This window comes from Xyrauchen texanus, chromosome 22 (assembly GCF_025860055.1).
Source record: "Xyrauchen texanus isolate HMW12.3.18 chromosome 22, RBS_HiC_50CHRs, whole genome shotgun sequence".
NCBI classification, from domain to species: Eukaryota; Metazoa; Chordata; class Actinopteri; order Cypriniformes; family Catostomidae; genus Xyrauchen; species Xyrauchen texanus.
Window position 1 is genome coordinate 7,691,429 of NC_068297.1, and position 288,358 is coordinate 7,979,786.

The 288,358-nt window shown below is 37.6% G+C and overlaps 8 protein-coding genes across 16 annotated transcripts in view; 1 reads left to right on the top strand and 7 right to left on the bottom strand.

The window, feature by feature from the left end:
• Positions 1–28,274: 28,274 nt before the first annotated feature.
• Positions 28,275–35,701, bottom strand: LOC127662502 (JNK1/MAPK8-associated membrane protein-like). Its single transcript, XM_052153703.1, has 7 exons — positions 35,573–35,701; positions 35,288–35,367; positions 33,758–33,912; positions 31,539–31,745; positions 31,255–31,436; positions 30,817–30,893; positions 28,275–29,539 (listed from the first exon to the last, which is right to left on the bottom strand). The coding sequence occupies exons 1-7, from the start codon at positions 35,574–35,576 to the stop codon at positions 29,321–29,323; spliced, it is 924 nt and encodes a 307-aa protein (XP_052009663.1). The 5' UTR covers positions 35,577–35,701; the 3' UTR covers positions 28,275–29,320.
• Positions 35,702–37,688: 1,987 nt separating this feature from the next.
• LOC127662908 (G-protein coupled receptor 135-like) lies at positions 37,689–39,474 on the top strand. The gene has a single exon (XM_052154302.1). It carries the CDS (start codon positions 37,859–37,861, stop codon positions 39,215–39,217), a length of 1,359 nt encoding a protein of 452 aa, XP_052010262.1. The 5' UTR covers positions 37,689–37,858; the 3' UTR covers positions 39,218–39,474.
• A 4,008-nt stretch (positions 39,475–43,482) lies between these two features.
• Positions 43,483–115,184, bottom strand: LOC127662419 (disheveled-associated activator of morphogenesis 1-like). Of its 3 annotated transcripts, none has more exons than XM_052153579.1 (25): positions 115,084–115,184; positions 80,857–81,090; positions 72,059–72,148; positions 69,003–69,074; positions 68,419–68,513; positions 63,019–63,352; positions 62,706–62,816; positions 62,514–62,617; positions 62,161–62,227; positions 61,951–62,068; positions 61,026–61,164; positions 59,966–60,024; positions 59,572–59,759; positions 56,976–57,257; positions 56,702–56,809; positions 55,186–55,283; positions 53,839–53,923; positions 51,522–51,628; positions 50,409–50,497; positions 50,162–50,330; positions 49,869–49,976; positions 49,483–49,543; positions 48,366–48,497; positions 47,459–47,629; positions 43,483–45,034 (listed from the first exon to the last, which is right to left on the bottom strand). In XM_052153579.1, the coding sequence occupies exons 2-25, from the start codon at positions 81,040–81,042 to the stop codon at positions 44,825–44,827; spliced, it is 3,183 nt and encodes a 1,060-aa protein (XP_052009539.1). In that variant the 5' UTR covers positions 81,043–81,090; positions 115,084–115,184; the 3' UTR covers positions 43,483–44,824. The 3 variants fall into 3 exon arrangements, with proteins under 3 accessions (XP_052009539.1, XP_052009541.1, XP_052009540.1); XM_052153581.1 differs by lacking the exon at positions 115,084–115,184 and adding an exon at positions 98,742–99,059; XM_052153580.1 differs by lacking the exon at positions 115,084–115,184 and adding an exon at positions 98,621–99,059.
• A 4,838-nt stretch (positions 115,185–120,022) lies between these two features.
• Positions 120,023–124,684, bottom strand: LOC127662421 (serine dehydratase-like). 2 transcript variants are annotated; one of them, XM_052153583.1, is made up of 8 exons: positions 124,636–124,684; positions 122,985–123,159; positions 122,652–122,694; positions 122,434–122,573; positions 122,223–122,311; positions 121,841–122,068; positions 121,598–121,722; positions 120,023–121,055 (listed from the first exon to the last, which is right to left on the bottom strand). In XM_052153583.1, the coding sequence occupies exons 2-8, from the start codon at positions 123,135–123,137 to the stop codon at positions 120,865–120,867; spliced, it is 969 nt and encodes a 322-aa protein (XP_052009543.1). In that variant the 5' UTR covers positions 123,138–123,159; positions 124,636–124,684; the 3' UTR covers positions 120,023–120,864. The 2 variants fall into 2 exon arrangements, with proteins under 2 accessions (XP_052009543.1, XP_052009542.1); XM_052153582.1 differs by lacking the exon at positions 124,636–124,684 and having other exon boundaries at positions 122,985–123,297.
• A 520-nt stretch (positions 124,685–125,204) lies between these two features.
• On the bottom strand, positions 125,205–160,172 carry LOC127662604 (apoptosis-stimulating of p53 protein 1-like). 4 transcript variants are annotated; one of them, XM_052153871.1, is made up of 19 exons: positions 159,921–160,172; positions 156,676–156,823; positions 155,072–155,191; positions 153,851–153,918; positions 139,168–139,269; positions 137,640–137,660; positions 136,309–136,483; positions 133,771–133,967; positions 133,124–133,264; positions 132,587–132,779; positions 131,809–131,940; positions 130,254–130,363; positions 129,731–130,145; positions 128,892–129,640; positions 128,278–128,415; positions 128,027–128,160; positions 126,712–126,878; positions 126,399–126,598; positions 125,205–126,185 (listed from the first exon to the last, which is right to left on the bottom strand). In XM_052153871.1, the coding sequence occupies exons 1-19, from the start codon at positions 160,050–160,052 to the stop codon at positions 126,144–126,146; spliced, it is 3,384 nt and encodes a 1,127-aa protein (XP_052009831.1). In that variant the 5' UTR covers positions 160,053–160,172; the 3' UTR covers positions 125,205–126,143. The 4 variants fall into 4 exon arrangements, with proteins under 4 accessions (XP_052009831.1, XP_052009832.1, XP_052009833.1 ...); XM_052153872.1 differs by lacking the exon at positions 137,640–137,660; XM_052153873.1 differs by lacking the exon at positions 131,809–131,940.
• Positions 160,173–169,660: 9,488 nt separating this feature from the next.
• Positions 169,661–179,170, bottom strand: LOC127662527 (protein tyrosine phosphatase type IVA 2-like). Its single transcript, XM_052153747.1, has 8 exons — positions 178,915–179,170; positions 178,631–178,796; positions 174,052–174,128; positions 173,153–173,724; positions 172,949–173,041; positions 171,531–171,661; positions 171,234–171,308; positions 169,661–170,839 (listed from the first exon to the last, which is right to left on the bottom strand). Exons 4-8 carry the CDS (start codon positions 173,246–173,248, stop codon positions 170,728–170,730), a joined length of 507 nt encoding a protein of 168 aa, XP_052009707.1. The 5' UTR covers positions 173,249–173,724; positions 174,052–174,128; positions 178,631–178,796; positions 178,915–179,170; the 3' UTR covers positions 169,661–170,727.
• A 19,985-nt stretch (positions 179,171–199,155) lies between these two features.
• On the bottom strand, positions 199,156–245,697 carry LOC127662561 (zinc finger MYM-type protein 4-like). Of its 3 annotated transcripts, XM_052153805.1 has the most exons (30): positions 245,565–245,697; positions 234,659–234,707; positions 233,540–233,776; positions 232,814–232,915; positions 232,378–232,433; positions 232,132–232,284; positions 231,948–232,023; positions 229,949–230,363; positions 226,476–226,638; positions 225,315–225,521; positions 224,210–224,357; positions 221,804–221,919; positions 221,323–221,655; positions 220,803–220,953; positions 220,474–220,646; positions 217,976–218,120; positions 217,574–217,690; positions 217,431–217,474; positions 217,067–217,214; positions 216,827–216,957; positions 216,570–216,702; positions 213,427–213,550; positions 212,830–212,927; positions 210,477–210,571; positions 205,809–205,959; positions 205,493–205,644; positions 203,522–203,636; positions 203,128–203,376; positions 202,912–203,032; positions 199,156–200,706 (listed from the first exon to the last, which is right to left on the bottom strand). In XM_052153805.1, the coding sequence occupies exons 2-30, from the start codon at positions 234,672–234,674 to the stop codon at positions 200,502–200,504; spliced, it is 4,374 nt and encodes a 1,457-aa protein (XP_052009765.1). In that variant the 5' UTR covers positions 234,675–234,707; positions 245,565–245,697; the 3' UTR covers positions 199,156–200,501. The 3 variants fall into 3 exon arrangements, 1 of the variants encoding a protein (XP_052009765.1); XR_007972901.1 differs by lacking the exons at positions 199,156–200,706; positions 202,912–203,032; positions 203,128–203,376; positions 203,522–203,636; positions 205,493–205,644 and having other exon boundaries at positions 205,907–205,959; positions 212,830–213,550; positions 232,132–232,281; XR_007972900.1 differs by lacking the exons at positions 199,156–200,706; positions 202,912–203,032; positions 203,128–203,376; positions 203,522–203,636; positions 205,493–205,644 and having other exon boundaries at positions 205,907–205,959; positions 212,830–213,550; positions 234,659–234,703; positions 245,565–245,692.
• A 7,485-nt stretch (positions 245,698–253,182) lies between these two features.
• The window catches only part of LOC127662569 (nidogen-2-like), a 50,126-nt gene continuing 14,950 nt past the window's right edge, over positions 253,183–288,358 (bottom strand). The window contains exons 7-22 of the mRNA XM_052153813.1: positions 285,751–285,996; positions 284,874–285,074; positions 283,900–284,127; positions 276,262–276,408; positions 268,626–268,754; positions 266,047–266,169; positions 265,509–265,739; positions 262,526–262,753; positions 260,144–260,368; positions 259,684–259,853; positions 259,438–259,567; positions 259,061–259,232; positions 256,909–257,066; positions 256,688–256,811; positions 256,263–256,372; positions 253,183–253,646 (exon numbers count right to left, since the gene is read on the bottom strand). Coding sequence (XP_052009773.1) covers positions 256,264–256,372; positions 256,688–256,811; positions 256,909–257,066; positions 259,061–259,232; positions 259,438–259,567; positions 259,684–259,853; positions 260,144–260,368; positions 262,526–262,753; positions 265,509–265,739; positions 266,047–266,169; positions 268,626–268,754; positions 276,262–276,408; positions 283,900–284,127; positions 284,874–285,074; positions 285,751–285,996 — 2,621 coding nt within the window. The 3' untranslated portion in view covers positions 253,183–253,646; position 256,263. The remainder of the gene's footprint in view (positions 253,647–256,262; positions 256,373–256,687; positions 256,812–256,908; positions 257,067–259,060; positions 259,233–259,437; positions 259,568–259,683; positions 259,854–260,143; positions 260,369–262,525; positions 262,754–265,508; positions 265,740–266,046; positions 266,170–268,625; positions 268,755–276,261; positions 276,409–283,899; positions 284,128–284,873; positions 285,075–285,750; positions 285,997–288,358) is intronic.

Consider the following 288,358-nt stretch of genomic DNA (forward strand, 5'->3'; position numbering starts at 1 on the left):
AAACAAAAGCAGATGACAGAAACAAAAGCAGATTAACTAAATTTGAGTAAAGACTCCCTTGATTGGTGAAGCTCTCCAGCAGTGGAATCTAGCACCTGCTTTTATAGCAGCCTTGGTTCCAGAAGTACTTTTACCATTTATTCTTCTATAAAACGTCCAAAATAGATACCATTTTGTTTTCAGAAAAAAAAGTATAATGAAATCCAACAAATAGACAAAAGGAACAAGAGTGAACTATGTATCCCATAAAGCACAGCAAATGATGTAACCAAATCAAAAATGACAGTCCATCCATCCACCTTCAACCACTTATCCGAAGTCGGGTCGCGGGGGCAGCTGCTCCAGCAGGGGGTCCCAAACTTCCCTATCCCGAGCCACATTAACCAGCTCTGACTAGGGGACCCCGAGGCGTTCCCAGGCCAGTGTGGAGATGGGTCTTCCCCGAGGCCTCCTCCCAGCTGGACGCGCCTGAAACACCTCCCTAGGGAGGCAGCCAGGGGGCATCCTTACCAGATGCCAAAACCACTTCAACTGACTCCTTTCGTCGCAAAGGAGCAGAGGCTCTACTCCGAGCTCCTCACGGATGACTGAGCTCCTCACCCTATCTCTAAGGGAGAAGCCCGCCACCCTTCTGAGGAAGCCCATTTCGGCCGCTTGTACTCGTGACCTAGTTCTTTCGGTCATGACCCAGCCTTCATGACCATAGGTCAAAAATTGACCGGTAGATCGAGAGCTTTGCCTTTCGGCTCAGCTCTCTTTTCGTGACAACGGTGCGATAGAGCGAGTGCAATACCGCCCCCCGCTGCCCCGATTTCGCCGGCCAACCTCCCGCTCCATTGTCCCCTCACTCGTGAACAAGACCCCGAGGTACTTGAACTCCTTCACTTGGGGCAATACCTCCTTCCCAACCTGGAGTAAGCACTCCATCGGTTTCCTGCTGAGAAAATGACAGTACAACATATAAATACTGACTTAAAACTGCTGTGTTGAAATCTGCAAAGATCTCATCACAGGTTACTAAGGGCAGTAAATGCAATTAAATTGCATTTCTTATATAAATATTTATTTCTGAAAAGTAAATGGAATCATTAATGAATCCCAATTATTAAGGAGAAATAGACTATGAAACCCCAGTCTTTAAAGGAATAGTTCAACCAAAAATGAAAATTAGCTCATTTACTCATTTACTCAATTTAGCTCAATAGGTCCTTAAAATGTAACTGAATTGTGATTTCTCTTTTAAAGTTACAAAAGTCTTGTAAAACGACATGATCGCTTTTGGTGTGAAAAAGATAAATAAGTACTTTTTAAACTCTAAATCATGTTTGCAGACGGCTGCAGTACGTGCATGTGACGTAATTGCATTGGCATTTGAAACACGTGAGAACTGGTGCACGTGCATCACAGCCGGAAGAGCAGTGCTGTTTACAAGTGAGGAGGAGGATCGCTGTACAGTAGCTTGGTTGATTTTGGTCTAGATCTGTTATTATCTGTTTCTTTATTCACAATGGTGCATTTGTGTGATTATCCTGGATGTCTCAACCGAGTGGAGAATGTGAGAATACATCGGTATCCATGGTAACGCGAATACGTCACACAAGAGACTGCTTGGACTCCACCCATTCCTGAAGCATTGGATAATTGTTTAAATGTACTTAAATATTGATATTTCTTTGCACCAAAAGCGATCGTATCGCTTTAGAAGGCATTCCTTTAACAGCTGCCGTCGTATCGATAATGTATATGGTGACTGTCTGTGATTTTTGAACCTCAAAAGAGAAATCGCCATTCACTTGCATTTTAAGGATCTACTGAGCGAAGACATTTTTTTTCTTCAAATGTGTTCTGGTGAAGAAAGAAAGTCATACACACTTGGGATATCATGAGGGTGAGTAAATAATGAGAGAACTTACATTTTTGGATGAAGTATCCCTTTAAGTTCCTACAATTCCCATCCCGATTGGTGGATATTTCTTCAAGATTGTAGTGTACATCATCACCAATTTTGCCATTAAATATTGAAATCACACTGACTTACAACTTCTACAGAATCATACATTATATTGGAACTCATGGTAGGTCATTCTTGAAAGGTTTATACTGCATGTTATTGTTAAAAATATAATATACTCCATGGAGAAATTGTAGGATTTTTTTTTTCCAGTACCTCACTGTTGCACTCTTTTCTAAGGACAACAGAAGAATCGGTTGGGGAAAAACTGGCACCAGAGACCATCTGTAAAGTGATGAATGTGCCTCTAGGGCCACCATAAATGCCACATCAGCAAATCAACCTGGCACAATATGTGGTCAAGGTAAGGTGAGCGGCAGAAGGGGACAAGGGGACCAGAACTTGTGTTTGAAAGAGAAGGCAGCTTTGTTCGTACCTTCCCAGAGTGGGTCATTTATTGTGCCTCTGGGTGACGCACATCCTGCCAGAAAGAGTCCTAAAACATGTCTGATTTAGCCCCTGTACTAACACTGGTAGACAAAACCTTGGTGTCAGCATCTACTCCCTCACACAGGCAGTTTCATAAATCTCAGCCTTGCTTTCGGAAAAAAAGTGCCTTCAAACAAACTCGTTAAGAAGGAAATTGAGCTGTGATTTTGTGGTAAACGTCAAAGTCCTGCAAGCATGTCTGGAAGGGTGAAGAAGGACTTAAGTAAGTGTTAAAGGCATTGCAGGTTGGCCAAAGGGAGGGATCTAGCTCTGGTCAAACAGGACATTGGACGAAAGGCTCTGCTAGCCAAGCGAGAGACATGATGATGTATTACCTCTGTTGCTAGGGTTCCATTGGCAGCAGGCACACAGAGACTTCCAACATGCCCTCAAGCACCAATTACAATTTAGGAGTGGCTCTCTACAGCAGGGGGTTTTTCCAATCAAGCTTCTCACATTTTGAAGGCACACAAAGCTTTGTGTCAATCCCTCACTCCCCAATCTGTCCACTCTCCCTCTCTCTCATTCACTTGCTGTCTTACTCCACTGTTTGCATTCACTCTTCCCCCAATCATCTCCCCTCTTTTTCTCTTTCACCAAGCAGATAAAATGAGTCCCTCGTTCCCTATGGTCTGAAGTGTCTCTCCAGCGAGGAAACTGTAGTTTATCTGAAGTGCGGTATTTATTACTACATCATGCATTATGCAGGTCCCATTTCAAGCTCAATAATGTATCAAGTGTGCACTGTATCTGGGAGCCCCTTGTAGCCGTTCCAGGTGACTGTAGTTTAGAAAGTGGAATTCGTGAGAATTGTAGTGTCTGATGTCGTAAAGACAAAAAGGATGTCTAACTTTCTCAGAAACACATTCACATGCAACATGCATCAGATAAACAATCCCAAACTGGTTAATTTTCTCACATGATACCAAAATGCTCAAATTCAAATTCTAGCCTCAAGCAAACTGTGCAATGTGAATAATGGTTTCGCATGAAGTACTTCAATCATATAAAAACAAATGAGCAATTTGATATGTTAATTCATACATGCCACACAAAAGAGCCATACCCAACCGATAGTGTCAGAAAAAAGCAAATGTGAGATGAAAATGTTCTGGTACTTCTACGACACTTTCAGCTCACGTTGACTCGTGTGCTCTTCAGGACTCATACCCCAATCATTTGCATCACAAGTTCAATGCTTTATCAGTTGAGCTACCGTGCAATTTGTTTGCACCTGCACAAGATTATAAATGTAGTTGTTTAAATAATGTAAACGTTAAAGTTTTAGTTAAGTTATTTTGTGAAAATGTAGGCTTAGTAATGTGAGTTTATGAGACCAGGTAACTTGGTTTAATTAGACATTCTTCCCAAGGCAATTATTACTTTTGTTCATTCTTAGTTTAAGGAATTTCAACAAACCCCTAAATTTAAATAAATGACAGGCACACATATTTGCATCTCCTAAAATGTATCAACAGTACCATGCAAGTGTTCTTGATAAAGGAAGCATCTATAATCCATAACTGATATGATTAATGATATTAACTAATATGATTAAAGACAGAGTGACTTTGATTTTAATACACAGCTATGCATACTTAAAGTAATATAGAATTGCTCATTGCACGTTGACAAAAATATCTGGTCACCCAAAAAACCTACCCCTTAGACATTTATGCTAATTGTTTGATCCCATCTGTGTTGTGCATCTGAGAGCAATAGAGCTGATTGAAATTTAGTAAACGATTTACTATTGACGTGAAGCCATAAAACAATTCTGCATTCCCACAGTGCATCTTTATGTACCATGCAGGTTATAAGCTCGTAGTAATTAGTCCCATCATAATGGTTTCATAATTAGTATAAATACTCTCCACATATCCTTTTACTCAGAGTCTGATCTTTACATCCACCCCCACCAACCCTTCTCCACAATCTCATTAACTTTAAGCCAGTCATTTCAACAGCTTAATAGAAAGTGATCTTCCAGAGTGGTATGGGTTTTCTAATATGTCTGCAAGCATTCTGGCATTTCTTTCTCTTGTGCAGCAGATGGGAGACGGTGGTGATGACAGCTCAAGATCCCTGCACACTCATGGCTCACTGTACTGTCTGCATCACAGACGTGGTTGGGTTTTAAAGTTTTATTCACATCAGTCCCAAATAATAAAATGTCAGCGGCAATGCAATACACCCTTGGCATAACTATACTAACAAGGGCAACAGTAGGAGATACAGCTATTTGGATTCTGAAAAATCGAAATGCTTTGTACAAATACACACCATGTAATGTTCAATATAAGGAGTATGCACTATAATCTGGGTGAATCACACAACTTGTCAAGTACATGTCTGGGAAACATGTTTTAAGAACAAAATACAAAAAGAAAAACAAATATAACTTAATAGCATATTATTTAATGCACTAACCAAAGAGTCACAAATGTTGCTTATACTTTATAAATAATGGACTTTGGACAATTTTACATTTTATTGTTTTTGTGTGAAGGTAATATCTAGTTACAACAGGATTTGTACTTTGTTGGACAAGAAAAACTTAATGCCATGTGACCCACGGTTGGTTTTCGAACACTGAAAATTTAAATAATTTATAATAATTTACACATGGTGCCATGTTGAGAGCCCCATAATTCTGGTACTTAAGCAAATAGGGCCTCTGAGCCAGAATCTCAAAAGATATTAAGATATCTTAAATACTTCTGGAGTTATAGGCACCATTTTATAAAATATTTTGTGCACACTTTATACAACAATGGTTGCTGACATCATATGATTTTAGTAATAGACCCTGTAAAAATAAAAATGATGCAACCACCTTAAAGGATATTTGTTTACCTGTATTTTCGCTCCAAAATTCTCATTTTGACATACCTCTACAAATGGATTTCTTAGTAAATATTGATTTAATATTTTGCTTTCATCATCATTTGTTTATCTTTCTTCAGAAGAAGAAATGTGAAATGTGTTTATTTGACATGCTCAACGATCAGCCACAACACTAAAACCACCTGGCTAATATTGTGTAGGTCCTCCTCGTGCCACCAAAACGGCACCAACCCGCATCTCAGAATTGCATTCTGTCTCTAGAATGAACAAAAAACATTCAGTGAGGGGCAGTTCTGTGGATGGAAATGCCTTGTTGATGAGAGAGGTCAATGGAGAATGGCCAGATTGGTTTGAACTGACCAAGTCTTCAGTATCTCAGATAACTGCTCTGTACAATTGTGGGGAGAAGAATAGCATCTCAGAATGTTACTCTGAGATGTTGGTTGGCGCTGTTTTGGCGGCATGAGTGGGACCTACACAATATTATCCAGGTGGTTTTAATGTTGTGGCTGATCGGTGTAGAATAACCCACTAAAAATGATACACTTTACCCCCAATCTCATTACAGTAAAAATTGTATATTGTTTAAATTGTAAAATATGTACATGCAACATACTGTACACTTTATACTTAAATTAGATTTTCAGATAAACTGGGACAAACTATTTTTCGTGAGATTTACCCAAGCAAATAGGGATAGTTCATCCAAAAACAGTGAAAGTATATGGGGAACAGGGACAATTGTAGTCACCATTCGCTTGCGTTGCATGAAAAAGAGCATTGAACATTCTGTTAGATAACTCCTTGTGTTCCACGAAAGTGGACATATGGTGGTACAAAATAAAGTCATATGGATTTGGAACAACATGAGGGTGACATAATGATTAAATCTTTTTGTTTTACATAATGTTAGGGTGAACTTCCCCTTTAAGTGAGCCTACTGTACCACCTAGGCTATCAGATATAGAATTAAGCCCCATTACGTGCAACCATCATACGGTGAACTATTTTTCCCATTTCCTCTTCTGACCAGTAACTGTTGGTTTTCCGCAAAACAATATAAAAATAAAACAAAAAGCCAGCAATTTTTGAAAATGATCCATCCTTGCTTCCGCTGTGGAAACATTAAACTCACATTCCACTGGGCTATTGGTATGTAAGCTTTCATACTGTCACCGTATAGCATTTGACCTTGAAACATAGATACATTATGCACATGATGTGTAATGTAACCCTGCTCTGAAACAAAGCCAAGTACTTTAATAGCACTACCTGTTCCATTATGCACAATCAAGCCTCATAATGGGCCTGTCTGCAAACTACATGGGAGGCGGCCATGTGCGACATCAAACACTCTTTGGCCTGGATGTGGGCACCCCAGCGATGTAAACAAGGACAGAGGGGAAGGACACGCACATACAAAGCTCTCTCTTGACCAGGGATACAAATATTTTAAAATTGCCAGCCCAGCCCAACATGACTAAACAAACCATTTGAAGCTGCCATCTACCATCTAAAATAATAAAATCTATATTTTATTATATATTTTTTTCTATTTTTGAGTACAATTTTGAGTAAAAATAACGCTAAATAAAAGTTTATTGAATTTTTAGCAATTTTATGTACGTCATTTACTATCATATTCAATTGTATTATATTTATCTCCATTACATCAGCCACCATGCTATCTAGATATTGGTATTGGCCATTAAAAAAAAAAACATATTGTTCTGTCATTATAATGCACCACAAATTGTTCCATCTATGATGACACAAATTTCAAACTGTAGTAGATATTTAGAAAACTCAGATGGCCTGCATCAGAGAAAAATCTGTCACTGGATCAGAACAAGTTTGCAAAGTTCATGCATAAAATCTTCCAAATATTTTCAAGCATTAAGTTTAAAGCATTTAGATCAACTAAATCTTCTAATTTGTCCCATGTTGTATTTGTAACATTTCATTGTGAAGCAGCACCATTATTTGCTGTCAACCCTTTGCTAATCCGTGTATCTTCCGTTTATTCCATATCCATTTTGAAATGGTCATTTAATTTAGCAATTATTTGCTTTGGTAAATTATTCTCTAAAACAGTTTTTTTTCCCTTTTATAAAAATGCATTATGCATTCGGGGAATTAAGTTTGAGAAAAATTACCTTAATACTGATTTTTGTAAATTAGATTTTCCAATTTTCTGTAACTCATCTGTTGGCTGTTATTTCCTGAAATGTCCACGGAAGGTTGCATAAAGTCTAACGAGGATTGACACTTTTAGCCTACAGATGAAGTCAGAAGTTTACATACACTTTGTTAGTATTTGGTAGCATTGCTGTCAAAGAGCCCATATTATGCTAATTTACAGGTTCATAATTTTATTTTGGGGGTCTACTAGAATAGGTTTACATGCTTTAATGTTAAAAAAACACATAATATTTTTTGTAATGTACTTTTCTTTTCCCCTCTTTCCCCTCTGTCCCCTCTGTCCGAAACGCTCTGATTTACCTCCTGTCTTTTTAAAGCCCCACTTTCCGAAAAGCCTAGTCTGCTCTGATTGGTCATCTGGTCTAGTCTGTTGTGATTGGTCAACCGCGTAGGGCGTGTGTTGGAAATCTATCTCCCCTTACCAAAACCGAGTTTCAGCTCCCGCAACACTAATATAACTATGGTAACAGTGGCGTTAGTTTTTGCCGTACCAGCTCTAGCCCGAGTCTGATAATGAATAAAATAATGAAAGTTTGGAAGAACAAGCTGATCGACCCAAACCACCTTCGCAAGCACAATTTGAAGAGGACGTATCACAGTGGTAAGTTTTAATTTTGTAGCTTTCTTACAAGTCGACTTTTGATTATTGTTAACCTAACAAACTTCAAGTAAAAGACACGTAGTGCATCTAAGTTAGTCATCTTTTGCTGGAATGGGTGTAGCTGAAATTTTTTCACCCGAGATATGAACTGAGAACAAAGGCTTACTCCCAGTTGGACATTACCAGCGATATTACAGAGTTAGTGAGCAAGTTAGCCATGGAAAATTGATAGCGGCCATAAGATTAGAGCTTGTAATTATATAATTAATAAGACTCTTGAGATCAACCATTTTGTTACACAGTTTTAGGTCAAATCCGGTGCACACAAATCCGGATGGTATTCTTCGACTCGCAAGCCTCACCATTTTCCTCCAAAAATAACGATGGTCATTATGGCCAAACAGTTCAATTTTTGTTTCATTAGACCAAAGGGCATTTCTCCAAAAAGTAAGATCTTTGTTCCCATGTGCACTTGCAGACTGTAGTCTGGCTTTGTATGGCGGTTTTGGAGCAGTGGCTTCTTCCTTGCTGAGCAGCCTTTAAGGTTATGTCAATATAGGACTCGTTTTACTGTGGATATAGATACTTGTCTACCTGTTTCCTCTAACATCTTCACCAGGTCCTTTGCTGTTGTTCTGGGATTGATTTGCACTTTTCACACCAAGCTACGTTCATCTCTAGGAGACATAATGTGTATCCTGCCTGAGCTGTATTATGGCTGAGTGGTCCCTTGGTGTTTATGTTTGCATACTATTATTTATACGGATGAACATGGTACCTTCAGATGTTTGGAAATTGCTCCCAAGGATGAACCAGACTTGTGGAGGTACACAATTGTGTTTATGAGGTCTTGGCTGATTTATTTTGATTTTCCCATTATGTCAAGCAAAGATGTACTGAATTTGAAGGTAAGCCTTAAATTACATCCACAGGTACACCTCCAATTCAATACACCTCCTATCAGAAGCTAATTGGAAGCTAAATGCAGAAGACACAATCTCTATGATTTCTGCAAGCATAGCTAAAGTTCCATCATGCAAATCAACTGTAAATTTACAGACATCTGCAGTAATAACATACAGACATATGTACGATAACATTATCCCATCCAAATAGGGCTTTCCTTTCCCCTTAAAAGTCCCTTTAATGTTGACTCTCTTCATTAATGGTTTGTGTTATGTGTCATGCTGATGGAGCAACCAATACAAATTTAAAGTCCCTTTACTGTATATCCCTTAAAATCACCATGATAAAAACAGTTATCCACAAAATGCCATATTTACTATACCATTATTTATCATCTGAATGGTCACTCCCTTTCACCACATGTAAAATATATAATTGGTCTCTTATCTTCAATCCCCCTGCTGGTGACTTTTTTTAAAGTGTTGATGTGAAGAGTAATGTAAATTAAAAATAGGATTTTCTTTAGATTTTCTATTTAAGGGAGGATGAGAAACAAAAAATATAAAAAGGCTTTTATTTTTTTTTTTAAATGAATCAATTTGTAGATGAAAACACTTTTTTTTTTTTTACCTAAAAACGGAAATTGAATGAATGAATGGAAGATTTTTGCTGTATGCTGGTTTATTAATGTGATGATTTTGATTTCAGATTTACCTGTCCTTAAACTTTGCTTACAAAAAAAAGTTATTTGTGCTCTGCTATTTTACATGTCAATCAGACCACCCTTTCTGATTGGCCCATTTTATTTGACTCAATGCAAATATAGTCAGTTTTGGGAGATTAAATTAAATCAAGCATTAATTAAAATATAAAAAACGCAAGTAATTTTCTGTGTTTGAGACGAATTGCACATTCAAAATTTAGCAAACAGTTTCTATGAATTTAATTTTATTTAATGGAAAATACTTTTCATTTATTCATCTTTTCATATGATATATATATATATATATATATATATATATATATATATATATATATATATATATATATATATATATATATATATATATATTCATCATTATTCATCATTGCAATAGTAAACAATTAAAAATAATAACCCTTGCTATGGACTCACATGCTCCTTGCAGCACAGCAAAAACCTACCTGTACAACTCTATGTGAGTGAGGTGTGGGGGAATGGCTGTAATTTGAGAGCAGTGTTGATGTGCTTGAACCAACAAAAAGTGAGCTGTAGGCAGAATTGTAGCACTTTGCCCCTGTTGCAGCTGTAGGAAATTATAGGCTGGGGCCCTTGAGAGGCTTTTTGTGGCCCCTGGAGTCAAAATCAAAAAGGAAACGTTGATGTGTTCCACCAGATAGGCTTTATTATGAGTCCATGTTTTGAAGAGCTTTACTCAAAACCTCTGCGATCCCCTGTTAAAGTTCTCCTAAGAGGCTGCAAACTGTGAAGAGGTAGCCCACAGTTAGCTGCTCCAAACACATCCTAAACCCTAGAAGCCATGGCCATTCCCTTCACTCTGCTGCCCACATCAGCTAGTGGACCGGTGTCCAATTAAAATCACTCTGCTTGGACTTCTTCCCAGATCAGCTGCATTGCCAGAGCACAACAATTCAGACAGGGGAAGATGAAAACGGATGCAATCTCATTTAGGCAGACCAGCATTGCTGCTGCTTTTTTATTTCATTTGGAAGGTGGAGATTGTCCTCAAATTTGATATTGAATGCAAACGCAATCTTGTGAAAATCAAAAATATTGCCAGGTATATGATTTAAAGAGGCTTGCTGAGACTATTCTGACCTAGATATAGAAAATCATACCCTCAAATTGCAATTGGTTTGACACATTAGAAGACTAGCCACAGCTGTGCTGTACACCAAGACAGAAACTCCATATATTTTGAGAAAGAAAAAAACACAAGCAACACATTTTCTAGGTGCTTTGGTAAGGAAATCAATAGAAACACTGAAGTTCCAATCCAGCCTAATTGCATCTCAAATCAGCGACGCAAAGCCACAGTCTATAGTTTTACAAGGATCAACAGTGCCCTCTCTTGGGCATCTGATGCAGGACACCTTCTCCAAGAGTTCTTATCTCCACATCAAACCGCCTCATCTCCTTTCCTTGTCCCTGAAGATTACAAGAAGGTATGAGGTTCAAACAGGCCCTCAAATGAAACATTATTACAGCAGCTACTCTGATCCATCAAAGCATTTCAACACATAAGCATTAATATCAATGGTGGAAACTGATATCTAATATAAAAGCAATTATTTTCCTGACCAGCTCTCTCTGAGGAAACTTCAAATACTGTCAATGCTTCTTTGCAAAAATGTACAATGAATATCATAGTTTCTTATAAAACAGGTAGCTTAAAAAATCCCATAGACTTGTAATGAACAAAGAACCCAAGCCATAAAAGGGATGGCATTTTTACATATTTACCAGTAAACATACCCTAGCAATGCCCTAAGAACTACACAAAGTACCCTAGCAACACTATAGTAATGCCATATAAATGCCTGGTGTTCTGAGATTTTCTGTTGCACTGGGCGGAGCATACAGGAATATTCATGAGTTTCCGGTTTCGTGTAAAAGCGATACTGAAAATATTAGTGCCTCCATCCCGTATCACATTTCATCTAAACTATGTTTTCGTTTCAGCGTCAAACGAAGATAAACTTAAACTATATCTGTTCATCATCAATTCACCTCAATTTATAGATTGGGTTTTATTCACAATGATTACAGTCATTGATTGTAACATAGTCATATTTTCCCTTAAGCTTTGAAACTGTGTTGTTGGATAATTTGTCATAAATGTAGCCTATCTATGGTGGCATAATAAAGTTTATTTTGTGATTATTCTCTGCCATCCTTAATCTCTTGCTCATTTGGTAAATAACCAGGCTTTGATGCATTTCTTCTTGTTATTAGCTTTTTCTATTTAGTCATTGCTTTGGTACTACTTTTAGAAGTGGTACATTTTCAAAACTTTAAAGGTGCAATCGTCACCTTCCTAAAATAATTGCCTAAGTCATTTTTTCACTTTTCTCAGAAAACACAAAACACTGAACCAATAATTGAATATATGATATTTATTGATAATGTCACTCAAAAAGGTTATGGCATAAGATGACTACTGACATACTAATAACAATGCATGTCAATTATGTAACGTAACGGGAATAAATGACTTAGGCAGATTTTTGAACATGCCTTTGTTACTTAGGCAATTTTAAATTGACAACTCTGTCAACAATAAAACACTAACAAACAAACTAAACATCATTCTGAGGAGGCATGAGTAGCTTTTCCATCTTCTTGATGCACCTGCCATCTTAAAAAACTTGTAAAATTGTCTCATTGCCTTTTGACTTAGGCAAAATAAAGCGGCCTAAGTCACACACTTGACATAGGCCATTATACTATAGGGGTAGAATTGCATGATCTGTTCAACTGAGGATGTGGGCGATTTTACCAAAGGTGGCCAGCATCATGAGGAGATGACTTATGCAAAAAAATCATTTTTGTCAAAAAATGACTTAGGCAATTATTTTAGGAAGGTGACGTAATATATTTACTGTACTAAAGCATACAATTAGCATAATATGTTGTCAGAGATTTAGGAAACATGCTAAATTGAAATACTGGTTTTTCCGAAAACAGGTCTACAGCCAGTATATTCTACTTTGAAATGTCCGTATTACCAGAACAAGATCAACGGCACCACAGACACTAGCAGCTTGTTTAGAACATTCAACACACTTCTCTGCCCTCCCCCTCCACCACCTGACACATCACTGACAGCAGATGTCGTCACCAAATTTTTTACTAATAAGTTTACAACCACTTTAATAAGTGTTCTCTTCTCTGACTGACACTGAGGTCTCTAAACTCCTCCTCTCGAACCACCCCACCACCTGTTCCATTGACCGCATTCCTTCACCTTCTCCAGGCCATCTCTCCGTCCATCCTACCTGCACTCACACACATAATTAACACATCTCTATTTACAAGCACTTTTTTTATTTCCACTACGTTTAAGCAGGCTCAAGTAACCCCACTGCTGAAGAAACCTGCACTTAACCCCACACAAATAGAACACTACAGACCAGTCTCTCTCATCCCATTCATGTTAAAAACACTTGAAAGGGCAGTTTTCAATGAAATCTCTGCCTATCTCTTGCAGCTGCTGGGTGACAATCAGTCAGGCTTCAAAAGTGGACACTCCACTGAGACTGCCCTGCTGTCTGTCACTGAGTCGCTGAGGCAGGCGAAAGCTGAATCCAGATCATCTGTCCTGATTCTGCTGGACCTTTCTGCAGCCTTTGACACAGTCAACCATCAGATCTTACTCTCTACCCTCTCCACTGGGCATCACAGGAACTGTGCTAGACTGGTTTAATTCCTATCTCTCAGATAGGTCCTTCAAGGTAACCTGGAGAGGTGAGGTGTCCAAGCCACATACTTACTGGGGTACCTCAGGGTTCAGTGCTTGGGCCACTTCTCTTCTCTATATACACAACATCACTGGGACCCATCATTCAGGCACATGGTTTTTCTTACCACTGCTATGCCGATGGCACACAGCTCTACTTGTCTTTCCAGCCCAATGACACCACAGTGACTGCTCGAATCTCTGCCTTCCTGGTAGACATCTCAGCCTGGATGAAGGAACACCACCTGCAACTTAACCCAGCCAAGAACGAACACCTTGTCTTTCCAGCCAACCCTGCTGTTGAAAACAATATCACTGTGCAGCTGGATGCAACTACAGTAATGCCTTCCAAAACTGTCAGAAATCAAGGGGTTACCATGGTAAACAATCTAAATTTCACAGACCACATCTCAAAGACCGCAAGATCGTGTAGATTTACACTCTACAATATCAGGAAGATAAGACACTTCCTCTCTGAACATGCCACACAAATTCTTGTTCAGTCACTTGTCATAACGCTCTCATTGCAGGCCTCCCTGCATGTGCATTTAGACCTCTGCAAATGATGCAGAATGCAGCAGCACGTCTGTCTTTAATCAACCAAAGAGAGCGCATGTTACACCACTCCTTGTCTCTCTTCACTGGCTGCCGGTTGATGCACGTATCAAGTTCAAGGCTCTGATGCTGGCATACAGAACAGTCACTGGGTCTGCTCCAGCATACCTAAAATCATTTCTGCAGAGCTATGTGCCCATAGAAGCCTGCGGTAAGCCAAATAACGTCACCTTGATGTACCAACACAAAGAGGCACCAAAACAGTTTCATTTGGCATTTAAGGCTAATTTATTTCATAACTTTACAAATCTTACACCCACCAAATATATCCCAAATTGCAAATGAAATGATGAAAATTGCAGATCATACATCTCACGGTCGTCATGCAAACATGCTCACAACAGAGATGAGCTGTGCATGCAGTTAAACTGCTGCAAGTTTTGAACTTGACAAACATCTGACCTTTTGCTTGTTAGATTTCCACTTTCATTAATATGGCAGCTTGTTTGGTGCCAGATTTCCCTGCTGTTAGAATCACCTTAAAGCATTTAAGCTAATTAGGTAAGAACATTTTTGGGGGGGCCTAGGTAGCTCAGCAAGTAAAGACGCTGGCTACCACACCTTGAGTCACAAGTTTGAATCCAGGGTGTGCTGAGTGACTTCAGTCAGGCTTTCTAAGCAACCAGTTGGCTCAGTTGCTAGGGTGGGTAGATTCACATTGGGTTAACCTCCTCGTGGTCACTATAATGTGGCTCTCGCTCTCGGTGGGGCTTGTGTTGAGTTGTGTGTGGATGCTGCAGAGAATAGCGTGAAGACTCCACGCACACTAGGTCTCCGCTGTAATGCACTCAACAAGCCACGTAATAAAATGCATGGATTGACGGTCTCAGACACGGAGGCAACTGAGATTCATCCTCCGCCACCCGGATGGAGGCCAAACACTGCGACAGATAGCTGAAGCCATTAAATAGCTGATATTTATCATTTATATATGATTTATGTATATTTATGTATATATTTTAACTTGAGTGATCACTCACCACCTAAAACCAATGCATGTTTATGCAGTGCTGTACTATGACCAATGTAAGTTGCAAAACAAAATTGTGGATCAATGGGAAAATTCCATATATAAAGTGATTTGCAAGCCTGTAAATCCTTACTGTTTTACTAAATAGGCTGAAAAACATCTGTATGCACTTTTCAGTTTGTATCCATTATTATTCATAATTAATATTTTTCAGGAATCTGACAATAAAAACTGCACATGAGAAACATGAGGTTGAAACTATTGAGACAAGCAAGCTTTGAGAATGAATAATGAACCTACAGGATGATATCAGGACTGAAATAGCATGTGAGTTTATCCACAAAGACCTCTGAAATCTGCTCCATCCTTTAAATGCAGTGGTTGTCTAAAATTCACTATCATCTCTGGAAGCAACTCAACTGCAGAATAGTGTAGGGAAATGGGAAACTTCTCAAGTAACTTTATTTTTTTGTTTTTGTTCTGTAAGCTTCAGCTAGAGAATGCAATGCAGCAAAGATGAATTGACTGCAGTCTGAGCTGAAAACTAAAGTACATGAGATAGAGTCCATGGAGGAGAGCAAATCCTCGAACAATAAAACACTGTTTATTTGTGTGTCTTAAAACATGTAGAACTTATGGAAATGTAGTGTTCTGACTGTTTGTATACAGTATGTTTTAGCTTTACAAAGCCCAATAAAACTCCCAAACAATGGTACAATGCATGCTAAAGGAATAGTTCAAAATGAAAAAAAAAAAAACATTCTCTCATCATTTACTCCCCCTCATGCCATCCCAGATGTTTATGACATTCTTTCTTCTGTTAAACACAAACAATGATTTTTAGAAGAATATCTCAGCTCTGTAGATCTATACAATTCAAGTGAATGGTGGCCAGAACTTTGAAAGTCCAAAAAGTACATAAAGGCAGCATAAATGTAATCCATGCAATTATAGTGGTTAAATCCACGTCTTTAGAAGAAATATGATAGCTGTGGGTGAGAAACAGATCAACATTTAAGTTATTTCTTTACAAAAAATTATTCCACTTTTACCAGCCCTCCTAAGTCCTCTTCTCTCCTACGAGTTCTTCTTTTGTTTTTGGTGATTTGCATTCTTCCTGCATATTGTCACCTAATGGGCGAGGAGGATAATTTATGGTAAAACTGACTTAAATATTGATCTGTTTCTTACCCACACCTGTCATATCACTTTTGAAGACATGGATTTAACCACCGGACTCGTATGGATTACTTCTATGCTGCTTTTATCTGTGTTTGGATATTCAGATTTCTGGCAATCATTCACTTCCATTGAAGCTACCAACAGAGCTGAGATATTCTTCTTAAAATCTTTGTTTGTGTTCTGCAGAAGAAAGAAAGTCATACACACCTGGCATGAGGGCGAGTTAACAGTGTGAGAATTTTAGTGTTTGGTGAGCTATTTCTTTAAACTCTTACTGTTACCTGTAAACATTACTGTACATTGCAGTCGAGAAAAAGAAAATATTGAAGGAAACTATAAAGATGTCTTTGATGAGCTGAACCAATGGCTGTCGGATAAAGCCAGTAAGCAGATCCTGGTATCAGTAAAACAGAATGAGATCAAGTTATTAAAGGACTAAATTGTCCAGGTGCAAACAGCTAACAGGGCAAACAGGGCATTAAAGAAGACATGATACAGAAAAGTAATCTAAGAGAGAGAGAGAGAGAGAGAGAGAGAGAGAGAGAGAGAGAGAGTGTGTGTGTGTGTGTGTGTGTGTGTGTGTGTGTGTGTGTGTGTGTGTGTGTGTGTGTGTGTGTGTGTGTGTGAGCGTGTATTTATCACTTTGTGGAGACCAAATGTCCCCATAAGGATAGTAAAACCCGAACTTTTTGACCTTGTGGGGACATTTTGTTGGTCCCCATGAGGAAAACAGCTTATAAATCATACTAAATTATGTTTTCTGAAAATGTAAAAATGCAGAAAGTTTTCTGTGAGGGTTAGGTTTAGGGGTAGGGTTAGGTTTAGGGGATAGAATATAAAGTTTGTACAGTATAAAAACCATTATGTCTATGGAAAGTCCCCGTAAAACATGGAAACACAACATGTTTGCCCTTGTGGGGACATTGTTTTGTCCCCATGAGAAAAACAGCTTATAAATCATACTAAATTGTGTTTTTTTATTTTATTTAAAAATGCAGAAAGTTTTCTGTGAGGGTTAGGGGATCGAATATAAAGTTTTATGTATAAATTATGTCTATGGAAAGTCCCCATAAAACATGGAAATACAACGTGTGTGTGTGTGTGTGTGTGTGTGTGTGTGTGTGTGTGTGTGTGTGTGTGTGTGTGTGTGTGTGTGTGTGTGTGTGTGTGAATTTTCACTCCAAAATAAGAGAGCTGTGGTTCATTTCATATTATTTCCTTTGCAGATAGAGAAAATTGTTCTTAAGATGAAAGAACAAGGAGAAATCAGTGCAGAAACACGCAAATAGCTCATTTTCATTACATCAGAACTCAAAGACAGATGAGACAGTCACACAGTGTAATACTGTAAGCATTCGCACACATTGTACAATGATGAAACAAAATGAAACAAACAAAATGAGGGAAAAAGTCAGCATTAAATTCAAGGAATATTCCGGGTTCAATACAAGTTAAGCTCAATTAAGAGCATTTGTGGCATAATGTTGATTACCACATTTTTTTTTATTTTTTATTTATTTATTTTTTTTCGTTTTATTAAGCCATTTAATTCTTCTGGTTTCAAAACGAAAGTTGTAGCAACGTCACAAAAATTAAGTATATGCGTAAATTCCGAGTTATTATTTATAGGACAGCATGTATTTATTTCATTAGATTCTGAGAGTTTTCCACATTATTCATGAGAAGGAACACTTTCATCCAATCACAGCGCTGTCTCATGCATGAGCTGGCATTACAGAGAAGCGGAAACTCATGAACATAACGAACGAGACTTCAACAGCTCTTATGAGCAATATGCTTGAAAGCATGTTTTTAGTGTGATAAAATCACAAGCTTTTCTGTGTAAAATTATTTTAAAAAAATTCAACTTAATTGCCATGACAACGTACCACTGTAAAGTTGTAATGTGTAACCTGTAATGCTGCAAAAACAACGATTTAAACAACGTTACAGCTCAACAAAAAAAAACAACAAAAAAAAAAAAAAATGTGTTTACAGAAGAATTATTGCTTTTATAAAATTCTAAGCTGCACAATTCTGCGTTTGATTCCCATTTTATGTGTCTCACTGTAACCGCGATTTTTGCTTCTTTTTTTTTAAGTAAGAAAAGGAAGAACGAATTAAAATAAATGTTTGTGGTAATCAACATTATGCCACAATTTCTTTCAGCTGAGCTTAACTTGAACACTAGAATATTCCTTTAACGTTGGTGTGGATTTTATAGTGTAGTTGCCAACTTGCCTTGTAATGTATCCATCTGGTAAAAATCTCCAACTGGAGAAAAATATTGCCAGACTGACTGCATCAAAAATCAAGTGCAAAGAATGTCTCCATGTGAAGATCTGTAAGACAGAGGAAATTGATTGGCAAAAGTAACCCATGATTCTCATCCATTTAAAAAAATAAAAAACTGCAGTTTGTTTGTTTCTTCATCTATTGTCAACGAATCATTTTTCAAATGTATTCATCAATAGGGAGTTTCAGAAATAACTGCTCCACATGGCAGTAGTATTTGAACAGAAAGTTCAGGCCCTTCAGAGCAGATTGCAAAGATATAAGGAGGTAGACATCTTTGAGAAACTCATGACTCAAAATGACTGGCCGCTCCATGGTTAATACACTCTTTTTGGATGGGATCAAAACCTTAAATCTCTCTTTAGATGTCAGATCTGAAGCATTGATTTCCTGCCTTGGGCAGGTCCCATTGAGTGGCCATCACATTGAGCTTTTAAAATGCTTTCCTTCAAAGGCACAATGTGCATAGATGACCTTTAATACAGCTGAGTCCTGGACTGCCCTTAGATGTTATATAGTTCACCCAGTCAATAGGCGTCTGTCTGGTCTCTATATATGAGCTCATCAAAGGAATACCAAATCAGACTTCCCCTCTTCACCTTGTGGATACTGCATTGTAAATTGAATGGCATGTTGTCTTTTGTATGCTGTGTATTCATTTAATTGCTGTTGCTGTCTTGCAAAATAATTTACCCTCGTGGACAAAGATATAGATGTCTAACTCTCTGTATTTCATTCATATTTCTTCCCAAAGTCAAAATGGAAAATAACAAATTGTAATTTGAAAAAAGAACTTGAAGCCTATTTTTAATTGTTTGTTGTACAAATACATACAATATTTACAGTAATTTGCAAATATTATAAAATGTTTTACATATATATATATATATATATATATATATATATATATATATATATATATATATCATTCCGCTTGTGTTCCTGCTGTTCTAAATTAAAGTGTAAGTGTATTAGGAGTATGTGTTAGGAGTTACTGTCTTTATTTTTGAAATTACATATGTTAACCAGCAGGTGGTGGCAAAAGATAATTTCTGTGTGTAATATGAGCTAGTTGGTGACGTAAAGTGAATCCGTTAGTCATTGTTCACATAGAACAGCGCTTTTTCAGATTGGAAAGACAGCAAGCTAAAAATAACCAAATTCAAGAACTAATGATTAACGGTAATATTAGTAATGACCCTAAAGATATCGCAAAGTTCTGTGCCCAATTTTACAGTGATTTGTATACTTCTAAATTTTCCCAACAACATATGAATGATTTCTTTCAATCATTACCTAACATAAACCAGTTAAGTGATTTAGATAAACACTTTTGTGACGCCTCTATTACATTGAAGGAGATAGAGGAAGCTATTAACTGTTTAAAAACCAACAAATCTCCCGGAACAGACGGACTCAGCTCAGAATTTTACAAGCTATTTAATCATAGTATAGCACCATTCTTATTAAAGGTGTACGAGGAAAGTATAGAAAAACTTCCAGCATTACTTCCAGCCACATTATGTCAAGGATTAATAACTCTTATACCAAAATTAAATAAAGATCCCCTCCTAATAGACAACTGGCATCCAATTACACTATTAAATAATGATTATAAAATAATAGCTGCAGTCCTAGCAAAAAGATTAAAATATGTTTTGAACTCTATAATTGACGAAACACAGTCAGGATTTATGCAGAAAAGACACTTTTCTAATAATATACGGTTAATACTAGATATGATAGACTATTCAGACTTAATTGACAGTGATGGCTTCATTTTCTTTTTAGATTATTACAAAGCCTTCGAGACATTGGAACACAAATTTTTATTTCAGGCTCTTCGAAAAATTGGCAAGATGGCCCAAATGCTTTACATAAACGGAAACAGCTCAATTAAGCTAAGTAATGGTACTTCACCTAAATTCTTTTTAAAACGAGGAGTTAGACAAGGATGTCCAGTTTCCCCTTACCTATTTTTAATTGCAACACAATTCCTTAGCGTACATATCAATGGTAGCTCTTTAAAGGGTATCACAATTTGTAACACTAAAATAAAAATGAGTCAGTTAGCAGATGATACAGCTTTATTCTTGAATGATTCTTCACAAGTTCCAGTGGCTTTGGGTATTCTTAAATCCTTTTCTGAAGCCTCTGGATTAAATCTAAATTTTAATAAATGTGAACTGCTACCCATTAAAAATTGCTCTCTAACCTCAATTGAGAATATTACTGTTAAAAATAGGGTAACATATTTAGGTATACAAATTAGTAAAGATGTATGTAGGTGTTCAGCAAACTTCAAACCTATTATTACCAAGACTCAAAGAAGATGCAATTGCTGGTTACAAAGGGATCTGTCCTTAAAAGGAAGAACACTGCTAACTAAGGCAGAGGGTCTGTCTCATTTGTCCTATGCAGCTCAGTCTCTTTTTGTGGATAAGCCCACTTCTAAATTAATTAATGAGGTTTTAACAAAATTCTTATGGAAAAATAAGTTTCATTATATGAGAAAATCAGTCATATTAAACTCTTATAATAATGGTGGTCTGAATTTTATTGATTTTGACTCCCTCAACAATACATTCAAAATGAATTGGCTGAATCAGTACCTAGCCAAACCATCTTCTATTTGGAATGTTTTTCCTCAACTTGTTTTTTTCACAACTTGGTGGCATTAATTTTCTCTTAATGTGTAATTATGATATATCCAAACTCCCTATCAAACTCTCCAACTTTCATCGTCAGGTTCTCTTAGCATGGGCTCTAATTTATAAACATAACTTTTCTCCACAGAGATGTTTTATTTGGAACAATAAGAACATCTTATTCAAGAATAAGTCTCTATTTTATGATAATTGGTTCAATAATGGGTTCATTTTAGTGTAGCATTTGTTTAATAAGCAAGGTCTTTTATTCAGATATTCAGAATTTCTTTCTGAATACCAAATATCAGTAACCCCAAAATAATTTGCTACAGTAATGGGTGCTATTCCCTCTGGTTTATGTATGTTATTATCACCCCAGTATCTACTGCATCCTTTCCTAAACCTTGTGATACTTCTGTTGGTCAAATCTGTTTTTCAGAGTCGAAAGCTAAAAATTATAAAATAAGATCTTTATTTCTTAAGGATTTGATTTCTGTTCCACCTGTTATTTCCTTTTGGAATAATTTGTTTGGTAACCTTAATTGGAAAAAAATCTGGTCTTAGCAGAAATTCATTCTCACAAATAAAGTGAAAGAAATGTCCTTTAAGTTGATACACAGGTTCTATCCTGTTAAGAAATTTATACAAAGATTTAAATCTGACATTGAGCTATCATGCTCTTTTTGTGTGAATTCTGATGAAACAGTGGTTCATTTATTTTGGTCGTGTCATTACACTCAGAAGCTTTGGAATGATATTGATGTATTTATCAAGTGTAAGATTTTGCCAGGCTTCTCAATATATATGAGAAACATTATATTTGGGTATTTTGATTCAGACCCCACAAACGAAAATGTCTGATTTGTTATTAAATTAATTATTTTCCTAAGCAAATTCTATATTCACAAATGCAAATTTTTAAACTGTAATCTTCTCTGTCTTCTTAAAAGAAATAGAAAATTATCTAAATTTGATTTCAGTATCTACTAATAAGAAAGCCATAATGACTGTTAGAATCTGCACTGCATTTGATCTCTTCATGTGAACATTTTTGTGTGATGTAATGGCCCTACCTCTTCTTTTATTGTTATACATTATTATTATTATTATTATTATTATTATTATTATTTTTTTTATTATTATTTATTTTATTTTTTTTCTATTTATTTTTGTCTTCTTTATTGTTTTGGTTGATATTATGTGATGTAGGCTACGTATGCTTTTTCTTTTGTATGTTCCTGTTCTTTGCATTAAAAAAAAAAAAAAGGAAAAAATAGAAAGTATCAGTAGCAAGCAGCTCACTGAGCGCTGTTCTATGTTTTCTTTTTTTTTTCTTTTTTTTTTTAACTGATTTTTTTTTTCAATGAACAAGAACATTTTCAAAAATAAGAAAAACGCATTTGTGCATGGACTACTTTATTACGCGGCCGATCAGAATCTGTCGATGCTGGTTCAAAACAAATGATGCGTCCAAGCCTCCATTTTTTTTTTTTACTGTTTAAAATGGCGGAGGACTTCGCTGTTTATATAGTGAATGACATTTACGCACCGGCTACCCTGAAATAGAGAGGAATACCCCGCTTGGACGTCTATATTCCACTGAGAAATCTGACCTTCAGAAAACTGTAAGCATCTCTGATTGGGTGTGGCAACAGGTGATCCCACATACTCCATCTTCCTCTCTCTCTCACACACACACACTAATGGAGGCTTGGACGCATCATTTGTTTTGAACCAGCAACGACAGATTCTGATCGGCCGCGTAATAAAGTAGTCCATGCACAAATGCGTTTTTCTTATTTTTGAAAATGTTCTTGTTCATTGAACTGTTGTATATAAGCAATATCACACTCGCATTATATGGACCTACATCAGCACTGCTATATATATATATATATATATATATATATATATATATATATATATATATATATATATATATATATATATATTCCTAAGCAAATTCTATATTCACAAATATATATATATTGTGTTATTGCATTGCAAATTTCATGAGAATTCAGCACTCAAGTATAAAACTATATTTGAATTGTATAGGCTGAATTGGCATAGCGTAATGCGTAAATGTATGCTGATTTATATTAAACCAATCCAGACAGAATGACATTCATTACTGTTTTATAGTATGACATTTTTTCATATTACATTAATGAAAGTCTGGGAAAATGTGCTTAATTTTCATGAAAACAATGTAAAACGATGCATAAATATCTTTAAAATATGATTCTAAAAAATTTATAAAATTTGAGAATATGTATATCTCCTTCTAATGCAGAAACTCTATGGCCTCATAGCCATGCTGATGTAGGGCCATACAGCACTCTTGCTTGTGTGATATTGCTTTAATATATACATATACACAGGGTTGGGGAGTAACTGAATACATGGAACTGGATTACGTATTTAAAATACAAAATATAAGTTACAGTTTTCCACTATAGTTACAATTGAATGCTGAAGTAAGTGTGGAGCAGTATAAAAATAAATATATAGAAATAAACCTTGTGTAAATTGTCAGCTTTATGCTAAGCTAAAATGCTATTTCTTGCCATTTTACATGCACATGTTACCAGACACAATAATATTTTGTATCAAGAAAATTCACGTTGGATCATAATTTTTTTTTTTTCTAGTAAGACCTTTGATATAATCATTTTTGTATTGTTTTCCTGTAGGTTCCTGTAGGTTTTTCAGAGAATGTATATTTAATGTGTGTGTTGTCTTACTGTACTGGCAGAGTTTTTATAGTCAAAACAAGTGAAATAATCTTCCAGTGCTGAAGAAGTAATCCAAAGTATTTAGAATACGTTACTGGCCTTTAGTAATCTATTGAAAAACATTACAAATTACATTTTACAGCATACGTATTCTGTCATCTGTGGTGGAATTAATTTCTAAATGAACCCTCCCAACCGTGCATATACATATATTTAAATATATTTAATACAAGTTTTAATTAATATATAAAAAGGATGTTTAATTGTCATGAATGTAATGTTAAAATATTAAATCTTCAATTTTGTAATGCATAATAACATTTATTATTTTGCTTTTGGTACAAAATGGTGATTTTGTGAGATTCATCTGTTAACATGGAAGCATGTGAGGATGAGAGAGAAAATACATCAGTCTCTCAAGACTCTTAAAGAGGAAAATGAAGAGTATGTAAGCAAGATTAATGCAGCCTCAAACTAACAAAGAAGAGATATGGAGAACTGCTCGAGGAGGTCTGACATGTTATACAAAGTATAACACGTCCTCAATACATTATATCTAAGGCATGTTGTTTTTGTAGGAGAAGAAACTCCAAGATCATGTTTTGAGTTTAGTGATGGAGGGCCTTTCAGAGGAGCAGGCCAGTGCAAACAATAAGAGAATACAAATGGAAAAGAACTACCAGGATGAAATTCAACAGCTTCTAGGATGAGAGAGAGCCCATATGTTGAAACTAACATTAACCAAGATTAACAAGTGATGTAATAGTATTTTTAATTGTTAGTTCATGTGAAATACATCCTTATTGTAAAGTGTTGCTGCTAATTCAAATGTCATTAGAGCCGGATGTAGTTTGGCTATGCTTGTTTATTGGCAACCTGAATAAATAGTACTAATTGTGTTTTCAAAAGAGGGATGCAGAATCAATCGCCCAATCTTGCCAAGAGAAAGAGCAGGAGCTCAATGTCCAAGAGTCAGACTTAGAGGAGGTTAAGTCTCAGTTTGATATTACCACAGGTACCTGGCATAATTTCTGTTCTCCTCATAACTCATGTGAACTGTGTTGTCATATATTGTTTTTCAGCTAGTCATCTGTTTAAAATGCCAATTTCTCCATGAGACCACGAGTTATAACATATTTTTTTCCAAAACAACTGGGTTATTTTACAGTGGTGATGGAAAATGTCCACGTTTCTCGAAATTCCATAAAAAATTGTGATTGTTAAAAATAGTTTGATTCCTTTTTAAATGACAGTGGTGTTATGATATTTCTTTTATCTTGTAATCTGTTATAGCGATCAATGTGAGCATTTTTGCTTTTGCAATACCTTCCTGCGTCATGAAAATAAACTTTAAAAACTAAAAACTTTGCATTTGAAAAGGCATTGATTTTGCTACATTTACACCCTTCATCCACATTGGGATGTTGTTTTCCTCCACCAAGAACGGAGACTTTCAAAAACTCTTTCCATAACACATACTTTGGAAAACAATGACATTAGCAAACTAAAAACAGAGTATTCAAACATGATTGGAATGAAATGGAGATACTGGACTTAACTATTGGTCTTTTTTGCACCAAAAGCTATTGTATGGCTTTAGAAGACATTAGTTTAACATTTGGAGTCGTATAGATGACGTTTATGCTGACTGTCTGTGATTTTTGGAGCTTCAAAGGTCTGATCACCATCCACTTGCATTTTAAGGACCTACTGAGCTGAGATATTTTTCAGCTTTTCCTCAAGTGTGTTCTGCTGAAGAAAGAAAGTCATATACATCTGGGATGGACAGAGGGTTAGTAAATGATGAGAGATTTTTTATTTTTGGATGAGCTATACCTTTAATCAGATATTTGCCAATTGTGTAAATAAGCAATTTCATTTAATTTATTTTTTAAACGCTATACCTGTTTTAGTGTTTTAAATAAAAAAGTAAGTATTGTATACACTAATGTATGAATGATGAGATTTATTTGTATATTTCAGCTACTGTACAAAAGCTACGGTAATAATCCAACTTCTACAGTAGACATAACCATATTTAATTTTCATATTTTAGTATGAATTCTTTCTTTTTTCATTACCATAGTTGGAAACCCAAAAAATGATCTTGTGCTCTCCATTCAGGAAGTCACAAAGCAGACAGCATTTCTCTTTAAACCAAAGATTATATTTCCCAGTTGTGTAATATGAGTATTTCCCTACTCATTGTATTGAGCTTTTAGCTTTACAGTCAATTTGTTCCATTTCTGTCATGTGGTATGACCTGAAGAGAGAGTTGGAGTCCTTATGGAGATGTTAACTGTTCAATGCACAGAGATTAGTGCCATTGTAAAAAGCATCTATGAAAACAGAGTCATGCTCGAGCAAGTTCAAATGGAAAACAGTCATCTTCATCTGGTACATAAGTTCATATTTTATTAAGCATTCCATTAATCAGCAGCACAGACACTTGTTAGTAAATGTCACTTGAGATTTCTTCAACAGTACTTTCTGTATTTTCAGTGCATTGAGCAAATTAATGAAGACATATCTAATGCAAAAAGAAAGAAAAGAAGTACACAAAGAGGCAGAGTGGAAGATAGTGGCAGTGCAGGCCCTTTTAAGTCTGTTGTTGGTCACTTTAACACTTTACAGTAAGCTGCTGTTACAGTGTGATGATCCAGCATGCTGGATGTGTGATGGTCAGTTCTTAACTCTGGATGGATTTCTTTGATCGCCCACAGATACACTCTGCTATTTCCTGATAAATGTCTCTTTTCCTTTCAGAGAGTCTGATAGATGCCTTGACTACAGATACAGTGCTTACTGAGGTACAAGCAAGAATAAATGGCTAAATGTATTACAGCTAAAGGAATGTTGCAGGTTCAAAACAGTTAATCTGAGCCCACTAATTACCACAGAAAACAAATGTCACATTGTCCATGAAAACAAACAAAAATGGTCAGAAATCAGTCCCTTCAATGGGCTGTACTTTAGTTTGAAGTGGATAAATGCATTAGGGACCCCCCATAAATTAAATAAAAAATAGACTTTGTGGGGGCCTATATTTATTTACTAAAAATATTTTAGTAAAGATAATAATGACTTTAAAATAATTTTATTTATACAGCTAGGATATGGTACATTTTGGTGTGAGGTGCAAGTGAGGCACTTACAATGGAAGTGACTGAGGACAGTCCATAAATGTTAAAATAATATCAGCTTTTTAAAAGTATAGCTAGAATAAGTAAACATTATGTGTTAACATGATTTTAGTGTGGTAAAATTGCTTACTAACCTTTTCTGTGTGGTTATATCCAATAATATACAACAGTTTGTTCTGGTCCTCGTATCTGATTGGACGGGAGACGTTCCATGAGTACTGATGTCTCAGTACATCAGCACTCAGACTCTTCACTGTTTGTATCACTCCGCTTTTATTTGTTCTAAACTAAGAGCAGTGCAGATGTATAAAGAGCTAGATGTGTCTCTTTACATTTATTTTTGTGACATCACAGATTGTTGCCAGCAGGTGGCAGCAAAAGACTATTTTTGTGTGTAAATGAGTCAGCGGAGGTGACGTGCATTGCCAGTCAGTCAGTATTTCAATTCATCGACACTCTGTGATTTCTCGGATTACTATTACACTACTAAAGCTGGGAAAAACAGCTTTAAACCAACAATTTCAGCATTAAGGCTCATCACAGCTGAGAGACACAACAGACTGATTAATTACGCAAACTCAAGGAGCTTACCTCTTACTGGAATTTCCACATTAGAGACAACATACTGTTCAAAATGGCAGAGGACATTGCGGTTTCTATAGTGAATTACTTTTGTAGATGGGCTAACATGAAACAAGGAGGAATACCCCCACTTGGATGGCTAATTTTCCACAGAGAAAATAGGATGCATTTGACAAAATTGACATTATCTTCAGAAAGTTGACTAACATACTACAGTATCTCTGCTTGGGAGTGGCAACTGTGCAGGTGACTGCACACGCCCCATATATCTCTCACACACACACCTACATCTATCCTTGTTTCTTCAATAACTTGTTAGAAACAGCCCAAGCCGTGATACTACTTCTAAGTGGCTTGGACACATAATTTGGTTTGAATCACCATCAGCAGATTCTGATCATAGCATATGAAAGTAGTTCCATGCACAAATGCGGCACGCGCCAAATCACCGCAGTGCTGACGTAGGGCCATATCGCGCTCTTGCTCATGTGATATTGCTTAATTACGTCTTTGTTACCATGACAACGGAAACCCCTGAACCCCTGGGATAAATAGAAAATATTTTCTGTGGTAACCAACATATGCCACAAATGCTGTTGATTGAGCTTAACTTGCATTGAACCAAGAACACTCCTTTAAGACATATTTATTGTTCAAACAGCATATTTTTATGCAGAATTAATAGAAGTTTTTCACCAAAAATGTTATCAGTGTTGTTGTTTTTTTGCTTTTATGTCCTGTGAAATAAACGTACAACAGCAATGCAAAAAGCTGTTACAATAATTTAACAAGTCAAACATGGTTGACAAACATTAATTTTTATAGATCTGATGGTCATAGAATTAATTCAACACCATCATGTAAAACATCACATACTACATGTTGAATAAAATGTTCTGTTTAAAACATCTCAACAATTAACTTATATATGTCAAAGACCAGGGTCTTGAGAACATTGAAAACTATTCAGAATCATTAATACAATGTGTAAGCAGATTTACATCTTCAGCAGCAAAACTTACAGTATAGGTTCATATAACACCACTTGCAAATTAGATGTATGTCTCTCAATATTCATAAGTTTAGCTAACTTGATAAAAGGAAATACAATGACATATTTGGCACAGAAAATGTTACATCTTTTGAACAAAGTAACTACAGGGCTCTCTGGAAATTCACAGACCAGCTGTTTCATACAACACAAAAAATGTCCAACATGATGGGATGATTTGTATCTATTCATGAAAATAGATCTTATAAAGTACCAAAATCTAAATGACAAATATTAATCTGTCAGTTACCATAAATGTACAGACACACTGACTATTTTCCAAAATTATGAGCAAGTGCACGTGAAGCAATATTGTGAAGTTCCAAAGAAAACACACACACACTGAAAAAGAACATTCTCCACAAAGGATCTCTATGCAAGCATACGTCACCGTAGTTTGTTTGATTATTTTTCAGAACAATAAAGAATCCTTATTCACGACATAAGTGCAGCATACACAACACAATCTTCATGGCAACATACTATGTTGTGAGCATTGGCAAAATGTTTCATTTATGGCTCTTTGGTGCCAAAGGTCTCATTAAATTAAAAGTCATGCACTGTCATTGGATCCCTAGTTCCCATGGCGATGGAACATTTGTTTCATGGTGGCAGTGTGCCTCCTACACAGGATATGACATCAGTGTCCATTTCCTCCCTCTGATAGAATTCTGTTTGGCTCAGTGAACCTGGCTGTCAGTAAGTAGAATAAGGCAGGTCCGGGCACAAGAGCCAACAGAGGCAAATCTTGCTCCAGTTTATCCAGGCGGGAAATGGAGATTATACCATAGGCATGCAGAAGCCAATGGCTAAAGAGAACCACAAGCCTTTTCTTCTTAGCGACAAGGTTTTTGAAAGACTGTGGGAGAGGATAGAGTAAAAACACTTCATAGATAAGTTGAAGAAGAAAAACTATTCAGTCATTCTGTGTAAACTCAACTTGTTAACTTTTCAAATGAAACGTCTATAATTTTAAAGCTAAACTACATGTAAAACAAAATTAACCACAGAAAGGTGACAGCATCATTGTTTTATTTTTGCTTCTAAATTGGTAGGTCTATTACCAAAATCATTTGACTTAAGCACCCCTTGTTTCATTATACGAGTCAAAAAATAAATAAATAATTTCCCCAAAGTGCTTACAAATTTTCTTTTAGTTCTGGTTCAGAACAAGCTTTCCTTTTGGTATCTTAATTTTTCCTTAAAAAGGCATATAAAATTTTAAATTGGTGTTTGGCCCCAAATTATGCATTTCAGAGCTGTGCAGATGAACATTTCTGAAATCTAAAAAACTAAATATACTGTAGATATTGCACTAACTGAAGAGCTACATGTGTCGTTACTTCTTAATTATAATGTATTTTTGGACATTATTGCTTTACACTCACTGAGCACTTTATTAGGAACACATGTACACCTACTTATTCATTATCTAATCAGCCAATCATGTAATTGTAGTGCAGTGCATGAAATCATGCAGATACGGGTCAGGATCTTCAGTTAAAGTTCACATCAACCATCAGAATGGGGAAAAATTTGATCTCAGTGGCATGATTGTTGGTGCCAGATGGGCTGATTGGAGTATTTCTGTAACTGCTGATTTCCAGAGATTTTCATGCACAACAGTATCTAGAATTTACTCAGAATGGCGCTAAAATCAAAAAACATCCAGTGAGCAGCAGTCCTGCGGTCAGAAATGCCTTGTTGATAAGAGATCAACAGAGAATGGCCTGACTGGTTCAAGCTGACAGAATGGCTACGGTAACTCAGATAACCCCTCTGTACAATTACAGTGAGCAAAATAGCATCAACATGTCAAGCCTTGATGGGCTACAACAAAATCTTTGTTTTGCTGAAATATAAAAACCACCTTTATACCACTTGACCCAGATTTTTTTATCGACCAATGAAAATGGGTAAAATGTAAAACTTCCTGGATAGGAGTCACATTGAGAGCCCCATATAGGGCCTTACAAATTAAAATGAAAATTTGTTTGGAACCAGAATCTAAAAGGGTATTAAGATATCTTATAAGATTTTGAGCCAGTTTCAAAAATTTGGTTAATTTGACATGGACTTACCCTGTTGAGAACATGCACATACATAAACTAATAAATGGACGTAGGATGTATTTACCTGTATTTCTGAAGCTGACATGTAAACCGCCAAGGTGACCAAAGATAAGACCAAAATAATATAGGGGAATGCATAGTCTAACAAAAAAAAAGACAAAATATTAAATGTTAACTTAATGTACACATAAGTGCTCAAATACAGGATGTGTTCCTGTTGCTCAACTGGTAGAGCATGGCACTAGCAACACCAAAGTTATGGGTTTGATTCCCAGGGAACACGCAGGCTATGTTCAGAAAGCAATACTGGCAACAAAAAAAAAAAAAAGAACTGAGCACAGTATGCATACTGTATACTGCAGCAATAGTCATGTTGTAAGTTATTATGATATTCCAAAACATAGCCACATACTGATAATAATGTATATGTTGAATGCACTTTAAAGATCAAATTGATGAATGTAAATATTCCAGGTTCTTCTGTTAAAACTGTAGCACTCACATAGAAGACCTCCTCCAACCGCCTGCAGTACAGTCAGAATGGGGAAGAAATAGAGCGCTGCATAGATGCTTTTGAAACGATCCGTTTTGCCTAAACCACACGCAATCTTTTTAACCAGCAGAGGCCGCAGCATCATCATAAAGACCAGACAGAAGGCGTAGTATATCAACACAATAGTGTACCTAGAGAACATAGTACAAGAGAAAACTAGAACCACCTTACAGAAATAACTGGTGTCTCAAATCAAATATAAATCAATGAAACATTGTGAAAAGAGCACTCACAGAGGGAACACGGCCTCCTGTGTGCAGTGCAGTGTAGTCACATAGTCAGGGCTGGGGTTATATAGCATGGTGTACCAATCAGAAAGCATCTTAACCTTACAGGAGCAAATGGACACATGGCCGACAGGATCGTTGAGCAGCAGAGTCACTACAGCAGCAGTCGTGCATTCAAACAGGGCGGTGATATGCTGAAAGAGTGCACTGGAACTGCAAATTACATTAACAGAATAAACATCACATTTCAGTTTTCCTTTACCGTAGATGACCAGCATCAAACTTTAACCCTTGTGTTCTGTTTATATTGGAGTAACACTCGTACTGTTCCCGAAAAAAATGATCTGAAATGAAATGTTTTTCAAAATAAGCGATTATACATTTATTGACATATTCAGTTGGTCACACGTCTAAGTTCACTGCTTTCAAAGTTATTAACACCATTTTTGGGGAGACTTTATGGATATAGAACTCAAATTACATAATTATATTTTTATATAAAATAAGCACATTCTGTGTTACCTTCAATTCAGTAAAAATCTAAGTTTAATATTTATGAAAAGGCTGCTATATGTCATGCAATAGGACTGTCTTCTGGAAAAAAAACAACCATTTGTCAATTTCATCACAATGTCAAGTATAGCTTATAGGTGGCCTCAATGTTCCCCTTAATGTTAAAGGGAAAGTTCACCCAGGGATAGTGAAAATTCTCTCATCATTTACTCACCTTCATGCCATAACAAATTAGTAGGTACTTTCATTCTTCTGTAAAACACAAAGATTTTCAGAAGAATATCTCGGCTATGTAGGTCCTCAAAATGCAAGTGAATGTGACCAGACATTTGAAGGTCCAAAAGGGACATAAAGTAATAAAAGTAATCCATAAGACTCTAGTGGTTAAATCCATATCTTCTTAAGCGATGTGATGTGTGGATGAGAAACAGATCAATATTGAAATCTTTTTACTGAAAATCTACACTTTCACGTTCAGCCACCTACTGGTTGGGGCTTGTCAAAGGTTGAGACAGCTAGTAAAAAGGACTTAAATATTGATGTTTCTCACCCTCACCTATCATATCACTTCAGAAGATATGGATTTAACCACTGGAGTTGGATTACTTTATACTTCCCTTTATGTCCTTTTTGGACCTTCTGAGTCCTGGTCACCATTCACTTGCACTGTGAGGACCTACAGATGTGAATTATTCTTAAAAAAAACACACATGTGTGTTCTGCAGAAGAACTCAATTCATACACATCTGGGATGGCATGAGGGTGAGTAAATGATGAGAGAATTTGAATTTTGGGGTGAACTCTTCCTTTAAATGGTGTAACTTAATTTATAGATATTCCAAATTATACATTTGCATATATATATGTAGGCCTTCTAAACGACAATTATTTGTCAAAGTGCAAAAATGTTTTTATTTTACCATTTGCTCTGAATATTGTTTTTGCACTAATGCTACATTAAACACACAATACACAGTCAAACCGTAACAGGGTGTTACAAAGAGAAGTTATCTACAGTTTATTTTGCAAACATCATTCAATAAACTCAAAGCTGTGAGAATTATTTTTTTTTGCATGGAAATATAAGGGTTTCCGTAACAAAATCAAATGCAATGTTTTGTCTGAAAGAGTCATTTAGTTCTGCATGTGTGTGGGTAATGTGTGTGTTCTGCATTGTCGCGGTGTCGTAGTCTCACACATTTATTTCTGACTGTCTTGGTGTGTGTGTGTTCTGCACTGTGGCAGTGTTACAGTCTCAACAATTAATTCATGCGTGTGTTCTGCATGGTCTCTTTGTTCTGGTCTCACATGCTTATTTCCCCGTTGATTTCTATGATCTGACAAATTTGTTCGAGAACATTGCAAGTGTGACTTTTTTGTAAAAACCATCTAAACTTAATGGCATCTTTTGTGTGTGTGTGTGTGTGTGTGTGTGTGTTTATTAAGATGTTAAACAGAGGAAAGGTCACACCACTCGATCATGATCAGTGGAAACATAAAAATGCTTTATGCTGGGACCAAATCGGACAAAAATATCAGAACAAGACAGAAGGGTTCAAGCAAGATATCTCAACACAAGAAGCAAATTAATGCTGATACATCCCTAAAGTCATCCAATTCTTATTTCCAGGTACAAATGATAGTATTACTTTAAGCATTACTATATGATATTGTTTGTGCCATTGGTAAGAGCAAGAAATATTATTGACTACCTTTTCTTCCCCGAATACCACTCAATAAAGAACCAGTGCAGGACTAGAGGCAGCATGGCCATGAAACCCAAGTACAGCCAATCATAGAGCTCAGGAGATCCGGTGCATTTCTCGCATATCTTCTGGATGTTTGTCCTCTGGCCACGTGGGCAAACCTTGATCATAACAATAATAACTAAGCATATCGACAATTAAAATGAGACTAAAACATTGAGTCAAGTACACAAAGCACCATTAAACCTTAAATATCATTCGATTTAAAATCGAGAGTGCTGTTGCAGACATAGGATTTGCATTAACCTTTGTGTGTGTCAATAAAAAAATAAAAAATAATTACTCAGAGGTCCTTCGTGGACAAAAATGTCCACATCAAAATACTGGCATAATAATATTATATATGAATATTATTTTCCACTTTCAATTAATTAATTTTATTTAACCCACATCAGTCCTGATCATAACTATCACATATTCATTCATTTTCAGGATTTCAACCCTTTAATTGCCAGTTTGTTTATATAATACCACTGTAGTTTTTTTATGAAAAAAAATAAATAATTCTATATACTAAATGCTGGGGGGTTCACAGTCTGGGATATGTCAATGATTAGCAACAACATTGACTTTGATACTTTATTATTTTTTGTGCAGTGGCAGATTAAAATAAATAAACAAACAAACTCAGGATCTTAAAGGATAAAAATGTCCATATCAAAAAACTGCAATAATAATATTATATATTTATATTACTTTCCACTTTCACAGATATTTAATCCAACATCAGACCTGATCATAACTACTACTTTCAGGATTTTAACCCTTTAAATGTCAGTTTGTTTACATAATGTTTTATTACACACACACACACACACATTTCTCAATACACATACAAAACACACTCTGACATCCATACCAACACACCCACACAATTTTAGCTGCATCATTTATTCAACTGGCCTGCAGTGCTCTAAAATACAGCAAACAGAAAATAGGGGAAAAAAAACATGTATTTGCTCCACAGGCTTAACATAAGAAAAATGGCCCAATCTGGTGGAAAATTTTAATTTTAAAGCCAGGGCTCTAGAATGAAAGCATAACATCATAGAATTCATGATTTCATACGTTAATGGCACTGGGATCAAATATTGCAGTTTTAATGTGTTTCAATGGGGACATTTTTGTCCTGAGTGTAACTATTTTGTGTACACAGCGTATTATAGATGTATTTTAGGAACTGCGGTTAAAATATAAAAATTCCTCCAAAAATACACGCTGTTGGCATTAGCAGAGCCAAAATGATCGAAAAAGACAAAATGCCCCGAAGGTCGCACAAGGGTTAATGAAATGCACGATGTTTTTGTTTTTTTTTAACAAATAAAGTAAAATGTACAAAGGACATGGAAGTTTCATATGTATGGACACAATTGTGCTGTTTAACACACCACACTCTTGCATTGGTATACAAAGACCAATTATAATTAGCCAGTTAAACAAAATATTTGTCTTTTATTTTAAATCCCAGGCACTTACCCCACATTCTCCTTCAATGGACTCATTTATTATGGTTCTTCCACAGTACAGCCCAGGACAAGTCGAGCTCATTGCTACAGCTAAAGCAAAACCACGACATTAAAGATTGTGAGTGTAAATGACATACTTCAATTCAAAACATAGACTTCAAAATCAATTCAAAAGAACTGAATTTTGTTGTTATGCCACCTAACTAACGACAAGCGACAGCAAACCCAGCAAAACACGCGTGGATTAGTCACTGTCATTAGCTAACTGCAGATAATACTGACAGTTATAACATACCCATGTCATTTGAGCAGCATTACAGAGCGATCAATCGATCAGTTCATTTAATCAGTTGACGATAAATTGCGAAATCTCTTTCGACGTGACAGAAACCGGAAGAGTATGTCAACGTCTCGGTCTTCTTCATTGGATGTGGGACGTGTTGTTGTAATTTCATCATTTCACAGCGCCACTAACTGGTCGGATATATTGCTGAGACAGAAAGATGCTTTGTTTTTGTTTTGTATTTTGACAAATTAAGATAGTGCTTATTAATAATTACTTCTGCAAAGGATGCACCATTTTTGCTGTTAATTTCAAGCACATCTGGCATTTCATAATTTCACAATCTCAAGTATTCTATAAACAAAATAATCACCATTGAGATTGGATCAGCCAATGTGAGCTCACTTTGAACATTCTTCATAACAAATCTATATCCCTCTCTTAAGAAAAACAGTGCGTTTAATGGGGCCTTTAGCCCCAATACTATGCTTTCACATATTGGACAGCTGTTTCCTACATTATCAATGGCTTTTGTCATATTGATCAAAATATATTATACTGGTTCTCTGTTGGATAGTTTAACCCCCCAAAATATGCATTAGTTCATTGCATAAGTCATTAAATGCTAAATGGTTGAACCTGTTGTCATAATGTGTCAAGCATATTTTCTATACATATCTATTAGGCTTTTTTGTAAATGTGTCCTCAATTGATTAATTGCTCTCATGTGAACCTTGACTGTCGCTAATGAAGGGGAATGTGTGTAGATCAACCAATGGTCGACCTAATCCTTCTCTAAAATAGCTCAGAGATGCATTTCATCAATGCATCACATTTTTCTTTTCTGTATCGTACTGTAATTTGTTTACAGACCAACAGTAAAAGCGTAAATGTGAACCCTGTCCAATCTCTTGCAATCAATATCAATATCTTGTTTGTGAACAATGACACAGGGACTTGACATTCTGGGGACACTGATATGTTATTTATTTTGTGAGATAAACTAAGGATTTTGAGCAAGTTAAAGGCTTGCAGGCAATCCATTGTGTGGTGCTGTTTGTACAAATTGTTTCAAGAAATGCACTTACTGGTTTGCAAATGTTAAGGATGATACGAGAAATGTACCAAAGGGACTGAGAAAAACAATAATACCATTTATCATAGTAGACTACCATGTAAATACCACAGTACATGGTGTCTTTATCAAAAGGACAGACAGACAGACAGATAGATAGATAGATAAGTAACACGTGTATGCAAGTTTCACGTATTGTGACAGTACGCATAAATTGTGCGATAATGGTAACGCTCGCGGGTTTGCATCAGCGATGCGCACAAAGCACAACGAATTAAACCAATCTTAATAGGAAAGTGCGTAACTGGGGAGCAGATCCGGTGCCATAGCAACCGCTTCAAACGTCACAGGGAGGTGCTGGACCCTGCATCTGTATCATAGAAAAAGATTGAGCGAATAGAACGGAGATCATCACGAAATGGTTGCAAAAAATGGGCCAGGCACAGTGGCCCGGTCGTTGTGTCTGATTGGTCAGATACAATGGGTCGAAATTATAATTGTTCAGTATTAACTTTTCACAGCATATTTTCGATCCAACGGCTATTAAAGTTTCTATGTGCCATTTTTTATGTATTCATTATTGTCAAAACCGCTAGTGAAGTGGCACGCAAATGGTGGAGTCACGTTGCATCTGTTCCTTTTCTCAACGCTGTTTATGATGGACTAATCACAGTCGTTTGCGAGTTCTGGATGAAGTGGTTTTTAAAATATATTTTATAGGTTTTACTGAGGTATATTTCATTTGTATTACAAATTACAAATCTATAGAAGTATAAGAATTAAAATACTATATATTTTGACGTAAAAACGAGACAGAACAATGCAAAACAACTCCTAAGATATACAAACAGCTCAATGAGGAATTCGGCTTTGTGAGCGTCAAAGCGCCCTCTAAAGGAACAACAACGTTTCGTCTCACAGAAAAGTTCAACATAAAATATTTCCAGCACACTATGGGAGGCGGAGATTCAGAAAAGGAGAGTGGGGAGGGGATTTGGAATGCATTTTCAGCATGCAGATGAATTGTGCTGCCTGACAATCCATGCATAGAAGTGGGACATTAGTTACCTAAAACATATTGTTTTGCATCAAAGGACGACACACAGATCATGAGACGGGACTGCATTGTTCTGCAAACTCATTTTTACAGTGATACTGTTACGGGAGATACAGACAAGGGATGAATTCTCTCCTACCCCGTGGATGCGCCCTAATCGTGTCCAATGGATCTCCCCGGCATTGGCAATACGACCACAGACAATATGTCTGGATCGGGCTTCATTTTGGAGATAGTCACCATCAAACCTGTTCTAAACAGTCTGACCACTCAGGCCAGCGCTGGAAGCAACCACACAGCTGGGGGCGAGATGCACCGCAACATCCCAGTGAGGAGTTTGGAGGGGAACTCGGTTCTCCAGGGGATCGCGGTGGCCGCGCAAGCACTGCTGCTCTTGGCAATATTCTTGCTGTCCAGTCTGGGTAATTCAGCCGTTGTTGTGGTCATAATCAAACACAGACAGCTGAGAACAGTGACCAATGCATTCATTATGTCCCTCTCCCTTTCTGACTTCCTGACGGCCATTCTTTGTTTACCCTTCTCCTTCATGATGCTCTTCAGCAAGAATGGCAGGTGGATGTTTGGTGAGCGCTTCTGTATCGCCAACGGCTTTTTCAACACCTGCTTCGGCATCATCTCCACCCTGACCATGACTCTCATCTCATTTGATCGATATTATGCCATTGTCAGACAGCCACAGGCCAAAATCGGTAGGAGGAGAGCGATTCAGCTCCTGGTGGCCGTTTGGTTATCTGCTATGGTCTTCTCCTTCCCGTGGTACCTGCTTGTGCAGACCTCAGGGCGCATGGTGGTGCACAAACAGGGCTTTTACCATTGCATGTACGTGTTCCATTCGGGCAACTCCAGGATGGGCACTGCCTACAGCGTAGCTTTAATAGTGGTGTGTTACCTCCTCCCATTCGCCCTCATGTGCTTCTGCCACTACAACATCTGTAAAACTGTCCGGCTGTCGGAGATCAGGGTGCGGCCGGTGACCACTTACGCGCACCTGTTGCGCTTCTACAGTGAGATGCGCACCGCAACCACCGTGCTCATCATGATCGTGTTCAGCATCTTCTGCTGGGGGCCCTATTGTCTGATGGGCATCATCACAGCCCTGGGGAATTACTCTTTTAATCCTGCTATGGACACTGTGGCTATTTGGATGGCATGGGCCAATGGTGCCATTAATCCTTTGATTTACGCTATTAGGAACCCGAATATATCCATGCTGTTGGGCCGGAGCAGGGAGGAGGGCTATAGGACTAGAAACATCGCTGCGTACCTGTCCACGCAGACGCAGCGCAGGGACGCAGTCCGGACGCGGGCGGACCGAACACGGGATCGGTACGTGAGCCGGCACGGCGCGAACAGCCGCCTGTCTTCCTCCAGCCCGGCCAACGGGGGTGAATTGGCTATGTGGGCCTGTAAGAACCCGGCAGTTTTTTTCTGTAGAGATGCCCATCCTGATACAATAACTGAAACCGCGGTGCCCAAGGTTGAGACGGCTGACACCAGTTTGTAATTGTGGTGTCCAGTCTGCCATTATGTACTTTCAAATGCATCATTAAATAAATAATTAAATTTCCTGGCAATTTTGTTTATTTGAATGTACATTAACAGACATTATTTGGGTGCATGGTGGCCCTAAAAAGCAAAATTGTATTAAAAGAATATTCTGGGTTCAATACAAGTTAAGCTCAGTCGACAGCATTTGTGGCATAATGTTGATTACCACAAACATTTATTTTGACTTGCCCATCCTTTTCTTTAAAAAAACAAAAAAATCTGGTTTATAATATATATATATATATATTTTTTTTACTGGATGTAAGTCAGTTCCCCTCAAGTTTAAACAGGTGTCAATATAACTCCTGGTGTAATTCATATTTATTCCACTAAATTTGACAACCATAAAGTGCCCAAATACCTTTTGTCTTTATTTTAAACACTGTACATTTTGTTTTATCATATAAAACCTATACAATTTAATTGAGTCTTTTCTTGTTTTTCGATAAAGGTGAAGTGCATCATTTCTGTCCCACCAAATGGAATTGCAAAAATATATATTGTTTTCAAACCTTGTTGAGCACGTTACCGTGAAGACGTAGCATGTGTGGAGGCTTCTCCACAGCATTTACACACAACACACCACGAGCCCTACCGAGAGCGGTTACCCAGGCCCCCCATTTTTAAATGTCCAAATACTTTTTGGGACCACTGTATAAAGTTGAACAGATCAGTAGTTGATGTACTGTACATTCACATTCTGTATGGATATACAGAAAATCAAAGTTTCATAATAATTCGGAATGTATTCCAATATATTTGTTGATAATTCAACATTGCATTAAATAATGCTGAACAGATCAATAGTGGATGTACATTCAAAGTGTCATCCGATCAAAATTTCCAACTATTAGAATGTACAATATATGATCTGCAATGCATTATATAATGTAATAATGTTTATAACTTATTAATAAGCCATTTTGAAGTATTACTGTTGTAAAATTAGCGATTTACAACATGTTAATTTGTTGAACAATGTGTGCATATTGCTGTTGTCATGATGCAAAGACTGAAGGATCATCAGCATACAGACTGATTGAGGATCAGGAGACCCTCAACAGCACTATCCTTGTCATATTGAACAAAAATATATCAATAATATGCTAATGTGTATTGTTGCTAGCTAGCAGCAAGTTGTTAAATTGAGAGGTGTAATTTGGACAGATCTAATTTAAGTGAGATTCACTTAATTCCTTTGGGGTTATGCAGCACAAAATGTTTAAGTGGAGCCTACATTTTCATTTCATATTAAGGACACTCATTTTCATTATGTGGAACCGAAGTCCATAATTGAATTACGTAAATCCCCCCAAAAAAATTCCAGTGTATATACTCACACATTATAATGTCAGGACATTTTCTTGACAGGTTTCATGAGAATCACCCATATTTGAAACCAAACTCTTCAGATAAAAGTTTATTAGTCTAATGGATAAGCAGAAAATGTGTGTACAGCCGTGGCCAAAAGTATTGCCAGAGACATACATTTTGTGTTTCGGAAAGTTTTCTCCTTCAGTTGTGGTGTTGATTCACATTGTTTCTAGAATATCGTGCAGAGTGATCAGATGCATTTTAAATAATTGCAAAAAGCTTCATTGGCCAAAAAAATTTACTTAATCACAAAAAACAAAATTTCACTGTATTTGGGCCTGGCACAAAATGACCAGCAAACATCATTTCACTAATCATATCAGCAGCGCCTGGGAATGTGTGAACGAGTACTAGTCAGGTGAAATCACTCTATCATTCTGATTGGATTATAAGAGCAGACTGATTGCTATAAAAGGAGGGAAGAAGTGCTTCCAATCATTGTGTTCTTGTTAGCAATGGTTACCTCTAAAGAAAGACCTGCAGCCATCATCGCTTTGCATCAAAATGGCCTCTCATGCAAGGAAATTGCTGCAAAGAATATTGCACCTGAAAGAACCATTTACCGGAACTTCAAGGAGAGAGGTTCAACTGCAGTAAGAAGGCTTCAGGACGTCCCAGAATGTCCAGCAAGCACCAGGACCGTCTCCTCCTGAGGAGTCAGCTACGGAATCATGTCACCACCAGTGCAGAGCTTGCTCAATATTGGCAGCAGGTTGTGTGAGTGCATCTGCATGCACAGTGAGGCAAGACTTTTGGACAATGGCCTGGTGTCAAGAAGGGCATCAAAGAAGCCAATTCTCTCCAGGATAAACATCAAGGACAGACTGAAATTCTGCAGGAAGTACAAGGATTGAACAGCAGAAGACTGGTGCAAAGATATTTTCTCTGATGAAGCCCCCTTCCAACTGTTTGGGACATCTGTATAATCGGTAGTCCAGAGAAGAAAAGGTGAACGCTACCATGAGTCCTGTGTCTTGCCAACAGTGAAGCATCCTGAGATCATCCATGTGTGGGGTTGCTTTTCATCCAAGGGAGTGGGCTCTCTCACAATTCTGCCCAAAAACACTGCCATGAATAAAGAATGATATCAAAACGTCCTGCAAGAGCAACTTCTCCCAACGACCCAGAAGCAATTTGGTGATGATCTGTGCATTTTCCAGCATAATGGAGCACCATGTCACAAGGTAAGAGTGATAATGAAGTGGCTCGGAGATCATTGCATTGAAATTAAAGCTCTGTGGGCAGGCAACTCCTCGAATCTTGTCAATCCTCAAAAGGCGAGTGGACAAGCAGAAGCTCAGAAATTGTGATAAAATCCGAGCACTAATAAGACAAGAATGGATCACCATCAGTCAGGATTTGATCAGAAGCTGATATCCAGCATGCCAGTGAGAATTGCAGAGGTTATGAAGAACAAGGGTCAACACTGTAAATATTGACTCTTTGCATGTATTGAATGTTTTTTGCCAATAAAAACCTTTAAAACTTATGAAATGCTTATCATTGTTTTCCAGTATACCATAGAAACATGTGAAAAAAATATCTACAAATTCTGAAGCCGCAAACACAAAATGTATGTCACTGCCAATACTTTTGGCCACGACTGTAGATTAGATGTGTGTGTGTGTGTGTGTGTGTGTGTGTGTAAACATAGAAAGTCACTCAAATGAGCCTAATGCAAATGCTATACAACACTGTGAATGAAGTTTACACACATCTCTCACATACTCCTTTTCTCCATATGGTTTGGGGTCAGTTAAATCAGTTAAAATGAAATATTCGCCTAAGAAATAAGGCTATAACCTTTTCTTTGCGGCTTTGCATTGTAGAATATATTTATTTGCTTCCAAGTTTATACCCTTCACACGTCAGGTGTCCATGATATACCATAATAAGACCCTATGATCACTTCCTGATTTTCAAACACTTAAAATGAAATGAAAATGCGCCAGGCAGACAGGTAACCATTATATAACTGTCAAAGAAATGCTAATATTTTTGAAAGAAACAAAGTTATTTTGTATCTCAAAGATAAAGATATTTTGGAAGATGAAGCCTGTAAATAACAAATTTAACCAACAACTGCCTTCATTATTGGATGTAGCATGGCTTACAGACTGCAAAACTGCACAAATAGTGACTGATTTATATTCAGAAAAATGTTAATGTCTTGCATTTTTATTTGAACTTTTTTTTGTGGTTGTCACACTGGGGGTATGCATTTATCATGTACGTTACTGTACAATCAGACTATGCCATATATTATTTTGATGTTAGAAGTTAAGCCTGCATTTATTTAGGCTCTTTCATTGTTTCTTAGTCTTAAACATATGTTTAGTTTTAGTATTATTTTTAACCTTATCCATTTACCTTTATATATCAATGTGAAGACCACCAATAGAGATTTGGAGAGGTATGTTGTGTTGATAATCCAAAGGGACTTCAAACAAAAGCACAAGTGTCCGCAGGTATCAAATAATCATATTAAGTGTTCATTTTTACTCCCGTTTAAGCATGCTTACATTGTTGCTTAAAATTATGTTGAAGAGACACATTTTTTCAGCATACACTGGTGTTCATTATTATGTAATTGCATTTTTATACACCCAATTTATTAATTTTTGGAATATTAAAGACATTTCAGGTTTGGTCCAAATGAAATAAATATCAACAACATTGTGTCTTTCAAAGCAGTTTGTAAAGTTTAAAATGTTTGCTTGTCAGTTATTAAATGACATCTTTATGAACTGTCTTCTGATAGCATCATTTATTTTACAAACCTAAAAGGATTTTTTTTTAAATTACACTATTTATTAACTAATGTTGTGCAATTATGTCACATAAACTGATAAATAACCTTGAATCATGTTGAAGAATCATAAGACACAAATCAAGAGTCATTCCAAAATTAAATGACCCTCTGGGTTTATTTATTGATTATCTATCTCACATCAAAAAGATTTCTTAAATAAAGACTAAACAAACCCGCAGACAAAGGAAACTATTACAAAGTAATACAATATTACAATTTAGTGAAAAGATTAAATGGCATCTGATCAACAGGAAAAAGTTTTAGCACAAAATCGTAGTGTCAAGGGCTGAGAATAAGCCTTGGTCTGAGGAGTTAACGATGGGCATATGTACATATATACAAGCATAGACACAAACAAAAGAAATCACAATAATTTACATGCAACAGTTTGATTTGTGTAAGATGCATTGTTTTTTCTTATTAATGTTATTTTTGGTAACCATGGGAAAATAGGGATATTGTGATGATTTTATCATAAATATATCTGCAATCAAAGTTTGACCTTAACATTTTTTTTCCCACTATAATTCCTGTCAGCATATTTAATACATGGAATCTGTAGAACACTTTGATTTCGTAAAGTTTGTTCGTTCTGTGCATTGTACTTTAACAGGTCTGGGATGGGCAGCGTACAAGCACATAGTTGTTTGTGCTCGCGATACAAGCGTAACAGAATTAAATATTCACTTGGCAAAATGAGAAGGCTGTAAATTTGTGCAGACCATTGGTTTCAACGTTTGTGTCACACATATTTACAACAATGAATTATGCAAACTGCTTTACTAAGTCCAATTTATTTTTGTAAAGCTTTGCTAGACCATATGTTGCAAAACATGGCCTGTGTTGATTGCATAGTTTGCACACCAATTATTGTAATTAAATTACAAATCCATACAGCGTCAGAGTGGACGTACATATATCAATGTGCCCAGAGTTCTTAGGTATTAGGGTATGTCTTAAAAGTAAATTTGCTCTGTAAAAATATAACTTTTAAAAGGGAGTTTCTACATTTCAACACCAGTTGTTTGTGATGCTTATAAAGAATGACGCCCTTTCTAGCCATTCTTTCTTGGAAGAAAACTATTGAATCCTTGTGGCATCTAACCTGAGCTTACCAGCACCATGCAAACTATTGTCATAGTCAAAACACTGTCAATTGGAAAAGCATTTATTAAACGTTTGGCATTTTGGCAACCAGCAAGGGTCAAATGAGTCTGGAAACCCTCTCCAGTTATAAACGTAGAGGTAGAGCCTTTCTCTGACCCGAGCTACAACAAAACATTCCTCCTGTGAGTGTAGTTCAGTTCACACCAAGTAGACTCTGATTTAATTTCACGGGTTTACAACCAGGGGGCGGCACTCACTTGCACAGCTCTCTCAGATGTTGAGTTTGGCAATAGGCCTCTCCCTGCTGCTCTCAGCGCTCTGTTTGGCAGGACGTTTACGCTTGTGTTTGAACTTTGTCATATCTTTGTCGAACACCTCGCCAGATCGCAGTGCAGATACTAAATCGTCGAATTCTCCGTCCTCCTCGCAGTTCTCTTTGGCCTTCCGGGCTTTTCTCTCTCTCTCACGCTGTTCTTTGAGCTGTTTAGAGACAGATCCCAGTTTAAGATTAATAATCAGTGGTATATCTATTTTCTATTTACCTTAGTCACTGACATTGTGCACTTTGGAGCGTGCTTATTTTAGTGAATGTCAAATAGGGTATGCCCAGAATGGAATACTAACATACTGCCCACTGCCAAAGTGCAAGTCCGTCCACTCGGCTATCTTTAGAACATCCCCGGGGGCAGGCAAGGTAGATATTTTCAATGAAAACAATTTGCATAAAAGTACAGCTCCTATCTACTTAAATGGGAAAAGACTGAAAACTGGAACATGGTTGGTGAAGAATTACGATCAAATAGCATTTTTTAAATGAGCAGTAAAATATGATAACAATGGTATCATAAATATTACTTCTTTAGCTCAGGCTATTTTTCAGGCTGGTTCAGCTTATGCAAATGCACATTCTCGAGTTGAATGACCGCATCTAAAAGGTGATTAGTTCTATTACCTGTAAGGCAGGAATTCCTTTTCTACATCCATTGCCCGTTCCAATCTCTCCCATTCATTTTAATATCAGTGGTCCATTTCAGATAAACTGTCTCTGATACTAGACATAAAACGGATAGTTCTGGTCCTGGATGCTGATTGGACAATAGCCGTGCTTTACTCATTATAAATCAAAACCAAGCTACTGTATTGTACCACTGCACAGCACCCAAACTGATCATTATTTTTATACATTTAGTGCATTTCAATAAACAAATGTGACCTTAAAGGAATGTTCTCAATCAAAGCTCAATCAAAAGCATTTGTAGCATAATGTTGACTACCACAAAAATTAATTTATGCTCGTCCTTTCTTTAAAAAAAAAAAAGAAAACAAAAATCTGGGTTACAAGGAGGCACTTAAAATGGAAGTGAATGTGGGCCAATTTTTTGGTTTCAAAAGTATAGCCACAAAATATAAACAATATACATGTAAACATGATTTTAGTGTGATAAATCGCTTACTAACCTTTTCTGTGTAAAGTTATTGCTAATTTGACATCTTTGTTGCCATGACGATGTAATGTCAAGAAAACTTGATGAAAAAAAATTACGATTTAAACAACTTTACAGCTCAAATTATACATGAGTTACATTTACATTCATGCATTTGGCAGAAGCTTTTACCCAAAGCAACTTACAGTGCCCTTATTACAGGGACAATCCCCCCTTAGCAACCAGGAGTTAAGTGCCTTGCTCAAGGACACAATGGTGGTGGCTGTGGGGATCGAACCATCAACCTTCTGATTACCAGTTATGTGTTTTATCCAGTTTTAACAGAAGAATTAATGCAAGTGCTTTTATAAAATTAAGCTTCACATTTCTACTTTTAAACCCCTCAAAAATTGGCCCCATTCACTTCCATTGAATGTGCCTCACTGTAACCTCCATTTTTGCTTTTTTGTTTAAAGAAAAGGATAGACGAGTCGAAATTCATTTTATTAGTGATCAACATTATGCCACAAATGCTGTTGATTGAGCTTTACTTGTATTGAACCCGGACCCAGTGTTGGGGAGTAGCTATACCTACAAGTAGCATCGCTAATAACTTAACTACATTTTTCAGTAGCTTGACAGTAGCTCAGCTGCTTTTAAAACACTGTAGCTTTTCCAGTAGCAAACTTCTTTTTCCAGCAAGTAGCGGTGTAGCGCAACCAAACGTTACATTGTGTTTTGGTCAAATTATAACTAATAGCAGAATCAGGCAGCATCTTTCTTCTTCTTTAGTAATGGTAGATCACAGACTAAAATAATGCATTACCACCATCTACTGGCAGCTTATAACAGCTCACTTGGGTTACTGTATGTAAAGCGATAAACCAGTTTTACTTTTACAAGGCGTACAGGGGCGGGTATATATGGAAATCAGAACATTTTGTTTTATGAAATAAAGAATTTTTCAGAAACTTTGTTGTTAATAGACAACACAACAGCATATTTACCTTTAATTTTTAAAAATAAAATAAATAAAGTTATAATTGCCTTTTGAGGGATTTATTTTCTGTTCTGAATATGTTTATATCATTTCTCATTATCTGTGCATTATTGGGATCAGAAAGAGAAATAATTCCTACATATATTTGCTGTTGTATGTTACTATTCATTAAAAGCATTTTGTTAATTCATTTATTAATTAAAAAATGTTATAAGTGTAAATTTAATATTAATATTATTGGTTTGATAGTAATACTGTAAAAATAAATATTGCTTCATTAAGTAGCTTCAATGTAGCTAGCTAAGCTTTTTAATAGTAACTTGTAATGTAGCTAACTACTTTTTCAAAATGGTAGCTTGACTGTAGCTTAACTACTTTCAATTATGAGTAGCTTGTAGCTTGTCAAACTACAGTTACAAAGTAGCTTCCCCAACACTGCCCGGAACATTACTTGTGTTAACCGTTTTATAAAAGCTATACCTGTGCCTCCAAGCGGGCTCTGCGCTCCTCCTCATCTTTGCGTCGTTGCATGTTCTCATTGTCGTGCTTAGCTTCAGTGAAGGCCTGCAGGAACTGATCAAAGATTCCAAAGAACTCATCAGGCTGCATGCGCGTGGCGTCTTCTCCAAAGTGTTTCACTGCCTGCTCAAACTCAAATAAAATAGAAGAAAATTTGGATGGTGAACTGTTATTTTAAGTAATGAAGGTTTTTCATTATACACAATGGATTTCTCTGGCACAAACTTGTGAGTAATAAAAGAAGAAATTGTCGTAATGAACCCGGTGACACTAATTGAGACCAGGCAGCTAAATCTAAAGCTTCTGTATGGATACCCATATATGAATGCATTGAAATGGAAACAGTGATTAGATTCTCAACTTTTTACTAAGATTTTGCCAACCCTGAAAGAGTTACTCATTTTGTGCCCTTTCGGAAACCAACTAAGGCGCAACATAAATAATACTCAGCCACTTCAGTGACATAAAATTCATTCCATGTGTGACTTCATGAACAATATCAAACTGGAAGAAACTGCCTTTGAAACTGATACTATTGGCCAGTTGCAGTTAAAGATTAAAGCACATGTTTCTAGTGGTTCCAATGTCCACGTAGGCATAGCAAAGCACAATAAACTTGATCAAAAAACAAAAGCAGTGATTTAACTTAAGAAGTTTGAGTATGTTAGCCAGCATGGTTAGGGAGTTTGGTAAAATCGCTCATTTCAGGCATTTAACGGCCACTTTATAGTTTCTGTGAAACAACTTTATGTGTGCTTTAACATTAAAGCAGCCAGATAGAGTTACAGGCTTTGCCATGTTCAAACCTCTCATAAACCTTTAATATCCCTTACCTGATCAGCGAACAGTGGTGAGCTTTCATTCTTACCAAATCCTTGGCCTCCTGAAGAGAGTCTTCAACGTCAGAGAAACTAAAACCAGCCACGGTGATGAACTGACCGACGACAGACAAAAACTTATCGCCGTAAGTCTGAGGTTGACCCCTCTGGTACTCAAGCTCCTGTTGAGAATTACATTCTGTTATAAAGATGGAGGGATCGAGAAAAGTAATATGATAGAGATGAATAATCATTCAATCTATCCATCCATCCACGGGTGTCAATTTTTTTCAAAAAGTGGTGGGGACAATTTGGGAGGCGGTGCTGATTGTGACATCATGAAACTCATGATTATTAATAAGGTTATGCATAGATAATTTCAAATAATCTTAAACTGTTTTGATTATCAGTCATTCTTGATCAAGCACTCCAATTCATAATGATATTTTACATAATTAGTTTGGTAACTTTATCCTTAAATTAACGTTTTTATCAGTCTGTGGATAAAGACATGGATCAACAATTTGCTAAGTGATGTAGTGGTCTCGTAGGAAAGTTTTCGCCTCTAGTACAAGGAGTTCCCGAATCTAATCAGCCCTAGTATAACGTTTTATTTTTATTAACCAAGAATAAATGTGTGCATCAGTAGATATACTGTATATCTTGATTTGGGACACGTTTGCATTTTACTTTGTGATTTAGTTGTGTCTGTATGCACGAGAGAACACTTCCGCTATCACTTGTCACTCAGTGTCATTGATAAAGGCTGCAAAGAAACACTCACCATAACCTTCAAAAAACACATTTGAGCACTGGATCACCACTTATTATTATAACACACATGAATGAAATGGAAACTCTTGCTCAAGACCTGGCAATGTTTCCTCTGGATTAGACACTTACCTGATGAAAGCTATTTCAAAAAGTGAAAGGAACAAAATTGGCAGAGGCAAAAATTGGTAGGGACATGTCCCAACCATAAATTACACCTCTAGCAACTGGCTTGCAAAACTTTTTTTACTGGTTTCAAGTGTTGTAATCATAAATTATGATTTTCAGCCAATCAGATTTGCATGGCCGGATCTAACTGTTGTTTAAATTGCCACACTGGATGAATTCATAAGCTATGGAGCTTGCTACAAATCTGGACAAAGGAGAGCAACTCACTGTCTCCACACTCTTTAAACCAAAGCTCAGGTTGTTGATGTCTTTCTCCAGCTCATTCATGCTGGAAAAAAAACAGAAAGAGAAATAAGTTGGAAAGAAAGAGAGATAACATTTCACTGGAACAACATTCTTGCTTAAAGCCAATTAACACTAAAATCAAAGAGGAATGATAGGTTGGATAAGAATGTTGTTATAGCCTCAACCCCAGCACTAATCCTAACCCTGTCCATCCAGGAACATGAAAGGCAAAACTATAATAATCATCTTCCCATATTCCTGTGTCTTTGGTTACATTACACTGTATTTAGGGGCATGAAAGCTCTTTAAAAATGTATATGTTGGTGCAAAATTGAAACTTGACGTAAAATAATCGCTTTAGTGCTTACTTGACTTTGGCAGCAGATGGAATGCTCAGCAGATCCTCGTGAACCAGAGCGACTTCAGGGTACTTCTGCTCAAGCATGGTTATCAGGTAGTGCAATAGAGTGATGTTCCTATAGACACACACATCAGTTCTAGAATCAAAATTCTGATCATTTCCATTCAAAGCTCTGTAGACAATTCCATCCAAATCATAAAGACAAATGCAATGCTCTGCAGCCACATTGGCTTGTATAAACGCATGGCTTATAAAGGAGTGTGATGTATAGTACTCACTCAAACCAAAACCATGTCTTACTTGTCAATGCTGGACTTTGTGTCTGCAATCTTGTTGAGTGAGGACACTTTGAAGCCATAGGCATTCCCTCGCTGGCCTTTATTCATGTAGTTACCAAAGGCCAGCACCACCTCCAGAAGCTGTCTGAGATTCCTGCTCTGAAGAACCTCTTTAGATGCTTTGCTGAGAGCTGTGCAATACATAGCGTCTTCAGTATCTCTCCTACAATTTGCATAATCCACATGTATAGTGATGTATATGTACTTACCTTCCACTTTCGGCTTGATTTCAGCAACTCTTTCTGCAAACTTCTTTTTGAAGTATAACGACTGCAGCCGTTGTTGGTAGTGGTTGATTCTGTGGGGTAAATTTATGACCAAAATGAAACACCTCAAGTTATAGGATTATATCTTGTTTATTTTTCAGCAATAAGGTACTAGAGGCAATACTATATATAGACTATATATTGTGAATATAGTCACAGCCTTACGACACCCACAAAATGTTATTTAATTAAGCATATTCATTAAATGCCATCCTTCCACCAGAATCTACAGTCCCTATAGATGTGTAAAAACTAAGGTTAATAGTTGGTATCTATAGGTGCTGAGCAATGATACACAGAGTAGCAAGAGTGTCACATCACAGCTCTTACAACATCGTGGATTTAATCATGGCTATGGTATGGATCAATCAGCATCCAGGTCCAGAACTTTCCACTTTTTAAAAATCTAATTACATCTAGCATAATATAATAAATATTTAACAGAAAAGAAGATATATTGGATCTTAAGCACTTCCAAAATTGTAAAACATGTATTAATAAGTAGTGCACTTGTGACACACTGCTACAAAAAGTCGAAAACTTTAATAGCCAAATATTCTTCTGTAGTTTTTCATTGTTTTATTACAGTTCGTGACACATTGGTCCAATTAAAAGTCCAATAACACCTGGAACTTGTTTATTTCTTGTTTGGTAGCAGATCTCTAGATCGGTCCATTTTTCATGCCGTTTGTCTTTGTTGGCTGATACTCCACAGTGATTAATGACATTAAAAGCTGCACAATGAAGAGGTCATAAATGACATCATGTATATAGCCCTGTTTAAAATGTCTCAGTCGATTACAGACTTTTTAAAAATGAAGAGAAACTGCACGTGGTAGCTTAAGTCAAGGATTACTGATTGAGACAAAGCAAGCCAAGATAAGAACATCATTCTATATAACAATTTATTTTCCACATAGTAACCTCTACATCATCCATAATTGTCATGTGATTTTTTTTATACCTAAGACATATGCTCTGTCTACTCTGATAAACATAATCTATGCTGATCATGTCTAAACTAGGCAACTTTCAGTGACCTGAATTTATTGTTACCTGCTCATCTCATAGAGGAACCGGTCTGCCTTCGCCATCCGATCCAACTCATGTTTGTGCTCCTCAAGAAGGTCCATGTCACCTTTTTCTGGAACAAACTTCAGCAGCTGCGGGGGGAAGAGAGAATGCATTATTTAGCCATATATGGCCATATATTCTTTTAGACATATTCTAACGTTCACAACACAAAGCACCTTCCCCAATCCACCTGGAATATTTATGAAAAGAAAGCAGCAAAATGGCACTCAGAAATCAACATGGTATTAAAATGAGATCTATGAGCACATTGATATATATAAACTGGCAGCCAAAAGTTTGGAATAATGTACAGATTTTGCTCTTATGGAAAGAAATGGGTACTTTTATTCACCAAAGTGTCATTCACCTGATCACAATGTATAGTCAGGACATTAATAATGGGAAAAATTACTATTACAATTAGAAAAATTTCAGAACTTCTTAAACTACTTCAAAGAGTCTCATCATAAAATCCTCCATGTGCAGCAATGACAGCTTTGCAGATCCTTGACAAACTAGCTGTCAGTTTGTCCAGATACTCAGGTGACATTTCACCCCACACTTCCTGTAGCACTTGCCATAGATGTGGCTGTCTTGTCAGGCACTTCTCACATACCTTACAGTCTATCTGATCCCACAAAAGCTCAATGGGGTTAAGATCCATAACACTCTTTTCCAATTATCATTTGCCCAATATCAGTGTTTCTTTGCCCACTCTAACCTTTTCTTTTTGTATTTCTGTTTCAAAAGTGGCTTTTTCTTTGCAATTCTTCCCATAAGGCAAGCACCCCTGAGTCTTCTCTTTACTGTTGTACATGAAACTGGTGTTGAGCGATTAACATTCAATGAAGCTGTCAGCTGAGGACATGCAAGGCGCCTATTTATCAAACTAGAGACTTTGATGTACTTATCCTCTTGTTTAGTTGTAAATCTGGCCTTCCACATCTCTTTCTCTCCTTGGTAGAGCCAGTTATCCTTTGTCTTTGAAGACCTTTGTATGAAATCTTAAGTTTTTTTTGGCAGTTTGAAGCATTGTATAGCCTTCATTCCTCAAAACAATGATTGACTGACAAGTTTCTAGAGAAAGTCATTTCTTTTTTGCCATTTTTGACCTAATATTGACCACAAGACATATTTTGCAAGAGTTTATTTCATACTGTGGCAACTCAAAAACAAACACAAAGACAATGTTAAGCTTTATTTAACAAACCAAATAGCTTACAGCAGTGTTTGATATAATGGCAAGTGATCTTCTAGTACCAAATTAGCAATTTAGCATGATTACTCAAGGACAAGGTGTTGGAGGGATGGCTGCAGGAAATTTGATCAAAAATTAAATTTTTCAAATAGTGACGATACTGTTTTTTTTACATCAGTAATTTCCTGGATATACTTTGTAATCAGTTGAATGCCACTTTGGTGAATTAAATACCAATTTCCTTCTGAAACAGCTAAATCTGTACATTATTCCAAACTTTTGGCCACCAGTGTACATATTTTTTGTTTTACATATCAACACCTACTAAGAAGTGTGGCAGTGATATGTTTGCTCACTGTACATGTCAAGTGTTTAGCCAATCATATCAGAGGCCATTTATGTATTGAAATCCTTAAAGTACAGAAGAACCGCCTATTTCAGGAAAATGAAAACCGCCTATTCACAAGAAGCTAAATTACGATTTTTGGTGCAGGAAACCTTGACTGGCATTATTAACCTTACAAAAGTGTAGAATATGGCATGTTTACGTCCTTTCAACATCTATTTAATAATCTTGTATTCCATCCACCCAACAATGAGAGTTTAATTAGGGGTTGAATTAAGACAACAGCAGTCAGCGGACCTAAAAAACCTGACTGCAATTATATTGCTTTTTCAGACCATTTCGCAAACGTTGAGATTGTTCTGTTGCTTTTCTTATTTGATGATAGACAATCTATCTACATGGCTTGATTGTGTTTTAATTACACCATAAAAAGGCACACTAATGTACACGAATATTCAGAATATACACAACAAACTTATTAAAGTATGTGAAGAACAGGTTTCATCTAAAACATTATTCTCCACTGATACAGGCGTCTCTATACGTCAATAAGAAATGGTGTATTGCAAAATTGCTTCAGCTAAACAACAATTACATGCTGCCTTTGCCTGTGCAGACGGTGTATCAGCTTATCACAGTTCTGAAATGTGACGTCAATCCACTGCAGTAAAGCAGGTTTGTTTTGGACACATGCCATCTTGAGTAATAAGTATATTAGTGAGCTAAGTGAATGAGTTTTTGGTGATGTATCTCACCTGCTCCAGCATATCCTTAGGCAGATCTTCCTGCTCATCCATTGTTAATATGGCTCTCTTGATCTCATCGTTTGATAGTTTTAACCTAGAATAAGATTTGACCAAACCAATGTTACTCTGGTGAAAACATGTAGCCTGTCAGGTGAATCTCACAAATAAATGTCTGGATCATGCATACAAAAAATTATAATTTTCCTCCCAAATTCCTTTTACTATAATATGTAAAATCACATTCTTATTATTTAAATACAGTAATACAAATCTTCATCTTCTTTTTTTTTTTTGCATTACAGTAATGAGAAAAAAAGTTAATAATTTTTTTTTACAAAACTGAGAATGAGATTTTTGGGATAACAGTAATGATAATCATTTCATTGTATTACAGTAATGAGAATTATTTTCTGCATTTCAGTAAAGAATGAGGCTTTTTTTTGTATTACAGAAATGAGAATAATTTATTTGCATTATAGTTATGATTTTTTATTTATTATTATAATAATTCATAATTGTATTACAGTAATGAGAATGAGATTTTAGGGGCATTACAGTAATGAGAATAATTTTTTTTGCATTACAGTAACAAATGTTTGTGTGTGTGTGTTACAATAATGAAAATGTAATGTTTATTGTTATTAATTTTTTTCTTTTTTGCACAGGCAACTGACAAAAGTACTTAATTGTCATGAAAATCACAGTACAAATTGTAATCAAAAAGTTAAAGGCCTTTAAAATAGGCTTTACCTTTTTTGCTAAATATAATTTCTCATTATTATTTTTTTTATTGTTTGAATTTTAGGGTGGAATATGACCCTGATAGTTCTTGTCATTTTTCATCATACTCTTGTACTTCTTATTTGTGAGTATTGCATTGTTATGAATTGGTTTGTGTAAAAGGGGCAGTTAACAATAAATTGTATTTTCTTTGCCTATTAAGTTCTAAACAGACCGTGAATAAATATATATTGCTGCTGGAAACATTTATAATAGCTTAATTCCATGCTTTGTGCACAGCTGCACAATAAAATCAAACATATGAAATTAGCTTAAGAGAGATCACAGGCACCTCTGTTTATCACCACTGCTATGGTGACCTGTGATGAAACAGGAAAAAGATCCTGGCTAGCATCATCTCTGAATAAAATGCTTGGTTGCAATACTGTTTTAAACACATCGTCAACCATGACAAATTATCCTCCTTTAAAAGGAAAAAATACAATGGCTGGGTAAACAGTGAATAGTTCTATAGTGAAGTAATGCAGAAACGTTTATTACTGTGAACAAATCTTAAATGGTGAAAGATGTATTAGTACGCATGAAAGCCAGTAGACAAAGGCATCACAGACTCACTTTGAGAGAAGGATGTTGCAGTTTTGTGCACGCCTGCCATCGATGACTGATAATTCTCTGACTTTTTTAGAGGTTACTGTGTCATCCTCAGACTCTTTCTGTAAAAAGACAAACGGCATGAAGATCAGCATCAATTTCACATTGACAAATGTTTTAAAGATTGGTGAAACAGTTGGGAGGGAGGAGTGAAATTGCACAGATGTGCTGGTTGTGTTGGCAAAACTCCAAATTATTAATAAGGTTATGCATAAATCATTGTACTTGATTTTGAATCAATCAATTCGTTTTTAAGAAAAATTAATAGTCTATATGTTTGATCTGGAATAAATGAAAACAATAACATTGTGATTAGAGGATTACAATTATTCTGCATATAACGTGGTTCAGTACAACACAATCTGAAATCCAAACTCAAGTAAATGTACTATAAATGAGAACGTACAAGACACATGCAGTCTTAAACAGCCTCAAAAATAAGACCCAAACAGCATAATTCCACAAAAGCAGACTTGATACAACCAGTACCAACTATACAAGGCATCCAAAGCAACAGAGGCATAAAACAGCTACAGTATCTCCTCTGCCTTGTATAGTGGCATTTCAAATTGGCAATGAACAGCCAGCTGTGGAGCAGACAGCATGTGTTGGCAATGGAACGGCAAGGTTTATCTGGAGATTGAAAGAGGGTGAAAGGGGTGGAAAAGGTTTTGAACCATGAATATGGGGGATATTTGCATTTTAGCTTCTACTTTACTGTTGTATAAACTCCAGCTGCATGCAAAACCGACTGCATGCCACATAACAACTTGACTAATTACGAACAGAGACATCTTGAAAAGCATGCAAAAAAACTGAAATAGGTCATTCAGTTCAGTGGCATTTGAAGTTATCCTACAAAAGTCTTTGATGTGTAACATGGTACTAAATAATTACCATATTTACGTACCATTGTATTTACCATTTATATCTACATGGTATACAAGGTCCTTTAGAAAAAAACATAATACTATAACAAAAACACCCAAAAGTACCATGCTTTTTGGACAGTGTTGAGGCATAGCAGCTCATCTAAATAGCCTTATGAGTGCAAAATGTGTATTAGTTGATACATTTTAATAAAATTAGCATCAAATTTAACCAGGTATTACCAAACTAAAGTGTCAGGTTCACAGAGCACTTACCTGTCTGAAATTATTGAACAGAAAGTCCTTTTGTAGCAAGCAGAGAGAAGAAAGTTTTAGTTAGAAAAAGAAAAATATGCAAAAGAGCAGGTGTAATCACATGGCAGAAAAAACACTCACATGCAAGAGAGCAACAGATTACTTGTGTGGGACAGGAAGACAGAGATTCAAGCAGAGAAGTTTTAGTAACACATATGTCTGACATCACATAATGCCTTGAGAATGCAAAAGGCACCTGGAGTCATGTGAGAGATGTATACAGTACAGTACATATAGGACCAGATGGGTACAAATTCTCATCATTCCTTTTTTGTGTTGCTGGAGATAAGTTCTACCTGTTGTCTCTGGTAAGCTGAGAAAGTTTTCTCAATGTCCTCCAAGTCCAAAATTTTGAAAACTTTGATATCGTCCAGTTCCAGCCACACTGTCCCTTCCAGTTTATTCTGCAAGAACACATTGGTCCACAGCAGACTTAAATGACTACAGCTATGTTTTCATTTTTTTTTTTTTTTTAAATCAACAAAGCAAAACACACCATTAACTATGAATTAATTGCAATTAACTGTTTGGCTGTAAACATTAAGCCAGTCATAATAATTTTGAACTTACTTCACCGAGTTTGGTCCAGTTGAAGGACTTGAGAGGATTGGATGGCTGAGGTATGCTCTTCATTTTCAGTGTGGATCCCAGAAGACCTCCTGGTAGAGGAGGAGCACCAAAGGATGGTAGGCCTGGTGGAGGTGGTGGTCCCCCAGATGGAGGGGGTGGAGGGGGGGGTGCTCCACCTGGAGGTGGTGGAGGAGGTGGCAGGCCAGCCGGTCCTGGGGGAGGAGGTTGGATGCTACCAGGGGCCAATGGGATGAGAGGCGGGCCCCCAGGGATATTTGTCCTCTATAAAGACAAGACACAATAGAAATATGAAGCAAGAGTGTTGTAAGGCCTTTGAATATTTTGTATAGGAATCGAAACACTGAAAAACACATTTTGGCTCAGTTACAATCCCTAGTGAGCACCTTGACAGCACTTTTGTGTGTGTATTAAAGACACACTCATGGCCCTGAAGGCTGTTCCACTCAAAAAGCAGCAAAATTATTCTTCCTTATAAGTTACCTTTTTGGGTCAAAGTCTAAGGCAGCACTTCATGTATCTGTTTTAGGATAAAGCAATCCTGGAAAGCATAGCGACAAGTTTATTTGTTCATTCAAGACGAAGAATGACGTATATTAGACCATTTCAAGCATGTAAAAAAAACCAAGGAATTCCAATGCAAGTTATCCTGCATTAATGGATCATTTAATTAGGGCTCTGAATTCACATATTTTCCTTAAATAACATCAAACATTTACCTGAAGTGGCTAATTTCAGAAGTGTTGATGATACTGAGTGTCTACACGAGAGACACGATGAAAATGTATCGTAGTTTAGATGCTCATAATTATTTCCTCAGTGGAGAGCTCGGTAATGATCACTCCTTTAATAACAAAGTCTTTTTAGGCAAGTCAGGTCACTCTGCGGCCATCTTTAGAACGCTCTCGAGCAGCTATTTTCTATGTAAGCAAGCAGTATACAAGTGCAGCTCCTAGCTCCTAGAATGGGAAATGAGCAAAATACCCAAAACGGCTGGTCAAGGTTACTATCATAGAACACATTTCAAATCAGCAGTCAAATCTGACAACACTGGTCTCATAAAGTGTGCTTCTTTACCTCAGATTACACTAAAAACTATTTTCCACAGCTGTATAGCTAATGCGAATGCTCGAGTTGATTGACAGATGATGTCTATTTCTAAGAGGTGATTGGCTTGTTTACCTTTTAGGTGGGACTTGTTTCCACATCAATTCACCATTGGGTGCTCCAATTTCTCCCATTTAATTTGAATATATGTGACCCCTCTCTGCTAAATAGTCTCTTGTTATAATCAATGAACCCGTTCAATAAAGCTGTCAGTCTGTGCGACCCGTGGACAAGGTAAGAATTTATTTTTTTAATGATTAAAATACTGTACGTTTCTTATTTCTTTCTTCTGGATAAAAGCGTCTGCTAAATGTAAAAGTAAATGACTTACGGAGCTTAGTTATCACTATGAATGAAGCACCTTGCGCTGGTGTTTTGAAAAAGGTGCGTTCTATTCAGAAAAGATCATCCCTATGCACTTTGAAGACTTTCATTCACTGTGAGAACTTTGAAAGGCTAAAAAGAGAGGGACTCCAAAATAAGGGTAATTCGAAACTCAATTTTTAAGTCCTATTTATTGGAAATTCAGTTTGAAGCGATCTTACAGCATGACTATCATGATTGTTCTCCCTTCATAGTGCCCTTCCTAGGGTGATTTATCTAATTTGGAACACAATCTGAGATATATATGAAATATTCAAGGAACAAAAATACATCACTTCCTTAAAACCATATTGGAATAATATATTGCAGACCTGGAACACTTACGGCTCTTGGGCCGGATCCCATCCTCCACATGGTTTAATGTGGCCCGTGGCTCATTTATCCTAAAAGCATTTTTTCATGGTAAATTTCAATTATCTTGCATTGGGACCTAACGTGCTTCCACAAGCGTTTAACTTGCTCAGGGATGCCAGGTAAGAGACGCAACACCCCCAATTAGAGATTTATACTTGCGCAGATTGAAAATATTCTGCCTAATGTTATACTCATTTTGTGCAATCAGGCAACCATGCATGTGAGTGCACTCTTTCTTGCCTTTCCCCTTTAAACAAAAGTAGAGATCTCTAGTGCAATATTCTCCTCAAGGAAAAGTGTTATAAGGCCACTCTGTGTCTATTCTTGAGGCTGCTTATGATGTTTGGTGCTACTAAGTTTGCAGGTAAACCTTCTCAATGATGAAATTAAATTTAAAAGTAGATCTCGGCATCATTGACATGCGGAGGGGTAATTGTTGACATGTGAGCAAAAGCACCGAAAGACGAATGTGTGTATGTATGTCTTATATGTGCAATTTAGAAATGTTCAATTTCTAGATGTGCAATTTAGAAAAAGTCCCCTCTCACCTGTATGTTAATCTAACTCTTGCAGTAATCATTTGTCATAGTCCTGCAGCTTGTTTTATTTTTGTATTAAATGTAATCCAGTTCTTTATGAGGATCCAATTCAGGATGTTGCCTATGGACAGTATACAGCAAAGCAGCTCACTAGGTTTTGAAACAGTCCATTTGTGTGTGTTTGTGTAGCATACATTGCTCATCTCATGAATCCGTGCAGAAAGATCAGCCACTTGTTGTTTAACAAGCTTATGCTCGCTGCTCTCCTTCTCCAGCTTCTCTTTCATCTTATTGAGCGTTTGCATCATTTCTTCCTTCTCTTGTGTTTTTGCATCACACTCCCTCTCTTTCTTTTCCAGCTTCTGCTGAAGTTCATTATGTTCTACGATTCAAGCCAGAGAACAAAAACAACTTCAATCAAAATGCATCACAGCACAAATTCTGCAGCATTTGACAGCTGTCAGCAATGTCATCACTGTTCCCATAAAGATGAAAGCATGTGTAAACACATTCAAGGCCTCTTGATGGGTAAACAGTCACTTCAAATTGTCTGGATCAATATCTGACTTGTAGACAGGTTGTATATACCTTTTCTCATTTTTTCTGCTTGTTCTTTCCACTGTTTCACCTCATTCTCGTTGACCAACCTGTAAAATTATACAAACATTTATTCAATATCCTCCACACAGCTCGAATAGACAGTATACTATGTATGTTGTTTATATTGCAGATCTATCTATCCATTCATCCATCTAGTGGTTCATTGTCCAGCAAGAGAAAGACTGTAAATGTAAAATTTATTTTGCCAACTATTAGGAGTATATAAGTAAGCATTTAGATTGCCTCAAAGCTAACATAAATTGACAAACGGTCACAAAACTCACATTTTGATTTCATGGGTCAAGGTCTTAAAAGAAGCACATACAGTACAAAGATTAATTTACAATAGTTGGGAAGGACCGGCAGGAAACCAGGGAATCTTGGTACTAAATGTAAAGAGATCAGAGATGCCTCTGTCCCCCATAACTAGTGAGCTCTTCAAGCAAAAAGCAAAAACAAAAAAACCTTAGACTCAGTAATATTGGATCGAACCACAAAATGTTTTCCATATGTATTCTGCATATTTATTTTCATTTCACTGAAACTGTCCCAGACCGTCTCTCAGCCTCAATGCTTTAACTTGTTTGAACTAGAATACAGTTGTGTCTCAGATTTAATTAATCCCATGCTGAATGATGACAAAAAGACATGTTTATTTGAACTCTTGTACCAACAAAAGAAGGATACATCCCAGTCTGTACATCTAGCTATATGTTAAAATCACAGTCTGGAGAACTCTATTACATTTTATATCCATAAGACATCAAAACGTATGTACAGTCTGGTACTTTCTTAAAATGCATGGAGATTAGATACAGCGGGATGGGTTACTTGCTTCAGAATTACCTTTTGAGTCTGAATTATGGATTTGAGGTTATATGCTTCTGAACCAAATAATTCAAATCTCAGACTTTGCCAAATTCTTTGGAGATTATTAATAATTCAGAGAGAAATAAGGGCACAGGGTACAGTATTGTTTAAACATAAAGACACACATGGTAAACTCTATATTCTTGGACCATCCTGAACCCATCTAATTATTACTCACATTCGCACCACGTATTTCACATTGAAGTTCTCCAGAGGGGCCGCATCCGGGTCGTGACCCTTGTCGTTCTGCAAGACAATCTGCTGGACAATTCTGTCGAGGAGGAGCCAGTAATGTACTGTGTTCCCACTTCTTTTATCTGAGGTATAGTGCAGACTTGATGGTGAACAAATCCAAACACAATACATAGCAACTAGTTCTAGAGGTCGACCAATAGTGGATTTTGCTGATACTGATAAATAGATAATAGTTTTTAAAATGTATTTATAGTATGTTAAAATGAAGCACATACATTGAGGCTACAAGAGTCCATCATGAATAAAACTATTGATTAAAACTATTGGCAGCTATCTGCATAGATTTTGCCTATAACAGTTAGTTCTATCGGGAAGACACACAGGCTAGAGTGAAGTTTGAGATGCCATTTATTTGATAGATGTAAAACGGGAGGTGATGTCTCTCTTTGGTATAGGCCCCGTCCGGAAGTCCGAGGGAGTTGTACCCGGAACCGTCATGTCCTGCCGGAGATAGGAGGCAGGGGCGAGTAGCCTACCCCCCTGCGGGACAGGGCTCAACTGGTGGTGGTGGGGAGGTGGAGGTTGCGGTGTTAGCACACCGAAACAGCAATGTGATAGATTGTGAGCGGACTTATAAAGCATTGGCTTACGTGCGATTGGCTAGGAGTTACCCAGCTAATGATGTGATGATGTACACCTGCTGGTCTTCCCGCTAGAACTACGCTCCACTTCCATTTCCAAAAAGCAACTATCAGCATCAATTAATCGGTAAACCGATATATCGGTCTACCTCTAATAGGTTATCTAGAAAACTACATTCATAAACGCATAAATAATTATATGATGTTTATTCATTCACATGGTTATGGAGATTATGATAAGGGTGATCAGCCAGTGGCAACACTCACAAGGCATATGAAGACAGTGCTGTAATACAGACATAAAGTGTGGAAAGGCCTCTGTATGGTTGATTCGCTTTCGGATAAGATCAAACACCTGAGTGGAACTTTTAGTGTCTATATGAACCTGGAGATAACAAAAAGCCAATGTGAAATTACATTAGGAAGATGTTTTAGAAATTTACAAACAAAAAGAGTACATTAAGAAGGCAAGCTTACATTTTCAAATCGTTTTGCGAGAACTAATTCATCTTCATTTCGTAGCATATCAAAGAAGTCCAAATGCCTGAAATGCAACAAAAGACGATTGTATGTTATGCTCTGCAGAACTCACCCAAGTACATAAAGGGTTAATTTACCAGAACATGAAAATTGTAAAGGGATAATAAAAGGGGATGTTAGGCAGAAAGACCACCTTAGAAAAAAGGATACAATGAAAGTGAATGGTGACTGAAGCTAACGTTCTAACAAACATCACCTTGTGGGTTTTTAAGGGTTTGGAACAACATAAGGGTGAGTGAAAGATGACAGAATTTAATTCTTAAAGGACAGCAAGTCTCAAATGCACATACCGATCTAATGTGGCGTTTTCATGGGACCGCAATTTATCAATCACTGGTTGGATGCCCAGCATCAGAAATTCATACCGCAAATGAATTCGGAACTCCAAACTGGTCTGTAAATTAAATGTTGGAAGTTACAAAAGAAAAGCCTGGGATGATTTGAATGTAATGAAATGCAGATGTGGAGAACCCAGCCCTTACCTCCCCAGCTCCCTTACTTAGGACAGCATTGATGAAGGACATAATTGCCGTCTTGAGGTTCACCTCATCTCTGTAGCGGCCCATACTCCTGTCCAAGTCGTTTAGAAGGGTCTATGTGAAAATCGAGAAAACATGGAGACAAAGAGGAAAACATTTGTGAAAAAGGAGAAAGTCCTTTTATGTCTTAATGTTTTCAAAAGAAAAGTGGTTACAAGGTTAACTACCACGTCTCATACCAAACAGCTGTCCATATCTGGCTCAAACACCATGTCCTATCCAAGTGATTGAACCAAAATTGATTATTGGTGCGCACCTGAAATCGCGTTCGCTCAGAGGCGAACTTCTGATAATGCAACATGGCTTCCAGGATCTTCTTGTGTCCTCCAGGTACTAAGCACACAGCACCCATGATCTCAAGGACCGCTACTTTGGTCTTGATGTTCTCGGTGGCCAGACTCTGGGCAATGATGTTGATGCTTTCGGTGTGGGCGAGCACATGGGCACGTCCCTGAGAGTTGTTCATCAGGGCTTTAATGCAGCCAATCAGAGAGGTGTGGATCTGAGACTCTGTGGTCTCATGGTCCATCGTTTTAAGGAAGTTCAGGATGCACGTCAGGCCATCGAGGTCTATGAAGCGCATCACAAACCTAAGGAGGACAGCAGAGGTGAGGCCAGAGTCTACTCATGTTCAACTCATGCCTCTAAAGGCAGCATCTGAATTGAAATGGATGTGACCTCACGATTGACTTATTTTGAACATTCTACATAAGCAGCAACTCTATTTGTCAAACAATTGCATTCCTTGGGAAGCGCACCAAAGACTCTACTCAAAATGTACTCCCATTAGCATGTTGCTAAGATAACAATGTGATCCTCTAATGCGCATAAAAATACAAAGCAAACACATTTTTTTTTTTAAACGGACGATTTTTCAATTAGAAAAGTTATTTTAATCAATACTTTATATTCATAAATTATATTTCTCACCTAGTACACAACTTTGATGTATTTTTTAAATGCTTTCATGCCTTCTCAGCAAACAATGAACGTTAATCTACATTAGAATTTGGCCAAAAGGTCCCTTTTCTCTCTCTTCCTACCTTTTGGAAGAGCTTTTTTGTTAGGTACACACCTAGGATGCCTTGAAATACTGCCAACATTGGCAGCTCACTAATATTTGGAAGACAGCCATGGACAATTTACTTAAATCTTACAATTTCTAAGCATAATTTCTATTCTAGCTTCAGAGATGACTGGTTGCAGGAAAAATGACGGGGGCCTTTACCACAATGAAAAAGGGCCAAGCAAAATTATGTTTCTGGCACTGCAAACATTTTCTACTGGATGGTGAATAAAAATTCCTATTCTTTAATGCAGCATTATTCACAGTATGCCTTATGTGCATGCGTGTTTGGAATGAACCAACCCAATTTAATTCAAAGAGCACAAAAGAATTCAAATATGAACTTTTTTTTTCCAGTGTCAAGCTTCATTTAAAATAATCAACAGCAGGGGCAAAATGGGAAGAGTATGTCACAAGTCAATTACCTTGACCCCTAAAGGGTTAAAGGTTTGAGTGGTGATGCTGATCTAATCACCCTCATTAGGCAATGCTTCAGGCACTGACACACATGACCATTCAAAGCTGCAGCAGGGGTCTATATGATAAGTGATTGTATATTAGGGTGAAGTTCAGGAAAACTATCAAGAGATATCCTGGTCATTTTACACATTAAGGTTTTTTGTTATAATACATATATAATTGCGGACGGACGGACGGACGGACGGACGGACGGACGGACGGACGGGCGGGCGGACGGACGGACGGACGAGCACGGACGGACGGACGGACGGGCAGGACGGACGGACGGACGGACGGACGGACGGACGGACGGACGGACGGACGGACGGACGGACGGACGGACGGACGGACGGACGGACGGATGGAAGGAATTGCTTGCTAACCTTCTAAAGTTATATCCAATATTACAACTTTGTTGCCATTATACCACAACGCTGTTAACCCTGTAAGCAATTATATCACACTAAAATCATGTAGAACAGAGATTTAATTCAGACTTAAATCATGTCAACACACATAATGTTCACATCCTGTCGCTACATTTTTGAAACCATGTGTATTTAGTTGTGTATGTACTGGCCCCATTCACTTTATTGTAACCACATTTAAAAAAATATATAATATAATTTTTTTTATTAACAAGGAACGAGTCAAATATATTTTCTGTGGTATTCAACATAATGCTACAATTGCTGTCGATTTAAATTAGCATAGTATCGAAACAGGAACATTCCTTAAAATCCTAAAGTATATTTGTAAAGTACACATCATGGTAGTATTTGCTGTTTTGGATTAAATGTATGCAGATTTTACTTTTTCTTTTTTTTTTTACGTTTGTGTCCAAGATGATTTTAATTACTGTATTACAGTAATGAGAATCAGATAAAAAAAAATAAAAAATCACAATGCAAAAACATCTTTATGGTAATAAAATAGGCTTCACTGTCTTTTTTTACTTTGGACTGTTCGTTGGGTGGGAAAGTAGGAATCAGGAAACTTGGGACAGACACAAAAGCTTTTTAGGTCTTTAATTAGACAAACAAAAAAAATAAACATGTGACCCAAGTTGAACCCCAGAAACCATACCTCCACCCGTCCAACTGCTCACTTTTTGGGGTTTGCCGTGAGTCCCGCCCATCACAGCGACCTCAGAACCACCCTCAGATGCTGCACATGCCGCTGCCAAATCATTCCTGTATATAATAGGCAGACTCCAAATTACTCCAAATAGGCAGTGGCATATGCAGCATGTGGTCTTAGGACTCGTTCCATAAGGTGCTGAAACGTAGCCAGGATCCTGAACAAACCGAACAGAAGTGTCACAAATTGGTGTAAGCCAAACGGTGTGGAGAAGGCTGTTATTTCACAGTACATTTGGAGGGAACTGCCAATAACCCAGTGTTGAGTAAAAGCTAGCCGTGCCCAAAGCGAGCAAGAAACTCATTAATACAAGGCATTGGGTAAGCATAAAATTTAGACAAGGCGTTGACTTTCCTATAGTCCACAAAGAACTGTACAGACCTGTCACTCTAAGAAACTAGAACAACCGGGCTGGATCCATCACTGTGGGATTCTTCTATTACTCCCATATCAAGCATTGCATCTAATTCTTACCAAAAATATATTTTTCTATGCTAGGGCAGTCGGTAGGGACAGCTACATACCACTACCATGGTCGCCGTCTCGATGTGGTGCTGAATGAGGTTTGTACGACCAGGCATAGGGGAGAACATGTCTGCAAATTCTTTCTGCAACTTGGCAACCTCTGTGACTTGAGACTGTGAGACATGGTCTCCACGAGTGACATGATTGGCTTTTACATTCACCCAATGGCCCGAGCTCTGCCCTCTCCGTAACTACTGTTGCCAACATCACAGGGATTACCTCCCTCCATAATTTCAGGAGGTTGAGATGGTATATTTGATGTGCATCACCTCTATCTATTCGTTTTACCTCATAATCGAGATCTCCCACTCGTCGTGTTACCTCAAAAGGCCCTTGCTACTTGGCGAGTAATTTGGAGCACGAAGTCGGGAATATTACGAGCACTTTGTCTCCTGGTGCATACTCCCATAATCGAGTGCCCCTGTTATACAGTCGGCTTTGTCATTCTTGAGCTTGGAACAAATTCTCCTTTGTTAGTTGCCCCAAAGTGTGGAGCTTTGCTCTAAGATCAAGAATGTACTGAATTTAATTTGTGCTGTTTGAAGGTCCCTCCTCCCAGGCTTCCTGTATGATGTGGAGCACGCAGCGCGGCTGCTGCCCATACAGCACCAGGAATGGGGAAAACCTGTGGAGGCTTGTGGGACCTCTTGAACCGCAAACGCCAGGGGTTCGAGCCATTTATCCCAATTTCTAGCATCCTCATGCACAAACTTACAAATCATATTTTTCAGGGTTTTATTAATTAGTTCCACCTACCCATCTGTTTGTGGGTGGTAAACACTGGTGCAAATCAATTTAATACCTAATAATTTGTAAAGTTCACTTAGTGTTTGTGACAAATGTTGTGCCCTGACCAGAATCCCCACTCAGGAGATTATACTGAAGAGTGCCTCCGCAACAGTGTGCAGAGATTTTGTGCAGAGGCACTGCTTCCGGATATCGCATTGCATATTTCACTAGAACCAACACGAAGCGATGTCCGTGTGCTGTCCACTCTAATGGCCCAACGAGGTCCATGGCAATTCTTCAATTAACAGAAGGGGGCATAACGGCACTCATGGGGTGGCCAGCAGATTAACCAGCTGACATTCATAGGACGCACACCACCTGCAAACATCCCCACGAATGCCCGACCAATATAAATGGGCCATTAGTCGGTTCAGTGTCTTCTCTTGCCCTAAGTGACCCACCATCGGATTATAATGAGCTGTCTGGAATAACATTTCCCATGGCTCCACAGTATTAACAATTGGGTTGTATCCTCTTTTGACAGAGTGAGAGGAGAGAGAGGGGGGACACAAGGGGAGGGGAGAGAGAGTTGGAGGGCTCTTCCACCCTTTGATACGCAGACACATGGTCCTCCACCAGTTGGACAGCCTCCTCCAGCGACGCTGGGTGGTGGCACTGGAACCACTCTGCCATTCCTTTCAGTAGATGACAGATAAGCTGTTCCAGTACCAAAAGATCGATGACTTCCTCTGTGTCACGGTCCTCAGCCAGAAGCCACTTCCGCACCCATCCATCTTTATCGACCAGAAAAGTTGTCTGTATTGTTCAGGGCTGCGACCGACCCGCTGCAGGATGTTCTTCCTCAGATAGTCATACACCAGGAGACTCGCCGCTAGCTGAGTTTCCCCAAACAACAGTGGGATGAGTCTGGCTGCCCACTGAGCATGCGGCCAGCCCCTGATCTCTGTCATCCTCACAAACAAGTCCAAGAAGGCCTCGGGATCATCCTCTGCCCCATCCTTATGAGGGCGACCGGAGGCATGGGGCTGCTGTGTCCGGGGTCGCGGCTGGGGCGTTTCCTTCAGTAAGCTCTGGCTCACATGCCGGTCCTCTGCTTGAGCTTGAAGCACCCCCTGGAATCACCAATCCTGGTCCTGGCATCGCTCAAGCAGGACCTGTGCATGATGCATACTGGCGAGGGATTGATGACTTCCGCCAACTGCTAGGACTCCATGTCGGCGTATTTCCTCCAATTTTCCTGGGTTTCGGCACCAGGGTGAAGGGGTTCGTTGGGTGGGAAAGGAGGAAATGGGAAACTTGGGACTTTAACTCAAAAAGTAGGTCTTTAATTACACAAATTAAAAATATCTTTTCAGCATTCAACAATCACGCTTTTCAGTGTACACAGCTTCACAGTCTCTGCTGTGTGTGGTAACTTTCTATGTCGCTGATATGGTTCTTTCCTCCCCCAATGCTTACTGCAATCAGAAACAGGTTTTAGACATTATAGCGTTCAGGTGTGTGCACCCTTACCACTTTCTCTCCCTCTGCGGACGAATGCTCGACCATGCCCCCTCTGCCATAATGACCAAACTATTCACCCATTGTCTTGAGGCAGAGACTCATTCCTGTAAGCTAAACTGCTCAACTGCAGTAATAACGCTAACCCTAACGGAGTAATTAAGAATAATTACATTGTCAGGAAATTACCCATATGCTCATGCACGTATGCAGTACCTCATTGGCTGTGTGCGGAGAGCAGTTTTCAGGCTCTCTATGGTCTTATTCCTCTCCTCCTCATCCTCCTTCTCCAGGGCCAGCAGGGTCTTCCTCTGATGGTGATATTTAACATTACAGGGATTAAAAAGGGGGACTCATATCAAACTAAAGAGCAACATAATAACACACAATCATTCATACCATAAAGGACTTGGTCTAATGTTACATCTCAGCAGTGTGGCTGAAAAACTCAACACTGTACTTGTAGTCACAAAAAATTTCAATCTCTTATGAAGAAGCGAACATAATCTGGGACTCCATCCCAGTGTTTTAAACAGAAGCTCACACTAAAAGAGCACAATAATATATGTAAACGTATTTATAGTGCCACCAATTACATTCTGATGAATGTATGCTCTCTTTCCCCTATGAAACATTTTGTTGTTTACGAACATTAAATCTATTCAGGAAACACTAAGCCATTTTATGACTCCCTCTTGACTAAGAATTTTTGGATATCTTCAGGCCAAACACAGAAGTTAGTGTGGTCAGGGAAGTGCATTTAGTGCTAGCTAGCTTGGCATTAGATGTATCATACTTACGGCAGCCATTGAATTGATCTGATCAATGTAGAATTCAGGCCAGCTGGTTGCCCCCTTATTCTCTTCTTGTTCCTATGGAAAATTGAAGATTAGCTTGAATACTGAGATTCTGGTTAAACAATAATGATGATACAAATATCTGAAGAGAAAACCATGTAAGCACAGACATATTTTTACATAATGTTAAAACACACATTTGCAGTCACAAAAACACTAATTTTAACAACAGTAAGTGCTTTTATAAAATTATAAGCTTCAAATTTCTGCCTTTAAACCCTCCAAAAATTGGCCCGCATTCACTTCCACAAAAGCAAGCAGTCGCGTCGAGCTGTACGTGCAGTGGAAAAGACATTAATTAGATCGTTAGGTGCAATTTTTAGAAACACACAATATCAGTGGCCATTTATTGGGAGATTAATATACAGTATAATGGTGAATGATGATAGCCAGTTGAGTAGAAAATTGTGAGTATTGGTATAAAAAATATTTGTCAAATCGATTACCTGTCTCTCTATATATGTTCTGATGCAAGATTACCATGACCAACATGGAGTAATGAATAATAAGACCAGAAACTTGTTTTAAGAAAGTCAACAGGGTCAACTTTGATTTCATATTGAACAAACAGTGTTCAGACACACAAAGATACAAAAAGTTAATGTGCTGTCCTTCACACCAACACAGATCTCCTTGTACTGTCAATTCACATTCTCATGTACTTCACAGCCACAATGTGTTAAAACACAAATGATCTGAGTGTTATAATATGTACAAAATCACTTCCAAAAACCCAAAAGTGCCTGTGAACTAATAAATGTGTGTGTGTGTCTACACATGACATCTTACTTAACTCAACTTCCAGGTAACAAGCGTCTCAAAACTCAAGTTTTGGGATTATTCCACTCCCAAAGTTCAGTTAAAAAGATCTGTCAGAAGCTTTTAATGCAAAGTCTGGGGTTGAGAAACAATACCAAAGCGTTTAGTGCTATGCTCAAGTGTCTATTATATACAGCTGCTCCCTCGTTCCAAGATTGATTGCGTTGACCAGGGTAAATTTGGAATTGGGGTTGTTTTGGGAGTTTCAGTGTAACGGTTACAGTGTGTACACCACATGAGCAGACATTCACGATAAGCTTCCAGGAAACTCTTTAACAAGTACACTCATTGTTTTATAATCATATTTTGCATTTATGCAATTTAACAAACTATTTTGGGCCAGAAGGGCTAAGGGATTATAAAAGTGTAGCTTGAAACCAAAAAGAAGGGTGAGAAAGTTCCCATTATTAGTTATTATGAACTCAAATACTTAATTGCATACATTCACAGGCAGTTTGACCTCTTTAAGTCTTGATAGCAGTTTTTGCCCTCATTATATTGCACGGTGTTGGTTCCACATGTTGCTGAAATCCCAAAAATCCACTCAGGAGAGATTTGATCATGTCCTTGTAAGTGTAGTTGGCTGACACAATGTATGTGGTGTTTTATTGAGCTGGGATAACGGTGCATACTTTAAAAAGGGTTTGGTTCAGGCATTTCTGCAAAGTTTACCTTTACTTTACTTTTCACTTTAATATCAGAGCATTAACTGTATTGGACTGTTATGGATTTTGTGAAGATTATATCAATATAAATGATGGTACTGTAAAGCTGTAACAGAGGAAGATGTTTAACCAACTTCAAACAGAAAGTATAGACTTTAATGTGCTTTTATGATGGTGTAGGTGAAATATAAGTCAAAATGAATGGGATGACATCTCTATACTAAATAATTTTGGAGTGCTACATTCCCTTTCCGGGATTACAGGGTTTCCCTGAGTTACGTCTTCATGACAACAAAGTTATAATATTGGATATACCTTTACACAGATTAGGTTAGTAAGCGATTTTATAAAACTAAAATCATGTAAACCCATATAACGCTTACGTCTTGTGGCTATACTTTTTAAACGGGGAGTATTTAAATGTTCTGGACTCGCCCCAATTAATTCCACTGTAAGTGCCTCACTGTAACCGCAATTTTGGCTGTTTTTTAAATGGTAATCATTATGCCACAAATGCTGTTGATTGAGCTTAACTTGTTTTGAACTCAGAACATTCCTTTAATACATGTTTCTGGTCCTGTTAACATTTCCACAGTGCACATTATTCAAAAGAGAAAAGAGTTCTTAAAATGGATTGCTTTACAATCTACTATAAAATCTTATCATCTACATTTCAAAACAGCTTGAAACATGGTTCATCCAGTCAAAATTTGCAGTCATAACTATCTGTTGTATAAATAAGCAATGAAAACCACCAACTGAAAACACCATTAATCTTTTATTCCCACTAACTACCAATGTATAAGCTCTCAGAGGTTTAAAAACTGCTTTGATCAATGCAAAAACCAAACATTAATGTTTGTATTAATATCTGAATGTGAGGGGACCTCATCCCTGACATCGTAATGATTGACAGTATTATTTTTTTAAATGTTTTGGAGGCCAACAAGCCAACAGCTGAGGGAGGGTTCCCTGGTGAGTCGTGACCAGGTAACTTGGTCATGTACTCCAGCAGCCTTAGAGAAACCCCAGACCACTGCTGCGTGCTTTGCTCTTCAGTTCCACTGTCATAAATGGCTCCTATAAATGAGGGTTTACAGAGAGTGACAGGGCAGCCTGTGTTCTGTTACCTCTCACTCCTCTAAGCCAAATCAACATTCTGTGAATATAAACTGTTGCACTCAACAGTAAGTCTGTGCTAGAGCGGGCTGGGTTAGACTTCGCTGTTTACATTACGGCCTTTTTTGGATGTACAGTAAAGCCGAGATGCATTCTTACATTCAGCTGCTCAGCTTTAAGTCCTCTGGTAAGGGCAGATGAAACATTTATGCAGGAAACTGAGTTGTTTCAGGAAACAGCAATGCAAGCTTAAACTCCTATGTTTTTTGTAAACACAGGCAGCATACTTTGGCATGCTGGTGTTTGATTGTATTGATCTATATTCTGTGACCAAGTAAGTAAAATTCCATCAGTAGATTTGACATTATACAGTCCACTGCTTCGAGGAGGCCTTACTTTCTTCTTGCTACAGTAGATTTGCCATTTTTTCTCTGCGGGAAGGTCAAACATGGCCCCTCTGTGTTTTTCTGTGAGATCCAGCTCATCCTGTAGGAGAAGGGGACATGGAGAAAAGTTTTAAGACATTGCATATCTTTATTTTCTACAGTTTTAACCTCTTTTAGTTTTAAGATCAGACTTATGAAAACCTCTCTATACCAGTAGAAATATTGAGAAAGTTTAGCTATTTTTTAAAGTTCAAATTTTGTTCACAAGCTCATCTTGTACCCATCTGGTACTCACACTGATGGTACTAAAGCCCGTTTTAGGTACTTTTCCCCAGGACTACTGCTTTTCGTAGCTTTCGCACCTAAGGAAATATTAGTTCCTCAAAGCTGTTTTAGGGGACATTTTTAGCTCTTATTCCGGGGTAGATACTTTGAGCGTTTAGGAACTGTGGGAGGTTCTGCAGCCTGTGATTGGACAAAAACTTGGATAGAGAAATGAGATGAGCTCCATAGCCGCCTTAGTAAACAAACTAGCTGCTAGCCTGCTACTCAGAGGATTGCACTAATTTTACAATTCCCTTAACAGAAATAACATATAACAAACAAAGTATCCAAGTTAAATCTAGTTTACATGAGGGAAGTATTGTGTGCCTGTTACTACGTGGTTAACTTGCATCAAGATGTGTTTAAGTCAATAAGTGAGCATTTCAGACAGTAATTTATGTTGAGTAATAAAAGCCTTTATTGTAAAAGGTAGTGTTGATAAATAGGTTTATATTGCATTTTCAACATGTTGTCCGCTGAGTTCAGCGTGGTTAAAAAGCACTTTTCTCCGCCTCGTCTCATCTCTCCGGCTCTACCACAGAACACCGCACTCGCGGCTCACACGCCCTGTTTAAACTGTAACCTGAACACACAGGCTGCATCCAAAAACTGAAAAGTACTGGCTGTATAAGGATGTTTGAAGGATGAAATAAGGTGCTTTTTAAACTGTTCAGAGTGTTCCATTCATCCAAAAATAGCCCTAAATGAACAAAAGTGTAGCTCCTATACTGTGTTGTTGATTTTGTTAATGCTATTGAAATGTGCATGCAAATAACGTCAGAATAAAAATGGTTGATACTAGATTACGTCACTACATGAATGTAAATTCAACAGGGGAAAAGTATCCTTGGGTGTTCCGTTCCTCATAAAAGTTCTCATCTAGAAAGTTACTAAGGGAAAAGTAACAGGACTGTAGGTGGGAAAGGACCTTATGGTAAATCTCTGGATTTAATATTTATAGGTGTTTGAGTAAAATTAACATTTTTGTTTTATTCTATAAATTAATGACAACATTTCTCCCAAATTCCAAATAAAAATATAAGAGCATTTATTTTCAGAAAATGACAACTGGTCAAAATAACAAAAAAGATGCAGTGTTTTCAGACCTCAAATAATGCAAAGTTCATATTCAATTGTAAACAACACAATACTAATGTTTTAACTTGGGAAGAGTTCAGAAATCAATATTTGGTGGAATAACCCTGATTTTCAATCACAGATTTCATGCGCCTTGGCATGCTCTCAACCAGTCTTTCACATTGCTGTTGGGTGACAACCCCTAGTGCAAAAATTCAAGCAGCTCAGCTTTGTTTGATGGCTTGTGGCCATTCATCTTCCTCTTGATTACATTCCAGAGGTTTTTAATGGGGTTCCGGTATAGAGATTTGGCTGGCCCTGACAGGGTCTTGATCTGGTGGTCCTCCATCCACACCTTGATTGGCCTGGTGTGACATCAGCCTCCGGTTATCACTGACCCTAAAGACGGGGTTAATTTCCAACAATTCTGCATGAGAGAGGCTCCTTGTTTCCTCACAGCAAAGAAAACAGGGTCACACTTTATATTAGGTCGCCATAACTAGTTAGTATATTAATAACATAGTTAGTACTATGTACTAACATTAAATACATACAAGACTATGTATTGACTGTATAACTACATGTTTTTCTGCATAATTCCCACATTTGCAGTTACTGAGGTTGAGGTACGGGTAGGTTTAGTAGCAAGTGTAAGGGTAGGTTTAGGGTTAGGGGTTAGAGTTAGGTTTGGGGGTAAGGGTTGGGTTAGGGGTAGAGTTAACAATGTAACTACAAATGCTATTAAATGCAAGGACTTCAAATGTAATTATAATGTAACACCATGTATGTACATAATAAATACATTGTATCAAATGGTTAAGTACATAGTACTTAAGGCCACCTAATATAAAGTAGGTCCGAAAACAGTTAGTCATGTAAACCATCAATTAATGCCTGCACGCTCCTGTGACCTCTGTGCATTCCCATAATGCTGAGTAGATCACATTCAATCCAGATGTTCAGGCACAAGTTAATTAACTTCATGTGAGGTACACGTACAATGAGCATGTCCCATGTCCACTTGTAACCAGCTGCATAAGGAAATAATGAGGTAAAAATGGCAAATAATACAGGGAAATTGTATAATACAACTCATGAACACTTGTGTGTATTTGAGCTGAGATTCCATAGAGAACACATCACAGATACCATATCTATTCCTGAGGCAGGCAGGTCTCATGTACATGTGATTGTTTTTTATCTTTAATAAATTTGCAAAGATTTCAAACAAACTTCTTTCACGTTGTCATTATGGGGTATTGTTTGTAGAATTTTGAGGAAAATAATGAATATAATCCATTTTGGAATAAGGCTGTAACATAACAAAATGTGGAAAAAGTGAAGCGCTGTGAATACTTTCCGGCTGCACTGTATATGTTAATCTTTTCTTTGTGTTAACTTGGGAATCAATAAAAATGTTAATTGCAAAAAAAACTGCTTGTTCTAATCAAATCAAATCATCAAATCAAATCACTTTATTGTCACACTACCATGTACACAAGTGCAACAGTAGGTGAAATTCTTGTGTGCAGTTCTGAGCAACATAGCAGTCATGACAGTGACGAGACATATACAGATTACAATAAACAACATACACAAAACAATTTACAAATCAAATGTACACATACTTGCACAACACAATAATTATATACAATGTACAGTAAACAATACACACAATATACAATACAATAAGGAGTATATGAAATATATATATATATATCTATCTATGAAGTAGTATATTGAGGAGAATATGTTGACAGTCCAGTGTGAGATATAAGATGAATAAAGTGCAGTGCTAATTATTGATCGTGATAGATCAAGTGTTCAACAGTCTGACTGCTTGGGGAAAGAAGCTGTCATGTAGTCGGCTGGTGTGGGACCTGATGCTGCGATACCACCTGCCTGATGGTAGCAGTGAGAACAGCCCATGACTCGGGTGGCTGGAGTCTCTGATGATCCTCCGAGATTTTTTCACACACCGCCTAGTGTATATGTCCTGGAGGGAGGGAAGCTCACCTCCGATGATGTTTCTGGCAGTTCGCACCACCCTTTGCAGGGCTTTGCGGTTGTGGGCGGTGCTATTGCCGTACCAGGCAGTGATGCAGCCAGACAGGATGCTCTCTACAGTGCTGGTGTAGAACTGTGTGAGGATGTGGTGGTTCATTCCAAACTTCCTCAGCCGTCTCAGGAAGAAGAGGCGCTGGTGAGCCTTCTTCACAACGGCCTCAGTGTGGACGGACCATGTGAGTTCTTCAGTAATGTGGACACCGAGGAACTTGAAACTGCTGACTCTCTCTACCGGTGCTCCATTGATGGTGATGGGGCTGTGTTCTCTGTCTTTCTTCCTGAAATCCACCACAAGCTCCTTGGTTTTACTGACGTTGAGGGAGAGGTTGTGCTCCTGACACCAGCGTGTCAGAGTGTGCACCTCCTCTCTGTAGGCTCTTTCATCATTGTCAGTGATCAGACCTACCACCGTCGTATCGTCAGCAAACTTAATGATGGCATTGGAGCTATGTGTTGCCACACAGTCATGCGTGTATAGGGAATACAGTAGGGGGCTGAGAACACAGCCCTGCGGGGCTCCAGTGTTGAGGGTCAGTGATGAGGAGATGTTGCTGCCCATTCTAACCACCTGACGTCTGCCTGACAGGAAATCCAGTATCCAGCTGCACAGCGAGCCGTTTAAGCCCAGAGCCTGGAGTTTCATATCAAGCTTGGATGGCACTATGGTGTTGAATGCTGAGCTGTAGTCTACAAACAGCATTCTCACATATGTGTTCCTTTTTTCCAGATGGGAGAGAGCAGTGTGTAGTGTAGATGCAATGGCATCATCAGTGGAGCGGTTGTTGCGGTAGGCAAACTGCAATGGGTGCAAAATCAAATGCCTGTTAGAAACATTTTCCTTAAAGGGGTCATAAAATGCTCTTTGTTTTTATTATTATTATTTTCCCAGAGGTCCACTGATAATGTTAATGAAGTTATTTTCTTCACCAAAAATGTTCGTTGTCGAATAGTCTCATTTAATTTAACATGAAATCACATTAAACTGTAATGATGAAGCGCTAGAGCAGCACTGCAGTTCACGCCTGATGGAGGAGAGGAAGAATTACACAGATCACAGTCCAGATGCACTCTAAACTTTCAAATCTTCATCTTATGTAGATCCCAAAGTATTAAGGAATTATAAAAAAAAAAAAAAAAAAGTACATTCAGAAGCAGTCTCGTTGTGGAATAAGCGGAGCCGGAGCTCTTTAAAGGAAACATCCCAGCGTTACATCTTAAATGCAGTTATATTTAATGCGTTATAGCTTTATTAAAGATCATGTTAATAACTATAAACTCAGAAACTGGCATTTCTCTGTGTGGTCGGTGCATCTTCTATGAGTTGCGCGAATGTCCCGATCTAAGGGGGAGAGACTGAAACTGCACCCGGCTGAGAGAGACTCTGCCTCGGGGAAGCTCATTTCTCGAGCGCGGACGCTTAATGCAGCTAGATTAGAATGCGATGGCTCACGACTTATTTAATCATAATATATGTCACTGTGCATTTCTTATCGTGAAGCAAAATGTCAATATGCAGCTTTATTAATACGAGAGCACTTTGCGTTTACATTTACATTTATGCGTTTGGCAGACGCTTTTATCCAAAGCGACTTACAGAGCCCTTATTACAGGGACAATCCCCCCGGAGCAACCTGGAGTTAAGTGCCTTGCTCAAGGACACAATGGTGGTGGCAGTGGGGATCGAACCAGCGACCTTCTGATTAACAGTTTACCAGTTATGTGGTTTAAACCACTCCACCTTTGCACATTAGTTTGGAAATTGTTTTTTATTAGTTCTATTGTATGCTTGTTTTAGTTTTTTTTTTAGTACTTGGTAAAAACTTAAAGTAAATGTTGCAAAAGTTGAAGCAAATCTTATATAAGTGTTCAAAAATACTTTAAGCATACATTGTACAGTTGTGTTATAATTAAAAAATAATATATTTAAATTAAAGTGTTGCTCAATGGCATATTTTTGTTTTTAGTTCAGCTGTTAATTTGTTAACTTTGTTAATAAAAGAGTGTTGTTTAGTAACCTGTTTTTGTGTTTTGCTTTGGTACCGAAAACGGTATCGAGTACCGTGAAATTTCAATGGTATTGGTACCGACTACTGAAATTTTGGTACCGTGACAACACTAGGTGCTACTACTGCAAACAACACAAATAAACAGTTTAGAAAGTTTATGTCGACGTGCCCGGTGTAAACAGCCTCAAGTCGTGTGTAGCGTCACATCAACGGATGTGCCTGGTGTAGACAAGGCGTCAGTAACAAACTATTAAATATTCATGACATTTGAAATATTCATGAATAGAACTGTTTACTTATATTTTTGATCCGATCCAAAAGTGATTTTAACTACCCCATCTTTCAATGACAATTCCTTGGCAAAGCTTGAATCGTTTTATGACCGGTTCACAAGTAATCCACACTGATATCAGTCTACAAAATATGCAATCCACGCTGAAATATGCCAATGACACATCCACACTATGCACATACATAGTCCAAGCACTCTGACGACACACACATCCAGATTATGTAAAGTAGGCATTGATGTTTTAGCTGTAGATGCGGTCACGATTTAATGAGTTCCCTTTTTGACATCACCAATATATAGATGTTGAGAAGTTATTTTAGTAGCTTGGTTTCAATCAATTACTTTATTGCATTGGGGATTAAGTTCTGATTTCTGAAATTTACAGTAAGTTTTTATAGTAGAAAGACCTCATATGTCAAAATATCAAGGATCATTTGACTCCTCGTGACATGATCCCTTTAAATCAAGTTAACATGACACTGACTGACATCTCAGTTGTGGCTCATTGTAAGCAAGATTCAGCAGGGGACAGGCCTCCATCGTGGCTGCATCAGGGACCGAGGCTGGCGCATGCAAATCATCCGTGAGCCCATCTGAGCCAAATGCCTGCTGGTCACGCGCTAGTGGGTATGAGACAAACAGACTTTCTCCTGCTCGATGGAGACTGCAGAGCTAATGAGGAGACATGCATTGTCTGACTCTTTAATGGACTATTAGCAGGGAATGCTTGGATTCCACATATGACATGGTCCAAGACAAGCACTGATTCACTTCACAAATGGAAGAATGGTAAAGAAAAGCAGAGCTCAATTCAAAAGATGTAGAACAAGTTTTCTTTCTGAAAAATTCTAATGGGATTGTTGTGAAAGAATGCAGTAATAGTGATAGTTTTCCCAAAAATGGAAATGCTGTCATCATTTACTTTGACTTTCTTCTGCAGAAAACTAATTATGATTTTTAGAAGAATATTTTAGCTCTCTAGGCCTATACAATGTAAGTGAATGGGTGCCAAACATTTGTTGCTCCAAAAAGCACATAAAGGCATCATAAAAGTAATCCATACGACTCCAGTGTTTTAATCCATATCTTCTGAAGTGATATGATAGGTGTGGTTGAGAAACAGATCAATATTTTAGTCCTTTTTTGCTAAATATTCTTCTCCAGAATTATTTCAGCTTTTATTTATTTTATCACATTCCTAGTGTTTCAGAAGTTTACATACATTTTGTTACTATTTGGTAGCATTGCCTTTAAATTGTTTAACTTGGGTCAGACTTTTTGGGTAGCCTTCAACAAGCTCCTCACAATAAGTTGGTGGAATTTTGTCCCATTCCTCCAGACAGAACTGGTATAACTGAGTCAGGTTTGTAGGCCTCCTTGCACACACACACGCTTTTTCAGTTCTGCCCAAATTTTCTATAGCAATGAGGTCAGGGCTTTGTGATGGCCACTCCAATACACTGACTTTGTTCTCCTTCAGCCATTTTGCCACAAATTTGGAGGTATGCTTGGCATCATTGTCCATTTGGAAGACCCATTTGCGATGAGCTTTAACTTCCAGGCAGTTGTCTTGCTTCAATACATCCACAGAATTTTCCTTCCTCATGATGCCATCTATTTTGTGAAGTGCACAAGTCCCTCCTGCAGCAAAGCACCCCCACAACATGATGCTGCTACCCCCATGCTTCACGATTGGGATGGTGTTCTTCGGCTTGCAAGCCTCACCCTTTTTCCTCCAAACATAACAATGATCATTATAGCCATTTTATCAGACCATAGGACATTTTTCAAAAAGTAAGCTCTTTGTCCCCATGTGCACTTGCAAACTGTAGTCTGGCTTTTTATGACAGTTTTGGAGCAGTGGCTTCTTCCTTGCTGAGCAGCCTCTTCAATTTATGTTGATATAGTACTTGTTTTACTGTGGATATAGATACTTGTCTACCTGTTTCCTCCAGCATCTTCACAAGGTCCTTTGCTGTTGTTCTGGGATTGATTTGCACTTTTCACACCAAACTACATTCATCTCTAGAAGACAAAATGAGTCTCCTTCCTGAGCGATGGCTGCGTGTTTATACTTGCATACTATTGTTTGTACAGATGAACGTGGTACCTTCAGGCATATGGAAATTGCTCCAAAAGGATGAATCAGACTTGTGGAGGTCCACAATTTTTTTTCTCTGAGGTCTTGGCTGATTTATTTTGATTTTCCCATGATATCAAACAAAGAGGCACTGAGTTTGAAGGTAGGCCTTAAAATATATCCACAGGTACACCTCCAATTGACTTCAATCAGCCAATCAGAAGCTAATTGGCTAATTACTAGTCAATTAAAAGTGAAACAATCTGTCTATAAACAATTGTTGGAAAGATTACTTGTGCCATGCACAAGGTAGATGTCATAAACGACTTGCCAAAACCATAGTTTGTTCATATGAAATCGGTGGAGTGGTTACAAAATTAGTTTTAATGACTTCAACCAAAGTGTATGTAAATTTCTGACTTCAACTGTATCTATTCAGTTAGAAGGGCTGTGGCAATTATCCATTCATCCAGCCAACCAACCATCTACCCAGCCACCCAACCATCCATCTACCTATCCATTTACCCATCCATCCATCCATCCAGCCATCCATCCATCCATCCATCCATCCTTCCATCCATCCAACAATTTACCCATCCATCTATCTTGTATCCATCCACTCATCTATCTACCCATTCATCCATATATCAATCCATCCATCCATCCAGTTAGAAGGGCTGTGGCAATTATCAATCCATCCAACCATCTACCCAACCATCTATCCATCCATCCATCTATCAATCCATCTACCTATCTATCCATTTACGGATCCATCTACCTATCCATCAATCCAGTCATCTATCCATCACCAACTTTGAAGAGGTGTAGGAAATATCCATCAAGCTATCAATCCCTCCATCCTTCCACCATGAGGTGTAGGGCATTAAAAAAGCAAAATACAGAGAAGAATACGAGAAAAAGGAAACAAAACAAAAAGCGTGGGTACATGGAACTGCACATACCACCAGTTCTGTGAACATGGCATCCAGTTCCTCAGTGGGGGGCATAGGCAGGGTGGGCTCCATGGTCTGCAGTGTGAAGTTGCTGTCATGACGGAGGCGATAGGTGATTTCGGGATGGTCATTCCGCTTGAAGCGGCAGCAGAGGATGGAGAAGCCCCGCCCTCCTCGCTTGCGTGGAACCATCATTGCCAAAGGCCCAGCCAATCAATTATGTCTCAGTTCAGCTACGACCCCCTGTTCGAAATAAAACAACAAGAGAAAATAAGGGACTTGTATATGTGAGGGCTTCAAAAAAACTTGAACAAACAAAAAAGGCAGTGTAGTTTCCCTTTCACTGAAATAAAGCTTGGCTGTGCAGGGGTTATGCTCAATGCAAAACAGAACAGGGTGGAAATGAGTTAAGTATGTAACACAGCTGAAAACCATACATCCACCTAGAGCCATTTCCAGCCTTGTAACATAAGAAGTGTAACATTTTGAAAGTCCAATGTGAAACTTTACAGTATATTGATTAACAGGTTACATCACTGTTGACCTTTTGAATCAGTAGCGATATGCAAAGTATCCCACAAATAAAACGTCCCTGAAATGAATCACAATCAGAACTTTGATGGCACTTATTTACAATATGCCAAGTTACCGACAAAAACAAACTGTGCAGTACAACTCATAATCCCACTCGTATGATCATAAAGAGGAGGATAAATCTTCCACACAACGGATTTCCTCTCTCCTCCACTCGAGCTGTATGATCTAATAATCCATTACAAGGATCTCTCACAAACACCAAAGCCTTGTAAACCCTGTCAATACACAGTGACAGGATACAACATGCAGAGCATCATGCAGACAGATATTAGAGTCATAAAAGCAATGAGCTTTAAAACAACACTATTAGGTGCTTTTACATGTGAATCACTTAACACAAAGAAAGCAAACTATGTTGACAGTAAACCTTGTTTATTATGTGCTTTATATGTAATACAATTCAGTTTTTAAGTGGATTTGTCTCCATTACAACATGGGAATGTTTTACTAGTGGAAAAACAGAGCACTGCAAAAGCATAAACGAAAAAATGCAAGAGCAATAAAATGGGTAAAACTAATAAAAGAGTTCAATACAGGCATTGTGAGATGCTGCATGGATTTCAGCAGTGTGGTCTTTTCCCATGTGATTAATGGTTGGTCGCAATTTCCATGGTCGGGTGGTCTTATGGTTAAAGATCTAGACTGGTAACTAAAAGGTTGTAGGTAAATGATAAAAAAAAAAGCATCTGCTAAACGACTACTAGCTTACTTTGCCATAACATCAAATAAGTTGATCTAGATCCCAATGAGCAGCAACCCCCCCCCCCCAAAAAAAAGATCTGTCATCAGTCATTATCCAGAGACCTCACACACACAAACTAGTCCTGGAAATTCAAAAGACTAAAACATATGCACCTTCTCTATCACCATATTAGGCAAGACAGAGAAAGTCATCATGCCCAACTCCATCTCTATCCTCTCACACTTTCAATCTTCCTGATTTAATGAGTACACCAGCCTGAGCTCCAGCAGAAGGCCACCATAACACGGCAGTCAAAAATAAACTTCACTCTGAATTTATGGTCAGGTCCAGAAACACAAAGTGACCAGATGTTTTCCTTTAAAAGTAACCAGGACCAGTGTAAAAGCTTAAATGGCTTCAGGATTAGCTTGGAGTTTATAGTACATGTGTGTGTGTTTGTGTAAAGTATGCTCGGTGCCCTTGACCCTAAAGAGCAGGTTGTTAGTGCTGTTAGTGCTAATATTAAAATCTAGATTTAAAGGGATAGTTCACCCTTAAAAAAAATTATATCATTTATACACCCTCATGTTGTTCCCATGTTGTTATTTTTTCTGTAATACACAAAAAGGATATGTTAGGCAGAAAGTTAAGCTGCATCCGAATATCCATACTACCTTACTATATCGTATGCCAAAAACAGTATGCCAATGGAGTAGTATGTCGGAATCCACAGTATTCATAAAGCAAATCCCCGGATGACCTACTATTTCAGGCGAGATTTTGAAGTGCGGATCGACTGGACACTTAACGATCCAATAATCCCTCAGGAGCTGAGGCGATGTTACGTTCAGAACACTGGATTTAAAAGAACGGATGGCTGTAATCATCTCTAAGTGCTATGTAGACCAAGATTATTGTTCCTTGAGCTTAAATGTTGTTTGTATAACAAAACCAGAGCAAAATCTTCACGGTTGTTGTTCTTATATCATATATTCGGGTCACAAGACAATGCCCATGTCCCCGGATGAAGTATGTCTGAAATATATTCATACTACTCGCATGCACACCTGAAGTACAGAAATACACTACATACTGTGACAGAACGCGGTTTCGAACACAGCTTATGTCTCATTCACCATTCACTTTCACTGTATGGTAAAAACATGCAATGAAAGTGAATGGAGACTCTGCTTAACATCTCCTTTTGTGTTCCACGGAGGAAAGAAAGTCACACTGGTCTGGAACAACATTAGGGTGAATAAATTATGACCTTTTTGGGTAATTAAGTTAAGTTACTCTTTTGAAAAAGTAGTTAACTACAATACAAGTTACTAACATAATATTGCAGCTATTGATATCTTTACATTATATAACCTTTATTATAGAATTTATTTCACTAGTCTCGCACATCCCTACCTTTTATATGTAATTTGATTTCTCATGTCTGACATGCCATTTCTCACCCCTTTAAGTCTATCTACTTTGTGGTTTAGTTAATGAGGCTAATGAAATAGATAAAACAGTAGTGATGCTAATCTGAGTTAGTTCATCCCAAACACTTCATTTAAAATACTCCTTCCTGGCTCCTTTACCTATCTTAAGAGAATCACTCTCTAGTTATTTGCATGTACTTCCACACACAGTGAGCCTCTCTAGTACAGTCCTCTTTCTTTCAACTGTGATTCATGTCTTTCCAGTCAAAACGGGGGCAGGATGCTGGCCTTCTGGACAGAGAGAGATAGAGCGAATTGTAAGGCTTGTGTCTGTGAACTCACACTATACAGAAGCTAAGAGTCATGCCCAGCTGAGAGAAAGAGCAAAAAGGAAAGGAAGGAAAGAGAGATAGCTGACAAAGAGAGCAAAATTGCAGGGGAAACTCTTGTTCTTTTTTTCTTTTAGTGCCCAAATTAATGATTCAATCCACCCTGTCAACAATCTGGATGTTCACATTAGAGCTACCATGTGTGATATTTTTTCCAACAAGGAAGAGAATCTAGAGTATCACACTATAAGTATTTAGAAGCGATAGCCTAGCAGACACAGCTGTGCCTCTGAGCAAGGCTGGGAATTTTCTGACCGCTGGATTTATTTAATTGTGTGAAAATAGGTCAGTCCTGACAAGCTGGTCCAAAGATCAGTGGGTAACACTTTGCTGTGGCCTAAGAGACCACACACTTCTGTATAATAATGGACTACAAGTCTATAATTAGTGAAACTTAGAAACAGGACTTATGAACTTGTATGAACATATTGCATGCATTTGTATCTTGGTTTGTCCAAGGTTTGTGGTTTTATACTTTTCCACCTTTTCCCAAGACAAAAGCAGGCTTTAAGAATCTTACACATTATGTACAGCTTCGTAACATTGTACAGTAGGCCTACAATTATTCATGCTGGAGACAAGTGAATCTCATGAAAACATGTCCAGGTCATATTGTACCACACATTAAAAAAAAAAAAAAAAAATATATATATATATTTAAACTTGAATTGTAATTACTTTAATTAAACTTTTATTTAGTCAAGCTGGATATTAATATAGATTTCCCAATTTGATTTGATTCTGATTCACAAGCTCTTGATTTGATTTCCGTACAATTTGGTTTGATTCTGATTCATTTGGGAATCATTATAATGTCCATATAAAAGAAATCCTCTCTCAGCAAATGTGGTAAATTATACAGGGAACCTTCTAAGGTACGTTATAAAATATATTATTTCAGAAAATGGATAACCGGGCCCAAAATATGCAGTTCAATTGCTATTTAGTTAACATTTATAATAATCAACACAACCAAAACTGAAGTAAATTTAACGGTATAATTAATGTTGATATTTTAAGAATCGATATTGGGATTGTTCAAATAAAGTCTGCCACAAATTAAAAAAAATAAAAATAAAACAAATTTAAACAATGCTGCTCTGATATGCCCTAATTTTTAGCATGAAAAATTAGGCCCATTTTAGCACCAAATTAAGATTTTTGCATTCTGACATTATTTCATGGCTAATAAGATAACAAGGTTTTTTCTATTATTTAACGCAAGCGCAAAATGTAAACATTATACAATTAGATTTTTTTTTTCATATTACAGTAATTAATATGCAAACATGGCAAATAACAGTGGAAATTATTTTCCATAATTATCATGAACGGTCACAATGAAAAAAATCTTAATGGTCCTAAAATTAGGGTTCTTTTTCTTTCAGTTAAACAGTAATTCAAATTTCTTGCTTTTGATTTTGGGATGAAATTTCACCACAAAACACTTTTGTAAGATTGATCCATGTGCTTTTATTCTAAGTGACTTACAAATGAGGGAAAAATGTAAACCATTTCTAACAAAGAAGATAAAATATGAGCAGTGCTGGTATTATCAAAGTATTGTATCAACTCAATAAAAGCTCAGAGCAAAAAGTGAAGCATGAGTTCAAAAGCTGACAACTTCAGATAAACAAGAAAGGGCTCCAGACTAAAAAAAAAATTACTTGGGAGCCATTTGCTCCAAACTGAAACATTAAGGAGCCAAATGGCTGGTTTTAGTCGCCAAATCACAGAATTGCTCTGTATAGATTGTTGTTCAGAAACAAGATAGAAAGGCGAAAAAAAGGAAGTCAGCTGATAATAACCAATTAATCTGAGGTTTAATATACAGTATATATTTGATGTGAAGATAAGTTTGCGTTCCCTTTTTGTCTCATAAATGTTCACACCCCTTTCATAATTTATACAAATATTAGAAATAAAATATTTTTTTATTTAATACTGCCCTTCAGAATCTACATTACAAATATATACATAAAGTATAGTATGCATATAGTAGTGTGTTGCCTTATAACTAGAGCATCAATTAATGTATGCACTTTGTGTAATATAGTTGTGTACAAGTCCCTCAATTGTCCTAAATGTCAAAAGCTGGATCTCATATATTTATATATAATTTAAATTGTTTTACAATATTGTCAATATTGTCTTTTTGTTACCAGATGGCCCAGAAACAGAGACTACAAGAGTGCAAATTGAATTAAATCCCAGATGAAGTTTATTGTGCTACTCCAATCCCAACCAATAATTACTAGAAGAAGAAAAAAAAAATTACATAATGCGGGACTTTTAATTATAAAGAAACCTGAAATACATATGGGACTCTTATTTTGAATGTCTGCACTCCCAGTTGTAAACTTACTGGCAGCTGATTCGCTGAGAAAGTGAATCTTATTAAAACTTAAAACCTGAGCTGCTGAGATCAAACTAGGGAACTGGGTCCGATACCGCAATTATGTACTCCTAAAAATGCTCCGATACCAAAAACTGATATCATCTGATGTACGAATGTCATTACGTACAATTCACTTTTTAGCATGAGTCTTAATATATGTATATATATATATATATATATATATATATATATATATATATATATATATATATATATATATATATATATATATATATATTCAGGAATTGGGAATTTGCCATCATTACGTCAGAGCTCCTTGGTCTAACAACACAGCGACAATACAAAATAAATAAAAAACTGCCAAAATAAAAGCTCAATTTAAATGAAAAAAGTATGACAGAAATAGATCACTACTGTATAGTTATGTAATATTCAAAATGTTTTGTACTACTACTAATAATAAACCAATAGTAACTGTTATATTTAAGCAGTCTCACATCTGTGATGCTCTATTATGCAGCACTTTATTTGACAAAGAAAAACTAATGTTGTATTTAGGGTTGTGCTGTGAGGTTCTGTATAAAATCACTTCATTTGATAAAACAATTTAAACTTTTTAAATTAATTAATTAGACTTTCATTTGATTAAAGTTTTAATGTATTTATTTATTTAAACACAATTTTGATTATAAAATGTAAATAAACTGCTGATATTGAGTTCAGAAAAAAAAAAAAAAAAAGGTATCGGACTCGGTATCGGCAAGTACAAAAAAATAAAAATAATTATCGGTACTCGTTCTCAAATTTTTTTTTGGAACATCCCTAGTTCAAACCCTCGGGTGATTCATGAAAAAGACAAATTTGTTCACGACTCTTGCGCAGGGTTTGTGGTTGCGTGCGGTGCAGCGAGCTCGTCACAACAGAACGGTGAAAAGCGGCACAAGACACACTGGTGCACGCTCTAAAGATGTATTCAATACCTCACAAGATGATATCGGACAAAACTGCATATGACCGCACACAACCTGACTGTCACCAATGGCGACTTGATTTTTATTATTGTTGCAATAAATAATTTTTGGTCACATTTTAGACCATTTTAGTTGCAGTCTGGAGCCCTGCAAGGGTACAATGCGCACACACAGTAAGTCAGCACAAACTACTGTAAATCATTCACAAGCGAACAGATTTTAATCCCACATGTCATTGGTGGCCGTCCTTGTTCACAAGGACTGACCCACGGCACAAACACAACTGAGCAAATATTCTCTTCCAAACGCTATACAATATGGAGCTTGTCTAGCAAATGTCAAAACAAAAGCCAGTGATTTAAATCCACATCTTATCCAAACAAAGCTCCGGGTTGCCTGGAAGATAAATAATAATTTGTAAGAATATACATCCCAAGAAACCCCTAAAAAGTAAACATCTGTGAAAAGTCTTTACAAGACTTTACAAGAAAAGCATAACAAAACTCACAAATGTGTGAGTGTGAAAAATGACACTCTGCTCCTAATCTTTCAGTTGTGGGGCTCACGGAATACAGAACTGCAGTCTGTACCGAGACAGGTGACTAAAATATTTACATCTGGAACAATAAAAGAATCAGCAGCTAAATGTAAGCAAATCTGCTACGAACTGGGCAATGGACATAACATTTGATCTCTAATAAAAAAGGACCGAGACATATTTCCACAGCCCAAATGAAATAAGAGTCTCCCTGAAGTTGTAAAACATATAAAAAAGTCAGTTTGTTTATGTATAAACTTGTCCTTTTCTAAATGGACTATTATTGACTGCAAAAAAGCATGTTCAACAAATTCTGGCCATAACAGCTACAACCTTGTTCAAATTAACTTCACATGACATGTAGCCTATCCTTGAAAGGTACTTCCTTAATACTTCCTCAAAGCATCAAGCAAGATTCAGAGTATTCCCAGCATCATTTAAAATAGTGTCAAGTTCTACAGCCCCTGTGGATATTCACTTGGAGTTCAAGTTCAGGGCAGTAAAATCATTATCCATCTGCAACATGCCCAACTTTTGCAAAGTTCCTGGTCTCATAAAACTACATTACTATGAGGTCAACAGAGTTTGCAGATACTGATAACTAAGGAGTTGGAACAGGTCGATAATTGGTTTATCAGCCAATAATTTTTCAAATAGATTTATTGAGTGTTAAAAAAATTGTCTTTCTTTACTGTGATGGGCACAGACAGAGGCAACAAGAGTACAAAATGAGTAAAATCCCACATTTGTTTTTATTATGCAGACAAAATATCAATAATAATCAGAATTTATTTTTTATTTGGTGCCAAATGTAGGACTTTAAACAAGCCCAAAATACACCAGGAACTCTTATTTTGAAATGTCTGTGCTTTCAGCGTACACAAACACAAGGGAAATAAAACATGCACTCTTGCAGTCATCTACAATGTATTAGCCTACAATAGAAACACTAAGTAAACATTGTCATGTGGGTAAGAAATACTAAACAAGAAGTAATTCATCAACAGTAGATCATCAGATCATTTATACATGAACCATATCAATAAAATATCTTGCCCGTTGAGTAAGAATAAGTCCAGACAGCTCTAAAATATAAATCATTATTATAGGTTTATCAAAGTGTATTTGGGTAAAGACATGGTTTGGAAGATGGATTTTTGTTATTTTTTAGAATAAAAAAAAAAGTTACATAGTGTAGCTATAAGTAAAATGGATTTCAATAATTTTTTGTAATATATTGACAGAAAAAAAGCACAAAATACAAAAGGAATACTTGAAGGAAGGTAAATCTGTACATGTCTGTGCAGCAACAGCATTAAAATAATATTGCAAAATATCTCAATCATCTACTCATACACACCAGAGGAGCTAACCTAGTCCAAACCAGCCCATGTATCTCATGCCCCACCCTGGTGACTGCACTTCAGCAGGGCGTGTCCTATGGTTGACTTCACACGTTCACCTCTCCCATTTGAAGCATCAAGCCTTTTGCAACAAAGTTCTATCTTTACTAAAGATAAATACTGGATTGTGAGTAAACGCATTATGGGAATGCACTGAAATCACGTGGCAGGCACATTGAAACGTACAAATATATTGGGGGAAAAAATCAAGTCAACTGCAAATCTGATGCATTTTATTTTTTGCTGAAAAGCATTTTGATATATATTGACAGCATCTGTACTAGAGCTGTAGATTCAAATGAGGATTCCTGGTGAATAGAATTTAGCAATGACAGGATCCTAATTGTTTTTATCAGCTTTTGGACAGCAGGATTTGATTTGCCCTAAAGACAAAAAATTAAGGTTCTTATAGTCTCCAGTGTTTCCCCTAGGATTTTTCTTCAAACCTGAAGCTAATGAGTGTGATGCTGCAAAGTGATTTTGAGTTAGTTTATTACAAGTTTCCGTGTCCTCCTTTACCTCCCATCACTGAACGCTGCAGTTGGGAATGTTGATTCATTGACAGAAATACTACTGTGCTTTCAGAAAAATATAAGCAATTTGGTCAATAGGTTATCTAGAAATGTTCACTGTATTTTGAAGTTTTCACAACAACAATATTGTGCATATTAATAATCTCGGTATCCCTTATTATTGATTCTCAGCAAACGTCTATGGGCATGTTTGCGGCGTTGCCTTATCTGCATTATACTTTTAGCGAATCTGGCGTTTGACCAGCGTGCGCAAAAAACTGACAATTTTACCACCGGCAAGTCATTGCCTGCTCAAGATGGCACAGCCAGACTTCTCCTGTCTGTACCTTTAACTCAGTGGTTCTCAACTGGTTTTGCTCCAGCACCCAGATTTTAAACTGGAAATCAAGTGGCGACCCACCATAGTAAAAATGTAACCTGTATTTAATGGGTAGCATTTCCTTTTATGTTGCATAGTTTTGTTCATAGTTTTCAAGTACAAGGACATGCATCAAGTGACACTGTTTTTGTTGTTGACGTCAACAACACAACGACAAAATTTTATCTCCCCCTTTTAAAAATTTAAGAGCATATTTACTTATATGAGCCCATTATTATCCCATTTGTTACCTAGTTTCAAACATAATTCAAACAGAACATACATATTACACAGGAGGAAAGGCTCCTCGGTACCATGTTAGGTCAGTGTAGTTAGTCTTAAATAATAATAATAATAATAATAACAAATTATAGTATTTATGAGAAAAAATTCTTGAAATATAAAATGCCACTGTAGATATAAAATGAGGTCTAATAGAATCTACCTTTAGATTATTTCATATGAAACTATACAATTTTGTCAAAATATAACAGTTAATTTTACTCATGTAAAATCGTGAAACAATTTTGGAAAGGTGATGTACAATGAAAAGAAAATTTGCACAAAGTTGCTCTTTTCCTCCTCAGTGCTGTTTGGCATGTCAGATCTACCCACTGTTTGAGAGGCTCGACTTGACTTCCTCCATAATGCTATAAATTAGAAAAGTCTCAATAGATTTAAATTGGTCACATCAGGTTTAAGGTCTGTGCTCCGCAATATTAAGGGAAGCCCGGTTGTTGCACGCACGCACCATATCTCATGATCACGAGCTCGTTACACTGATGAGAAGCCTTTAGCTGATAGCAAGATTATCATCACTTGAGCGGCCGCCGAAATATCTTCAATGGGACAACCGTGTCATTGTTCTTTCCCTGCTGTCTGCGACCCAGTCCGAATAGACCTCCGACCCACCAGTTGAGAAACACTGCTTTAACTCAGATCCCCTCGCTTCTCTCTGACATTTTCTCCGCTGCACATGTGTGTGGCACAAGCTGAGGAGTCTGACAGGCAGTCAAGGAGGAAAGGAGATGTGCACGCGCAGGTGAGATTCTCCATCCGGTTGCTTTTTTTTTTTTTTTTCCAATACCGTACTTAAGCAAATGTACATGGTATGATATCCATCCATTTTCATACCGTGTATACCATGAAACCCTACACACAATATTGGTAATTACTTGTGGGATACACACTTGAAAACACTTCCTTTGCTATAGTTTTCCATTACAAAGCAGCTTTGTTTTCAATTGTTGGCAGAGGGTTTGGAATTTTGCACACATCCTGGTTGTTCCTTTTCACTGAAATCGGATGAATGCGAAGGAAACAGAACCACAATTAGTGCCAACATTATCAATGAGGAACGTAACGTATTTGTTTAATGAATCTGCAAATCATATGATCCGATCTGACATACATACCTTGATTACACAACAAGTATTCTAAAAATTAATGAAAAATGTGCATTCAACAAAAACATGGAGAGACACGTGTTTGTGTGCATAAAACTGCTGCGTTTGGTTTTGTTAACACTCGCCTCATTCAGGCACAGTGTAAAGCTGTTGGCCGGTTGGATTTGTAAAAGAGAGAATTCTCAAAGAGGCACACAACTCAGTGATGGGAAATGGGAAATGTACTGAGCTCATGAGCTATTTGCATTTTCTTTCTTCACTGGTGAAATGGTTGAGAAAGTAACAGGATATTTGGTACAGTAGTCTTAAAATGATCTTAAATAGGTTGAAACTAGAAATGTTATTAGTATTACAATACATAAAAAACATTAAAGGGATAGTTTACCCAAAAACAAAAATTATGTCATCATTACCATCACTCCAACATGCTGTACCAAACATGTATGATTTCCTTAGAATATACATTTTTTGGGTGATCTACTCATTTAATATACATCAAATATTTACTGTAATTTAAGTCATTTGGTGGATGCTTCAATCCAAAGCAACTAACAGTGCATTCAAGGTAACCATTTTATCAGTATGTGTGTTCGATGGGAATCAAACTCAAGACCTTGGTATTGCTGACGCAATGCTCTACAAGCTATGCTAAAGAAAACAATAGCTCATGTTCTTCTAGGTGAAAGTAATTCATATTACTTGAGGGATGAATGCATAGATGTTTGCTATGCATTCATCCCATAGCAAACATCCCTCAAGCCCTGGAGCTCCATAATAACAGAATTGCATGGCAATTGCCTGAGCAGTGGAGGCAGTTTGAGGTCCCATGCAGCAGCCAGTAATCATATCTCTTCCAGGATATGACCTAAAGAGCTCTGGCCCTGGGGAAGACAACAGCACATTCACACCAGGCTATCTCAACAGACCTAGTCATTTAATCGAATGAGCATGGAGCTCCATTTCTCGCCTTCTGTGACGATTGTGCCTGACATTTCCTGCCTTTGTCATCAGCATGGAAAAACTCCAGCACCAGTACAATGATAAAACATAGTCATAGAACTAGTGCTAAACCAACAGTCCTAAAGGTTTGTGACTTCCAATTTTCTATGCTTGAGCAGTTTTTTTTTCCAGTGTTATCGTATTTCGAATTGGAACAAGACGTTTGGGTGGGATGTATCGAAGGGTTCATGGCCAACAGACTTTATGCTACAGCCAAGAACCATGATTTGATTTAGGCTACTACTTGCTATTTGGTTGCAGGTAGTTTTAGGGGGAAGGACATTCTCACTCCAAGGAGCATTTGATTGGAAAAAAATCTGTGTAGTGCAAGATGAGTCATCAATATTTTTGGTTCGTTTTCCCAGAAGAGAAAAATGGCACATTTTAAATGCTTAAATTGCATATATCTGCTAAATGTTCATTTTGGCAACTTTAAAGAGTACAATAGTGTACAGATGGCTTCAAAGCTCTTGGAAATGGACTAAAAGCCACAAAACACATGGGGTTTTTAAAAGCTTATCCATTATTCTGGAAACCAATTATCAAGTGGCTGCAGAAGAGCAAATGGGTTTCCATTTTAGAGTTTAAATAATGAAGGTCAGCCAGTGCAGCATTCAGGCCAGTCTGGGATCAACTAGATAACAACCCCCCTGGTCTCTGGCCTGCCAATAGATGCTGCTAATGACAAGTTACAGCATTCATTCCAACTAAACTAATCAAAGCAATGTTCAATCTGTTATTGGCTTTTGTGACCATGAGATTAACACGGCACATTGTGTGAGTAAACAAGAGTCTGAAAAAGTTATATTTACCAATGAAAAACAGATAGGGTTGGCTGACACGTAAAGGTGTAAAGTAAAATCAATTAAGCACATGTTGAACTTTTGTGACAACATGCCCCAATTCTAAAGAAAAAAACTATTTATTAAACAATAAAAATAAAATGGAAAAGATGTGGCATGTATGTGACAACATGTTCCAACCTATTTGAAAAATACTTTTGTCGTAAGAAATCATTTAAACCTTTAAGTACAAATCTGCTCTCATTTTATACTTAACCCTTGCCTGAATGGGTGCCAGTGTGGTTTTATTATGTTCACTTGTTTACCCAAAAGCTGTAACAAAAATACCATAGTGAAAATGTACTTGGAAGGCTTGAATTCATAAAAATTATTCTCATTTAAAGTTTTGAACTGGGTTTCATATACCAACAAACAAAACCACTGCAAGAGAAAACACACACTTTTGGACTTTTGGGTCCAAATCTTGTTACTGTGATTTGTGACAACTTCCCAGTGTGAGAACCATGTATAAAACCATGGATGGTTAAATTTGTCACCCATACAACTGTTGTCCCATGAATGTAAGTAGTTGTCGTGTGTTTGTTTTTATCTTTGTATGACACATCAGAACATGGCATGTCAGGTCAAACACCCACACACAGGAACATGATATATATCCAAAATTCAAGTGTAATTTTTTCATGCTATTTTCTACACATTGGCAATAGCAACTGCTAAGACACTTAAGGTAAGACAAGTAGGGTATTTATACATCCGTAGTACTCCCTTGGCACTGCTTTTAATTTTCACTGACTTTAAAATGTAAAAGAAAAGAAACAGCATCTCTTTTACTGTAAAAAAAAAAAAATCACATGTTTGGGCAATGAGTCGTCACTTAAAACAATTGGAATATGAAAAATAAAATGCAGCAAGCTGGAATATGTGCACACAGCTGGTCATTATTGCAAAATAACATATTTCAAACCGATTCAAGACCTGATCACCCTGTCAGTTTAGGTTTATTTCATAATAATGACCATCTGTGCATTATAATAGAAAGCGGAATCATTAGTAATCACTAGTTAGTATCAGGTAGTAAAACCTCATTATACATCCACATGGTGACAATCACTGAAAAAAACTAAGATATTATTACAGCTTTAGTTTCTTTCTGTAAACAATATGTGTATTACAAAACATACATGAGTGTATGTACATTAAAATATAGCATCAACTTGTATATGTATCATGGCTGTTTATGTGTAGGCTAGTTGATTAAATGTCACTCGAGCACACCCACAGGAGAAATGCACACCAGTCTCATTCCATTCATAAAAGTTCCTCCATAATAACCCAAAACTTTACTGCTGTTTCACCAGAGTCATTTAGCTAAGGGCACGCATGCACGCACGCACGTTTCAGCCAGGGCCAAAGAACAAGTATGGATACAGCTTATAGTGCCTTTATCTATATAAGTGGTCCAAGTATCTTTACATGACAACACACCAAACAAAATAACAACAGAACTGTCTAAAAGAGTGAATCCAGGTGAGAAATGCCTAAACAGACATACAAAACAACCTGCCACCAATACATTCTGAAAATGACCCTTTTTCAGGGGTTAATATACAGTATATTAGGGCTGAAGCGATTTTATCGACAATAAAACAAATTGTCAACAAAGATTTTCATTATCGAATAGTTGTTTGATATCATTTCATGTAACACGAGATCGCATTAAACTCTAATGATGATGCGTGAGAGCAGCACTGCAGCTCACGCCTGACTGAGGAGAGGAAGAAATCAGCTCACAGTCCAGATGCACTCTAAACTTTCCAAACAGCCTCAGGTGATGTAGATCTCAAAGTATGAGGGAATTATAATGCAAAAACACAAAATAAGTAAATACAGAAGCACACTCGTTGTGGATTAAGTGGAGTCGGAGCTCTTTAAATGAAACACCCTGGCATTACATCTTAAATGCAGTTATATTTAATACGTTATAGTTTTATAAAAGTTCAAATAAAATGGAAGCAGATCATGTAAATTACTACAAACTCCAAAACTGGCATTTCTCTGTGTGGTCAGCGCCTCTTCTATGATGTCTCGATCTAAGTGGGAGAGATTGAAACTGCACCCGGCTGATGCACACTCCTGCACAGAGATGCTCATCCCTCGAGCGCACACGCTTAATGCAGCTACATTACAACTTAATGGCTCAAGACTTGTTGAATCACATTAAATATAACTGTGCATTTCTTATCGTGAAGAAAACTGGCAATACGCAGCTTTATTAATAAGAGAGTTGATTTTTTTGTGAGTTAAAGATGGATTGAAGTGAACAGAAAGGTGAGAGAGCGTATAGTCCCCATTATACACCGCAATTTAATAACAATGTACATTTTCTTTAGCAGCAATACTGCAGAAGAAAAAATTGTTATCTGAGAATGTTGAATATAATATTAAAAATAAAAAATAAAAAATATCTAAAAATACTTTTAAAAAAGAAGCAACATATTTAGACTTGCTTTAGAGAATAGATCTTTAATAAAAGTACATTTTGTCTTTACTGCACTCACAGAAGTATAACCAAGTGACAAAATACACTTATATACAAAAAGACACATACAGTGAGGAAAATAAGTATTTGAACACCCTGCTATTTTGCAAGTTCTCCCACTTAGAAATCATGGAGGGGTCTGAAATTGTCATCGTAGGTGCATGTCCACTGTGAGAGACATAATCTAAAAAAAAAATCCAGAAATCACAATGTATGATTTTTTAACTATTTATTTGTATGATACAGCTGCAAATAAGTATTTGAACACCTGAGAAAATCAATGTTAATATTTGGTACAGTAGCCTTTGTTTGCAATTACAGAGGTCAAACGTTTCCTGTAGTTTTTCACCAGGTTTGCACACACTGCAGGAGGGATTTTGGCCCACTCCTCCACACAGATCTTCTATAGATCAGTCAGGTTTCTGGGCTGTCGCTAAGAAACACGGAGTTTGAGCTCCCTCCAAAGATTCTCTATTGGGTTTAGGTCTGGAGACTGGCTAGGCCACACCAGAACCTTGATATGCTTCTTACAGAGCCACTCCTTGGTTATCCTGGCTGTGTGCTTCGGGTCATTGTCATGTTGGAAGACCCAGCCTCGACCCATCTTCAATGCTCTAACTGAGGGAAGGAGGTTGTTCCCCAAAATCTCGCAATACATGGCCCCGGTCATCCTCTCCTTAATACAGTGCAGTCGCCCTGTCCCATGTGCAGAAAAACACCCCCAAAGCATGATGCTACCACCCCCATGCTTCACAGTAGGGATGGTGTTCTTGGGATGGTACTCATCATTCTTCTTCCTCCAAACACGGTTAGTGGAATTATGACCAAAAAGTTCTATTTTGGTCTCATCTGACCACATGACTTTCTCCCATGACTCCTCTGGATCATCCAAATGGTCATTGGCAAACTTAAGACGGGCCTTGACATGTGCTGGTTTAAGCAGGGGAACCTTCCGTGCCATGCATGATTTCAAACCATGACGTCTTAGTGTATTACCAACAGTAACCTTGGAAACGGTGGTCCCAGCTCTTTTCAGGTCATTGACCAGCTCCTCCCCTGTAGTTCTGGGCTGATTTCTCACCTTTCTTAGGATCATTGAGACCACACGAGGTGAGATCTTGCATGGAGCCCCAGTCCGAGGGAGATTGACAGTCATGTTTAGCTTCTTCCATTTTCTAATGATTGCTCCAACAGTGGACCTTTTTTCACCAAGCTGCTTGGCAATTTCCCCGTAGCCCTTTCCAGCCTTGTGGAGGTGTACAATTTTGTCTCTAGTGTCTTTGGACAGCTCTTTGGTCTTGGTCATGTTAGTAGTTGGATTCTTACTGATTGTATGGGGTGGACAGGTGTTTTTATGCACCTAATGACCTCAAATAGGTGCATCTAATTTAGGATAATAAATGGAGTGGAGGTGGACATTTTAAAGGCAGACTAACAGGTCTTTGAGGGTCAGAATTCTAGCTGATAGACAGGTGTTCAAATACTTATTTGCAGCTGTATCATACAAATAAATAGTTAAAAAATCATACATTGTGATTTCTGGATTTTTTTTTTTAGATTATGTCTCTCACAGTGGACATGCACCTACGATGACAATTTTAGACCCCTCCATGTTTTCTAAGTGGGAGAACTTGCAAAATAGCAGGGTGTTCAAATACTTATTTTCCTCACTGTATGTTTAAGATACATTCTCTTAAAGCAAGTCTAAATATCTTATATGTTGCTTTTCAAGAAAATGTATCTTGTTTTAAGGATGTTTAGACATTTTTAAATGGAAAACAAGACAAAAACACTTGATAACTATATGATTATTTTGCAGTGAATTTCTTTACTGAATTAAACTTATTAAAATAAATTATCTTTAATTCAGTGAATGTCATTGAGGTATTTTTAAAAGATGATGTTGTCCTCTTTATTGTTAGTAAGAACATATAATACAAGCTTTTATGTCAGGCACAAGTGCAATAATCGGTTAAGAGCTATGATTAATCGCTGAATAGTCGAATAATCGTTCTAATAATCATTAGATTAATCGATTATCGAAATAATCGTGAGTTGCAGCCCTAATAAATATATATATATATATATATATATTCAGTGAGTGCGTATATATATAAATATAAATATATATAACATAATATATATAATATATATTAAAGTCATCAAAACTATGGAATAACTTTAATGGAACTACAGGAATTATGTTGTGACTGAAGATGCTAAAATATAACACAATTTTGATTTATTTTGGATTTTGATTAAAAGTAGTCACCATTTGCCTAGAATTTGCAGACATGTACTCTTGACATTTTCTCAACGAACTTCTTGAGGTATCACCCTGGGATGCTTTTTAAACAATATTGAAGGAGTTCCCATCTATGTTGGGCACTTATTGGCTCCTTTTGTTTATTATTCAGTCCAAGTCATCAATTCAAAAAAACTTTTTATTATTATTATTATTTTTATAATGAAATAAATTAATATGGTGGCACAATTATATTTTTGTCCACAAAACTAATTTCAAACATTTAGGCATACACCTTCAGATCAAAAGATCATGAGAAGCATTTCAAGTGTTTCAAAACTTTGACTGGTAGTGTATATCATATAGAAAACTGTATAAAATTCTTTAAAAATATGATTTTAATGTTTGAACATATTAACAATTGATCAGATAAGCATTACATAATGTAACCGTCTCGATTACATGTTTCAGAATGCTGCTTTCTGCAAAAACCTGGAATAAAACATTTTCATACGTACATGTAATTGGCATCAGTGTTCTGAGAATATGTATCCCTGGGTTGGATGAGAGTCTGGGTGAGAGTATCTGGGTCTGGAACTGCTGAAACTCTGCTTTAAAACAAAAAGACTGCATGCTCACCTCTCAAAAATGCACGTCAAGAGCACATTACAGCGACAAATCCAGTCATACAGCAATAGCCCTGTTGATTTCAGCTCTGAAAGCTGTGGTGTGGGAAGCATGCAGACCGCAATGTCTCTTATGTTTCACAATCAATTCAGAGTGCAAGTCATAAATTAGCTTCAAAAATTCCCTCTATGTTGAGATCAAAACACAAAAAATCCTCTTCTATTATGTAGCACTAGAAAAGCTCTCCATTAATCACAAGAATTACAGCATTGCAGTTAATATATAGTGATACATCCAACTGCAACTGTGAGGTTGAGCTATGAGTCTGAATAAATGCATGCTCCAAACAAACACAGTCAGACAGATGTTCCCAGTCTGAGTAGGACCACCCTCTTCCTTCAAAGCCACACCTTCATTCTGCACTAGTCAATAGGAGTCCAATCAGAGGGAGAATCAGTTTGAGTCCTCCCATGCTTACAGAACAAACAAGTGTAGAGTGAAAATAGATCAAACACTGAGATTCAAAGACTCTCAGTAACCGGAGTATTAAAGTTTGGTGTTTAATTTGATGCATTTTTGCAACGACAGGATTAAAACCTCAAATTGCCAGGCTCGCATAAGGAAATGCATCCTACTACTTTTCGAATCAATCAGACTTGATGATTTTCACCTAGTGGACCATAGACGTTAAAATAATCTGATACATTTACAATGGATGAGCATTATAATAAAGCATTATTCACATCAGGTGTGCTTCATCCACCACTGTCAGAATGAGGCTTATTAATTATGCACCTCTTCTCACTTTCCTGCCAAACTCTGGTCATGAGCCTTGCTGAAGGATGGCCCTAAGAGGCGGGATGACAATGACGAGACAGAGATCATTCCACCACATCCCCCCCACCCCAGCGTCACCCTGTCGAAACTGTATTGACTCCATAGATCAATCAGCTGGATTCACATGGGTTCTTGAGCCAAAATCTTTACCTTAAGTACATACAAACTCAGAGAGTGACTTGTGGCCTTCCTTGAACACCCTGCTTCAGATATGAAATCCCATTATTTCCCAGAATACCCTGGTTGCAACATTTGAAAGCAATGATGAAAGCCTGGGTTTCCAAGAGAAGATCAAATTTCCATTGTCTAAAGGAGAAGAGCCAGTTTGCATCTGCCCCTTTCCTCTACTGTGAGGAGCGAAGGTCATGTTAGGGACACCTTTAGGAAGCACAGGCACTGCTAATGGTGATGCATGTCTGTCAACTGCAGTTATATATCATGAACTTTGCTCTTTAACAACAATGGAGAGCAAGAATCTACGCTCTTACAAGCCAGCATTACAACTGTCGTCTAACACTTGAGGTCACGGTCTAGGTCAGTTTTGTTTTTAATAGATAACATCTAACTACAATCTTGGTAATATAGAGCAGGGGTATTCAACCATTTTCAGGCCAAGGACCCCTTGGTGGGTAGAGAGACAATACATATTGTATAAAATTGAGTGTTGCGTTTTATGGCAATAAAAACATGGATGATTGGCTACCATATTATTGTATGTATACATCATGATTTTTACACTACAAAGCCATTGAAATAATCATTAAATGCTGCCCTGCTTAAAAGACCAGCTAAAACCAGATTTGCATTTCCTGGAGGAAATGTAGTGCTTGTAATGCAGCAAAAGACTAGTGTTGAAGTTTTAGGCTTTGATTCCATGCACATGAAATCCCACATCAGAGCCCACTTTGCCGTTGTTATGACACTCAGCACATGTCTTGTTTTCTGTCTGTTGTTTGGTTACATAGATGCAAGTATGCAAAGATCAGTCGCAGCTCAGAATGCAAATATTACAAAGATGACATTACTGACATCAAAGTTACATTTTGAACAGCAAAAACTCTAATATTGTAAAGCCCAAACTTTGGTTTCGAAACAAATGCTTAGTGTCTGCATACAGACAAATCCTAGCCTTTGAAAGTATATTTCATTTGACTGTGCATGCGTACACAGGCGGTTGCCACATGCACTCTATGACTGCTATGAGATGACTTTTCTTCAGGAGTTTAGACTCGTAAAGATTTCTTTATATTGCTTGAAACTGCAGTCATACAAATGTAGGTATCTCCTGATTTACTTACACACACTCTCTTGATGTGTGTACATCCACTGTTGTTGTATCTACTTTCTTCTCCTGAAGTTTAGCTGTGATAATGTCTTTTTCTAGCACTTCTTTGTGACAGCAGTGGCTCATTTGTGGGTGTTGTCACCTTGTGGACCCACTTATCAGTGCAAATAATTCCTGGTGCATGTGCATTCTGCGCGTTCAGAGTACGCATGGTTAGAAAAATCTGGACGCACGGGTTCAGCGCTCGAGAAATGTTTGATAAATTAGCATGTAAATTGTGGGGAATGTGCACAGTTTTATAGATGATGGGGGTTTAAAAGGTAATCTGCACAACTTTCTACAAGCCTAACAGTGATATTACAAATCTCAGGTCACCTCAGGAAATCTTTGTGCAAAGGCAGCAGGGGAGTTCCATCACCTACCACCTACATTACAGCATCAGCCTTTAATTACATCTCAACATATCCAAGCACCCACACCGTGACGCAAGGAAACTATTCAGATGTCCTTGTTTCCTTCAATCAGTGCACCATGAAATGCCCAACATTTGATCACATATGACTAAATGATAAAAAAAAAGAACCTGATCTGATTCTACAGGGGTAAGATGTTTTTTCATTCTTAAGCAAACATTCATATGGAAAACATACAGCTGTATCTTCTCTCAAGGATTTCTCACACCCTTAGACTGTCAGGTAGAAAGTGATGGGTGTGCCTGATGACAGGTGGATGTACATCACATAGACCTATGGACATGAACATATATTATCTGTAGAGGGCTTTTCCAACACCCACGTCTGACCTTTAACCAGATTATATTGCAAAAATCTATGTGTTCTTTTCCACATACTGTAACAAAGCGAAGAAAAATAACAACGTTTCCTTTGGCCAAAATCCTCTTATGATGGAATGGATAAAAGCCTGGCTCAAATAAATCCCTAAATTAGACACATGGCCACATGGTATGAAGGTTGTGTTTCATAAGGCCAGCAGAAATCACTCATTTAATTTATACAAGGGTCATATCAAAACAACCAGTCATTACACAGCAAAAAGCCTGTTCTGTGGTCATAAAAGAAGGGATATCCTGTTTCCTCAAAATAGAAACAGGCAAGTCCTGGTCCAAAGAGACAAATACAAAATTCAAATGGAAAAATGTGCCAGAAACCACTAAAAGAGCTTAAAAAACAGATTCAGGGTAATTTCATATGGATGCACAATGCTGCAGCCTGTCCAACTCTGGGATTGTGTACGCTTTATTTGACCCAAATATAATCCATAGCAGTTAAAACAAAATCTGATCCTTATGTTCAAATATACAACAGTTAGTTCCAGTCCTCTGATTGGACGGGAGATGTTCCATGAGTACTGATGTCTCAGTACATCAGCACTCAGATGCTTCACTCTTTGTATTACTCCGCTTTTATTCGTGGTGCTCTAAACTAAGAGCAGTGCAGATGTATAAAGAGCTAGATGTGTCTCTTTACATATATTTTTGTGACATCGCAGATTTTAGACAGCAGGTGGAGACAGAAAAAAAAATGTGTGTAAATGCTGAGGTGACATGCATTTAGTCAGCACCAGCGCTGTCGGTCAGTCGGTCAGTATTTTCATTCATCGGCACTCTGTGATTTCTCAGATTATTATTATACTACTAAAGCTGGGAAATAGCTTTAAATGGCTTTAAACAAACAACTTCAGAATTAAGGCTCATCACAGCTGAGAGACACAACAGACTGATTAATTACACAAACTCAATGCGCTTAACTCTTACCGGAGTTTCCACATTGGAGAGGACATACTGTTCAAAATGGACCTTTTCCTTAATTGCTCTATCTAAAATCAAGACTCGGACTTTAACTTATGAACTTCTAGGGACTTCGTAGAGTAGGTCCCTAGCCCTTATTTTTCTTTCAAGTTAATCTGTCTATAAATACCATAGTTGCATGGTAGTGAAGAATCAGTATAGAATACTGATGCATTGCTGTCTTTGATGATGATGATGATGATCGTAGCAGAGGACAGTTCACACCAATGTCCGCTATAGGGCCTCTTGTGGCAACATTGAGAATGCAATGCGTACATGTGTTGCGTTATGAATTGCTCTCTGACACATTTTGGAAAGCAAGTTTATAGCCCTGCAACTCTCGCATTTATCTTATGTTGCAAAGGAGACAGGGTTGCAATGCACAGCAGGATTTCAGAGTGGGTTACCCACAGACTGCATACCATACTGACCACTGCCCATTTACAGTATATATATATATATATATATATATATATATATATATATATATATATACTATATATATATATATATATATATATATATATATATCACACAAGCTGACAAATTGATTAGAATTGCCCAGAAGCACAAACTGTGGGTAGGCTGGCTTTATTCTTCCATTGTTAAACTGACAAAAGTTATCTATTAAAAATGTGTTTGTTATGAAACAAATATATGGTTGTTCATTCAAATGTTGATGTACAGTAATAACTATTGCTAAATACGCACATCTGTCATGTGAGCCTGTTTTGTTGCAGCCAGTATAGACTTTAATAACAGTGAATGCTGGCTATTACTGTGTTAAACAAATTTGCATCCCTATTTTTTGGTGAACTATTTCTAGGTAGGTCAACTGCAGTATGGACAATATAGTCTGTGTTTTAGTAACCAGCTCCATGAAGGAAATATTTTTGGTAATTATAGGTGTGTCACACACAGGCGGATGAATCAAAGGTGTGACTACTCAGATACTTCGCCCTTAAGAAAAAACATGTTATTTATTTGCACTTAAACACTTATTTTGCATTTTAGCTGCATGTGACAGCCAGTCGAGCCAGTGTTGACAACCACCATTTAACTGTTTCCGACACTGTGGTTATGTCAGACAACTAGTGGTAGCAAACATTAAGATATAATTATGTCCGAGACATGACCAAGCATTCTGTAACCCTACCGCAGCTATTCACAACCTCATTAAATACAGCAGAATGTGAATAAATAAAATGTTTTTAGAAATGCTCTGGCATGACTGGTGGCACAAACCGTTTTCCTTTTGTCCAGAGCCTATGGGACGCAGCTGAGAGCTCTGTGGCCTTTCTTCCATGCAGTGGGATAATGTACTCCATTTTCTCCATCATTAGTGCACTAATATGTGCCCCAAATGACCTGTACTAGTTGCCAAACCAAGAGCACACTCGCTCACCCTAGTAACAAGAAAAGCAATAAAATTACCCCTAAGAATCATGCTTCCACTGGCTACTGTTTGAAAACACCCTACCACATGTGCCGGCACCAGCCCAGAACCAATTAGAGACTTGATTGCATTTTCAGCCTCAGCAGTCTTTTTGGGGCTTGCATTTCCACTTAAGATAAACCCACATTTGCACACATTTCATGGCCCACAGAAAATTTTTGTGAGCTCTGGCAGGGCACAGGCATTCCCTCTACAAAGCTAGCTAGCGCCATCGTTTCTTTAACATATTACGTCTAAGCATCTTTGTTTCAATCCTCAAGAGTAATTATGGTCAGCCTGTCTTCCTGGTGCAAGCAGAGTTCAAGGTTGTGCCGTTTCTGCTACATCTGATATGGATCAAATGACAATGGTCATCGGCAGCAACCTTCGCCATCTGCTGAGTCCATCACAGAATCGTGACTGAAACCCATTCCATGTAGAAGCACTGTAACTTCGTCCTATGTGCAGAATTGGCTCATTGTACTGAGGACTGTTTTGACTGCATATTAAAGGAAATGATGTACGTGTGTGTACCTTTTTAGGTACTGCGCCAGTAACAACTGATTATTTTTTTCTGACAGCGTAGTCTCGCTGCATGCCAAAAAACTCAACAATGGTCTTGGGCCCAGACTAGGGGAAAGCCCACACACACACACACACACACACACACACACACACACACACAACACCCTTTGCAGAAGGAGCAGATGTTGATCTCCATCAAGAAATGCCACAATGGCTCTTGCATAAGCTGTGTTTCTAGCTGCAAGACCACACCTTGGGCTGGGGCAATAATACTACAAGAACCTACAGAAAGAACAGAACTAGTGATGCACCGATCCGATACATGGATCGGTATCGGCTCCAATACTGAAGCTTTTAGACGGATCAGGTATCGGTCTGATGAACCCGATCCAAATCTGATACAATGTGGTAGTCATGTTTGTTACGGTCAAGCTCCAAAAATAACATAAAAGAACCATAAAAACACAATTAAAGTAGTTCATATGACTTGTGCATTTTATTCAAAGCCACTTGAAGACGTGCGATAGCTCTGTGAATCACAAAAGACTGTTTCCCTGCCCACGTTAAGAGCCCTTTGCCTTTGGGTGGTTAGAGCAGAAATGCTTGTCGGAGCATTGGGGTGCCAACCAGAACTGCAATATGAATAACATGAGATCAGAGTATTGTCCAAGTATTATCCAAGAGAGAATGACAAATTTAAACAGCTACACTGGGTTTTTGTTCCACTACACTGGGCAGAGGATAGGCCTCCCAAATCACCTCCTTTATCTGATGCACACAATCCCTAGGCTGTTCATACACACACACGCACACACACACACTTAAACCGACTACTTATGCAGACTTGTGCTGTGCGGTTCAGGCAATGGGAAAAACAAGTCCTCGCAAACATTCTGGCACCAGTGCAAAACAAGCTCGATGTCATTGATAATACACTGAAAGTGAAAAAAATAAACAAGCTAGGTCAAACATAATCCAATCTGACCGAAAACCACATAAACTTCCCTCTAAAGTATGGGTCAGCAACCTATGGCACACGTGCCAGCATTGGCACGTGGAGGGGTAATCACTGGTATGCAACATCGAGAGAGGAGTAGACTATTTTATTTATATAAATTCCACACCTGCATTAAAATCTTGATGTAATCCTTCCTCATGATCATGCAGCGCATTTTCATGAGCTGAATGGGGGCTAAACAAAAAGTTAAAGTGTGACGAGACTGCAGTATAACCAACAGACTCGTGCAGTGTGTGCAAGCCATTCGCGCATCACAAGCTGGCAAGAGCTTCACTTTCGGTTAATCACGCGATTAAACGCACCTGCTTTACTTCAGTCAGGCTGCGTGGATGACAGGCTACATTCCATGTTTCTTTTGTTTCTTTTTGCTTTTAGAGCAACACGTGATGTAATAAGGAAAACACCATTATTAATCCTTGAGATTTCCATCTCAGCATACTAAGGATGCACCAATCCGATACCTGGATCGGGTATCGGTCCAATAAGCCGGATCCAAATCCGATACTGTGTGTTAGTCATGTTCGTTACTGTCAAGCTCAAAAAGACATAAAAGAACCATTATAACACAACTAAAGTAGTTCAAATGACTCGTGCAAATTTTTGCAAATTTTGTTTTTTCATGAAAGCACTTTCACAAGATGCTCTGTGAAAATTAACACACTGCTGGGACAGCAATTGACCAGGAAAATGAAAAATGGCACGCCATGTCAAAAGGTTGCTGACCAATAGATGCAAAATAACCCAAACAAAAGGTCAATTTATACTTCTGCGTCGAACCTATGGCGTAGGCTAAGTGTAGCTATGGCAGTTACTGACAAGTACCTCTTAAAATGTAATGCCAATGCAGACCTCAAGAGCTGTAATTGCTCCACTTTAACCAGACACTGCCCCCCAGGATGATAACAAGGATATCTGAGATAGAGTTGCATTAAATCCAAGATTATTTTAAGATCTATGATTACAGGGTCCAAAATTAACACCTGTGAAGCACCAAATGCGGGTACATTTTCTGCTTGGCAGGTTAATTTCGCAGCATCACAGGCCACTCTGGTGTGTGGTTTTTGCTTTCTATCAGTTTATTCTAGTTTTGTCCTCAAGGGGGCTCTGAAGGCCTACAGTACAGTCAGTAGCACAGGTGTTTACATAGAACGGCTTCGATTAGCTCATAGTGCCGCTGCATTGCATGCAGTATTGCATGCAATGCAGTATTGTTTATTCGTCTCGTATGTCTGTAAAATCCACTTGTAAAACGCAACAAAAAAAAAAAGGCATGTAAGAAATGTGACTGGCAGGTAATTTGTTTTATCCACCAGCCATCTTGGCTGGTAGGTTAAAAAGTTACATTTCAGACCATGACTAATTATATCACATAGTATTTGGACTCGGGGCCATTAGCAATTGTCTTTATCTGGAGCATCTGTTGTTTTAATATTATGCTTGTTTCAAGAATTTACAAGCGAAATGTGACAAAAAATATGTTTTCAGCTTATAAACTAAAAGCTTTTTTTTCTCTGGGGTTTTACTTGATAATAATTTGAAATGTGAGTGAAACAACATGTGTCATATTCTACTCGCAAACTTTCTCAACGGCACAATGATTTGACCATATGTTTGACTGTATGTTTAGCAAATAATCATATCTCAAAAGTTATGGAAAGGGAACACTTCTAATTTGTCAGCAAATTAAAAAGCAGCTGGTAAGAGTTGGTTATATTGCCTATATGCACTTTAAAGTCTTGAAAACGAGTATTTTGTGTATTCAGGCGAGTAGTTATTAATTAGCTAATTTGATGATTTGTTTTTCAGCATGGAACGTCAAAAGTATGCCAAAATATTTATTTATTACTATTTCAGTGACTCAAGCTTACAGTAATTTCCTAATCTATTTTCTCTCTGCTATGCAGGCAACAAACAGTAGCCTATAATAAATATGTGGCTAAATTTCAACATGATCACTTACTTTGAACTCATTTTTGATGCTACAATAATTTAATACTTTTGAAGGGGGCCTGGGTAGCTCAGCGAGTATTGTCACTGACTACCACCCCTGGAGTCGCAAGTTCAAATCCAGAGTATGCAGAGTGACTCCAGCCAGGTCTCGTAAGCAACCAAATTGGCCCGGTTGCTAGAGAGGGTAGAGTCACATGGTGTAACCTCCTTGTGGTTGTGATTAATTGGTTCTCGCTCTCATTGGGGCGCGTGGTAAGTTGTGCGTGTATCGCGGAGAGTAGCATGAGCCTCCACATGCAGTGAGTCATCGCAGTGTCATGCACAACAAGCCACGTGATAAGATGCACGGATTGGCGGTCTCAGAAGCAACTGAGACTTGTCCTCCACCACCTGGATTGAGGTGAGTAACCGCAACTACTTAGTGACCTACTAAGTAGTGGGAATTGTGCGTTCCAAATTGGGGAGAACAGGGGATAAAATAAATAAATATATAAATAAAAATAATACTTTTGAATCCAGAAGCTACATCACTTTTGGTTTATTCATGAAGCCTATAGTTAGCATTTTGGATGTGTACTCAAAGAATAACGCAGGCACACCAATGCAGAACTATAAATGCAAACTGTGCGTAGGCCACTAAGTGAAGGCTACGCTGTAGGTTCGAAGCAGAAGTATAACCTGGCCTTAAGAATTTAAAAACTGACCCAGTGTACACTGTAAAAAATGTCTGCAATTTTAACAGTAAAAAACTGTAAAAATGCTACAGTAAAAAACATTGAATTGGTTAATGGGTAGTTACAAGTGTCTGTTTGCTTGAGTGCGAAGCCAATTGCAAGGATCACTGAAAATGTCTCTTAGAAACTTTGGGCATTTTTCCTGAGAAAGAGAATATGCCATTGAACATTGAAAATGTGTAGTATACTTTCAAGAGCTGTCCCAAGAGAGAGGAAACATGTGTTGCCAGGCTGCAGTAATTTCTGATAGTCCAGCTGCACAAAATTGAGTACATTGCGTATGACAGCTTCAGATTTGGTGCGGGCAGAAGACAATTTCGGATCATATTATTTCTTGATCAATTTCGCACTGCAGTCAGCCGACCGAAAACTATGGCCGTGCACAACAGAATCATAAGCAAAAAGTCCTTCACTTAAGTGCACCTTGTCAGATTCAGAACTTTGGTTCACAAAAAGAAAAATGCTAATACTTGGTGTGGCACACTTACTTCTAGTAGCATCCACATGCTTTTTTGTATGAACATGCTGCGCAATATCGGTGCAGCCTCCATGGGCGATGGAAAAAGAGCTCCACAAATCTCACACTTCATTTACTAGGCTCCGTCTGCAAGCTTTTTTAGAAATGTAAACTCTTTTTGAAGATCCTCATTAAATGTACATGCACTCTTTCTTGATCTTTTGATAGGGGATTGTGATTGGATAGTTTAATTCAATCATGTACTTCAAATAACACTGTGTGATTTTATTGGTTTTACAAGCCTTATCCTCTTTGATTAGAATGCTTACGTGACTGAAAAAGCCACATAGGCGATAGAGACATTTTAGGAGGGGAAAATACAGGACAAAACATGATCTTTTCAGAATAAATCGGGACACTAGAAAAAGTGCTTATTTACGGGACTGTCCTGGGAAAAACGGGACACCTGGCCACCATACCACTAACCAACTGTCAACCAGAAAACACTTCCAATTCCAAATAATTGGATTATTCCAAATAATCCAATTAAATCCTGATGGTCAAAGTCAAATCCTGTGACTCACTCCATACATTTTTTAAATCCTTTTTATTCTAAAATGTCACTTTACATAAATAAGTGGTTTACGAATGGATTCGTGTTGACTTTAAATATCTGTTGCCATGGATACAGAGCAAATAGGTTTTCATGGACTGAGTGTTTTGGGTGTTGCCTTTTAACTCTTTTTATATTATCAATGTAACATGAACACATGATTATGAGATTAAGATTATAAACCAAACAGTCTTTATCTTACTTTCAATTCTGTATGCAGAACAACAACTAACATCTGCCTAACATCTCCTTTGTGTTCAATGGAAAAAAAGGAAGTCAAAGTGGTTTGAAACAACTTGAGGGTAAGTCAATTATTACACAATTAAAATTTTTGGTTGAACTATCCCTTTAAACTAACTAATTAGGAATAAAAAACAGATTAACTCAGAGGTAGAGTCCATGGGAGGGTGGAGGCTTCAGACTGGTATCAGTTGCACTCTGAAAGTAGTCTTGGCATCACGTTTTGGCAGTTCCATAGCACTGAGATACTGCAGATGTGTCAATGTGACACCCCACACACCTCTCTAATTAGAGATGTCTGTCTCCCACACTTCGAATATCAGCATCTCTACCAACCTCCCCAATTTGAGAAAACATAAACTCTCGTTGCTGTACATGACCATGCATGCACTCACACCCTTATGTAGCCTAAACTTTCAACAGCCTCAGTATAAAGTATAACAGTTAAAGAGAATTTTATTTGTCTGACCAGACAAGTAGCCTGATTAAAATCTCAATAATGAGTTAGCTCAATTGTGCAGGACTGTGGGGATTGAGCACAATTGTAATCATTCCCGCATGTTTCACTTTCAAAATGCAGGGAATTCCCTCTATTGTGTCGCCCTCTCTACCTCTCTCCTTCACTCATGGTGCAGCTTTCAGCAGCTTGTGAGTGCACACAGTGGGGAAGCGCAATGAACTTACTGAACTTTAGATTTTACATACAGTATATAAAAACCTGTTAATTGGACATGCGAATGGTGTTGAACCACTTCTCTTTAAAGGAGACCTATTATGCCCCTTTTTACAAGATGTAATATAAGTCTCAGGTGTCCCCAGAATGTGTCTGTGAAGTTTCAGCTCAAAATACCCCACAGATCATTTATTGTACCATGTTATAAATGCCTCTTTTGGGTTGAATCTAAAACACGCTGTTTTCATGTGTGTCTCTTTAAATGCAAATGAGCTGCTGCTCCCCGCCCCCGACATAGCTCTGGTCTAAAATACAATCAGAGACAATGTCAACTTTAGCTGCATTAGCCGTGGAATCAGCTAACAACCACATTCGGAAAGGCGATTTGCAAACATTCTTAAAATATTAAGTGTGATACTTACATCTTCAGGATATAAAGCTGGAACACGAACATTTGGTACAAATCCATGCTTGAGAATCAAATTTTTTTTTAAATCCTGCTTTGTATTGACACTCATTTACAAAGCAGTCTGGTGTAAAATGATTTGCACAAATATACACACATTTTTTTATGTTTTGGGGCACATTTCCTCCAAAAACAAAAATTGTCCGCTGTGTCTTCAGTGGCTCTGATGCCGGGAGTACATGAAGACTCTTATGTTCACTTTTACAGTCAACAACAGAACACTTATGACAAAACTGAGACATTATTCTTCTCACTGTATCTGCTCCAGCATGGAAAAAAATGGCGGACTGTGTGTAGATAACTCGGGATGATCTATGATAATAGGGTGGAGTCCGTCACCAGTAGTGGGCGATGAATGGTTTACCATTCATTTTGACACACTGTTTTTGATTAATAGAAATATAAGAAAGAGGAGTGGGTGGACTTTTAACAATGTAGGGTGGTTGTGTAAACACACTGCCAACTTACATTTATGTACAAACACCATGTAAAAGTGAATTTTACATAATGGGTCCCATTTAAGCAAGTGATACGATAAAACTGTTGCTCCTGTTTATAATCAACAAAGCTGTCTTCATCGCATGTGCGCAAGGTTGAAGAGATCTAATTTTGAAACGTCACATCGTGGTGCTCCCTCATAATACAGCAAGAAAGGCAGAAATTGCAGAAATGCTTTGTGTAATATAAACATCTGTAGAGTGAAGAGAAATGCTAATATTGACTTGTGCACCTGTTAGATCTCTCATCTTTCTAGAGCTCCATCTAATGTATGTATGTATCCGAGGTATTTTCTCTGCCATGTGAATCAGTCCATTTTAATAAGTACATAACAATATACATTATAATAATATTAATACTATAACATTAATAAATTGCACACAATGAAAACACATTATCTATTATATGCATATCTGTTTCGAATAAACAACATAACTGATTTAGCAGCAAGGTTCTCTCAGGAACTTATTGAATTTTAGTAACATTTGGTAACACTTTACAAAAAGGTTCCATTTGTTAATGTTGGTTAACTACATCAATTAACATGAACTAACAATAAACACCAATTTTATATAATTTATTAATCTCGCTTAATGTGAATTCCAATATACAGTATATTAATACATAAAAATAAAAAGTTGTATAGGTTAACATTAGTTCATGCACTATGAACTAACAATGACATTTTTTTTAGTAACTAACATTAAGATTGATAAATGCTGTAAAATATTGCTCATTATTATTTCGTGATAGCTAATGCATTATCTAATGTTAATGAATGGAACCATATTGTAAAGTGTTAGCGAGAATTCGGTCTTTCTATCTTCCGTAGGAGATGTTAGGGAGAATGTTTGTTTCAGTCTCAATCCACTTTTATTTTATGGACATAAAATATGCAGTGAATAGTGACTGTGACTAACATTCTGCCGAAAATCTAATTTTGTGTCACAAGAGAGAAATTCATACAGGCTTGCACTGCACTGTGTTCTTAATGGTTCTTAGGTGTAAATGATGATGATGGAGGCTTATCTTTTTTTCTTTCTTACACTTTCTTTTGTTTTTGTCTCCATACAAGTCACTTTTTACTGAAGTGAATGATCAATTTACTTGTCCGAAGGACAAGCACATGACAATTCTTAATGCCGAGCCCTGCCTCATGTTGTTCCAAACCTTTATTTCTTCAGTGAAACAAAAAGTTTTCTTGCATCCTTTTGTGTATCACGAAAGAATGTCATACAGGTTTGGAAAAACATGAGGATGAGTAAATAATTTTTTGGCCGAACTATCCCTTTAAGCCTTGGAAGAACAGAAAAAAGAGATTGAAACAAGAGAGCGAAAGAAAAAGGGGAAGATTGAGAAAGGACACAGGACTGTGCGCAGGAATTCTGGGCCATGCTGGAGGGATTTGGCTTATAGCCTGACATGTTAAATGTGGAGTAAGTCATTTTAATCCAACCACTTTGTCAAATCCACAAATATCTCTTCACAGTCCATTTGTTGTCTGTTCTGTGCGTGCGCTGAAAAAAATTGGTGTTTGTACAACGCCCTGGCTCTGTAAATGGGAAAATGTTGTTGTTTGGCTGTTGAGTTTAAATATCAACAGTCTTTCTCAGGAATTGCTTACTGCACCTTTAAGTTCTGGAGATGTGACTAAAACAGACACGGTGAACATAGAAGAGTGCAACAAATTAATAAGGTCAGACAGTCACGGATAAGCATGACAAGCAGACGCAGATATGCAGCAATGATTTTCAATGTGAACGAACCTGCATTACATCCATGAGCGAGCAGCAATTTTGGTCGGATCAGAGACTCCTTGCATTAATACATATGATGTCACTGTAAGTCTGTGCTAGTGATCTTGATCATGGAAGAATGCCATTGCCATTGTCATTATTGCAATAATTTATACTGCTGAAGTGGATTGCGTGCACACATTACCCATTACATACATTAATGATGAAAGAGTACATAATAATATCATGCAAGTTACAATTCCCACAAGCTCTATTTTTAATTACAGAATTACTTGTCCCAACTTCAAAGGTGGCATATGTGATTTTTGTCAATGTTAAAATACATTCTCTTATTCCATCTTAAAGAAATATTCTGGGTGCAACCTCGATTTTTGCTCTTTTTATATTTTTTTTTAAAGAAAAGTAGGTTTGAGTTGAAATGAATTTTTGTGGTAATCAACATGCTTTGAGCCAGTTGCTTTTTTATTTTTTACTTTTTGTCAATTTCTTTCTCCAGACCTAACATTTTTCCATTTGTTATTATTAATCTAGCTGTCACTGCTGAGCTGATTTTGGAATTGTCAATTCCTAAAATCAACATAGCAGTAAAGAAGTATTTCATGCCAGGAGATTTTGAGGTTAAGTAGAGCTCTGTTAAAGGGTTAGTTCACCCAAAAATGAAATTGATCCTATAATTTACTCACCCTCAAGCCATGCTAGTTGTGTATGACATTCTTCTTTCAGCCAAACACAATTGGGGTTATATTAAAAAATATCCTGGCTCTTCCAAGCTTTATAATGGGATTGAATGGTACCTTAGATTTTGAAGCCCAAAAAAGCGCATCCATCCATTAAAAAAGTAATCATACGACTCCAGGGGGTTAATAAAGCCCTTCTTAAGCGAAGCGATGTGTTTTAAAAAAATATATATCCATATTTATAACTTTAGAAACTATAATCACTGGCTTCGGGTAATGGCCATCTGCGGGTTCACTGGCTTCGTCTATCCTCTGAGCTTTCACGTGCATCACTTCTCACCGGAGCACTTCTCTCTCGTGAATGCGCGGACGGTCCTTTTTTTGCTGCTTTTATCTGCTTTTTGGAGCTTCAAAGTTTTAGCCACCATTTACATGCTATGGACCTACAGAACTCAGATACATAAGCTTTAGATCTTTCTAAAAAATACAAAAATCTTCATTTGTGTTCTCCTGCAGAAGACAAACAGTCATACACATCTGGGACGGCATGAGGGTGAGTAAATTAGGACAGAATTTTCATTTTTGGTTGAACTATTCCTTTAAGGATCTTGTTCTAAAAAAATATGATGTGCTGATATGATAAAATATGATGTGATTTGAAGTGGAAATATGGGCCAACAGTCAAGGTACACTCTGTCAAGACTTCTTTCGTTTTCTTTTTCTCACTTATCAACATATCATTTCAGTGATTTGCATGGCACTTGTGTGCATATTCCATCATCTTCCTCCTATTCTTTTATCTCTGGGTTAATTTGCCAAACAACATTCCATCATCAAAACTCAAACTCTTTTCAATATTTACCAGCAATTCGATTGCATTACATGAAAAGTAGACTACCATCAAATGGTTAATCATTAACTTTTCTTTGTCCTTCGTGAACTGTAAAAAAAAAAAAAAAAGAAGAAAAAAAAAAGCATGCTGCTAACAAAATAGTGACAGTTACTGACTTAATTAAACTGTTCTGTTTTCATTTAAATTAGTTGGAAAGGGAAACACGTTATCAAACTGTCATGAGTTGAAAAGTGATACACTATAAAATGCCGCGTGAGGGAACGAGATCAAAGCAACAAAATAAACACAATCATTCAACGTTTCAAAATAACAGGCACGTTCGATTAAAGAACAACAAAACTGCGTTTAAAAGTGTTTTAAAAATCCGAGGAGAATCATTCGCCAACTGAACCATCGATTTTGCCTCTCAATGTACCACCTATTAATGCCAACCCGCTTAAAAGAAGTCCAAAGTTGGCTAAATTGGGGATTATTTGTTTTACTGTCAGTGTCTTTCAGCTGTCAGTAGTCGACGAGAATGAGGACTTACCTTGTAAACAGTCCCATCCTCTCCGCAGACTCTCTCTTTTCTCTAAGCTCGTGTGCGGTCTCATTGTCATCCGACACACGCAGGTGATGTCATCGATTTTCTGGTTTCAGGATTGACATTAGTGCGCATGCGCAATCCATTAGCGGCGCAGCTTTCCTTGGGAACTGTAGTGCTGTAGTTTAAGTGACGCTCAAATGTATGTGAATGAACAAATACTTTACTGTGGTATTAAACGTATAAATAAAGAAAGAAAGAATAAATAAATAATAGTAATATAAACAATTTAATACATTTAGAAAAATAGATACTAATTACATAAAAATATATTAATTAAAGATGTATTAATTATGATTAATTACTTAATTATTTAATTGTGTGGATAATTATATATGACAAGAACAAATGTATTAATTAAAACTGTGTGTTTATTTAAAAAAAATTAAGAAATAAAAATGCCAATACATGTGAGAATGGTTGATTATTTTGGGAGAATAACTATTTTCACATATTGTAATATATAATATGTATTAGAATAATAATGTGTAATTATATTCAAACATTTTATTTCTTGTATGTGGAATATGACAAGAAGTACATTTTGATCATTTTCAAAGTACAACTACAGTACAGCAGGTGAAACATAACAGAGCTCTATTAAAACTTACGTTATTTAACGTATGTTTGAAATGTTAACATAAAAATATCAGCTCAGCAGTGACAGCTAAATTAATAATAACAAATGACAAAGTGTTAGTCTGGAGAAATAAATTGACAAAAAGTTAAAAATATTAAATATTATATAAATATAATATATACATGTATATATAAACTAGAACAAAGCTTGTATTTGAATAAATTAAGGGCTCCCAAATAAATAATCTTTTTTATTCCATTGTGTACTACTAAAGTTACTGCAATTACAATGGATAAACCTTCCATTGGGGTCAGTTTTGCCAAATCTCAACACTTTGCCATTGAGTTGTTTTAAAATTGATAGCAACCAAATTGGCTCACAGAAACATATAATTATATGACTATACACATATATTGCTTTCTAATTAGCAAGCAAATAAAGTTGTAATATAGTATGGTCATTGGAATGCAACGTTTTACCATTGTATGAAAACGCAGTTGAACTCTGATGTTAACAGACATTGCCAAAATACTTCTCTACATCATTTGAGGCTCAATGTGGCACTCATTCCACTTAAAAGCAATTGGGGGAAGATATCCATAGGATTTATTTAGGCAAAAGCAGGCCACAGACAGACTTACAGAGGATTATGGGAATGATTGTTCATGGTGGGATGTCTAGTGGAACTACAGAAATAGCAGCAGCTGGTGATGCACATTGTGCCATGGGGGTGCAACGCATGATAATAATTTTAATTCCCAAAACTTCATTAGCAGAAAAACTACCTGCACTCATTTATTACCAGGAGTTGATGTTGCTCAAAATATTAGGACTCACTGGACTTCCTAAATCTCTCAGCATGAGTCCTCAGTTCTAGCTACGTAGTCATGCCTACAAGAATACTTTGGTCTATTAACAGAGTGGCAGGGAGTCAGCAGTGGATTTTTGTCTCCCCTCCCCAAAAATCATTGTCAATCTCAGGCCTCGCTAAGTCAAGGCTAGGCTCATTGCAGCCGAGGGGAGAGGGGCAAGTCATTGACATCAATTGGGGCTTATTAAAACTGCTACAAATCCAGCATAGTATCTCATTTGCTAAGACAGGCCTTTTTTACTCAGGTGTCCTATACGTCCAGGTACAGTTGACATGCTGCCAGTATGACTTCAAGCACCTCTGGACCAACATGAGGAAAATGGTCCGGTTTTGGCTGGTAAACAGGTTCCAATAGCCCCTGCTGATAGATGCTGTAACTACACCGCACTGGGGATAAAAAGCATCTTTCTCCATTGTTGGCCATTCAAAATAGCTTTGTATTCTGTCAATGTATGTATGCCCTCTGAACACTTTCCAAATCTTTTATTGATATTTTTATTCAAACATGAGCCTCATTCCAACATTTCTGTCTTTACACTCAAACAGCACATAAGAGCTATCTTTCCTTCAGCTATTTTGACCACAGATCTTCAGGTAATAAACTCACTAAGGAGACATAGCATGGCTTTCAACGCGCCTTATTGTCTTGGCAGTCAGTAAACGTCTTTTCAGCAGCCAAAGCTGTACCTTTCACTTCAGCTCAAAGCACATTACACCAGACTACAGCCATCATTCTTGGAAGGATAGTCTGTTTAATGTTAATGTAAAGAGAGAGCAGCACTACTAAGGACTGGGCAGAGAGAATTAGAGGTGTGTAAATATTTAAGCAGTACAGGTCTGCATATTGTTACTTGCACAGGAACACTGTAAGCTGCTCTAGAACAGACTGCCGTTTGTAAATACTTGGGCATGTGGGATTACATAAAAATGTTCTCTGGAATACACATGATTCATCCATATAACACCTCTTCACCCCTTGAATTTAACAGTAAAATGACTGATTTTGACTATAATTGTACTTTTGTGTTCCACAGAAGAGGGAAAGTCATACAGGTTTGAATTTACATGAGTATGAATAAATTATGATTTTTTATTTTTTTTAAATATATTGTAACAACTTCAAGCAATAGCTATACTCCAGTATATAATTGCCTGATGTATTTATTAACTAAACCAATCCTAACCGAAGAGCTGGTGTAATTGAAATTCAACCTCCAGAGAACTTATTTCTTTACCCTTTGCTTCTTTAAAATTCTTCATTGATGGGGCCAGAAGGAGGGTAGATTAAGGGCCCTCTGTGGGATTGACAATCAATCTTATGGCTTTGATCTGCATTTAACCCTTAGGTCTGTAAACTGTGAGAAGCTTAACACACTCTCACCGTACAGCTATTTATGTCTGTTTAATCTTGGCAGACAGGTAGATATCCACAGAAGACTATCATGTTGTAACCTTGTTCAATCATGTGTAAATAAATAAACATAGTTACAGTCAATCAATGCATAATGCACATTGCTTATGTATTCTGTATGCTGCCTGCCATTCCCAGTGCACCATAAAACCTGTAATGTAATGCATTCATAGTCTTTGTTCTAACACAATAACCTGCCATTTCTCAAGTGGCATGACAAAGTACTTGGTAATTTCACCATTGTTTACATGGAACATGAAGCCCATTTATAACAGTGTTAGGAAACAAAGACACACTTACTGACGTAGACAAGTGGTTTGCATTGTACATAGCCAAAACCATGAGGTATTTCGGTGTCTAATGCAATGGCATTCATGGCATTCATTTTCGAAAGTCATAAATGCTCATATACTTTTTGGAAGATAAATGACATAATCCTTTTTTGTTGATTTGCATTTGATTGTATTTATATGTTCCTACAGAGCTACAGTGAACTGGAATGCATCACCAGTCTTTAAATCAGAGGAATCATGTCTCTTACATAGTAAAGCAGTATTTGGTATATGTTCTTGTTTAAATGCATTAAAATGATAGTTCACCCAAACTCAAATGACTTACTCCTGTGGAATACAAAAGGAGATAAGGAGGTGGAATGTTAGTCTCAGTCACCATTCACTTTCATTGCACCTCTTTAACAAACAATGAAAGTGATTGGTGACTGAGGCTAACATTCCACCTCCTTATCTCCTTTTGTATTCCACAGGAGTAAGTCATTTGAGTTTGGGTGAACTATCATCATTCTGCCTAACATCTCTTTTTGGGTTCTATGGATATTATAAAGTCATTTGGGTTTGAAACAAAATGTGGGTGAGTAAATATGACAAACTTTTAAAATGTGGGTGAAATATCCCTTTTACTGTCAAACAAAGGCACACAACATCAGCACCGCCTGCTGGTTACATGCGGTAAGTGACAACATTCTGTATTGTCCAGGGATTATTCTTCTTTTTTTTTTACACAATCAGTATTCCACTAAAGCACACTGTTAGAGAGAATCTAAAGATGTTATTCTGACATTTTTATTGTAGCCCTGAATGTTTGAGTAAAACATATTCATACACTTTAATTGTATTGAAATATGCAATGAAAGTCAATAGTGATGGAAATTAAAGAGATAGTTCACCCATCAATAAACATTTACTCATCATTTACTCATCCTCATGCCTTCCCATGTGTGTGTCGTTCTTCAGCAGAGCACATTTGAAGAAAAATATAAAAAATCTTAGATCTGTAGATCCTTAAAATGCAAGTGGATGGTGATCAGACCTTTTGAATCTCCAAAAATCCCAGACAATCATTATAAACATCCTACATATGACACCAGCGGTTAAATGAATGTCATCAAAAGCAACAAGATCACTTTTGGTGTGAAAAAGATTCATATTTAAGTACTTTTTTACTATAAACTAGCTTCCGGTCAGCGGCAGTATATGCATTCATGAAAGCGCTGAGTTCACATAGTCTCTCGTGAGAGGAATTCGCGTTGACATGTTACAGACGTAATCTCACGTTCTTCTCTCAGCTGAGAGATATCCAAGACTAGCACACAAATGCACCATTTTGAGTAAATACAGATCTAAACCAAAAACAACAAAGCTTCTGTATAGTGTTCATCCTACTCACTTAAAAACAGCGATGCTGTGAACATGCCAATGCGATGAAGTCACAAGCGCCCTACTGCTGCTGACTGGAAGTGATGCCTTATAGTTAAAAAGTACTAAAACATTGATTTATTTCACACAAATCATGTCGCTTTAGAAGATTTAATTTTAAAGATTAAATTTAGCCCAGGCCTGTCAACCTTATTTTGGGTCGAGGACCGAATGGGACTACACGTCACTGTATTATATACACCGATCAGCCACAACATTAAAACCACCTGCCTAATATTGTGTAGGTCCCCCTCGTGCCACCATAACAGCACCAACCCACATCTCAGAATAGCGTTCTGAGATGCTATTCTTCTCACCACAATTGTACAGAGCGGTTATATGAGTTACTGTAGACTTTGTCAGTTCGAACCAGTCTGATCATTCTCTGTTGACCTCTCTCATCAACAAGGCATTTCCATCCACAGAACTGCCCCTCACTGAATGTTTTTGGTTTTTGGCACCATTCGGAGTAAATTCTAGAGACTGTTGGACATGAAAATCCCAGGAGCTCAGCAATGACAGAAATCCTCACACCGGCACCATTAAACTTAAAATGTTTATCTTCCCTGCTGTTGCTAAAAAACATAATCATACCAATGTAATAGGCTAAATCAGCATGAATGTTGTTACGTTTTTTTGGTCCCCCTCAAATCATCTCATGGGCATGTTTGACACCCCTGATTTAACTGCTTGTGTTGTATGGATGAGGTTTATTCTGACTGTCTGTTCTTTTTGGAGCTTCAAAAGTCAGATCACCATCCACTTGCATTTTAAGTATCTACTGAGCTAAGATATTTTTCTACAAGTGTGTTCTGCTGAAGAAAGAAAGTCATACACATTTGGCATTCCATGAGGGTGAGTAAATGATGAGAGAATTTTTATTTTTGGGTGAACTAACCCTTTAACATTCGGACTAGCATCTCCTTTTGTGTTTCACGGAAGAAAGAAAGTCATATGTGTTTGGACTAACATAAGGGTAAACAATAGGACATAATTTGAATTTTGGGTGAACCATCCCTTTAATATTTAATCATTGAAAAACAATTAAATCATCTCAAGGCAAGCTAAAGCATTGACCATCTTTAACATATCAGCTTTCACAGATTGGAGAATCTTCATATACAGTGGATTGTTGGGTTCTTTTCCATTCTGATCATTTCCGTATGACTGCCTGTAAGTGTTGAAGCTGAGCCCGGTTTACACTGCCACCCCCACAGACGATCATCACCAGCGGGCCTAGAGGTTTAGGAAGGCGTCCCTCCTCCTGTAGCCTTTGGATAACACCACTGTACACTGCAGACAGCGCAGCGCCACAGGCTAGCTCCACCAACACACGCTCCTCATCTACATATGCACACACAGAGAAATACAAACACATTCCTAAGATTGGAGTCATTCAAAGCAAGATTTGCAGTTATTGAACTGTTTTTGATCCCAAAAATAATGGTTATCAGTTGGTGTGTATGGACCCAAAATGGGCCGCAGGTCTGTTCTGAAACAATGCTTATTGAAAAATAAAATGCAACTAACCATTCATAGTTATGGTAGCAAAATAAATAGGCTCATTGACTTAAAAAGAGGAGACAACTCTTCTTATATAGGCCTATTGTATTGTTAATGTCAAAGGTTGTGCTATCAGACTCGGGTATTTTGGCACAAATTCATCAGTAACAAAGTAGAAGCTAACCAATTAGGCAGATGCCAACATTGACAATATCAATAATTTATCCATAAATATAATATCAATACATTTTATTGTTTGATTTTAGGACATGTATTTTGTACAAAACAAAAGGTAGCGAATTCAGTCACCACTTGACACAATGTACAATCTGGGTCCAAACTCAATTGAGAAACACTGCTCTAAACCATAGCGACAAGCTTACCCAGGAACAGTTCCATTGCCTCCAGAGCCTGTAGATCTGTCACTACCTCTGAAATGACAGTGGACCGTTTGCTGTATTCAAACGCCTGTTTGCATGCTGTCTTTGCTCCCAGACACGTTGCTTCACTAGCAAGCAGTTCAAGCACAGTGAATTGCAGAAACATTCACACAGGACATGAAACAGTGCCAACTCTTCAACTCTTTTTTAAACTTTTCAAATTCAATACGATTTCTTATCTTATACCTTGTAATGTCCGGCAGTGTAACCAGCTCTCCGGCTTTAAGGGCGACATTGAGACAATCTGCACCAACAGTCTCCATACAGAGGACAGGCACACTGCCCCAGCCCACCTCATCCAGCCCCTGCATCACCCCACAAAACAGACCTCCGCCCCCAACGGACAGCACTATAGCTCCTGGTTTGGTTGGCAATGAGGCCTTGAGTTCATGTACGATACTGGTATGACCTTTCCTATGAGACAGGTTGAGTAACATTTGCATTCTTCTTCAATGGGCTTTTTTGGGGGAGGGTAATGTCTTTTGACAATTTTGCTAGGGTTGGTCCCCAAGGATTGTGTTTTGGCAACCCCACTCCGCTCACCTGGCCATTATATCTATGAACTCACCAGATTAGTGGATGGTTGAATGGTGGTATCACAGTAAGACCTTCACTTTCAGCCAATCGAATCGCCTCTGCATTTGCATCATCCCAAACCTAACACAACAAAAATGGATGAAGTCATCTGGAGTATATCACTAGTAAGGAAAAAAATATATATATAATGCCATATCTAGAAAGAGGCTTTTAGTATATCAGTGCTGGTACTCTGCTCTTGCCTTGCCCGCAACTTTGACCATAGCCCCCTGGTCCTTTAGTTTCTGCACTACCAGTAGGGGTGTTGCTGAGGGCAAAACAATGGTTGCTGGAAGGTTGAGTTTTCTTGCTGCATATGCTGTGGCCAAACCAGCATTGCCACCTACATACAGACAGAGAGAGTCAATACAATAAAACTAATATACTAATGGAAACACACTTGTTTTATAATTTCACTCACCAGAAGAACAAACCACACCGTTCGACTTGGTGGAACTTGCAACCTTGTAATGGAAGAAAAATGCATTTCAATCTTTATCAGAACGGCCAACATGCAACGCTTCCTTAAATGAGCGCTAGAGGACAGTACGAACACATAATGCACGTACGGGACGTAAACAGTTTCACGTCGTTTGATATCATAATGCACATACATTTTATATAATCTAAAGTTGATCTTAAAATGCAACATCATGCATTATAACAGTAGGGATATATGTAGACCCAAAAAACATTTAATACTCAAATTCATCAAGGTGCTTAATTTTAAGAAATGCAACTATATTTTCCTCACATTTTGACACATGTATCCTATTCCGCGTATTTTGAAGGAACCGGTGGGCTGTGAGCTCTCCATCTTCAAATACACGGAGCTCCCCATTCGCTTAGACATGTCCGTGCTCTCGAGCAGTGGCGTGACAACGTGAAATCCAACTTGCTTTGACATTGTGCGCAAAATTTTCTGAATGCTAACAGTTAATCAGGGAAGAAGTGGAGAAATGCGGTTACGGTAGGTTAATTATCTCAGAGCTGTCAAAATTGAGATGAGCATTGCCTGTTGAAAGATTTTTACAGTTCCCTTGCAATCCAGTACACTTGACATTGCGTCTGGAAGCTGACGCTATGGGGAGTGACCTAGCTTCTACATGACCAAGTTGAACCTTTCCACAATAACGCCAGGATTGGTTATGGTGTTTTGAACAGAATTGGCTCAGTTGGTTTTGAACACCATATTACAGGCTACAGCGCCATCCACAAGATGCCTTTGCACTGAAATGTGTTCAGGAAGTGGTGCTTTTCACAGGCAAAGACCAAGTGAACTGACCCATACCTGAAATACTACATTTCTTAATATCTACTATATCTGCTTATCACGCATGTGAAACTGACACCTCTATAGGAAAACATGACTTAATCGTAATTCCTAGGGGGGCGGGACGGCTAAATCCCCCTCGCCCGGCTACAGTCCCAATTTAGGGACTAACTTGGTCCTAAAAGTGCTTGCAGGGCTTCCCTTCGAGCCTCTGGATTATGTTGAATTGCGTGTGCTTTCTCTTAAGACTGCATTACTGCTGGCTTTGGCCTCAGTAATATGGGTTGGTAATTTGCAAGCACTGTCAGTTGACAATTCATGTCTGGAGTTTGGTCCAGGTCTTTCAAAACCACTGTCAAACTCAGAAAAGACTATGTGCCTAAGGTGTTAACCACATGCTTTAGAGCGCGGGACTGTTCACCTTCAAAACATTTTCCCTATAAATATTTAGTTTTATTCGTTCATTTCATTATTCCGATCACCCTAGCTTACGAGTCGCCCAATTGGTGTTAAAGTACACTCAACTAGAGGCGTGTTCCCCTCCTGGCTGACCATGAGGGTCATTCACTTGCAGCATACTCATGTCGCTGTCCCACGAGACTGCGGCATCATGTTTCCTCTCTAGGAAGGTTATGTCATGTAGTGCAGCATGATGTGAATCTGTTCCCCATAGCGTCAGCTTCCTGATGCAATATCAAGTGTATTACATATGTAATGTCTTGGTTAAGTATTTAACCTAGCTTCCCTGAGACGAAAGGAATGAGACATTGCTTAAACTGGCTGCACTATAGACTTTTCTGAGGAATGGTGTTTGCGCACCCAATTTTATACTGGACTGCTTCGCGCCTAAAAGGGTGGGTCTTAAACACCATAGCCAATCTTGGCATTATTGTAGAAAGGTTTCAACTAGGTCATGTAGATGGACACTCCCCATAGTGTCAGCTTCCTGGCGCAATGTCTCGTTCCCTTCATCTCAGGCAAACAAAACATATGTAACAGACAATTTCCTACATTTCCATGCTAAAGTATTACCTCGCGAGGTAATCGTTTGGTCAGTTTTCTCAAAAACAATTCAGAAACATAATATGTAAAATGTAATTCTTATTTAGCAGTCTCGTTATAGTGTACGTACCTATTCCAAGGTGGTTTCAAGAACTTGAGTGTTGTCTAGAAGTTCAAAGTTCCCTTGCTGACAGTAAAGTTATTGAGCATGAACTAATGCCCTGGATAGCAAGATAAAAATGACAGCTTGCGAAATTATGTAATATTGGTTAAACCCAAGTAAGTTAGTCATTTATGAGAGACAGTAAACTGTAAACTTGTCCTTAGTGAGAACCCTGAGTCTAAATTGCCATTACCCTTTCAACAAAGTACTGAGGCAGTACATGATACATGGTAGAGTAATACCATACTTTGATATTCAATGGAACTGAATGATTACCTTATTCGTACACCAAGTTATTTACATGGTATTTCAATGAATATTCTGATGTTATGGTAAACTTCCAACCATGGTATTGCCTTGATACATGTCCTAAATCCATGGTGTTGTCTTAGTATCATGCACTTTTTGTGGGTGTACCTTGTTCCAGATCACAAAATGTTTTATTGTTTGCCTCCTACATACACATGGGCTAATGTTTTAACACAGTAAACACAGGCTGTAAAATACTTGAGTCAATACAACATGTGAGTTTGTCCCAATACGGAAATTTTATTGAGCACATATACATGGCATTTCGCATAAATGTCTCTTGCCTGCCTGTTTGACAGCCATATTGTATCAAGCTTTTTTAAGTATTTCATTTTATATTCACTAAATAAACAATCCTTAAAATGGGAAACGTTTATGTAGCATAAAAAAATAAAGCCTAACTTAAATTAAGTTTAGGAATACAGATCCATGTGATATGTTGTCAATATCCCCTGGTTGATGGAAAAAAAACACCTCTACAATAGTTTTTTGTCATCACTTTTCTTTATGCATCCTCTTAAAACTCAATTTCTCACACACAACAACAAAATGTAATCTCCTCAGACCCAAAAATATCCTCCACATACAAAAATATACACGTTTTCATTCTAGACCACTTCCTTATTATCCAATTGCAGCTTGACCAGCCTCAATGCCTCTTTTTAACACTTTCTAGCACCTTCCTTCCTTTTCCCTGAATCAGCCACTTCCTAACCATGGTAAATGAAACATCAGTTCCTACAGTTTCCTTTTCAACTTGAATCCCAATGAAAAATGGAATCCTAGATCGCACAGTCTGCCGCCAACTGTTTTCATCACATTCACGTCGCACTTTGAAAGTCACATCCAGCTGACATGCACCCACATACTCAGGAGGTTTACACTGTGTGAAAGGATAGAAAAGCTAACATGTTCCTCAACAGAGATATGGGTAAGAGGGACACTGCAAAAACATCACATCAAAGTGATGAATAAAATCTGGGATGCAAATGGAAGACTGCTGATTTCCCCACTCTTGGGTAACCATCTTGTCCGGCTCCAGACGTGCTCCATCATCTTGTCACCTTGTAGGATCTGTGTTGTGATGGTCAAGACAGGTCAGAGTGCCAACCCACAGCTTCATGCCAAGTGCTGTTATAGGAGCTAGCTCTGTCTCTTTTGGCCACCTATGCCAAGGAACGTTGCCTGGGTTTGATCCTAGGATACAGCTATAATGAAAGCAGAGAGCAACTATTCAAGAAATGGACAATCTTTAACATTTTTAAAAGGTTTAATTTTTTTCTGTCACATAGAGATCTTTAAAAATAAGTGCATGAATTATATATGAGAAAAAATGTAACTAAAGTTCAAAATTTTACTGCAAAGTAAATGCACAATGTGAATTGATGAAGTGAATGTGTGCATATATGTAGGTGTCTTACCCCTAATAAGTTGCGAGGTACATAGCCCTCCTTGTCATTAAACTTGGCCCACCACCACTCGGTCTCACAGTCATCTCTACGGCTCATCACGGTGAGAGGGTCGCCCTCATGGAAGGACAGCTCATCTGTACTCTGAGCCTCATAGTCCCACAGTGCATAAACCATTCCTTTATTCATTACGCCCAGCTTCTCCTGCACACCTGAGAGAAAAATATAGACATTACTCCAAGTCTTTCCAAAATATTAAGTCACTACACTAGGAATACACACTTAACAATAAGAATTATCAGACCAGAATGTTTTTAGATATTACCATATAGAAACTGTGAGCACTGGATGTAGCCCTCCTCCATCTCCTCACACTTGTCTGCTGCAGTCTCTACGTCACTAATTGTAGTGGCAAAAATGGCAGCTCCAGACTCCACTAGCAGCTTGCAGAGATGAACATTGTTGCATGAGGCTGCGCAGTGCAGAGGGGTCCTGATACAAAACACAGTTAGTCCACAGCAATACTATTTTTCATTTATAGTAATTCTGTTAAATTTCCTTCATATACAAACATTTTACATTATTCATGAGTGAAAATTATACATCTGTACAATAGAGGCCTGCACAAGCCTTAAAATGAAACTGATGATACCATCAGATTTTAAGCCCGAACCCGACCTGAACCGAACCCGATATTGTTTTTTATCCTCTTTTCTCCCCAATTTCGCATGCCCAATTCCCACTGCTTACTAGGTACTCGTGGTGGCGAGGTTACTCACCTCAATCCGGGTGGCGGAGGACAAGTCTCAGTTGCCTCCGCTTCTGAAATTGTCAGCCCACACATCTTGTCACATGGCTCGCTGTGCATGACACCGCAGAGACTTATAATATGTGGAGGCTCATGCTTTTCTCCATGATTCTTAGGAGACCTGGCTGGAGTCACTCAGCACACCCTGGATTCGAACTCGTGACTCCAGGGGTGGTATTTAGTGTCAATACTCGGTGAGCTACTCAGGCCCCACTATCTAATTTCTTCTAGCAAGTACTGTTGCAATAAGCTGTATTTTATGTAATCAATTAGGCAACATTCGTAACAGTACATACACATATTTAACAAGGCACGGCAGCCCCTCAGTACACTAGAGCATTGCGTTTCTGTTTATTTGCTGAAGCTTCTCTTGGTGCAGAACAATCTGGAATAATATGAAACAATGCAACAGTCCCCTCTTTGGAGACTGAACTTGTTCAGAACATTGAATCTTTGTGACAACTGTGCAAAAAACAAACAATCTAGACGCAGCGCAAAGGGCGCAGATGTCTCAACATACTTTTTAACTTGAAATGGTGTTTAAACACGTTTAAAGACGCTGAAGAAAAAGCAAGCGTGATGCAAATGTCAAAGACATTTGTCCAGCATATGTTTACATAGGAAAACAATGGGAAAACTGAACAGACACACACAAAAACACATTCCAAAAACGGGTTCTCAGGTCCCGTCAGACCTGGGTTGGTTTGCAGACCTCTACTGTACAATATAAAATTAAATCAAATTTCAATAGTACCTAACACAGATTAAATGATTGCTGTAATATTAGTAATATTTCTTAAGATACCTATATAATAAAAGTATTAGTTCTTACCATCCGTCACTGTCTGCTGCATTGACATTGACCCCAAAGTCCAGCAGGAACTTCACAATATGGTGGTGACCTGCACAAACTGCGTTATGGAGGGGGGTGATACCCTCATCATTTGGAGTGCTGGGATTATCCACCTGAGGAAGGAGCCAACAAAAACAACAAACACAAACTGTTGGCGATCTACAGTACTTCGGAAGCTCTTTCAAATTATATGTTGTAGATGAAAGTGGTCTGAGGTAGCTGAATGGTACCTCATAGATAATCCTTTGCACCAAGTCAAATTCGCCCTCAAGAGATGCATCCAAAAGCAGTGCAAGAGGATTGAACTTTACTCTCAGGCCGTGTCCTGTCCGCTCAGATCCCGGCTTCTTCAGGTTGGTGCGCTTGACCTGTAATGTGAAAAATTATTTCAGTTCATATTTGTAGAATAAAATATTCAAGAGCTTGAGATTCTTCTTAGATGAGAACAAGAAAAGCCCTTATTCAACATGTCTATAAGCACCATCGGTCAAAACTGTTCTGAGAACGGTGAGTAAAAGTTCCAGTAGCATTTCCACTAAGCACAGTTTGATAAGGAATGATTCACGCCAGCCTGTATATCTCAGTATGGTTAGCTAACCATACTCAGAACAGAGAACCGTTCTGCCGAACGTCTGTGGTGACGTGGCATCTCACGATTGGTCACTTGCTTAGTCAGTACATTCTATTACTTATTTCACAGTACCCTAGTAAAAAAAGAAACCATAACCACATCGAGAACCATTCAGACTGAAGGTGGATAAGTGGCTTTTGAGTCAAATAATGGACAAGTACCATTTCTAAGATATGCTTAATAATCAAGCCAACAAGCTTAGTGTCAACTCACCATAGACACACATGGAGAAGTGTCTGACTGTGTTGTGGTGTCCTGCTCTGCAGGAGAGTGGGCCTCTGGTACTGAGCTATGTTGTGTGCCTGTAACACTGGTGTGGTTGTTGTTATGATTGTCCTCAGGGGTGTCCTTAATTGAAGGGCCTAAGGCATCAGCAGACTGAGTTCCCGCTGATTCTGTGGATGTATGCGTCAGCTGGTTTTCATTGGCATTTGCTGTTGGTGATGCAGAAGAGGTGGTAGGAGTGTCTGGGATGTTAGTCTCTGCTGAAGGTCCAGCTAACATGTTCAACTCCTTCTGGTTTCCATTGGCAGTGTCCACATCACCCAGGACTGTGGCCATGTAGCTAAGAGGACTGTCAGGCTGGTAGAAAGGTGTACCACTCACTCCACCCTCAATACCCCCTGCAAGGGTGTTGAAGCGCTGATATAAAAGCTTCTGAATGTTAGGCCCACTGGGTCCTTCTGGCTCTGTGATGGAGCTTCGCTTCTTCAATGGTCGAGGAGCATTGGCTAATTTCCTTCTCAGCACCTCTAGGTCTATGTCACTTTGGTAACGGAGAGGAGAGTGGGCCACAGGGGTCAGTTTGGTTGGGCTTAGAGGGCGAGGGATGTTATCCACAATGGGTGGATGGAGGGGAGCACTCTCTTGGTCAGCTTCCCTGTCCACTTCATCTCTGGAGGACTGGTAGGGGGGAACTGGGGACGGAGAGGTGGAGCCCGGTAGGAGTGGTTTTCCGTATACTGGAGACCAGTGAAAAGAAAGCACATTTAAAAGAAAGGAACATAAAAAATGTCAGTGTGTGGATTAAGCTTAAATGCATCACTTTTTACCTGCTTTGACAGCAGCCTTGCTACTACTGGAGTAGTTTTTGGCAGTAGACTGCTGCAGGTACATGTTGTAAATGGAACTGGAGTTCATAGTGGCAGGGCCTCTCCTTGGAGACTGAGGCCGAGACCCTCTGTCTGGAATAAAGGGATGCACCGCCACAGCCAGAGGAGGCTCTCTCCTCTCACCCTGAGGAAAGAGAGCTGACCCGGGCGTGGGGCTGGGCGGCACTGTTATTCGCTGTTGGATCTGCTGTGAGGGGGAACCTGCTCTCTGCCAGGCTAAGGTACCAGGAGCAGAGCGGGGCAAAGAGCTAGTGGCACAGACTATGGAGTGATGGCCTGCACTGGGATAGGTTCCATAGATGGGTGGAGGCTGTTTAGACAATGCTGTTACTGTCCCCAACAACTTAGGGGCTTCCTGCAAAGAGATGAAACAATAAGTTAACCACGGATTCAAAGATGTCTTCCATAAGAAAACTTACTACTTAAGCTGTAGGAGACATTAGTGAGCACTATATAATCTCACCTTGTCTGAGGTACCCATCTTACTGGTGTGATCTTGTCTTGTGTCCTTCCAGTCTGGGGGTTTCAGAAGAACCCTGCTATTGCTGAAGGAGGGCCAGTTTGCATCATTAGCTGTAGGGAGCACAGCAGTATACCATATGAGTTTGGTGGAAAGAGACAGAAATGTGTATGCTCTTTCTCAAGTCAGCCTCATTATGGCACAGACTGACCTGCTCATAGGGTCATTAAAGCAGGAGATGAGTCTCAAATGGGACAACACTCACATCTCTGACACCTGTGACATAAGGACACTTCTAATCAGGGGTTTGAGTGGGGGTGTATTTCTGTCCTGTCCTCTGCTCAGATACTGCTCTCTCTGGGTTAAATGGATTACTAAGCCTATGTGTCCAAGTCCATTGCTTTGCTTGTCAAAGCCACAGGCGATGACGCATGTTTATCCTGTCTGTCTGACAGACACCCAGTCAAACTAACGGCCAAGATGAATGCCAAGTCCAACAAAGTAGAATTGCAGTGAAGGAAAGGATTAAAGCGGATCAGAAATTGGGTTTTCTTTTCTCTAAATAGGTAAAATTTGTATACTATTATAAAGGTTGAAATGAATACTGCTTTGCTATGTATTCTTTAGGCAATGCTGACATTTTCATGACTGCTTTATAAAAAAAAATGTGTTACATAATTGTTTCTTTTATTTCCATTCCTGTGGATTGCTCTGTAGGGATACATTAAGTGAAGTTATTTTTAAGCCGAAAAATAGGTGGGGCTCAAATTGCTGTTTTGTGTACTTAGTGTGTCAGTAACCATGTGGTAATCTCATATACTGTAAACTGTATAAGACTTACTTCATAGGTACTGACAAACCAAGTGCAAGCTGGTGTTCATTTCGTTGTAGCTATAATAGGTCAGTCTATGTGTGTGAAATTTATGATCAAATTATTTCAATGTATTTATTATGTTCAGTATCAACTGCTGCAATTTATGTAGATTTAAATATATACTGTATATATAAAAATATCTGATTATTTAGAACATCTGCCGATACCAATACAGTTACTGTAGTTTGGCTGTTCTGCTTTTTATGCTACCTTGTCAAATCATTGATAATTAATAGAACAACTTTAAAAGAAATTTAAATAAATGTATTCTCTATTGCGGAGAGTAGCATGAGCCTCCACATGAAGTCTCCGCGGTGTCATGCACAACGAGCCGCATGATAAGATGCATGGATTGACTGTCTCGGAAGCGGAGGCAACTGAGACTTGTCCTCTGCCACCCAGATTGAGGTGAGTAACCACGCAACCACAAGGAATTACTAATTAGTGGGAATTGGGCATTCCAAATTGGGAGAAATGTGGATAAAAAAAAAACAATTGGCAGATGTTCGATAATGCAGATAATATATATTGGTGCATAGTTTTTTATCATTTATTTTCTTAATTGTCTAATCATGGCAAACACAAGCAAATCTCTGTACAGTAAAAAGAATTCCAACCTTATTTTAAATTGTACATGTTATGCTGGTCAGAGATTTTCTCCTGCTGTCAAGCCCAAACACTCACTAGTGGTAAAGTTGGAGTCTGTGGGGGCCTCGGGCCCCTCTCTAGAGTCTGAGAATGGCACCAGAGGGTCCACTATGATGTCTAAGTCTGAGACCTTCCATGGGCCAGCAGGCATCCTCACCCTGTCTTCGTCTGTGCCGCCGCCCCACATACGTGGCACACAAGCATGACAAAGGAATACAATGGGAGGAGAACAGTTGAAAGACATGAGAGAATGAAAAAGCATGTTAGCAATTAAAAAAAGTTTTTTCTTTTAGTATGAAGTTGATGAGAAAATCTGAGTAAAGACATGTTTCAAAACTGTCTTTAGGAGCTCCTCCTTTTAGATGGAAAGTAACGCTACAATCCTTGTTAAAACCTTATTGTTAGCTTGACTATAATGTCAAGAATGATAAAAGATTTGCTACTATGATTTTTTGGGGGAAATGAGAAAAGAATATACAGAAAATTAAACTAAGCTGAATGAGAGGTTATACAGAAATAGTGAGAAAGAAGATTAATTTTTAACAAGGAAAGTAAAGCAGCAGCTTGGTGCTTGATGCTGAGTGATGGATTTCCACAGCCTTCAAGGCTCAAGCATAATGATCGGATGCATCTCTCATCTTCTCAGTTGTAATATCCCACTGAAAGGGATCTTGACCTCTTGTAAACCTGTTTGATGCTTGTTTTAGAAGAGGCTGTTTATATGGACACATTTTCAGACACTGGTGAGTGAGGCTGCTTGTTGCAATCCAGGGAAGTGGCAAGGGTAAAATAAGGATAAGGGGAAAACACTGACCTGACTTGGACCGAGCATGGTTGATTGTTGAAGGAGCAGAGAGTGACTGTGGCTTTAGGGGATCGGGAGGTAAATTGTAGCCTCCTTCTTGTCGCCCAGGCATCGGGACCTGGATGTAGGGACAGACTGCTGCCACCCGGCCAGAGCTGCCTGAGGAGGGCTGAGGGGAGGGTGGGCCACTCATTCGGCCAAGCTGTGGAGAAAAGCAATGTCCATTCAGACCACAATTAAATTAATGCACCTAGTTTTCGCCTTAAAAAAATATGCTGCAATTGGCAGGCAACTAGTATCTATTAGCAAACAGCCTTGAATATAACTATGTATGCATCTATTGAGACAATAATCCTATATTTATGTTGAATCAAATTATTTGAGCTTAAGTGGCATGGTTTAATCAATTCAAGTGTGCATCTTTAAACAGTAAATATGCAATGATTTATGATGCAGCTCAATGTAACTTAACAGTGCATCTGGTGCTTGTGGCTAACTTCACATATGGGCTGCAATGACTTAGCAGGCCTGTTCTTTTTTACATGCCTCTGCTTTTTTCTTGTAGAGACGCTCTCTGAGGTCCCCGATACGCTTGTCCATCATGGTCACCTCCATGTTACGCTTATTAAGCATGTCTTTGTGTTGCTGTAGCTTGCTGTTCTGTTCCTGATTTAGCTTGTTTCGGATCTAAATGTTAATACAAACATGCATGTGTTACACACACATTTACAGAATTGATTATTATGTGAATATATCTGTTGGAATATGTTCCTGTTTTATCAAATGTGAAACAGTTCATGCAACTAATATCTTTGGAGTTTGAAAACATGCTTAATTATCGTAATATTTAATGTGATATCTCTTTGGGGCACAAACCATAGCACTAAAAACTTTACAGAGAGTAGATTTGGGTGGAAATGTTTTTTAAATAAATAAAGAGCAAAACAGGAAACTGCATCAAAGTCAATTCAGTAATTCACAGGGGAAGGAAAGTATTTAGATGATCAAAAAGCATGAATGGATTAAAGAATCTCTATTTCCTATTACTGTTTTCCCACAAAAGTCAAATATCTAAGATAAAATAAGATAAAAAAAAACAGTATATATATATATATATATATATATATATATATATATATATATATATATATACATACATAGATAAGTTTAGTCTAAAGCACAAAAATACATACTTGCAGTTCTTGGTAGAGTTTACGTAGTTCCAGCGCAGCATTGCAGGTCATCGGTCCCCCCAGAGGCTGCAGCCCGTTCAGACGCCCCCGTCGCAGATCATCTAGCTGCTGCGTGAGATGATCCACCTTTTGCATGGCCGACTGTAGCTCTGCCTGCTTTTCCTGGAACAGGCTGCTAACATGCTCAATTTCTGCAGCTGATAGACATACACATAGCATTCCGATAATAGATCCAATCTATGTGAATGCATGGGTCACTGTTTATATGCTTCATACATAAGTTAGCGCCTGTGGATTTGTGGAGTGGGTGTGTGTGTGGGAGTGAGGTCCAGGATAAATTTCTACTTGATCTAAGATGTCCACTCCCCAAGGTCACATATCATAAGCCAGTTCATGAGCAGTGCAACAAATTCTAAATAGAGAGGAATGATATTGTGATCTTTGTTTTTAATCCCATAAATGTTGTAATGGGAGAGAAAACATCCAAAGGCTCTTCCACACCCCTGCTGGAACACTCGTTGTTTCACAGTTCAGAGATGCTCCAACTGACTGATCCACTGCCAGGAACACAGAGGGAGTGGACGGCAAAAGCAACTGGAGCAGAGGATGAAATTTCACTGTACTCTCTAACAATGGTATTAAACTGTTAACTTCAGAGAGCTTCAATGGCATTAAAACATATTTGGACATTTTAAAAATGTATGAATGCCATTTCAGATAACTATATATATTGCATTTGATGAATGATTCACTAAAAGAGTACGTTTTTTAGGTATGCAGGTGAGTATGAACAGATACCGGATATACTTCATCCAGGAACGTGGACAGTGTCCCTTGACTTGAGTATAAGATGTAGTAACAACAACCATGAAAATTACCTACTATGGTTTTGTTAAACAAGCTCTATTTAAGCACAAGGAACAACTTTCTTGGTACAGTGCATCCGGAAAGTATTCACAGCGCTTCACTTTTTCCACATTTTGTTATGTTACAGCCTTATTCCAAAATTGATTAAAATCATTATTTTCTTCAAAATTCTACAAAAATACCCCATAATGACAACGTGAAAGAAGTTTGTTTGAAATCTTTGCAAATTTATTAAAAATAAAAAACTAAATAAATCACATGTAGGCTACATAAGTATTCACAGCCTTTGCCATGACACTCAGATTGAGCTCAGGTGCATCCTGTTTCCACTGCTCATCCTTGAGATGTTTCTAAAATTTGATTTGAGTCCACCTGTGGTAAATTCAGTTGATTGGACATGATTTTGAAAGGCACAGACCTGTCTATATAAGGTCCCACAGATACCAGTGCATGTCAGAGCACAAACCAAGTCTTGAAGTCTAAGGAATTGTCTGTAGACCTCCGAGACAGGATTGTATCAAGGCACAGATCTGGGGAAGGGTACAGAAAAGTTTCTGCAGCATTGAAGGTCCCAATGAGCACAGTGGCCTCCATCATTCATAAATGGAAGAAGTTTGGAACAACCAGGACTCTTCCTAGAGCTGGCCGCCTGGCCAAACTGAGCGATCGGGCGAGAAGGACCTTAGTCAGGTAGGTGACCAAGAACCCGATGCTCACTCTTACAGAGCTCCAGCTGAGTTTGCCAAAAGCCACCTGAAGGACTCTCACACCATGAGAAACAAAATTTTCTGGTCCGATGAAACAAAGATTGAACTCTTTGTGGAAAAATGTAAGCGCTGTGAATACTTTCCGGATGCACTGTATATATACTGTAGTACTTACAACTGAAAAGAGCCGCCCGACTCAAGGTTCTCTAAAAAGTTTTTTATCCAGCATTTTAAATGAGAAGTATCCTCAGCTTCAGAGGTATTGTGGGATATCCGGAAATATCTGGCTTACTGTTTTATGAATACTGAGTATTTGGACATACTACACCATTAGCATACTGTTTTTTGCATACTATGTACCCGTAGAAGGAAGTATGCATATTCGGAATCATGGTTCACAAAGGTTTCTCAGGTGTAATTCACAACATTAACTATGGACGTGTTGGTCCTAATTTTGATCATTATCTCATATATTGTTTTATCATTTAAAACCAAACAACTTCTATTGGTGAAATGTTTTGCTAGGAAGTGTGGCTAAAGAGGCCAATATAATTTTGGAGATATTTTGTTTGTGCACAGACTTAATGGAGACAAACTGGTCTGACTAATCAGTCCAACCCACAATATCCTTTCCAGTGTTAAAGCTTGGACAGTGGAGTTTAAGTCAAACTGTGATCCCTGCTATAATCTGACCCGTACAACTATGTCTCTAGCATAGTCACAGTTTTTCTGAATTGCTAAAACACTAAACCCCAAATGCTCAGTGGCCTAAACCCAATTGTCGAATCAATCACTGAAGATTGAACCAGAAGAGTCAGGGGTTTTGTGAATGTAGTTGGAAGATTTGGTTTTGTGTTTAAAGTTGTGAGAAAATGGGCGAAGGTTTCAAGAAATGTGTTTTAGCAATTCAGAATAACTAAGTCTGTTGACATTGACATGGCTGTACAGAGGTTGCCGTACATACAGAGGTTGCCGTTGATGAGTTTGCTGTAGTCCACTTGGCCCCTCATGGCACGGACCTTCTTTAGTTTGGCTTCCTGACTGTCCACCCTTTCTCTCAACTTCTGGAGCTTCTCGCTATCGGACACTGAGTGGCTCTGATGGGGATCCTGCTGCTTTAGATACCGCAAGCGCTGCTCCTAAACATAAGATGGGAAAGGAGAGGAGAGGGTAACAGTCAATTTCATTCAGGGAGGGAATGTAGACATGCTCCACATATCTTCAAAAAACACACACGTAACATTAGAGATAGACAGATGACAAGTTTAATGAAATCTTTAACCAATATTTTCACTTTTCACATAAACAGTTATCAAACTCTTAGAAGTTAGACATAGACCAAAACAAAGATGAACGCAGATATTTGAAGATAAATTGTACCAAATACATATACAATTTTAAGTTGCATTAATTAAGGCAAGAGATTTAGACCAGTTATAGTTTTTTTAGTAAAAGTTCAATTCATTTGGAAATCGTAAAAATTATATAAATCATAATTATAATGAACTCAGTGTTCATCTTAAACTGCACACTGTCATATTAACAACCATCCAGTCTGATTTATATCTCACATGCCATTAGTAAACAAAACACAGTAACAATACTTGATTCATGGCTAAATTAATGTTTTTGATTCACTAAAAATAATTGGCTGATTATAAGAGTCTTTTTTCGGTAGGAAGCGTATGTTTTTCAGGGTAGATTCAAAAGAACAAGCTCAGAGTCATTCCTTCGGGAATAGGGATACACTGTTCGCACAGCAGATTCAAAAGAACAAGCTCAGAGTCATTAATTCGGGAATAGGGATACACTGTTCGCACAGCAGATTCAAAAGAACAAGCTCAGAGTCATTAATTCGGGAATAGGGATACACTGTTCGCACAGCAGATTCAAAAGAACAAGCTCAGAGTCATTCATTCGGGAATTGCAGCAGATTTAGTAGCGCTGCTGCAGCGCCTCTGAATGGTAGGGCACGAAATACTGTATTTTAGCATGGTGTTGCATGCACACAAGGCACGTTCAAGAACCATTAATGGAACATAATGTTATGAAAATCATGGAAAGTCATAAAAATGGATCTCATAAAGCAGGTACTTTATCGTCAGAGGTTAGTGATGAATTATTTAGTTATTTTTGTATCTTAAAATAAACTAAAACTTTACATTTGTTCTGTCCATTGGTTATCAGACACTTATACAATATATTCACTTAAATAATCAATATCCGTATTAGTCATCAAAAAGGTCAATCTCTACATAACACACCACTTCAATCAAAAACAGTCCTTTCACACACCTCACTGCGCACATTGGAGAGCTGAGAGAACACAAATGGGAAAAAACAGTGAAAGGAAAAACAGGAGTATGTAATAAAAGAACATCAGACTTATTTTTACATTTCAGTGCTGCTTAAGAATAGGCTATGATTTAACATCAGTGGACTATTTTATATTTAGCATCTTACTACAGAAAATCAAACTGTAATTACTCCAACTGTATGAAATCTTAAAAAAAGGAAGATACTACAAAAAAGTGAATGTATGATGAATGGGACTGAAATAGAAAGAACAGGCGGACATGCTGACTAGCACTTTCAGGTCTGCTTCAGAATGAGCAAATACAAAGCCAGGCCAAACAGACGAAGAGCGTTGACTCAACAAAATCCAGTGTTAAATGAACGAACGAATGAACAAAGCGAGCTTTTGAACTGCAGAGCTACTACATTTACAGTTACAAACTGTAATGTTTGTTTAAACTTATATGCACTTTTTTGTTTTTTGGTACACTATGTTAAAACTGCAAGAGAATATAAAGTATCTGCATTTTGTTGTCCTAAACAATGTTGCAGAAATGTCAATGAAAAATCCCCAAATCTTATCATAAATCCACCCAAATGGATCTACTAGCAATCTAAAACCAATATCTAATCAGCAAACACCTCTAAAAGAAATGCGTTTTTACCTTGTGTCTGGTGAGTGGATTACCTCTTGAAATTACTTGTTTACAAAGTACACATAGTTACGTATACTGAAACTGTATAATAAATTAACTTAAGAGAACACAGCTAGCCATCAAATGTCCAAAATATTCAGAGACTTTTTCCCGGGAACTGACTAAGTGACGAACCAACGTACACGCACGCTCAAACTCCAGTGGTCTTAATGCCCACCCTCTTCCTGACAGCTGCAGTTCCATGCTGATCTAATTTCCTGTGTCAATGGAGTCCTTTTCCTGTTGTTAAGGAAATTTGTGTCCAAGCAACACGCACAGCTGACCCCCTAAACTGACCTAAGTGTGATATACATCAACAATCACAATTATTCTCAAAACACAATATCAAAAGAGTCGAATAACCCTAATGACGTCAGGCTCAAGTAAGTTGCACATTTAATATGCAATCCATTAAAAAGGCTGCATTAAAAAGGCTTACCATTGTCACATGGAACTACGGAGTAGGAGTTCAATTAATGAAACGTCACAATACATGCACTCCAGATGATACGACCATGTGTTTATGTATGCCCCTTATGAATGTGTGCATACACCTGCTTATGTTAAAGAAGGACACTGGGTCCCTAATGTGTAAAGTCAGCACAGCTACAGAGAACTAAATAGATATTTAACAGATATATGAAAAAAGACAAAATTCTCAAATGAAAGCTTCATGTTTTGGCCCTATATAAAAGTGCAAAGGTTTTGTCAAAGAATGGACATGAAATAGTCAACTTTTTGTCTGCCTAACAGTTATATAAGAATAAGAGGCAAATGATCTGAAGACACATGAATAACTAAAGAGATATGAGGCTTCACATGGTGACACTTACCTTAGCTATCAGAATCTGCTGCTGTGCTTCGATCTGCTGCTGCTGTCGCATTGCCATCTCCTGCAGCTCTGATAGTGTCAACTCCACACGTGGATTACCCACCTACACACACATACACACACACACACACACACACACACTTGTTGTGTTTCCATGTTTTATGGGGACTTTCCATAGACATAATGGTTTTTATACTGTACAAACTTTATATTCTATCCCCTAAACCTAACCCTACCCCTAAACCTAACCTTCACAGAAAACTTTCTGCATTTTTACATTTTCAAAAAACATAATTTAGTATGATTTATAAGCTGTTTTCCTCATGGGGACCGACAAAATGTCCCCACAAGGTCAAACATTTCGGGTTTTACTATCCTTATGGGGACATTTGGTCCCCACAAAGTGATAAATACACGCACACACACACACACACACACACACACACACACACACAGTATCATAGAATTAGCATTGCACAGATTAAGACTGAACTTCACTTCAATATAAATACAAAATGGATTAATTTAAGTCAAAGTTTGTAACAAAATCTTTACAATGTATCATCCATAAAATGTTAGAATTAAAAATGGGAAAGATTGGGTTGAAATTAGTGGACAACAGTTCTACAATGGCTAATGTTGGTATTTATTTTACATAATATTTACTTCTTTTTTTTTAAAGAAAAGTGAAAATCAACATCATGCCACAAATGCTGTCGACTGAGCTTAACTTGTATTGAACCCAGAATATTCCTTTCAACTTACAAATGGACATAATTATTGGCTGATGTGATCATCAAAATGGACAAATGTCAGATGATTATTCTGCTTTAATATCACACTATAATTAGTTCAAATCAAATTAAAACTTAAAAAAAAAAAACCTCTCCTCTTAGGCATTTAAGAAGACGGCCCTCAAAGTTCATATAGTAAATACACAATCTGACCACACAGCAATATGACGGCATACAAGAAAAATGTAGGCTAATAATATTTACAAAGCCAAGTACCTGGCTGAAAACATCAACCTAGACCAACTAAGCTGGTTAATAGAGTGGACACTTTAAATGACCCGTTTAAACCATCTGCTATATTACCAGTATAATGCCACTTTCATACTGGTTTTAGCATTACTACCTGGTAAAGCTTGTCTACCTGCAACTATAAACAACGTAACTATCTTATGCCTGTAATAGACCTGGTTTAAGCTGGTACAAACTGATTTAAGTTGTTGTTCTTTTTGAGATAGACACCTGTGTGGCATTGGGACTATATCAACAACAACATCAACTCTGCGTGAGGATGACTGGTTCAAAGGGCACAGTTGCACAAAAAGACTCAGCCAGTAATCACCACAGAATCACGAGGAAATGCCTAGAGTGAGTGAACAGGATGCTTACAGTTATCCCATGTCCTTCAATTGTGTATACACACCCACATACTCTATAACATTCCCTCATAGATAATTATATAAGCACATGACTTGCATGATTTCCTGTGAAGCTGCTTTGAAAAGATTTGTGTTGTGAAAAGCACTATACAAATAAAAATGACTTGACATGCATTCATATTCAAATACACAATGTATACTCTGTCACTCAAAAATGCAAAGTAACATGAGTCTATTGTAGTCCATAGTCCTACAAATTTGTCTAGTACAAATTCAAAATAATTGAGTCATAGGCTTCTCCCAATATCCTTAGCTGCCTCACTGACAAGCCCTAGTGAGCCAAAGCAGAACTGTGAAAACCTTGTTTAATTTGTGAATGGTACATGCATCTCGATGACTTCATGGAGGAACCATTAGAACTTTATAAGAAAAGTCAATGTGGCAAGTCGCGGTTAAAATTGAGGTAAGGATGGCCATTCAGCTCATTTTGAACAGAAGGGGAATACACTAATGGAATTGTCACTAATGGGCTTTTCACATTTGAAATTGTTAACCCAGGGTCATTTTAACCCTGGATTAACACTGTTCATACAGTACGTAATTAAATCAGGTTCTTTTAGATTGGGAAAGAGAACACTTTGCAAGAGGACTGAAACTTTCCACACTGGGCCTTTCAGGGATTCATTTACCACCATGTCCCACATTATTTCAGTTTCATTGTGCTTACATTAAGGATTATTTACCAGCAAAATATAATGTTTCCCTCAACCTTGTATTTTAGAGAGTGCCGTTCTTAGCTGTAACCTTGGATGTTCAATCTGTTGGAGGATTTGCCTCAGGAAAGGTACTAGCCACAAAAAAGGAGGTCATCCCTGGGGCTGTTCTAGTGTTGGTGAGCACCTGGTGGTTCAGAGGGAACAGGCCCTCAACAGGATGAGATCATTCATAAAATGTTAAAGGAACAGTTCAACCAAAAATACAAAATCTGTCATTATTTACTCAAATTATTGTATGGCTTCAAAAGACTACAACTGCATTACAATGCAATTTTTTCAAACTTGACAGCTGTGGTCACTTTTAACTAGGGATGCACCAATTATGGTTATAATATATGGTATTAAGCATGTCGGTAATAAGCATAAAAAAACCCAATAAGAAAAAAAGTTGTTTATTTATATTTATCAACACACTTTGTTAAAACTCTGAATTCAAATTCACAATCCAGAAATTATAATAGCCAAAAAATTTAGAAGGGTTGGCACCCGTAAGAACATGTAATATTTAATTTGTATTCTTTCTCGTTCTCACATTAATAAAGACAAACTGGAATTACAGACTTGGCAGTTGTAAAAGTGGCACTTACCTATACATGATGAGTGAAACCATCTATAACCCTTTGACACACTTTGACTTCTGAGACTTTGGTATGGTATCCATTAAGGCTGCACGATTGATTGAGTTAAGATTAAAATCACAATAGGGTCTTGCATGATTACTAAAACTTACACTGCTGATTTTTAAAATGTAGTATGTATTTTAGTGCTTCAGTCAGTACTGTGTGAGCAAGCGGCACCCTCTACTGGTCTGGATGGCAATATCCATTATCCATTACACCATGATAGATTTTAAAAGTGCGTTTTGTTCCTTTGGTTAACACTTTTTATTTTTCCATGATGTGATTGACATTTCCATGGAACTGCCCAAAGTATAAATAATATGAATTTGTGATTTTCTATCTTGTATAAGTTTTGAACTACAAAAACCAAAGTGCTAAAATGTTTAACTAAATAGATTTATTTTTTTACATCAATCATCATGCTATGATATTTAGGCCTATCTTGTGCAAGAAATTGGAATAATTTCTTGTTAGAACAGTATAAAATACTTTGTACATCTCTGTATGTATATCTTCTGAGCAAAACAGTGATGTGACGACAATATAGGAAAGTGGCAAAATATCAGTATCACATAGGTTTTTTGTAAAAATCGGTATTAGACAAAAAATGACATATCAGTGCATCCCTACTTTTATTGTCATTGTATAGGAAAGAAGAGTTTGAGCATTCTTCAAAATTTCTGCTCTTGTGTTCCAGAACAAAAAAGAAGAAAAAAATCAGCATATGGGTTTAAAACAACATGAGGATTAGTAAATAATGACAGAATTTCATTTTCAAATGAACCTGCAAAAATGCCAACATGGCACTGCATATGAGAAATGTCTTCCTTCTCATAAAGAGAATGAGTGATGCTTTGGTTAAGGGTTGTAATATTATTGTCACCATTATTACAGCCAAAAGAACCTATAATATTATCTACATGAGACCTTTTTCTCTAGTTCCCGCCCTCCTCTTTACCACTTCATTCTTTCTTCAACACAATGTACAGAAATGACGTAGCCCATTGGGTCAATGCCTGCCTGCAGCCACTGCTATTCATATCTCATCTGACAAATGAGCTGTAATAAGAGAACTTTTAATTCCACCTTTCAGGAGAACAATTCTCACATTTTTTACTGTCACAAAAATACACTTTATTATCCAAGTCTCATAGAAAATAGTTGGCAGCACAGATGTCAAGTACTAAAAAAAAAGTCTACTGCTCTTCCCAATCAATTCATCAAATGTCACAATGGCAAGGAAATTACAAATGAGATTATCCGCTAAGCGGAGAACAATTTTTAGAACAAGTAGGCTGATTCAGATTTTACTCCTGAGATAAAGAACTCTATATTTGGCACATTTGTTTCAATTTGAATTTCTTATTTAAATTGCTATAAATTCTATTAAGATGTTTTTGGACAAACATCTGAGAAAAAGTTGATACTTCAATGAAACCGAGAACTCCTTTCTAAGTCTTCTTCCAAGAGCTATAAAAGAGCAACCTCTGAGCAAAACAAAATAATCTCTGGTTAATTGAATACAATAAAAATTATAATTGTAATAAAATATCTGTTTAATTTTTGCACATAATTAAATATTACATGACAGGTCAGAACATCTCTGTGCATATCTATCACCTGATATAAGTAGACAACAAAGTAACCCCGATTCACAGTCCTATCACTTATTATAACAACTGGTCAATATCTACATAAATTCAATAATACTTTTATTACATTTTATTACATTAAACATTTTAAAAGAGAAATCACAGAGTCTTGCACTGCAACAGTATTCACATCTGAGTAAATATGTTTTGTGCTTCACGAATCAGACTACAGGAATGACACAGCTCAATGCATAGAAATATATAGCAAAAGGGGAGCACAGAATTTACCTGGTGAGAGTCCCAGGTTATTCTGCATGATCGGACCTTAATTTTGCTGCATTGTCCTTCCGCTGTGAATTCCTGAACGGTCTCGACGTGATTCCACTCCATTTCTAACAATCAGGTGCGCATTCCCGACTCCCTTATAAGAAAATCTTCGGCACACTGTTTGCGGATGCAGTGCGGCTGTAGTAATTGCAGTGAGCTGGGAAGCAGACCCTAGAGTAACACACACAGCCGCAATCCCCTCTCAAAAACCGGAGTGAAGTCATCGAGCACATTAGCGATGAGTCAGGTTGTCATTCCTACAACGCGCGACTGACTTTGCGTGTTTTTGCTTACTATACATAGTTACAGCCTATAATGACTGATGGGTAATAACTGGAGACTAACTCTGGAAGAAAATGCGTGACCTTTATCAAATGTTAACGTGAATCTTTGATGATAGACACTGCGTATGTTTTTTTTTCTCCCCAGGCTCATTTTTGACGTGCAAGCACTTCTCTCTCTCTTGCTCTCGTGTGTGCGTGTGTGCGCGCGTGTGTGTGTCCATCCCGGCGAAGACTGCAGCACACGCGCATTTGTAAGCAATGATTCATATAAGGGAATCGATTCCTTCGGACTGTTCGTTTCAATGAATCGAGTCATCGGGCAGGAGTTTTCACAAACGTTCTGAGAAACTCCAAATTCTCAAGTCTCTTTCAAGATTCAAGATCTAAATAGCTTTAACTTATACATAATAATGTAATATATAGGCTATATATAGTATATTTACATTTACACTGACTACACTATACAGTCTCTCTCAGTGTGTGAGACATATAGAGAGAGAGAGAGAGAGAGAGAGAGAGAGAGTGAGAGTGAGAGTGTGTGTGTGTGTATGCAGGGGCATGTCCAGGATTTGTTTCACAATGTGACAAAGGGGTGGTAAGAGTGGCATAAGGGGTGACAACCGGCATGAAGGCTGTGGGGGGGGTTAATGTTGAATGCTGTTCTCCACTTGATGCCTGGGGGGACCACGTTGCGCAGAACCATGCACGACACGCATGATTAAGGCGTTACGCACCATCTCTAGTATGCAAGCGGTCCGAGTTGGGGTGAGACATATCCAGCTGCAGACCCGCAGCACCACCAGTTTCAGAACCCCAGCTTCAGAACCTGAAGTGAGGGGCGGAGTTATTGACAATGAGACAAGCATGGCGGAGAGCATGGTGAGTTGTGTAACGTTTTTGACATCATGTTGTGAAAAATTATCGCATATATTAAGTTCAGCGTTTATCTGCTAAATATTTAATTTGTGCATAACTTTATCATCTTAATGAAGCTTGAATATGTTGTCATACTTTACTGTATTAAAAAAAAAAATTCTACGGATGGTTCGATACATTTTTGCGTGTTGTAAATGAGCCTTGCGGTGACGTTTTGAAGACATCTTGTGAAGGTGTTAAAGTGTTTGTTCCACGTTCCTCTGTTATATGCATTGTTTGTGAGTTAATGTTACCTTATAGTTGAGGGTTTTTTTACGTTGAGATTATTGTGTGGTGCTTTCATCTCTTGTAGATTCATTTCGAATGAATGAAGACCACAAGGAAAAGGCCGCAACAATCTCCTGGAACAGTCAGAAGCTTCCACAGAGCCCTTTCTATTTCATTTTGTGTTCAGGGATGACATGGAGTTATTTTAGCAAGAATGTAAGGACAAAATGGGCCTGAGAGTGAATTCCTCATTTGATACATTTTAAGTTTAATTTATACAGGATTGTCATGATAAAATGGGCCTAGGGGTGAATTGGTCATTTGTTGTATATATTTTTATTGTTTCTATTAAAATTATGCTGAATTTTCTCTCTTTTTAGTTTTTTGACATGTTTTATTTTACATAAAGAAAAATGCATGCTGCACATGTTCTTGTGAAATAAAGTATATTTTATATAAAATGCCCATAAGTTTCAAGCATTTTTTTTCACCATCATGATCAGGAAGTAACTCTCATAATACAATGAAACGGATAACTATATACAATTATATTACACAAGATCAATGTTATAAAATGCTTATTGTACTGTACCTTAAAGAATCATTATAACATACGTATAAAGTATGATGTTTCGTTTGTAATAAAAGCAAAATACTCTCCAAAACGTTAGGTGGCGCTACTCGGTTTCGAACGTAAGCTCCGCCCCTCACTTCAGGTTCTGGCGCTGGGGTTCTGAAACTGGTGGTGTAGCCTGCTCTCCAAAACGTTAGGTGGCGCTACTCGGTTTAGAACGTAAGCTCCGCCCCTCACTTCAGGTTCTGGCGCTGGGGTTCTGAAACTGGTGGTGCTGCGGGTCTGCAGCTGGATACTATTGGTTGGGGTGGCAAAACCACTGATCTATATATATAACTGGATAGCTCATGACGTCACAACAGTGAAGCTACTGCGCCGCCATTTTGGTATTCCCTAACGTTCTGTATTCCTATGGTTCTCAATGGGAAATCGTCTGTTTTGGTGAGTCATTTTTACCTATCCAATCACATAAAAAAAAAGATTTATGTCTGCATACACTGCATCACAATGCAATCTTCCTAAGTATGTAATTCATTATTTATTTTGACTTTCATATTTTCCCCCTGCTTATTCTAAATGTGAGCGTGTTATGTTACTCTTTATTGCAGCAGCATTACGTTCAGCGGCGCACGTGTTACCTCAATAGAAACAAGTTTAAGAAACTGAGGTAAGATATCAGTAGACATTTTCAAACATATTTTTTGCAGGCTTTAAAGTTTTTATTCTGAATACATAATTATGTTTTGTAGCTTTTGTTTTTTATATATATAGATCAGTGGGCAAAACCCATTTTTACCAGTAGGTGGTGATATGCATGAAGAATGAAAATCACAAAAAAACAAAAGGAGAAAAATGTGGAAGTGAAATTGAAAGTGGAGATTTATAGTAAAAAGGGCCTCAAATATAGTTCTGTTTCTCACCCACACCTATTATATGTCTTCAGAAGATATTGATTTAACCATTGGAGACTTATGGATTACTTTTATGTACTTTTTGGTGATGAAAATTTCTAGCCACTTGCATTGTATGAACCTACAGAGCTGAGATATTTTAAAAAAAATCTTGATTTGTGTTCTGCAGATGAAATAAAGTCATTCACATCTGGGATGGCAAAATAATACTAGTATATATACTAGTATAATAAAACAAAAAGTCCAAAGAAATCTATTTTAAAGGGTGATACCTGTAACCCTGAAAATGAAAAGACACGAAGCTCATGCCCAATTGAAAAATCCACCCAAAGATAATGCTAAAATGAAAATAGATGTAAACTAATGCTAAAATAAAATACAACGGACATCTTATGATTTATTTAGTGATTCAATGATTCATTTAAATATTTTCATTTTTTTTTTTAATATTTCATTATATTTTTTATGACTTATTTAATGATTTATTTAATGATTTCACTTTGAGTCATTTGTCCCTCCATAGGCAAAAGGGTGGTGCTGATTCATCCTGGTACGGGAAAGATTTGGCAAACGAAATCCATATTAGTATTCCAACCGTGATGAGCAATTAAACAAGTTAGTTTTTGTGCCAGCTGGATGAGGTATGTTGGACAGAAATCGGCACAGTCCATAAGCGCTATAATAATGCTGAGCCAGCTGTTTGGATTACCCAGCATTTTAATGGCTTCCACTGACTCATTTACCTGACCACAGTGACTCGCGCCTGACCTTCACATGTCCATGCACTGAAAAACACCAGCCTGTGCCACAGGCATAAATCTTTGCTCTCAACTCCAGCGGACACACGGTACAATATGCATCAGTCAACCATGTTCTTATGGAAATGACTTTGATTTGCGAGAAAGAAAAAAAAGAAAATGTTCAACCACTGTGCTAAATGACAAGCTATGTGATTTATGGGTAGAACACATTACAGTGCCATCTTCCAACACTAAGACATTTCAATTCACAGCATTACCAAGATTTGTATCCTTCCTCTGCTGTATTTAGGCAAAAACACATTGCTCTTTCATTACTGTGCAGGGCACCCTTAGGGACAACATGCCCGATCTTTGGGGACTTTCAAGGGCTAAGCATTCATGTCTGCGGACAGAGCATTTGCATTCTTGCAGAACTCCAAATCTCATTTCATGGTGCATTTTGATTATTTAATAAACTTTTATCTGCCGGGTGCAGGAGGTGCAGTGGGACTGAAATTGCAACTCTATACATCACCAAAGGCAAAGTCTTGTTTTCCAGGAAAATAAAATCTAAACATTCTCAAAATATGATACATTTACTTGAGCTGCAAAATGACAGATATTTTGTTTTCAGAGAAATCTAATAAAATATATGAAAATGTTATTAATATTAATATATTTTATTAGATTTCTCTGAATTATCTAGCACTGTTTTAGAGATAAAAAAATTGACATGAATTAATGACTAATAATTGCACATGTAATAACACATGTGTTTGGCATTATAAGGCATTTATAAGGCATTTATTGGCTAAATCCTTATTCTTGCCTCATAGACCCTTTAAAAAAAAATCCTACAGTTTGATTATTAGGTAAAGACACAATATACCAATAGCTAGTATTGTGCAATATCCTTTATAAGTTCTCTTTACAATGTGTGTATTTGCAGCTTAGAGGTATAAAATAAAAATGGAGTGCGTATATCAACAAAGGCATTCAAAAGAGCGTAAAAGTAAACTCAACTTCAACACAATACAAAAGCAGAGACGGTAGATATTCTAGATGTTGTATCTTTATAATGGGATCAGTAATAGAAAGGTTGTGTAATAAATAAAATGGTGGTATACTGCTCCATTTAACTACAATAACTAAAAATACAGTACTGTCTCCACTTTCGTATAACAGCACTTTGTTATTCAGCTTAGTTTAATGGCTATGTTGACATACACTTTCCATATTTATTTTACACTTATAAGTTGCACATTCACACAGTGTACTAAGAACCTATAAAGGATGTCATTTGGAAAATTCTAGCTATTCATTTATTTTGTTTTTGCAAATAAGTTACATTTTTAGGGGACAAAAACAAATGTAAAAGGGCTATAACGCATGAATAATGAAAAAGCTAAAAAAAAAAAAAGGCCTCATAAATGCCTTATAATGCCAAACATGTCCATAACTAGTTATGTAAAAGTGCTCGTATTAGTCATTCATTATTGTCTAACATCTGATCCTTAAAATAAAGCGTTACCATTTTGGCTTGTTTTATGAATGTTAATATATATTTATGGGAAAATAAGAAAATAATTTTTTCATGGAACACAAAAGGAGAAACTTTGAACAATTGTACTGGTCGCTCTTTTAAGTGAAATTACAATGAATGGGGACCGAACTACCAAAATCACCATGCAAGTATCATAAAAGTGGTCTATACGACACATGTGCTATATTTTAAGTTTACTGAAATCATACGATAGCTTTATGTAATTGTAAAGATCGCAAATCCGACATTGCTACTTTTCTCATAAACATGCCGACAAAAGCTAGGGTAGATCTCATGATTTTAAGTGAATAACAACTTAAATTTTTATCTATTCCTCACTCAAAGCTATTGTATTTCTTCAGAATACTTGGAATCTAGAGCTTCAGTCATTTGGGACAGTTTTATGATACGATTGTAGAGGCCCAGTCCTCATTCACTTTCATTATATAGAAAAAAGTGGCCTGGACATTCTTTGAAAATTAACCTTTTGTGCTCCACGGAAGAAAGGAAGAGGTTTGGAATGACATGAGGGTAAATAAAGAATGATCGTTTTAATTACCTTAAGGCATACATAGACTTCCCGAATGAAGAGTCTGATGCATTCTGACCATGACAGTGATACTGCGTCAGACTATATAAAGATAATACATGACCATTAAAAGGACACGTTGTATGACCTAACAGTGTTACACTGCAAACAGTCATACTCATCTGCCCGGCTGTATTATCAGGGGTGGGTTGATTGTTAGTGTGCTAAGCATGTCGCTATCTAATATTTTGCCTTCTGGCTCTTCGACCTGGTTTAGAGTGCAGCGCATTTGTCGACTTGCATATTACACTGACAGTTTTAGAGTATACAATCAGGCCAGCACAGTTAGTTTAGGAGTTCAAGAGATTATTGGCTGGATGTAATTAAAATATCATCACATGATACTGTCTGTGAAAGAGAAGCCGTCTCCCTCTGTCTGGATTAACCCTAATAACAGCTGCATTATGGGATGTGGGGAGGGCCCCACATCGGGATGCCTTTGGGAGCGTGTCTCTCATTTATAACATAACTGGAGATTCTGGGAAGGTCCCGATGGCCACCTGTTCAATGGTGGTGCAGGCTTTATGATAACACCGCTCTGGAAATTTACTCAATCTAAAGATCTGGATTAAATCTCCAACAGACATAGATTTTCTTGTTCTTAACACTCAACGGACACATTATGAATTTTTAATTATTTATTTTTCAACTCAGCTGTTAGAGTATTTTAAAATGAAGTCTGTCCATAATGGGTCAGTGTCATGTAATTTATCAAATACAAAATGTTAAATTATTAGCCAAAAATGCCAGAATATAAGGCAAAATACATTATTATTAATAAAATGTTATATACATATGTTGAAGAAAAATAAAATTATCTCAGGGAAGCACAAATATTGTGCTTTAGATAAATTTGCTCACCATGTTGACCGGTCTTAAATTAATAGTTCACCCAAAAATTTAAATTCTCTCATAATTTACTCACCCTCATGCCATCCCATATGTCTTTCTTCTGCAGAACAAAAATTTAGATTTTTAGAAGAATATCTCAGATCTGAAGTGATATTATAGGTGTGGATGACAAACAGATCAATATTTAAGTAAATTTTTGCTTGAAATTCTTCTTCCTGCCCAGTAGGGGGCATATTCATGAAGAATGTGAATCACCGAAAACACAAGAAGAATGTGAAAGTTAAAGTGCAGCCTGACTGAGCAGGGAGGAGAATTTATAGTAAATATTGACTTAAATATTGATCTGTTTCTCACCCACACCTATCAAATCACTTTTGGAGACATTGATTTAACCACTGGAGTCTATTGGATTACTTTTACGATGCCTTGTGTGATATTGGAGCTTCAGTATTTTGGCACCCATTCACTTGCATTGTATGGACCAAAAGAGCTGAGAAATTCTTCTAAAAATCTTAATTTGTGTTCTGCTGAAGAAAGAAAGTGATACACATCTAGGATGGCATTTGGGTGAGTAAATGATGAGAATTTACAGTTTTGGGAGAACAATTCCTTTAATACAGAAAATAATATGATTGGATAAAACAGACCCATATGACTTCATAATACATTTAAAAATGATAATACTGCCTGTTTTTCATTGTGTCTTTTATAAATGATGTGGGCTCAGGGATAAAAAGCTGATTTTAGATTTGATACGAGGCATATACTGTTAAAGGAGAACACTGCTTCTTTTGAAAAGCACAATCAGTAGCAAAGTCAGACATGTGGAGTTGGATAGAAAGTACATTACATACAATTTAGGCTTTAACACAGCAAGTTTTACAGTATATAGTTTAGTGATTTTTTTTGTGAAACAATAAAACCAGCATATTTTGTTTTTCTAAAACTTCCTGTTCTTCTAGATGACCCAATCTGCTGCTAATGATTGTGGTGGGAGGCTGGAGCTTATCAGCACATAGCACACCATCTCCCTGCTGCGGAGCTTCCAACATCTAACTTACAACTGGAGTCCCTCATGTGAACCATAATATAATTACATGGCATGTACAGACAGAAACAATGTGCTTAGAAGACTCCCAAGCCAGAGCGTTTGAGATGTGGGCAAGCACATGCTTAATGATAATGGTACATTATGGTGAAACAGTTTAGTATCTAAACGCAGTGTTTATATGCAGTATAAACACTGCATAGTACTCTAATTGCTCTAAACAAAATAAGTAGTGCTCTAATTGCATATGGAGGTTTCTTCAACTTCGGGCAATTTCATGTCCCAGGGGTGGATTTTTTTTTAGAATGGATATTTTTGTTATTCAAGTTCACATTAAAACTTGGAAGCTTTTTACCAGGCCATCATCATTTATTAATGTTGATTTTCAAATGCCTTTTATGTAAAGATTTTACAGTTACAGTATCATGCCCTATATTTTCAATATTAAATAATGGAAATCCATTATAAATGTACAAATTGTTACAAGTTTAAAACTCTGATAATCTAATCAAATAGTTACATTACATAAACCTTTTTAGTATTTGATGTGTGAAAATTATTTCTATTCATTTTGGAATTTTCGAAAAATTACATCAAATTAATTTAGTCTTGTTATCTTGTTTATAGTTTAGTCTTGTGATTGGTTGTCTTGTTTACTTGGTAACTGTGTCCTTGTATTTAAGCCCTCATGTTTGCCATTGTGTTTTGTGAGGTATTGTGAATGTAACTGTTGTTTTGCTCAAGCCAATTTACGCCAAGTCAAGTTTTGTTTATTACAAGTCTTAAGTCAAGTCTAGTCCTTCGTGTTTTTGTTTTGTTTTGATTCACGTTTAATATCAGGGTTATTGGATTCCACATTTGAACAATAAAACTGCACTTGGGTTCATCACGTCATCTTCATCTTCCTGTCACTACCTGTGTCCAGAAACGTTATAAAACAATTTTGCCCCAAGTAAAGTTTCTCAAAGGCTTAGGCTAGTGTAGGCTACTTGTTAACCAAGTTTAACAAAAGTGTCAATGAAGAGCATGCTAGCGGTGAAATATGAGATAAGTGATGTTTAAAGAAAACGAAGAGTAGTGTTATTGGAGATTTCCAATGAAATTTTAATTTTGTCAAATTATGCATAAAGTGTAAAACAATATACATATTTTTAGTTTTGTGCATTTAGTATACATAAAATATTAGCTATGAAATTAGCCTTAGCAAAACAAAGCGGTTAGATATTTTATTTAAAAAACATAAAAATGTAATTTCCTCATAAATCATAATTTCCACCACAGAATTCTAATTAACACCATTGAGATGTGGTGGAAATGACACTGTGGTGGGAATTTTCATGATTTTCAAAAATGACATAAATCTCATGTGACGTATAAAGCTACTGCTGGACACTGATAGAGAAAAAAATGTACAAACATTGTGAGTGTGAGAAAAACATTTTAACTAAAAGTACACATTGCTTAAAGTGACTGAAGTTGAAGAAACACCCATTCAATTATAAAATACAATTTTATTAAAGGCTCTTACACACTCTGTTTTGAGGGTGTGGAAAGATCCGATTCAATGTGAAATCAAGTGGGAATACAGAGAATTGAATTTCCGAAAACACAACATGACCAACCTAGATGCCTACATCAGAGTGAGTTGCAGCAAAAGATACAATTTTCTCAACTTACTTTTGTATGCCGGTTTTCCATGCATGAGAAAAACTTGTTCGCAATGTGTTCATATATAATAATTTTCTCTGTTTTTGCTTTTGCAAGGTTTAAGTGCAAAACACTGTGAACAAGCTCCTCATGCACTAATGAAAGCACAAAGGAGAGCTATGGCAGAAGTTGATTTTCACTGTAAAATAGCTTAACTTTCGGTTAGTTTCTTACCAAAATCTATTGATTTTTTCACAAGCTTTTTAAGGTGCCTTTTTAAGCTTTAACGTGAGTTACTATCAACTTCTGTATAGTATGGAAATCAGTGATAGCAATATATTTTCTTTAAAATATCTCTTATTGTATTCCACAGAAGAAAAACCACATATGGGTTTGGAACGATATGAGGGTGAATAAATGGACAGAATATTTATTTCTGAGTGAACTATTCCTGTAACAGCTTCACACACTATTACACACACACAGAGTGCATGGAAAGTGATTAAATGCTTACTTAAGTGCTGATCTTGTGTTTTGGCTACACAGTTTCACTGTAATGACGTCAAGCCTCAGCGATCAGACCTCATTACAAGCCTTAAATAGGCCAGAAGGAAAGTGTAATTGAGAACAGTGTCAATGTGAACGTACCCCATTCTCGCAGGGTTTGTCCGCGTTCCCTCTGCTCTTCTTGTTGTCCTGCTCGGAAGTCTGACTCCCTGCCGGGAATTAAACAAGATTATATCATCAATCAAAAACTCCAGCAGATGAACAAAGTCAAAACACTTGCAAAGCACTTTTGTGACCTGCCAACATTCATAGCAGTGGACAAATATGAACAGCTTCTGGACAAAGGGGTGTTTTTATATTGATGAGACATCAGCATTTACATTTAAATGAAAAGAACTCCATTAATTCCAAATGGTTTAAACTCTAATCAATATTATTTCATGTCCATTTATGTATTTATTTGGTAAGAAGTCATGTAATAAGCGGGATAATATACAGTCAGCAGGTTAAAATAAACCCATTCAAGGTGATCAGCCCATCTGGGTTTGTTTCATGATAATGGCTGGCTGACTGGGCATTAGCCCTTCCCAAAACATCAGTCAAATCTATTGCTAAAAATGTGAAATATAGAAAGAAAAAGACCTTTCAGTCTAATAAGCGTTTGATCCAGCAGTGGGTCTTTGGTTGGCATTAGTACAGACCTGTTACGTTTTGCCAACACAGTGGGTTGTTTATCAGCATTTATCAACCTCCAGTCATTTCTCTTTTGTGAGCATTTGTTTCGCCAGCACTTCCAACTGTGCCATCTATAAATAAGCAGAAGCTTAATTCTCTAAATCCACGGCTGTGTTGTTATGCGTGTAGTCCTGTCAAAAGCTCTGGAAATACCTAGACCTTCATGAACCGGCACCAGTTGTGATAGGTCTGAGCAGAATCCTACTGACCACGATCTCACAGACTAATTTAGAACAATATGGCACATTTCATTCACATAGATGTCAGTCAAGTAAAAGAGCAACAAACAAATAAATAAATCACCCAAAATACTGGTGGAAATATTAAAAGGAAATTTCCTGAACACTTAAAGGAATAGTTCACCCAAAAATGAAAATTCTCTCATAATTTACTCATCCTCATGCCATCCCAGATGTCTATGACTTTCTTTCTTCATCAAAACACTCACTCAGAATCTACTGGATTGTTTCAGATTTTTATGGTCACTGGACCCCCCCTAAATTTCTAACCCTGCAAGGGAATGACAAAATATCCTGTAGCTTTGTCACAATCACAACTGGTTAAGACGATGGCAACCTTAACGTGTTGTGCATGGTCAGGACACTGCATTATGCCATTGTTACCTACCTTGACTAGTGTTTGTGACAGGAGACTCCTCGTGACGCAAGAAGAACTTCACTTCCTGTCGCCTCTGACCCCATTTCTGTAGGTGTTCGAACATCAGCTGATCAAAAGGGATTGCCCTTTCTGTAAATAAGAACATACAGTAGACACCATTTGTCTCAACTCTGCTGAAAAGCATATTATGCATTTTGGATGCTGATCCTCAGCATGTGCTGCTGGTGTGCTGTTGTCCCCACCTGGCTTCTCATCTAGCTTAAACAGCATGATTTCCTTGGTCAACCAGCTTCATCGGAGAGATCATACTGGTTAACCAACATTTTCTGCTGGTGAGAAGCATGGTTATGCTGCTCCACCAGCTAGACCAACATAAACCAGCCCAAACTAGCATGGAAATTCATGCTGGTCTAAGATGGTCTCTTAAGCATGAAAGCAGGGTGAATTTTTTTTATTCTAAGCTTTGCACAAAGGACCTCAATATCAAAACTGTTTATAAAACACATAACAGGGACTATTTTAATCTAGTCAACATAGTATGAAATCACTTATTTGTACTGGACAAGAGCACTGTGGCAAAACATAGTGGCAATGTCCAGATGAAAAAGGTCTGGGTATCCTTGCTGAAGGCCATCTTTACCGTCTTTGCCAGTGTGGTCCATGTGCCATGTGTAGGACACTGGAATAGCAGGCCCACGGGAGCCGTGTAAGCAAACACACGGGCTCTGAGACATCCTGACCCATATACTACCACCCACAGTCTAGGACAAACTCTGACAAGGGTGTCATTGTTTTGTGATGGACAGCTTTGCTTTCTCTGTGGGATCTGGCCAATGAAGGTCTCCATTAATTTAGTAGTGCAAAAAAGCTAGCAATTTATCTGTATCTGTCACCCATTTTCTGTAGAAAATGTACATGTAGCATATGTCTACATAAACAGTGGTGACTCATGAGACTAGACCAGAATGTACTATATAATTTACAGTAGTATGTAATATTATGTTTAATTCACAGTATCAGCTTCAAACAGAACACCCACGGACCGCCCATGAATCACTCCATTCTGAATGCCTGGCAATATTTTGGAGTCAGAATATACAGGTATTTCCTTGTAGAGTCCATCAGAAAATGAAGGTATAATGCTGCTACAAACGAGCATTTCAGAGGAAGAACTAGTCACAGGACTTGCAAAACTTTATGACTTTCAACTTGATTTTTATAAAGTTTTGTTTATTGGCGGAATTCTTGCCACATGGGAATACACTGCCCATGTGGCTGAAGAGCACAGATCCACCAATAGGAGACTCGTGGCAAACAAACCATGCCAAACAAGCTTCGCAGCGACCGCCCTCTTCCATGATGCACTGTGAATGGCACAATCAACTCGGTCTCCCTAGTACATACTTGATCTACTCATATGTTTAGATAGCTCCTTCCGGCCTAAGCTGGGAGTTCTTGGCCAGAATAATGGGTAAAGTGGGCCATATATGAAGCTGCATGACTAGCTTATACCTATAACAGATAGAGCATTTGGTTTTAGATTGCCTGATGATTATATATCATGAAAAGCATAGGTCTATATGTGCTACAATAGCTAGGGATGTTATTCGTACCTTTGCCTCTCCACACCTCAGTAAGTTGGCAGCCGCTCTCTCCAGCCTCCTTACAAAATTCCACCACATCCTTGCAGAGCGTCTCTGGAGTGATGGGCACCTCGGTCAGCAGCTGCTGATTATCACTTAGGAAAACTGTCAGAATCAGCTGGAAAAGAGGGAATAATAACATCTTACTGTGAGTTAACTTGCAGCCTTTCAAGTATGTTTCTCTATCATTTTGTTTTGCTATGTCATAAAACTGCTCCACAACCGCCTGGTCAAACAAGTATTAGTTGCAAGGATGGATTAGAGAAACATCACAGACTTCAGAAGTTGGGTTAAATCAGGGGAAGTACATGTCTATGTACACTTACAAGAAAAAGCAATCATCTTGCCTGATTTATTATCTCCTACGTACAAAAATACATTGACTAGGACGTCAAACGCAGTCAAATACTACAAAGTACAGTATGTCTTTCGGGTCTGATTTTGTGCATAAACAGGGGAGTCTGAGTTATACCCAGATACAATCTTAAAATTTCAAGCGTTATTTAAAGGGATAGCTCACATAAAAAATTACAATTCTCAAATTACTCACCCTCATGCCATCCCAGATGTGCATGACTTTCTTTCTTCTGCTGAAAACATGCAAAGATTTTTAAAAGAATATTTCAGCTCTGTACGTCTTCAGAATCCATGTCTTCAGAAGTAATATGATAGGTGTGGGTGAGAAACAGATCCATATTTATGTCACATTCTTTGTGCATATCGCCACCTACTGTGCAGGGAGGAGAATTTACAGTAAAACTAAAATTTTATATCGATCTGTTTCCAACCCAGACCTATAATATCCCTTCTGAAGACATGGATTTAACCACAGGAGTCTGATTATGTTTATGCTGCCTTTATGTCCTTTTTGGAGCTTTAAATTTCTGGCCACCATTCACTTGCATTGTATGAACCTACAGAGCTGAAATATTCTTCTAAAACTCTTTGTTTGTGTTCAGCAGAAGAAAGAAAGTCATACACATCTGGGATGGCATGAAGGTGATAGAATGACGAGGGAATTACAATTTTTCGGTGAACCATCCCTTTAATTCACCCACAAAATAAGACCATACAATTGGCCATTGGGTTTCCAATAAAAAAAAAACTTACAGTCTGGTAAACTAAATTAGAAATCAGCATATTTTATTATAATCATGTCTGGCATTTTATCCAAGAAGATAAGATTTGTGAGTGATACTTGCCTGTGCAAAAATCTCAGCCATAATGTTAGGGTGTTCTTACATGGGGCTGCATGTTTTATAATGTATTGCTATGTGGTTGTTTACTGGCCCATGTCAAAACAGACCACACTCAAGTCCCTAAACATGGCATGGGTCCCTCCTTCTATGTAAATCTGAGAGATTTTTATCAGTCTGAAATTCATCTCCTCAACAATCCCCAGAACTTGAGGTATCATACATGTCCATCACATAAACTTTAATAGGGTACGGTGAGTGATACTGTCTTACCATAATATGAGCAATATTAATATTGGTGCTTTCTTAAAAATAAAAATCTTAGGAAAATAAAAGACATGCTAATAATTTGAAGAAAATAAATCTGTCACATTAGATCAACTTTGCGTAGAGTCTGCAGAACAGTAAGAATGATTGTAATAAATACTGTACATCTTTGTAGGCATATAAGGTATTTGGGCAATGTGTGTATTTTACTGTGCCTGTCACCAATAAATGTAATCACACTGATGTATCTTTCAGTTTCTGTCTCCTCACTTCACTTAAAAATGTAAATACATCTGATAAATCTGTCTAAATTCAATTCCTACCATAGAGCAGGAATGGGGGTACTATCCTCCTACAGTGAAACACAATCTCTCCAAACAACCGGGCACCAGATTGAAAGGGAAATTCTGTAAGGGTTGGATTACAGGCCAGAGCTATAATAATCTGATTAGGAGGGTGTGCAAACATCCAAGTGTGTGGCCACAGAGAGCTAAGGAAACTGTTTCCCTTACTAAAGCCAAACAAATCCAGAGAGGGAAATGTTGCTGTGATCTGTGAAGACAGCGGATAATCCCGATCTGGAGAGCTGCCTGGAATTTCATTGTCACAAGATTTCAAATTAAAATAGCAAAAGTCCAAAAGAAAAAGTCAAATCAAGCTAAGACTTTGTCTGAACAATTCAATGACTGAACAGCCATGAACAAAAGAAAAAAAAAGTAAAGCAAATAAATGAAATAATAAATGGCTAATAAACACTTAATAAATGCATTACATATCATGAACTAACAATGAACATTAATTATTTACAGCATTTATTCATTTTCAATCATGTTAATTTATTTAAAAAAAATACAACTGTTAATTGTTAGTTCATGTAGGTTCACAATGCATTAAAATGTTATTGTAAAGAACTTTTAATTTTAAACATGTATTAGTACATGCAGACTTTAACATTAACCAAGATGAATAAGTTCATAGAAGTATTGTTCATTGTTAGTTCATATTAACTAACATAGTTAACTAATGTAAACTAATACAGCCTTATTTTAAAGTGTTACCAATTAAATAAAAAATTATATAAAAAGAAAACCGAAAGTTTGTGAATCCAGGGAAAATTGTAATTGTACTTAATTTGTTACTTCTATTTCTTTTTAAGGAATGTTCCAGGTGAAATATAAAATTTATATCAACATCATCTGAGGCATGTTGTTACTAGACTTGTTCTTCAGTATTTAAAACAAACAAATAAAAGCTTGCAAAAAGACACATTCTTATGTATAATGTTAGTCTATGGGGTAACATAGCCAATATTGACACATAAACGTCCAGTGTAAATGGATTGCTGTTAACACATTTGTTTGTTTTTACAAGTTGACATTATTTTCTCTGATAATTAAACAGCATTTCCAGAACGTTTCTGAAGTCTCACATGCTCGTGTGCAGGAAACAACAATCCTATTCGAGCATTCCTTAAACACGTGTGTGAATTAGTAACCTTTGACTATCAGTATACTGTGTCTGCAATACATTTCATTATCTATAGCAAGACTTCACTCAACATTACTCACATCCTTAAATACTTAACCCATACACATGTACTTAAACTAACAAAGTATCAGACATCAATCTTCAGAAATCTCTTCTAGCCATGAGCCAGGCATGTCCCGCTATTTTAAGCCAAACACAAGTGCCTAAACTTCTATATTCAGCGTCTCCATATCTTGCATGCTTTTAAACCCTCCAGCTTTTCACCTTAGTTGCCCTGTGTGGCGCCTTCAGTTTCCCCTCCTCTTTTCCCTGCGTCCCTGATCTCTTCTGCAGCCAGGACCTGCCCTTAGAAGTGCTGACCAGGCTGCGTAGCACCATGTTGATGAACCTCCTCATGGAACTTTTTAGGTTTGAGCAGGAGTGGAGGAGCCGGCAGCCCAGGAGCTGGGGAGCTGCCTGCTGCCTTTGAGGTTTACTCGGTCTGTCTCTAGGTGCCTGACTGTCTGTCTGTCTGAAAGTGTGTGAGAGTAGATACTGGAGTAAGAGTGGTTTGGGAAAGGGGAGGGTGGTTGGTGAGGGTGGGCAGGCTCTCTCTCCCAAAACTGCATTCCCCCCAGGAACAACTGAGGTGCCTGGGTGAGATAAGAGGTATCTGATGACAATAGACAGATTGTTCAGTGACAGTTCAACTCAAGGTTCTTGCACGTGTGGCAGACATCAGACTTGTTGATATATTCAGGGAAAAATGAATTGCTATTAGGAAGTCATCCCACTTATGTTATCAAACAAACAAGTGTGCCAAAGGAACAGATAAACAGAGCGCTCTTGATGTATACATTGGCTTTAGAATTTGAACAGATAGGTATGTTTTGTCTAGAAAAATGTTAATGTTGGCTTAAAGAAGCCTTTTCTGATAGTTTAAACTAAAAGGTTTATGGTTATACCATATAGCTAGAAAGTGTCCGGATGGATGGAAAGATAGACAGACAGCTAATCAAGGTCTTCAGCAGTGCTTGAAGATTACAAGGAGGCATTTTGGAGCAGGGCTGGAACTAAACTCTGCAGGGCTGTGGCCCTCCAGGAACCGAGGTTAACACCCCTGGTTCAGGGATTTTGGAAAAACCCTAAACCAAGTCTGCAGAATAACTTTAATTAGATTGCTAGGTGGTTGTTTCCAAAAGAGCCTAGATATGGTTTGGGTCACTCTTTCAATGTGTTTATTTGAATTTTTGGCCAATTTTATCATCTGCAAGTCTGATCGCTTAGAAAAGTAAGCTTCTGAAAAAAGAAAAAAAAATTAAGTTTGACCAAGCTTAAGCATGCACCACTGATAACAAATAACGAAACCATCAATTCTATTTTGTTTAGGCATACTTATCCTTTCACGATTGTGCAGTGTACCCTGTACATCAAAAAGCTTTTCTGATACCAAAGATGGAGGTAAAGTCGCAGTACCCAATGCTTTGCCAATAATAAATCTCAGGACACAGGCTGGCCTTGTCACGGTGGGTCTCAGCCTGTCCTGACAAATAGAGCTCTGGCTAGAGACACTTTAGTCTGGGTATAGCTGCCCAGTTTCCACTGTAAAAACTGTTATTGCTTCCTTTAGTTTTGTATCATCAAGACACAGATTAAAAAGGTTCTTTGGAAATTCCTGAAAAAAAACACTAAACAATTCAGCGAAATATTTGATGCAATATTACATGGTCATACTAAATCCTACACACACACACACACACACACACAAACGTTTCAAGCACTATCTACATATGTATTAAACCCTCTTTGATTTTGATTTAATTAAATTTATTTTTTTGCTTTAGATGGAGAATGTACCCCCTGAGGCATTGTGTAATTGTTAACACTGTGAATGCTCACCTGATTTACTGTACAGGGCTGTCAATAGGGTGTCCATAGCAACAACTGACTCCTTGGAAACATGTCAGTTCCCCTCACTACACTCTTAGTTTAAGACTTGCACACAAGTTAAGAGCAGTTAACGGCAGTAAACAACACACTCAATCTTCTGAGCATTTAATGGCCTGTCAGCTCCTCATTCTCATGGCTGACACCTGGACCCAGTGAGATGATGTTTATTTGTCATGTTTAATGGAAGTTTAGGGTTGGATAGCATGGTTAAGCAACAAAAAGTCAACTGAAAACAATCCATACTGAAACAACTCAAATCAATTAGCCACGGATTCATTTTCTTTTCCACGTATAAAAAATCATTGGTTGGGGTTATGTGATTATGAGATTGGAGAATGTGTGATTGTCACACATTGGTGGAGGGAAAACTGTTTAAAAGGGGGTATGATGGGGACATAAATCGGGGACAGGGTCAATGAAGGCAAGCTAATTGCTAACCATATTGGAACAGTGGTCCTTTTTTTCCTTTACAAAACTGAAAAAATTAAATTGCACTTCTAACATTTTTGTTTATTTATTGATACAACAATAACGTTCCTTAATAATATCTCAAAACAATGTGCTACAATGTGTTTCATGAACAATTATTCATGAAACAACTTAAATTGTCTAATTTAATTGAATGCAGCAATTAATGTAAGAATGGGTTCATGAAGATTGACAGCATTTGTGGAAAATAATTTCAACTCATTTATTTAAAACCAAAAAAGCCAAAAGGTTTAACAGTACAGCTCTTTTGTAATTTAATAGGGCCAATCAATAAATGTTAAAATTAGGGCTGTCAATTGATTAAAAATTGTAATCGAATAAATTACATGGAGTCCCGATTAATTATTCACGATTAATCGCATTTAATCGCATATACAAATATTTGGTGAGAAAGCCCCTCATATAACAAAAATTCAATATATAATGATGAAAAAAATTATACATAGTTATCTTTAAATATTTAACAATTTTATATATATATATATACACACTCACCTAAAGGATTATTAGGAACACCATACTAATACTGTGTTTGACCCCTTTCAGCCTTCAGAACTGCCTTAATTCTACGTGGCATTGATTCAACAAGGTGCTGAAAGCATTCTTTAGAAATGTTGGCCCATATTGATAGGATAGCATCTTGCAGTTGATGGAGATTTGTGGGATGCACATCCAGGGCACGAAGCTCCTGTTCCACCACATCCCAAAGATGCTCTATTGGGTTGAGATCTGGTGACTGTGGGGGCCATTTTAGTACAGTGAACTCATTGTCATGTTCAAGAAACCAATTTGAAATGATTTGAGCTTTGTGACATGGTGCATTATCCTGCTGGAAGTAGCCATCAGAGGATGGGTACATGGTGGCCATAAAGGGATGGACATGGTCAGAAACAATGCTCAGGTAGGCCGTGGCATTTAAACAATGCCCAATTGGCACTAAGGGGCCTAAAGTGTGCCAAGAAAACATCCCCCACACCATTACACCACCACCACCAGCCTGCACAGTGGTAACAAGGCATGATGGATCCATGTTCTCATTCTGTTTACGCCAAATTCTGACTCTACCATCTGAATGTCTCAACAGAAATCGAGACTCATCAGACCAGGCAACATTTTTCCAGCCTTCAACTGTCCAATTTTGGTGAGCTCTTGCAAATTGTAGCCTCTTTTTCCTATTTGTAGTGGAGATGAGTGGTACCCGGTGGGGTCTTCTGCTGTTGTAGCCCATCCGCCTCAAGGTTGTGCGTGTTGTGGCTTCACAAATGCTTTGCTGCATACCTCGGTTGTAACGAGTGGTTATTTCAGGCAAAGTTGCTCTTCTATCAGCTTGAATCAGTCGGCCCATTCTCCTCTGACCTCTAGCATCAACAAGGCATTTTCAGCCCACAGGACTGCCGCATACTGGATGTTTTTCCTTTTCACACCATTCTTTGTAAACCCTAGAAATGGTTGTGTGTGAAAATCCCAGTAACTGAGCAGATTGTGAAATACTCAGACCGGCCCGTCTGGCACCAACAACCATGCCACGCTCAAAATTGCTTAAATCACCTTTCTTTCCCATTCTGACATTCAGTTTGGAGTTCAGGAGATTGTCTTGACCAGGACCACACCCCTAAATGCATTGAAGCAACTGCCATGTGATTGGTTGATTAGATAATTGCATTAATGAGAAATTGAACAGGTGTTCCTAATAATCCTTTAGGTGAGTGTATATATATAAAATATTCAGATAATTAAAATGCATTACATTGTTGTGGCAGAAGAGTTAATAATTGATAAGTCAATACAAAAAGCGGCTTTAGAATACAATGTATTGTTTACTACCATATTATTGATCATAAGTCAATCATTGGCATACAGTTCACAGCAATCCATTTCACAAGTGAATTTGTCAATCAGTTGGAGATTTATTATGAGGGCTTGTTTAAGGACCCGTCAATCTACACCTGCGTCAGACATGCTTGTGTAGCGTCTCGGGTGCGTTGCATCATAAACATAAAATGTTTAGTTCACTGTTTCAAGTTAAATATAGTTTAATACTCAATCTTTAAACACATCTTGAGATCTCTTAGTTCGCATTTGCGCTCCTTCAAGTGTTTTGAACGCAAGAACGTAACGCATGTTTGTGTTGTTCTGCCTACTGAAGTGTTGTTTTCTTCACTGTATAAACTGCGCATTGCCCATACAGCTGAAGTTTCACTTACTGCCCTCTGGAGTAAACAGGTGGTATTACAAGCTTGCATTTCTCAGGAATCTTCCTTATTACTTTGCGATTAATTGCTTTAATTTTTTTAATGTGTTATTTTTTGTAAAATTAATCGCACTGAATTAACACGTTAAATCGACAGCCTTAAATAAGACATAAACAATATACGTGTTAACATGATTATAATGTGATAAAATCACTTACAGGGACTAAAGTTTTTACTGGCTGAACAAAATTTTATGGACTGACTCCATTTACTTCCATTGTAACTACCTTATTGTAACCGCAATTTTTGCTTTCTTTTAATCAAAAGTTGAAATAATTTTTTCTGGTAATCAACATTATAACAAATGTTGATGATTGGAACCTGGAACATTCCTTTAAGATTGGTTTTATGAATTATTTACACATACATTTGTTCTGCTCGTGTTGCATGAATAAGGCCCATATATTACATTATATAATGCTTAACCCTTGTGCATCCTTGTGGACATTTTTGGCTTTTTCAGTTTAGTTTTTTTGATAACTTTGTCTGTGTTAATGCTAACTGCATAAAATTTTCCACAGGTGTGAATTTTTATTGGAATTTTAATATTTCACCCTATTTTCTTTAAAAAAATATTTTTTGCACTAGTTACACAAAATACTCCCTCTTAGCGTCGTTTTGGACAAAAATGGCACATTGAAACCCATTAAAACTGCGATTTTTAATCCCAGTGCCATTTAACTATAAAATTATGCAATCTTGTTTAACATGCTTTCATTATGTTGGCAAGGCTTCAAAATTTACATTTTAAATATTTTTTACCAGATCGTGCCATTTTCTCAGGTTTGGCATATCATCAGCTTTTGTTGTTGTTTTCTGCTGTTTTTGGCTTATGCATATTATAGAGCCAATTAGATACATTATGAATATATAATTGTGTGAGTGTGTTGGTATGGATTTCAGAGTGTGGTTTTTATGTGTCTGAGGCTCTAATAATAAATATAAAAAAAATTCTGTTTAGCATTTATTACATTGAAAATAATTATAATTATTATATTTTTTATAAAAAACAACAGTGGCATTATGTAAACAAACCAGCGTTTAAAGGGTTAAAATTCTAAAAATGAATGAATGTTTGGTCATTATGATTAGAGCTGATGCTGGTTAAAAGAATTATGTCAGTGAAAGTGGAAAAAAATATAAATCTATAATATTTTTATGACAGTTTTTGGACATGGACATTTTTGTCCATAATGAACCTATGTGTAACTTTTTTTAATTGATGCACAAGGGTTAAGATAGATCAATAGTTCATGGAAATATATAAATCAAAGTTTAACAACATTTCTATTTACATTTACATTAACAAATGATCAGGTTAGCATTATATAATGTAATAATGTTTGTAAATGTTTTTATTGAAAGTTATTATGAAGTATTACTTTCTTATCGTACCTAAATATTTTATTGCTATAACCTCTCATTTGGGCAGTGTTTAATACATCATTCCTGTCTTCAGTGCTCATAAATATTTACAGCCCTTTCCTACTGATATATATAAACAAATTTGAACACAAAATATTCAAAGTTGCCATTAATGCAAAGTTCCAGCACAGGAGCCAATTCCCTATGCAGAGGTACAGATACAGTAATACTGTAGCAATGCCATTAAATAACGAGACTCTGGGGAGATCAGAGTGACACTAGTGAAGACTCTAATAACTACAGATCATACAGGCTCAGTCTTACTCTACAGCAATGTGAGAGTGCAGATGAAGTTGTAATTTCACAGCCAGAATGCTGCCTGCCTCATAGTACCAGGGGCGGACTGGCCATAGGGAGAACTGGGATTTTTCCCAGTGGGCCGGCCGTGAAACGGGGCAAAACGGGCAGTGATAAGGTGAAGAGGGCCACGTAATATCCCCATGGCGCTTGTGTGAATAACAAACACAGCATCTGAGAAAGACTTTGCTTTGCTTTATTTACATATATTCTCAAGACTCACGTTACATCAATAATACTCAGATTTGTATTTGCATGTTTATTTGTTGTTTAATTTGTTTTTATGCCTGTTCGCAGTCCTTTTATCCTCTGTGCTGACTTTGCAGTGAGTCCGAATAACTACCGATTTATGTTATCTGATATAACTACTAGCAACTGAAAATTTGTGACGGTTCCTCTGAAAGCTTCTTTAGTTGATTCCACTGAGCAGGATGCTGGGAAGTAAATACATTTCCATGTTAAGTGCCGCAATATGCAAACAAACTCAAACTACATTGACAGGGTATAGCTGTCATAGACATGGAACATAAAAGTTGACAGACAGACAGACAGACAGACAGACAGATAGATAGATAGATAATTTTTAATTGAAAAAAAGTATAACCCTTGTTTTGTTAATAAGAAAATTCTCCAGACTTGAATTAAATTAAGATGAATCATATTTAATATATTTAATATTTTATTGATCTTGTCCCAGAGGGGGAAAATGCTCTTGCATTTCCCAACCGGCAGCTGTAGCATAAATATTTATGACCAAAGCATGCACCAAGGAAACTCATAAAAACTCAAAAGACCAATATGAATGTGTGGTTTCTTGGCAGATCCATATTCAAGCGCTAGCCGGATTTAAGGACCTCAAAGCTCTAGTATTCTTATAGTTACATCATGTCAATTTAAGGCCCTGAAGTTAATTGCACATGTCCGAATTGGAATTCAACATGTCATGCAATGATCTTTCGATCACGTGTTCCTGTAGCTCAAATGGAGGAGTATGGCACTAACAATGACAAGGTTGTGGGTTTGCATCCCAGTGAAAACACATACTGTTAAAATCTATACCCTGAATATACTATATTAAAATTAAAATAGAAATGCATATTGAAGGATAAAGGGGGGAAATCATCTAAAGGGAGTGAGGCACACTCCTGTCCCATCAACTGACATTCACTACAGAGGGAGTGTGTAGTCCATTAACTTTGTCAGTTAACTCTAAATCCAGTCTTTTTGAATTCCAAATGTGACTGCCCATGCAAAGGTGAAAGGTCAACTTCAGCACAGGGGATGTTCCTTTTTTCACCTCTGATCTTTGACCCTATCTGGCTCCCTGCGTCGTCTCTGCTCTAATGTGTTCTAATGAGAGATATTCTCTTTGGGTCTGATTATTTAAACACTGCTTCTACTTGCAACTCGAATGCCAGCTTTTAGAAGTGTATAGTTTCACATAAGACGTATCAGCATGCAGGGAAAGTTTCTGTACAAAGTCTGGAAAATGTGCTCCGGGATTTGGGGTGCGAGGGATTTAAAAGCACTCAACCCTGAGTTTGTCACGATTCAGGAATTCTGACAACTGACCCAACCTCTCCACAGCTCACCCACCGCACAGTGCCTTAAAATACTTCCCACAGGCTTGTGTTTCATTCATAATAGCCACAAACCGCATCATTCTTACACAGGAAACAAATGACATTACAAGAAGAGTGTGGCAGGGTTTGGAACACACACAAAAAGAATATGAGGATATTAAAAAAGAATATAGTCAGAAAACATAGAATTAATTAAATAAATAGTATATACTTCTTTCTGGTGTCAATCATTAGAATTGCAAAGAAAAGAAGCAGAAGAATATTTACTAAATAAGACATAATTTCTAAATGTAGTAGACCAACATTAAAATGTAGGTAAATGTCCACTAGTAAAACTTAGTATTAAGTAGTCCCAAAATGTATTGGGGTATTTAAGTCACATTTACAAATGCACGAATGTGCATTAGATTGCATTTGATGACAAAATATTAGTCAAGTGACAATTCTTTAAAGTCAGATAGCACAGTAAGCAAACCATTTCACTACAGTTTGTAAGGTTTTAGATGATAAAACAATAGATATACTGCTAAAATGTAAGGCAAAAAAAAAAAAAATAATATATATATATATTTGAAAGTTTTCTGAATTTATTATTTTTTTTTGTGATGTCCTAATTTAATGTGATGAACTAACACCTGTTTGGACTTTATATACCCATTACAAATCACCAATTGGTGAAATGGGTTAGTTAAAAATGTACTACTAAGTTAGTTCTAAGAAAAGTTCTAGCATAATTTGCTTACAGATGTTACTTGTACATTTCAGTGTCACTTAAGTTAGCAAATATTCTCAACTATGTATATACAGTATATACACATTTTATAGGAAATTATAGCTCTAGTTCTTCTGCATGTCACTCACTCTGGATATGAGTTAGTCAATAACATTCTTTTAAAATCACAAGAGTCATATACATTTGTTGTGGTTGTAACACACAGAAATAATGACATATTACATGTCATAATTTACCTAACCTCCTCCTTTAGAGAATATTAAACCCTATATAAAGCAAACACTATTGCATCATTAATTTGTTATAATCAGCAGTAGATGATAAGCCATCTGAATCGCATTTCTTCATTATAGGCTAATCTAATTATAAGCAATCCAACGGAATGTAAGAAGCGAAAGTATAGATAAGTTCTGAATGAATGTTCAATGCAAGCTGTCAATCATCTCAGATTGACTGCTCTCAATCTGAGCGGCGCAACAAAGTATCATCAGGCTGTTGCAAACTTACCGGCATCATGATTAGGGACTGGCAAAATCTAGACTCGAATAAAAAAGAATGTCCTCTTTTTTAACTCCCTCTGTCCCGAAGAAGTGTGGGCTAATAGTGAAATGACGAATTATATCATTCATGCCCGTTGTGAGTTTGGTCTTGTGAAAGGACACCCCATCTGAAGTGGGTCGTTTACGTCAGAGCAACGCCCCAATTCTATAGCTTCGATGTTTTGTGCAGGTTTAAGCAGTCCGGACAGAGAAGTTACGAATTCTACTACTGCGAAGGCTTAGCTCAAAACTATTAGGTAGACGCTGACGTTGCTTGGTAACGTTCCTGGAGCGTCCGGTAGGGTGAGGAGCCGTTTAATCCAAATGCTGTTTTCCAATTTTTTTTTTTTTTTTGTATAATCTCGCACAAGCGCCCAGCCTTTATAGACGCCTCGAAAAGTAAAAATACCTTCAATAGAGAAAAGTCTCAAGAAACACAGCATTCTGTTCTATTCGTTGTGCTACAGCTAGCTTTTTAGCGTAGCCAATGAACATGTTCGGGTTGAACATCCTCAATTAATATTCATGAATAGGGCCTTCACCATAGTAGGGTTCGTAAACTCGCGTCTGGTGAATCTGCTACATTGCACCGACTTGCGGTCAAAATAAGAAAATTCAGCCAATAAGAAAGGTCCACGTTCCAAAATTGCACGAATATTCTCGGCGTTTGAACTGTATGCATTAAAGAAGCGGGACATATATTATTACATTTTTTTTTATGATTTTAATGTCAACTTCAACATATAAACTTTAACAGATAATTTTCATACCGAGGACATGTAATAATAGTAATGTGGTTAGTAATAACTATATAAAGTTATAACTACATCAGTTTTAAAGCTACAACGTGCATGCACTAACAAAAAAATACCATGGATATCCCATATTTTTGGATATGTTACCATATTGGCATGCTTTTATAAATGGCAGTGCCATGGTTTATTTTTTGAATACTTTGGTCTACTATATGAATATGATTATCAATCGGTACCAGTGTCCCATATGATACCATCACTGCACCATGGTACTGCCACAGTACTATTATGTAAGGGTAACAACAACCAAAAACAGTTTAACTGCAAAATTTGTGGCTGGTCAGACAAGAATATGTTCTCTTTCCACATTATGGCCAATTTAGTGTAACATGAGACAACAATATGAGAACAATGGCAACAAAATATTTAATACTTTTATTATTATTTATTCGTTTTTGACTCATTTCAACAATCAGTTTGGAGAGGGACATGTGTTCTTGATTGGATAATCTGGGATTACACTGATTCCTCCATTGTATTGATGACCAAAATCTAGTGTCCATCAGTCCTGTTAATAAGTCTTGGAATGTTTAATATCTATAGCATTAGATACAGTAGTTGTGCCCATGTAACTTTGGAGAAGCTGAGAGTCTTCAAGAACTGTCCATTATATGCACCAACACAGTGACTTTTTTTTTAATCAATGCAGTCTGTCTGATGATCACTGTACCATGATTTGTTACACAATCCAGACAATTTGGGGACACCAAGTTTTAGAGAGCTGTCATAAAACACTAACAAATGCAATCAATCATTATATCAATGTGTCATGAAAACATCACTAGTGATAGACTGCATTGTCTGTGAGTTTACATGACTGAATAGAGTTTAGTTGTTCAGTTAATATAGCGATCCAGACACTAATACTGACTAACCTGTTTGTGTGCTTGGCACTGTAATACAGCAAAATCCTGGTCCAAAATAATAAATCAAACAAAAATGGATAATAACAACACTAACAATAATAATAATGACGACAATTTTCAAAAATCCTTTGACGAATGTTACTTTACTGAATGCAGCAGTTTTGACCATTGGCATCCTTGAAGCGCAGGCGCATCTTGGGTTTGTATTTTTCAAGGTACAGAAGTTGTTTGGCGTTAAAAGCCCCACGCCTTTTCCTAAGAAAACATTGTCAACCACATTAAATAAATATCAACAATATCTGTGGAATATTACAATTCTTTAAACACTTTCAAATATCCTGAAAAGAAGAAGGCATTTAAAAGGATAGATCACCCAAAAATAAGCACAGTTCTGTCTATCTTTAGTCCCTCATTGTTGTTCCAAACCTTTTTTATGTCTCAGTCATCATTCGTTTTCATTGTATGGGGGAATGAAAGGGAATGGAGACTAACGCTAGCATTCTGCCTAACATCTCCTTTTGTGCTCCACAGAGGAAAAAGGTCTGAAACAACATGAGGGAGCAAAGAAAGAAAGAATTTAACATTTTGCTGAACTATCCCTTTCATTTGTGAATGCATTTAACAAATGGTATTGCAAAGTGTGACTCACTGCCGAATAAACTGGACAGCGTCTTCATACATCATCCCACACTCGATTAAGGCTATGGCCACCAAAACAGGAGCTCTGGTCACAAAACAAATGCAGTGTTCGGATTTAAAAACTCAAAAATATTACATTAGCGTTCCATTATGTAAAGGACGCATGAGTCAGAGACTCTGATTCAACAGCAATTTCCTTTACTGATCTAGCAAAATGTTGATTTATCATACCAAAGGACCAAATGTTCTAGAAGGACAGATCATGTTTCTGCACATCAGATCCAAGATTTTTCTTGTTAATACTTACCGTCCCAATCCGGCAACGCAATGTACTGCAATGCAGCAGCCTGGTTCATCTTTAAATTTACATTTGAGGAGGTTCAACCAGTCATCAACAATTTGGTCAGGGGGCGAACACCCATCATCAAAAGGCCAATCCTAAAGAAAAAGATAACCTTTGATTTAAAGGAATAGTTCACCCAAAAATGTCCATTCTCTCATCATTTACTGACCCTCAGGTCATCCCAGATGTGTATGACTTTCTTTCTTTGCAGTATGCATGAATCAGAATGAGCTTTATTGCCAAGCATGCTTACACACACACACACACACACACACACACACACACACACACACACACACAAGGAATTTGTCATGGTGACAGAAGCTTCCAGTGCAAAGAGGATGCAACCATATACACATACATACAAACATATACAGTTAAACATATATACATATAGTGACATAAAAATAAGATAACAGATAAAAAAGAGAAATATCCAATAGAGCAATACTGTTGTTCGAATATTTTATATACAGATATACAGTTATGTTCAGGTGATGTAATGTATTGAAGAAGGTAGGATATGTTAAAAATATAAATGAAATATAGATACATGAATGTATGGATTTAATTCTGAGCTCTCTACAGCGGAGGATGCAGCAGACCACCGTGATCTGACTGACACACTCTGCCGGGACAGTGACACTGTGATCCAGACAGCTGGATCATCTCTTTAATGTGCACATTTGTAATTTTAGGGGAGCTTAAGAGGACCTTGTTGTCAAAACAGGTGCGTCATCTCTGGTATAGGTTCACAAAAGCCGACACAGATTAGAAAATGTAATCTGCAAACTGTGTCACGTGATAAAAATTACATGTGGTAATACAAACGATCTTTATTACCAATTTATAACGAAGCACGCTAAAGAATAGTATGGAAGCCAAAAGATGCGCTCTGCATTAATTCCGTCTTTTTTTGCAAGAAGCGTTAATAAATATAGTTTAAACTTATTTTCTGCAAGACGTGTTATTTTCGTTGTGTATTGTTTACTAAAAATATGTAACATTCTCTTTGTTACTTTGCTTTGAAAAGATCTTTAGTTTCTTGAGGAACGTTTATAGTATTATTGGACAACAACATATCAGACAGAAATGTGGCATAATGTGAAATTGAGTATTATGGTAAGGTTGATTTAAATCTGAGTGTTTATTTAATTTTTTTACTTTGTCAAGTTCTAAATGAAGAGAAAATTATATTAGAGGAAGTAGTTTTTATTCGATTTTCTAGATTCGATTTTCCAAAAGTAGGCATTACACTATGGTTAGTTATTATGTTAACCTATATCATGATATATATTGTTATCATGATATAAAATTACTCATATCGTGATATAAGATTTTGATCATATCGCCCACCCTTAGGGGTTAAAAACAAATCTCACCAAAACTTCAATGCCTTCTTTTTCCACTGGTGTCTTATCATAAGTTGCATCACAAACCCGAACAAGCGTCTGCACTTCGAAGCTCTTCAACTCCTGAAAGTTATTGACAAACAAGAAATATTAGGCTTTGGCACAGCTGCTAGTATTGCTATTTATTCTTGGTTATTCATAGAATAATAATCATCTAATGTTGATGTGACTTACCTCTGTAAACTTAGTCAGCTGTGAATTGGTGGGATTGTGGGTGATGAGAAACCTCATGCAATCGTAAGTGATCTCAACAGGAGCAGGGCGATTCATTTTGACAGTCAAATGAAGGTTTACTTGCACTTACACTTACAAAAACTACTTGAGGAAAATATTCCTCCAAAGGGAAAGAAATAAATAGATCTAGCAATATGCGTTTAGGTAAATCTCTGACTATTTTCAAAAGAAAACAGGAGGTGGGTACCACTTTCACGATCCCTCGGTTTCAAAAATAAAAACTAAAGAAGGTGACTATCCTTCTGGTCAAAAATTTCAAATTACCCCATTCAGGAGCGGAGAGATTATCAGCTGGCACCAGAGAGCGGAAAAATGCTGGACTGGCTCAAACCGATTCATACACTTTAGCTTTGGACAATAAAAGATGCTCCCCAAAAGTGCAGAACATAAGACGGGCAGTCAGGTAGTACAATCTTCATATGGCAGGCCCTCTTTTCACTTGTCTACAATGACTAGGTGTTGTGCCTGGCAAAAGTCTCCACTCACACTGACAAACGCCATAAATGTGCAGCCTGGAATACAAAGAATGATGGTTGAACGTTAAAAAACAGGACACTGGATCCTAAGGCACATCACAACTAGCAAATGCAGTAAATCAAAATATGTCACCATTAACACCAAATGATTACTGGATACAGCCAACAGCTGAAGGGAGACCTCAGACCACTGCTTTTTGCCATTGGATAGATTATGAAAAAGCTCTCATGATAAAGCAAAAGCATATAAGCTACAAAGAGAGTATTCTAACACGGTGGTATACATTAAAATGAAAAATATTTAGCAATAATCAGTTTAAATTAGGTTTAGTTATATCACCGCTTATGCAAAAGAGAACTTACTTTCAATAAGTGAACAGAAAACAAGTTGAGAACTCTGCATTCTATCCTCACCATTCGTGACTGTCTCTGCTTGGCACCTATAAAATATATTTAACATTCATTACAGTTCTTATAATTTTAAACCAACAGGATTTTCTGACTGTCAGCTTTACACACACATACTGTATATATATGTGTGTATGTGTGTGTGTGTGTGTGTGTGTGTGTGTGTGTGTGTGTGTGTGTGTGTGTGTGTGTGTGTGTGTGTCACATACATTGTTGAAGTCAGAAGTTTACATACACCATAGCCAAATACATTTTAACTCAGTTTTTCCCAATTTCTGACATTTAATCGTAGAAAATCTTCTCTATCTAGTTAGGATCACTAATTAATTTTAAAATGTAAATTTGTCAGAATAATAGTTGAGAATGTCTTATTTCAGCTTTTATTTCTGTCATTACATTCCCAGTGGGTCAGAAGTTTACATACATTTTGCTAGTATGTAGTAGCATTGCCTTTAAATTGTATAACTTGGGTCAAACATTTTGGGTAGCCTTCAACAAGCTTCTCACAATAAGCTGCTGGAATTTTTGCTCATTCCTCCAGACAGAACTAGTGTAAACGAGTCAGGTTTGTAAGTCTCCTTGCTCACACATGCTTTTTCAGTTCTGCCCACAAATTCGATTGAGGTCAGGGCTTTGTGATGGCCAATCCCATATCTTTTGTTATTAACCATTTTTATTGATTCAATCACAAAATAAATAAATATATAAAATAAATAAACAGAAAATATTGAATCAAATTATACAGATTAAGCCCCCCAAATTAAATAATAAGAACATAACAAAAAAAAACATTATGAATGCACATACACATTTAAAACTACAAATCCCTCTCCAATACCCCTCCCCGAAAACCCTCCAAAAAAGCCAAATATCTAGCCCACTTCCTGTTAAACAAATTCCATTTTCCCAGCCTTCTCTATATTACCTCCTCGAATGCCACCAACCCGCCCATCTTTTTGCACCATTCCTGAAATGAGACTGCTCCAGCCGACTTCCATCCCCTGAGAATGATCCATCTGCCGATCAAAACTAAGGCTAGGACCCAACTTTTTATATGTCTATCCCCTATATCAATGGCCGCCCTATCGCCTAAGATACAGAGTGAGGCAAAATTAAATTTGAGTGTCCAATACATCACACATAACGCTCTGAACCCTCAACCAATTCTTGGATCTTATCACACCACCACCCTATCTTCTGATTGGTATCACCAGGAGGTGGGTGTGTCTTTAAGACCAAGCCTATACAATCCAGAGGGGTCCAATAGAATCGATGTAAATCTTAAATTGCATCAGGCATACATCTCTAGATGTAGACTTGTCATTTTTCAGAATACTAGCCCACACTTCCTCCTCCAATACCAAGTTTAAATCTTTCTCTCATAAATTCTTGAGAGAAGTTGAAGCTCCGTCCACCAGACTCTGAATTAACAGCGAGTAATAGAATGAAGCCTCATGACCTTTTCCAAAACCAGTAATCACCAATCCCAGAGTATCTGCCACTTTAGGGGGTGTATGCTACTCCCAAAAATAGTACAGAGCATGTGGCGCAGCTGTAACTGCCTAAAGAACTGAGATCTGGGAATCCTAAAATGTTGAACCATATTTTCAAAGGATCTCAATTCCCAACACTGCACTCTCATATAGGTCAACGAGTGTATTAACTTCCCTCACAAACCAATCTGATCAGCAGAAAGGGGACTTATTAATACATAATTTTGGGTTCAGCCATATGCTCAAGACAACATTTAAATAAATGTCAGAATTAAACACTCTGGACACTTTTGTCCATACCGAGTGCAAATGCGAGATAACGGGGTGTAACATCTCCGGTTAGTTTAATAGAAATGCTTTGCAATGGTGAAATAGGGGCAAGAACTTCCTGTTCAATACAAAACCAGGGAGGGGCTCTCTCATGTGTAAGCGACCAATGAGCTAAATGTCTGAGACTGAATGCAAAATTATTAAACTAAATCTTGGGTAGGCCTAGCCCATCTTTGTCAATCGACTTCTGTAACTTATTGAAATGTAATCTGGGACATTTACCATTCCAAATGAAGGAATACGCTACACTATCAAATTGCTTGAAATAACAGAGGGGGACATCTACAGGGAGGGATTGTAGCAGGTAGTTGAATTTTGGAATACAATTCATTTTAATAACATTAACCTTCCCCAATCATAGATAAATGTAATTAAGCCCACCTGCCCACATAGCTCAAAAACCATTTATTAAGGGGTCAAAATTACTAAATCACACAAATTTGCTGGGAATAAAATACCCAAATACTTAATGCCCTGTTTGGGGCAATGGAAGGCGCCCAGCTGGAAAGCTATTACTGGGCAGTATGCTGTAAGAGCTAAAGCTTCAGATTTAGACCAATTGACTCTGTTTCCTGAGAATTTAGGAAATTAATTAATAATCCTGTTGAGTCAAGGTATAGATCTAGTGGGGTCAGAGACCAATAATAAAATATCATCTGCGTAAATCTAAAAAAACGTTTGTGCCATTCCTCCCGCCGCCACCCCTAGAAAATCATCTTTCTTATCACGGCTGCTAATGGTTCCAGGGAAAGACAGAACAATAATAGGGAAAGACAGCAACCCTGCCGAGTGTCCCTCTCCAAAGTACAATAATCTGAAATGAATCCATTTGTTTGTACCACCGCTACCGGGGGTCTATAAAATAACTGAATCCATCCAATAAAAGTATTCCCGAACCCATACATTTCCAAAATCTTTAAAACATTCTACCATATCAAATGCCTTTTCGGCATCAAGTGAGATGGCAGCGAGCCAATCCAATATCTTGAATTTGTTGTCCTTAAGCCATTTTGCCACAACTTTGTAGGTATGGTTGGGGTCATTGTCCATTTGGAAGACACATTTGCGATTGAGCTTCCTGGCTGATTTCTTAAGATTTTGCTTCAATACATCCACATAATTTTCCTTCCTCATGATGCCATCTACTTTGTGAAGTGCACCAGTCCCTATTGCAGCAAAGCACCCCCACAACATGATGCTGCCACCCCCATGATGCTTCACAGTTGGGATGATGTTCTTCGGCTTGCAAGCCTCACTCTTTTTCCTCCAAACATAAAGATGGTCATTATGGCCAAACAGTTAATTGTCCGTTTCATTAGACCAGAGGATATTTATCCAAAAAGTAAGATCTTTGTCCCCATGTGCACTTGCAAACTGTTTTGGAGCAGTGGCTTATTCCTGGCTGAGCAGCCTTTCAGATTATGTCGATATAGGACTCATTTTTACTGTGGATATAGATACTTGTCAACCTGTTTCCTCCAGCATCTTCGCAAGGTCCTTTGCTGTTGTTCTGGAATTGCACTTTTCGCAGCAAACAACGTTCACCTCAAGGAGACAGAATGTGTCTCCTTCCTGAGCAGTATGATGGCTGTGTGGTCTATTGTGTTAATACTTGTGTACTATTGTTTGTAAAGATGAACATAGTGCCTCCAGGTGTTTGGAAATTACTCCCAAGGATGAACCAGTCTTGTGGAGGTCCACAATTTTTTTTTCTGAGGTCTTGGCTGATTTCTTTTGATTTTCCCAAGATGTCAATCAAAGAGGCACTGAGTTTGATGGTAGGCCTTAAAATACATCCACAGGTACACCTCCAATATCAGAAGCTAATTGGCTAATTGTTTAAGGCCTTGACATCATTTTCTGGAATTTCACAAGCTGCTTAAAAGGCACAGTTCACTTAGTGTATGTAAAGTTCTGACCAACTGGAACTGTGATAGTCAATTAAAAGTTAAACAATCTGTCAGTAAACAATTGTTGGAAAAATTACTCGTGTCGTGCACAGAGTAGATGTCCTAAACAACTTGCCAAAACTATAGTTTGCTAATATTAAATCTGTGGAGTGGTTAAAAATTTGTTTTAATGACTTCAACCTAAGAGTATGTAATCTTTTGACTTCAACCGTATGCATGTATGTGTGTGTGTGTGTTTAATATATATATATATATAAATTATTTTATTATTATTTATTTTACCTCTTCACCTCATATTTAGTGGCATTCAAATTAGTCTCTTTGACTTGAACATAATAGACAATTATATGTTCTTAACATGTTCAAATTAAGAACGCTAGCGTTGTGGTACACCGATGAGACACTTATTAAATTCTAAAATCTAATTTATAAGAATCATGTTTTATATCTACAAATAAGAACAAACCAGCACACTGTCTCATAGTGAAGTCATAAACAGTTTATAAATGCGCATATATATGTAATTTACGTCGTTAATTAGACGTTTATTTTACTAATATTTTATATAATATATTATGTGTTATATGTTATAATTTCACTATTATTACCTAATAATGGTAAGACATTCTAAAAAGAGCCTGTGTTTTCACCACATTAGCTCGCTCGGTCTTGTCCAGCTAGCGTAGGTGTTTTCGCTGCTAAACGCGTATTTATTCAAAACAACATGAACAACATCACAATCCATCTCTAGTTTATTCTTCATTAAAAAAAAAACATGTATAATATCATATGGATACTTACAAAGAGCTGGCGGCACATATGAATACGGTTATGAAGAGGCTATGTCTTTAGAGACGCTGCTAGCCGGCTAACTCGCAAGGGCTTTTAGCAAGTCAGTCCACTATCAGCCTTTTTTGGAACGCTCTAGGGAGGGTATTTCCAGTCATGCCAGTGCAGCTCCTATCTACTTAAATGGTGAAAGAACAAAGTCTAAAAAACGGTTGATAAAGATTACGATCAAAGAACATATTTCAAATCAGCAATAAACTCTTACAAAACTGGAATCATAAATTGTGATTCTTTACCTCATATTACGCTTAAAAAACGCAATTTTCCCTGCTTGTATAGCAAACGCGCATACGCGTTCTAACGATGATTGACAGATTATGTCTGTATCTAAAAGGCTCTTTTAACCGTAAAACCAAGAGCTTCTTGGTTGAGAGTTCCAATTTCTCCAATTAATTTAACAGAAGCGGCCCATCTCTGCTAAACAGTCTCTGCTAGCTCTTGTACTCTGTCCCTTAACAAGGCGACAATTCCGGTGTTTTGCCGAAATCTGACTCCCCGCAAGATTCTATCTCCGCTCTTATTGACTGGTCCCTATCCCTAAAGCCCACCCCCAATCCTTTCCATAGTAGCTAGTCATTGGTCCTTATCCCTAAAGCCCACCGCTAACCATTGGACATGGTCTTTGCCGATCCCCCGACTTCTTTTGTTCCATCACTGTATGACGACTATATGTTATTTCGATATGTATTTTTCTAATTTATAGAGGTTATGTATTATATGATTTCGTATTAGAAAAATACATATCGCAATTACATATAGTCGTCATACTTGAAACACGTGGTGCCCCCTAAGCACGGTGTCCAGTCCAAGACTATAATGATGAGGAGAATTTAGAGTAATAATGGATTTAAATATTGATCTTTTTCTCCCCCACACCTATCATATCACTCCTGCAGACATTTATTTAACCACTGGAGTCTTGTGGATTACATTTTTACTGACTTGTGTGATTTCTGGAGCTTCAACATTTTAGCACCCATTGACTTGCATTGTATGAACCAAAACAGCTTTTCTAAATATTTTCAAAAAATCTTCAATTGAGTTCAGCGGAAGAAAGTCATACACATCTGGGATGGTATGAGGGTGAGTAAATGATGAGAGAATTAAAATGTTTGGGTGATCTATTAATTTAAGTTAGGTCTGTGCCTTATGAGTGTTACAGTTCGCTCCTTGTCCTTAACTACTATTTGTGGAAAATATATACAGGTTTTTGACATTTATTTTGTTGGTAGACAAATAAAGATATCTCATGAGAAAAAAAATGCTCTTTTACATTAAAGGGATATTCCGGGTTAAGCTCAATAGACAGCATATGAGGCATCATTATACAACACAAAGTTGTATAAGGAAGTGAGGCACTTACAATGGGAGTGAATGGGGCCAATATTTGGAGCATATAATGGCAGAAATGTGAATCATATAATTTTATATAAGCACTTATATTGATTCTTCAGTAACAACTTGTCTATTATTTGAGCTTTTAAGTTGTTTAAATCAAAGTTTTAGGGTTAACAGTGTTACAAACACATGGCAAATTGTAATATTTGGCAAATTGTAAAATTGTATAGAACTTCACACAGAAAAGGTTAATAAGCGATTTTGTCACAATAAAACCATGTTAACATGCATGTTGTTTAAGTCTTATGGCTAAACTTTTCAAACAGTGAGTATTAAGTGCTCAGAGATTTTGCACAGATTTTAAATCCATCATGAGGTAGTATCTCCATCTTCTGTTGAGAAAGAGCCACTGTATCTGAATTAAAAATATTTTTGAGAGTGAAATTCATAGTAAGTTTTCATCAGGTTCATTCATCTTTAATGAAAGCATGATATCTCTGCAGTCTTCTTTGAAAAAAGCAGTCATATTTTAGTAAAAATAAATATACAGTATGTGCCTTTTAAAAAGACTGCATGGTTTCCTATATTGGGATCATGGCCTAGGGTGCCAGAATGCTCTGAAATGGCCCTGCAAGCACCACACCTTCCAAATGAAGAATACACCCGGCTGTCACAGCAGCCTCACACCTGTTCTATGTAAACCACTGTTACATTTATTTATGGTTGCTAGGCCCCAGATCAGGCTGGACAGGGATTTCCATTTCACCCTTTTTCTGTCTTTTCTTTGTGTTTCCTGTTTCAATGCATCTCAGTTGTGCGGCAGGACACAGTAATACCTTCTATGCATTATTGAGTGGGAAACGTTTGGTATAATGCAGGCCCAATAATTTGTTATAACTGTCACACATTGTGTGCGCCAAACACGCTATTTTGGGGTTGTTCTAATGTAGAATTTTGCTTTTAATATTTTTTGATGACTATTTTGCTGAGTAGTTACCAATCAAAGTTGAGTGTTATCAATATTAAAGTCATAAAAAGCTGTAATGAAAACATCTAGGCATACAGAGTAAATCAGTTGTAATAGAATAAGTTTTATAGTAGTTACAATTTTTAAGAAACACAAAGTGAATTCATAAACAAATTATTTTTTTAGATTTATGTATGTATAAACATATTTCAAGAAAGTAAATTGTTTTTAACTGCTAAGAAACACTAACTTGTCTCATCCATGTACACACTCCCTTGCTGTTTTTGTTACACACCTCCACTTAAACAAGTAGGAGCAACAATGAGACATCTTAGCTGTGAAAAACCCTGGTGTGATCTAACAGTTACATTTCCAGGCAACAGCATGACACCAAGTATTTATAATGAGTTAGGTGATTGAAAGCTCTGTGGATATAAGTGTCAACATAAGCTTATATATTGAAATGTGTCATTCTCCTTTCACAAATCAGTGATTGCAAAAACAGTCCTATCCCAAAATAAGTTACCTGCCATAACTTCCACTTTAAAATAATGCATAATACATTTAGTCTTGGAAAAAGAACAGTGTTTTCCAAACTTTTCTATTAGATATAGAAACATTTTGGGGTACCTGTTACGCATCGCCAAATGCCTCAGGAGTTTAAATATTAATCGAAGATCTACACTGGCTAATTAAAAAAAGACCAACACAAAAAGGACATAATGAAAACCCATTAAAGTTTTGATTAAATTTAGCCCTTACTTAGCCCATACACCGTTATCAAGAGATTCCTTGACCCAAACTAGGATGGCCTGGTTCTCTGGATGTATCCTTGTCACTGTACAAAATTACAACATTATTATTATTATTATTATTATTTTACACTTTACAGGAAGGTTGTATTTGTTAACATTAATGCAAAAGGTATCATGAACTAACAATGGTCAATACTTTTTATTTATCTTAGTAAATGTTTATTTATGAAAATACAATTGTGCATTGTTAGTTCAAATCATATTGCATTTACTATGTTAACATATACAACTTTTAATTTTAAAACATTTATTTGATTTTTGTTGACATAAATACATTGACATTAATTAAAATGACATTAATTATCATTAATTATTCCTATATCTTCCATAACAGGTTGGACAAGTTATGCAAGTTATGCTTGATCACATGTGATCACAAGGGGTAGATAGACAGACAGACAGTAAGACAGACATGTGGTTGCTAGGGCATTGCTAGACAGTTGCTAAGGTATCCTGAGTGGTTGCCTGGGTGTTTCTACGTAGTTGCTAAGTAGTTGCTTGGGTGTTCTGGGTGGTCACCAAGGCATTGCTAGGTGGTTGCAAGGCGGTTGCTAGGGTGTTCTAGGTCGTCGCTAGGGTGTTGCTATTTAGTTGCTAGGTGGTGGCTAGGCAGATGATAAGGTGTTCTAGGTGATCACTAGACGGTTGCTAGGGTGCTCTGGGTGGTCACTAGGGCATTCCTATTTGATTCCTAGGCAGTTACAAAAGTGCAGGTACTCTCCTGTTAATAATATGCATTTATTTTTTTTATAAAAATAGTATGTAATTACATAAAAAAAAAAAGGTATTTAATTAACATTTTAAAGGTCTGACTGTACATTTTAATTTCTGGCTGTAAATGAAGAACAAACATGACCTCACACCCTCAGATAACAAATAGGTTTTGATTAACTTTACTTTGTAAATAAAAACATACAATATGGTTATTGCTTCTGAAAACTGAGGAAGAGCCTTTAGATCTGCTTAAGTCTGTATCTTTGTCAATATCAACACGCATATGAGAACAATGACAATCTAATGTTGAACTGTCTTTTTACACAAAATAAATGTTGTCTAAAATTGAAAAAAAAAAAGAGCATTAAGTCTGTTTTTCCTTTTTATTTATTATCCTCCCATTCAATGAGGTGACAATTAGCCTTTTCTTGTCCTGCACACATGAATTTGAACACAGAAGCCATATACTTGGCTGGCCTCATCGCATCACTGACTTACATTACATAAAAGCATTACATTGTACAGGTAGACTCTGAGAAGTGGTGGTATGCAAGAAAACTAGCAGTACTCTGTAGACAAAATTAGAGAAGTGCAGGTACTGCATACCGGCCCACATCAAGCACAGGTTACTAGGGTGTTTTGGGTGGCTCTAGGGCATTCCTGGGAAGTTGCTAGGGTGTTCTGGGTTTTTAGGTGGTTGCTAGGACGTGGATGGATTAGACCCCGAAGCCGCCGCCAGGCGCCGCCATTTAGAATTTCAGCCGCCGCCATTTGCGCCATTTAGAATTTCAGCGGCCGCCAGCCAATAATTTCGTAAGCCAAATTGAGCCGCCATCTGATAAAGTTTGGCTGAGCCGGCTTGAATTATTTGCATCAAATAATAGAGACATACACACACGAAATATATAAACAATACACGAGATCTATTTTCCCACTGGATTCATAACAGTGCAGTCTTGTGCCCGTTGCCACGATACACAGACTCACAGTGAATTGACGAATTAAAATTGCTCGTTTTCCGTACAGAAGAAGCGATGCATGTTTTTCTCGCACTGAGGTGAAATGGCGGAAAGAAGCAAGCAAGGTAATTTTGATCTCACTTCTCACATACTTTCCTAATTCCTACTTACTTTTTTCTTAACTTAGGCCTACCCAGACTTTTGTTAAATCTTCAGGGCACGGTTGCACAAACACCTGAATCAAAGATTGATGTTATGAACCAAATATTCTGGAACGGAGAGATTTATAGCACTGAACGTGCTATTACTGCAGTAACAAACCACCGTTTCCACATTGCTAATTCACGACGCATGCTTCAGTGTACATTGAAGTGAAATGTGCAAAACTTTGTCCAAAATAATAGGCTACTGATAACAGTGTGTGTTTATTAAGGCGAGACACGGCAGGCAAAAACATAGTTTTTTTTTTTACTGGTCAATTTTGAGATTTTTGGATATTTGTCTTCAATAACATGTCTTCTTTCAGACTTGTGGTGAAAAAAAGTCCGAAATACACATTTAGGTCTTTATTTTACTACACTTCGTCTGTTCGCGTCTGTAGATTTCTCATAAAATTCAACAAAAGTTTGCATTCTTAATCAAGGTGTAATATGATAAGCTTCATCCATGATAATGCCAAGTTATTGTATACAACTTAGCCTACATGCATTTAGCCTAAACACAACACATTGTAGGCTATGTGAAAATGTTTAGTAGCATACAGACTACAAAATAAATATGTACATACGTTGTGAACGTAAAATCTGGTGTTTTCTTTATTACATTGTATTGCATTTTGTAGAAATATAGTGTAAGCCATGCATTGCTTGGAAATATTGAGATCTAGTAAATCAGTATAACATAGACAGTGGTGGATCGAAGTACACATACCATGTACTTGAGTTAAAGTAAAGATACTCAAGGTAAAATATTACTTAAGTAAAAGTAGAAGTGCTGCCTTTAAAAATTCACTTGAGTAAAAGTGCAAAAGTATTTGCCTTCAAATGTACTTAAGTATCCAAGTACTATGATTTTTTATGGCCATAATGTCCTATTATAATTTGTCACAAGACTCTTGCTTAACTCAGTCTACATGAAGACTAATGTCACTCTTGGCACACCAATCTATTAATAATATGACATTAATTAGTCAGATGTGTGTATATATATATATATATATATATATATATATATATATATATTTGAATTGAATAAATTTTTTGTGTGTTTAATTTTGGAGGAAGGGACTGTTCCCATAAGGTATAATACATATACAGTATTTAGTGTATAAATTTTTCTCGAGCGTCTATGGTCATAATTATTAACATCCTAATGTTATGATACATTCACATAAACCTGCACAATGCCATTAAATATAAATATATATATATATATACACACGCACGCGCGCGCGCACACATACATAGATATATATATATATATATATTCTATGTTATGGGAGCAGCCAATTTCCCTCCAAAATTAAACACAAAAACGTATTAATGCAGTGTTTCTGCTACTCTCCAGAAAAACAATGCTATTATATGCAAGTCATTTTAGTGTCACCATAATAAGCAATGTACATTATGCGTCAATATTTACCGATAATTGCTGCAATAATAGCTGCTGCTCTCTGCCCTGCTTAAAATCATTGGCAACGCAATTTGTTTGGAACTATTGAGAGCTACACGAATCACGTGACCGCGCGGCGGCGAGATCACTGTCGCAACCGTCTATGTTAGCAACTCTCATATTTAATGGCTCTGGGGTGCGTTTCCGTACAACAACGTAACTTGCTGCTCCACTACCGTAGTACGATGCACTGTTGAAGAAATCAACTTGCTAGTCACGACTGTTTCCCAAAACCGTATTGTCGCAAATTGGTTGTTCAACCACGTTGGTTAATGATGTCACACATGTGGTGGATTAAAAACTACTTTTAATGAATCTGTTCGAATTAATGATCGAATTAATGCTAGATGTTTTGCTATAAATTACGGACATGTCATCTGAGGACTCTCTCATATTTTTCTCAGTTATTTGCTTTATTTCCAGATTCAATCATAGGCTCGTTCTTACGCACTAGAGCACGTTCACACATGCGCACTCTTCAAAAACGGTGCTTTAAATCTATTGACAAACTAAAAGACATAAAGGACATTTGTATGTCTTCTAAATAAAAGATACTGATTGTACTGAATGTCATCTTGCTTATTTGGCTCAAGATAATAATTTATTAAGCCCACATGTTATAATAACAAGAAACTCTGCTTCTAACCACAGGTCGAGAGCTGTCGTTCCAACCACACAACTCTGCGATGCTGTTTGCGAATGTTCGTTGGAACGATGGTTTCGGGAAACACCGACTCGTTGAACTATGATGATAACGACGGAACTTGCTACCATAGTTGGCTAACGATGCTTTTGGGAAACGCACCCCTGGTTCACGCTTAGCAGATGCCGCCAAGGCAAGTTCAAAACAAAGCGCGCGACTGTACTGTGATTGGTGGCTCGTTTGACCAGTTACATTTTTATCCACTCATAAATAAAAAGGAACGACTGATTTTGAAAATGTAGTAGAGTAAAAAGATATTTGACTTTGAAATGTAGTGGAGTTAAAGTAAAAGTCTCCCCAAATTTAAATACTTCAGTAAAGTACAGATACACAAAAAAGCTACTTAAGTACAGTAACGAATTACATTTACTTCGTTACTGTCCACCACTGAACATAGACATCTGTAGACATGAAGTGGCAGCTTCACCCATTTGCAGCTATGAAAAGTTTGGCGGCTGCAGCAGCCATTTAGGTTTTGGCTGAGCCGGCTAGCCAGCCAATAACTTCATCAGCCAGGCAGCCATTATTCTCAAAACAAATGGCTTCGGGCTCTAGGATGGATGGACGGATGGATAGATAGAAAAGACAGAAAGAGTGATAGATAGATATACAGACAAACATTCAGGCAGGCAGATAGACAGATAGATAGATAGACAGACAGACAGATAGAAAGATAGATAGATAGATAGAAGGGAGGGTGAGATAGAAAGAAATACAGGTTGAAACAGACAGAAAGAAATATAAATTAGATAGCGCAGACAGAAAGAAATACAAATTACTAAATGTCCTTATTCACACTAGCGCCATTTTGATTTTTTGTGGGAATGACAATGAGGCTGTGAGGTAGACTCATCTCTTCAATGGCACGAACAATATACTGTAAAGCTGTATAAAGCTCCTAGAACATATCTGACTTCCCACAACTCGTGTAAAAAACTTCAGTTCAGCCCATTGAAGAGACTGTAAGTCTATCCCTCAAAGCCTCCTTGTCGTTCCTATTAAAAATCAAAGATGGCGCTAGTGTGAATATGGTTGTGTGTGGTTAATTTGTATTTTGACAGTTGGAGTTTGGATAGTCTTTGCTCATTTGAATATTCAATGAATGTCAATAGGATTTTTCTGACATTTGATCATCCGCTGTGGGAAAACCATAAGTATGATAAGTTAGAAAAGATATAGCACACTATTTGAGATCGGTCTGAAGGTGTGCAAAAAAACTGTAGGAATTATGACCCTTTTATATCCAGGCCTGGAAAACACAATTTTTAAATTCCCTGATATTTTCAGGTTTTCAAAGAAAGTGTGATGCCTGTAATTGTGTGTGATGAAACATGAATCGTTTTTTCTGTGTGTTTTTGTAAATTGTGATTATAGATGGACTGGTCAGGACTGGAGGCTATTCTCAGCGGGGTTAACAAATATTCAACAGTGTTTGGCCGAGAGTGGGTGTCTGTAACGTTTGTGTTCTGAGTCCTTGTGTTTGTTGTGGTGGCTCAGAGTGTTTAGATCGATGAGAGCAAAGACTTTGAGTTTAACACCAAACAGCCAGGCTGGACCAACGTCTGCTATGACAGCCTGTTCCCCATCTCGTATCCATCTTTGGGCCTTGCAGCTCATCTTTGTCACTTGTCCGTCTCTCATGGTGGTAGCCCATGTCAAACACAGAGAGGAAAAAGACAAGAAGTATTCCGCCATCCTCCAGGGCACCCGTTTATGCCAACCCCAGGAAAAAAAATGGGGGACTTTGGTGGACCTACCTGCTTGAGGTGAAGCCACCAGCACCACTGCAAAAACTCAATAAGAACTGACCCCACCAGGGCCGGACTGGGAAACAATTTCAGGCCGGGAAATCCTACACCATTCCAGGCCATCCTATGCACCCAAATAAAATTTTGAAACACGGACAACCTTTATTTCACAGTATGACCATAACATAAAAACATAAACAACCAACCTAGAAGTAAAGCAGTCCTAATATCAAATGGGTCTGCACATAACGTCCTGTGCACTGCAATTACAACTGCAATAAATAATGTTATGAGATTGATGTTTTAAATAAATGTTTGAATATAAAAAAAATGCAATACTTAAACATTAAACTAAACCGCCAATAGGTGGCGGCAAGTGACCGTCTCATTGTTGCCAACTTAGCGACTTTGTCGCTATTTTTAGCGACTTTTCAGACCCCTTTAGCGACATTTTTTCAGAAAAGCGACTAGCGACAAATCTAGCGACTTTTTGGACAAACCTTAGCAACTTTCCAAATTCCAAATATCGCCAGTACTGCAAGCGTGAGGTCTTACTTCCCCGCTGCGTCTGCTCTGTTCAGTGAGCGGCTGAGAGGAGCAGCACATTCCGTTGACTGCACGCCAGCGGACATAGACATGAATGAGCTGCGCATGTGCACGCTGTGTTAGCAGGAACCAATCAGTGATCACATAGCAGCTGCCTTCTCCTTTGTTTTAATTCAAAACATTTAATTTGACCGTTTTTTCTTGGCATGCGCTTATATTCACTACTAATCAGAGTTTTAGTTCATTCGGTTCGGTTTCTGAACTCTCCGACTTCAGATCGTATATTTACAGACTCTATACATTTTACTTATCCAAACACAACAATAAACCTTCTTCAAACTCATAAACATGTAACGTTAGCTAAGTTCCGTTCCGTTCCGTTGTCTAACAGAAAATATGTAATTGAGAACCGTTTTACTGGACATTCGGCTGTATACGTATATAAAAACAGTATGAGCACGGTTTAGGGGAGATAACCGTTATTATAAACTGAAGTAGGCTACAGTACCGACAAATTAGGCAGAATGCAAATACGACGCGATGACGTCATTAATATGCTAATGACGCATGACGTCATCTGGCGACATTTAGCTACTTTTCGAGCAGGCTTTAGCTACTTTGGGCCCTGTCCCAAATGGCACACTCCGGACTTGTGGACTTCCTCAGAGTCCACACTTCGGTGACGTCATGTAGTGCAGACTTATAGGGCCCCTCGCGCAAGTCCACAGGGGCGCATTGAGAAGTATTTTTGGGACAGACTCGATCGTGAAGCGTGGTTATTGTTGGACAGGAGATGCAGGTTCGGTTCGGGGAAATATGCTGCCTATTGTTGTTGTATTTACTATTGTGTTTGCGAGATGGCTTGCCATGCAGAGAAATCACATTTATACGCTCCGACGTCGTAGAAGACAAGATTATTTTTCATGCATACAAATGCTGATGTTATGCACGGAGGAAAGGGTAAGCAAGTAAATGTTATTGACTTTGTAGATAAACATATAACTTGTCAAAAGTCGTTAATGCATTAAGTCATTATTATTTGATTTACTGTTTAATTTTCTTTTTTTTCTTTATATATACATATATATATATATATATATATATATATATATATATATATATGTATATGTATATGTATTTTATATTTTTTATGTGTACCTTGTTTTTTTTATGTTGTTTTTAATTTACAGGTTTAAATATCCATACTTCACTTACATATGACACAGTAAAGCCCTGCCATTCGGTTCTATATAATGAATCGTTATGCGATCAGCCTATTATTCAGCGCTATTACTATGTTTGAGACATCAACCACTGGTCGATGACCATAATGTTTGTATAAACTGTAGGTAACAACTGGTAAAATGTACACAGTCATAAAAACCATAATGATACTTACACTTAAATATTTTCTTCTCAGCCATGTTATCAATTGTCTGTGTCCGTGAGCGAAAGCGCTCTTCACACCAGTTGTCTGATTGGCCTTTCGCAAGGACTCCTGGGTACTTGAAGTGCGTGAAGCCTGGATCTATGCGGGCTTCGCGGAAGACCGCTTCAAGGGTACAAAGGGGGCGCTGCTGAGCACAATTCAGAGCGTTAAAATGCTAAATGGGACGGCCTACGGACTCGTAGACTCAGCGAGCACGCGCAATTTAAGTCCACGAGCCCGAAAGTCCGCATGAAGTGCGCCATTTGGGACAGGGCCGAACCATTGAAAATAGTTGGCAACACTGGCGTCTTAATTAGTGAGTCATACAAAAGATTCGTTAAAAACGCCGCGCTGCTGTAGCTTTCCTTTGGAACTATTTTAGTCTGTAAAACAGTTAATATAGTTTGTGTCTAAAATGTAAGTAACTTAATAATAAATATTAACTACGCTACTTGTTTATTGAACAATAAATTAAATGTAACATTTTCAATCGTGATAATATTCAGCAAAACAGCTCCCTTAGTTGTGTTATGTTAAACTAAATCATATGTTATAAATAAAAAACAACCATTAGAATTTTTACCTCAGTACATTTCTTCTGTGAGTTTTCTGTGTGCACTCATTTGTTTTGATTTCTCCACGAATGTAACGTTAGACGGGCGCTACCGCTTACATTTGCTAGCAGTTCAATACTAAGTTAACGAAGAAAAACAGATTTACAGATGAAACTGACCTGCACTTGAAGCCCTGAACAGGTCAGTGATTTTTGCAACATTTTGCTGCTTCTTGGAGTGCTTTCTTTTTTTTTTGTCCTTTCCCTCTCTGCTCCACCTGGCCGTTTTCTCTCCATCATCGAGTGCTGCTCGCATTTTCTGTTTAACCGTTTGGTTTGTCTGAGGCGTAAAGTCGAATCGTAGCCTTGCCAGTCAAGACTAACAGATTCATGATTGTTTTTTTTTTTTATTGTTATTAATATTAATAATAATTTTATTGAATGACGAATTCAAAAATGATCACTGGTAAAGGTAGTAATATAAAATAATAATAATAATAATTTAAAAAAATAAAATAAACGCTGGCTGGCAGCAGGCCAACTTAGTCGCCAGGCAAGCGGGAACTGTCCCGGTGCTCCCGATGGCCAGTCCGGGCCTGGACCCCACTGTTGCCAGCAACCAAAGCTTGAGTTCACGAAAATTAAAGGACACCAAAAAAGACAAAACAAGTCTTTAAAGACAGAGTATTTGAATGTTTATGGACTGTCAAGCCCTATTAACTTCTATTGTTAGCGCCTTACTGTAACTATGATTTTTAATTTTTGTTTAATAAATGAGGGATGAGTCAAAACTATTTTGTGGTAATCAACATTATGCCACAAATGCTGCTAATTAAGCTTAACTTGTATTGAACCCAGAATGAAGAGGTATTCATTCTTGGAGTGTCCCGCATTCTTCACAATCTTGAAATATATTTGATTTTAATTAGTTGTCAATATACTGAAATTCTTTACACCTCTTGTTACATTCAAACTATATATTTTATATAGGTTTATATATATTTTATATACTTTAGGTCTTAGGTGCGGTAACCAATTTTTCGACCGTCTGTTTATGTTTATGTCCAAATGATCTATAACCAAAATGCATTTTAGGGAAAGGTTAGCTTTTCTTTGAATACACCATATTCAATGTCAGTTTGCTATTTTGCATGTACATTTTGAGGTCGATACGATATTTGTAATAGCAGTGCCAATGTTATGGGATCGATTCCCAGGGAATACACTTAGACAGATTGTATACACAGAATTAATTAATTCAGTCTCTTTTTTGGTGTTTACCAAATGCATAAATGTAAACATGGAAATGCACACATTTATTCAGTATACATAGCATTTCAATTTTTATTTAAATGTAGGTATTGCCAGTTTTCCTGTTTGGAGTCTGCTTTGCATGGCATTCTTATATTAACATATTCTCAAGGAATGAAATATTCCACCACATCAAATCTCTTCCAGATTTTCAAGCTCTCATTATGTACCTCTCACGCTGTCCTTCTTGGTTCGTTTTTTCAATCCATACTGCTATGCCTACACTTATTTTGTTCCTAGAACACATTTAAAAATAAAATATTTTAGCGCATAGTGCCCAGTGCACTTCCATTTACATGTTACATAAGGAACACCTCTTGATCTTTTGCCTTCAGCAACCAGTGATTACATCCCTCCTACCTTTTCTATCGCTCACCCACAATCTGTACCACACTGCACATTGAACACAAAAATAATGATTTATTACATCTTTATTCATGTTTTTCAAAGATAATATGAGAACAGAATGTGATCCTTTCATCCAGTGTGTTTTACCTGATGAACCTTAATTTCAAAGCATCAACCGTGCAGATCATTTTTCAAATCTTCAGCAAATTGACCAGAATGAAAACAGCAAATGTTCTAATCTATGATTCACTCACTCAGTGCTGCTCCTCCTACACATGTGCCCTGGCTTAGCCTCAAACACACACAGATATGCTTTCAGCCCTGTTCCTCCTCTACATCAAAATATTGGTGTTGAATTTGCATTTAGGTGGCAAACATGATGCAGAAGTGTATTTTGAATTTAAGGAAACTTTAATTTAAAAGAAATTAATATGCTGTAAGTGTACTTATCAATACATTTCATATTTAAATGAATTACCCATAATGTTTTCGTACACACAATGGGAGATTTCATGATACAACCAAATTTGCCTTGAAATTTGTATTTAATTATATATAATTTAATTAATGAACCTTTTTCAGTTCCTGTGAATCCAATTCAATATCCTATGGGGCGTGACCAAATAAATGAATTTTGTTTTACTAATTAATATAAAAAGAGAAAATTCTTAGTCAACACATAATACACAATTCTGAGAGAAACAGGATATTCTATGGGGAAAAAAAATTAAGACAGGAATTTATTTTATCCATTGGGACTTTATTGGAACATGAAAAGTGGGCGTGCCAAACTGAATGTGAGCTTTCTAAAAAGAAAGGGCTAAATAACTACTTTGCTATTGGGTAACTTTATCCAATAGCCTGCATAGACAGACAGATAGCAAAATTACGTACCAGCTGGCTACCGTTAAACTCACCCCCCCTAAACCTTACTCCCATCCGGGTCACGGCACCAGTGTCCTAAACGACCTGCTCCGAGCGGGATTTAAACCGGGGATCCCCAGCATGGGATCATGGGCATTTTGACACGCTAACATGGAGGCTACAAAGCCATGGCCTCTAGCCTTGGTCGCTAATGCGTCTCTTGAATCCAGGAGAGTGAGGTTTACACACTGCAAAACTATCACGTACCAGCTGGCTACTGTTACATACGCGAACATTAGTTAATGCATTATGAACTAATATGAACAAACAATGAAAAATAGTATTTTGAAACATTTACATTAACCAAGCTTAACAAATTGTATATATAAAAAAAAGTTGTTCACGCATGACACATCATGCATTAACTAACATCAATGAATAGAACTTCATTGTAAAGTGTTTCCATTTTGACTTTAAATTCAGAATTTTTCCCAACCCTGATAGCAATGCATTATTTAAAATAAAATAAAATAAAATAAAAACATTTTGGATCTTTTGTAGAAGCACATGAAAGCACATAATCTGCAGAATATGTCTCAAGGGTTGCTGCAGGATAGTCAGTGCAAGACACAAAAAGATTCAGGTTGAACCCCAGGAACCACAGTGACCTTGTTGATGCACATTATGTGTAACAGATGGAGGTGAACAAAATGAGCATGATGTAGGTTAGTGAGGAACAACAATGTGTGGCACCAAAATCCTATGCCCCTTAGTAGCACAGACACCAGTATGTAGTGTTGGCTGACACTCGACCCACTTATGTATTATCATGGCACACAATGCATTCAGTTTGGCCTCATTTACAATGAACTAATTAATTTAACTAAAAATAGCCCCTTTGGCCCCTACATCACCACCAGAATTTCAGGCTCCTTCACTCTGCTCCCAAATAATTCACATGAGAAATCATATACAGTATATATAGGCCATGAGACAGATGGAGGGATGGAAAGGAGGCTAAGGAGGGGTGGAGCTGCAAAAAATCAAACAGCATGCAGAATAAACAGCTAAGAATGACAAAAACATTGACTTTGATCCTCCACTTTTATTGGCAGCCCAGGCAGTGTTTATAATGCATATCCTTTGTAACATGTTAACAGGTGAAAATGGTCCCTGATAATTACAATTTTGCTTTTAATGAGCTAAACACACGCTTTCACTGCATATTAAGCATTATTTGTGTGGTAAATTGTGATTTTTATTGACAAGGTCCTTATTTCTACACTAGTCATTCAGTTCTTTGTCTATCACAGTTGATTCTTCAGAAATTAATCTTGTACAAACAAAATGAACTATTGTTATATATAGAGCACACAGCATATAGCAAATAGATATCTATTATTGACATAATAGTGTTGCAGTGTGCAATAGATTTTTAGCTTCTAAGCTTGACATCTGATGAAAGTCACATTGTATCCTCAATTACATATTAACAGCCAGACCTATCAGTTAATATAAATACATATTGTTTAACAGAATATTTAAATCCTATACATAACTCAATAAAGCTCTCCACCATGTCATAAACTTTGAAAGAGAAAAGAGAGACCTTAACTGTGCTTTAGAAATTGCTTTGAACACTATTAAGAAAACAACACAATTTGTATTGTGAATCCCTAGATGACTAGTGGATGCTAGCATTGTCACTATTTGGAAATAATATTTACATTATTCAATAATTAGAAAGACAGAAAAACAAAAAACATAAACTACCTGTATATAATATTTAGAATGATTAAATGGGCATATTTGAATATATTAGGGTTGTCAGTGCAGAAATAAGTGTTAGGATACAGACTTCACCTCAGTGTTTCATTGCCCCTTGTGTGTCCTGTTTGGACACCTCTTCCAGCTCTGATCTCTCCTGTCCAACAATAGTAGACAACTCCCCATGTTGGCAGGAAATCTGCTGAGCTTGGTTGCCATGGAGCAATTTGTCTGTATCTGATTGGTCCTCACCGAATAGCTCCTGCAACACCCCCTGCTCTAGCTCCTCCCAATGGTCCCATGCAGACTTGGAAGCGTTTGGCTCTGTTTCAGAATCAGTCAGGTCTGTGTCCCAATCGCTATCTTCTCCTACTGCAGAGCCTATAACAAAGTCTGCCTTAGAACCACTGTCCTCCGATTCAGAATCTTTTGAGTCACCATATAATGAATGCCCCTCTGTGACCAGCAAGTGGCAATCAGGAGCAGCCAGGTAAACAAAACTGTCAGTAGACAGGAAGTCACATTCATCAGGGTAACGGCAAGGTTTGGTAAAGGACATAGGAGGTGATGGCTCCTCCAGTGCAGTTTTAGTCACACCTTCTTGTGTGGATGTGGGCAGTGAGACTGCCAGGTAGACAAAACTATCAGTGGCAACAAATGGATCCATGTCACTCTTGCCTAATACAGTCTTTTTAACTTCATGTTTGGAGGGGGACAGTGGTAAAGGCACATCAGTTTTTGATGTGTTCACAGTGTTGTGAATCTCTTGGGTTAGAGATCCTTTGTCCACAGCGATCAAGCGTTCTTGCATTTCTGCAGCTTTGGTTGTAATCTCTTCACAAAATGATTGCCTTAGTAGCTCTATGTTATTAGCTCTCAGTCCAGAGGGTTCTTTTTGGTCCAAAGTTGCCTTTGGGGCTGGAAAGCATGTCCCAGACTTTCTGTGAATGCTTTTTCCCTCTTCCCCTTGGCTAAGGGATGAAATACTTCCAAAAACTACATCTGACATAGGTCTGTCATTGTCAGAGGTGATGTCCTCTCTACTGGTTTGGCTGGGATTTGACATGTATACACCACTTGAGTCTGACTCCAGCGTCAGATTGGAGTCTGGTGATTCGCTGTGGCTATATTTGTTTCCCATTTGAGCATAAATGGTGTCAAGATCTAAGCTGGTTGGAATTGTGGCTTTAGCAAGCTTGTAGCCTCCTAGCTGAGTCACAACAACATTCTTTCTTTCACATATTTGCAAATGGGATGCAAATTGTGGTTCTTCATCGTCTTGGCTTTCTGTAACCTCTCTGTTCATTCTCTCAATCTCCAAGAGATCTTCAGCACCCAATTCAGAGCTTGTGCCTGATGGAGCTTGTGAGCCACCAAACCCTGAAGGAGGATGTAAAAGAGGCCAGCGCCTTAGTGAGCTAACATTTTGTGAATCACTCCACGTTTCATCCCAAAGATTGTTAACCATCTCCAACACAGCCTCCCAGTTCTCTTCTTCACCTTCAGGATTGGTATTTTCATCAATGCCTGCCTTGGCACTCTCCTTTATTAGCACCATTTTGCTCTCCCCTTCTAAAGCTTCCTTCATCTTGTTGTCATTTTTGGATGCTCCAGCTTTACCTTCCTCTTGCTCCCACAACATCTTCCATTCTTGAAGTGAGCACTCTTTTAATTCTCTGGTTAATGTAGACTTACCTAGCTGTCCATCTACATTTCCTTGGTGTTCAGGAAATGGTGAAAGGCGAGGGATAGTCTTTTTGTCTGAGACACTTCGTATTAGCATAGAGGGAAGTGGAGGAAGAATTGGGAGATTGTGGACTGCACCACCTTGTCTTACTGTCCTCCTCCTTCCGATCAGTCGTCGTGGCCAGGTGGATTCCATTGGAGAAGGAGAGACAGCAGCAGGTCTTTTTGATGTTTGGGAGCGCAGAAGGGGAGTAGTGTCATTTTCAGGTTCTGGGGTGGTGGATGGCTGTACTTTCTCTGGCTCAGTGTTCTTAGGTTTAAAAGTCAGGAACAGCTGATCTTTTTGCATGTTCCCATCATCCCTCATGTCCTGCTCTTGGTCATCTTGCCCACCCATAAGGGCACTGACTGATAATTCCAACAAAGGTGGTCTTGGTGAAGAGGGTTGGGTGGGTAAAGACTGTCTGTGGAATTGTTGATGGTAGGGCAAGGGGGAAGGGGAAAAGAACACAGAAGGTGTATGTGTGCCAGTAGAGAAAGGTGATGCAGAGAAGGGTGAGATCTGTGGGGAGATTAAGCTGTTTGGAAAGAAAGCAACTCCTGGGTTTAAATAGTTATTTTCTGCTGGGGAGAGTTCCAATACTTCAGGGTACTTTGGCGGAGACAGGACTTTCCAAGAGTGGCGGCAGAGGTTGTCCTTCTTGCAGCTGTCCTGGAGATGATGCCGTTTGTTCATGGATCCACTTGGTGCTGAGCTGCAGGACACGCTGGGGGACGCTGACCTCACAAACCCTCTTGGCGACCTACTAAGCTCATCATTTGCCAGTTTTAAAGAGTCAAAAATGAACCGCTCATCCAATTTTCTGCCACTGGTGACCAGTACAGAAGACCTTGTGTCAAACATGTCTCCACCTGCTCCCAGGGAGCCATTACTGGAGAAGTCAGTTTCTCGACCCCTTCTCGAACCCAGAGTGCTGTGAGCAGAACTGTGGTCGATCTGTTCATTGATGCACATTGTGTCATAGATGGAGCGTTGAGGGATGTACCCATCCTCATTGTAGCCCTCTCTTTCATCTCCTTTAATTGAACAACAAGGGCTCTTCCGTAAGCAGCCTGGCCGGCTTAATGGCTTTCCCATTGTGTCACTCCTTGACAATGGCCTCCTAAAACCTCCAATTCAATCCTCCAGAAGTCAATCGTGTGACATTGCCAGAGCATGTGTATGTGGGTCTTCTTGGCAGTTATTGAATACAGACGTTTGTTTTACATAAAATCCCAAAACTTTTCTTAAAACTGGTCTTCTGATATGACTAGCAGAAAGATGAATATTTTTTCAAAAAAATGCTTCTATCTCCACTTGAGATTAAAGTAATGTAAAAATTAAACAAGCCACCTTGAAATTTGTCTCTCAACAGCAAGTGGAAAGGAAGCAACTTTTAGTCAGAAAACATTACACAGCCTTGTAAGTAGAGTAGCTTTTACTTAGCTTAAAAAACTGGCATAAAAAGCTGTATCTCCTCAGTTTGATTCTAAAATTAGAGCACTTCTGCCCTTGAGACAAGATCTTACACTTTAAAAACAAACAGTTAAATGGCAAAAACTCACTCTTCCTCCTCATTTAAACATAACATGACAATTCTCCATGGTCTCTTCACATTGCTTCTTCATGTTGGTAAGCATTGACGTAACTCTAGCAATCATAGCACTGCAGGCATGACAGATGGACAGTCCATGTCCCTTGTGTCCTGGTAGTCCAGGTGTGAAAAGTGTCCAGGATCCAGTCTGTATTCCATCATTATCTATCAGCTCTCAGAATCTTGTGCTTCCTCACACAGAAACACTGTTGGTTTGATAAATAGCCTCTTATTTCAGCACCATCGGCAGCTCTCTCTCTCTCCCACCTCTCTCTTACTGCCTCACTATCACTCTCTCAGCTCTCCCTCCCCTGAGTTTTGAGGCTGCTTCAGGGCTTTAGCAATTATTAGGAGCTTTAGACTTTTTGCCTCACTCATTTCAGCCTTTTTTTTTTTCATCTCAATTTGATTGCACCACTAATAAAATGGCTTAGATTTTCATAAAACAACATCCCCATTTGCCTATATCCTTTTCTTATTGGTTTGTAAAAAGACCTTATTTAAACAAGAAGCACATTAGGCCAAATGCATAAGATAAGAAAAGCAAGTATGACATTTATGCTGTCATTTTATGATTGTAAAATAAAACTAGATGAAACCAGTCATGTACTGCCAGATTGTCTTTGTTGTACTTCTCTCTGTCTCCCACACACTCCCCTCATTCTTGAACCCTCTCGAATCACACCTCATCTGCCCGGAGCACGCCTACACACTTTTTTGAACAGGCAACATAAACGTGATCTGTCCTTTAGATACGCTATCCTTCAGTCCGTCATGACAGATTGTACATGTGCAAAACAATGGTGGGAGATGTGGCGATCAGACAAACGTTTGCCCTTTAAGTATCGTAGATAAAAATAGTCCTGCTGGCCATTTTAACCCCCCATGAAAGCTTGGCAATGCTGAAAGTCACTGCAGACTAAATTAGGGGTCCTGATATGGGACATTGTTAAGTTAAACAATAATCCCTTTACTTAAGGCTGACACATGTATACAAGTGATTTTCATATCTGAATTGTGTGGCTCTTGACAGCAGCAGCACATTCAGAATCCAGTGTGAAGCACAAGCAACAGCTCTTGTCTCTGTTACCATGGCAGCGAATGACAATTGGCTTAACATCGTAGGCTGGCGCTGCATCTATCTGTGCAAATATCAGCATAATCATGTGGCTAAACACTGCTTAGTTGATTCACCATTGTTGCCTTGACAAGGTCCTGTCACTTGAACTAACAAAGCAGGACTGCCCTCTGTTGACTGAGACACAACATTTTGACTCAAAAGTATCAGATTAATAAACATTGCTTTAAATATTATTTTCTAGAGGCAATGATATCTAAATAAGTCAGCAAAGCAAGATCTTGATTATTGGGACAAGAACTATTTTAAAGTCAACATGAAATCAAAATTGACCCTATTTACTTTCTAAATATGATTTATTGGTGCACATTATTCCAAAGAAAAACTGGTATCCGTAACCTTTCATCAAAATGTAAGAGTTATTAAGCCCTATTATTTTTCAACAAACTGTCATATGAGAACACACTTCACAATCCAATCCATTCCCAATGCATAAAGACAAGTATTGCCAAGCATTCTTCTCATTGAATATCCTGTTTCATTCAGAAAATGTCACTGAAATGAAACTTCAATTGCCTGTTTCATGTTGACTTGAACTATGGGGGTCGGTTGCTAGTAGCAGTTCCTACGTGATTGCTGCATCCAACTCTATCAGACGGCAGATTATGTGACCTTCACTTTCTGCTTAAGTGAAGCAGGTTTTGTGCTGCTAACAGAAAACATGTTAAAGCAATAATTCACACAAAAATGAAAATCCTTTCATAATTTACTCATCCTCATGTCATTCCAAACCCATATGAGTTTTTTTTACAACTAAACACAACGCAAGTACTCATGAACATGCAAGCCACTGTGAACAAGCTTTTCTCATAACGCTCATTGACGTGCAATGGGCAAAATTACTCAAATTTCAGGTTGTTTCTCACCAAAATGTATTGTATGCATTAAGAAGACCTGGAACATGATGTACGAGTCACATTAACTACTTTTATAATATTTTTGCTTCCGTTTTCAAGCTTTAAAATGAGGCACTATCCACTGCCGTTGTAATGAAAAGAAGGACCGATATTTCCATTTTGCATGTTTAGAATGACATGAGGGCAGGTAAATTACAGAATAAAAATTTTTGGTTGAACTATCCATTTAAAAAGGCCAACATTTACAAACTTAACCGAAAGAAAAACAAAGTCATACATCTGAGAATTCATATATTTTCCAAAGGTCACAAACAATGACAAAGAAGAATGTTTAAACATAAAAAGATTCTGCTATATAATTCAGAATACTGAGAAACAACGTCTACTGCAATGTGTCTACTATGATGCAATCTAAATAAAAACCAAAAATGTTCCTCTTCATTTTTCCATCTTACACTGGTCTTTAACAATAATGACATAGAGAAGATGACTTGAGGAATGTCTGGTGAGTGTGTCCACATGGAGAAGAGGAAGTCTACAACAGTAACAGTCTCAAATTAAACGGTCATAACTTGCTCTGCCTCCCATTCCATTAGAATAAAAGCAGATGCCATTAAATGTCTCATGATTGGCTTTTCTGTGTATCGTTTGCTTCATTCAATTTCAGTCTCATGACTGGTTTTTCTTTGCTCCTTTTGAAGTCTGGGGAGATCCATGATTTGTTCTTTTTTAAAAGCAAATGTCCCTCTTCCAATGAGCGGTTTTTGGGTTCTCATTAAGAACTCTCTTCTGACGAGTCCTGGGACTTTTGCTGCTTAGAGTCCAGGTGAATGTCCCTTACAGCTTTGATGCGTGTGAGCATCCTCTCCATCATGGAACTGTCCAATGGCTCGGCTGAGTACCACACAGGACTGCTGGGGTTGCAGGAACTCTCAGGCTGCAGGTAGAACAGGTCTTGACGCTGCTTGACAGAGTTTGAGCTGTGGAAGTAAAAGAGAATGAATATTACACGTCTCAGTGATGTCTCAATATTAAAAGTGCCAGCATAAAGATTAAATAAGAGACCCGTTCCCTCTAAGAGCAGTTTGAATTAAGCATATTTCTGTGTGAAGCTGAGAGGCATCATTCAACGACATGCACTGTAATTCAAATTCAATTTCAAAACATTCATTAAAAACAACATTTTTCAAATAATAAATCCCACCTAAAACTGGACAAAGAAACAATTATATAAAATGTCAAGTCGAGAGTGTTTTTTTTCTTCATGTTTTGATGTATTTTCTATTGAAACACGAAGTCTGGGTTAGGGCTGGGTGATGGACAATGCAATCGGATATTGACGATATTTTACAAAGATCACGATTGTGACAGTCAATTGACAGACAATGATCGACAATATTGGGAAATGGCAAAAAGATGGATCTGGGAAGTCTGCTAACATATTAAACAGTAGCCCAGGGTGTAAAACTAGCACCCGCCACGCGCCAAATTCGCAGAGACTGAATCCGGTTCGCAAGCTCCTCGTCCAAATGCATTTCATGCCCAGGTAATGTTGCTCATCTACCAGCAACAGGCGGGTGATCTGTAAGACGTCTCGGAGTGACACATGATAAAGAAAAGCTGTTAGTCAGAAAGACTCGGGCTTAAAAAAACACAATTATATTTTTAAGAACAGACACATTTTTTTTGTCATTGCTCTTGTCTGATTTGCTGTTTGTTCAGAGGCGTGCAGCATGAGCTTGTCTTGTGGAACACACACACGTAGGCGTGCAGTGTGAGAGCCTGTCTTATGGAACAGGCTAATATAACAGTTTCAATCATCTGGAAACTGTTTGCAAGAATAATGTGGTCTATGAGAAAGCTGCAAATGCAGATCATCTCAGGAGGTGCTGTGAGTTTAGTTCGCTTTGTTTCCACGGACCAGTTTGTGGTTAGCTTGCATTGTGAATGCAACTCTGCAGGTTCAGTAATATATATCTTTGTATTAAAGAAACAAAGACAAAGTAATTAAATCATAAATACAAAACATGTTCACTTTGAACCTAAAATGAGTTCTCTTTTAATTCCATTTTTAGTTTAAAGTGCAATTTTAATTTAGAAATGTCTTTTGTTTAGGTTTTTCTTGTTTCAATAAAGGAATTAAAATTTGAAAGCAAAATCAATTAAGCAAAAATATTCACCGACCCTCAGCAGGGGGGGGTCGACAAAATAATACTGCAATATTTTTTATGGCGATTAACGGCAAAATAATTTTTACATATAACCCGGCCCTAGTCTGAGTATGACATATTGAAAGGCTTGTATCTTAAAAAAAAACAAAAAACAAGACAATTGCCCTTAACTCTTTCCCCGCCAGCGTTTTTAAAAAAAAGTTGCCAGCCACCGCCAGGGTTTTTGACGATTTTCGCTAAATTTTAATGGCCCGCAGAATATTTTCTTCCATGAATATATGAAGATGCTATATATCAAAATAAAGATCTGAGCCTCTGCTTTTAGGCAAAAAAAACTATTTTATTTTATCTTTATTTGTTCTTTTTTTATTGCCACTTGAACAGAGGTAGGTTTAGTCAAAAACAACATTTCGGACAAAAAGCTGAGAAAAAGGCATTTTTATCAAACAAGTGCTTTAGTATTAGTATGGTGTTCCACTTCTTCACGTTTGAGACGATCGCAGTCTGTTTCTTTGATCAAAGAGTTGCGTACTCTTTCAAAACATGCGCGCGGGTCTTCCTTACCGTATACCACCTAAAACACGGATACCCGGAAAATTCCGTGTTTGGCGGGGAAGCGTTTTTTCATAAAACCCGGAAAATTCCGTGTTTGGCGGGGAAAGAGTTAATGTTGATCACAGCAATGAACCATAATTTGCTAATTGCTAGTCGGTTGCAGGAGGTATTTGGGAAAGCGTCATTCTAGAGAACATTTGATTGACTCCTTTTGCACTGCACTGATGTTTGTCCAATCAAATGTTTGGTCTTTTTTCCCCCAGAAGAGTAAACTGTACATTTTTAATTGCATAAATCAGCTAAAATCGATTTTGTCTACTTTTATGAATACACTAGCATTTAGATACATGCAAAACTAATACAAATGGACTAAAAGCCAGAAAACTTTATTTTATGGGGTCTTCAAAATAAAATTGTCTCCCAGCTTGGTTGCCATGTCACAGCCTCATTTCTGCTCACCATTTAGAGAGATAGAACTCGTACAGTCGAACGGGACAGCGCAAGGGGTTCTCAGAGTTCTCAAGCATCTCCATAAATTCATCATCCACTGTTTCTTCTTCTCTCCTCCTTTTAACCGGTGCTGGATTTTCATTAGAAAACAAAATGCACTAAATATTATGAGCACAGATGAATACTCACTGTAATAACCCTAAAATAACAAAAGTGTCCATTTACCTTTCTTTTCCATGCCTTCATCCTTGCTAGGTAGTTTGAACTTAAGATAAGAGGTCTTGCCCTTTTTGATCATTTTTGAGCAGTTGGTGACATTAGAGAATGCAAGGTGTTGATGCTCCTCAACCGTTTTGAGGTTGAGCAGTTTAGCTCCAAAAAACAGCAGTGTGTTAAGCAGAACAATAGGAGATAGGGCACCCAATTGCTTGCACTCCCAAAGGTACTCCTCCTCAACCCTTGAGTGTATATACCCTGAGTATAAAACAAAATATGTCATGGTCACCTTAAAGGGAATGGAAGATAGAAAGTCATATGGGTACATGAGAATTTGTTAATTTCTTTTTTAAAAGGGTGTCAAAAAGAAGACATAACAGGTGTGTTTGAAAAGGATATGTACCCCCAGGTGACAAAGTATTTCCCCAGTCTTTCAGCAGTGTGGTGATCTCTGTAGTGAACTGATTGTAGAGGGAATCTGTGAAGATATTCTCAAGACGACCATTTTCGAGAAGGCACTAAAAAGTGAACGAAGAGTATGTGACACTAATGAAAATACTGAAACAATGAAAATTAAATACATAAAAAGAATCAAACTTGTCAAACTAAGTATGTTAACAGGTATCAATAACATTTGTCAGAGGCATAGGTACAAAAAGGTGTAGTTTGTGGAATGGGTTGATTCCCTTTCACAAAGTACTGAGGGGCAGTTTGGGTTAGGGATGTACACAACTACATATTTTTTTTAACTCGACTTAAGCATACTAAGGCCACGTCCACACCAATCCGTTTTAGATTAAAAATCCCATGAATTTTGCTTCACTGAGAAAGGAGCTTTTCAAAAACGGACTCAATAACCGCATACTTTGGAAAAAGTTTGTTAAGAAGCTGACGGAACATGGTTGTCTCTAGAAACGTGTTTTAAAAAGTTATTTTTCTAACTTGACAGTATCTAAAAAGTGTGGCACTTCCACGTGAGACGCTTATGCCGAGTTTACACTACATGATTTTTAGCCTGATTTTCGCTCGCCAACAAAAGCCTGAAATTGTAGGCAAATCGGAGCTCGCTGTGAGCGACAAACGCAATGTGTGAACTATCAAAGACGCGATTTGAGAGAAGCGCCGACGCGTCACCGACGCAAGCAGATATCTAGGATGTTAAATATCTGGACCTGTCTGCAATTCCAAATCGCGCAATGTGAAAAGTGTTTTGACAGAATACAGCTGCAGCGTTGACCAACAGCCAATGAGAGAGCAAGAATAGGGGCACGGGAAGGTTCAGTGGGAGGAGTCCTGACGTACCTGCAACAGAACATCAACTAGCATGGCTGCGGTATCAAGAAAGTCTCATTGGACTGAAGAAATGGAGGAAATATTTGTGGAACATTGGCAGGAGTACCAGCGCCTATTTGATGTTTCATCTGAACTGTACCACAACCGGGTGGAGTAAGAAGTGTTGGAGAGAAATTGCCAATTTTCTTGGACAGTGAGGTAAGCAAATAGATCGATTTTTCAGTAGGAACTAAATTTTCATATTACAACCAATAAAATATATGATTAAAAACATACACATCATATTCTGAAATGCATTACATATGATCAGGCATGTTTTCGTATCTCGTATCACTTCTCGCATGTACTCCATTGTGAAACGTAATTTGGAGTCCAGGCAGAGTCATCGGGGATTCGTCAATAGTGAAATGTTTTGTAATGTGTTCACCACTGTAGCCAATTTGTCGTGTAATTTGAAAACGCCACAACTTCCATGACAAGACAGTCAGATGTGTAATGGGAACGGGACCACGATCCGACGTCTTTGAAAATTGTGTAGTATGTAGGAGGCATTAAATAACACCAAGATGCATCGAAAACAAACAACATCCACACCCAAATCTTTTGCACACATGCATACATACATACTATTTTGTTTTTCATCTTTCCCCTAAAGATTATCTGTTTTGAAACATTATTGTTCTATATGTTCTAACATATACCCGTCTTTCCACTACATGTACCTCCAATCTGTTTGATTTAGAATAAAAATAAAATTGTCCTCCGAAGAGGGGGGTGGAAGGCGGGCCAAAAAAAGACATCCATCTACTGCATATTAACATAGAAAAAAAAATGAAAAATTGTGCAAACGCATTCAGTGTGAACGGCCCATGAGGATAGTTTTAGGATCATCGGACCCCATGCTAAACATAACCAAATGGCCAAAGATTTCCAATTGTATGTGAATGGCTGTAGTGGTAGTGCTTTAAAGAGGATGAATTTTAAGATACAACTTCTCTAGAATATATCTTTTATATAATAGAAAACCACACAATTAACAAAAAATCAGGCTTGATTTAAGGAAGAGTAATTTAATTTTAACCTGCTGAATTCCCAGGCACAGGTAGTAGATGCTATCTGGTTCGTAAGCTTCGCCGTTTGGCCTGCGGACCTCTTTGATGAAACAACACAGACCGTAACTGAGCTCTGCAGAGCTGCACTGTAACACATCCTTCTTTATAGTCATGGGGCATGCTGAAAAACACACAGTGGGAGAGGAGAAAGCTGCTAAGACACATGGTGGGTCAATGCAAAATCAACACTCCGACTGTGAGAGCGACCTTTAAAGATGACACATTTGTCTCAGAGTGAGTCAAGGACACAGGATTGTATGTTCTGACCAATAAGTGTAAACTTACAGGACTCTTGGTCATCCTCACTGTCTGTTTGTCCTGTTCTCTTCTGCACCCAGCTGGCCCAGGCTTCAACTCCATACATTTGGTTCAGCTTTTTGCTGGAGGAACTGAGCCAAACAGCGCCAGAGGTATCTGCTGCAGATCGCTTACGACCCTGCAAGACACAAAAATATAATTTTCATCACTATACAAGCAAAGTCCAAGACATTAAAATGGGAGTGTGCAATTTCTTTAATTCAAACAGATTGTCCTAATACTACACCATCTTGTATTGTTTGGACAAACAGATAGTCCCGACCCAAACTCATACCATTGGTTGAGCTTTATGTACGCCATGTCTGAAAATACGATCAGAGAAGACATTGAGAAACAGTAGTGTGACTGTGAAAGGCCTCTTCCACACTCTTCATTTGAAAACTCATTCTTTCATTGTTTTCAGAAGTATGCGGTTAAGGAGACCATTTTGGAAAGTCTCCATTTTTAGTGGTGGAAAATATAGTTCCAGTGTTGATGAGGTGTGTAAATGAAGCAAAATCAATGTTTTTCTGTGGGTGTGGCTTAAATTACTTCTTATAAAGCCATACCCAAACACAATTATTTTCACCTTCTCATTTATTCAGCCAAGACATAAAAAAAGCAATTCAATAACCAATGATCAGCTTGTTGGTGCTCCAACCCCCCAAGAAAACAAGCTTGAATTTACATAATGCATTACTGAATCCCACTAATACAATAAAAAGGTCAATTTCAGGTATACTCAACCATGCTATACCATGATGAAAACACAAAAATTATAAAAGCCAACAACATAATAAATGTATCTAGACAAATAAAAAGGTCAAAAGGATAAATAATAAATAAAATAAAAAAATAATGTAAAGGACAAAGAAAGAAGATTTTTGAGCCAAGTATAATTCTGAAACAAATGCCTGAACTATGCACAGTAATTTCCTGACATACTGTCCAAGTAGAAAGCTAAGCAATAACTTGGTAAACTACAGTAGGCAGACAGTTAAGTATAAAATAGAAAAACATTTGACAAAGATGCCTTTAAGCATCCATTCCCACCCGAACATTAATTTCCTTTTATGGTGACTTTCTTCAACTGCAGCAGCCTCCATGGCAACCACTCCTCCATCTCCTTCACGTTCAGCTTTTTCTGTACCCATATGGCCTGCGCATTCAGTCTGCTTTAATTTTACTGTATGGTGTGGTGTACAAAGTTCTTTTCATAAAAGCCTCAGCCTCAGACTTTAAACAAGTTACAAGGTAGACAGTCCTCTTTGCCAGGTACTCCCTGTAGGGATATGAACTTTTTTTCATGTATCATTAGAGCAAAATATCAATTTTCTTTATTGGACAGATCTTGGGTAATAAATTAGCAATGCCAAAGCAAGACTAATTACTGAGATCTACAGTCTTACAGACAGGGAGATTACCCGCATTATTCCTGTTCTGACTGCTTTGAATGCATTCCTTAGCACAGTTAGAAGAGTTTGATATTCGGTTTTCATCTGTGGATTTAATACTGCAGGAATTTCTCTGGCATGTAGTGAATGGTATTGTCAGACAATTTGTGGTATAATTAACATTGCGACCCAATAAATTCACTACATGATGCATCATGCAATCATCTTCACTGCCATTCAGAATTTGGACAAGAATGGGAATGCGTTAATGTTAGATTTCTGGCCTTGTAGCCCCACATTCATCTGCACCTTTTCTAAACAAGTCAGTGGATCTTATGTGGGTGGTAGTGTTCTGTTGAGCAAACAAATGAGGGTTGTCTGTAGGCACACAATATTAATGATGTTCGGGGCCTGGGTAGCTCAGCAAGTAAAGAAGCTGACTACCACACCTGGAGTCGCAAGTCGAAACCAGGGCGTGCTGAGTGAATCCAGTCAGGCTTCCTATGCAACCAATTGGCCTGGTTGCTAGGGTGGGTACAGTCACATTGGGTTAACCTCCTCAATGTTGCTATAATGTGGATCTCGCTCACAGTGGGAGCGTGGTGAGTTGTGTGTGGATGCCACAGAGAATAGCTTGAAGCCTCCACACGTGCTAGGTCTCCACGGTAATGCGCTCAACAAGCCACGTGATAAGATACGTGGATTGATGGTCTCGGACACGAGGGCAACCGAGATTCATCCTCCGCCAAGCGGATTGAGGCGAGTTACTGAGCCACCACGAGGACTTAGAGCACATTTGGAATATTTTCAGAAAAGAGTTTGCTCTTTTCAATTTGAAGGACCTCCAGGTTATGCTGATAAATTCTTGCAGAGCAGTCAAGGTAAAGCAAGCCCATCTTTCGACCTCTTTAGAAAATGATCAGGAAAATGATCCAATTATCAAATTAACTTCTTAGCTGTGAGAGAGCAGTGAGAGCTCGACTTTGAGCTGGAAACACATCTGGACCTTGAGATCTGGTTAACGAAATATTCCGGATTCAATACAAGCGCAATCGACAGTATTTGTGGCATAATGTTGATTACCACAAAAATATATTTAGACTTTTATTTAGTCCCTCATTAAAAAAATCAACACAATGGGTTCCATTGCTCAGGCACTATGGAAGTTAATGGGCCAATCCCTAAAAGTTTAAATACTCACCATTTCAAAAATATAGCAACAAGACATAAACAATATGCATGCTAGCATGATTTTAGTGTGATAAAAATCAATTACTAACCTTTTCTGTGTAAAGTTATATCCAATTTTACAACTTTGTTGCCATGACAATGTAATGTCAACAAAACCAAAAATGACTTTAAAGATTACAATTTAAAAAAAAAACATTTACAGCTCAAATAATACATGAGTTTTAACAGAAGATGAATGTAAGTGCTTTTGTAAATGATAAGCTTCACATTTCTGCCTTTAAATCCTCCAAAGATAGGTCTCATTTACTTCCATTGTAAGTGCATCACTGTAACATCCATTTTTGCAATTTCTAAAGAAAAGGAGGGATGTCAATAGTTTTTTGTGGACATCAACATTATGCAACAAATGCTGTCGATTGAGTTCAACTTGTATTGAAGCTGTGATAATCCTCTAAGGGCTAGATTATACTGGCAAATAAATGGACTTTTTCAATCTTTCCAGCTCATTTCTGTAGTTGAGGCAACAGTATTGGTTGGCCTTCAACCTTAGCAATAAATGGAGGACTTCTCATGCTCTGTTGAAGTTGTGAACCATATGGCATACAGGTGTCCAATGCATAATTACAGTTGCCCAAAGTTTCGGAACATGAGGGGTGGGAATCTGCAGCTTCATATAGGCACAGGAATCTGATCAGGGCAAAACTGCAGACTGATTTGGTTGAGAGGCTAAAGATTGCCCAGTTGCACCATCTAGACAATTCTCTGACTCAGTATTCTGAAGGCAAGTTCTTACAGGGAATCAATGAGCGTGACAAATTCCTCGACTTGAGTGGCAGCCTCTGAATTATCAGCAATACTGCTCTTTTTCAAACACAATTTCAGCTCCTTGTCATATGGAAAGGTGCCTTGGATTCCCTTGAATACTAATAAAACCCACAAATAACATTTTTGCAACCTCAATGGACAAATTGAATTTTGATTGAGATCCAATTCTTTCAAACTGTAGAGAACACAAATCTGGATATCCTCTCAAGTAATAGTATGCATTTGTTTTTATCTACGATTACATGTCATGAATCCAACACACAGTCATAAGAATACAAAATGACTAATAATATGAACCTGAAGCTCAGCTTATACAGAAACTGGAGCCAGTATTCTATGTTTTTATGAAGATTGAGATTTATTTTGGTCAATAACCTTGTAGAGATTGGTAAAGAACACAGAATTTATGTTGTTTGAAAACTGGCTCATCAAAACCATAAAGAAATCACTTTAAGACAACTAGACTAATTTAAAAACTTCAGCAGCCTGCAGAGGATGATGGAAATGACATCTACACCTGTCTGTTCAAATTTAACAAAGGAAATATGCAAGGACGGATCATCAAGTAGGAGTGGATTTGCACCTGTCTTAGCAAGAACTGAAGAATTTTTCATTTGTTCACAGCCAGCATGAAAGCCTTGTGATTTGTAACTGCTGAATGAATAAGAAAGAACTGTGATTTCTAAATCTTCCAAGCATAAACAATTGTTTTCTTTTGTGTGTATATAATTAAAATGTCAAAACTGTAAACAACCATAATAAACCAATGCAAAAGATCTTTAATCTTAATCATTCAATCTCGATATTTAAATTTGACTGATACAGCAAAATGATCTTATTTGTCCTAAAATAGTTATTTCGAAAAACAATTTGCATTCTTGATTTTTCACAATAAAGGACAAAATGAGTTTTGCTTCACACCAAGTCTGAATAATAAATTTTTGGCCATTTATTGATTCCTAACAATTAATAAATTAAGTAATTCCTGACCATTAAAAGGGTTTTTCAAAATGTTAAAAAAAAATATATATATGTCTATGTTAAGATTTGACATGAAATTACTATTTATCCATATTTGGATTAGACACTATTGATGCACTTCCATCTTTATCACTGATATAAGTTGGGAAATTACCCAAAACACATACTTCAATCATCCAAACTGTGAAAAGATTTGGGCTATCATGATAAATGAACAGAGTTAATATTATGCCAGAAATCTGGTTATTTTCCATTTGTTACATACCCTTTTTCTGGGAGAGTGGCTGTCTCTGCCTTTCCTGCGTCGCTTCAGTGTCAATATCAGTCTGTTCTCCTTAGATGCTCCAGGGTCAGCTGATACTGTGAAATGACAAGCACAATATTATCATTTTGGGGGGATTTTAACATATTATTATATCACTAACTGGCTATTTATGGTCAATACATTTTATATACAATGTTTTTTGGATATCTACAATATTAAAATTAAGTTCAGGGTTCCCACACCTCTTGTCCAATGAATTTAAAGTTGTTCCAAAAACGTTTCTAGTCGATCAGTGTTTTTCCTGGGTCATAAATGGTCTTCAGTGTTGGCTACCATTCACGTTCATCAAACATTTACATTTATGCATTTGGCAGACGCTTTTATCCAAAGCAACTTACTGTGCAATTATTACAGGGACAATCCCCCCGGAGCAACCTGGAGTTAAGTGCCTTGCTCAAGGACACAATGGTGGTGGCTGTGGGGTTAGAACCTGTGACCTGACCAACAGCCCTGTGCTTTAGCCACTATGCCACCACCACTCCACTCAAAAGTTTTTTTTTTTTTTTTTTTACATAATTGCAATTAATATTTAAGATATGTTGTAGCATTTCATGATTGTAATTAATATTATTTATTTCTGATCATCTAGAAACTTCTGAATTCAACTGATTTTGTAGGGGGAAAAAAGTGCTGTAGGAAATTAAACTGCCTTAACCTCTGATTTGGGACTGTAAGTCATTTTTTGTTTGTTTCTAACTGCATAACAGATCTTCTTTTTCCTTTATCAGACTCTTTAATGCTTTAGGAATTATTGTGATTCTAGGTATATCTAAAGCCAAACAGAACAGTTTGATCAATAAATCATCAGTAAACATATTACAAATGTTACACATGTCTTTCTTCATAATTTCTAAAGGTCCAGACTTTAATTCTACATGGTAGCCTACTTGTCCTTGTGTTAACCATAGTTAAGACCATGGATGGCTTCTCAGTGGTTAGTTAGGTCAGTCTTTCTTAAAAAATAAACTGTTTATTTTTCCTGAAAAAAATAATAGCCTAAACACACAAATGCCACAGTTGTAATGAAAGAAATCTATTAAAGTTTACTGTGATAAATGTTGGTAAGGGTGGTGATGTGCAGATTAAAAAGTATTTTAACTGATGCTAGTGCAGGGCAGGTGTTTTCTTTTCCCCTCTTAAGTGCTGTTCAGAATGTAAGTGCAGTAGCTGTTTTAAATGGTTGAGTTGCTCCACAGCGCTCTAAAATAAAAAATTCTCAAATACAATTCAAATGGGTTTGTTATGAGCCATGATACCGAGAGAACTCCAGTTTAATATCGCATGTGATCTGCTCTGGGCTATCCTGTTACCGGAGCTTGCATACTGAGGGAAGTTCGGTTTACACGCAAAAATTTGAAATGCAGGAAAAACCCATTTTATTTAATTCACAAATATTACTGTTGTTATGCATAAAAAAAAGGCATGGAAATTTCTTTAGTGAATATAATTTTTCTAGCTATAATCAGCTCTAAAACACATTACAAGAAAAAAAAATAAATATATATATATATATTCAGAATGGAAATTTCCATGTTTTTTAGATTTGTCATTTCCACGACTTTTCCAGGACTGGAAATCGTAATTTAAAATGTCCATGATATTTACAGGTTTTCCATAACCATGGGAACCCTGCATGTTTTAGGATTTATACCATGATAATATCAATGCTTATGAACATGGAAATCATGTTCCATCGTTTCTATCACATCTATACCAGGCGGTCTGTGAAGAAAGCTCGGAGGATCATCAGAGACTCCAGCCACCCAAGTCATGGGCTGTTCTCACTGCTACCATCAGGCAGGCGGTATTGCAGCATCAGGACCCGCACCAGCCGACTACATGATAGCTTCTTCCCCCAAGCAATCAGACTTTTGAACACTTGATATCTCACGATCAACAATCAGCACTGCACTTTATTAATCGTCATCTTGTATCACACACTGGACTGTCAAATGTATTCTCCCCAATTCAACTACTGTATATATATTTTTATATACCCTTACCCTTATTTTTATTGTATGTGTATTCTATATTGTGTGTATTGTTTACTGTACATTGTATATTGTGTTGTGTAAGTATGTGTACATTTGTTATGTAAATTGTGTTGTGTAAATATGTTGTTTATTGTAATTGGTACTGCTATGTTATTCGGAACTGCAAACAAGACTGTGACAAAGTGATTTGATTTTGATTTTTGATTTTATTACAATGATATCTGATGCTATTACTTTTATGGTACCACTACAAAAAATTTTCTTAAGGTTGTAAAATAAGAAGTATGAAAAATACTTACTTCGGGGAAAATCTTTTTCCAAATCTGGCTGTTCTTGCAACAAAGATGTGGTAGGAGCGGTAGGTGTGGTAGAAGCAGGAGCAGTAGGAGCGGTAGGTCTGGTAGAAGCAGGAGCAGTAGATCTGGTAGAAGCAGCAGTAGTAGATCTGGTAGAAGCAGGAGCAGTAGTAGATCTGGTAGAAGCAGGAGCAGTAGGAGGCGGTAGGAGTGGTAGAAGCAGGAGCAGTAGGTCTGGTAGAAGCAGGAGCAGTAGGAGTGGTAGAAGCAGGAGCAGTAGGAGTAGTAGAGGCAGGAGCAATAGGAGCGGTAGAAGCAGGAGCAGTAGGAGCGGTAGGTCTGGTAGAAGCAGGAGCAGTAGGAGCGGTAGAAGCAGGAGCAGTAGGAGCGGTAGAAGCAGGAGCAGTAGGAGCGGTAGAAGCAGGAGCAGTAGGAGCGGTAGAAGCAGGAGCAGTAGGAGCGGTAGAAGCAGGAGCAGTAGGAGAGGTAGAAGCAGGAGCAGTAGGAGCGGTAGAAGCAGGAGCAGTAGGAGCGGTAGAAGCAGGAGCTGTAGGAGCGGTAGAAGCAGGAGCTGTAGGAGCGGTAGGAGCTAATACCAGCTCCTCTAGTTCTGCTGATGGGACCAATGGCTTTACATTGGCTCCAGAATCCTCATTATCTGCCCAGCTGAAAGGTGTTGATATGGCCTCTGACTCTAGATCTGCACTGTATGTGCTACCCTGGTCTGAACAAAACAATAAATCACAATTTAATTCAAATGTTGCAGTACAAATATAAATAGAAAGTGACATCACAATATAAATTGACCCTTTGCAAAATTGTACTTTCTTGTTTTACTTACTGGTCTCATTGCACGTTCTTCCAAAAAAAATAAATGTTTGTCTATATACAATGGCAAGAAAAAGTATGTAAACCCTTAGGATTTCTGCATTAATTGGTGATAAAATGTGATTTCTTATTCAAAGTCACAAGAATAGACAAACACAATGAGCTTAAGCCAACAACACACAAACAATTATAATCTTCCATGTCTTTATTGAACACATCCATGTGAACCCTTGGATTTAATAACTGGTCAATCCTCCTTTGGTAGCAATAACCTCAACCAAGCATTTCCGATAGCTGCAGATAAGAAGGAATTTTTACCATTATTCCTAACAGAGCTGCTTCAGCTCATATTCTTAGAATGTCTGATGTGAATGGCTCTATTGAGGTCATTTCACAGCATCTCTATTGGATTAAGGTCTGGAGTCTGACTGGGCCACTACAAAAGTGTTTTTTTTAAGACATTCTGTAGTGGATTTACTTCGATGTTTAGGGTCATTGTCCTGTTGCATCACCCAACTTCTACGGAGGGTCAGTTGGCACATAGCCATCCTGACATTATTCTCTAAGATATCTTGATAAAATAGCAAGCGGTCCAGGCCCCAATGCAGCCCCAATTCATGATGCTCCCTCCACTGTTCTGCACCATTGGGATGATGTTTTCATGCTGGTATGCAGTGCACTTTTTAAGCAATACTTAAATAATAATAATACTTGCTGTGTGTTCTTTGCAAAAAATTCTACATTTTTCCAGTAGCGTTGTGGAGCGTCAAGGTGGAGTGTCAAGGCTTTGGCAAACTTCAGGCATGCAGCAATGAATGTTAGAATGATGTTTTCAGTTATGTACAAGAACTTGCACAATTTATCGTATTTTAATTGCGATCACGATTTCTGTCTCTCACTGATATCAGTGAGCTAGCAAACAGAAGTAATCAGTCAGGTAAAGTTGCAAATTGTTGTTCATATTCATTATAGGCTGTGTCTACAGAGGATATACCAAATCACAAGCTCTTTCCTAGTCCATTTTCAACTCTCTCTTCAGAAGTTCGCACCGCAGCTGTTAATTCCATCTCGTGCTTTGATAATGGCTCTCATTTGGAAGGCTGCGTCCTCCGGAGGTCGCATTCGTCGGCTGCATATGTCATCAGAAAAGCGAGTAGGACACTTAGAATGCAGCCTTTGTATTCAACCTTCTTTCACGGGAATTTGGAGGATGCATGAGGTGTATCCTTCGTGGGCACTCACAACCCACAATTCTTTGCTTTAACGGAAATATAAAAAAATATATATTTTTTAAAAGACACCAATTTGCACGTAAATATGAAGTTCAAACGCAAGGAATGTTAATTCCCAAGTTGAAATACCTCAGTAGATGAGTGCAGCGTATATAATATGCATAATTATATTAATATATAATTAAAATAATGTATTACACTAAAAGTACACATGTAAAATCTATTTTCTTTTCTCTTTATATCATTATAACTCTCCTAAGATGTACCTCATACATTCCCTTCCAAATGGACTTTGTTCCCTTCTCACTCAAAACGCTTGCACTTGTTAAAGAGTGGCATGCTGTCATAGCAACCATGTTATGTTCCGTTTCTGTTTGTTTCCGTTTAAACGAGGACGCTCGGTATACTGCAGCCTTCAAAGGACACGTCCTACCTTGCATGCAGCCTTCGAAACGAGATACAGCCAATGTATCTTTTATACAGAACAGCTGTGCTACGAGTTCAGTTCAGTTTGTGCACATCACTTATGTGCGCTAAACAGGTTATTTTAAAGCGCTAGCATTTACCTCAGATGCACATTTGCCTAATTCCAAATATGTTTTGCCATAATAAGTGTGTAAACAAATCTCAAGTAACCACAGGGGTTGTGTGGAGCACAGAGGAGACGAGAGTATTTCTCCATGTATGGAAGGAGTACATAACGCCACACTGTAACATCTGCTGGTAACACACAGAAACAATACTGTCTTCATTCAAAATAAAAGGCTTGATAAAATAATTAGGCTTCATTCAAAATTGACGCTTGAGACAGTAGCCTATATATTACTGTAGGGTATGGGAATATAATAATAATGTTAATAATAATCATTTAAAGAATGGATCTTAAAAGAGGATGCAAGTGTAATCACCCCACAGAGTAACTGTTTCTATTAGCAGTAAAGAATGGGCAAAATATGCTTTAATTTTGGTCAAAAGGAATCATTTACTAGTTTTGCAGTTCTAACAACTTGCTTAACATGAGAGCTAACTGTTTAATGTAATTTTATGTTCTTTTAGAATCAAGATCTAAGTAGTGGCAACAGTACTTATTGATTTATTTTTGTTCAAATTGTTAAGCCCTATATTTACATTTTTGTTTTTTATTATTAATAAATAAGAGAAAAATCGCGGTTATCATTTTCACCATTATCATGCAGCCCTAACAAGAACAATATAATAATTTGTGTATTATTAGATAAAACAGATTGTTTATTCTTTATTGTAAATTAGATGAAGATTAAACCAGATTTTAAGACAAATATATACATAAATGCAAGTAATTCAAAAGGGTTCACATATTTTTTTATTGCCAACGTAACCATTTATCAGCCTCTGATATGACTCTCTCAACCTCTCTCTTTCAGCCACCTGTCTTATGATCCAATATATTCCTGATGCATAAAATAAAATAAATCTCTCATTGAATGTCCTTTTTAATTCAGAACTATGTAAATGTACAGAAGTACAATGGGCTGTGAATGCCATTTAATGACTTTAAAGGTTACTAGCCAATACTACTTCAGCTACTGCCATATTGTGAAACCAAAAATGTTTTTCTTGTCTAATGCAAGTCCATACAAGTCCTGAGTGGATAAGGCGGATGAGCTTAGCAAAGGGTCAAACAGTAACAAAAATGTTATTCACCATGTAAAACAGGCTTGTCTTTCCCCTTTTCCACCTCATCTTCTTCCACAGAGCTCTGAGCAGGCAGACTGGATTTAGTGTCTTTTGATTCAGGAGTGTCTTGAGATCCAGGGATGACCATAGGAACAGGCACCTGCATGCACAACAGCACAAAACAATAAAAGATGACATCGTAATAGAGTCTAAACTTTAGCATAAAATGAATCACATTAGATTATATCATTTCAAAGACATCAAAAGGATACAATAGGACGCACTGGTAAAGGTAGTCCCAGCGGAAATGGTGTGTACTGGGTGTACAGATGCATTGGCACTGGGATGTAGACTGGCATCGGAATGGGCACCGGCACTGGCACCAACCTCACCTTTTCTCCATTTTCTTCAATCACTGCACATGGAGAAAGAAAACCTGTTTCCTTTGTTCATGCATCGTTCGAACTTAATATACACATTACTTCTTGTATAGCATAACTGGTGTATAAGGGGTGGAAGCCGACCTATTCCGGGCAGATTTGGAGGTGCTGGAGGCTCTGGCTCACATTGTACTGCTTGCTCTTCAGTGATGGGTCTGCACATCAGAGCTTTGTTCTTCAACATTCTTCGATATGGACTAGCAGGCACCGCAGCATCAGTTTGTGTGCTGGCCTATTAGAAATACAATTACAATTATTGTATCTGCACTGAATTGAGTCACCTTCATATTATAACTTGCTCCCTACTGGAATACATGTTTGAGATTGGCCAACTGTGCGATTCTTTATTCAAGTATTTTTTACGTACACACAGGTACCTTTATATACTGTATATTACTGGGTACCTAATGCAACACTGATTTTGAGAAGTATGTGCATCAGTACTTACTTCCCCAATGTTTTTTGAGCTGGCATTTGAGGTAGGGAGAGCTCCTGCAAATATAATGTTTAATCAAATTAAATACAACATGCAAATAATTTAAGATATTTTAATTCAAGGACAGAAAACACAAACATATGATATGTGAATACCTGTGAGAGCAGTGTTTCCAGGTAATGTGGAGGCCAGTGACACTACACCACCAATAACAGGCATGTCCTTTGAAAGAGATAGTGGAGCTTGAACTGTAGTGGATGTAGATACGGTCCCTTCAGAGATGAGACCAAAACAAAATAGAAATTCATGAAAAAGTGTTTCCGGTATCAAAAGGATTGCAATCACATTTTTTGACACCTCATATCTCCATCAAAATATCTTCTTTTGGGTTCCACAGAAGAAAGAATGTCATACGAGTTTGAGACAGCGTAAGGGTAGAGTAGATTATGAGTGAATTAACATTTTAGGGTGAACTATTCCTTTAAAAGTTAACTTTGGTAGCTCTACTATATTAATTTAAACAGGATTTTCATATGGAACTATATTATGACATGTACCGTTGCTTGCTGGCTGATGATGTCCGACACTTTTTGAACAGAACAGTAGCAAACAGGACAGATTACAGAAGTGTTGTGTGGTTCCATCCCAGACGAGACTTTCTTTGAGTGAGCCCTGTTTCTTACAGCCATGACACTTGGCCATCTGCAAAAAAGGAATCATGCAAAGGAAAAATTATTACAACTAAGATTTTTCTTAATCATTATCCTGTTTTTAGAGGTGCATAAAACCAATTTCATAACACATAACTATATTTCTCTTTAGGGTGGTATCACATTAAAATGGGTTTATGTACCATTATATAAATGCATAGAAATATATTAGGATTATTGGATATTGGATTGTGCCCAGTGCTTGAAGTGGGCAGGTACTCACCGGTACGCAGAACCTGCACTTCTCTAATTTAGTCAACAGAGTAGCCTACTGGCAGTTTTTCTTGCAAAACACCACTTCTCAGAGTCTCCCGGTACAATGTGATGTTTTTATTTAATGTAATTCAGTGATTCGATGAGGCCCGCCAATAATATTATCTGACCTTCAAAATGATTTTGATAAAATTGCGGTAAATATCCGAGCGCTCTCTTCGCAAAACTCAGCGGTGAGTTTAACATCACAACATGTGCGACAGCAGCGGCCGGCGGTCATCAAGCGTTCTGTGGTCCAGTTAGCTTTTTATTCTCCATTCTTTTCTGTAGTGCTCCTAAAATGATTTTTGACGTGTAACTGAACTTGCCAATGCATAAATCCTCACGGTGTTTGGTTCTACATAACAGATGTGTCAGCGTTCACAATCCTGAACATCGTCATATCAGTTTGTTCACCGTTCCTAGTGATTATCTGCAAAAGTATCGGGCTCATGTGTCTCAGTATGTGCAGGACAAGAAAAGGCTAATTTTCCCCTCATTGAAGGAGAAGATTCAAAATTAAAAGGAAGAACAGACATAAAGCTCTTTTCGCAGTTCTACATTAGATTGCCATTCTTTTCTTAAGCGTGTTGATATTAACAAAGATAAAGACTTTAGCAGATCTAAATGCTCTTCCTCAGTTTTCATAAACAATAACCCTAAATTGTAGGCTATTTTATTTATTTTTTTATCCGAATAGCCCTGCTGTAAATCCTTAAGTTTATATATTTATTTTTAACATATGTTATGAACAAAAAAACACAGCATCGTTTTAATTACAAAAAGTTACGTTTTTAAATGTACAAGTTTAACACTAATAAGGGGAGTATCTGCACTAATTTTCTTCCACTTCAAGCACTGATCAGCCAGTTAATCTACGGATAGTTTGTTTTTGTTCTTTTTTTAAATCGGTAGTGCCTATAAAAGGCACTTTATCTTTGAAATACACAGGATACTCTTATTTTGAAATGTTTGCTACACTGCTTCCAGCTGCTCATTCAAACAAATAAGGGATATAAAACCTGCACTCCTACAATCATATACAACATATTACAAAAAAAACATTAAAAAATGAAAATTGTCATATTTCATCAACACTATATCGTCATCATCAACAGTTGATCTTTAATGATAGCTTATCATATATGTCCGATATGGCACTCACACTCACAAGCCCCTGTCTGTTTTTGAGAAAATACAGCAGTGCCACATTTTCACTTTGAAGGATGCAGCGCACAAATCATATTCTTTTGAAGTTTGATAATCACATTTGGTCATTTCACGATTCCTGTCTTTCCTCCCCCAAATTTAAGACCTCTTTAAATAAAAATGAAGACTTTTGTTGTATCATTTAAGACTTTTATGATCTTACATTTTGGAAAACTGAATTTAAGACATTAAGACTTTTTAAGGATCTGCGAGAACCCTGAAAAGGAAGGCTCACCCTAAAATGAAAGTTCTCTCATCATTTACACACCCTCATGCCATCCCAGATGTGTATGACTTTCTTATTTTTAGAAGAATATTTCAGCTCTGTAGGTCCATACCAAGTGAATGGTGGCCAAAACTTTGAAGTTCTACAAAGCACATAAAGGCAGCATAAAAGTAATCATAAGACTTGGATGTGAACAGACCAAAATATAACTTTTTTTTTACTCTAATACTTGATATCAGCAGTCTCCTAGCGCTCAGCGCATGCGTCATGATCGTGCCTAGAGACTTCAATGGCATAAAGTACAGTGAAAAAGGAGTTATATTTTGGTATGCTCTTACACAAAACAGATTAGATTGCTTCAGAAGGCTTTGATTTAAGCATTGGAGTCATATGGATTACTTTTATGCTGCCTTCATATGGTTTTTGTAACCTCAAATTTTTTGTCACAATTCAATTGCATAGTATGGACCTACAGAGCTGTGATATTCTTCTAAAAATCTTTGGGTTTTGCAGAAGAAAGTCTGTCATACATATCTGGGATGGCATGAGTGTGAGTAAATGATGAGAGAATTTTCTTTTTTGGGTGAACTATTCCTTAAAATGTCCAAATACTTTCGGGGCCATCGTAATGTCCCAAATATGAGTCCCCATCTCTAACCTCATAAAAGAGCACGGTGTAGAGGGACATGCACTCTTCTGCACAAAACTCCTCCAGCTTGCCCCCAAAGAAGTTTTGAATGGTTTTGTGGGTCATGTTTTGACAGTAGGCACAAACCCGGCATTGACCTCCATGTCGTTTAGCAAGGTCATGCTTAAAAAGCAGTTTGCACCCTATAAAAAGAAAGAATAAAAAAATAAGCAAGCATGTGTAAAAAAGAATGTGAAACTGGTCATTTCCATCAAGCATTAATTAAAATGCCACTCAATAGCCATGAGAGAATAAACAAGCTGGAAAATAGAAGAATCAAGTCAAGAGGTCGAACAAACCTTCACAGCAGAAATATCTGGCTTGCTTTTCATATGACATGATGTCTTTGATCACCCGCTCTTCTTTGCAGTATGCACACTCAGCTTTCACCTTGCTTTCCCTCTTATACGTGTCACAACACACCCGAGAGCAGAACAACCCTGCGTGACCCTAAGAGAAAGACACAATAGTTTCATTTTTTTATTGAACCTTTACTACTTTTAACCTCCAGAACATCCCATATGAATAAAGTACAGATGAACAGGACGATTTTTGGTAAAATGTATTCCATATAATGTATCTTATTTTAGTAATGTAACTAAAGTAATGTAACTGTAACATATCTGAAAGTCAGTAACTGTAATCTGATTTTAAAGAATCAGAATTTAACATATAATCTATTACATTACTTTTAGACAACAACAACAAAAAAAAAAGCATTCTGATTACAGTAACTAATTACTTTATAATTGCATTACATCCAACACTGGTAACTAATATCAGAAGCCACAACTCCACTGCTTTTGGACAGATACACACCTTAAATTGGAAAACCTCAGGCTTTGTGCCAAACTGACTCTGGCACTGCTTGCACGTCAATCGAATCTTCTCAGAGGAAGAGGTGGGCTTGCTGGGCCATTGCTGCTGGGTTTCTTGAGGGTTTACCAGAACAGGAGCAGGTACATATGATGGAACTGGATTTTGACTTGGTACAAAAGGTGGAGGAGGGTTGTAGTTTGGGCCAAGCATGCTAGTTGAAGAAGTCTGTGAGGGCAGGTGATGGTCAGTGGAGGACCGTTGTACTGCAGTGATCTGAGGTCCATGAGAGTTCCCATTCATCTGGTTATGAGGTACAGGTGGATTCATTTTCTCCTGCACAAAAGAAACATTTAAAATTAAAATTCACATCTACAAATGTTCCACGATCAACATTTCTATCTAAAATGTCATTTTAACAACCCAAGAACAAAATATTCACACACTGGAAGACAAAACACTGCATGCATGTTGAATGTAATACCTGGAATTTGCCCACACAATCTAGAGAGCAGAAGTTCCTGATGGATCCATCAGAAATGGCAAGGTGATACTGAGGGATAGCCATCTTTTTGCAGGTTGTGCATGGGAAAGAGGTTCCTAAGAGCAAAACAAGATAAATCAGCACAAAAAAATAAACATGTTTAGATCATATTTCACCTAATATTCAAAAGAAAATAATAAGAAATGATATACTGTTGGAAGAAAACCAAATCCTACTTTAGGATGGTTAAAAAAAATGTTCATGACAATTTATATAAAAACTAAAAATGACTGTTAGTTTTTTTAAATTTTACAGTACTGTTCTGCATTTACTTACTATATACAGTTGAAGTCAGAAGTTTATATACACCTTAGCCAAATACATTTAAACTCACAATTCCTGACATTTACTCGTAGAAAACATTCCCTGTCTTAGGTAAATTAGGATCAATATTTTATTTTAAGAATGTGAAATGTCAGAAAAGTAGCAGAGATAATTATTTATTTCAGCTTTTATTTCTTTCATCACATCCCCAGTGGGTCAGAAGGTTACAAACACTTTATTAGTATTTGATAGCATTTCCTTTAAATTGTTTAACTTGGGTCAAACATTTTGGGTAGCCTTCAACAAGCTTCTCACAATAAGTTGCTGAAATTTTGGCCCATTCCTCCAGACAGAACTGGTGTAACTGAGTCAGGTTGCACACACTTTTTCAGTTCTGCCCAAAAATGTTCTATTTTTGGATTGAGGTCAGGGCTTTGTGATGGCAACTCAATACACTGACATTGTTGTCCTTAAGCCATTTTGCCGCATCTTTGGAGGTATGCTTAAGACATAGGACAAACACAGAATCACATGAGACTACACAGACTAAAGAAGACCTAGACATTCCTACATAAAGTGTACGTGCAAATGTGTGCAAAAATTACAGGACAGTACAATAATTACTAAAAATGAAACAGGCCAATAGGCACATTGTAAGAGACAGTGCAGCGCCGACTAGTATACATTTCTAATCTAATTTAGAAACCTTTCTATTTGTGACTGAGCTTTAACTTCCTGGCTGATGTCTTGAGATGTTGCTTCAATATATCCAAATAATTTTCCTTCCACTTGATGCCACCTATTTTGTGAAGTGCACCAGTCCCTCCTGCAACAAAGCACCACCACGAAATGATGCTACCACCCCCATTCTTCACAGTTGGGATGGAATTCTTCGGCTTGCAAGCTTCACACTTTTTCCTCCAAACACAACCATGGTCATTATGGCCAAACAGTCCAATTTTTGTTTCATCAGACCCGAGGACATTTATCCAAAAATTACAATCTTTGTCCCTGTGTGCACTTGCAAACTGTAGTCTGGCTTTATGGCAGTTTTGGAGCAAGGGCTTCTTCCTGGCTGAGCAGCCTTTCAGGTTATGTCAATATAGGGCTTGTTTTACTGTGGATATAGATACTTGTCTAACTGTTTCCTCCAGCATCTTCACAAGGTCCTTTGCTGTTGTTCTGGGATTGATTTGCACTTTTCACACCAAACTAAGCTCATCTCTTGGAGACAGAAAGTGGCTCCTTCCTGAGCATTATGATGGCTGCGTGGTCCCATGGTGTTTATACTTGCGTACAAATGAACATGGTACCATCAGGCATTTGGAAATTGTTCCCAATAATCCACTTGTGGAGGTCCACAAATTGTTTGAAGTTTTGGCTGATTTCTTTTGATTTCCCCTGATGTCAAGCATAGAGGCTCTGAGTTTGAAGGTAGGCCTTAAAATACATCAACAGGTACACCTCCAATTCAGTACACCTCCTATCAGAAGCTAATGGGCTAATTGCCTAAAGGCTTGACATCATTTTCTAGAATTTTCCAAGCTGCTTAAAAGGCACAGTTATCTATTGTAAAGTGTAAATGTAAACGTTCTTACCCACTAGAATTGTGATATAGTCAATTAAAAGTGAAACAATCTCTCTGTAAACAATTGTTGGAAAAATTACTCATGTCATGCACAAAGTATATGTCCTAAACGACTTGCCAAAACTATAGTTTGCTAATATGAAATCTGTGGAGTGGTTGAAAAATGAGTTTTAATGACTCAACCTAAGTGTATGTAAACTTCTGAATTCAACTGTAATAACAACTACTACATTAATTACTAGGTACTAACCCTAAACATGACCCCATCCCTAAACTTAACGCATATTTAAGTACATTTAGTTACATCATATTACTAAATAGTTTCTTGGGTAATTACACTGCAAGTATACTGAAAGTACACATACTGTAAATTAAAGTGCAACCGTAATAAGAATCACCTTTGGAATTAGAATAATGAAATAATAAAAATAATTGGATAATTATTTAAAAATTGGGTATTTCTTATGGTCATCAATTATGACAGCAATATTTACCGGTCAGACTGGGAGATGCTTGACTCATGGACACGCATTTGTGGGAGCAGAAGAATTCCGTCACACCCTGTATGTTTGTGCCGTCCACCATCTGATCCATATTTTTGATTTCTTTGCAACTGGGACACATAAGCCTCTTGCCACTCTTCTGCAAGACAGTGAGAACAGGTTTAAAGACCCCATGAAATTGCTTGGAGAGTGCAGTTATCTCTCCCGAGTTGACGTCTTTCCTATTGAAATAGCCAGTAGGCTTTGGATTACATCACAACACATCAATGAACCATGATTTGTTACTTTCTAGTCAGTTGCATGTGGTATTGGGTGATTGAAATTCTCATTATAGAAAGCATTTGATTGGATTAAAGTCTGAGTGGTGCGATATTTTTCCATCGATGACTATTTTTTATCCATTTTCCATAAAAGAGAAAGTCTAAATTTTAAATGCATACAAGAAGGAACCTGAAGCAGACACAAAGAAGGACAAAAATGATGACAGTCCAGGATCTCCAAAGAAGAAGAAGGATGTGAAAAAGAAGTTCAAGCTAAAACCTCATGAGGACCAACTGTTCTTGGATGGAAATGAGGTGTATTTTTGGGGTTACGATCCAGTCCATTTTAAAACTTAAAGCACATTTTAACAACGGAGTACACTAGCATATAGATGGCTTCAAAGCTAAAAACAGACTAAAAGCCACAAAAGTTTGGGACTTTTCAAAGGTGGACCCAGTAAGTTTTTGTTCATGTTGTCATGGACTTACACTGGCACATATTTGTGTAGATGCAGCATCATTCAAACGCAATAGTTGATAACCTAACAGATAAAGATGCTACTGTAGAAATTCACTATTTACAGACCGTCATGATTAATTTGATCCATTAGTGAAAGAGTCCAATATCAGGGTGGTTACTGAGATTAAGCAAGTAGTATTCGGCTGGTCATGTGATCCAAACATGATCGCCCCCATGAGGGGACCCACTCCATATAGAATAGCAAATCTTTTTCAAGGTTACTGATACGACTGGTGACTGGTGTCTAAGATTAATACAGGCCATGCACGACGGACACACCTTAAGCGAACACATTTGAGTAATGCTGAATTTGTACCTGTTTGTAAGTGCTGATGCATTCAGTGCAGCAGAACTTTTTAATACTATCCTCTATCTGAACCAGGTGATAATTTCCTGAGGCTGTACAGTTGCCACAGTTCTCACAGTAGCTCATGTAGAGGTTTCTTGAGGACCGAAAGCGTGCAAAGCATTCATCGCTGCACAGCTTGTGAACAACACCAAGATGAGTCACTTCATGCTGGATCTGTAAATTTAAAAAGACAAACAGTGCATGCCTTAAACTTTAATATTCTCTCAAAAACAGCATTTAATTGGATGGTCTCCATGTTGAAGAGCCATTCTATGACTTTGTAGAAGACTAAGGGGGTGTTATTATGATTGGTGCTATTTTCAATTGTTGGTCAATGTACAAAAGCAGTCAAAAGTTTGGACACACTTTCGAATTATCTTAAAACCATTTCGGTGTAAAGCTTATGCTTCAATGTCTGAAATTAGTTGTGAAAACTAATATAAATTGTGCCTATAGTATATTTACATTTCTTTACACAAGTACAGTTTTGATTCACAAATAATAATAATAATAATAATAATAACAACAACAATTAAATGGATGAGTAAGATGCCAATAAATGTCCAGCACACATGGGAACTCCTAAAATACTGTTCAAACAGCATCTCAGGTGGATACCCCTAAAAGACAGTTAAAAGAATGCCCAGAGTGTGCAGAGGTATACTATGGACAAAGGGTGGCTACTTTGAAGAAACAACCATATAAAAAGTTCTGATTTGTTTCAAATTTTTGGTACCTACTGTACATAATTCCCATATTTCTGTTTGTTATTTAATGTTTTTGCTGACTATATTATTATTCTAAAATGTGCACAATAGCATTATTAAAGAATGAGTTGGTGTGCCTGAACTTTTGACTGGTAGTGTACACATGCGTCAAGACAGACATACTTGGCCATTACACTCAATCTAGCCATCCTGTGTGTTTGGTCCAAATTTCAGTCTTCTAGATTCTTTTTTTTTTTTTTTCATTCTTAACTTACAAATAATTTACTTTACAATAAGTTTTACATTAATCAAAATACATTTCAGCCCATATGTATGTACCAAAATAGTATATGGCAAAATGACAACAAAGCTATGTTGGTTTACATTTTGAGCATGGAGAATGCGTTAAGCTATGCCTTACCTCTTTGACCAACTTACACACGTTGCATTGTGTAAATAAGTCCGGAGGAGCGTCTTCAAATCGATTTTTATAAATATTTAGACAGGCTGGGCTGCAGAATTCCTTAAGTGTGTTCATTGAGCCCACGGGGATGGTTATCAAGTCTTTTAGATTTACAATGACCCTTTTGGACAATAAAGATGAAAAAAGATCAACTCCACATACTAATTTGCATCATGTCAAATATTAGCATTTTTATCAATCATCCTGAACTATGTAAATAACTTTGGCATTTTTAATTTAGAGAAAAACGTCATTATGTCTTACAGCTAAGTATAGCTCTCACAAGAAGGGATAGACCGATAATCGGTTTGACAGATTTTTAACCGATATTGTTATTCCACTTAATCGGTTATCGGTCATATAATATTGAGTTTCCCGATAAAGTTGGACACACATTTTGTATATTTGCAACTAAAGCCTAGTGCAGAATACAGGACATCCTTTGATGTTTTGAGTCAGCGATGAGAAGTCTTATATCGCACGACGAACAGCCTTGAGTGTACACTCCGGCGACATACCGAGACTAGTCCCAGACGCCATGACATTTTTTAAAACAGCTGGATATCTAGACTTCTTATCGCCAGGTGTGCACACCGTCCCGATGAGTGAGAGACCAACAATGAACAACAGCAAATTAAATATAGAGAGATCGCAAGAGAAGGGCAAAGCATTAGGAAGCAGAAGACAAAATTATGCGCAAATAAAATAAAATTTCACCCACACCTCCCCACCTGCTAGCTTTATTATTTTCAGCAGACTTTATGATTTGTTTCCTTTTCAAATGGTGCTAATAAGTGCAAAAACAGGCAACAGACGTTCTTTTATCTTTGTTGAAATATTATCAAGAATAAACTGCACGAGTTTACAAGATGCATTTTGGGTGATCCGTTTGAAAGGGGACGACATTAAAGCAGTTAAACTCAGTTACAGGAACTTCACTAAAATAGCTCTATAGTATAATATAATTCTGCTCTAAACGACATGTTTGTGAATAATTAAGAGAAACTGTGCAACAGTTTTCAGCTATTTCTTTCTCATCTTTTACGTTTTTGCGCTTTATTATAATTCAGTAAAACACAGATTTAATGACTGGTGCATGTCATCTAGGGCTGGGCAATATGTCCAAATTATTTGACTGATAATCGCCTTAAAAATACAGCGATATACAATTATATCGTGAATATTTTTGCTTAAATGTATTAATTTATTGAAACACAAAAACATAAAATACATTTCTAAATTCAAATTGCACTTTAAACTAAACGAATAAAGCAATTAAAATTTAGTCACCAACGGCCTTATTTGCCATTAAGAAAGTATCAATAAATGACAACAGGTGGAAAATTACTAATAGCATAGAGATTAAGAACTAAAGACAGTTATACATTTAAAGATAATAATCATAATAATTCCCCTTGTGTTCCCAAAATAATACTGCCAAATTTGTGTTCTTATCGAATTGGTTTCGGTTTAGCGTTTTGGTAATACAGTTCATGTAGCCTAAAGAAAATAAAACAGAACTCAATTCTAGGTTCAAGGTGAACGTGTCTTGTATTATTTTATGATTTAATCACTTTCGACTTTGTTTCTTTAATAAAAAGATATACATTACTGAACCTGCAGAATTGGCGAACTGGTGTGGAAATAAAGTAAACTAAACTCACAGCGAAAGAGAGGAAAAAAAAAAAAAAGTGAAAACTCTTTACATGCACTTGTTCCACGAGACAGGCTCATGCTGTACGCCTCTGAACAAACAGCGAATCCAAATCCATAAAGTGTCTTTATGACTAACAGCATTCCTTGTCATGTGTCACTCTGAGATGTCTTACAGGTCGCCTGTTCCGGGTAGATGAGCAAAATTACTTGCGCATGGAATAGGCCTACATTCAGATGAGGAGCTTGCGGAGTGGATTCAGCCTAACCGCATTTGGCGGGTGCGTGTTACACAACCTGGCCACTGTTAACATATTTGGTGACTTCCCAGATCCATGGTTTTGCCATTTCCCGATATTGTCCATCATCGTCTGTCAGCTGAGTGTAGCAATCGCATCGGGATCTTTGTAAGACATCGTCGATATCTGATAACATCGTCCTATCGCCCAGCCCAAATATCCTAATGACTCTCTCCTCAAAATTCAAACACAAGTGGTCAAAACGTGACGACCAGGTGTGATGGGGGATGTGTCTCGCTTGTACATTTGTTGGATCACCCAAAACGCATCGTAATACCGGTGTAGACATGGTCTCAGTCGGGGACAAACAGTTGTGTTGTTGATACATGACAGTTCTGTATTGTGCACACCAGCATGACAAAAAAACAAGAATGTGAGTCGCAGGCTCCAACTGCAAGCCATGTAGTGCCTGCTTGGCTTAAAACTAGTCAAATGAATTATTTGTAGACTATGCACAATATCAGTTTTGTAAAGCAGTTCACCAGAGCTTAAAGCTAAATGATTAAGTTGTTAATGTGCCTAAAAGCAGAAATAAAACAAGAATTAAAAATGTATCATGCATATTGGTTATTGGGCACTTAAACACAAAAATAATCAGTATCATATCAGCCATAGAAAAAACAATAATATCGGTCGATCTGTACTTACAACAATGACAATAGACATAATTTACTCACCATCATGTCAATTTCATACCTTTATTTCTATAGTGGAAAGACAAAAGGAGCTATTTTGCAGAATTCCTGAGCTGTGTTCTTTTCCAAATGACAAAAGCACATATTGACCAGAGGCTGTTAAGCTCTAAAAAGGACAAACATTTACATTTAGCAGACGCTTTTATCCAAAGCGACTTACAGAGCCCTTATTACAGGGACAATCCCCCCCGGAGCAACCTGGAGTTAAGTGCCTTGCTCAAGGACACAATGGTGGTGGCTGTGGGGATTGAACCAGCGACATTCTGATTAACAGGTATGTGCTTTAGCCCACTACGCCGACACCACCACCACTCCGTTGTGGTGGCGAACCAATTAGCAATAACCAATTAGGAATAATTTACACCAAACTATGTGTCATATATGAATGTAGTCTGTAGAAAAACGCAAACGAGATTTGAGAGCTATGGTCAAGGGCAAGAGTTTCAGTAATTAACAACCTACATTTTAAAAAGGTTCTCTTACAATGCTATCGCATGGCTGTAGAAGACATGCAATATAGTTTGTATGAACTTTTATGGTACTTTTATCCTTATTGGAGCTTTATGGCACATGGTCACCATATGTTAAGGTTGTACGTTAAAAAGCAGCTCAGAAATTCTGCTAAACATATCCTTTTGTGTTCTATAGGAAGAAAGAAAAGTAATCGGAGTGTGGAATGACATGGCAAGACAGAATTCTAGGCAAATAGTTCACACAAAAAATGAGAAAATGGCAAATAATTAAATATTCCATCATTTAAAGTAAAAAAAGAATCAGAACTTACTTAAGGCAGAGGTGGCAGGTTTTCTTGGGTGCGATAATAGGGGTAAACTGAACCGAGGGTAAACTGAAACTAGTAAGACAAACAGTGGAGCAAAACAGCTGATTGGAGCCTTTTCGCTGGAACGCAGTTTGACCCTTCTGCAAGACTTTAGAGCAGCCTGAGCAGCAGATCCTCACGGTGGGTGGAGGGGCATGGAACTGAGGCTGGGGGGGCGGCTGTAGGTGAGCTTGGGACAGCATTGGCATCGGTATCCGGGGGTGAGACTGCATTTGGTGAGCCATTTGTGGCCTGGGATGCACCCGCAGGTGAAGCTGAGGTTGGGGTTGGGGTTGGGTTGGCAGAACTATAGTGGTCCCTCTGAGTGAAGCAGTAGACATAACTGAGAATGAAGATGAATGGGAGGGTCCCACAGAAGCTGCAAAAAAAACAAACACATTAGAAAGAACTGGACGTGAGCAAAAACATGAACACTCTTATTGCTAATACATTTTAAAGGGGCTACATTTTACACTCCGTTGTATAGCATTTCCCGCCGTTGTAACCTTATTGTGTCAGTCAACGATTTTTGCACCAACTAATTTAGTTCCATAGAATTAAATAGGCTGTTTGTGCATCTGCACCTTCAAGATTTCTTTCAATCTGTTATGATTGGCTAACCTTATCAGACCTATGTTATGATTGGCTAAGGATTTCATCAAGGAAATTCCTGTTTTACATGACAGTTCAACCAATATTAGGATTATATTTAAAACTATTTAAATTCACTATTAAACTATTAATATTCAATTCAGTGAGAGAATTTGATTTACTCTGCTTGTGACATCAATGATAAATCAGTAACACTTTACAATAAGGTTCCATTTGTTAACATGAACCATCAACGAACAACACTTTTAAAGCATTTATTAATCTTGGTTAATGCTAATTTTAACATATGCAAATACATTTTTAAAATCAAAATGTATTTTTAAACATTAATGCACAGTGAACTAACAAGAAATAAAAATGATTTTTTTATTTATTAAACAAAGATTAATACATGCTTTAAAAATAGATATATATTTTTTTTATGATACCTAATGTTAACGGATCAAATCTTTTTTTTTTTTAAAACAAATTTTTATCTTTATTTTTTTATCTCAAGGCTGTTTAATTTCCCTTCTCCCAACAGGCATAAAACTAGTTGCGTACATACAACACACAAATCCACAAATCAGTGATTACACATGAATACAAAATAAACAACAATAATACTAATAAATTCTGACAAAAATAAAACAATTATTTAAGAAGCACCACAAAATATGAACTTAAAAACAACATATGTAAACACTGCTGTTTCTATGGTTACTGTATATTAATTTATAATCTAAATGAATGGAAACCTATAGTAAATTACAGATAATTCACACTCTATTTGTGATACTGATTTTGACCGTGTCATTAGGCCAAATTTGCAAACCTGCCTCATCTTGTGATTTATATTAAGAGTCTCTGAATAAACACTAGAAGCAAAAATTGCTTTAGAGTAAAAAAAAAAAAAATGCTATTAATTTCTGTGAATCATTTCAAAAGGTCCATTTTAAGTAACCATTCGACAATGTAATAAATCATTCAAGCACAAAAAAATATTTTTTTTGGTACAAATATTTGAAGGTCAATATGCAAACACAGTGCAAAAATGCCTTGATTACTTTTAACCTGGTTTTTACTGAATTTCTGTTCTTTCATTAATCATTCTGAATCTATTTGGCTTCAATGGCTGGTCGAAACAATGGTCCTTCTGATTGAAAAAATAAAAGTCAGCCTTATAAGCCATTTCAAGGCAAATACATAAAACCCAAGATATATATTGAATAATGTCAAAAGGCTGCAAAATAGAGATATAGATGAGATATGACTTTAAGTTCCAACACCAGCCCTAATGTAAAACGGATTAACAGCAAATCTACTGACACTGTAAAGTCTGGCAGAGACAAAGTGAATCGTGTGCTCTCACCAGAAACTGCCTCACTGCTATTTCCTCTAACAGAGAAAACGGAGCTGATCCTCAGCTCATCTGATGGAGAAGAAGCCTGAAATAAGCCGGTAAGACAATTTTTCACAACATACAAAGGAAACAGATTTGTTTAAGTCAGATTGAACTGCATTGTTGCTCAGAACTACTGTAGACCAGAGCTTACCTCATTGTCAATATTGTCCAGCTCCTCTTTTATACGACTGATGTCAGACTGGGGCATTAAAGCTTTATCATAGTCTTCATCTATCGGCTCGTCCTTAATTCGTATTGGTGAGCAAGGCATTTCTGTATCCGTGCTTTCCGCTGGAGGATTCTGCTGTAATTGTGAATAACGGACATTTACACACTCTGTGTTTGACAATATTATCAGAGTTTGAAAATCATTTATTTCTTTTTTAACCAAACTTACGTTTGCACCACTTTGTAATCCCTCAATCCTCATTTCAGACTGTACGTCCTGGAGATCTGACACAGAAGGACAAGTGAAATACATTGAGATACATGCAGTTCAATAAATTGCTTAACAAAGCATGCAGCTTATTGTGAAATCAGAGTATTTACACTAAAGTAACTTAGTCAAGATGTATGACTATGTGTGCATTGTAAATATACTGTGGGTTGGTGGTTCGATTCCTGGCCCACACGACTCCACATGCCGAAGTGTCCATGGGCAAGACACTGAGGCCCAAGTTGCTCCCAATGGCAGGCTAGCACCTTGTATGTCAGCTCTGCCATCATTGGTGTGTGAATGTGTGAATTAAATGCAGTGTAAAGAGCTTTGAATACCGCCAAGGATAAAAAGGCGCTATATAAGTGCAGATTTACCATTTATTATTTAATTTTACCTATTATAGTGTCTGATGAGGGGGTGACAGGGTTGTCCTCAGAAGCTTTTGCTGGCTCCACATCCATTTCTGAGGCTCCACTGAAAGAGGTACTATTCTCTTCTGTAGTCAGAGAGAAGCTCCTTTTAGGCATTATGTCAAAACCGAAGTCAGGAGTTTAAAAGATTAACTCACTCAAAAATGAAACTCCTGTGATCATTTATTCACCCTCATGTCATTCCAAACCTGTGTGATGTACTGGTCACTCTTTCCCATGCAATTACAATGAATAGGAACATGTTTTTTATTGAATAATGACTTTGTTTTATTGATTAATTGAATAATGTTTCTCACACAGAGTTATCAGATGTCTTCTGAAGATGTGGAATATAGTGCACAATTTGTTGCAAAACAAATAGCTTTTGTGGCCTTTTATTAAGTTTAGAAGTCTTAATCTTCATTAAATTAAACTGTACGGACAAGAATGCAATTCTTCTGTATTTCTCCTTTTGTGCTCCATGAAAGAAATACAAAACAACATGGAATGACATGGGGATGCTTAAATAATGACTATTATAAATAATGAAGACTATTCCATTAACGTTATTCCATAAACCCACATTAAAATCAAATTATGACTTGGCTGTTACAGTTAAATACAATATCACTGCAAAAATGATCTTGAATGTGATGTTTATTCTGCCAAAACAATTTGCTTAGTAAATGATTCTGGAAATGTAAACTTGCCTGCATCTGCACCTCTAGCCGATGCTCCATCTTGACTTTCATTTTTATCGTCATTGTTCCTACCTATCCGAGAGTAAACTTTGTGATTGGAGCTAAAGTCCACATCCCAATCATCTTCATCTGCCCCAAAGACAGGAAGTCCATCAAGCTCATCTTCCACTGAAGTAATTTGAGAACATTCAGGCTGAGCGTTGCTGCCTTCACCCTGATCAGTGGATGTGACAACTCCAAGTCCTTCTAAAGGAGATAAAAAAACATAATAAGATGAAACATAAAAGCATGCACGATACAACAAATGTAATAAAAACTTAAAAGGTCATGTATTTTCTGAGCCACTAGCATCACCAAATGAAATTGTAAAAAAATTAATATTTACAAACAGGTTTTCTAAACAATCTCATCTTCCACTGGTTGGACAAACAGGTAGTCCCACCCAAAGTATATGTAATTGGTTGAGCCAATGATACCATGTTGGGCTGATCGGGATTCGCAAACAAAAATAGCAATGTTTTGATAGCACCACAAAGCCATAGTGTCTCAACTTTTTGGGGGAATCAGCCAACAAATGGTTTATTTCTAGTTTTATCTGCATATTTAGTTGGGATAAAGAGAAAGTATTTTAAGGGAATATTCTGTGTTCAATGCAAGTTAAGATCAATTGACAGCATTTGTGACATAATATTGAATACCACAAAAAATCATTTTGACATCCCTCATTTAAAAAAAAAAAAAGATAAATCAAGGTTACAGTGAGGCACTGAATTCTTCTGTTAAAACTGATGTATTATTTGCTATAACCTTCCACATAAAAGGTAATAAAGTGATTTTATCTCACTAAAATTATGTTTACATGCAAATTGATCATGTCTTGTGGCTATACTTTTAAAAAAGTTAGTATTTTAATGTTCAAAACTGGCCCCCATTGACAAATCAAAAATACATTTTGTGGTAATCAACATTATGCCACAAATGCTGTCGATACAGCTTAACTTGTATTGAACCCGGAATATTCCTTTAACATTGAATAAATTGCACACATCATTTTAGCAGACAAATTCAAAAAACAAATGGAGGTAAATAGGGGGAAATGCAGTGCAATTTAGGTGTTTTCTTTTGTACCTGATGACTGGTCCATCTGCCCCAAATCCCCTAGTGGCGTGCCGACTTGCTGGATTTAGAAAAACATGAAAAGAAAGAGTAAAACTTAGAGGGGAGACATTTTGTATCAAACGTTATGGAGCAAGATAAAGCAAAAAGTTGTATGATTTAAAAAGACAGTTGACACAACATGATGAACATCTTCCATTATGACCGCAACACAGAATTGAAATTTTTCGTTTAATGGATTATTTTAATTCCCTTATAAGACAAGGCAAGTTTATTTAGCATATTTTTCAAACACAATGGTAATTTAGTGCTATACATTGGCATAATAAATAAAACAGACATTGAAGTGAGAATTCAAATAAATTGAGTCTATAAAATGGACTTAAAAGAATGAATAAAAATGTAGAAAAATATTGTAAAATTATATATATTGAAAATAATAATACAAAAGTACTGGGGTTGTGCCATGGTACAGTGACTGTATCAGATGGTAATACTACAGCACTGAATAATATTCACGTGCCGTGGTCTTTACGTGAAACTCCCAGTTAAAGAATACCATGACTACCATGTTACATCCACAATTGAAGATATTAATATCATGGTACTTTTTTGTTAAAAAATACACCTAAATGTCCTGTGATAGGAATTTTTAACAGCAAGAAACCACATCTGATACATACTTATTAAAGTCTTATGTCACTGAAATAACCATTGTGCAATGGGCTCTGGTTAAGAAATCATAATTACACTTTGTTATGGCTAGATGATGTAATTCTGGCCTAGAAAAGATTTTCTCCCCAATTTGGAATGCCCAATTCCCAATGTGCTAAAAGTCCTTGTGATGGCGTAGTGACTCGCCTAAATTTTGTGGCGGAGGACAAATCTCAGTTGCCTCCACCTCTGAGACAGTCAATCCATGCATCTTATCACATGCCTCCACCGCAGAGACCTAGCACGTGTGGAGGCTTCATGCTATTATCCGCGGCATCCACACACAACTCACCACGAGTTCCACCGAGACGAGAACCTACGCTATAGAACCCACAAGGCAGAATCCAGGGTGAATCCAGGTGACTATACCCACCCTAGCAACCGGGCCAATTGGTTGCTTAGGAAGCCTGACTGGAGTTACTCAGCACACCCTGGATTTGAACTTGTGACTCCAGGTGTGGTAGTCAGCGTCTTTACTTGCTGAGCAACCCAGGTCTTAAAATTCCCATGCTCATGAGAAGAGCTCTCAGAGACCACCTATGTGAGGGATGAACTGAATGTGTGTGTTATGATCTAAAAAAGTAACTTGCTTACCCCTAAAAAAGGTTTCTTGACCTTTTCTGGTCAAGCAAAAAGAAATTGTAAAACATACAGTAACCATGTTTCAGGATTTACAGGATGTAATTTTGATGCCTGTGTATTTTATGGTGCATTACATTTTATATTATAAAATGATAAACCTTATATATTACCTAGAGCTGTCAATCGATTAAAATTTGTAATCGAATGATTTACATGGTGTCCCGATTAATTAATCGTGATTATTCGCATTTAATCACATATACAAATATTTGCTGAGAAAGCCCCTCATATAACAATAATTCAATATTAATACTACCATATTATTGAACACAAGACAATCATTGGCACACAGTTAACAGCAATCCATTTCACAAGTGAATTTGTCAATCAGTTTGAGATTTATTATGAGGGCTTGTTTAAGGACCCGTCAATTTACACCTGCGTCAGACATGCTTGTGTAGCGTCTCGGGTGCGTTGCGTCATAAACATAACATTTTTAGGTCACCGTCTCAAGTTAAATATAGTTTACTACTTAGAACACATCTTGAGATTCCTTAAAGTTAGAATTTGCGTTCCAAGTGTTTTGAACGCAAGAACGTAACGCATGTTTGTATCGTGCTGTCTGCTGGATGATTGTTTTCTTCACTGTATAAACTGTACGTTGCTCATACAGCTGAAATTTCAATTACTGCCCTCTGGAGTAAACAGGTGGTAATACAAGCTTGCATTTCTCAGGAATCTTCCTTATTACGTTCTGGTGGCATTGCGATTAATTGTGTAAATTTTTTAACGTGTTTTTAATAAAATTAAATCGCACTGAATTACCGCATTAAATCGACAGCACTAATATTAACCTTCTGAAACTGTATACATCTGGTTTTCACTTTATAACTGATTGTTAATCACTATATTAATTACAGAAGGGCACATGATGGCACGAAGTTCATCAATAGTGGCCCTTCCAGTAGCAATGACCAATAAACATGTAGAAACAGTGCTCAGTGTCACTCACACAAACACTAAACTCCATCAGGGTAACACATGTGAAATTAAAATAATGCAATAAACATTAACTAAACTACATCAAATATAACACAGAACATCCCAATGTACATATTTGATATTAAAAATAAGAAGAAACTATTATTATAACTATTACCATAAAAGATAATAGGTCACACAGGGAATTCTGGGAATGCCCGATTATTGATTTTTACCGTAATTTTAACAATAATTTACCGTTGAAAAGTACATAATAATACGTGCAAATCATACTTTTTACATCAAAATATTTTTAAAACATTTGTATTGTCTTTTTAAATATATTATAATATTTTACCATATATTTTAGTGTAGTTAACCAATTCACTTTTTTTTTTTTTTTTACTGTAGCATTTTTACAGTCTTTTACCGTTAAAAGTATAGATATTTTTTACAGTGCACTGTACACCATAAATAAGATAAAGTGCATAAAACATTCTCACATATGTTTTGCATCTCTGGTGACCCAAAGCTTGAGAACCTTTGCCCTAAACAAATGCGGTACTGCTGAAAAATATAAATCAACCTTTCATCAATCACCCTTTTGTGGTATCTTGTCTTGGATGCCCTCAATTGAGCCTGAAGCTGTCAGCTTTTATGAATATTAAGTTAATTGATACAGTGATGGAGAGGTTCAACCTTTGATTTCTTTTTATGATATCTTTAAAAAACTAAAAATCCTTGTATAGAAGATTGTATCCTTTTATTTTTTCAAACATAAATTTTTAATTAAAATGCTGCATTGAGAGGTGGAAATGGCTCTGTGGGTGTCATTATCAACTTATACACATATTTCAGAGTTTCCTCCCTCCAGATTGTATCTGCATTAATTATCTCCCTGTATCTCTTCCCCTGTCTTAACTGCACATGTTTCTGTGGTTTCAACTGATGAAAACTAAACAAGAAAATGTCAAAATAAAAGGACTTCAGTGATATTAATCTTGGCTTTTTACTTTTGAGTCATTGATGCGTATAGATATTATGTGACTGTAATAGCATTCACACATATTAAAATGTTATAGGTGAAGCATGTCATTTCTGTACCATGCCTGGAATTGCATAAAATACTGACTGATTTTAAACAGGTTTCCCAAAACACTCCCCAACTTTTCTATTGATCAGACAAAAGATAGTCCCACTCCTTCGGTTGAGTTTACTCGGTTGAATTAATATGTCATCAAAACAGCACTTCTCAAGAGCTCAGAAATAAGGATGTGTGAAGGAATGGAATCACACCTTTCTAAAAAAAATAATTCCCCTCCAAATTATTGCCAAGTATGCCATACCAAGTATTTTATTGTATATAATTCAAAGAAACTGAAGCCACTAGACCTGCAAATTATTACCCTTTATAAGATCACTGCTTAAGTTGTAGACTGGACACATAGATCTGAAAACATGCTTAAACATGATGTCAAAAGCACAGCACCAGTGATTTACAGGCATGAATATTTACAGAATGTCAATTGTCCCGAATTCAGCCCACTGAGTGACTTTACATGGAAAACAATTCCGAATAACAGTAACATGCCAATTTCCCATGTGATCATATTAGAAAGGCCTACTATTTGTTGTGTTTAACATATGATTAGTGGTCGACCAATATATCGCAGTGGCCGATAAATCGGCCGATATTAGGAATTTTTTATTATCGCATCAACAGATACATTTTCCTGTTTGGCTGATTTGTTTCTTGAGTGCGCTGAGAATCGCCTGCTTGCATATGAAGCTACTAAGACATGTAAACAACCAGTCATGGTTTGTTTTGTTGTTACGTGCATTGGGTTACTACAATAATAGAGCACATGTTACACCACTCCATGTCTCTCTCCACTGGCTACCGGTTGATGCACGTATCAAATTCAAGGCTCTGATGCTGGCATACAGAACAGTCACTGGGTCTGCTCCAACATACCTAAAATTATTTCTGCAGAGCTACACGCCCACTAGATGCCTGTGTTCGGCTAAGGAACGTCGCCTTGTTGTACAAACACAAAGAGGCAACAAAACACTTTCTCTGACTTTCAGCTTCATCATACCTCATTGGTAGAATGACCTTCCCAGGCTCACTCTCTGTCTTCAAAAAACTACTTAAAACAAATATTTTCCAAGAGCACTTAACTAGTCTAAACTAGCAAAATATTTGCACTTGTATATGTTTTGAATTCTATTCTGATGCTAGTGAAACTTTGTAATATGGCACTTTTGTACCACTGTCTCCTTAAGATGATTCCCTTATGTTTTCCTCTTTTGAAAGTCACTTTGGATAAAAGCATCTGCCAAATGAATAAATGTAAATAAGTGTTTATAAATGTTTTAGAAATGTTATGTTTATGTTATTTAGTTTATTAAATTGTGTAATATACACTCACCTAAAGGATTATTAGGAACACCATACTAATACTGTGTTTGACCCCCTTTCGCCTTCAGAACTGCCTTAATTCTACGTGGCATTGATTCAACAAGGTGCTGAAAGCATTCTTTAGAAATGTTGGCCCATATTGATAGGATAGCATCTTGCAGTTGATGGAGATTTGTGGGATGCACATCCAGGGCACGCAGCTCCGTTCCACCACATCCCAAAGATGCTCTATTGGGTTGAGATCTGGTGACTGTGGGGGCCATTTTAATACAGTGAACTCATTGTCATGTTCAAGAAACCAATTTAAAATGATTCGAGCTTTGTGACATGGTGCATTATCCTGCTGGAAGTAGCCATCAGAGGATGGGTACATGGTGGCCATAAAGGGATGGACATGGTCAGAAACAATGCTCAGGTAGGCCGTGGCATTTAAACAATGCCCAATTGGCACTAAGGGGCCTAAAGTGTGCCAAGAAAACATCCCCCACACCATTACACCACCACCAGCAGCAGCCTGCACAGTGGTAACAAGGCATGATGGATCCATGTTCTCATTCTGTTTATGCCAAATTCTGACTCTACCATCTGAATGTCTCAACAGAAATCGAGTCTCAACAGAAATCGAGACTCATCAGACCAGGCAACATTTTTCCAGTCTTCAACTGTCCAATTTTGGTGAGCTCTTGCAAATTGTAGCCTCTTTTTCCTATTTGTAGTGGAGATGAGTGGTACCCGGTGGGGTCTTCTGCTGTTGTAGCCCATCCGCCTCAAGGTTGTGCGTGTTGTGGCTTCACAAATGCTTTGCTGCATACCTCGGTTGTAACGAGTGGTTATTTCAGTCAAAGTTACTCTTCTATCAGCTTGAATCAGTCGGCCCATTCTCCTCTGACCTCTAGCATCAACAAGGCATTTTCGGCCACAGGACTGCCGCATACTGGATGTTTTTCCATTTTCACACCATTCTTTGTAAACCCTAGAAATGGTTGTGCGTGAAAATCCCAGTAACTGAGCAGATTGTGAAATACTCAGACCGGCCCGTCTGGCACCAACAACCATGCCACGCTCAAAATTGCTTAAATCACCTTTCTTTCCCATTCTGACATTCAGTTTGGAGTTCAGGAGATTGTCTTGACCAGGACCACACCCCTAAATGCACTGAAGCAACTGCCATGTGATTGGTTGATTAGAAAATTGCATTAATGAGAAATTGAACAGGTGTTCAATTTCACCTAATAATCCTTTAGGTGAGTGTATCTGCATTGTATTGGCCTATCGGCCACCCTGCTTTCTGGATATCGGCATCGGCCATTAAAAACCCCATATCTGTCAATCACAACATACGATTACAATAAATGTAATACTTCAGCATTTATTCAGGCAAGTATAATTTGTTTTTTTTAGCAAAATAACACTAGTGAAAACTATCTAAACAACTTCAGATGAGCTTCCATTTTATTTTTTCTTAGAACAGTTGCATTACAATTAGGACAATGGTAATGGGGACAATTTCTGCATGTAAATGACACCGACAAAATCTTTATCTGTAAATAATAATAATAATAATTAGAAAAAAACGCAGCGTAAAAAACAGGAAAACAATGCCAATCTGTAATTTAAAAAAAGAAGTTGCTGGCAATTTAAAGTCAAAATGAATTTGAGACCATTTTATTGTAATGTGACATACTGTACGTCTGAGTGAAACGGAATATTCAGCAAACCGAATCTGCAGTCGATTATAGAGAGAATAAAAAATTGTTCCAGGAATCAGACCAAATTTATTTCAGCCTCTATCTGCTGGAAGCCAACATGGTGTTTGACCTACAACACAATGCCTAAATAATTTTTAGGCTAATAACATGATTTTCCTCACCGACATGGCTTAGATAACGTCAGCCTAAAAGAAAAGCGGTTCAAGGCGGAGCAAATTATTCCATTTTGATGAAAGATTACAAAGGGTTTTTATTTCCTTTGCAATAACGTGCACTAATGGATTATGGACAATAAAACAAGCAATGTGTATTAGGACCATTAAGATTTCATGTTCAATTCAAAAAGCCCAATTCTTAAGAAATGTAGTTTTTTTTACAACCCATTCCTGTTCTTTAGGACAAAATCTAAAAATCAATTCCAGTGTGTAATCATACTACCTTTACAAACAATTGCGTTTTTTAAATGGACTTAAATGTAAAATGTTCCCTAATTTTTAAGATCTCAGTTGGTTTCATATTGAGGCACAGAGGACAGTGGTATAAGTAGCAGCATTTTGTGTACAGTGATATTGCAGGTTTACAGCCTGCAGGGAATATTGATTGGTGCATCTGCAAAAAATGGATAGAAAAAGACCTCCAGAAATGAGAAACAACTAAACTCCACACAATAGAGCTTATTCAGCACAGCGTCATCTTTGAATTTTGACAGGAATGATAATGAGGCTTCGAGGGATGGATGTAAAGTCTCTTCAATGGGCTTCTCTGCAATTTAAAGTGTTTTTATGTCATTCTGTGGTCAAAACATGGAAGAAATATCTTTCCAAGGACGTATAGTAGACAAAAACTCCCGACAACATAAGTTGTGGAAAATCAGTTGGGATCTAGAAGCTTAATATAGCTTTATACCGTGCGTACCATTGAAGAGCAAGTCTATCCCTCACAGCCTCGTTTTTATTCCAGTTAACAATCAAAGATGGCACTACTGTGAATAAGGTCTATACTTCACCACAGCCTAAACTTATGATATTGAAACAATGATATTAAGTTTTATTTGATATCAAGCTTTGAAGGTGCTATATGCAATCTGTCACCACCCTCATCCCTTCAACAACCCTCTTTCCAAAACCCAATGTCAAGAAGCCAGACACAAAATGCCACAAGGTTAAACCAGCAGTTAACATGTCAGCCATGTTTAAGTAAAAAAGACCATTACATTTGTATACGGGAAAAAAAATTACACAATTCACCTTTAAGCTATTTCTGTGCCACTAACATCATCAACTGGAATAGCAAACATAATTATTGTTTTCAACCAGGTTTCCTTACGCTCTATTGGGAAATCAGCTTATGAATAGCTAACTTATTGTTGACTGAGCATATTTAGCTGGGAAAGGAGACTTCACCTTTAACCTACTTTACGATTATTCCTGAAGAGCTGTCAAACACACTGTACATGGAAATTATTAAACAAACAAAAATAATTTAATGGGGTTTAAAACCCTGTTTATAAGTCTTGCGTGTTGTACACTTCTCTTCCTAGTGGGTCTACAATCGTGATTAACAATCTTCAAGGATGCCCAAGAAATTGCCAGTTTAAAAATGTATTTTGTGTCACTCCGCAGGATAACATATTAATTGACATATTACATATTTACAATATTCTGTAGGCTTTTCTACATTACGTAATATCTGTCTTCAATAACAGTTTATAAAATGATAATATTCCTTCTGATGTGGCCATTGCTGGTCAAACCAAAGAACAAGTTCCACAATGGCCAAGAAATCATTGATAGAATAAACTGATAATAATAATAGTAATTTTTACAAACATAACATGTAAATGTTATGTTAACTGCCCAAGTATTCAGAATAAGACCTCAAAGTCTTGAAGAATGTTATCAAAAATAAGGAGAATTAAATGGAGCTGGACACATAAATGCCAATGCATAACGTGTTGCAGCACTTGAACTACCCACCAAGCCATTTCTCTGACACTACACAAAACTTTCCATATAATGATCAAGCCCTATTCATCTGCAGCTTTATGTTTAGGCTAACAGTTGATTATTTTGATTAATGTCCATGCACTAAAACAGAGAGATCCAAATGAGCCTGCAAACCGGCACTCTCAGCTGTCAGTGACTTTGTATGCGCTCACTGTTAAGAAAACAAAAATACACCATTTAATGTTGCTGCTAGTAGCTAATAATGAACTTTACAAAAACGAATAGTGCGGTAGACCTAATGTTAGTGGTGTTTGACGTAGAATTACAATAAATGAGCATTCATGTAGGCTAAAACAGTTCAATAATTTTGCATAGAAAAGTAGTTAGCAAAAGGCAAGAATGAAACAATAAACAAAAAAATTATTATTTTACTAGTCCAGATAAAGGGGGTTGTGAGGGTTCGTTTGATGCTTTGTACAATTGCAGATGAGCTTCCATTATATTTCTTCTGAATACCATTTTATTCCATTTAGGACAATGGTAATGTGAACAATTTCTGCATGGTAAATAACACCGACATAATCGTTTATCTGCAAATAATAGAAACTTGGCATGTGAAATGGGAAGAACAATGAAAATTTTTTTTATACAAAAAAGCAGTTGTTGACAAGAGTTTAAAGCCAACATGAAAAGGCCTTCACAAACAATTTCACTTTCGTAAAGAGACGTGAAAAAATATTCAGCAAGTGAATAAAATAACCATTCAATTTTGAGCTTTCATGTTGACTTTAAATATCTCATCACTCAAGCCATTTAGTTTTTACCAAAGTCTTTTTAGCAAGTCAGCCCACTGTCGGCCATCTTTGGAATGCTCTCGGGAGGCTATTTCCAGTCATGAAAGTGCAGCTCCTATCTACTTGAATGGGGGAAAAACCAAAATATCAAAAACGGTTGGTCGTATGATCAAAGAACATTTTTTTAAATCAGCAATAAAATGTGATAATATTGGAATTATACATTTAGCTTCTTTACCTCATTATGCTAAAACACGCAACTTTCCAGGCTTGTATAGCTAATGCCCATGTGCGTTAGCAAGTTGATTGACAGGCAATGTCTGTGCCTAAAAGGAAATTGGCTCGTTTACCAGTAAGGCTGGACTTCTTTTCTACATCCGTTGACCATTGTGTGCTCAGAGCTTCTTGATTGGGCATTCCAATTTCTCCCATTAATTTAAATAGAAGTGGCCCATGTCTGCTAAATAATCTCTGTTTTTATACATCTCCCTGTGTATATACGTGATTGTAGAACTTTTCACAAGAGGCAACTCAGCTACACATTCCAGTGGATTTTAATCCAACCTTTGAAAACAATTGCATGTTTAAATGGATATCAAAATGATACTTAATTCCTGACATGGGAGTTGGTTTGATTTTAGGATTTAAGAGAAAAGTGGTATAATTTGAAGCATGTTTTGCACTGAAGCCTCTAGGTAAAAATACACCACAGCCTAAACTAATGAGTATATCATTTTTGCAATAGCATTATGTGTTTTAATTGATATTAATGATTGAAGGTGCTGTCAGCAATTCGTCAGTTTCCCCATCCCTTCAACGGCACGCCCTCTTTGAAAAAAAAAAAACGCCCTCAAAAACATGAGGGCAAACAGAATGTCAACAAACACCGAAATTGCAGAATGATTGACAGTCACAGAGCGTTTCTGATTGGCTGAAATTGGCGGGCCGCTCCCCTAACGGGTCTTTTGTTTTATTTTTCAAAGGGCTGTAACAGAAAAATATTTTGATCTCAAGAGAACCGTTTCAGTGACATCTCTGCCAGGAACTAAGGACATTTTATATGGTCTAATCTCGACCAAAAACGCTATAACCAAACGTATTTACTTAATATCTGTCCTTGTCAGTCTCAGACTGAATTATAAACAGTTTAGCAATAGAATGGCGCTTAAAAATCATACAAACGTCGGCTATTCACAAAAAATAAATAATAAAATCGTTCTGAGACAGAAATAATGCAACCCATTTACGTGTTTCCGGTTCCTCGCCTGAGAGTGCAAGTCTGCTGACAAACCATTTACATATCTAATAATAAAGTATAACATTAATCTCCTCGGGGTATATTTGCACATATTTCACTATTATTATTATTATTATTATTATTTAGCGTGATCACAGACTTCGATCATCACATGTTCACGTTGTTATTTTAGTATCCATCAAAAAGAGAAAGTCAAAGAGAGAATAGATGTATCAGCAATGAGAGAAACCTCCTGCAGACTCCCTGCATGCACTGCTGGATTCCGCCATGTTAAAAATGTGATCGAATATCTTTTATTAGGTAGAACAATCTTGATCATGCGCGCCACGTCGGTACACGCGCTTACTATTGCTTTTATTATCAATTCTGGCCATACAATTATTGATCTTCAGCATCGTACTCATATATCTGCATTGTGCGTTCACAAGCGTGCTAGCAGGCTAGATTTGAGAGGAGGCAGAGAAATGCTATTCTAAATGGAAATATAGCAGTGTGTTTAAAGATACACTTACGTAGAGATGAAGATGAGCGTTCAAACGGGGGCCTGCATACGTTCCCTCGATATTTTTTATGTCTTACAATCTTCACTGTTGTGTTGAACGTACAAAGCCTTTCACTAAAGGAACAACGCGAATCTAACTCCCACGGTTTTCGGAATAAGCTCAGTAGGCTATGCTGCATCCCGGTGTCTAGGAGGAAAATTGCAGCGCCAGAAAAAGTTGCATAGATAGGACGTCGAAATCTGAAACTGAAAAGTAACCAGAACGGTTCCCCTATATACAGCTACTGTTATTATCGTTAGCAAAAACCGTTAACTGAGATAAAAATGGAAAATAAACTAAAATACTTTTTAACAGTGTTGGGTAATTTACTCTTAAAAAGTAATTAATTACGAACTAATAGTAACATGTAATTACACTACTGTGTAATTAGATTACTGTACTAATTACTCTTTATGAAAAGTAATTGCATTACTTATTACTAATTACTTTCTAAAACCCTTATCAACCTCGACCAGATGAAAAATACGAGGATAGACATTCTTTTAATTCTTTCAAATAAATAATATAAAATCAAATAAATTATTCCTGAACTGGCCAAATAAGTTAAGGGGGCTGCATTTTCAATTTGCATTATAAAACATACATTTTAACATTAGATGTTACATTTTAAATTCACTATTGTTTTATATAGAACTGCACCTGGAGTGGTGGTGGTGTAGTGGTCTAAGCACATAACTGGTAATCTGGTAATCAGAAGGTTGCTGGTTCAAGCCCCACAGCCACCACCATTGTGTCCTTGAGTAAGGCACTTAACTCCAGGTTGCTCCAGGGGGATTGTCCCTGTAATAAGGGCTCTGTAAGTTGCTTTGGATAAAAGCGTCTGCTAAATGCATAAATGTAAATGTAATATAGAATTGCTCAATAGTCTACACCAAGGGTCTTCAACAGTGGGTTGCGGTGGTACTGCAGGGTGTCCACAAATTAGTGTTTGATCCACCATTGGTGGCATTTGTAAGGACAGGGTTTTTCTGTCTGTCTGTCCTTTTCTTTGTTTTTGGCGCAGGGAAATTTAAAAATGTCACTTCATGTAAAAAATGTTGCAGACACCTGCTGTACATCTCTGCTGAAAAGACCAGCTAAAACCAGCTGGTTGGCTGGACCTTAACATGATTTGCCTCAGATGCCTATTATTTTCTTTACCATTGCTTTTCCCACCGGTGGTCATGAAATGAGCACTGCCACACATCATTATGTAAAATCGTCAATTTTAAACCTCATTAAGTTTATTGTTTAGTCCCAAAGATTAATTAATTAATGAGATACAAATTAATACAACGGAATCAAGCTTAACTGTCCCAATTTACCCATCTTCACCATATATCATAAAATTTGGAGCATCTTCTATCTACCTTAATTAAACAAGACAATGCCACTAGATAGAGCAATTATAACACTGCCCTGAGAAATGTAATAATGTGAGACATTTTAAATGAGACCAGTAAATGCTTTAGATTTGGCAGCCATAAAATACTACTATTTAAAAATGTAATAAACTGAGACAACAAAACATTAGTGAAAATGAAACTAAAACTAACTGACAAAGTGTGAAAACTAACGAAATCTAAAGTAAATTGAAATGACAAATTGAATATAAAACAGAAATAAAATTCAATTAAAACACCAAACTATAAAAACCCTGCTAGACATCATGATGTCTTCTTCCTGTTGCTATGTGTAATCAAATGTATTATTCGTGATACAGTATGGGTTATTCAGTGATAATAAAGCCTTTAAAGAATAAAGAAATGGATTATAATGAATAATAATATATCATAAAAAATTATATTGTAAAAAATATAAATATCTTTTATTAATAAAATATAAATTGTATTTCATTATTATTATCATTAAATAAATGTAGCAACGAAAGTGCTATAATAAAAAAAATACCATTTGTAAAATTACCAATATTTAAATATTTTATTTAAATAAAAAAAACTTTAAAAACACATTTGTTCCACTCTTGAGATTTTTAAATAAAGAAAGAAAGAACAGTAAATATTATCTAATTATTAAATCAATCCTTGTCTTTTGTTTTGAGAGAAGGGTTTCTTGTTATGCCACTCCTGCAGCAGCAGGATGTGGCTTTTCAAGCAAAAACATAGATCTCTTCTGTTATTTGTTTAAATATATTTCAGTAGTTTAGCTGAAAAAAGGATGTTCCACAAAAAGCTTACAGCTTTAGAATATAACAACCCTATAGGTTTTTTTTGTTGTTGTTTTTTTTTTTTTTTTACATCTGCAGCGTTCTGGCAACCCTGCAGGTTTTGACTGTAAAGAATCAGAATCAGTTTAATTGCCAAGCATGCTTACACATACAAGGAATTTGTCTCGGTGACAGAAGATACTAGTGCACAACAATACAAAAAACAATACGAAAACAGCAGCAAGACATAGATAATAATAAAAAATTATTACACACATATGTACATACACACATAGACACACACATACATAGAAACACACATACACATACATAGTGCAGTTCTAATAAAATCTGTTATCTGTTATGTAGAGTGCAAAACACAAATCTGTTATGTAGAGTGCAAATTTTCTTTTTTTTTCAGAGGAATGAAATGGCAGAAGAGGTAGATGTGTTGGATAAATATAAAATAGACTAAACTGTGTATTGCACATAATTATTGCTCAATGGGGCAGTTTTAACTGTTCATGAGATGGATTGCCTGAGGGAAAAAAACTGTTCTTGTGCCTGACTCTTCTGGTGCTCAGAGCTCTGAAACGTCAGCCAGAAGGCAACAGTTCAAAAAGGTATTGGGCTGGGTGAGTGGGAACCAGAGTGCTTTTTCCTCACTCTGGAAGTGTATAGTATAATGGGCAACCAATAATCCTTTCAGCAGACCGAACTGTCCTTTGTAGTCTTCTGATGTCTGATTTTGTAGCTGAACCAAACCAGACAGTTTTCGAAGGGCAGAAGACAGACTCAATGAATGCTGAGTAGAACTGTATCAGCAGCGCCTGTGGCCGGTTGAACTTCCTCAGCTGGTGAAGGAAGTACAACCTCTGCTGGGCCTTTTTCACAATGGAGTCAATGTGGGTCTCCCAATTCAGGTTTTGTGAGATGGTAGATCCCAGGAACCTGAATGACTCCACTGCTGCCACAGTACTCTTTAGAATGGTGACCAAAAGTCCACATTACATAAAAATGTAGCACACATACCGTAATATACAATCCCTTTCATGGCTGTTTGCCAGAAAGAATAAAAATATAGGTATTTTATAGGTGTTTGTGACTACCAACTTTTAAAATGCGTCACTTATCTATGATACTGTACAGTACATGAATCTGATTTAAAAATAAATAAATAAAAGGGTGACATGATTACAGAAAAGAAAAGATATAAAAGTTATTTTCAATATCATAATGTATGAAACAATTACATTAAAATCAGTTTACATGGAGGGTCTAAATTTCCCTTAATGCCGACGGAGAGAGTTATTGTTGTGCATAAAATGTGTTCAAAACAATACAAGGAAAAACACTAAAAAAGGAGAGTCACTTGGCACAATTGAGGCAGTAGAGCAGTTGTATGGTACAGGGGCAACATTGGGCTTTAAAGGAATAATTCACACAAAAATAAAATTATCTTATTATTTGGTCACCCTTATGCCATCCCGGATGTGTATGACTTTCTTTCATCAGCAGAACATAAATTAAGATTTTTAGAAGAATATTTCAGCTTTTTTGGTTCATACAATGCAAGTAAATGGGTGCCAAAATTTTGACGCTCCAAAAATCACAAACATCAGCATAAAAGTAGCCTAATCCATGTGACTCCAGTGGTTAAATCCATGACTTCAGAAGTTATATGATAGATTGGGTGAGAAACAGATCAATAAAAAGTTCCTTTTTGCTAGAAATTCTCTTCCCTGCTCAGTCAATCTCCACATTAACTTTCACTGGGGGCATTGTCCTCCTTTTGAGATACAGTGTTCCACATTGATTTAGTTCTTGTATCTGTTAAGCCAAGAAATTGTTGTGTTCTCATTCTCATGCATGATGCACAATTTTCTGAAGTTTGTGACTGGTGGAATAATATTCTGCCTGAAATATTGCTCTACAAAGGTTGATACTTTTCTATCAGGCATTAAATATCAAGTCAAGGAGCAGGACAGACTTCAGGAAATAAAAAGTCAATCTTTTATATATTATCTAGAGAGCGGAGATTCACTAGATGAATACTCAACAGCACTGTTTGAAAGCAGCTCTGACGAATCTTGGCCAGAGTGCTCATAATGCATGAGTTTTAAAGAGAAGAATTAATGTAAGTGCTTTTATAAAATGATAAGCTGCACATTTCAACCTATAAACCCTTGAAAAAATGTATCCCATTTACTTCCATTGTAAGTGTTTGTAAGAGAGACTGGATGAAATTTTTTTCTGGTAATCAACATTATGCCACATATGCTGTTGACTGAGCTTAACTTGTATTGAACCCAGAATATTCCTTTAACACATCTGTTAACTGACCAAGCAGGATACAGGTACCAGCCCATGCTGAAAACCTCAAAATGGTCATACATTAATCCTCCTGGGCTGGCCAATATGGGTAATTAAAGTGTATCTGTGCTATGCTGGCTATTATTTTAAATCTCAGCCCACTAGATGGCAGTATTTGAAAGGTTTGCAGTAAAATGTGAAGCTTGCAGCTGTCCCACATTCTAATGCAGTGGCATATGATTGCACAGTCTTTATTCCCTATATCGGCTTAGAGCAATGCTAGGCTTATTCTAAGTAAATAGAATAATATATACCAGCAAGTTTGGCAAATGTAGCCCCTTTGATTTTGTGACCTGTGCTACTTTGCCTTCAACAGTAGAGAAATATTGAAACCTGTGACAGAGAACCTGTGACAGAGACCAGCTCAGAAGCCTGCAGGCCAATTAGTTAATCTGGACAGTGAGTTTCCTTCAGCACATTTCTCCCCCTACATCTCTCCATCTCCATCCTCTTTTTTAGTCTCAGAGATGGCTGATTAAAGAAACCAGCTCAAGCACTAAAGTGGCTTTCCAAGCATGTCTGAACTTGCTGATTGCACGTCCACCTCTCTCCGTAACCCTCAATGTTGGGCTGAACCGAGCCAGTGATCCACAGATGGAGGAGTGGTCCATTTGTCTACTGATTCCAATGATGACACGCAGGGAATACTTGCTGCACTGAATGGAAAATATAGGAGTCGTTGGGGGGTTCCTTGAATTGGGCTCTGTCGTTATGTTTCACACCATGGTTCATTATAGCCTCAGTCTATAAGCAGTTGCTTTCTATCTATCAATGTTTTATGGATTATAATGAAAATCACACAGCCACTCACAAATCTTTCAGCATGGTAACTACCATGCTGTAGATGCTGTTCTTTCAGTAATTGTTTTCAGAGCAGCATATGCTGCATGTTGATTACCACAAGAATTAATTTGGATTTGCCCTTTTCTTTAAAAAAAAAAAAAGCACAAATCTGGTTACAGTGTGGCACTTACAATGGAAGTGAATAGGGCCAATGCGTAAATGTTAAAACCCTCACTATTTACATTTGGCAGACGCTTTTATCCAAAGCGACAGAGCCCTTATTACAGGGACATTCCCACCGGAGCAACCTGGTGTTAAGGACACAATGGTGGTGGCTGTGGTATACAGTTTAGTGCTTTAGCCCACTACGCCACCACCACTCCTACCATTTCAAAGTTATAGCAAAAGTAATAAAATCATTTACTAACCTTTTCTGTGTAAAGTTATAGGCAATTTTAAAATTTCGTTGCCATTAATCCCAAAAAAGAATGACAAATTCTCAAAAAAATACATGAGTTCTAACAGAAGAATTAAAGGTGCTGTAAGCCATATTTTTTTTATTGAAAAGTATGCAAAACAAAAATTCCACTCCCTTAAAGATATTAATTAAATAAGTGTCTTAGGATATCTCACCAATCTCTGTGACAGCTGTAGACTTTTTAAACAGTAAACTAAAATGTGTGGACCACAGACATTGGTACTTTTCACCTGTCAATCATATTGCTAGTTCTCATTTGAAGCAGATCGTTGAGGCTATGATTCATAATGTTTGTCAGTTGAAGGTGCTATTGAGCCACTGTTAAATTTGACAGCCACAGAAACAAACAATGCTGCTCTTTTGCTCAGTTTTGGTCTCAAAATTGTCTTTGGAGGGTGGGGTTTTTGGAATGAGAGGGCGTGGCTAATTCATAGACTCAATCAGGAGAATGTTTCAGAACGCTAAAATCTCTTACAGCACCTTTAATGTAAGCTTTTATCAAGCATTTGTGCCATGCAATCTGTTTAATGGCGTTACCATGTGAGACATTGGCTAATTTATTTTTGACAAGTAACTGGGATTTCTATCTTAAGGTAACAATCTCTGCCCTCGCAAATCTTGCAACATGACGACTATTTGGTGATGTTTTAATTAAGGACAAATCCTCTTGTACCCAAAGTAATCCAATTGAACTCAGTGGTTCAATACAAAGTTATTGTGTTATGTCACTACAGAGGCCATTAGAATACTGATACAGGGAACGTCTGACCCCTGAAGCCATTGCAAAGGCCAGTCAAGCATACTATAAATTTTTCATTAAAATGAAATTACTTTCAAAACTGGATTTATACACGGGTATATATTAAACAAATTGCTGGTCTCATATTTTGTAGGGTTTACCAGTCGCTCTGGACAGACATATTAGGATTTGATAATGGAAGTAAGCTTGCACTTACTGTACATAACTTTACAGATTATTTTTAATACTGTTTGATTTATGTGTTTTATTTCTGTTTAACACACCATTATGTTAAAGGGATAATACACCCAAAATGAAAGTTATAATTTACCCACCCCATGTTTAAAAACAAGACTACTTTCTTTGTCAGTGCAAAAAATTGTGTTGCTTGAATGTTGCAAATGCGACTTTAAACGAAGCAGCCATGGTCCTTCAGCTGCTTCACATTGAGGAGCTCAGAGAGTTACAGACTAAGATCAACGAGACCATTGTCACTGTTCAGGCTATCGTTGCTGACCCCAAAACAGACCACCATCTAGGGAAGGTGGGCAGATAAATACTCCTGCCCGGCCCTTACTGCAGAGGCGGTCTCCACACGACGGAGAGATGTTCGTCCTAAAAAATGTTTGTTTTTATTAACCACATCACAGATATTTTGTTCTAATTCAAGACTTTTTTTGTGTGAATGCCAATGGAAAAAGGACAAGGACTGTGTTTTTCTTTATATGTTTGCTTTAACCTTTAATTGAAAAAAATGCAAAGATTGGAATTTGAAGTATCGGAAAATAACATTTATTTGTTTGGCACTTATGAAATGACCCTTAAAAAAATGGGGCTTTATGCTTTCGTTGCATAATAAACCTTAATGCAACAAAGTTTTTATGGCCAGACTGTAAATTTGTCTTTCCCCTGGAGCAAGACGTTCTACCTTTTCTGTTTTTTACCTCCAACTGTGCATATATAAGAAAATAACCATTGCAGACAACAAAATATTAAAACTAGGTAATAAACCATCTGAAACATGATATGAGCAGCAGACATATTCAGGTTGTCAATCACATTTTATTGTTATAAATATCACATCTTACAAAAGTATAAAAAAATGATTAAAAATTAAAGTTTGTATAAGACCACTTTGGATAAGTTCAATGCGATTTCTTGAGACAAATAGTGCACAGAATTTTCAAAAACTGAATTTTAGTGTACTTAGAAAACATACAAATTACACAACTTAACTCTGGAGTTCTTTAGTTTTTTGTTTGTCTTTTTATTTATTTTTTAACAAAAAAAAAGTCAGTAGAAAGAAATGAGGTATAGAACAAATTTACAAAACTACTCTGAGAAAATATTCACGTTTTTATGTTTGTAAATTTGTGCTCTGGCATTGATGGTGATGTTTGTTGAGGCTTGCAGGTTCTCTGATGGGTTCTCTTTGCAATTTCCATAGCACAAGCACTATAAGAACCACCCGAAATAGCACCATGTAACATTGGCTCTGTCATTAGCACCTCCCTGTAACACAAAACAGGCATGCTAGGTCAGACATTCATCTGAAATCCTTTGTAGAACGCACCATTTGGGCTAACACAGTAACGTTTCATCTTCTACCAAGGAAAATTGCCTTTTGCTAGTGCGGATATACAAACATTTACTCTGATCTTGTTTGACTGTTTTCTGGTCTGTAAAGATCTGAAATGCTTTGAAGTACTGGTGCAACACTGATGTTTCCTCACCTCTGTCAAAACTACAGTGATTTGGAAGGCTGTGCTTTCTACTTTTCTCCAAAGTGTCAGTAGCTAACAGCTAGTTTCTGAAATGTTTTGCCCTCTGTTATTTTCTTAAAAATACAGGCTACAATTGCCTACAAGGTAGACCTGCTGAATAAGTGTGTCATGCACGAATGTAGTTGCACATTGACACACTTAAATCAGAATTTTTTTTTACATGATAAAGTTTCTTAAAGGGATAGTTCACCCAAAAATGAAAATTCTCTCATCATTGACTCACCCTCATGCCATACCAGATGTGTATGACTTACGTTATTCTGCAGAATACAAATTATGATTTTTAGAAGAATTTAAGCTCTGTTGGTCCATACAATGATATGGGGCTTTTCCACTGCACGGTACAACTCGACTCAACTAGACTCTGCTAGCTTTTTTGGGGTTTTCCACTGTGGATAGTGCCTGGTACCTGATACTTTTTTTAGTGGAACCTCGGTCAAGGTTCCAAGTGACTAAATTTGACGTCAAAATCCTGCAGATCACTGATTGGTCAGGGAGAATCGTCACTGGATTTCCAACACGCGACATCAACCCGCTAGTTTTAAAGTTAGCAACAGCAATAATAAGTATCATTTGTTCATGCGACTTTCGAATTGTGAAAAAAGAAATGGTTGTTCGCAAAACCCCACCGTGGTCAATAAACGAGGTGCAGACGGTCCACTCGTTAGCGATGAGCGAAACGAAAATGTCTCTCAGGAAGTGTCTCAGCTGTTGGCCGCACACGGCTACCACCGGACCTACCAACAGTGTAGGGAAAAGTTTAAAGTGACTACAGAAACATCAAGAAAAAGTGGAAGTGGTTTGACGCTATGTAAACCGGCGAGCAATGGGAGGGAGAGCGCCACAATGGAGGATGGTAGGATGGTAAGTAACTCTATACTCTACTTGAAAGCTTCACATTATTTAGCTGACCAGCTACTGGAAGCTTGTTTCTAAAACAACAAGGTAAATTGAACTGTTACACTTGTGTAAAATCACCATGTAACAACTGCTTTATGCAGCACAATGAGCTAGTAGCTAACAGCTAGCGGTTGTGTTACTGTTTTGGTCAGTTTGTGTCGTATTTAAGAAGATGTCACTGCCATAGAGGCGGTTTATCTATGACGATCAGCTTATAATCCCAGGGGGCACTAAACTGCAGTGGAAATGCAAGCTTAGAAAAGTAAAGTGAGTAGAGTTGAGGCGAGTCAAATGTGTGGAAAAGTGCCACAAGTGAATGGGTGCCAAAATTGTTATGCTCCAAAAGGCACATAAAAGCAGCAAAAAAGTAATCCATACGACTCCAGTGGTTAATTCCATGTCTTCAGAAGTGATATTATATGTGGGTGAGAAACAGATAAATATTTAAGTCCTTTTTGGATAGAAATTATTCTCCCTGACCAGTAGGGGGCGATATGCATGAAGAATGTGAATCACCAAAACATAAGAAGAATGTAAAAGTTAAAGTGGATTTTGACTGAGCAGGGAGGAGAATTTGAAGGACTTAAATACTGATCTGTTTCTCACCCACACCTATCATATTGCTTCTGAAGTCTTTGATTTAACCACTGGAGTCTTATGGATTACTTTTATGCTGACTTGTGTGATTTTTGGAACATCAAAATTTTGACACCCATTCCCTTGTATGGACCAAAAGAGCTGAGAAATTATTTAAAAAATCTTAATTTGAGTTCACTGGTATAAAGAAAGTCATACACATCTGGGATGGCACAAGGGTGAGTAAATGAGAGAATTTTCTATTCCTTTAAAGTATACTGATGCAAGAATTCATTTATAACAAATGCAGTGTGCTTCATTCAAATTTTTGGTGGGTTTAAAGGCAGAAATATGAATCGTAATTTTATAAAAGCACTTTAATGAATTCTTCTGTTAAAACTTGTGTATAATTTGAGTTGTAAAGTTGAAATCATTTTTGCGACGGACTGTTAAATTATTGGGGTTACAGGGTTCACAGCATAACGTCGTCATAGCAGCAAAGTTGTAAAATTGGATAAAACTGTACAAGGCAAATATCAGTAAGTGATTTTATTACACTAAAATAATGTTAACACGCATCTTGTGGCTATACTTTTGCAACAATTAGTATTGTAAAGTTTACGGATTGGCCCCATTCACTTCCATTGTAAGCACCTCACTGTAACCCAGATTTTTTATTCTTTTCTTTTTTTAAGAAAAGGAGGGACGAGTAAAACATTTTTTTGTTGTGATCAACATTATGTAAGAAATGCTGTCGATTGGGTTTAACTTCTATTGAACTGAATATTTTTAAAAATAATTTTAAAATATCAACCATATTAGCAAGACTAAAATAAGTATACACTTTATCACAAAAAATGTTAAGTACCTTATAAACAGTGTTGCGGAGCAACTGTAATGCCATACAAATGAGACCTCTGATCAGGCAAGTACTCATCTGTAAATTGACTATCTCGGCCAAGAGTAATGACCCCATCTCTGCAACATAACAAAAAGAAAGCATGACATTTAGTCAGGTAATTTGTAATCGATTGATAAGTGAAATAGGCTGAAATGAAAAAGGACTCCCATGCAAAAATGTTTTTTGTAGCAAACTTAAGTTTTACAAAGCTCATTTGCATGTTCAAATATGAATGCCAAAGGTTTGCCGGAACACTCATTTTGTGAAGGCTTGCAAACATGATAACACTTTTGAATCTCCAATTAAAAAAATGTATGAACAAAATGCAATTTAAAGGGATGTTGTTATTCTAATGGCCATTTCATATTGTATGTATGCTTAAGCTTATTTACCTCCTCCAGTCTGTGTAGTAGTAGTGACTGGCGTAGGAGACCATGCTAAAGGGGTAATTTAGGTTGCTGTGGACCACGCGCCTCCCTGTACCATTTGGCGATATACACTCCAGACGCTTTGTTCCTGCATATCACAAAACAGATTACCGATGTTTGGTTTACATGGCCAATTTGCTCCAAATGTCAGTTGCTTCTTCTGCTTTTTGGACTGAAGATCATACCTGCATCGGCCCAGCAGACCTGGCGCGTAGTGGAGTCGTAGGTCAAAGCATTGGGCAGTCCGATGCCATCCCTCACCAGAACTCTTCGGTTTTGCCCGTCCACAGAGGAGCTCTCAATTTTAGGGGCTTCTCGGTTCCAGTCAGTCCAGTAGAGGGTTCTGTGAGAAGATCAAGTTTTATGATTGAGGATAGTTTGCCAACAGTTAAACTTTCAAGGGCTGACATTCATATTTTCCAACTAAATCTAGGAACTTCGAGAACAGCCCTGCTCTATTTAGCATTGATTTAAACAAGATGTTTTGAAGAAAAACCTCAGATTGGTCTCTCAGGAGATGATAAATAAAAACTAGCATGCGTGGCCTTGAAGGTTGTGTATTGTTATGCAGAGCAAAGAAGTTTTATATACATAAATAATGTTACTGCTTGTCAATCCCCATGGACTTCCAAGCACAAATTTAAAATTTTAAGCCATTTGAGGAAAAATCTTTTTTCAAGATCAACAAAAATCGAGCAGTGGAGTAGCTAACGTGCTAATGTAGCTCTAATTGCAGATTTGCATGACTGCTTGTGTGATTAAACATTTGTTTCAAAAAATTCTAAGACTTCAACCCAGATGGCCATTTAATTGGAACCATCACCATTCATGTGCCTACACAAAAATTAACTAGCATGTAGAGTAAATTGCAACAAACACAAACATGCATTAGCAAATATTCTCATTTCCCATGAGGTTTGTATTATATCTCGTGTCCTCCACCCTAGCTGGGGCGTTCAGTTACTCCAAATGTTGCAGATGGTTGTGTTTGTGGAGTTCCCGGCCCACACGATGTCTGCCCTCCCTTGAGACCAGAGAGCCAGGCCAGACATTGAAGCTACACCAACATCTGGGCCAATTTGTAGCATTGCTCTTATTTTCTCTGCCTCCCATACATGTCAAACATCCATGTTCTCTCTCAATCTCTCCTTCAAGTCTCGTGCTGGTCTTTTGTTTTGCCTCTGACACATACACTTTTTGCAAAGCAGATAACAGATTCTTTGAGTGTCCTTGTAAAGGAAGCATTGGAACTTGGTGATAGAAGGTTGATTAAAGCAGCTAATTACAGAATTGATTAAGAAGAGATGCTGATTTTGAGCAATATTCACAACAGGCTCTTGTACTTTACCATATATTCTCCAGCTCTGATCATTTGAGCTTCATTCTTTAAATCAGATGTGTTATGTTATTTTGAGATATAAAGAAGCTGCAAACTTAAGGCCATGGTACACTTAATTTTCCACGTGCCATTACATCTTGCAGATGGTCCAGCGATCTAGCCTTTAAAAGTACTCTTTTGACCACGAATGCATATGGAATTGACAATTCGACAAATGCACACCAAGACTGCTTTGTGAAAACCGCGTGTCTAAAAAACCTCTGTGCATACTGTGCTGATAACAAATTTGCATCACATGCACTGTGCGTGAAACGTAGCGGCATGCAGAAATCTGAAGTTTAATTTGGCCTTTTAGGGGCCGTTCAGGCCGAACGCATTCTTGCATTCGAATAAAGGCACAACAGATAAAACAGAAACCAGGTGTCTTGATACATATTTTTAAAAGCTGAAGTTCTTTTTAACTTGACAAGAGACACTAAAAACTGTGTGAGATAGGGTGCAACAGTCAAAGACATCTGTCTAGCGCAAGTTTACATAGCAAAACACTTGAAAAACAGCGCAAACGGCAAAATCCGTTTGGTGTAACGACCCCTTAGTTTTGACTATTTTGTCATTTAACTGACACTTTTATCCAAAGTATACTTTGCTGCCTTTGAGTTGTGTCAGAATTATTATATTTACGACATGGGTGCACATGAACGCCCTCACAATGTCGTACTTATCGGTGGGATTTTCTTTCTGTTCTTATTTCCAAATAAAAAAACTATTATAATAATTGCACAAGCTAATAGGTATTGATGATTGATCACAAATTATTTATGTAAGTGTTTGTGCACATTTTGCGTACTGTTGACAGAAAAGTGATAAATATTAAAAATAATATTCACTAAACCTGTTTATTAGCTAACAAGCCTGTGTGACCAAACTACATTTTGTCGCATTAGCATTAGAAAATCTCCCTGAATATTTAAAAGATCTTCAGTATAAGAAGCACATACCCTGTAGGGGAATCCACAATGATGGCTCTGGGATTCACTAAGTCTGTTTCAAACAGAACACGTCTATTACTTCCATCAAGGTTAGATGTTTCTATTTTATCCGGTGTGCTGTCCACCCAAAACAGTCTTCTACGGGCAACATCCACAGCGAGGCCTTCGGGACTTGTCAGACCTGAAAAAATTCCACAAAATTGTGCTATTTTAATATGACTCAATGGCCAAAGTCTCCTTTTTTTATTTACTTATGTGTTTATTCTACAGAATGGCAGTTAATTGTTAAGTGATGACTGAACTTAAATATGTTTCGGTTCAATGCATCTTGTCTTTGACCATACAAAACTGACAGACTAAATGCTTTATCATGAGATAAACAGTACCTGTGTTGATGACAATCTCCGGTTCTGATTTTGGCTCCAGACCGGCCCGATTGATGGTCCTTCCTGCCAGATCTGTCCAGTAAACTTTCCTCTCTCTGCAGTCGTAATCAATACCAACCACTATAGAGCCCTGTAAGTGTGAACAGAACAGGATCAGTGAGCTTTTGTCAATGGTCCACTTATCACTGTCAGATAGTGGCTGTGAAGAGCTCAGTATTGAAGTTTTAAGAGTATGAAGAGTCTCACATGTAAAGCAAGCAGCACTGAAGATCTCTGCTTGTCCATCAGTGTGCCATTAAGAGGCAAAACTCCAATCTGCTGCCCCTGAGCATAGAGCAGAGATGTGCCTGTTGGGGGTGGAGTAACATCTGGGCGGGGCAGTGGGTGTGTGGTGGGTGGGGCCACAGTAGGTATACCTAACCAAGATGGCGACACAAATTGTTTTAGATAGGATGTACAGATCATTTAAGTAGCAAACATGAACATGATGAATATAATAGAATAGAACAGAACAGAATACATAGAATAGTTCGGGCGGGGCAAATCAAAGGGCTTGTCCTTTTTTTCAAATAGCAAATTGGCTTTAGTTACGTCACAACCATGAACCACAACTTTCTACTTACAGCTGGTTGAAAGTTGTATTAGGGGCAGGGACATGGCATTTGATTAAAAAAAAATCTGTAGTGTAAGATGTACCGGTACTCACAGGCTGGTTTCACAGTGTCGTGTGAGCGGGTTCCAGGTACTTCCCGCCCGTCTCGGTCCACACACCAGCAGTAGCTGCTGTCTCCATAGCACTGTACCGGGTTGAACTCACCGCCAGAGTCACACTGAGGTAGATAGTGCTGGGAGTCTGGCTGGCCTCCATAGTGCTGCAGCAGACTGGCTCTCCAACGCTCACACACCGTCTCAGAACGCTGGGTTGGTGGCACTGGGCATCAAAGGGGAAATCAAGTATATGTTACTGATGGTGTACAATATGTATAACCATATAAATAAATAATTGAGTGAGCAGTCAAAATGGCCAATGACTTATCCAGTATGCTCAACATAAAAACACTGAAAAAGTTAATTAAAAATAAATAAATAATAAAAATAAGGATAATAATTAAATCTAATTATTATTAATAATAACATATAATAATGATATATTATAATAATAAGAATAAGAATAATTATTATTAATAATAAGAATAATTATTAATAATGCAATGTAATATAATTAAATGTAATTCTAATAGTCGGGGGACTGGGTAGCTCAGCAAGTAAAGACGTTGGCTACCATCCCTGGAGTCGTGAGTTCGAATCCAAGGTGTGCTGAGTGACTCCAGCCAGGTCTCCTATGCAATCAAATTGAGATTCGTCCTCCACCACCAGATTGAAGCGAGTCACTACGCCATTACGAGGACTTAGGAGTGCATTGGGAATTGGGCATACCAGATTGGGGGAAAAAGGGGAGAGAGATTTTTTTTTTAATTATAATAAAATGTAATTATTACGTATTATTATTATTATTATTATCATCATCATCAATAATATTAATAATACAATAATGCTAATAATTAAATGTAATTATTATTAATCATAAAATTACATGATTATCATTATAATAATTGTAATAATAAATAGTAATTATTATTATTAATAAATTAATATTATTATTATTATTATATGATCTACTAAGTGGAGGGATCTTGTATCACACTTATGCAGCTTATATTATTATATTATATTAATTAATTTTTTACAAATAATTGTGCAATAAAATAAAATTGAGCAATAGTTTTTTTTTTTTTAGAATTGGGGTCATCTCTGTGAAACTAAGATGAATATAAAATGAACAGCCTGTTAATTCATTGTGCACAGTTCAACACTGGAGGATACATCAGTGTCAAAGCCTCAGACTTTCAAAATCTTTGGCAAAACCAGGGATTCTTCTCAGTCTCACAAGTCTGAAAGTGTAAAGCTCCACTTAGAGGAGTTTCAACCTGATAAGAAGCCCAGCTGCATCTGAAGAGGAGATCAAACTGACCTGCGTTTACAACTCAGTACCATGTCGTGTGAAATAAGCGGTGTGGAGGTTAGACAGAAACACAAATTACACCTACTCACATCCCATCTATGATTAAATCATTCTCTGTATACACTACCTGTCAAGAGTCTGAACACACACTGAATTTATGTTTCTCATGATCTTAAAAATCTTTTGATGTAAAATCTTGAGCTAAAACGCTGTAGACAAATATAAACTGAATTTAAAAACTAAAACTATCTAAAACCATCTTTCTTTTTAATAGATACGTTTTGCCAGAGAGGGAAGGAAAAGCAACCAACAGGTGTCATAGCATAAATGTGAAGTCCTTCAATACTGTTACTAAAATGTAAGATCATTTTGATTGGTTTAACACTTTTGGTCACAACATAACTTCCATTTGTGTTATTTCAGTATTAACGACTTCACTATTATTCTAAAACGTGGCAAGTAGTAATAATAAAGATTCATGATCTTTGTTTTCATGATATATAGCTGTGGACATACACACTGCACTGCAATGAACAACTAAAAATCTCTTCACGTGTTCTCTCCACCCATTTCGGAAGTTCAAAAGCAAACTTCCACCTTCGTCAGTTTCCTTTTTTGGAAGTTAGACAGAGAGACGGAAATAGGAGGCATTTCTAACTGCGATGAGAAGAGGACACAATCATCTGCAGTGTTGACATGGACCAAACTGCTCCGCTTTCCTTCTCTCTATAATTTCCTGGAACGCAGGCCAGACTGGACTCATTAGACTGATTACATACACATGATGAGAAACTACTTAGCAAATTAGAAAGGCCGTAATTGTGAAGCAGTATTACGACACTAACACCAGACGTTGGATTGTGACCATTGTAAGCGTTTTGGATGAGTTGAATTTGAATATATTGAATTATATAAAGTCACTTAGTGGCTATACTTGCTGGAAATAAGAATATTATTGTCTGTTTTGAAATATTGTGTCATATAAATTATGACTTTTCTATTTATCATCCGTCACAATATCCTTGTGTGATGCAACAAAGCGTCAAGCAATAAATCGCATCTTACCTGGCTCATCACAGTTTCTTGGTGGGGTTCCGGGCGGCATTCGTGTGCCAACTCTCTCCTGCCCCCTACTGTCCACACACCAGCAGTGGCCTGTGGAGCCATGACACTGCAGCGGCCTGTACTGACCCTCCTCATCACACTGAGGGATGAAGGCTCCTATCTGAGGAATGCCACCTGTACCACCCTGAAGACTGTCTCTGTGCTGCTCGCATTGGGTCTTGGGACGAACTGGATGCACAAAGAAATTTGAGCAGAATAGAATTTAATTCCTAAATCCTGCTATTATTAAATACTGGTAAATTGCAAAAATCTCTGTCATGTTATCTTTAGCTCCAGTCACTTCTTTAGCTCAATACACTAATATTTCCATTTGTAAATTATATATTTTATTGTTAACACAAAACCAAAGGATTTGTGAAAGTTGTAGTATTATATCACTCAGACATCCAATATATTTTTTGATGATGCTAATAAAGTTAATAAAGAAAAACAATGTTCAAAGCATAACTTGTAATATTAATGCAAAAGACACACTTGATAGACCAAAGGCTACAGAGAAGACAGATGTAGAATACAAGTGGTTTAGACAAAACTCTGCCTTGTAGAAAACCTTCTTCTTGTCAGAAAGGAATGCAGTAACAATAATGTGAATCATCACAGTTTGAAAGTTGAATGAGTGTATTTCAGTATGGGAAGAGATCCCATCCTCCTTAAGGCTCAAGGCTAGTTATCCCAGACTGCTATGGACATTCAGCGAAGTAGCATGAAAGACAGCTAAATATCAAGATCAAGATGACCAACAACATAAGGTGTCTTTACACAACCAAGTTAAGGCAGCTCTGTGTAAAGATGCAATGCTGCAGAAAAGCCAGACTAAATAATGATACTGTAGCTTTTACAGGCTTCACCTCAGCCTCTAGTATTTTTTGAGGCTTCACCTCAGCCTCTAGTATCAAAGGCAATTCTGATGCTGTTTTGGTTCTTTGTAAATTAAATAAAGCATCACAGCAGCTTAAAAGCCCCTGCACTCTCACGGTTCTTCAAGTTCTTCCCTCAGAGCCAAAAATAATTCGAAACAGCTGAGAAACTACATACTGTTTGCTAACATTCAGACAACATCACAGTGTGTTGGAAGCGTTTAAAGCTACATTTAAATATAAGGATGCTCAAGACTACATGAAAAACATCAACTAATTTGACATTAAAGTGAGCTATCAATGACGTCATGCCTCAATATATGAGTTTAATTCACACTATATCAGTAAAAAAGCTGTTTTCATTTCTCAATGATGATTTAAAGGGGACCTATTATGCAAAGTTCACATTTACATGGTGTTTGTACATAAATGTGTGTCGGCAGTGTGTTTACACAACCACCCTACAACGTTAAAAGTCCACCCACTCCTCTTTCTTATATTTCTATTAATCAAAATCAGTGTGTCAAAATGAACAGTTTTCATTTGTTCTACGTCGCTTTAGAGCAGGCCTCGCCCACAACTGGTTACGGACTCCACCCTCCTCCCGAGTGATCTACACACAGTCCACCATTTATTTCCGTGCTGGAGCGGATACAGTGAGAAGAATAATGTCTCAGCTTCGTAAGCATCTTAAGTGTTCTATTGTTGACTGTATAAGTGAACATAAGAGTCTTCATGTACTCCCGGCATCAGAACCACGGAAGACGCAGTGGACAGGCTGAACTGGTAATCTGGCATACCGGGCATTTTCCCGGTGGGCCGATGCACTTTGGGGCCGATCAGGGGCGGAATGGCCATTGGGAGAACCGAGCGGGCTGGTGTGTCGGCCACGAAATGAGCCGAATGGGCCACGATAAGCTAAAATTAGCTGTGTCGCGTTATGCAGAACGGAACACAAAACGACGCCACGATATGCAGAAAAGGACAGTGAACACTCCCCCACTCAACACTCTGCCGATTACATTCTGTTAATGTAATTTATGATGACACTGATACTACTGCAAAGATGGGTGAATAAAAGAGTGTTAAAGGGTAGAATACAGACAGAAGAATGATGATAGGCATATCTTATTTTAAACAGATGTGTGAATGGCTTTTGGATGCAGACAGCACATGAGTGAAGCAGCATATCAAACAACAGAGTGAATGTGCACTTATGAGTATTTGAGTCAATTTGATTTCTTTATGTTGACTAAAAAAAAAAATGCATGACATGTTCTTGGAAAATGTCTCCACAAATGATTGTACAGATGCACGTAAAAGTGCATCAGCTCGCTAATAACTGCACACCGGTGTGGTCATGTGGACTGATCTTAACTGAGTCAATGGGAATTAGTTGTTGGCCTCAAAGTAGGTGGAGCTCCAGGTCACACCTAACAATGAGGTGGACCAATGGCAGTAAGAAGGTATGTTTTAAATGATGTCACACCCCGTTGTAGGAATTGTGCAGGCTTTTAAACTTTGTTGTTGTCATGTTATATAAGTCACAATTTATCATTTTATATCTGAAAAATGTTATTGCATATTTGAAATAATTTCATACTTCTATAATCATAATGATATATTTAGAACATGAATCTCATAACAGTATTTATGCAATTGTAATTTGCAGTAAATGTTTATGGCACCTCTGTGCAGCTATAAAGAGTCTGTATAAATACACCTTTTCTTGGTATACTGTCTATGCCCCTTCAGATGCAGCTTCTGTGGCACCTTTGTAGTGTAAAAATAGCTATAATTTAAATAAATAAATAATACGGCCTCACAAACACTGAAAACATTGACTCTTTAACTGAAAGAGAGAATCTCACTTACTGAATCTATTGAAAATATCTATATACTCTAGACAAGGTTTCACAACAGAATTCTGGACATAAAATAATTAATTGAAACCCTTGACTATTATATCTAGCCGTCTTGAAAAAGTCAGCGAATTATGCCAAACAAAATCCACACCATGGCCTGCAATCTGACAGCACCCAAAAAAATTCCCAGGAGCCCTTTACCTGGCTCATCACAGTTTCTTGGTGGGGTTCCAGGTGGCGTGCGGGTGCCGTCTCTCTCCTGCCCCCTACTGTCCACACACCAGCAGTGACCTGTGGAGCCATGACACTGCAGCGGTCTGTACTGACCCTCATCATCACACTGAGGGATGAAGGCTCCTATCAGAGGAACACCACCTGTTCCACCCTGAAGACTGTCTCTGTGCTGCTCGCATTGGGTCTTGGGACGACCTCCTACGTACAGATGTAAAACGAATAGTTGAGTTCGTTGCTGTATTATAATAAAATGCATTAAACTAACTGACATAGAACCCCTCAAGTGATTAATCAACAACGTTCTACATGTTAACGGTCAATCATTTTGCTGTTTACTGCTTTAAACACCATTTGCATCAGGAGCTAGACAGTTTCCTAGGTTTTAAAACATTCAGACAGCCAAAAGATAATTGTTTGCTTCCATGTAAACATTTCCTGGAAAATTATAGGATAATGTAGGTCATTGTGAGAAAATTAAACATGTAAATATCTAAGATGCCCCTACCATTCGGATAACACTGGAAACCATCTCCATGGAATCCTGGTTGGCACTGACACTGGAATGATCCTGGAGTGTTTGAGCACATAGCCTGGGTGTGGCATCGCTGGTCACGACACTCGTCCACATCTGCATTGACCAAAAACACAACATTCCCTCCATAATTCAACAAATACAATATCTCCAAAGCACACTTTTATTCCATTACTCAAACACCAAACATTAACCACATTTCTCAGAATGTTAGTCTGACTCCTGGTGGCTCTAGTCCAAAGGCTACTAACTCCCACCATCCTGTTGAAGATGAGAGAGGGTTGAACAGGAAGAGTTAACTGTCCTCTGACCCCCTTGTGTTCTTCAGCTGTGAGTCTCCTACGCACATTCCCGAGTGTGGACATTGGGTCATTGTTTCAAAATACCCCACCTCCCCACCTCTTTTCCAGCATCTCTAGTTACCCATGGCTCTCTCTGCACGGCAAACCCTTTACCCACAGAATCCAGCTGAGAGAATGAGCCTGTGTTTGTGCCAACATTTAGCCTCTGTAACAATCATATCCCACTGACTACACAAAACAGTAACACATTTTAAACAAGATTGAGAAACACATTAAATGCTGACAAGGGCCCAATTGCAACAAACCCCTTAAAAGATAAGAAACCCGTTAGTAATAATGTCCTGACAATTATTAGCAAGTGTTTTCATAAATTGGATTGTTGGGGATTGTTGGAAATGGGCCAAGGTTATCAGAAACTCAATTTGGAATGGATTAATCACATGCTGCTTATCTAGAAAATACTGCTTATATGCAAAACACAGCCTGAACAACTGAAACAGTTTGCATTATGCAAAGATAACTGTATGCTACACTGTTGTCAAATGACCTTATTACATTTGTCAAATAACTTCAACAAGCTTTTAATTTAACTTTGTGAGTGGTGTCCAGTTTTCACCTTGGAAATAAAAGAGTAATGGTAAATGGTCTGGACTTATATAGCGCATTTTTAACATTAGCAGTTTTCAAAGCGCTTTAAAATGTGACTCATTCTCTCTCTCACACACACACACACACACACACACACACACACACACACACACACATGTTGTGTTTCCATGTTTTATGGGGACTTTCCATAGACATAATGGTTTTTATACTGTACAAACTTTATATTCTATCCCCTAAACCTAACCCTACCCCTAAACCTAACCCTCACAGAAAACATTCAGCATTTTTACCTTTTCAAAAAACATAATTTAGTATGATTTATAAGCTGTTTTCCTCATGGGGACCGACAAAATGTCCCCACAAGGTCAAAAATTTCGGGTTTTACTATCCTTATGGGGACATTTGGTCCCCACAAAGTGATAAATACACGCTCACACACACACACACACACACACACACAGTTGTGTTTCCATGTTTTATGGGGACTTTCCATAGACATAATGGTTTTTATACTGTACAAACTTTATATTCTATCCCCTAAACCTAACCCTACCCCTAAACCTAACCCTCACAGAAAACATTCTGCATTTTTACATTTTCAAAAAACATAATTTAGTATGATTTATAAGCTGTTTTCCTCATGGGGACCGACAAAATGTCCCCACAAGGTCAAACATTTCGGGTTTTACTATCCTTATGGGGACATTTGGTCCCCACAAAGTGATAAATACACGCACACACACACACACACACACACACACACACACACACACACACACACACACACACACACACACACACACAAGTAGCCTGGACTTGTTTTTTTAAGACCTCAACACAAATGAGTTTTGGTTTTAGACTTGTGACAACTCATGCTGCAGTTTAATCTTCGTATATTAAAAGATTCAAAATTCTATGAAATTCTTGCCATTCTTTCATTTAAAGATGCCTAGTATTTGCAAAACTTCAAGCATACATTGATCTCATATGATGTTTTTCCAGTATTGTAAATTCTTTATAACTGTGTTCAGCCATGAGGACTCTCAGAAAGATTTGGCATTTTAATGTGGGTATGACACATTTAGATGAAATTGGTCTTGGTGGTCTAGATCTGCTATGCTGCTTCATTTACATTTATGCATTTGGCAGATGCTTTTATCCAAAGCGAATTACAGAGCACTTATTACAGGGACAATCCCCCTGGAGCAACCTGGAGTTAAGTGCCTTGCTCAAGGACACAATGGTGGTGGCTGTGGGGCTCGAACCAGCATCCTTCTGATTACCAGCATCTGATTACCAGATTACCAGTTATGGTGCTTAGACCACTACACCACCACCATACAAACAATCCCCATGTAGCAGATTTGAACACGTGGATCTGGATTTCAGAGCAATTTCAATGTTAGCAAAGAGAGGGACACAAGTGGATTGGCTACCTGATTACATGTCAAAAGGACATCAGCTTACACTATGCAGGCCGATTGGCTAAACATGTCACATGTGAGCAAGCCAACTGGCTAACAGATAACAAGGTCAAAGAACCAAAGAAATTCAAAGAAATCAGCTTGCACCACATAGAGTTTCATTGCTAAACTTTGGTCATTTGGGAGAGTCAGATTTAGACATGAGGATGTTTCTTACCCTGACATGTGCGTCCATCATATCCAAACTCAAATCCGCCATGACACTGACAGCGATGGCTTCCGAGCAAGTTCACACACTGAGAGTGAGCACCACAGGAGCTCAGACCTTCTGCACACTCATCCACATCTATAATAAGAAAGAATAAGTACTCAATGACAATCAGTACTGCTCCACTTTTCAAGAAATAATACATAATTGTTTAATGCAAATGGGGGCTAGATATGAGCTTCGGAAAACGGGAAGATTATCAGTGAATAACACAAAGCTAAACAGCAAGTAAATGGCTTCAGAAAACTTGGAATCAGCACACAAGTCCCATGGACTACTTTGTGCTTTATTGGTGTTTTTTGTCTTTTCTGGAGTGTGTGTGGTTGGCTCCACTCAACTGTAAGTGCTATATTTACCAAGATAATTGTTCCCTGTGCTTAAATGGTGCTTGTTTAACAAAACCTGAGCTGATCGTTTTTGCGGTTGTTGTTCTTACATCATATATTCGGATCACGAGACAATGCCCACGTACCCGGATGAAGTATGTCCGAAATCTATTCATACAAACCTAAAATGACATACTGTTTTGCCGGCAGATATGTGCGTCCTTCATCAAATACAGCACATACTGTGACAGTACGCAGTTTCGGACGCAGCAAGAATTATAATTTTTTGGTGAACTGTTCTTTTAACCAACCAGGCAGCAGGATTCTTCCAACACCACCATTTGTTTTAGGATGTTGTGTATATATATGAAAAGTTTTAAGAGGTATCTTGGAATGCATAAAGCATGTCAGGCAGGTGCAGGATAGATAAACCATGCCCTGAGATCCCAGCATTTGTGATGACAGAGAGAGTCAGCAAGGGATCTCGTCCCTGTCGGAGTGCGTGGGAACAGGCCTGAGGCTCTAGGTGGGTAAAGGGCTGGACAGCAGGAGACCTGGTTTTGATCACTGCTAATTACAGGGAGGGTAAAGAACCCACCGTCCCCCCTCTCTTTTTCTCTCTTGATTTTTCTCTGCTCTCTTTCCTTGACCTCTTTATTATCTACTCTGTAGAGTGAGAAGTTCAGACAGGTTTTTAAATGATCCTCTAATAGGTACATGCTGCCTAAATCCACAAATATGCACACAAACACACATGCATATAATGAAGTGCAGGCAGTGCCCTTCAGAATAGTACTTGGAAATCTGATTTGACGGATGATGACATTTGTGGCACCCATACTGTGCACAGAATGATCAGCAATGCAGACAACCGAAGAATAATTTGGCCTTTACAGTCAAATTATTTATATGCTTTACCTTTAAAAAAATTGCCTTAAAAGTACCTCTAAGTAATCTAAAGTACTCTTTTTCAAAATTGGATATCGCTACTATCAGAAGTTAGATATCACCTCCAGATCCTGGTAACTAAGAGTGCAATGATAAAAGGGAGAGAGATCTGGTTGCTCAGAAAAAATACACATCTGTGTGGGGACATCAGCACCTTTCTGGATGGTAGGTGCAACTTCATTCATGTTCAAACAAGGAAATATAAAGTGGCCTAAACCTCCCTTCTAGCAACAGATGAGGATGTGGCCTCTGTTCGTGTGGCTCAAACAGAAATGCCACAGCAATGTGTAAGACGCACCACAACCCTTCACATCACCCACATTCCATCTGAAGTCTGTTTAGTCTTTCTGCTGTATGCCTTGGTAACTGTGGGAGGAAGAAGATGACAAAAAACAGTCTGGGTAAAGGAGGCCCTGGCTAGGTCCATTCAGCAAACACAAAACCCCATTCCACCAAAATAGCGCTGGTGCTTGTACCGGTACTGATGTTCGCCATAAGGAAACGGAGAACTTGGTCATGTTTCCATTGATCTGAGACACGAACGATTAAGTAACTGATTGTTACAACATAACCTTCCCAAAAACAATCATACTAGTACATCTTGGGTTCACGAGTTTTTAATAAAAATATATAACTATACATAAAAGAACATAGGTAGCAATTTGTAATGTTTCTTCAAAAATGGCAAAATTTTGTTGCATATAATAAAATAGCCTTTCCAGTAATCTTGTGTTAGCAGCGTCAGCTACAACTAATAAAAAGTGATAGTGTAGCAACTTTTATAAGGTATACGCTAGGCTAGCAGAATAATATTTAGCAGTATAGTAAGCTATCAGGCAAATCAGCTAGTGGTCCAATAAGCTAGTAGACTATTAATTAGCGGTATGCTAAACTAGCAGGCTAATCAGCTTCCATCCTGCCAAGCGTAATTTTTCCGTCCATACCACATCTTCATCTTCATCGTATTAAGTCCATGTTATGAATTCTAGGCTAGGATTGCATGTTATAAATATTGTTTGCAAGGCTTTATTAAAGAATGAATAATGATTTAATGTGAACTAAAAAGAATTACATTTTTTAAATAAACATTTTATTATGTTGGCAGAGCCACAAATGGTCAGGGTGGTATGTGATTCGACCCCAAAGTTGTTAACTGGCTGCCTCGTGCCGCAACCCCCGTAAGATGCCACCCTGGGCGACTGCCCATGTCACCCATGCCTAAATCCGTGGTTGTGTGTGTGTTTAATTATTCATCCGAGTGGTGGTGGCATAGTGGGCTAAAACACAAAACTGGTAAGCAGAAGGTTGCTGGTTAGGATGTCACAGCCACCACCATTGTGTCCTTGAGCAAGACACTTAACTCCAGGTTGCTCCGAGGTGATTGTCCTTGTAATAACTGCACTGTAAGTTGCTTTGGATAAAAGCATCTGCCAAATGCATAAATGTAAATGTCAAGTTAATTCAGACAAAGTGTTATAGATTCCAGGCTAGGACTGCATTTCAAGAAGTCATATTGTTTGGCTTTATTAAATAAAGGCTTTATTAAATAATGAAGAACATGTTAAAGAATAGAAAAAAAATAAATAATTTATTATGTTTTTATTGAGTTTTTTTTCCCATACATAATAGTAAGTTTCTCTGTGTTAAGCCCCTCTTATCTGTTTTTTTATTTAATTTTTTTATAGATTTAAAATATTTGGGAGTATTTGGAGACTGGTTCACACCAGCAAGTGCACAGGAGAAAACATGTTATTATGCACCCTTTTAAAAGTTTTTTGTTTATTTGTTTTTATAATTTGTAAATTGTATGTAATGTTTCATTTTGTATACCAACTTGTGTAACCCTGGCATTTTTGTATTTTGTCTACTTATTAAAAAATCCCACTTGGGCATAGTGTTGTGTGGCCAGTCAGCTCTGTGATTAAGATGACAAATATAAATGTTCCGAAGGGTTTAGTCATGACTATGGTGTGTGCTTTTACTGGTTTGGGTGTGGGGTGGGGGTGGGGGGAAATCACGCACCTGGCCAGCTAGTAGGCTAACTGAAGGTCTAAGTGAAGCTCTGAATCTAAGATACAGTAGTAGGCTAACGGTTATATTGTGAGGAAACTAAACAAAACAGACAACAAACATAATTGATAACATGCCATTTCAAATGGCAATATTTGTCATATTTACATACAGTAATAAAGACAACATTATAAACAGATTTTGCAGGTTTTCTAATCATTGCAACTCGGAAACTCGGGTATAATCTAGAATTCCGAGTTTCCCACTCGTTAATATGACTTCACTGGGTCATTCATGGGCTCGGAACTCGTAATTACAATATAGCCGACTCCACTTGAAAGGCACATTATATTTACTTTTTGGTCCATGGAGGATAGGATTCTGCATACACCTATCCACCTTTTACACAGGCAGCAAATTACCCATTATGCTTAGTGCATTCTTCCAATACGGATGCTACAGACTTATGCTTCACAACTTATTCCCATTACCAAGCACTATAATATCACTAACAACAGTCAAAAATGGAATAACAGTATGTGTTCAGGGGTACATTCCTGAGGCCCCAAGCAATCAAGCAACCAACCCGGGGCCCCATTTTGAAAATGTTTGCTTAAAAATGACATAAAATGTATTTTAAATCATAATTATAAATTAATCCGATCAGCCACTGAGCCACGTACATTCAAAATGTTTAATGAAATAAAAATCTAATTAAAGATAATTAATGCATGTTTTCCAGTTTTTCAAAAATACAGTGATAAAAAGCAATATTTACCTACATATATTTTATTTTTATTTTTTTTGTGAATAGGGTGTGCAAAACTACTTCAGCCAGTACAGTATCTACTAATATTATAACCCAACAATTATTTATAGTTGCCCAGTTTGTCATTATATTATGATACAGTATTATTATTATTACTTGAGGATTTGTTGCATAAAATAGTAATATATTTCTGTCTTATTTACTTTCACCTGGAGCTTATATTCTAACACTGCAGTGTATTGTTCACCATGTTGCAAAAGGCTGTATTTTATACAAACATTGTAGGCAACATTCATAACAGTAACAGTAAACATACAAGGCACACTAGAGCAGAAGGTATAAAACATTGCTGTTTATCCAGCACTGAAACTTTGCTTAATGCAGAACAATCTGGAATAATGTTAAACATTGCAACAGTCACATCTTTGCAACCTGAACTTGTTCAGAACATGAAATCTTTGTGACACCTGCACTAAAAACAATTTAGATGCAGCGCAACAACTGAAACAGAACGCAGGTGTCTCGTCATGAATTTTTAAAACCTGAATTATTTTTAATTTGACACAATGTCTAAAAATGTGCCAGTCCTATGTGAGGCAACGATGAAACAGCAAGACTGGTGTAGAGTCAAGAAAATTCATCCTGAGCGTGTTTACAAAGGAAAACAATGGAAAACAGAGTAGATGCACGAAAAAACACTTTCTGTGTCAACGGCCCCTAACTTCTCCATTCGCGCATCGTGGGTGAAACAAGTTCGGAGGGTCTGTATATTTTTTCATAAGTTACAAACCCTAACCCAAAGTCCTATTTGACAAAACTGACGCAAACCCGGAGGCTTTATGAACCATTCTGAGACCACAGACAACAGCGTATTCGCGTGTGTACTCAGAATATCATATCTCCCCTCAAGTGTATTTTTGCTGCGCTTTCCTACACGGGGCGGGGACATCCGGGGCCCCACGCAATTGTGTGGTTTGCGTGGTGGTTAAAACCACTACTGTCTGTGTTTACTTAACTTAAATCACTTACTCACTAATGTCTGCGTATGGACATTAGGTTTCGATGGCAATCCTGAACAGATGAGAACACACATTTGCATGGTAAAGTTACTGGACTCTTGCGTTCGCTGCACGCGCCCTGTATGTGTGTGTGTGAAAGAGAGAGAGACACAGACATACAGCACACAGAGAGAGAGAGAGAGAGAGAGAGAGAGAGAGAGAATCCACGAATATGATGCATTCGATTTCATTGCGTTTCTTGTTGTGCACTTCAGTATGAAAACAGTCAAATCCCGGACATTTAGGCAATCTAGAAATCCGACCGGATGCTTTATTAAGGTTTGAAAAAGAGGACATGTCTGTGAAAAGAGGGTGTATGATCATCATAGGTTCCATTTAAAATTCTTCCGATTTATGGCATTATTTCTGCATTAACAAGTGCCGCCTTCTCACACACTCTGCCGACAACAACTCTCTCCCTCATTCAAATAAACTCACAGTGCGACATGAGTTATGAATGAACCTTGTAAAGATGATTAATAGAAACAACAACAAGGAGCTTGGTTTAAATGTTTTTCATCTTTGTTATCTTACAAAATGAAGGACATCATTTGGAATTATCTGTCAGTGTTTTAAAAATAGGCAAGAGAATTAGTTTTTTGCAACCTCTGCTTATTACACGTGAGTGGTGTCGGTGTAGTGGGCTAAAGCACATGACTGGTAATCAGAAGGTCGTTGGTTCGATCCCCACAGCCACCACCATTGTGTCCTTGAGCAAGGCACTTAAATCCAGGTTGCTCCAGGGGATTGTCCCTGTAATATTTGCACTGTAAGTCGCTTTGGATAAAAGCGTCTGCTAAATGCGTAAATGTAAATGTACATCTGGTTTGACTTGAAATGTTTCAGCATTGGCAGCTTTTGTGGGGGCTTATTGTTGTGACATTAATTTTACAGCAGTTTTTAAGCCACCTGTAGTTGTTATAACACGCTATAACAGCGACTATTCATCCAGAGCATCCGCTGCTTGCAATCACCAGTAACATCAGTCTAGCTGATAACAACAACTAAGCGGAAGTGTGAAGCATCCGAGAGGAAGTCTCTCGCCATAATGGCGCCGCTCATGGAGAAGTCAGGAAAAAGGTGGATACCAGTGGAAAAAGGGCTTGAGTGTTCCTCTACTTGTGTCTCAACTCAACTCAACTCAACTCAATTTTATTTATAGAGCACTTTCAAAAACCACACTGGGTACCAAAGTGCTGTACATGGAGTTACAAAAAATAAATAAAATCACACACATACAGCTTAAGAATGCAACAAGCATTTGAAACCAATAAAAACAGGATATGATAAAATTGACCTAGTACAATTTATAATGCAATTAATTAAAAGCTAGCGAAAATAAATACGTTTTTAAGGCTCCCTGGAAAGAGAATAGAGACGGAGATGATTTTATGACCAATGGAAGCTCATTCCAAAGTCTAGGGGCTGCCACCACAAAAGCTCTATCACCTTGAGTTTTTAGGCAAGATCGAGGAACTGATAGACACAGCTGATCACCAGAGCGGAGAGACCTTGAAGGTTGATGCAAACTTATTAAAGCAGAGATGTACTCAGGTGCAAGACCATGAAGAGCCTTAAAAACATACAGCAACACTTTGTACTTGATTCTGTATTGGATCGGTAACTAATGTAGTGAAATCAATACAGGGGAAATATGCTCTCGTTTCCTTGTTCCAGTTAAAAGCCTAGCAGCTGAATTCTGGACCAGTCTGACTGATTGGATAGGACATATCTAGTTAATGTACGTTGTACTACAGTGGTGATAACCCCACTTCAGAACGAATCGCAGGGTTGATGTTACACAGATTCAAGACTCAAATGAATTTAAACAAAACACAAACTGTTGGGTTATTCCCAGAAAAAGGTTACTCCCAAAGAACTCTAGACCCTCAACAGATTAAACAGAGTTTCAAGGGCCTGGAATTGAATTTACAGCTTGAGAGTGTGTTAGCATTGAGAGCAAGATTCGATATAAATAAGACGACATACAGTGGCCCCAAAAAGTATTTAGACACTTTTGGACACTTACGTCACAATTAGAAATGTTTAAGAAAAAGGGCAATTTTTCCTCAATGATAACTTTACAATTGTCTGAGCTATTTTAACATCTTTTTAGTAGATATTTGATGTCAGTTTCCCCTGAAGTTCACACAGGTGTCCTTGCAGAGTCACAACAGGTTTAATACTTCATATTAACTATGGATATGCTCCACTAACATCTGACAACCAGATAGTGCTGAAATCATTTTTGTCTTAATTTTGAAAAATATTGGCTGTAACAAATGTAACAAAATAATTTGTGTGTAATGTTGTGCTTAAAATGCATGATTGTAAAATATTTATTTAAAATAATAGCCACTTGGTTTGATATTTTGCTATATAATACAAGAAATTCATACATTTTCTAATTGTGGCTCAAGAGTCAAAATACTTTTTACAGCCACTGTATTTCCATTCAAACCCAATTATCTTACCATAACAGTTGCGTCCGTCTCCTCGGTAACCTGTGGCGCACTGACACGTGAACACCTGGCCCTCGCCCGGCACACACTCTGCAGTTGTGTCACAGTCATGATTTCCAGAGTAACAAGGGTTCACATTTTCTGGTTCTGGGTCTCTAGCTGCAGAAAGATGTGGAGGCAGAGAAATTATAAATAGGAACAAACAAATACCTAAAAATGACCTAGAAAAATAAGCACATTGAAAAACAAAAACTCTGAACACTTTTTTTTTTAAAGCCTGGTTCTGGACCCCCATTACATTTTCACCATTTTTCCCTAATCGCCACATTTCCCTAATTTCTTAAAACAAATCGACTCCCTAGCTCAGGGCCTTCTCAGGGGTATCAGCTTGAGCACGTAAGTGTCTTCTAATGTCTCCAGAGCCCGAGGATTTTTAATTATTTGACATATTGTCCTCCTAGAACAGTTATGGAAAGGAGTATTTCGAATCTCACCGATTTATGCCATTAGTAGTGTGTTTTTGTGTGTTTTTAGTGTAAATTATTAGTCAAGTCATTTTATACTAACTAACATTTGGTTGGAAATTAGCTAACGTTACTTAGCTAGCCTTCACCAACCTGTACTTACACCAGGAAGTCATATATTTTTGGAGGGAAAGAGATTGGGAAAGGCACAAGCCAGATTTTAACTCATCGACCACTGGGTTGCCTACTGTCTACCAGCCATCAATGGGACATTCCTGCTCCAATTACAAACGCTTAAAATATAGGACAAACTGCATCCCATTTGGATTTAATGCCGCCACCACACTAGCCGACTCCAAACAACTTGATTTTGAGGTTGTCTGGAGGGTGTCACACATGCAGACTATTTTGCTGAGATCTCGCTTTCTTCAGTCGGAGGTATGACACACTTGCCGATGCAAAATGGTGAAAGGGTGACAAACATACCGACTCACCGCAACTCTCTCTCTCTCTCTCTGATTCCCTGTCACAACAGGAGTACCACATGAGCATAAACAATAGTAATAGAGTGATTTTGGCCATTTTCAGACTTGTAACTTGCTCGAAACAGGGGCTAAAACAGGTACAATGTTGCATTTTCTTCATGGTTCGGTTCACTTTCACAAGGTTGTATTTTAAAACGGTCCAAAATTATGAAATTATCATTGTGATTGTGGTCATTAGCTGCTTTGCATTATTTTTGCATTGACAAGTACCTCTCTCACGGTCACACTCTCCCTCTCGCATCCGCACACAAACACACATGTACACACATACACACAGAAAGAGAGAAGCCACATTTTATCTGACAAAAAGTTGGTGACGCCGTCCTACCGCCGTGTCTGTTCTGCCGCTATCCAAAAGAGAGAAGCAAGCGTGAAGATCGACCTATATAGCCACCAAAAGCCGATATCTGTGTTTTGATGATGAATTACAGTGAAGAGCTGAACTACAAATTTCCAGGTCCAGGTGGTATTGGACCAACTATTTTGGTGCAGATCCGAGTGTGATTGCCGTGTTCATATATGCCGTTACAAACCAAACCAAGGGAGAAAACGCACCAGGTTCCGAAACAAATGCTGCAAAAGAGCCAGGTGTGAAAAAGCCCTTAGGAAGCAATTCATAGAGTAACTCTACCTTGTGAAAGTGTGTGATTGTATATTTATCCTTTTAAGGCTTGCAGTAGAACAAGTGTCCATATGCAGCTTTTAGTACGTAAAGAAATTACGTACAATAAAAGCAGACTATTGTGTCTCTGCTTTCTGGTGTCATTTTAGGGGAGGAAAAAAAGGCAGGAAAAAAACTTGGAGACACAATCACTAACTATGATATTCAGCTGAGTGTGATGAAAACGTTCAGATCAACTTGATGTCTTGTCAGATCTTCAGTTATAGAAGAAGCTCATTGATCACTTGACGAGAACACAAGACCCCGCCTCAGCGACAGAATGATTTTTTCAAGAAAGCTGGATGTGTTTTTTCAGTTTTTGAAGCCATCAACTCATCAGGGAGTCCCAACGGTCAACTAATTAATGACATCCCGCTGACAGGCGCTAATGCATGCTCTATCTCCCTCCGCCCGCATGATTATGGTGCCGGCTTAATATGAAATGCAATTCTATTCCCCTAAATACCAAACGATTCCATGTTAAACTGGGCAATTGGTAATCTAAGTTGCCTGCATGAGCACCACTGCATATCAAACCACAACACATGCACGGCCCAACAGGCCATATCTCCACTTTGTTTTTAAATTCAACGTCAACACAGCTGGGGATTGCACACTGGATGCATGATTCAATCTTCCCTGTGAGTCACTGCAGCTGTTCCTAAGAGTCTGCATCCTAAGAGGAAGCTTCTCAAATAATTGAGGGAAAACTAACTTCATTACTACAGCCATAACAGCAAGGGGGAATGCCGGGATGTCAGCACCAGACATTATCTTATAATAGTGATGCTATAGAACCACAGATGGCTTTTCAGATATTGAGTAATGGGGGTCTTGTAATAAATGTGCATTCACAGGTGTTAACATATGGAGAGGTGTGAACACAATCTCAAATGGGCCATCATTCCTCAAATGACCTCGGAGGTCAAAGTACTTGACCTGGAAAACACAACACCTTTAAAATAGTTGTAAAACTCAGGGTGGCTACGACACCATTAAAACAGAACACCTAGTATTATCGAACTGAAACTATAAGTGACATTACTGAACTTCTTAGACAAAGACAACAAAACTTAATTGTGCTTCAGTAGAATTTCCCATACAGAATACCATGAGGGACCCATTGTTGGGACCCTTGGGCCATACTGACTACGTTCCTCCATACCAAACGCCTCCTCATTACACATTAAAAACAGCTTGATTTCCTCATCTCAGGCCAGGGACCAATTTGGCCAATTATCAAAGGCAGACAGGAAGACTTTTGTTTGAAATGAGAGAGAATGAGAGAGACAGTCCCCTTTAAAGTGACTCCACAGGGGAGGGTTGAAAGTGTAGCGAAACTAGAGGACAAATGTTGCTAAAGTGGATTTGGAGGGGGTCCCTGGTTGTTTTTAACTTTGGTGCTAATTAAAGGGACAGGGACAGACCGGTGGGGCGGAGACAAAGGAGGTGGATGCACCAGGTGGGAAACTGCTGTCATGACCTGGAGAAGAACTGTCCCCACTTTCTAACACAAACACCTAACATAAGTTTACTGTGTGTTTGTGTGTGTGAGATGAGAGCTTTTGGAGCCATGGCCCATTAAAAGTTTGACAGCTGTGCTAATTACACAGACACAAACATCTGACTTCATCCATAAATCATCCATAAATGTACATTCTGTCATAATTTACTCACCCTCATGGTGTTCCAAAACCATATGAATTTATTTCTTCTGTGGAACACAAATTATATTAGCTTTAATAACCATTCACTTTAATTGCATCTCTTTTACATACAAGTAAACTGAATGGTGATTGAGGCTGTCATTCTCTCTACCATCTCCTTCCGGGTTCCAAAGAAGACAGAAAGTCAGGCAAGTTTGGAACAATAAGAGGGTGAGTGAATGATGACAGGTTTCAAATTTTGAAAAGTGTACTATCCCTTTAAGTGTCACCATTGGCCTAATTACTAAATGCTAGTCTTGGCATGCTGGACAGACAGCAGCAGCTGTGCTTTCCAGCTTCGGCCAGGGTCCATGTGGAAGAAGCATGGATCTTTAGGGAACAGGATTTCCGGGGTGTCCTTCTGTTCCCTAAAACATCACTCCACAACTATTCCTCCGAACTCCGTACTCTAAATCTGTCATGAGGGGATACTGTGTATAAGGACTCTGGAATCTATTGCACTCGCTATAGTTACATATCAACACCTGGTCAAACAGCAAGAACATCTTGAAACGTCTGTTATTATTTACTCATGTTGTTTCAAAATCATATGACTTTCTAATTTGGAACACAACAGGGATAACTGTAATGAATACTCCAGTCCTTCTTGTCAATACATTGGCAGTTGATTGTGACTTACATTAAGGCTTCAAAAAGGAGCCAAAGGTGTCATAAAAGTAGTCCTTTAAAACGTTATTTTAATTTAATTTAAAACTATAGAATTAAGGGGGCCTGGGTATCTCAGCGAGTAAAGACACTGACACGGGTCATGAATTTGAATCCATGTCGTGCTGAGTGACTCCAGCCAGGTCTCCTTGGCAACCAAATTGGTCCAGTTGCCATGGCGGGTAGAGTCACATGGGGTAACCTCCTCGTGGTCACTATAATGTGGTTCTCGCTCTTGGGGAACGTGATGAGTTGTGCACGGATACCGCGGAGAATAACATGAAGCCTCCACACGCGCTATGTCTCAGCGGTAACACGCTCAACAAGCCACGTGATAAAATGTGTGGATTGACGGCCTCAGATGTGGAGGCAACTGAGATTCGTCCTCCGCCACCCGGATTGAGGCGAGTCACTACGCCACCACAAGAATTTAGAGCGCATTGGGAATTCCAAATTGTATAGAATTATGGTTATGCACTGTACGCCTATTTGCGTTTCTGTGACAGCTGAAGGGTATACATCCCCTAATTAAGCCATTGTAAGGGAAAAATGTGTGGTGCAAAGTGTACGGCTTGCATGCGACAATGAACAAGGAGGAAATATAGACATTATTTTGATTTCATTGAGCAAAAAAGGCGTAAAAGTTTCTGTTTTACTCAAGTAAAGTAATTAGTAATGTGATTACTTTTCAGTTACAATTGCATATCAATAATTTGTCATTTTTAATTAGTAAACAGTAACTTACCTGACACTGCACATTTGTAAGTTGCTTTGGTTAAAAACTAGCTTGTGTTGGAAGATATTGCTTTAACCCAAATGAGGCCTGATTCATGTTTATCATGGCGAGAAATTTTGCTAGGTTGCAAGAATTTTATGCAGAGATGTTTTAACATCTCCTATAAACCTTTCTTTCTTGAGTGAACAGCAAGTAAAAGAAAAGTCACATCAGGTTTTAGCGATAGAGTTGTGTGATGCAAAAATTCCTTCAGGAAACTGGATATGCTTCGAACTTATTCTGCCTACGGACTAGATACAATACAGCTGGTGATATGCTCATCCCAGCCCCACTTGTCATCTTAAAAGTCAACATCTACAGCAATAGCAGGAACCAAGAGGCCATTCAAACCAAAATGTGATGTGCTGTAGTCCATTAAAATCTCTCCTGGGCACAAAACTGCATTACAAGGTCATAAATCCAGTGGTTAAAAATGAAACATTTTATTTATACCATGAGGGAATTTGCTGGCTAAAAGGATTTGTTACAAACACAAGGTTTAAGTCTCACACACAAAGCTCCATAAAATACTACAGGCTCACTTCACAGACATAGTTCACTTTAAGTGCAGTTCTCCCCTCCCTCTGCTGTCTAATGCTGGGCCATATTAGAAAGCAGCAGATGGCTCTGGGTGGTTATCTTAGCCCTCGTATGGGCATGATAGAAAGACAGCTGAACTCGAGCCAGTGTAAGTCCTGTGTGAAAGCCAGACTTCTCATTACCACATCCATCAGCATGTTAATAAAGAAACTATTCCAAATATGAGGGTCAGTCTACATGAGGAGGGCATATACTGTATAAGGAGGCATAACAAGAGCTGACTCGGAGAAAAATCGATAACCTAAGAAACCAAAACGACCAACAAAAAGTTCTAAAAACACTATTTGGTCAAATGTTTCACATAAAAAATAATCACTTGCTAAGCAGTTTATTCCAGCTCTAAAATCTGATTGGATGAGCTTTATTTGGATCGCTATAAAACAGACACACCTGTGAACTTTCTCTGATTGTTTCATTTACTCACACTCTTGTTGTTTCAAAACTGTATGACATTTTGTCATCTACTGAACACAAAAGATGTCAAGCAGCATGTAAAACTGGCACCACGCTAGCTGATTTTTCCAATGATTTTCAAGCACAAGGTTAATTAACATAATCACCGGCCAGGCGGAGGGAGACGGAGCACGCATTAGCATCTGTCAGCAGGAAGTCGTTAATCACTTGCAAATCAGGACTTTTAAGCCATTAACCTGCTGAGTTAATGGCTTAAAAAACTGAAAAGCACATCAGACTTGTTTGAAAAAATCATTTTGTCGCAGAGGGTTATGTTGTTATCATCGAGTGACAAATGAGTTTCTTCTTTTACTGAAGAACTGCAGTTGAGGGCTTCAATACTAGGCACTTTAAAACCCCACAGGATTTGATTGGTAGGCTCTAACGTCACATTCAGCAACAACATGAAAAACAGATTATAATTAGGGTGCATTGAGATCAGACTCAACTTCCTGAAAGGAAATATAGTAGACTCTCTTTAGTAGACTCTCTATAGTAGAGACCGTTTTTAGCTGATGTTTTTAATGGTATTTTACTGGGACTCCCTGCTGAGTTAATGGCTTTAAAAACTGAGGCTTGCTTGAAAAAACAAATTCTGTCGCAGAGGTAGGCCATTGTGATCTCGTCAAGTGACCACTGAGCTTCTTCTTTTACTGAAGAACTGACAAGTCGTTAACTTGAGCTGAATGATTTCATCACACTCAACTGCATATCATCACAAACGCTGATTGTGAACCACAGTGATTCTGTCATTTTCTCCTACACTAAATGACTAATGAAATCTGAACGTAATTTATTTACTCAATGAATGCTGCATAAGGACATGCATGCTCTATGGCAAGTCTCGAAGGGATAAATACACAATCACACACTTTCACAAGGTAAAGTTACTCCATGAATCACATCCTAAATTTTACATTTGTTTATGGTCACATGGTACTCCTGCTGTTATTAAGGCGAGATCCATGTGACGGGGAATCAGAGTGAGAGTGGCGCTCAGTCAGTATGTTGGTCAACCATCCACCATTCGTATAGGCAAGTATGTCGTACCTCTGACCGAGTTTGAGATCTCAGTAAAATGGGGTTTCATAACAAAGTTTGGGAGGAGTATGTTCATTTAATCTGACCAATCACATCACCAGAGTAAGCGTATATAAACAGCTGCCTACATCCATGCTGCTGTTATTCGAGCTCGGGTCAAGTCTCGAGCCCTCCTCCAGGGACAGCGAGCCAAACATATTTACACTATCCTCACGGCAGGATTACATTAACTTGCAAACTATTGAAACGTACATCTGTACATGTGACACCCTCGGCCAAAATTGAGTTGTTTGGAATCAGCTAGTATGGCGCCAACTTTAGTCTCCATTCATTTTCATTCCATCTTTTTCCCATACAATGAAAGTTAATGGTGACTGTGGTAAAAGGTGTTTTTCAGCTTTTAATTTTTTGTATAACTACTACTTTAAAGTTGCTTGGCAACCATAAACAGCCTTTGGCTGATGAACTTCAGTATAACTCGGTGAAAGTTTATTCTGATTAATACTGTTTACAAATTACACTATATTTTGAACATCTTTGTCATTTGTCACTGTTGTTATAAAAGCAATAAGCAACTCAAGATCCTAATGGACTTCACTATGTTTAAGGAGGGTCCAATTAACATTGTTTTTGACAACTTACCACGTAAATTAAGTGAAATCACTGTAACATAATCTCAAGTGGCTTACTGCTGAATTTTAAACTTCATCCTTAAAATGAAACTTTCATGGAAACCTACCTCCAACAGGGCCAATCTTGTTGGTGATGGCATATCGAAGGATGCGCTCCTCTTTGACAAACATAACAAATATTCGCTCCATTCTCAGTTCCTGTGTCTCGAGTCTGCTACGGGGTCCGTGACTGCAGTCCCTGTATGTGATATTCTGTTTGACCTGGAACGTGAAGGTCTCAGCTCCATTCTCCACTGACACAACAGTAAACTCATGCACTGACGTAGAGGTAATCACTGTGAACACAGAGATGGGATAAGTTCACACCAAGAAACAGAAATCACAAAAAACACCAAACGTTGAACAGAATTTCATTGGTAAACTCTAACATCACGTTCAGCAACAACAGCTTATCTTTATGGTGCATTGAGATCAGACACTGCTTCCTGAAAGGAAATAGAGTGGAAGTAGACTTGATATGACAGGAGCCAGTTTGTAGCTGGTGTTTTTTGGCACAACATCACTTTTAACTCTGGGTTAAGTCAACTTTTTAACTCTGGATTAATATTAAAAGAATGTTCGCACTGCTTTTAACCCTGGGTTATGAAACCCTGCTCTACAGCTGTGAATTACTAGCCCAGGGTAAAGTACGACCAGTGTGAAACATAGAACAAGATGACCCAGGATTATATTTTTAATTTAGGGTTAAAAAAGTTATCTGCCTTTTTTTACTAGCTTAGTAATTGTACTGCCAAAATCCACCATCGGTCAAACTCCAGTTCAAACCCCATGATATGTGATCCATAAACATTACCATTGTGCCCTTGAGCAAGAGCACTTACATAATACAAAGAGTGTCAGCTAAATGACTAGCTTGTTAGATTCCAGCACAACCTATGTTGTGAATATAAAACTGTGTAATGTGGCAACATAAATGTGGCAACATAAACTGAAATGAGATCCGAATCCAGAAACTTAAGTGGGCTGATGATTCAAGGCAGAAATATGGAAAGTTGTGCCTTTCAAGAAAAGAAAAACTCACATGAAGGATAATAGTGGTAGGTGTCCTTAAATGGCTCCATTTGCACTGTGGCACCAGGAGGTATGAAGGGTATGCTGCCCTGTAAATGAGTATCCACACTGAGGTAGTTTTGAGTGTCCAAACCTGTGGCGGTCTGGACGATGCTGAGACGCTGGTTACTGGGATAAAAGGTCACATCGGCACGCCGCGTGAACTCCGCACCTGTGAAAAAAATCTTGCTTTTCAACTAATGTTAAAGGTTGTTAAAGTGCAGTGTTGTAACTTGGTCATTTAACTGCTAACAAACATTTAGCAAAATAAGATCCAGATGCACAAATTAATTAATGTAGTGAAATTGCAGGAGATTTTAAAGGGACAGTCACTCCCCATCATATGTTGTTAATATGACTTATATAACTTTTTTCTTCTTCTATGGAACACAAAAGAAGAAGTTAAGCAGAATGTTAGGGACTGACAGCCTCAGTCACCATTCACTTTCATTGTTTGGCAAAAAAAGATGCAGTGAAAGAGAATGCAGACTGAGGCTGTCAGTCCCTAACATTCTGCCTAAAATCTTCTTTAGTGTTCCATGGAAGAAAGAAAGTAATTCTGGTTTGGAAAAAAATGAGGGTTAGTACATTATGACAGAATTGACATTTTTGGATTAACTATCCCTTTAAGGTCATTTGTCTGCCAACTGATGCTCAACAGAAGTCGAGTGATGCAACAGGACAAAGGAGTAAACCAACATCACGATGGGTTCAACAGAAGAAAATACACCTTCTGGAGTGGCCCAACTGCAAAACTCTGTGCCTGAAATCTCTCGACAGGAGACCATATGTAAAACCAATATACAATGCCATAAAACAGGTAGAAGATGAGCTCATGTAGGCCTCACCGGTGATACTGAAGCCATTAAAGCTATTTGGCAGCTCGAGGGCGAAGAGCCAACCAAAAAGACCTCCAATGGGGGACACGGGCATGAGGGACCAGCCCAGCAGCTCTGGGACCTCACTGATGGCAGTATACGCACGTCCATCACCCACCACGATGTAGGCATGGAGGTCAATGCTGTCAAGCTGAATTAGAGTCCCGCCAACCGATATGGTCCCCCTAACCTTTCCATTCACACGATGAGGGGCACCTGATAGGACAAGATGAAGACAAAGTCATACATGGTACATAAGCTCTGAATGATCTTTCACTAATCTCTGTGGATAGCTGTTTCATACCTAAACTGAAAAAAAAAAAAAAACAAGTCAACTATTTTATTCGTTAACTTAAAGAGATAGTTCAAAATTCTCTCATCATTTACTCACCCTTATCCCATCCAGATGTTTGACTTTCATTCTTCTGAAGAACACAAACAAAGATTTTTATGAGAATATCTCAGCTTTGTTGGTCCATTCAATGCAAGTGAATGATGGCCAGAAATTTTAAGTTTCAAAAAGCATATAAAGGCAGCATAAAAGTAATCCATACAACTCCAGTGGTTAAATCCATCGTCAGAAGCAATATGATAACTGTAGGTGAGAAACAGATCAAATCCCTTTTAATTATAAATTTCCACTTTCACTTCCACATTCTATTTGTTTTTGGCGATTCACAATGATCATGCATGTCACCACCTACTGGGAAGGAAGGAAAATTTATAGAAAAAAGGACTTAAATTGATCTTTATTTCTTCTAAATACATGGTTTTGTCCACTGGAGTTGTATGGATTTATATTATGCTGCCTTAATGTGCTTTTAGGACCTTCAAAGTTCTGGCCATCATTTAATTGCAATGTATGGATCTACAGAGCTGAGATATTTTTCAAAAAACTTGGTTTGTGTTTAGCAGGAGAAAAAAAAAATCACACATCTGGGGTAGCATGAGGATGAGTAAATGATTAGAGAATTAGCATTTTTTTGGGTGAAGTCCCTTTCAGGGGAACCTGCAGTCTGGAGTCTCATGAGACCTATGTCTTAAAAGTCTTTATTCTCATGGGGAAGTACAATCTTTTATTACTACATTATTATTACTTTTTTCAAAAGTACCCCACTAGGGGTTAAACTTTAAGGAACAGCTTACCCAACCCAACAATGAAAAATCTGTCATTATTTACATCCACTTGTTCCGTTCAAATCATGTATGTTTTTCTTCCATGGAACACAAAAACAGGTATTTTTAAGAATGTCTGAGCTATTCTTTTCCACGGTTTCTTAAGTCATTATTCCTCCACCATATCTCTCAAATCCATTTATTTTGGACACAACGTTTTTTTATCATTACTGATGTCAACCATGGCATATGAACTCCTTTTATGGTGCTTTTTGGTCCTCTTTTGGAACTTCAAAATAGAAAGTCCAAGTTAGTAAATGATGACATCATTTTTGTTTTTCTCCTTTACAGAAAGTGGAACATTGTGCACCTTTTAAGAAACCAGTTTACTTGTTAATGAGTCTAGTAAACTACAGTTCTTCCAGTTCTGTGTTTCTAAGTGATTCTGTCCCACACAATGAGAAAGGCAAGGCTGTTCTCACTGACACAAATCTGTAGTGGAAGGTTTTCCCTCTCCAAAACCTCCTTGCACCACCTACCTCTCGGAGCACACAAAGCTCCTACTGTACACATGAATATCTGACAGCTGAGGAAGCTCTCCACAGAATATTTTCTTTCAGACACAAATATCTGTCATTCAGCACAACCCAGACGTGTCACTTTGAAAGAAGGCTCAAGTTTTCTTTCACACATAGGCTTAGAGTGGATCTTCACAGGCAGATTAGAGTCAAATAAGGTCAATGTGATGTCACTGACTTCAGAAGATTGTGTTCCTCAAGCCACATGATGGCCATTGAATGATTTACCAGGGGAATGCCTGACAAGTTTAACAAGACTATGGGAGGAAATTCAGTAAGAATGAATTGCGCCTGCAAAGACATCATTGTTTATTTGGACGCACTCTCTACACTGTTTTTGCACCCAATTCAGTAAAGAATTAAGCAATTATGCAAGTAACAGTGTAAAATTTTGCATGTGCAAAACTTTAGTGCAATTCCAGATCTTACCGGTCAGTTCTGGTGCAAGGTTGTTAGGATGCAGAGGACTTTAGCAATCTGGCATATTTTACTAGTGTAACCCGTTCTGTTTGCCCCGCTCCAAGCAGGATTTGATCCAGCGTTAGCCGGCATGGGAGGCAGGCGTGCTAACGAGGAGGCTAAAGGCTACAACCTCTATTGTCAGTCGCTAGTGCACCTCTTGAGGCCAGGGGAGTGAGGTTTACACATACCGCACAGCTATCATGTACCAGCTGGCTCCCATTACAGTAGGACTGTACAGTATCACTCGACCACTGCAATCCAGGCACATGATTCAGTTCTTTAAAATGCTGAAACTGCGCTCGACTACACCATGCATTTGGCTGTATGCCCGGTTATAACACTCTTAATCTAATGAATTCCTGCTCCCATGATCAGTAGAAAATTCACACAAACATTTCCATTTAAAGTAGCACATGAGTCTG

Bases quoted from the DNA above. Each gene is read 5' to 3' on its own strand.
- LOC127662502 (XM_052153703.1), bottom strand. The intron at 31,746-33,757 runs GTAGTCAATAAT...TGTAATTTGCAG, and splicing joins TGGTATTCGGGGAAGAAAAG to TTCCAGTGCACTCTTTCAGC. The intron at 30,894-31,254 runs GTGAGTGCTACA...TTTTTTTGTTAG, and splicing joins GGTTGGAGGAGGTCTTCTAT to ACTATGCATTCCCCTATATT.
- LOC127662908 (XM_052154302.1), top strand. From the start codon at position 37,859: ATGGATCTCCCCGGCATTGGCAATACGACCACAGACAATATGTCTGGA.
- LOC127662419 (XM_052153579.1), bottom strand. From the start codon at position 81,042: ATGATGGTTCCACGCAAGCGAGGAGGGCGGGGCTTCTCCATCCTCTGC. The intron at 62,618-62,705 runs GTAAGGGCTGGG...TTTAATTTACAG, and splicing joins TAAGTAAGGGAGCTGGGGAG to ACCAGTTTGGAGTTCCGAAT. The intron at 49,977-50,161 runs GTAAGACATGGT...GTGTGTCTATAG, and splicing joins ACAAAGTCCAGCATTGACAA to GAACATCACTCTATTGCACT.
- LOC127662421 (XM_052153583.1), bottom strand. From the start codon at position 123,137: ATGTCAAAGCAAGTTGGATTTCACGTTGTCACGCCACTGCTCGAGAGC. The intron at 122,574-122,651 runs GTGAGTGAAATT...GTCTGTATGTAG, and splicing joins CGGTGTGGTTTGTTCTTCTG to GTGGCAATGCTGGTTTGGCC. The intron at 121,723-121,840 runs GTATAAGATAAG...ACTGCTTGCTAG, and splicing joins ACACTGCCGGACATTACAAG to TGAAGCAACGTGTCTGGGAG.
- LOC127662604 (XM_052153871.1), bottom strand. From the start codon at position 160,052: ATGAGGAGGTTCATCAACATGGTGCTACGCAGCCTGGTCAGCACTTCT. The intron at 139,270-153,850 runs GTACGTTCACAT...ATGTGTGTGTAG, and splicing joins ACAAACCCTGCGAGAATGGG to GTGGGTAATCCACGTGTGGA. The intron at 126,879-128,026 runs GTAAGAACTAAT...GTTTTGTATCAG, and splicing joins GCAGCAGACAGTGACGGATG to GACCCCTCTGCACTGCGCAG.
- LOC127662527 (XM_052153747.1), bottom strand. From the start codon at position 173,248: ATGAATCGCCCTGCTCCTGTTGAGATCACTTACGATTGCATGAGGTTT. The intron at 173,042-173,152 runs GTAAGTCACATC...AATAACTTTCAG, and splicing joins AGCTGACTAAGTTTACAGAG to GAGTTGAAGAGCTTCGAAGT. The intron at 171,662-172,948 runs GTGAGATTTGTT...CTTTTTCTTTAG, and splicing joins AAGAAGGCATTGAAGTTTTG to GATTGGCCTTTTGATGATGG.
- LOC127662561 (XM_052153805.1), bottom strand. The intron at 217,215-217,430 runs GTAAGTACTGAT...TATTTCTAATAG, and splicing joins GCTCAAAAAACATTGGGGAA to GCCAGCACACAAACTGATGC. The intron at 203,377-203,521 runs GTACATATCCTT...TTTTATACTCAG, and splicing joins AAATACTTTGTCACCTGGGG to GGTATATACACTCAAGGGTT.